The sequence below is a fragment of the Lepidochelys kempii genome, chromosome 2 (genome assembly GCF_965140265.1).
Source record: "Lepidochelys kempii isolate rLepKem1 chromosome 2, rLepKem1.hap2, whole genome shotgun sequence".
Lineage (NCBI taxonomy): Eukaryota > Metazoa > Chordata > Testudines > Cheloniidae > Lepidochelys > Lepidochelys kempii.
This window is the reverse complement of record NC_133257.1, coordinates 264,032,378-264,261,979: the sequence shown is the minus strand read 5'-3', so window position 1 is coordinate 264,261,979 and position 229,602 is coordinate 264,032,378. Positions and strand designations below refer to the sequence as shown.

The 229,602-nt window shown below is 46.4% G+C and overlaps 3 protein-coding genes across 12 annotated transcripts; 2 read left to right on the top strand and 1 right to left on the bottom strand.

Moving 5' to 3' along the window:
- The first annotated feature begins 5,673 nt into the window (after positions 1-5,673).
- ALS2CL (ALS2 C-terminal like) lies at positions 5,674-68,951 on the top strand. Of its 5 annotated transcripts, none has more exons than XM_073334845.1 (26): positions 5,674-5,753; positions 30,562-30,670; positions 31,888-32,080; positions 33,720-33,785; positions 36,254-36,419; positions 37,328-37,456; positions 38,776-38,895; positions 40,132-40,208; positions 41,978-42,047; positions 43,433-43,629; positions 46,421-46,486; positions 47,173-47,271; positions 49,490-49,648; positions 51,608-51,719; positions 53,167-53,244; positions 54,709-54,836; positions 56,426-56,599; positions 57,224-57,317; positions 58,613-58,770; positions 60,773-60,841; positions 61,443-61,616; positions 62,281-62,323; positions 63,395-63,456; positions 63,871-64,020; positions 66,760-66,856; positions 67,459-68,951. In XM_073334845.1, exons 2-26 carry the CDS (start codon positions 30,565-30,567, stop codon positions 67,531-67,533), a joined length of 2,862 nt encoding a protein of 953 aa, XP_073190946.1. In that variant the 5' UTR covers positions 5,674-5,753; positions 30,562-30,564; the 3' UTR covers positions 67,534-68,951. The 5 variants fall into 5 exon arrangements, with proteins under 5 accessions (XP_073190946.1, XP_073190944.1, XP_073190943.1 ...); XM_073334843.1 differs by lacking the exon at positions 5,674-5,753 and adding an exon at positions 17,747-17,850 and having other exon boundaries at positions 41,981-42,047; XM_073334842.1 differs by lacking the exon at positions 5,674-5,753 and adding an exon at positions 17,751-17,850.
- Positions 68,952-72,416: 3,465 nt separating this feature from the next.
- On the bottom strand, positions 72,417-86,179 carry JMJD4 (jumonji domain containing 4). Of its 4 annotated transcripts, none has more exons than XM_073334841.1 (8): positions 86,123-86,179; positions 84,889-85,186; positions 84,493-84,617; positions 83,222-83,387; positions 80,868-80,993; positions 76,605-76,872; positions 74,612-74,758; positions 72,417-73,922 (listed from the first exon to the last, which is right to left on the bottom strand). In XM_073334841.1, exons 2-8 carry the CDS (start codon positions 84,966-84,968, stop codon positions 73,611-73,613), a joined length of 1,224 nt encoding a protein of 407 aa, XP_073190942.1. In that variant the 5' UTR covers positions 84,969-85,186; positions 86,123-86,179; the 3' UTR covers positions 72,417-73,610. The 4 variants fall into 4 exon arrangements, with proteins under 4 accessions (XP_073190942.1, XP_073190940.1, XP_073190941.1 ...); XM_073334839.1 differs by having other exon boundaries at positions 86,112-86,158; XM_073334840.1 differs by lacking the exon at positions 86,123-86,179 and adding an exon at positions 85,601-86,085.
- An 89-nt stretch (positions 86,180-86,268) lies between these two features.
- SNAP47 (synaptosome associated protein 47) lies at positions 86,269-121,612 on the top strand. 3 transcript variants are annotated; one of them, XM_073334837.1, is made up of 5 exons: positions 86,269-86,429; positions 94,060-94,606; positions 103,683-104,167; positions 109,350-109,474; positions 118,620-121,612. In XM_073334837.1, the coding sequence occupies exons 2-5, from the start codon at positions 94,107-94,109 to the stop codon at positions 118,764-118,766; spliced, it is 1,257 nt and encodes a 418-aa protein (XP_073190938.1). In that variant the 5' UTR covers positions 86,269-86,429; positions 94,060-94,106; the 3' UTR covers positions 118,767-121,612. The 3 variants fall into 3 exon arrangements, with proteins under 3 accessions (XP_073190938.1, XP_073190937.1, XP_073190936.1); XM_073334836.1 differs by having other exon boundaries at positions 94,057-94,606; XM_073334835.1 differs by lacking the exon at positions 86,269-86,429 and adding an exon at positions 86,765-88,622 and having other exon boundaries at positions 94,057-94,606.
- Positions 121,613-229,602: the final 107,990 nt, after the last annotated feature.

Genomic DNA, 229,602 nt, shown 5'->3' with positions numbered 1-229,602 from the left:
ACTGGCAGGGACAATAGCTGCAGAGAGGAGTCTTTAATGTGCTGCATTTATCTAGCATCTTCCATCCCAAAAGACTTTGCAGCCATATGCCATCAGGCCTCATCTGATCTCAAGTCTATGCCGCTCTGAAAGCAGTTTGAACTAAACTGGGAAAAGACACTTTTTCTGGTCTAAGAATATCCCCAGCAGATGTTATATTGGTAAAACTATAGCAGTATAATTCTGCTGGTAAACTTCCTGATGTAGGTGAGCCCTAAGTAGGTTTGATCAAAGAGATGACTGGGGCTGAAGACCTCCCCGGAACTCCTAGATACCGCAAGAAGCTGTGTGGTTGCTGATTTAGTCGGGGAAACTATCTGTTCAGTTGGTACTGAGTCAATGCCCAGGGGGCACTGGATTGTTACCAGCGCCATCATTCAGATGAAACCGACACCAAGGTGTGATAGCAACAAGGTTGTTAAAGTTAGGGCTGGCGGGAAAACAAGAATTCCCTTTCATGACAAATTTGGCTTCGTTCTAACGCAGAACAAATGAGACCTTTCAAAACTTTTAATGGGGGGAGGGGCAGAGTGCACCCTACAATAGCTAATAGCCCAGTGATCAGGGCTTTCTCCTGGGATGTGAGAGCCCCAGGTTCAAGTCCCTTCTCCTCCTGATTCAGAGTGATGGGACGTGAGAAATTCTGCTGTGAGCAGGGACTGACTGGTGTGTGGGGGGCTCTCGCGTTCCAAAAGTGCCCTCGCCACCAGGCTGTTGGCCATTCAGTCTCATTTTTGACCAGCAATTCCATCCTGGACCTGAGACCTTCCCAGTGAAAGTGTTTTCCATCGACACCAATCTGTTCCTGTAACAAGTTTGTTTCAACAAATCAGCATTTTCCAGTTTATTTAAAAACAAACAAACAAAAAACCACGTCCAAGAGAAATTTCCAACCAGCAGTAGTCAAAAGGCTGATGCTCTAGACACGTTCTCGCAGGGGTAATTCAGGGTTGCCAACTCAAGTGATTTTTATCATGCGTCTTGTGATATTTTGTCGTCTTGAAGCCCCAGCTCCTGGAGGCATGTTGTGTAGGGCAATCTAGGCTTTCACCTTAAAATAAGCTTCCAACACATGAGCTGTGAGGAAAAGCTTAAACTGTGTCCCACCTCCAGCTCAAAAACAGTAAATGAAGTCCCCAAACTTGTGGGTTTTTTTAAGTCGCTCAGGATTGTATAGGGCCTATCACCATTTTTTGAATGCTTGTACTAGTAACTACATCCTGCCCTCCTGTAGCTCTTTTTCTCTGAGGGTATCCGGTCACGTCTGGCCAGAAGTCAGGCAAGGGCATATGCTTGTTCTTGGAGCAATGTGGGATCACCTCCGCAACAATAAAGAACAGGGAGGAAGGGGCGGATTCTCAAATCTGCTGTTCTCACCAGGTGTTCTAGCCACTTGTATCGTGGCTTAGTTGCTTTACACAGGTCCCTGATTATGGATCAAGCACAAAAGGAAATATTTCCTTATATATGGTGAGTTAAAAACAATCTAGACAAAGCTGGTCTGACCGTGTCTGTATTAGTGATCAGCCTGTGGTGCTGGGAGCAGTGGAGGAGGGAAATCTGTAAGTATAACGTTAGAGAAAACCACCCATTAAAGCCTAAATGCTGACCCTTCCCATGCTGCCAGCCAATTCAGTGCCCTGGATGTAAGTAGTGATAAACTAAACAGCTAGCAATTTTGCTAGTACCACGCAGGGAACTGTATGCTGGGTAGGGTGATCAGATGTCCCGATTTTATAGGGACAGTCTTGATTTTTGGGCTTCTTTCTTATATAGGTTCCTATTACTCCCCACCCCTGCCCTGTCCCGATTTTTCACACTTGCTGTCTGGTCACCCTAATGCTGGGAGTGTACGAGTGCAAGAATGGGGGTAGGAAATCCTCTGCTGGTATATTTTCCTACCTTACCCAGAGAAGACGTAAGGTGGCAATGGTGAGGCAGGAAATAATACAGAAGCTGTGGCCAAAGGCTCAGTCTCTTCGCTTGGTCCATTTTCCAGATTCCAAATGGTGTTTATGAACCCTTGGGGTAGAAGGAGACTAAACTAGTCTTAATTGTCTCTTTAAAAAAAAAACCTACTCCTCTCAGCTAGACTCCTAATCTGCTAGAATAACAATAAAATGGACCTACTGTATCTTTATCGTAGAATCATAGAATATCAGGGTTGGAAGGGACCTCGGGAGGTCATCTAGTCCAACCCCCTGCTCAAAGCAGGACCCATCCCCAACTAAATCATCCCAGCCAGGGCTTTGTCAAGCCTGACCTTAAAAACTCCTAAGGAAGGAGATTCCACCACCTCCCTAGGTAACGCATTCCAGTGTTTCATCACCCTCGTAGCGAAAAAGTTTTTCCTAATATCCAACCTAAACCTCCCCCACTGCAACTTGAGACCATTACTCCTCGTTCTGTCATCTGCTACCACTAAGAACAGTCTAGATCCATCCATCAAACTGAACATGTTCTACTACACCCAGGTAAGATGCAATAGACACATACTAGTGTCTTGTTTATGGCACGAAGAGCTGCTATTTTCAGCACAGTTCATATTTTTTTCCAGCAATGGGCTCACAAAATAATTAAAAAACCCAAAAACCCAATTTCCAAATTGAACGGAGTGTGGGATTGATTTGCTGGGGTCTCAGGGAGTCATCCCTTCCTTGGGTACTGTTAAATTAGCCCTGCCACCAGAGAACATATCCTCAGGACCCCTAAAAATACTTCTGGAAAAGCAACTTCAAGTGTGCTAGGTGCTGTACAAACTTTGTAAGAGATGGCTTACTCCTGAAAAGTTTGATGAATGGCAGCTATCTTCAAATTTCCTGGGGCGCATACTCCGTAGTTGAGATCTTACCCACCACAACTACAGCTGTGGTGGGTATCAGTACACTGGTATAGTTTTCAGGGCCCAAACTACAGACCTTTGCAGCAAATGCACTTGGACGCTTGTTTACCAAGGGATGCTTTTGGCTGTGGTTATTGAAAAGAGGTATTGCCATTTCCAAGTATTCCAAAATAACAAGCTAGGGCCCCCCAAATGAGAGTTAAAAAAAAAAAGTTTGAGTTCTCTTTTTTGCCTTTTGACTTCCGAGTCTTTAGAGGGTTCATGATTCTCAAGCTTTTCTATACCGCCATGAGGGCTAGAAACTCCTTGCCTCACTGAGAGCTGATTCTCATGGCATCCCCTGACTCCAGGAGCTGAGGCTTTGGGGAATATTGCAGGACTTGTGAGTTCATAGGTGCTGGAACTAGGGGTGCTGGAGGTGCTGCAGCACCTCCTGGCTTTAAGTGGTTTCCATTATATACAGGGTTTAGTTTCGTTAAGTGGCCCTCAGCACCCCCACTATACAAATTGTTCCAGCACCCCTGTGTGAGTTTGGAGAAAGTGACTTTATGTAAATAAGGCAAACAAAGGTATAGATCTCCCACTCATTCAGCCCTCTTTGACTGGGATTTATCACAGGCCAATGGGAACTCTTCTGGGAGCCCTCATTAAGATGGGCAGCATGTTGTTTTTGTGAAACCACAGGGGCTACTCCACTTGCTCTTGTATCTTGAATTTTTGGGAACCCCTTGAAAAAATAAAGAACATGTCCTTCATCTTGCCAAACAAATATATTGCCTGGGCACTGTGCAGAGAAAGGGGATGATCAGAATCTTCTGTGAGAGAGATTTCCAAAGTTGGGTTGGGGGAGGGATAGCTCAGTGGTTTGAGCATTGGCCTGCTAAACCCAGGGTTGTGAGTTCAATCCTTGGGGGGGGCCATTTAGGGATCTGGAGCAAAAATTGGGGATTGATCCTGGTTTGAGCAGGGGGTTGGACTTGGTGACCTCCTGAGGTCCCTTCCAATTCTATGAATGTGGTTCTGAATAAAACCCAGATCTTGAAATTTGCCATGAAAGGGACTGGAGCCTCAGCTCTGGGGTAGTTCACCTGGTGGGCTCCCACAGAGCTGTGGATGCTGGGAATCAGGGCTGCCATGGGGTCTGAGCACCCAGGCTCCAGCCTGCTGATCTGATGGGGACGAGGAGGGGCTCTGGGGGGGTGAAAGCTTGGCAGTGCACAGGCGAGTAGAGGAGGAGCCTGGGAGGAGAACCCAGAAGTCCTGTCAGCCTCCCAAGTGGACTGCTGAGGAGCTGGGCATGTGAGCTAGCCAAGTTGGCAGACTGTGTGTGATGTTTTGTTTTCTGACACTTTTATTCTCTGATGGAAAAAATGTTTGTTTCTTTGGCGATCTTCCAACCAGCTCTACCTGAAAAAATATATCCACTGAAGAGGATAGAAATGTAATGATCAGCAAAGTAAGAAAAATGCTGCGGGGGACTTATTAGTTTGATGTAAGAATATTTACTTGGTATATTTTGACATGCGATGACGACATTGTGTTGTAACGGCTAGAAAGCTTTAACTTTGAATGTCAGCATCTACTGTCATGAGTTATTGTCTGACCCCCTCGTAATTAGGGGTCTATTTAAATCTCCGCGAAATCACACATTTTTCGCGGGTTGGTCAGGGCATCGATAGCAGATTTCGCGGCCGTGTCCGTACGGTTGTATATTCCAGGCCTCCCTCACTTCTGCGCTGCTGCTGGCAGCAACGCTGCCTTCAGAGCTCGGCACCCGGCCAGTGGCCACCGCTCTCTTGCAACCCGGCGCGGAAGGCAGCGCGGAAGTAAGGTTGGCAATACCACGATGCCTCCCTCACAATAGGCTTGCAACCCCCTTTTGGGTCAAGACTCCCAGTTTGAAAAACGCTGTGTATTTTTACCCTATTGTATAGGGTAAAAGTACACAAAAGACCAGCTGTCGTGGTCCATTACTTGTGTTTCACAGCTGCAAATGTGGTAAACCCCCTACTCATCATATCTTGCAACTGTGAAATTTTAAATTGATAGATTATTTTAAGCATTTTCTTCAAACATTGATATTTAATTGAAATAATAAACACGTTTTGCCAAGCCTAGCTAAATGTGCGACCTAGGGCAAGTCACTTAGCCTGTTTGTGCCTCAGTTTCCCATCTGAGTAGTGGGGATAATAGCATTGCTTTGTCTCACGGGTGCCGTGAGAATAAAGGCAGAGGAGCTCAGGTACTGGGGTGGCGGCAGAAAAGTATGCTATCTAGACCGACAGAAATAAATGGCAATTACAACATTTAAAATGCATCAGGAAGAGTAGTGGCAAATGAAGGCAGGATGTGCCTGAGTGATGGATTCAACCTGAAATGTGCCTGCTGGAGGAGCACTATAGCAATTGTACATAGCATTGCTAGTCTTCCTTAGGCAAATTATGAGCCTGCTAAGCTCTATATACTTTACCACAGCGACCATTTCCTTCTCTGACTATCCACAGAAGTATGATAACATCTGTGTCAGTACAGAATCACTTCCCTGTCTATTTATACAGCAATCCCAAATACTCTGTGTCCCATAAATACACTTTCCTTTTAAATTCCCTAAAAGCAACTCGAGTGTCAAATTACTTGTTTAAACATTAATGTGGAGTCCTGCCAAGCTCAGGCTGCCTGCCAGCGGTTTCCATGTTGACAAAGAATGTTTTGCAGTGCACCTTGGGATAAGACCGTTATTACGTGGTTATTTTTTTTTTTTAAAAAAAGCTAGTAAATCAAGTAGCTGAAAAGTCAAAGCAGGCCGCTCCTGTCAATAGCTTCTCTCTCCGCGCCATGGAGCTGCGTGGTCAGGTTGATAACACGCACCCTGGTAAGGAATGCGTCTCGCTCCATTTCGGCTAGCCTGGCTCTTATTTAGGACAAAATCTAGCTAGCCGGCTAGTCAAGTGATATTTTGGGAAACTGAGTGGATTGTCCCAGGAGGGAGCTACGTTTTTCGAAAGGGTTGGGTCGCTCCTGTGGCCAAATCTCTCCTTACAGCTGTGTGGGAGAGGGGTGCTGAAAGGTATTCTAAGTTCAGCGCTCTGTCTTGCAAGGCAGGTGAAGGAGGGATCCTGCATAAGGCACAAGACAAGGAGTCAGGGATAGAACCTGCTCTGTCAGCCAGGCTGCGGCCTTGAGGAAACTCTCATCTCTCTACCTTTATTTGCCAAATGTAAAATGAGTGCCCTGCTAATTTCATGGGGGTGTGGAGGTGAAATCCACTCATGTTCCAAAAGCCTTCAGAATCCTAGGAGGGCAATAACATAATTTATAATAATCTTGTCAAATAACACAATTTTTCTCTTGCATTGCCTCTCTGTGTACTTGTAAAAATTCAGCACCTCCCAGTCACTAATGCCTTCTATCCTCACAGTTCCCTGGGAGATAGGGGAGTGCTATGCCCATTTTACAGATGGTGGGTGTGTGTGTAAGGGGAAACTGAGTCACAGTGACCCAGTTCACCCAGGAAGACCGTGGCCAAGCCAGGAACAGACCACACCTCTCCTAAGCCCCAGTCTAGTCTTTTATCCACTAGTCCATCCAGCCCATCCTCCCAATAAATACCAGTAACTAACCCTCTCCTTCTGCACAAGTCGGTGACCTATTGATTTCTGCCTGACGAAAGGTATAGGAACCAGCAGTAGGAGAGAAGCAGGGAGATGCATGTAACATTGACTTGTGCCAGGGGGAGATGTGGACCAGGCTTTGTGCCTTCTGCGAGTCCTGACCCACCTCCCTTCTGCCTCTGCGGCCCACCAGTTACCTAGTCCCTCATATTCCATGCTTTCTCCCATGCTGCCAGTATGTGTGTGTACGTGAACTCCTTAAATGGACCCCTCTAATCTCTCAAGACTCTCACCTCTGCTGAGATGCCTGCAAACCTGGCTAACTACCCAGGTGAGATTCCTGCTTACTGTCCAAAGCTTGTGTGTATCACTGATCTCATACCTCTCCCGTTTGCCTCAGACATCTAGATTGTAATGTCTATGGGGCAGAGACCGTCTTGGTCCTGCATGTGTGTGCAATGCGGCCCTGGGCTCCCATGGGAGCCACTAGGCAGAAAACGGTGAACGGCATTCCGTGGCCCGAAGGTTCTGTCCTCCCTGCCACAGCACCCCCTAGTGGCAGCAACAGACTCCTGGCAGTATACCCAAGGACCTTGTTGATTTTTTTTCAAAGGATTAATGTTAATTCAGTTTAGAAAACCCTTTCCTCATAGGTCAGGTTAAAGGGGGGGGGGGGACCTGGGCATGTCTTCTTTTTTCAAGACTAAAAGGTGGGGTGACCTGATACATTTTTCAAATATGTTAAGCGCTTGTATAAAGAGGACGGGGATCAATTGTTCTCCGTGTCCACTGAAGGGTAGGACAAGAAGTAATTAATGTTAGTTAGAATATTTCCTAATATCTATAAGGGCAGGTAAGCTCTGGAACAGGCTTCCAAGGGAGATTGTGGAATCCCCATCATTAGGGGGTTCTAAGAACAGGTTGTACAAACACCTGTCAGGGATGGTCTAGGTTTACTTGGTCCTGCCTCGGTGTCGGTGTGTGGGGTGGGGGTGGACTTGACGACGTCTCAAGGTCCCTTCCAGCCAGACACTTCTAGGATTCTATGATAATTCCCTTAGATCGAGGGGATAAACAGTCTTTATCCAAAAGCCAGAATTTGCAGCTGCCAGGAGAAAACACGGGATATTTCTGGATTCCTTGCTCTGTCTGTATCTATTACAACCACAACAAACACTAGCAAAGTGCTGTGCATCCCTCACACCTTTAGTGGCTGGTCCACTAGAGGATAAATACTTACTACTGCTGTTGACTAAAGAAGCTGCTCCTTTTAACTTCACTAGTATCGTCCTGGCCAGAAGATCTAATAATCTAGTGCAGTAGCACCTAGAGGTCATGATGATTCTGAGAGTCTAGGCTTTGAATGGTGTAGACTATTTATGCAAGAGGTCATTGTTGCTTGATAGTTTGACATACTTGATCTCTGGAGCTGGCTGGGAAACTGTTTCCCTGTCCCATTAAGAATTTTTACAGTCTCTTCTCTTCTTCCCCCCACCCCCCCCACAAAAGAACCACCCTGTCCCAAACTGGGATGGAAAGTCAAAATCTCAAACTTTTCATTAACTGAAAAAACACTTGTCTCAGGACAACTGAAACCTCTTGTTGAGATTTTAACTTTTTTGTTACTATAAACTACCTTAAATATCCAAGTAGAAGTTGATTTTACACAGAAAATGGAACTGCTAGTTTTGAAACCGTCAATGGGAAGTTTTGACGACTTGTCAGAACCAGCCCTTTCTGCGAACAGTTTTGGCTTTGACAAATTGGCATCTCTGGCATGGAAAATGTCTTGTCCAAAAAATCCAAACCAAACCTCTTGATGAGCTCCCTGGATCTCTACCCCTATCAGTCAGTCTGGCCAGATACCCTAGGGAAAGTTTCTTGACAGCATTATAGGGATCATCATATGGGGCTGATCTACAGAGGGCTTCAAGTGACTGCCCAGAGCTAGGAAAATCACTGCTTTGTACGCATTGTTCTTTTGTACTCCCCTACCCCCTCTTCTAACTGGTCTTGCATCATACGCCAATTGGATCTTTCAGAGAGAGAGCCTCTATTATACTTGTAAGAGGGTTGGGAAGGGCTGGATTGCGAAGTAGGCCTAAACGTTGCTTTTGTCTATGCTAGTGGGGTAACCACTATTTATAGAATTATACCTAGCTCCCTGTCTCGTGCACAACTGTCTGACTTGCTCACACAAATACTGAGTTCCTGGACTCAACAGGTGCATGGGCAAAACATGTCCAACTCTGACTTGGGCCCCTCAGGGCAGCTGAATGGGTGAGAACAGTCCAGCTTGCTGCCCCATCTTGGTGGCACACTAGCGCCAGATCCTCAGCTGGTGTGAACAAGCATCGCTCCGTTGAGGTCAACGCAGCTGAGGCTCACACCCGCTGAGATCTGTCCCTCTGTACCAAGGAGACTTCTCAGGAAGCCCTGGAGCACCAATTGAGTTGCTGGCCATGCTGTGTCCATCATGCTGACTACCTATAAAGTGGCAGATTGGCTCGATGCGTGGAATACCCTTAAGGGTTGGCCCTGGTGATGTTTCAAGCTGTGTAGTGACTGGTGTTGGTCCCCTAACTACCTGCTGTGTAAGGTTTCCACCATCGCATCTGAAGTCCCCATACAATTACACTGCCACAGCAGCAGGCTGAAGAGTGTTGAAGTCATGTCCCCTGAGCGCAATCTCATTCTGTTCCCATTTGATTTCTGAAAGCTGCTTTCAAGGTTTCAAGGATCAGAAAACCTGCCTTCTTATGCTTATGCTTTTTATGCTTAAGCTTATGCTCAAATAAATTTTAGTCTCTAAGGTGCCACAAGTACTCCTTTTCTTTTTGAGCTCCTTGAGTCCATCACTAGAAGGCAATCTACTCAGTTTAACAAAGAGGAGGTTAAGGGGTGACTTGATTAGTCTATAAGTATCTACATGGCGAACAACTATTTAATAATGGGCTCTTCAGTCTAGCAGAGAAAGGTTTAACGTGATCCAGTGGCTGGAAATTGAAGCTAGACAAATTCAGACTAGATATAAGGTGTAGTTTTTAACAGTGAGCGTAATTAACCATTGGAACAATTTACCAAAGGTTGTCGAAGTAGATTCCCCATCACTGACCATTTTTAAATCAAGACTGGATGTTTTTCTAAATGATGGGCTCTAGGAACTGTTTGGGGGAAGTTCTCTGTCCAGCATTATACAGGGGGTCAGACTAGATGATCACAATGGTCCTTCTGGTCTTGGGATCTATAGATCTGTTGTTGATTTAATTTACCTATGCTTTAGATTATATTTCACCAGGCTAGCAATTCCAGCCCTGCAAAACTCTGCTGTTTCAGTTCACTGGAGTCCGTCCTACCTTCTCACCCCAAATCTCATGAAAGCTGCATTTGAATGAATTGAAAATAATCCTCTAAACCTAATGAAAACTACCAAATTTTGCTGCCTCATTAGGACCAAACTCATCAAATTCTGTCAAGATCCTAGAATGTGACTTGACTTGTGCAAATGCAACCCCCAGTTGACTGACGTTTTGATGAGCTTTTCAGCATTCTTGGCTCATGACCAGTTCCACACTTAAGCTTTGCTTGGCTTCAGGTTGTGTTAGGAAGTTTCACAGCACATCCCTTTATAGAATCATAGAACTAGAAGGGATCTCGAGAGGTTATCTAGTCCAGTCCCCTGCACTCAAGGAAGTATTATCTAGATTATCCCTGACAGGTGTTTGTCCAACCTGCTCTTAAAAATCCCCAAAGATGGAGATTCTACAACCTCCCTAGGCAATTTATTCCAGTGCTTAACCACTCTGACAGTTAGGAAGTTTTTCCTAATGTCCAACCTAAGCCGCCCTTGCTGCAATTTAAGCCCATAACCTTGAAGCATAGGACAAGAAGTAAAGAAGAGCAATTTTTCTCCCTCTTCCTTGTAACAACCTTTTATGTCCTTGAAAACTGTTATCATGTCCCCCCTCAGTCTTCTCTTCTCCAGACTAGACAAAACCAATGTTTTTCAATGTTCCCTCATAGGTCATGTTTTCTAGACCTTTAATCATTTTGTTGCTCTTCTCTGGGCTTTCTCCAATTTGTCCACATCTTTCCTGAAATGTGGTGCCCAGAACTGGACACTATATGCCTGTTGAGGCCTAATCAGCGTGGAGTAGAGCGGAAGAATTACTTCTTTGTCAAGGGCTGGACAGAGAGGTTTGCATAAAACAGGAATCAAGTAAAGAACTTTGGGGCTTTGATAATTCCCCTTTCCTTTGCATACATTTCTGAGATCTCATTCTATTTGTGAAGGAGGAGGTCTGGCTTGGGATCTCAAGTCCCGTGAGAACTGGTGTCTTCAAAGCCACATCATTCTGGGGCTGCTTTGAATGAGATATGAACCAGAATGCATTGGCTGATAAAAACCAAAGGGAAGCACTGGGACTTAGCCTAACCCCCTGAGATACATTTCAGCAATTTTAGGAGGTAGCTCATTTGGAAAAAAGATTTGGACCAAGATGTGGGTTAGTTTTCCTTGAATGAGATCACCCTTGTCGTCTTAGGTAGAGCATTTTTGAAATGTGGTGTACACTAGGGCTCTGCTAATGTAACAATGCACCTGCCAGGTCCTCTCTGGGAACTGAATGTGGGACACCTGGATCTAAAAGCAAGCTCCATTCGCTTGGAAGCAGTAGCATAAGAATAACCAGATTGGATCAGACCAATGGTCCATCTAGCCCAGTATCCTGTCTTCAACAGTAGCCGGTGCCAGGTGCTTCAGAGGGAATGAACAGAACATGGCAATTATCGAGTGATCTGTCCCCTGTCATCCAGTCCCAGCATCTGGCAGTCAGAGGCTTAGGGACACCCAGGGTATGGGGTTGCATCTCTGACCATCTCGGCTAACAGCTATTCATAGATCTATCCTTCATGAACTTACCTAGGTTTTTTGAACCCACTATACGTTTGGCCTTCACAACATTCCCTGGCAAGGAGTTGCACAGGTTGACTGTGCAGTGTGTAAACTAGTACTGCCTTTTGTTTGTTTTAAACCTGCTGCCTATTCATTTAATTGGGTGACCCCTGGTCCTTGTATTTTGAGAAGGGTAAATAACACTTTTTCCACACCAGTCATGATTTTATGAGATGGGGACTGCATGCAATATTCGAAGTGTGGGCATACCATGGATTTATACAGTGGCGATATGATATTTACTGTCTTTATCTGTCCCTTTCCTAATGGTTCCTAACATTGTTTGTTTGCTTTTTTTTGACTGCTGCTGCACATTGAGCCGATATTTTCAGAGAAACTATCCACACTGACTCCAAGATCTTTCTTGAGTGGTAACAGCTCATTTAGACCCCATCATTCTGTATGTATAGTTGGGACTGTTTTTTCCAATGTGCATTACTTTGCACAAGCCTCTGATCTAGCTGTTGCAGGGGACAAAAAGAGCCCCACACACTCTTGGCGTGGGTTATAACACTAACCGTGCAGCGCTCATAATCTGACATGGGAATGACATCTCTCTTCTCTTCCCCACCCCTACCCCCGCATTCTTCAGAAGCCTTCTGGCAGGAAGGGTGGACGATGCAATGCTACTTATAGTGAGATGAGGCAAGGCTTCTCAATTTTGTGTCCTGAGCAGGGCTGAGGCTTTGTGACTGCGCTGAATTAATTCCAAGTGTGAGCTGCTGGGGATGGTTCTGTCCAGCTCCAGGCTTCAGTGGTGCCTTCAGCTGAAGCAGTGATTCATTGTCTCAAGGTAAAGTTATTCCTGGAAGCCTATAAATCACCCTGAACTAAAACTTAAATAACCAATAGTTCCTGTAAGCTGAGCTGGTACTGTCCCTGGATTGTCTGCAAACCACGCCCTCCGGTGCTTACTCAGCACAGCATCACCAGCCATCCTGACACCTCTTTTCCCCCCTCCCCCTGCCTCCGGGGCAGGGAAGAATGTGTTTCTACACTCAAACAGAAGAGAGGAACTTGAGCTATAAACCAACTTCCTTAAAGCCCCAACTGGGGGTGTGTGTGGGGGGGAAATCTCCGTTCTTACCGAAAACCCTCTTCGGGGACGTAGGGCCACATCCTGAGCTGATGCAAATCGTGAACGTGTGGCAGTAGGATGAGATTTTTCCATTACCTGCTGTCAGCACTCAGACCATCCCATGCTTCTAGACCTGTAAATGCTTTTGTGACTCAGGGACCTCCTTGATGCCAGCTGGCGGGGGGCATATGGGTTACAGGGATCCAAAGGGGGCAGGGGGTTGTTTTAGCTCACCAAAGAGTGTCACATAGGTTTTTAGCACACCGGTCAGCATAAACTTTGCAAAATGTATGTATGGAGAATGCCAAAGATGTGGGTGGGAAATGTATATGCTGAAGGCCTTGTAGTTAAAGATACCATGACTTGAGACCGACTTCTCCAGACCGGAGGTGGGAGACCCCCATCTCCCTGGCGGAATGTTGTGTATTGTGTGTCCTACAATAGAAGTCTCTTCGCATAGGAAGTCAAATGCTAATTTACAGCTTGTGGGGATTTCAGAAGGAAAACTAAGGTAAACAGCTGGAGGGCCAAAGGGAGGAGAGCAAAGCTCTCCGCTGATACCTCTGAGGGTGCAGAAAGATACCTGGGCAATGGGCCTCTGTCAGGAAGAAGCAAGCTGCCGGTGGGCTTGGCCTCAGGAAAGCAGGGTCTTAGCCATCCTGGGTGAAAGACGCTGTGAAGAAGGACTTCGGGGTAAGCAGTGCCTTATTAGACAGCCGTGCGTCTTGTTAGCGGAGTTTGGGCTCTAGCCCGTGTTGTGATTAGGTTCTTACAAACCCGTCCTTTGTTCTGAGTATTTGTTTGCGATCATATGAATCTGTTCTTTGTTGAATAAGCAAGAGGAAGTTTTCTCTATAAACAGCTCGAAGCGCTATGCGCGGAGCTGTGTGCTCAGGGGTGGGCAAACTTTTTGGCCTGAGGGCTGCATTGGGTTTCCGAAATTGCATGAAGGGCCAGTTAGGGGAGGCTGTGCCTCCTGAGACAGCCAGTCGCCTGGCCCCTGCCCCCATCCGACCCCCCACCTTCTCCCCGCTTCTCACCCCCTGACTGCCCCTAGACCCCCCAACCCTGACTGCCCACCCCTGCGGCCCCATCCAATGCCTCCTCTCATTCCTGACTGCCCCCCCCGGACCCTTGCTCCATCCAACTACCCCTTCTCCCTGAACGCCCTGGGAACCCCCACCCCTCACTGCCCCCATTCAATCCCCCTGTCCCCCTGCCCTCTACCCAACCCCCCCGCATGCTGCCTGGAGCACTGGTGGCTGGCGACGCTACAGCCGTACTGCCCAGAGCACCAGCAGAGGCGGCCACGCCACCGTGCAGCACAGAGCACCGGATCGGAGCACAGAGCGCCAGATCGGGCCGGACTCTGCAGCTGCACTGCCTGGCAAGACCTCCCCGCCCTGCCGCCCAGAGCCTTGCACCCACGGCGCAGTGAGCGCGGGAGGGGGAACAGCAGGGGAGGGGCCAGGGGCGAGCCTCCTGGGCCAGGAGCTCAGGGGCCGGGCAGGAGGGTCCCGCGGGCTGGATGTGGTCTGCGGGCCGTAGTTTGCCCACCTCTGGTGGAGGCTGTGGTGCCCTGTTCCTTGAGGAACCGCAAGCCTGATAATTCTGTGCCCAGTGGCTAAGGGGCTGGACGCTGCAGGGGGATGCTTGGAGGATGCTGGCACGCTCCAACTCCTGTCTGTGGCCTTCCTGGGGGACAGCGGAGTCTGCTAGACTGAGTGAGGGGGTGCTCGTGCCTCAGGAGGCTGAGAGAACCAGGGAGCTGAGCCCTGGCAGGTACGGGCAACCCTTCCCTGTGCTAAAGGCAGGTGCAAGCCAGGTGCCTTAAAGGCTGGGTACCCCAGGGTGCCCTTTGATAGACCGGGGATGCTCCATGCAAATGTGCTTCTCCAAAGAGCTTGATAGAAAAGGATTCGGAACTAGGCAGCTTTTCAATACGGATGTCGGATCTCCCTGTTCTCCTGCACTCCCATCCGGCTGGGCGAGGCGAGGAGGTTGGTAGTTACTTGTATTACCACTTGAGACTGCAGGGCTCCTTTGTGCTCGGAAATGAATGTACGTAGAGCAGGAGACACTGAAGAGAATCTAGCTAGAAAAGATGGGAGGGGAAACCGAGGCAGAGAGATTAAGGGACTTTGTCAAGGTGACACAGCAGGCTAGTGGCAGAACGAGAGTAGGCCACAGGCCAGGGCCTTATCCACTTATGTACAGGCTCGGAGTGTGTACATAATTAAATCCATCATCCCGGAATCTTTAAATCCAAGAATGGCTGAAGACCTTGGAGGATGGGTGGGTGCAATGGTTGTGTAATCCTGGCATGGTGTTAGGTGGGGAGTGAGTGGTAGAGGAGTGAAGCCAGGCCTGAGGAAGAAGGAGGTGGACAGTGGGAGTAAAGGAACCACTGAGAACTAGTGGGAGGGTACTAGGAATTAGTGTTGTGTCGTGGTGGTGACTGTCTGCCACGGCCAGTCATACAAGGTGGATGGTCGGTCTCATGGCTGAAGGACAGGACAAGGTCAAATCAGAAGGCCTGGGGTCTATTTTTGGCTGTGCCATCAACTTCCTGCATGAGCTGGTCAGGAATGATGAACATCTGTATGTTGCTGAACATGTGTTTTCTTGTCTTCCATTTGGAACATCAAAATGAAGCATTCATTTTGGATGCAGTGTTGTAGCCGTGCTGGTCCCGGATCAAGAGTGGCAGAGCCTTTCCAAAAGTGTGTGTGGGGGGGGCAAGGGCCCCCTCCTCATCCCTCGGAGGCCCCCATCCCCTGCCCTAGGTGGGAGGGGTGTGTGTGCATGCGTGCAAGAGCAGCCCCCATCTGTGTCTCTGCCCCCCCCCCAGGCCCACTGACCAAGGCAGGTGGAGGGACCCAGGCTCCTCACAGCTGCCCACATGGCTCTTACCCCGACCCAGCTCCGGCCAGAGGGTGGTGCCTCAGAGCTGTAGCCTGGCCACAGTAAGAGCCAAGCGGGCAGCTATGGAGAGCGACGACGCAGACCCTCCATGCGCCCTGGGTGGCGGGGCCACGGGCCGGGAGCTGCTCTCAGGCCCCCCACGCTATGGGCAGGTGGAGGGTCCGCATGGCTCCCATAACTGCCCGGGCTCCCTGGCCCGGCTCCACCAGCTGCTGGCCTGGCTGGGGAGGGGGTGGGGGGAAGAAGAGGGGAAGGGAGCGGGGTCCACCATGGTGAAAAATAGATGGGCCTTTCAAAAAGGGGGAGGGCCATGGCTCCCTGACCCTCCCGTTCCGGCACCACTGTCCCAGATGTTAGAGACCAGCTGGGTGAGGGAATATCTTTTATTGGACCAACTTCTGTTGCTGTGAGAGATGCTCACACAGGTCTTCTTCAGGCCTGAGAAAATGTACTCTGCAGAGTAGACATACCCTCGACTAGTCACCCATGGGTGGCCTGTGCCAGCTGGCTTGGGATAGGGGGCTGTTTAATTGTGGTGTTGACGTTCAGGCTCGGGCAGGAGTTTGGGCTCTAGTATCCTGCGAGGTGAGAGAGTCACAGAGCTCAGGCTACTACCCCAGCCCAAATGTCTTTGTCTACACTGCAATTAAACCGCCCCTTAGCCTGAGTCAGCTGGCACTGGGGTGACCAGATAGCAAGTGTGAAAAATCGGGACAGAGTGGGGGTGGGTGAGTAATAGGCACCTATATTAGAAAAAGCCCTGAATATCGGGACTGTCCCTATAAAACCAGGACATCTGGTCACCCTAGCTGGCTCCAGCCAGCGGCAGGTGCCTAATTGCAGTGTAGACCTACTCAGAGCATCACAGCTCAATACAAGGTGGAACAGATTCTTTAGCATAAGTAGTTAACCCATTTCAAGGGGAAGTGGCCCGTTAATACCCTTTCCAGTGATAAGGGTAGGAGGGGAAGGCAGCTTGGTGGGGAGGGGCTGTTAGTGGGTTTTAGATTGTTTGTAATAAGCCATAAATCAGTAACTCTATTCAGTCCATGATTTTTAGTGTCTAGCAGAGTTATGAATTTAAGCTCCAAGGCTCTTCTTTTGAAGGTGTTGTGCAGGTTCCCTTTGAAAATGAGAACTGGTTGTTTTTGGAAGTGTGCACCAGACAAGTGCATAGTGATTGTCTGGTTGCGCCCATGTGTTTACTGAGGCACTTAGTGCACTGGATGATTCCTACACTCCAAACCCCTCGACCCCAGCCCAGAGCCCACACTCCCTCCTGCCCCTCAACCCCCTGCCCCAGCCCAGTGAAAATGAGTGAGGGTGGAGGAGAGTGAGTGAAGGGGTCTGGAGTGAGAAGAGGCGGGGCCTCAGAAGGGGCGGGGCCTTGGGGAAGGGAGCTGGGCAAGGGTGTTCGGGTTTGTGCCATTAGACATTAGTGGTGGGGCTTTGAGATTCTCTGATTAAAAGTACCAGCTGGCTCTGCTATTAGAAGTTCAGATTGGTTTCTGTTGGGTTCAGATCCCCGCCCAGCCCTGCCTGAGAGAAATGTGTTCATACATGGAGCCTGGAACGCAACAGCCCTGTAAATAAAGCAACCCCTTGCGCTGTGCTCCAGAAAGATGACTTCTGCTTGGAGGTGTACCACCAGGGAAAGTGACGTCTCTTCAAGCCGCGGACCAAGCATGTCAACTGGATCTTTCAAAAGCAGCTCCTAAGAGTTAGTCCAAGGCAAATATAGCTCCCTACACTCCACCCTTGGACTTCCTAAGAGGGCAAAAAGAGGAAGCAAGTTTTCCTTTAAGAAGGGCCATGCTGCTTGTGATACCCTGCCGTCTCATTGCACCGCAGAGCAAAATCTCTTCACACACCTTTTAGTTAGGAGTATTCTCTCCATTTTACAGAGGGGGAAAACTGAGGCACAGATGTAAGCTTGGTCAAGTCACTTAACAGGAAACATATGGCAGAGCCAAGCATAAGACCTAGATTTCTTGGTTTGGAGCCCTGCATTTAACCACAAACCCCTTCATCTTGCCATAAGTTTTTATGGATCGAATCTGAGTCTGACATTAAGGACCTAACAGGCTGGAAAAGAAGAGGGACCGATCTTGCGGTATAGGATTGTTCCCTGCTGTGTGTATATACCTGCATGCCTTATATGGACTGGCTTGCTGCACAGCTGAGCTGGGCAAGTCACCCTTGCTGAAGTGGACAGTGAATTATGGTGCATGTCCCATGCTGAAAAGGGCCGTGGAGTTCCGGGGGAGCAGGGAGGAAGTCCACCGTGATAAAACAATCACTCTCAACAAAGGCTCACCCAGCCTGGACACCTCTCCACTCTCCTTTGTGCAGTGGGCATCCTCTGAGTGATGGACTGATGAGCCCCAGACTGTCTGTGTTAGTAAGTTCCTGCGGCGTGTAAAGCTCCTTGAAATCATCCAGCTGGGGAGGAAAGCCAGTAAATTGTAGCGTCAGAGCATCTGGGGAATCGGAGAATGGGGCTTTGTTCCTGCTCTCCAGCGTTCCCTGAAGCAGGCTGGGACAGTGCGGGGCTTTGTTTAGCGGCTCTCATGTGGTATGCTTGCTGCCTGGTGAAGGATTGCAGGGATTTGTCAATTATGGCTGGATTAGAAAAGCTGAAGGGCTTTTGGGCAGAGGGCTCTGGTAGGTTGAAGGGCAACTGGAGGTGGGTGGGGAGGGGTAAGGAGGTGTGGTTAAAAAAGATCTTCCCTTGCTGGTGACAGTATGAAGGTGTAGTGGTTTGTGTGCTGCCGTGGGGAATGCACGGTGCACACGTCTCATGCAGTCTGTTGCAGACTAAACCTGCTACGTGCCCAGTGCACTTTGAATAGTGATGGCTCTCCTTTTCCCCAGTGCTTTGATCGGACTCTCATGCTGTTCTTAACAGCAGAAGCCAAGCAAGGGTGAAAATTGCCGAGCAAGGTAAATGATGCAAGGAACCCAGCTGGGGAAGGCTCATGGAACCCACCGAAATACAGAAAAGGAGGGGGCAATACATTGCCTGGGGCTGGGGAGATATTGGGCGTGGTGATCCAGGGGATGTAACCTAGTGGAGAGGAATTCATTCCATGACTTTCCCTTTAAATCATACGTCTATTTTACATGCCTCTAACATACATATAACAGTAATTGACACATCGGATTGAAGCGACAGGGGTTTTTGTTTCTAAGCAACTGGAGAACAAAGGTAACGAGCAGCCAATGCCTAGTTTCCCTTTACCAGGGTTCGGTAATTCTATCTCAGGGCCCTGTGTGTGTCTCTCGCCCAGTACACAGGCCTGGATCTGTGTTTCAGCAAAGTAGGCAACTTGCTGTGGGAGGGAGGAAGGGAGCTGTGGGTGTGGTGATCGGAGACTCTGGTAGTTCAGCGCTCAGAAGCCCAGAGGAACTGAAGCTGCAGGGGCCCAAGGAAAACATGATTGTTCGTCTTATGTAAAGTAAGTTATTTTAGCCACCAGGGTGCACGTTAAAGCTGGCTTCGCTTGATCTTAAATGGCCAAATTGCATGAGGGAGCGTTTAAGGTTACTCTCCCCAGATTAAATAGACAAGGTAAAATGCAGTTGAAATCTTTTTGAACACGGAGAGCCCTTTAATTGGGCCAGTGGTGGTAGAATTCAGTGCATTCCCTGGGAGTGTCTGCCACAGGCAGGGTCTATTGGCATTCTGCTTTCTTACCAAGGGCAGGGAGGGTTCAAGGTGCCTTAATTGTGTGTGGGGGGGAATGGGGTGGATATTGGTGTTACTGGTGAATGTAAGATACAGAAGCACTGGGAGAGAATTGAGTCCTTAGCAGTGTCACCAGGTTAAAATAGGAGTCTTGAGATCTTTTACGAGAAACGCAAGATGACCCTGGCAAAAGGAGGGGGGAGAATCTAGTTGGAGCCACCTTTCCTAAGCAGACCGATTGGAGCCTGTTTGTGTGGGAAATTGTTCCTGTATCGGATGAGACAGACCTGGACGAGGCAGAAAGCACCAATTTTACCTGGGATCAGTAGCTTGGTGAAGCCAGATTCAGAACCCTGTGTTCAGCTCAGGATTGGAGCCTCCCTGGCTGAGCAAAAACAAATACCAAGCTTATTAGTCACGGTGGAAGAGCGTGCCCGGGTGCTCTGCAAATGGCACAATTGCTGTCATTCTCCCAACAAGTTTACTGCAAAGTTTTAGACTAGCCTGGTGTGATTTTTCGGAATGCAGGTGAACTTTGGTATCTTAAAAGCCTCTCCAAACACTGACTGCAGGTAAACGCTGGTATGTCCTGCCAGGTTGCATTGACTTTATTTGTAGTCTAGTAGCTCCGAGGTCTCCTCAAAACCCCAAAGTGGCTTGTTGCTGTAGGTGCTGTACAGACACCCGGTGAGCTCTCGTTCCAAATGGAGGGTCGTCTAATCCTTCTCTGGACAAGAAAGGGATCAGTGTTAATAGTCCTGCACTACGTGGCCCATTTCTGGGCTGATGAGTTTAGAGATCTGACACGTTGCAGAAAGTGGATGGTCCAGTGGTTGAGACACTAGCCTAGGACTTGGATTCAGGTTCATGCCACAGGCTTCCTCCAGGACCTTGGGCAGACTGCTTATTCTTGGGGCCCGTCTGTAAAATGGGCACTGCCCTGTCTTAAAGGGGCGTTGTGAGGATAAATACGTGAACGGTAAGAAGCACCTGGATGCAATGGTGATGGGTGCCATATAAGTGTCTTAGGTAGCACAGTTCTGTTTCATGGACTCTTTCGTGCCAGCTCCCACGATGCTCTGGGCGTATAGCATAGTGATGGCCAAACGTACTGACCCACCGAGACACACATGACAATCTTCAGAAGTTCGAGAGAGCCAGGGTGCACCTGCCGGGGCTTGGGGCTTCAGCCCCACTCCTGCTGAAGCCCCAGGCCCTGGAACGTGTGCCCCGCTGGGCAGAAGCCCCTACCCCACCACCCCACTGCAAGGCAGAGGTCCTGAGCTACCCCCCCCGCCCCACATTTTGGTAGGCGGAGAATAGGGGAGTGTGTGTGGCGGGGAGTGGCACTTACTGTAAAAGAGCCACATGTGGAACTAACAGCTGAGAGATGAGATTGAGCTGCAGGAAGAAGGCAGTTTGGGGTAGGGGAGTTTGAGGGTGGATTAGCAGCCCCCCCAGTGGGTTGCTGGTGGGGTTTAATGGGCATCAGAGAGCACTGCCTCACAGATTGCTGGCACCTGACTGCCACTTGCTGCTGCTAAGGTTGGCGCTCATATTACCTGCCTTCCTTTTAAGGACAGGAGGGAACTCAAGGTGCAGCGTGAGGAGCAGGAGAGAAGTGGCCCTGTTGTAATAATGCCTAACTGCTCTGAATTGTTTTCCCTGACACTGAGGGGAAGTTCTCGCCCATCTGCAATTCACAGGCTTCATTCTTTGGAGAGAAGTCACTTAGGGCCTGATCCAAAGCACGTTGTTTATGGAAAGACTTTCACCCACTTCCGCGGGCTCTGGCTCTGGCCCGGACGCTCTGCCTTTCTCCAGTCTTTGAGAACAGATGTGGCTTTCAAAGGCTACGCCGAGATCCTAGCGCTCTCAGCAAGAGCCGCGCAGGCAAACTTCGTGTGGGGAGCGGGCCTGGCTCGAGGGGGGTTGGAATCCTCTCCTTCCACTGTCCAGCACAAAGTCTGGATCCTGGTATTCGGGTAGGTGGGCTGCAGGCTATAGGGTTGTCAACAGTCCTGTATTACCAGCGATGTTGCTTATTTAAATGGAAAATTGCCTGTCCTGTACTAAATCCTTACCGGACGCCTTTTATCCTGTATTTCAACATATTAAAACTATTCTCCTGACGTAAGGTCAGTTTCATTATGACATTAGCTTCCAAGGATATAAAGTTTGTACAATTAGACAGTGTAGTAATGCAGAATCGGTCCCATGAACCAATGTACCTATAGGACAGAGGTTCCCAAACTATGGGGCACCCCCCCCCCCGGGGGGGTCGTGTAGTAAGGTTATTGCGGGGGGCATGAAGGGCCATGATGGGCCATGCTGAAAGGTTGGAGTCAGGAGCGGGCTCTGTCCGGCAGGGGAAATGGACAGGGCTCTGTGCTGGTGGTCTCGGCTGTCAGGACTAGGCTCCCTGCCCTGCCCACCATGTTCCCTGACTGCTACAGCAGCTACCAGCCAGCAGTTATGCTCCTCTACTGGGGATGTTGGTGGGCACTCTGCCAGTGGGGAACAGAAGGCAACACCCCAGGAGTATTGACCTCTTCCCCCACCCATGCCAGACAGCCCCTTCCTGAGCCTGGCCCTTCAGCGCAGCTCCAGGGCACAAAGCCCCATCCACTGACTCGCCAGACAGAGCTGGTGCAGGGAAAGCAGAACGGGCCATGCTCAAGGGCTATAGTCAGGAGGGGGCCCTGTCCAGCAGGGGGTCAGTACTCACGGGTGCATCTTTCCACTCCCCTCCCGACCCTGGGCCCTGTTCACCTCCCCTGCACAGGTGGGGAGCCAGATGGGCAGGGAGGTGGGTCCCGGCAGCCAAGACTGCCTGACTGCTGCGGGGAGTGGCAGGTTTCCTCAATTTCCATATGGCTAGTACGCCCCACGCCCTGTGGTACTGGGCACTCCACCCCAGCACTATTAGGTAGGTACAGGGTACTCCTCTCCCATAAGGGTGCTAAGAAAAAAGACCTGTATTTTTGAAATAAAATGTTGACAACCCCAGCTGTAGTCAATTAGCAATTATGGCAGTTGCTATGATCCCCTCCTGCTCCTCTGACCTGCCCACAACTTCCCGGCTCCTGGGGAGTGTCAGAGTTTTGTGGTCCATGCAGTGAACCCGTAGGAGTTGTGTACTGGGGTTCAGTGCAGCCTGGGAAGATTTCACCCAATAACGCCATAATTAGAAACTTCAGGCTTCCGTTGTCACCTTGCGTCGCTTAGCACTGTGCAAAGCGAGAGAGGCTGCCAACTCGGACTGGTTGTACTTCCCCCACACACTCTGTATGTGTCAATGACACATGTGCAGGGCACTGGGGGGTTTAAACCTCTGACTAAGCACCATATAGTCCTGCTGACTTACCGCTCTTGACCCTCTTCCTCCTGCCCCCAGGATCTATAACTTCCTCATTAGACTCCTAGGGCCCAGGATTCTGCCCTTTTAAGACCATAGGAGTTTTGTCAGTGGGCCCAGGATTCCTTTCCTATATTAAAGGGGACAGAAGTAGTTCAGTCATCATAATGTTGCCCCCCCAAGGTTATTTTTGAAGGAAGCCCGTGCAAATAGTACAAATGCTCCCGCAGAAAACATTTGGGTTTTTCAAAACTTTTTTTTTTTTGTCAGATCAAAATAAACACATGGTCTTTGTGGCTTCCCTCTTTCTCCCCCGCTTCTGGTGGCGTTGGGGAGGACAAATCTGAAAATGGAACATCTCTCCGGGATTTGATGCATCGCACTTAAAAAAAAAAAGTGCTTTTGACACTGCAGAAAATACTGCCTGCTCTTGGGACCAGCTCTAGGCAATGCTAACATCTCTCTAGATCCTAGATTTACCAAACTTGATAGGTCAATAGGGTGACCAGATGGCAAGTGTGAAAAATCAGGACGGGAGTGGGGGGTAATAGGCACCTATTTAAGACAAAGCCCCGAATATCAGGACTGTCCCTATAAAATTGGAACATCTGGTCACCCTATAGGTCAAGATCATGAAAACTGTTGGCAACCTGACCTTTAATTCTCCTTAATTAATGCTAGGTCCATAGTAGTACTTACTTGATCCTCCTGAGTTCATATTACTTCAGCACTTTTATCTTCTCACTTTTAGATTAACCTAAAGCCCTAGCAGCCTTAGTCACAGAGCAGGACCCCACTGTGCTAGGCACTGTGAAAACATAGATCAAAAAGACAGTCCCTGCCCCAAAGAGTTTATAATCTAAAATGAGACAACACACAGATACGGACAAATGGGGGAGCACAAGGAAACAGTGGGACAATGTGGGTCAGCAGAACTGTTGTCATGCTTTTTGTAGGCCTTTCTTTCCCTACGACCTCCCCCTCTATTAGAACAAACTCCAAGAGCAGACCTTCAACTGGCTTTCAGTCTCCTATTGGAGTCTCCTTTTATAATACAATAAAAACCGATTCAGATAGATGACAGAGCAAAATCTTTTGCAAGTTCCCTTCTTGTAGATCAAGATTGGCTTGGGTTTTCTTTCATTTTCTCTTTCCTCTCTTTATTTTCAATGTTCACCTTTACGGTGTTCCCATCTGCTTCTCTGGCATTAAATCCGTTGTACACGAACACACTATGCTGTGTGAAAGTCTGGTGTGAAGAGCTTGCTTCAGAGTGTCTATTGGCCAAAATATGGCTTGGACCTATTTTTTTTCCTCATGAAATGAAAGATCTCTGTTGTGACACTGATCTGAATGTAGAAACCGCAGCATAATACAGCGGTGGAATGTGGCTTATCAAAGTTGCATGGACTAGAAACTTGGCTTAATGTTTAAGGAAGAAAGAACAATGGGCTGGTTTAGATCAAATCAGAGCCTTTCCCCGGACTCCTAGAATTGGCTCTCTGGACCTGTCTTAAATACATCTGTGGAAGAACTCAGAAGATGCGGTGACTAGAAGAGACCATCTCAGAACTCATTATTGGAAAGTTCTATTATGGTGCAGATGTGGTCGCCCCATCTCAAAAAAGATACATTGGTATTAGAAAAGGTTCAGAAAAGGGCAACAAAAATTATTAGGAGTAAGAAACAGCTTCCATATGAGGAGAGATGAATAAGACGGGGATTTTTCAGCTTGGAAAAGAGACAACTAAGGGGGGGGGGTATAATAGAGGTCGATAAAATGATGACTGGTGTGGAGAAAATAAATAAAGAAGTGTTGTTTACTCCTTCTCATAACACAAGAACTAGGGGTCACCAAATGAAATTAATAGGCAGCAGATTTAAAACAAAAAAAGGAAGTGTTTTTTCACACAATGCGCAGTCAGTTTGTGGAACTCTTTGCCAGAGGATGTTGTGAAGGCCAAGGCTATAACAGAGTTCAAAAAAGAACTAGATATGTTCATGGAGGTTAGGTCCATCAATGGCTATTAGCCAGGATGGGTAGGAATGGCGTCCCTAGTCTGTTTGCTAGAAGCTGGGAATGAGTGACAGGGGATGGATCGCTTGATGATGACCTGTTCTGTTCATTCCCTCTGGGGCACTTGGCATTGGCCACTGTTGGAAGACAGGATACTGGGCTAGATGGACCTTTGGTCTGACCCAGTCTGGCTCTTCTTATGGTTCAAACTTGTATCCATCCAATCACCAGTGGTACTTGTAGGGCTGCTTTAAGTCGCTTAATAACCAGACTTTTCTGAAATGCTGATCTTGAGATTTTTATGCCACTCATCGCTGTGTTACCCAAGATACTGCATCGTGGCATTCAGCTTGCTAGAAATGCTGTACTAGCCAGAGCAGCCTGAAGATTGCCCTTGAAATGCCTTGATTCCACAGCACCACAAGTGCAAAAGCAACTTGCTTTTCCAAAGTGCACCACTGTGTTTGAGAACGTTTTATAGGGTTGCCAACATTATATTTAAAAAAATAAGGGACTGTTTTCTTAGAGTCCCTGCACCTCCCCTTCTCCCAATAGTATTATGAATAATAAAAAGCGGGACTCACCTACGTTCACCAGGGGTATTTCTTGCTGCTTTTTGCAGCACTCAGCAACTCCCGATTGTGTTGTACAGAGATGCGGGGCCGGGGAAAGGGATGTCACTGTTAATAAGAGACTGTTGGCAACCCTATGTGATACTAAACTGAGCTCCTGTCTCTCCTGCCTGGATGCTAAAGACTTCATGGACCTGAAAATTAAGGTCAGTCCCAATGCTCTTGTCAAAACTCTTCTGTCTCCCTTGACTTTTGATGGCATATTTGCAGCTGCCTCTGGAGAGGAGCGTGCTAGAGATGAAATGATGGAGCCCCATGATAAATCATTGGGATGAAAGGCACCAAAAGTATTTGGAAGAGGAATCGGTCTGCAGCCCAACCCTTAGCTCTATGAGGCAACTTGTTTGTACAACTTTACATATAGACACACAGTTGCCCAACTGGGAAGAACTAAGGCATGAACAAAACCATGTCAAGTATGTTGTGACCCTGTTTGGGGTAGGGAGCATCTTCTTTGTGTCTGCAAAGTGTCTAGCTCAATGGGAAACTGATCGTTGAGTGAGGCTCCCCTAAGAAAAAGAACCTCTTGGTTTGGTTGCAGTAGTGCCTGACGTGCTGTAGGTACATCCCAAACACAGAAGGGCTCCGTTCCTGCCCTGGAAAGTGCAGAATCTAAAAAGGCAAAGGCAGCGTGGGGGGAAGGCATTCCTAAGTTCAGAAATTTTAGGCATGTGCTTACCAATATCCTTATTAGGGGTGTCTTCACTGCAAAGTTAGCTTGGGTTAGACTAGCCTGGGTCTGAGTAGCCCCACTGGAAAGCCCTCCCTGAACTATCATTTCCTCACTGATGCTGTGCTCCCTTGTGTGTTGCTAGGACTTCTGGGGGCACCTCTTTTGTCCAGCAGTAAGCTGAATGGCTCTCGTATTCTTTCTTTCCCAGTGAATTCTGGGAGAACTTGTTGGTCCTTCTAGGCCCACAGGGGAATTGTGGGAAGGCACTGGGGGACTGTCAGCACTTGAGTGACTTAGCCTGCATCCTCACTGCAGAGTGGGTGGGTTACTAAGCTGAGTGAAAGAAAAAACTAGGCTCTAAGCCAGCATCTCCTGCTGGGAATTAATAGTCATGTTAAAGGTTCCATTACCTTCTCATTTGCAATGGATTTCGAAAACTGTCCATGATCTAACCCACTCTTCTGTAGGAAGTGGTGAGTCATGCCTAATCTCTAAGGACCTCTTCCATCAATGGTCATTCTGATGAAATAAAAGTGAGTGTAAGGTATAAGACTGCAAGTTCAAATTGGGTTTTGCTCCCACTTGGGTTGGACATTTGACCAGTCCAAAAATAAGTGGACAAATTATTTTAAAGCACTAACTTACAAGAAGAGTAACCAAAAATGAATAAGACTGTATGGCCTCCAAAAGGCTTAGCCTTAGATACTTATGTGCAACTACAAAATAAAAACCCCAAGTTCCTTAACTGAGTGAACGGAGGAAAAATATGAAACAGTGACCTTCTAGAAAATGAAAGAATGGCACCATGAGGTCATCAGAAAGATAGGCTTCCACCTATTTCAGACCATTCTTGCTTAAATATTAGACCGTATTTGATTGTGGGCACACTGAATTTTATTTGACCAGACAATTGGCTGGCTTGCCAAGCTGAATTCCCAGCTCTGCCACTGGACAGGTCAACTAACCCGTGTGTGTGTGTGTGTTCCTATCCCCCAATGGGTATAATGCTTTCTCATTTCTTAAAGACGTGCCTAGGGCCATGCATTTTGTGGAGTGCTTATTTGGCAGCTCTATTATGCCTTGGAAAGCTTATGCTCAAATAAATTGGTTAGTCTCTAAGATGCCACAAGTACTCCTTTTCTTTTTGCGAATACAGTCTAACACGGCTGTTACTCTGAAACCTGGATAGGCCTTGTTACCACAGATAACCCATCCACTCAGCTGGGATTAAAGATGGCTCTCATCTAATGGATGTTTGGCTCTTGTGAGATGAGTTCGGAGCGAGGAGATCTTGGATCTGGCTTCCACATTTCACTTATCACCAGGCTTTGGGCTGCTTGGTGGAGGGTCGGATCTTGGTGGGGCCCCGGAGACAATTACTCCGTTACCCTAAAGCAGTGTTTCTCAATCTTTTTGATACCAGGGACTGGCTTGCCACTTTCCTGAACTGTCTCAGGGAGATCTTGGGGACTGCCCAAGAGGACATTCCACTACCTCTGAAACTGGATGTGAAGCATGCTGGAAGGGCAGCATGTGGGAAGCTTGTCCTATTGCTGTCCTCTAGATCAGCAGAGCACTTCATTCCCCAAGGCAGCCTGTTTGACTCCTCTCGCACCCGGTGCTAAATCCACACAGCTTTTAAAGCCAGAGCTTATGGTTACATGCAAATTAACAAGTTAACTTGTACATAATGTCAGATCTCCACAGAACTTGGCAGCTCTGATTTTTAAAGTGTCTTGATCCAGGGGTGCCAAAGATCAGTGTGTGCATAGGGTCAGTATTAAGAGTGGGAGCAGACTTCTCCAGAGTGGGTAGATCGTACCTGTGTTGTTTTTATGGATCCTACAAACTTACATGGAAAAAACAACGAAGTCTTGTGAAACGGCTGTCTGGGGGGCCATGTGACTACTGGTAAAGTTCAGTCCACCCACACTACTGCTGTACTGCAGTTTTCATTCAGTTCCTCACATGAGCGTGCCCAGTGACCTGTGCTTGCCCTTGCCTGTTGGTTATTTAAAGTCTGCAGCCCTGAATCAGCATCAACCTTGTTCAATAGGCGATGGATTTTACCTCTCCTTAGCGCCAACAGACTCTGGGCGTATATATACACACGCTATTCAAATAACTGTCTGGGTAAAGGGCTTGAGTCCAAAGAGCAGGGAAAATTGAGTTGGAAATTCTGCCTTTGCCCCATTATGCCTCCTTAGAGCATGTGCTTTAGCAAACTCATATGTCATGGATGTTGTATCAAATGCTATTTTAAAAGTGTGAGTGCGTGATTACTTAATAAGTGACATCAACCCATGGCTGCAATTTTGAGAACTAGAGCTAGTAGGCAGCCTTCCAGTGAAAGCAAAGACAGACTGCAAAAGCTTTTAGCAATGTGGTGTTTCTTTGGATCTCCTTTCTCAATGCAGTGTGCGGTGTAGGGGTTGAGAGAGAGTGAACTGGATTAGAGAAGTCCTTCATCCTGTCTCTAGTGGCCTATTCGTGATGGTTCAGAAGAAGGCATTCCTAATGCAAACTGCATGGATCAGAAGTGAGTAGGTGATTAGGAATGCGGGAAGGAGCCCGGGGTGGGAATCCGTGAAGAGCAAAGAGTAGTAAAACTGGCTGAAAGCGTGACATTTCAGCAAACTCCCCCCGCCCCCAAAATGAAAATTTCCATCAATTTCAAAATGTCAGATTTCAGCCTGATCTAACTCTGTGTTCTCTGTGGATCTAGTAGGTCTGACTGCTTTCTTCAGCCATACCAAATTACAAGGCAAAGCTAGCTGTCATGCTCCAGCTAGCTTTCACACTAACCCTGATGAAGCAAAACACTTCTTCCTAAAGCTAGGGAACATGCTTATGTGCTAATGATTCAGTGATTAGGTTGCAAGGTTGGGATTTTGGAGCTCTCGGGTTCAATTCCATGCTCTGCCAAAGACTTCTTGTGACCTTGGCCAAGTCCGTTTAGATCATAGAATCATAGAATATCAGGGTTGGAAGGGACCCCAGAAGGTCATCTAGTCCAACCCCCTGCTCAAAGCAGGACCAATTCCCAGTTAAATAATCCCAGCCAGGGCTTTGTCAAGCCTGACCTTAAAAACCTCTAAGGAAGGAGATTCTACCACCTCCCTAGGTAACGCATTCCAGTGTTTCACCACCCTCTTAGTGAAAAAGTTTTTCCTAATATCCAATCTAAACCTCCCCCACTGCAACTTGATGCCTAATACCTTTGAAAATCTAGTCTTAAGATAATGGTGGATGCCTACTGGGGTTTTTCAGTTGCACTTAGCTGGGAATTAAACTCATTTAGGTGCTTTTGAAAATGTCCCTAGGTGCCTATAGCATCGTTAGGTTCCTAATACCTTTGGATCTATGGCTCTCAGTTTCTCTGTGCCTCATTTGCCAATCTGTAAGATAGGGATGATATTTCCATAGTTCATGGAGGTGTTGTATTTATCCTCGCATTAAATTGTAAGGTGTTCATATCCCAGTATTAGGGGCCATGTCAGAGCGTAAGAGATCTATGTGAGGAGAAATTTCATCTTCATGTCTACAGGCAGTAGAAAAAATGCACCTAAAACCAAAACTGTTTAGATGACTACTGTCTTTTTGACTCTTTTTTCACTTCTGCTTTCTGGTTCATTAGTCCCCCGCACTCGTGCAGTCTGGAACTCGGAAGGTGAGTGAGGTTAAGACGCCTGTCTTGTCTCGATTTTATTATCATGTACAGGCATTTTCTGTCCCAGTCGAACCACCAGTGTTCTTGTAAAAACCAGCTTTTTAAGTCCTGTGCACTGTTCCAACGATACGGAATTTCATAACCCTGTAATTTGGGGAAGTTAAGTGCCCAGGGCTATCTCAGAGAGCCTCAAAAAAAAAAAAAGTCTTGTTTTGTAATCTTAGTTACAGTGGCACGTTTTCTATTAGCGGTATCTCCAAACCGCATTCATCCTGCCCTTGATTTTCTTCACTGGTTGGGTTCTTTCCATTGTGGCTCTCCATGACGTTTGCTAGCACCACTTGGGTTAGTATTTTTCTCTTTTTAAAGAGGAAGCAATAGGAATTTGTTGGTTGGCCCATGGACACAAACAGTGTTACTCAAGCACTTCCGTTGTATACAGCAGTGAGGACAGATGTAACTGGACAGCCAGGGCACTCAGACTTTCTGCTCCCTTGGGGTGGATGTGGTCAGAGCAGCTGTTGTGGTGGATAGCTTGGTGGCAGCATACAACACATTTTGCTGCCAATGGAGGTGAGTTGAGGCTCAGTGGCACACAGCTAATGACGGGGGAAGTTTGAACTAACCCTGTCCTTGCCGTACGTGCTTTGGGCATAAACGGGTTTCCCTCAGGAGAGCAAGTCCAGCTCTTGGGGGATTAATTCCGTGGTAGAAAAGCTCAAGGCCTTCTTTTGAAAGCTCTGATGCTTGTTGAAGTCTTGCAAGGAGGCAGCTTGGCCCATTGACAAGGGCAGTGGTCTGAGAATTTGTGTTTGGGGGAGGGAAACTGGGCTTTGTTCCCAGCTCTGCCACTGACCTTGCTGTGTGACCTTGGGCAAGTCACTTCACCTCTCTGTGCCTCTAGTTGCCCTCCCAACTTTCTCTCTTTAGATTGCTCTTTTGGGCTGGGAGCGTCTCTCTCTGTGTGTGCAGTGCCAAGCACCAGGAGGGCCCAATTTGGGGGCCCGGAGCCCTGCTGTGAGACGAGTTGTAGGGTTCTTTATAGTGAACGGCTTTAACTCTGTTTGCAACTAGAACATGTGCACCACTGAAGCGGCGGAGACGCTCCTACGAACAGAAGAAACCTTCTCTGCATGTCTAGCGCGTATCAACACCATCGTTCTCAAGCCCTTGCTCCAGGCAGGTAAGCCCACAGAGGAGAATGTAGCCATCTGCTCATGAAGCTCTGCTTCCCGGCATCTGATCGATGCAGTCCTTAGGCTTCAGTGGTAACCGGTGTCATCTGGCACAGAGCTGACTGAGGCAGGTGTATTGGAAGGTGTTCTAACCTGGGGAAATGGAATCTAAACCCAATTCAGCTTAATCAGAGCTCTAAGGCTACGTCTACACTACACAGTACCAGAAGTGGTGTGTAGCGATGTGTAGCCACGCGCTGCAGTGAAAAACAAGCTGCGTCCACACTGTGATATGTAGATACATGTGTCAGTGAAAAGCTCCGGTGAGGGAGGCAGCAGGGAAAGGCACCTTTCCTCGCAGAGGGGGAAGGGCACCAGCAGCTGGGAGATGGCAGAACACTACATGGCAAAAATAGCAATGTAAACGGGGAAGGCAAGGCTTGGGTGAGTAGGGAGTCGTGTAGGGTCTGTATTCAGGGGCATAACCACACCCTTCAGGTGTGTCTATGCTTTACTTGCCTAAGCTATGCCTTGTGGTCTACACTGCTACTTAAACCCATGCAAAGGGTGCTGCCCTAGTACATACTCCACAAGGTTGCATGTGACCTCTGGTCCAAGACACAGGCTTGGATCGTTGAGGGCTGTTTCCTTGCTCTTACTGGAGTAAATCCAGATTCCCACTCGTGTGAGAATAGAGTCACACCCATAGTAGATCTAAACTGGTGATACTTTCCATTCAGGTCCTTGGTGTTGAAAACCACACCCCCAATCTTGCATCCACTTGCAAGTTTGTTTCAGCACAGAGGAGTGAAGTTCTAACTGTTCTCACTTCCTTGCTTAGTCCCCTAAACCGCTGTGCCCCTTCTGCCTTATCATCTTGATAGGGATGACCACCTAGCTCTGCGCAAATAGTACGTATACAGCCAGATCCTCAGCTGGGGTATATTAGTGTCACTTCAAACACCAGTACACGCAAGCTGAGGATGTGATCCACACAACTTCTTAAGGTAGAGGGTGCCGACACATGCTAGCCATCAGCTCTTCTCTCTGGAGAATCTCAGCTGCCCTGTTCGTGTGTCTCCCAGGAGATGACTTGGGCCTCATCACCAAGTCCTGCCTTGAGTGCAGGAGACTGGACTAGAAGACCTCTCAAGGTCCCTGCCGGTCCAATGCGTCTATCGTTCTATGACTTCGTAGTATCCTCTCTTCTTGGTCTCTTTCAAAGAGCCTTCTGAGCAAAAAGGAAAGGATAATTTGAAATTATTGCTGCTTTTGAACGACCGCTTCCACGCTCTCTGGGACCTGACAGAGGAAAACCACCGGACGCTGAAACAGAAGTTCAGCATCTCCGAGTCGCTCTGCCTCCAAGACCTCTACATCCTGTGGAAGGGAGACCTGTTTCTCAGTATCTACATCCAGTAAGTACAAAGACACTATTATGTCAATTACTGAAGCAAACCTATAGACTAGAGGATCAGGATGAAATCTTTGTCTATCTCAGCAGTTCTCAAGCTGTGGGTCGGGACCCCCAAGTGGGTCATGAGCCCATTTGAATGAGGTCGCCAGGGCTGACTTAGACTTGCTCGGGCTTGGGGCTGAAGCCAAAGCCCGAGGGCTTCAGCCCTGGGTAGTGGAGCTCAGGTTACAGGCCCCCTGCCTGGGGCTGAAGCTCTTAGGCTTCAGTTTTGGCCCCCTCGCCTGGAGCATTGGGGCTTGGGCTTTGGCCTCTCCACCTGGGACAGTGGGGCTCGGGTAGGCTCAAGCTTCAGTCCCCCCTTCTGGGGGCATATAGTAATTTGTGTTGTCAAAGGGGGGTCATGGTGCAATGAAGTTTGAGAACCCCTGGTATTTAGTTGGTATCCTTTCTCTAGCTGTGGCTGTGATTTTCCTCTAAAGAGGTTTAAGATGAACACTTGCCTTCTGGTGCACACTGATATTTAGAAGCTTTAAAAGGGTGGAGGGTGGGGATATATGACATGACTGAGTTATATGCAAACAGAGTTCGTGTTGTGATCAGGATGAGAGGACTTGTGTCTAGATCGGGGTGGGGTGCAGGGCTGCAAGCAGACCTCACTGGGACACGGAGTGGAAAAAGTAACATGTCACAGTCATTAGAATCTATTAAAGCCCAACCGCCGAGGAGACTGCTCCTATTCATAAGTGTTTTCAGGATTGGGCTCTGGTGTGCTATAAATGCCATTAAAATCTGGGTTGACCGGCAGATTATCATTGCACCGCCGTTCGTTAGAAACGCAATCATCCCAAACTCAGGATTCTGGATATCATGCCATGCTCCCTGTATAGGCTGGGCTCCGCGTGGGTGTCGGGGGCCCGTGCTAGCAGATCGGATTGCTTATGCATCCTGCTTATGCATCCAATCCTGCAATGTCCCATGCTTAGCATGCAGGGTGATCTGATTCTGCGGGCACACGCTGGTGCGTTAATGGTGGGAGAGAGCTTCGGTAAGAATGTATCTGTCTCCCTCTCATGCTTCTGGGGAGCAGCACCGTGTGGGTGGTGAGGCAGGGGGATAGATTTTACAGATGCTAGAACAGCCCGCCTGCAGCAGAACACCTGGTGGTTTTAAGTAATTAGACAAAATGGAGCTGAACACATGCTGACAGTGTGGCTGTCTGCTTCTAGTGGCGAGACCATGTATACTGGGTTTAGTCTAGCAGACCTGGTTCTGTGCCTCAATAGAAGCCCATAGGTTTCGATCACAGGCCTTGGATTCAGTCCCTGCAGACTAACTCTCCAGGGTGGTTGTTGCCTGAGTAAAGTCGATCTTAAGGTACTTTCCTGGTAATCAGTCTAGTGGAGAATGTTCCCCATTAATAATCCCCCAAGGGAAGTTTATACAGGGCATTGGAGAGCATACTGTAGGGGACATATATGGAGGGAATAGTCTGTGGGCTTAGTCTCCATCTCTGACGCCCTGGGCAAAAAGGCAACAGACACGATGGGCTTCCAAACGAGCCACAAGATTCTCCCAGTGCCTCTTCAACCTGGTAGCTACTACTTGACCCAAGCTCGGCCTCTCTTTCTCTTTCCCTACAGGTACTTTGTCACCTTTGCAAACTGTGTTGTAGTCCAGGGCTTTGACCAGGCGGCAAAGAATAAAAGGTTAGTGGCTTCAGACCCTCCAGCCTCCTGTTCAGCCTGAGGGAATAATCCTGCCTGCATGAGGGAAAGCTAAAAGAGTGAGACTTCAAGCAGGTCCTAGAGTCCCCTGGCTTATGGGCGCTGGCCCTGCTACAATGATATACTGGCTAGAAAATGGCTCATTGCTACAGTAATCCAGCCAGTGTGTTAATGGGACGACACTGAGTAATCTCTTCTTCATGGCTGTGGCCTCCACCTACAATGCAGACTGCTCCCAGCTTCAGTGGAGGCCACGATGCCAGGTTGCACCCTAACCACTAGGCTAAACGTTATATGGGGAGGTACCACCACCACCTTCACTGACGTTGAATTTGGCCCTTTAAAAAGGCCAGGAAACACCTGCGTTGGGTCAAACCACTTGGTCAAACCACTTTTTAAATAAGTGGTTTGACGCAAAGCATGTGTTTCCTGGCCTTTTTAAAGGGCCAGATTCAAACGCTTTGGGTCAAACCACTTATTTAAATCAAGCATGTGTGTTGGGTGGAACTGCTGCTGAAATGTCTCAACTTTTGAATTTGAACCGAAAAATCCGTGATTTGCTCAGCCCTGTTAGCGACAGAACGGAGTGTTTAGATCCTCAGCAGGAAGGAGAGCAAAAAGCCTGCGCTGCTTAATGGGTCACAGCATGTAAACCGAAGAGGGCAGCTGCTTTTTAAGGTAGGTCCACACTGAAGTCAGGAGGGGTGATGGCAGCATGTGTAAACCTAGCTGACCTAGCTCGAGTCCTAATGGCCATGAAGCTGCAGTTGTATGCACTGTGTGTGGGCTGTACAAGTCTTCCTGGAACCTTGGAACTGCCCCCAGGGCTAAGCTGTGGCAGTACACTTCAGCACAGCTTCGCTGCTCCAGTACCCAAGCTATCTGAGCTGCAATTGCACACTGACTTCGGGCTAGGTAGTCTCCTAGAGCCAGAGCTGCTGCTCCTCTCTTTCACTGTCTTGATGGATTCTGAGATGGTCCTTAGCTCAAAATCAGGAGGGATCCCCTGTGATTTGCTCTCCCAGCTCCTTCCAGCAGATCTTGCTGGGAAACAATGAGGGGAGAGAGCCTCTGAGGTAAAGAGAGGCAAGCAATGAAAAGGTCAAAGACCTCGGTATCCAGCAGAAGCTCCATTTCGGGTCCACTGAATCACATCTTGTGCAATTTTTCAGGTGCGTCGTGGACACCGACCATGCAAACTGCCATTTGAATAAAAAATTCAAAAGCCTGCTCATAATTAGGCACGAGTAACTGCGGCAGAATTGCAAAATCGCTCAGGTAGAGAGCAGATAAAATCAGAACTGCTGGAGGATTTGTCCTGTTAGAAGTGTTCAGAGACTTATTTAACTTCCAGTCAGAACTGGGAGGCCTGGAAATTTGCACATACTATAAACAATGTTTTCTCTGCTATTTGAAAGATTTTTGTAGACTTGCCAAGGACAATAGCAGAGCTGCTGGCTGTGCTGTCAACTTGCTCCTTCCAGATCAGTGGCTTTCAACCTGTGGTCTGCGGACCCTGGGGGTCTGCAGACTGCCTAAGATTTCCAAAGGGATCCACACCTCCATTTAAAATTTTTAGGGGTTCTCAAATGAAAAGGGTTGAAAACCACTGGCCTAGATGCTGCAAAAGTAACTTCCCCCTTCCCTTAATTCCTGATCAGTTTCACTCGGTGAGTTATGACGTGTAACAGATCTATAGTCAAATGACTGCATTTCAACGCTGTACGGTTTTGGTTGGCAGCCAGCATATAATGGTGCTAATCAAAAATATAAAGATAGAGTTGGGGGTGAGGGCTGTGTGCATTAGCGGTAGGGGAACCTTACATGGTTAAGGTAAATATTCAAACTTTGCGGTTTTCATTCAAATTTTGGGTCTGTTAAACTGAGCCAGGAACTTCATTACAGTAGCTTTTCTTGCACTATGTTTATTGCCGGTCCGTACCGTAATGAGTCCTGTGGAAAAGGATATTGAACAGACAAGCGAGCTGCACTTCAGTAGTTTGGGGCTTTTATCTGAATCAGTCCACTAGTGTATTTGTGCCTAGTGTGGAGCACCGTCAGCGTGACTATAACTCCATACTCCTTGTATGTACTTTACAAAAAGAGTAAGTGATTTTTGCCCAAGGTCACATAGCAGGCCAGCGGCAGGTGTGGAATAGAGCTCTGGCATACAGTCTCCCAGTCCAGTGACTGCCATACTAGGCTACACTTCTGCATGCTTGCTGTGTGCGCTACATTGGCCATAGTTACCGACATCCCTGCTTGGGAGTCACCTGTGCCCTGTCAGCAGAGTTGCTGGGTAGCATGGGTGTGACTGAATGTTTGTTTGGCTGAGCAGGTGGGTGGTAGTGAAAGGCTGCCTCATTAAGAGAAGCAGGTTAGACACGACTAAGTGTGGGGGACGCATGCCTGGTAATGAACTGGTGTCTTGTTGACTGGAAACTTTGCAGTGAATTCTGGAAGACGCACAAGACAGCGCTGAAGCAATTCCTTGCAGACTTCACCTCTGAGACATCCATACCAGTGGCCCTGCATACAGTACTCCATAAACCTCTCCGGGATCATGTGCAGCAATATGCCCTCATCCTTACCAGGCTCAGCGAGGCCATTGGCAAGGTAAGCGACTATCCATACTGGTATTCGACAACCAGTCTCAGTATTTCATACACAGAGCTCTGGAGTATTGGGATACTGTAACCACCATATGCTGTAAGGAAAATGTATTTAACAGGATGGTAGGGAGCTGTGTTGGTGAAGATTCCTTCATCTAAGGTCCTAAAACACTTTACTGTACAATCATTAGGCATTGCCTAAACTTTCTCCCAGCTCTAGTTACAAATAGTTTGCAAAAAAAGTGCTTTTGGTCTACCTGAAAGTGTTGAGTTTGCCAAATAGTTTAAACTGAACGAAAAAAATTAAAACGTTTTGGAAATGTCCAAATGAAATACTTGTTTTGACCTGACTCGAAGTTATTTTGACTTTCCGATGCACCAAAAATCTCAATTTGATTTTTGGTTTGACCTGACGTGAAACTTATGTTTTTTGTTTTGTGTTGGTTTTTTTTGGAATTGCCAATGTATAGAAAAATCCACTATTTGCCCAACTTAAATAGCAACATAACGCAGGCCACTCATAATACAGCCAGGCATACAGAAGTAACTGGCCCAAGTTCACCCAGTAAGCAGAGGTGGCAGAACTGGGAATAGATCCCAGAGGCTTGATGCTGTAATTTGCTTTAACCAGTAGACAATACTGCCTGCCAATAGAATGACCGATTCGAAGGTCAAAAGGGATGGTAGTGATCACCTAGTCTGACCTCTTGTATAACACAGGCCAGAGAACTCCCCCAAAATAATTTCTAGAGTAGAGCTTTTAATAATCAGCAGTTCACAAGCTAGTAATAAGGGTCAGCTCAATGAATTCAGAGGTGCCAAGGCTGTCCTACAGCGGTAATGTAGTAAGAGATGGAGATCTAGTACAGTTCTAGCTGAAACGTTCCTAACGGCACATTCTCTTGTTGACAGAGCCGTGACAGAGAACTCGTCACCAGTGCGGCCAAGCAATATGCCAAGCTGCAGTCTTTCATCAGCCAGGTCCTGGATGAAGCCTGCCTGACCAAAGCCCTGTGGAAGTCCTTGGGGCACAAACTCACAGTGAGTCAGAAACAGCATCTCGGTGGCCCTCCAGTCTGTGGTCCTTCATGGTCATGCTGATGGTTCGGGACAAGAGATTCCAGAGCATGCATTGAACTGGGAACTAGACAGGCCCTCATGAAGGGAGTCCTTTATTGCACCCGCTTTACCAAAGGGGTGGCCATTCTAATACCTTCCCCGTGGTTCTGGAGAGCCATACGGTAGGCCCTAGGTCTTGTATTCTCAGGTTAGGTTCCATAATGGGTTCATTCACGGAGGCTGTTCAACATCCCCTTCACCAAAGAAGGGTGACCCCCAAAATATTCAGCTGTCAGTTTGGCTTAATTGACTAGCAAAATCTCCAAACCCGCCTCAAATGGTACAAAACCCCCATTCCTGCCTCAGACCTCCACACAACTGCCCCGATCAGATCCCCAAATGCTCCCTTTTCAGTCTGTACAAATCCCCACCGCCCTTCCGTCCCAGGAGGCCTGTGTTCTGCCTATCTGGGGGTGGCACTCCAACCTCTGAGCAGGAGCCCTGCTGTCTGCTATTCCTTCAGCATCCTTTCTCCTTAAAAGGTGCAAGTAATAGCGGCCAAGCTCCAGCTGGTGTCTTGAAGCCTACAAAATATACATGGCCTCCCTAATCCTCTACTTGGGGGTGACCAACTGTCCTGCTCCCCTACCCTGGGACTTGCAGGGGTCTGTCTCATGTTCCTTTACCTGGGAGCAGCAGCAGGCTCTGGCTGTAACTCCTCTTCCATGGCACTTCCAGCAAGTGCTTGTCCCCACCAGAAGTGAGAGAACGTTTATCCAAAGACCTCAACTGCAGTGTCTTCAGTTTTTTGTTCCAAAACTAGGCAAGAGTTCAGGAGGCTTCCTATGTTATCTGCTTCCTTCCACCCCTCTCTTCCTGGGGAGGCAAAGTTAGTATTGCTTCCACGTTTTAGTCTTCTCTAGGGCTGTGTGACTGGTTCAGACGTGACTATAAGCTTGCTTGAACCAGGCCCCGTTCAAGCGTATGGAACCCAAATGTTCTTGGGGACAAAGACTGATGTAGACTCAATGAAGACTTATCTAGGTCTCCTGCTTCCAGGGTGCACCCTTGGAGGTTTCCAAGGGTTCTCCATCACTGGAAACCTTGCATGGTTGAAGCTCTAGTTTGAGGAAACTCTTCTGTTTGGCTGTTTCTGCCCCCATAGCTCTCTAACATTGGCAGTCAGCAAGTCTCTCTGAGGTGATCAGAGTGAGATGCCCTGTACCTAGTCCTATAGATGCTTCTCTTTGCGAGTCCATGAGCTCTTTCTCCGTCACATACTTTCTTGGTTCCCTTGGCAGGACTTGCTCTGTGTTCCTGAGCGCAGGCTGCTGGAAGACAGCAAAAACCTTCCTGTCTTTGCCAGCGTGGGCCGAACCGACCGGGTTCTGCTCTTTGATGACATCCTAGTGCTGATTCAGGTGAGTCGGCCCTGGGAGAAGGATAAAGAGCTACCATAGTCATCGTGAAAGGCTCAATGCTGCTAAAAGTGACACCACTTCAGTTCAGATACCATAGCGGAGTCTGGCTGTAGTTTGAAATGCTCCAGCTCAGATCCATGTATGTTTTGATTCTCAATGGAGATCAAGAAAGCTGGGTGGGGTGGGAGAAGAACACCACTAGCATAATTTTCTTGTGCCATCATAACAAACTCATGCTACTTAATGTCCATGGTTGGAAGTGTACTTGGCTCTTTTTTTCCATGAGAAAGACTTGAACTGAAGAGATTAGTCTATAAAGCCTCAATCTGCCAATACTTACGCACGTTGTTACATGCTTGCAGGGCTGAATAGACTCGGGATGGGAAGAAGGGGTTCAAAATAAAAGCAAAGTCTTTAGAAAATTTTAAGTAATAAAGCATGGAACAACTTTTGAGCCAGAATTATTGCACCTTTCAAACGTGTTTCATTTCTCTGCTTCCCCTGCTGCTACCCTCTACCCCACATCAGTGCAGGGAGCTTGGAATCGTATTGGGATGGGCCGCATGCACTGCTGACAGATGCTACTAGAGTTGTGTGAATACCTGTGTTTGTGGATTTCAGAGTAACAGCCGTGTTAGTCTGTATTCGCAAAAAGAAAAGGAGTACTTGTGGCACCTTAGAGACTAACCAATTTATTAGAGCATAAGCTGTAGCTCACGAAAGCTTATGCTCTAATAAATTGGTTAGTCTCTAAGGTGCCACAAGTACTCCTTTTCTTTTTGTGTTTGTGGAGTTGCTGGCAATTCTGGGGTGGGGAAAATATTGGGCTGAGTGAAACATTTTGTTTGACTTTTGAGCAATTTAAGGGATTTTGAATTTTTAAAATTGGAAGGAAACGTTAAAACGGTCCATTTAAAACTGGAAAATCAAAACGCTTGGTTTAGAAAGTGCCAAACCCCCCCCCCCATTTTTAGACCTCTTTTTTAAATCTTTTGTTATGACACAAATAACTTGGTGACACTGACGCACGTTCTCAAAGTTATGGCATTACCGAATCTGCCTTGCTTTCTTCTCTCTTCTCTCCCTCTCCCCGCACCCCACCCCCAAATTCAGCCAAAATATTCATCCGGCTCTACACACGAAAGTCTGTCCCCTGGATCACCAGACCAGTGCTAATATCTGGGTATGCAGTATCCGCTCTTTTCAAATGGCTCATCTTTCTCTCTGCTTCTTTAGGGGAACAACTGCCAGAGTTTTGATCTGAAGCTGGTGTGGGTCGATGGATCCGGCAGTGAAAAGCCAGGCTCAGAGAAGTAAGTGAAATACTTTTGCTTTGAAAACTGGTTCAACGCCACGTATTTCAAACCATTCGCTTTGGGACCAGTCTCCTTCCCCATGCTGGTGGCTGCATGAGCAGGAATTGGCTATGGGCTATGCATGGTCCTATCTTAGACCCTCTCTCAGGAAGTTTAAATGTGCACTGCTGATTTTACTGATAGTTTGAGAATCATCAATAATAAAATGTCTTCATGACAGATTTAAGGAGTTCAATCTCATTAGCTTCTCAAAAGCCAAAACTCAGATATAGGGTGTAAATACCATCCTGGGGAGAAAATACCAGACATTAAAGGGCTCTCCAGTGTAATGGAGAGAGGTATAGTAGGAACTTATGGATGGAAACTGAAGCCAGACAAATTCACATTTAAAAACAAGGAACAGACTTCTAATGTGAGGGTGATTTAACCACTGGAACACGCTACCCAGAGAAGTGATGGATTCTCCATCTCTTGATGTCCTTGGACCAAGACTGGTGGCTTTTTTTGGAAAAGATGTTTGAGCCAAATCCAGTGGTGAGATGGAGCCAGTTCGCACCGGTTCGCATGAACTGGTTGTTAAATTTTGAAGTCGGTTTAGAACCAGTTGTTAAAGGGGTGGGGAAGCTCAGGCGGGACGGGCAGGATGTGGCCCACGGAACCGTCCTGTCCGTCATGCCTGAGCTCTCGGCTGGGGAGGTTCCCATGTGAATTTTTACTGACCTGGTGGCATTCCAAGCCTTCGGTGGCACTTCGGCAGTGGGTCCTTCACTCGCTCCGGGTCTTCGGCGGCATTTCAGCGGCGAGTCCTTCAGTGCCGCCGAAGACCCAGAGGGACTGAAGGACATGCCGCCGAAGTGCTGCCGAAGACCCGGAGTGAGAGAAGGAACCGGTTCTTGAGCTTCTGGCAGCTCATCACTGGCCAAATCTAAGTTATTGGGTTCAATCCAGGGGTAAGTGGCTGGAGTTCTCTGGCCTATGTTGTTCAGGAGGTCAGGCTAGATGGTCATAACGGTCCCTTCTGGTCTTAAAAATCTTTGAATCCAAGTGGCAATTACTTGGCTGCTGGGTCAGTCTCTGGAATATGTTCATAGAGTTGAAGGCCAGAAGGGCCTATCAGATCTTCATCTGACCTCCTGTCTGTCACAGACCACCACACCAATGCCTTCCAGCATCCCCACACCAAACCCAACAACCCAAGTATTGTAGGCTACGGGAGACTGGACATGTACCACCAGCAGAGAATAGGAAGGACTGAGGTGCACCAGTGCCCGACGCCCAGATAATCCTGGCAAGTGACTTGCACCCCCACGCTCCGAGAGAGGCAACACTCCCCCCCTCCCCCACCAAGGTCACTGCCAATCTGACCTGGGGGACCATTCATTCATTCCCACCCCACGTATGGTGTTCAGTTACTCCCTGAGGATGTGAGCAAGAACCAACCAGCCAAGCACCAGAGAAAGAACGCTCCGAGAACGCCAGAGCCCTGGCCCACCTGCCCAGTGTCCCATCTCCAATTGTGGCTACCCTGATCCTTCTGGGCGGTTTTATCTCCTTCCTCTGAATATATCGAGGGGAGGAAGAGAGGGAAATCCCTTTCTGACCCTTGCAGGTGGTTAGCAGATGCCCTAAAGTATGAGGTTTTTAGGCACATAAACCAGAAGTTGAGTACAAAGTAGTCAGAAAAGGGCAGTAAAGTCTTGCTGTGGACTGCCTGTAGAGAGAGCTCTTGCCTTTCCCCACCTCCCTAATATTGCCTTTCTGCTTAGCAGGCATACGGTTCATATTGTCACACCAGAAGAAGGGTTCTTCCTCTCTACCAAAGAGCCACGGATAAAGGTGAGTTGAAGGGACAGAAGTGTGCTGTAGATTCACTGTGTGCAATACCAGGGCCGTCCTGGCTGTTTGAATAAGGAGAAGACATCAAAGCTTGAAATGCTTACCATGGGTATAAGTTTCAGAGTAGCAGCCGTGTTAGTCTGTATTCGCAAAAAGAAAAGGAGTACTTGTGGCACCTTAGAGACTAACCAATTTATTTGAGCATGAGCTTTCGTGAGCTACAGCTCACTTCATCGGATGCATTCAGTGGAAAATACAATGGGAGATTTATATACACAGAGAACATGAAACAATGGGTGTTACCATACACACTGTAAGGAGAGTGATCACTTATTATGAGCTATTACCAGAAGGAGAGCGGGGGGGTGGGGGTGGGGGTGGGGGTGGGGGAGGTATTCAACAGAACAGTATACACGCCTTCTCCAACTTGGCTGTTTTCCCCAAACAATATATGTTGTCAGAAGTTGCAGCAGCTGCCTGTTCTCTTGAACAACATCCAATTGATCTGAATCTTTAGGCGGTGACGTGGTCATCCTGGTTAACCAGGCCTGTAGGCGTACAGGCTCAACACAGGCCAACTGGGCCAAGAAATCACATAGTTGCAACAGACTGGGGTTAAGGCTCTTCTCAGTCAACTGGAAGAGTTTGGTGAAGAATTTCAGAACACTGTTACAGAATTTAGCGGAGAGATTTTCATTGGCTGTTGCCATTGTGATCGAGACCAGTTCTCCACTCTCTGAGAAGAATTCCTCCATGGCTTTCTGGGCCTGGCTGCTCTCCAGCTCCTTCTCCAGATCCTGCAAACACTCCTCCAAAATAGACTCATCTAGGCCACTATCAGGGTCTGAGTGATTAGCAAGTATGTTATAACATCCTTTGATTAACTTCTCATAAACATCAGCCAGGAATTCATCAGACTCCGCAGGGCCCAGGATCCTTTCTAGGGAGTTGCTGCTGATCTCTGCCACACTCTCCATACTGGTCTCCAACAGAAGGGGCAACAGGGTACGAATAAGTGCAGTTTTTAGCTTTTGTTCGTAGGCTGATTCTTGGGATGTCCAGTCCTTGCTCATGTCCTGATTAGAAGTATAAGGTGGCCGCGTATCTGCCTAAATCCAGAGTGGGATGCTCCAGTGTGGTTATTGGATGTTCTGTCTTCAACTTGAAAACTGAGCTCCCAGATGAGTAACTGGCAGGAATTTCCTAGTGTGGGAGCAGTGATCCAACATGATTACGTGGCGGTGGGTAGATAAATGAGTAATATTGGACCTGGCTGGGGGCCGCGTGCCTGGTTCCCTGGAATGTAGCTTGTCAGGAGCCATTTGTTCTTTAATTCTCCCATTCCCACCTCCAACCTGAATCCTCTGGTCTCTTTGTTCCCCCAGGCAGTCTGGCAGTGGAAGCTGAATCAAGCCGTGCGCCAGGCGCTGAATGGGAAGAGGGATTTCCCCTTGTGGGGCGAGGCCGGGGAGGGAAATGAGCCTCCCGTCCATCGCTTCTTCACGTACGCGTTCCGAGCAGAGGGCAGATTCAAGAACGCCGTGTATGAAGGTGAATGGTCCTGGGGCAAACCACATGGCAAGTAAGGACCTCCGCTTGTGTTTCCAATTCTGTATGTAAACTTTGAGGCCACCTATCGCTCTCATGGAGTGAGACTGGCTGGGACCAGGCCGGCAATATGTCTGCTTCCCTCCATCTGGCTTTGCCAGTCTGTCCTGCCGTGTGACCCTTCCTTGGCCTCTTCACTAGGTACTACTTAGTAGTACTGGCTTGTGCTGTAAACTGCCGGGTACTGAGCTAGGGACGTGGCTCAGGGCTGTTGAAAGCGTCATATGGAGTCGCACTTAAACGTGGTCATGGTTCTAAAGACACATGTCTGACCGAGCCTTGAGAGCTCACCAGACCCGAACTCTACCAGCAAATAAGTCATCTGGGTAACAAGAAAATATTCTACATGCTGGCCAGACCTGACCCACCCTGGCCAAGTGGGTGAGTAGAATCGCCCACGGCTAGTAATGTCCTCTCCACTTTCAGGCCCTTTTTGTTACAAGCCCCAACCACTGCCACGGTTTTGTGTCTACACATAGGAGGGACATAGGCGCCGACTCCATGGGTGCTCCGGGACTGGAGCACCCATGGGGAAAAATTGGTGGGTGCTCTGCACCCACCGGCAGCTTCCCCGCCCCAGCTCGCCTCTGCTCCGCCTCTTTCCCTGAGCACGCCGCTGGGTCCTGCTTCTTCCCCCCCCCTCCCTCCCAGGCTTGCAGCATAAAACAGGTGTTTCGCGCGGCAAGCCTGGGAGGGAAGGGGGAGGAGTGGGAAAGCAGCGAGATTGGGGGAGGAGGCGGGGCTGGGGCGGGGATTTGGGGAGGGATCCAATGGGGCAGGGAGGGGCGGAATTGGGGCAGGGGGTCGCGAGCACCCACCGGCGCTGACAAAAGTTGGCACCTGGGAGGAGGGATGACCCTTCTAGCAATTCATAGAGTCCCAGGCTAGAAGGGACTGCATGATGACACAAGCCGTGAAACTTGCACTGGAAAACGGGGACTGTACTGCCAATGATCATAGAATGGGGTGGACTAAGTGAGGTGCTGGGAGATTCTTTGTTAAAACGGCCACCTGGATATTACTGAATCATCCCTGCTGGAGAACTTATCCCTGGGTCCGTGAGTCACCTTTGGAAGAGCAAATGGTTTTCTCTTGGATTGCACCAAATGGGAGATTTGTGTTAGTTGCACCCTCTGCTCCTAAATGAGATCAGACCCCAGTGTACTACTTACACATGGTAAAACTCTGGTCCCTTTCTCCCACCCTATGTCTCATCTGGCTAGATGGAAAGCCCTGTGGGGAAGGAAGTATTATCCTGGTGTTACCCAGGAGTCACTTTGGCATGGACGCTGAGGGTGAGTTTACATTGCAATTTGAAAGCCCATGCCAGCTGACTGGGGCAAAGGGGCTATTTAATTGCAGTGTAGGCGTCTGGGCTTGGGATGGAGTCCGGGCTCTAGGACCCTCCCACCTAGCAAGGGGCTGGAGCCCAGAATCCCTGTCTCCATCTGTTATCACTTGTCTTTATACTTGGATTGCCAGCTTTTTGGGACAGGGGCTGTCTTTGTTCTGTGTTTGTACGGCACCCAACGCACTGGGGTCCTGGTTCATGACTGGGACCCTAAGAGCTGTACAGCCTCAAAGCACTTTACAAAGGAGGTCAGTACCATTACCCCCATTTTACAGATGGGGAAACTGAGGCACGTGGCAGTGAAGTGACTTGCCCAAGGTCAATCTACAGACCAGTAGCAGAGCCAGGAATAGAACCCAGCTCTCCTGAGTACTATTGAGCCCAGGACTGGGAATCTACTGTGGGCAGTTAATTTATAGGGAAGAAAAATCTTAAAGGGCTTTGGGTATGCTTTGTGAGTCTGTTATGTGTCTGGCCAGCATACCCAACCCCAAGTCTTGTGAACCACTTGTAAGGGGAATGTGCCCTCCTGGGAGTCATGGAGTGAATCTGGTTTCATGGCCAGTACTTGGAGCTGGTTGAAACACTTGTCCAAATTTTGATGCAAAAGATTTTGCAAAATAACTTTTTTTTTCAATATTTTGCAATGTTGGGTGGTTTTTTCATCAAATTCGAGTGGACAAGTTTTTCTGAAAAAAAATCTATCTTTATAAATACGTGGCCAAAACCATTCTTTTCTACCCAATGCTAGTTATACCTTGGGAACAAAAAGTTGAAATAACAGAATACCTGCTTTGTCATAACTGCCTCATTCTGAGGGTCAGATTTGCACCAGTCAGAAGACACAATTGCTTAATTTTATTTGACCATCTCCATGATCTGTGTGTCTCTGCTTGGAATAGAACTATAAGAATTGCCAAAGGAGAATGAACCAATGCCTCAATTCATGTAAATCCCTCGTTAATTCCCTAACTCTGCTCCAGAGTGCACAAACTTGGCGTATGTATTCACGGCGCAAAAAAAGCATGGTCTTAACTTGTGTTAAAATAGTGAAGACACGGCAACTCTGCTTTTAACTTGGGTTAGCAGCTCAAGTTAGTCTATAGGGCAGCCAGGGTTGACCTCCACTGCTAACCAGAGCTAAAAACACGCTTTTGTGTGTGTGTGTGCACTGAAGACATACCTGGTATTGTTATCCAAGCTCATGAGCACAATCACTCACCTCTGGGGTCTAGGACAATCCCTCCATACAATTATACTATGGAGCAGGAGTGAGGGACTTCCTGACCTTAGTTGAGGAGTGGACTTTGCCTAGAAGCATGGGTATTAAAAGGTCTTAATGCTCTAGCATACTTAAAGAAACTGCAACTGTTCTTGATCCGCTTCTTATAATGATACTTGCTTTGAATTGCAGGGGGACGCTGAAGTGGCCTGATGGCCGGAACCATGTTGGGGATTTCAAAGAGGGCCTGGAACATGGGTAAGCCTTTATAAATCTGGCTTCCCTTGCTTATAAACACAAGTATGGGTGGGGGACTGGCTGTTAAAGGATAGTGGAACCCTAAAGCATGAGTTTTCTTGCCCAGTCTCTAGAGCAACATGGAGTTAGGACCACAGTCCACAGGGCAAAGTGGAACAATTTTCATGCCTTGAATCCAAATCTCTGTGCAGCTGTTTTACTCCCTAGTCCCAGAAGTGGCCAGCATGTCTGGCAGTGTCTCCTGGGGGTGGGGTGGGGTGGGGTGGGGCAGGTTGCTCCGCTGTGCACTGCCCTCACCTGCGGGTACCACCCCCGAAGCTCCTCTTGGCCGTGGTTTCCCATTCCAGGCCAATGGGAGCTGTAGGGGGCAGTGCCTGCAGGTGAGGGCAGAACATGGAGCCCTCTGTCCCCCTCCCCCTCCCCCAGGGGCCGTGGGGATGTGGTGCCGGCCGCTTCTAGGAGCGCCGTAGGGCCAGGGCAGGCAGGGAGCCTGCCTTAGCCCTGCTGCGCCACGGGGCTGGCAGTCCCGTGAGCTGGATATATAGCGGATCCAGCCCATGGGCTGCAGTTTGCCCTCCCCTGGTGTAGATGGTTTCGGAGTGACACCTCTTTAAAACTCTTCTGCTGTATCTGCTCTGCCCCCTCTCGCCCTACCCTTATGCTGAAGTCTCCTATCTGCGCTCTAGGTTTGGAATCTGCCTTATCCCGCTCGTCTCCGAAGACCGGTACAACTGCTACAAATGCCACTGGTGTGAAGGCAAAATGCGAGGCTATGGAATCTGTGAGTAAGTAACGCTCCGAGCACGGCCTCTGGGGAGCACAAATTCCTAGCCGCTTGGCGGGTGGCTGCTCACCTCTTGGGCACAGAAGAGCGAACCAGAGGGCAGGGCAGGCCACAGAAGAAATCTACTGTTCCTGCTGCCCCAAAGCCTGGCTCCATGCTGCCTTGTTTTGCAGCGGCATGGGGCTGGAGGGGCAGGCTGGAGGGGCTGATTGATTCCCGGGCCTAAAATCTCCTGGGTCTAAGAGTGTCGCAGGGCCCTGGTCTGGTTTCCTGGCCTGTGGGCCTTAATATAGGTAGCAGCAGCCACGGGATACTGCAGCCTCTCTGCACCATGGTAGGACTAGCATTTTGGGGTCTGTCAGATACTTTCTAGAACAATCTTGGTGTCTTGTCCTCTGTTTAGCCTGCGCCATGCTGCCTAACCTAGGCTGTGTGTGCATCACTGAGATCTTAATGATGCAAACAGTTTTCTCCTGTCTTTTTTTTGTCTGGTGTGCTGTGTGGGCTAAATATGCACCTGCACCTTCAGAGGGCAGGGCTGTAATTGTTCTCCTAGACCATGAAAGCAAACAGGGCGGTTGGCACAGCAGCGTGCTCTTGGATCTGGTTTCTGGGAGGACTCCTGGACCTGGAGTCAGGTCACGTTAAACACTGGAATAGAGGGTAACATAAGTTCTGACTGGGTTTCTAATAACTATTTCCCACTGAGAGGCATTAGGTTCATGCCGCCCTTTTCCTGTTCCACTACGTGGTTTGCTGTCCCTAAATTATTGGGGAGCTGGGTGAAACCCAGACCGAAAAGAGCAATGTAAGGGAAACACCCATATTCTGCATCGTAATGCCCAGTCATCCTTGTTCAGCAAACACAGGACTCCAAAACAGAGGCCTTCTCAGAGGATTATGTACAAACACAGCCAGTTCACTTCCAGCCCCGGTTGACTGAAGGGGATGGGGGCCTTCCTCTCTTGTTTGTACAGCACCTCACACAGTGGAACCCTGATCCTTGCTGTGGACCTGTTGGTGCTTCTGTAATTCCAGTCCTGATATAGTGAACTTTATAAATACCCACCAATGGCTCTGCCTTCTCAGTTCTAGCCAACCTTGCTCTGACCCTCTCAAATTGGTGGCAGTCAAGAATACAACTTAGGTCTCTGGAGTGGGAGTCAGACCTATCGTGTGACTCTGCTGTGTTTCCTGTGATGACTTCTAGTTACGCAGGCTGAATTGGGCTATCAAATCTTGCTTTAGAATGCAAGATGTTTCCAGGAGTCAGCAAGGAGCTTCTCCATGTGGAACGCTGCTCAGCTGGCCAAATGCATTCTGGGTTTGCCAGCATCTAAAGCAGCACGTACTTGCCCCTTCTGGGGAAAGGGTAGTTGATGGAGTGAGTGAATGTGGCCAATACTAAGGTAGGATCTTTTAATGCTGGCTTGTAATGTTTAGGTTCATAATATTCTGCAGAATATACCTGCATTATGGACTGGACTGAGGCAAATAGCAATAGTTCTCTAGCTACGTTCAAAGGTTAATAGTTTTAGATTACAAATAGTTCCATATAAGGGGAACTCAGCTATACCACTTGCGTCGTGTGTCTCATGTTCAGAGCATAACATCATCTAACCTTCACAATAGCCCTGTAACTCTCCGCATTGCTTCCTTTCTAGAGGCAGAGGGAGATGCATTGGTATGTATAAGAATTAGGACTGGGGGCTGGCTTATTCCCAGGCCTATGCTCCCTGAAGCCTGGGTGGCTAGTGGGTTTAGAAATGAAACTTAAGAGGCTCTATACTAGTTCCAATCCAGCTGTGGACAGGAGTGACCCAGTTGTTACTATCTGCCTAGTTGGCTGAGAGCTTGAGTGAAACAAGGTGGGTTTCAATCCCAGTTCCTAGCGAACAGGTGTTGGTATTACACACTCTCTGGTACTTTTGTTGGCAGCCTCCATTGAGAGGTTAAGGACTGAACTACCCCCGTGCTTAGAGGAGCAGCCAAGTTCAGTGCTTAGATTTGGAGTTCCTGTTCTCTAGGCTCACCTACTCTTGTCCCTGTAAGTGGTGTCTCGTAGGGCAGGCTTGACGCATGCTGTTAGGGAAGCTTGCGCCATGGTTACTCTGCTGCCAGGAAACTGAAGTCCTCTAGCACTAAGCAAGGGCAACAGCAAGAGAAATAGGTAGTGTCTGCTGTCCTTAAAGATGTTGCTGTCCATTCTCTCTCTCCAGGTATGGAAATGAGATGGTTTACAAAGGATACTTTAATGATAATCTGCGTCAAGGATTTGGCATCCTGGAAAACCCTTCAGCAGAGCAGCCGTTTAAGTACACAGGGCAGTGGGATAATGACAAGAAGAATGGATATGGAGTCTTGGATGACAAGGACAGGTAATGCTGTGGAAGGGAGCTCAGCAAATGTTCACAACACCAGTTTTCAGCATTCCTTGGTCTGAAGCATATTCGACTTGAACTTGAGACGGGAAAAGTTTGAGCTGTACTGAGGGTTGGAAATTTTGTTTCACAGAGGATTTTAAAATTGGGTTCCATTCCAATTGGGAACAAACCCCCAACACTCTGAATTTCTCCATGCAAGAAACATTTTAGAAAACCCTAATTTTGGATCGATTGAGACACTTCATTTTGATTTCAACCTTATTTCTGTTTTGAAAACTAAAGTTTTCCAAACCAATTTTTTTTAAAGCAAAAAATTGAAACCCTTCATTTGAAAATCCTGAAGCAGGATATGGAGATGGTTGGAACTCTTTCTAGTTGTGTCAATTTTCATTTTGGAGAACAAGTTTGCAAGGTGACCAGATTTTGATGGAACTGCACTTCCAACAGATAAAGGGTTCCATCAAAGTTCAGCCTCTAGCGGGAACACCTGAGATGACCTGATATTGATGTGGGTATGCTGACCTATATGATTGCCTTGGAACAATGTAATGATGCCAGAATATCAAGTTTAGAACCATGAGTGCCCCTTGCAGCAAAATCTCTGTTGCAGTGCATTGCAATAGCAGTGTCTGAGTTGCAATGACTTCAGGACCAGCTAATGTTCTGCAAGTTGTGTGCAGGATGGCTGTAGAAAGAGTGGGATGAGCGGGGGCCCCTTGCGTGCATCACTCTTCCGGCAAATGGAAATGTATATCTGCGTTTGTGGCTGGGTGGCTGTTAAGTACGTTACTGATATAGGGTCAAAGAACACTGAAAAGCAACATAGTTAAATCAACAGTATGTGGACTGAATTTCAAACTTTGATCAACAAAATATCTCCCTGGCTTTCCAAAGGCTTCTTGCACAATCAACTGACCTGCTCACAAGGGTTTGTGTAGGAAATCTTTAGCATGTCGCCAAGATGGGAGGACTTGCGATGTGTGTGTACAGCTCTAGCTTGCTGGACTATGTCCTGTCCCTCAGTCAACCATGGGCTTGTAAGCAGGTGTCCCCTGGTTCCAGTTGCAAAGGAGACACTCAGATCTAGTCTCTGGGGGAGGTGTTCAGAGGGGTTTGACTATGCTACGATCATGGTCCAATCAACACTTCCTCCAGGTTAAGGTTGGTCCCTGCTGCCTTCCTACCAACGCATAAGACTTAGAGCTGCCTCATTCAGAGCAGATCATCCTCTCTGGGTACCAGAGCTCTCTGGAGGATTCTACCTTGTCTCTGGGCTGGGTGCAGTTAACCGGGAGGAGATCTCAAAATAATCACCAATGCCTTTGATCCATAGATAACCCTTCCTTTTGCCAAAGTCTGCACTGAACCATGTGACAGCTAGGGAGAAGCCTGGAAGACAAACAACTACATTGGCTGCATCGCAGGAAATGTATACCCTAGTGGATGCTCAGGCCTTATCTATGCTAGAATTTTAGCCTTGCTTTTCTGCTGTCAAGTAAAGGCTTGAAACGGGGGAAAGCACTAGCAGAGTAAATAATGGCTTCCATTGTATATACTGTAGGGAGGAGGCTTTCACCCATGCAGCTACACTGATGGGTGACATCTGGGCTAACATCAAAAGGGGGTGGGGGGAGTCTGACATCCATGGCTATATGAGATGCAGAGACCTGACTGGTGGCACCACTCCAGATAGCAGAACCACCCAGCCTGCCTTTCTCAACTTACTAATTCTGTCTCTAATTCACATACTTAAAGACCTGCCCAAAGTGGATGTTCAAACAATCCCTGATGTCTTTCAGAAGCTGTCCACAGTATAAGGATCAAACTCACACCAGGTGTAAGCAAGCATCTTCTTTCACCTGGTGTGAAGCTGGCTCATTGTCTTAGTTCTCAGTGGTCTTGTGTAAAGCTCTCCAATGGTGGTGTATGAAGGCCTCCTATCTTGTGTTCCAGAGGGGAGAGGTACATTGGGATATGGCAAGATGACCACAGGCATGGACACGGCATTGTGGTGACCCAGTCAGGCCTGTGCTACCAAAGAACATTTCATGCGGATAAAATGGTGGTGAGTAAATAACTTTCCTCTGGGTACTTTAGTCAATAGACCATGGAATCCCTTATCTAGGGGAGGAGAAAAAGATGAGAACACTCTCCTTATTAAAGTAAGAATCTTTCAGGTGTGTAGGAGGCAGTATGACTTAAGCACTGGTTTCTTACCACAAGATCATCCCTTAACTTGAGGGGAAGCCGAGAACATTTTATGTGATGGGACTACCCCATAACTACCAGCAGCCCCAGGCTCTGCGTTTTTCACCACCTCCCTAAGGTGCACCCACATCTGAACTGGTACATATGGGGTGTCACTAGAACCAGAGGACACTACGTGAAATTGAAAGGAAACAAACATACTGTATTAGGGCAGTCCCTAGGAGACCCAACTATGAAAGGGGCCCCGTTATTCTAAGTGCCATACAGGCTTGTAACATCTAACCTGTGAACTCTTCAGGGTGCAGGCAAAGTAACAATTAACACGTGGAAGTTGTTGCCACAAAGTTGTCCATGGGGACCAAGCATTTAGTAATATTAATAAAAGGATTATCCACTTGTATGGATAATGAGAACCCAATTTCACCAGCAAATGACTAGAGATGGACAGAAAACGGAAATCTCTTAACACATAGCAATTTAATCCTGAATCAGGACAAAGTCAAAAACACGACCCTTTTTCCTGAGAACTGAAAGGGAATCTGTTCCTGGCTGCTGACCTGGAAGACGCTAGAAAGTGAAATTGACAAGAGTCTATTAGGTGGGCAGCCAGGGAGCTGTCACCTCACTTTTCCCTCAGAAATATTTAATTTTGCAAACGGAGCATTTTCCATGGGAAAATCATTCTGCTGGCAGGTTCCCAACCAGCTCTAAAAATGACATGTTGTGTGCACGTCCGTCCGTCCGTCCTTTCGGTTTTAGGGCCTAAACAAACAGTGACCGAAGTCCTGAAGCAACTTCCCCATGGGCACAGTATTCTATGTTTGGCCACTGCAGAGTTTCTTGTTGTTTCCTCTGGAGCATGCACTGCTGTAACCTTTGGATTTCGTAGATGCTGACACCAGTCGTTACTGGGATATGTAGTGGAGTCATACTTATTACTTTACTGGCCACAGTCAGAGAAGGGATACTGAACTAGGACCGACCACTGGCTTGATCTGTGTGGTAATTCCTTGGTTCTTATTGTACCACTGGCCACTTAAGTCAGGAAATCCATCTCTAACCAATATGCCTGTATGAAACACTCTTATTACACCCCTTCCTACAAGAAAACTCCTTTCCCACCTAGTACCTGATAGCTTAGAGTAATACACCATCTCCCTCCCCACTATAACTTGCCATACACACTGCACCCCACAAATGGCATGTGTCAGTGTGCCCATGTTTGTTGGACAAAATGCAATGACTTAATAGAAACCAACGTGTCTCATTCACCACTCTGCACTCAATGGCTGTTTTATCACTAGGGTTCTGGGATTCTCCTCTTAGAAGATGACTCCGTTTATGAAGGCAACTTCACAAGAGATCTGACATTTGTTGGAAAGGTGAGCTGCTTGCCTATGCTCAACCCTGCTGTGTTACTGCTAACTTTCAAGAAAGCTGGCAATCCTGTCCCTCAATGTTCATACTGTTTTTTTCCTATTAGTTACAGCTCCTTTTATCACACTAGAAATTTTACATCAAAGGGTTAGCATGGCCCCATGTCTTCTGTGATTCTACAGCTGCAGAATCCGATGCAACCTTTGTTTTTTGAGTTTCTAGCCCTCATGGTGGCTTACAGAACCCCACAAATTGGAACAGTGCAAACACAATGCTTTGGTACCAGAGTCTGAACTAGCCTGAAACAATAGCTCAGAGGTGTGAGCAGCCCCATTTGTTCCAGTGGCTTCACTTTGAAACGTGAAGATGACAATTTAAATCAACACGTTAAAGCGTTTCACGGTTGATCGTGAACAAATATACAGCTAACGCGCTTCGCTTGCAAAACCTCCAGCTTGTTACAAAAGTCCACGCCAGGTCAAACAAGGAACGTGAGGGTAGTATCACAATGATTTTAATATAGTGACTTACAATTCATACAGTGGTGCTCAATAACACATGCTAAGCATGGATCTTTGTCTCCTTCTAGTGGCTAGTCCACAAGAGGTTGATGGGTCTGCCACATCTTACAGCTAGGGTACTAGGGGTGAGTTTTCCTAAGTCCAACTAAAGCACTTAGACACAACTACCACTGAAATCAATGTTGGGTTTGAAAAGGTCTGTATTTGGGATCAAGCCTTGATCCCTGGTTCACATCCTAAGAAGGGCTGGCTCTGCTGAATTACTTCATTTCTGAGCTCATTAAACCTTCTAGCCTGAATCAAGCTACCACAGAACTTCCCATCTGCCACCCAGAGTGCTGCAAAATCCAGAGACCTTGTCTCACAGAATAGGGCTTGCCTTGGTAGTAAAAGGCACTCAAAAGGGATCCATTCTTGCAAGCTTTCCAGGTGCACATGTAGTATGCATTTCCCTCTGCTCATCTCACTGCCAATGATGCCAAACCCGCTGGTGCCTTAAGGAACAGGGGAGAAACTAAACAAGAATTAGACTTCCAGATTGTACATTCACTGTAGCTTGGAGGTTTATCCATCTCTCTAGATTTAGGCCAGGAACTTCAGAGCATAGAAGCAATGATTAACACCTAGTCCTACTTGCCACATTGGACCCTTGCTTTGCATTTCTAGCTGGATTTCCACATCCGGAGTCCTATCAGTATGAGCAATCTCATTCGACTCAAATAGACTTCTGTCTCTTGGCTCCTGGGATCTCCTGTCTTTGTGTCCTGTCTATTCTCTGGCATTGGGAGTGCTTTCAATGTATAGCCCTTCTAGTGGAAATAACCTTCTTAGGCTTCCTTTTAGGGATCGTTCCTGCTTGTGGGCTTCACAAGAGGGGGATTGGAACCTTATCCAACCTCCTGCCAAGTGAGAGCTCGATAGAATAACCCCTTTATTTTTTTGTTTCAGGGAAAGCTGACCTTTTCCAATAGCTTCATGCTGGAGGGCACCTTTAGTAACAAATCAGGCCAAGGGCTTCAGACGCAAGGAATCCTGAACACTTCCAGAGACCAGCAAGCTGCCTCAATAACCAAAGTGTGAGTGGCCGTAAATAACTCCGCGGGCCGTGATTTGTATTCCATTCGCACCAACTGAGTCACCACTGCGCAAGACGCTGTACATCTAAGTCAGACAGCTCCTACCCTAGAGAGCAGAGTCTAAATAAGCAAGGATGGCCAAAGGAGAGAAAGAACCCTCCCGCACTTTACAGATGAGGTTCTGATGTGCAGATGAATTGACTTTCCCAAAGCCACCTACAGAACCTGAGGAAAAGCCAGGATTTGAGTCCAATCCAGTGCCTTAAGCACAAGAGCATCCTTCTCTCAAAGTCTTGAGGGTTTTTTGGAGGCGCAGTTTCTAGCCAGAAATCCCATTCGGAAAAGCTTGCTACCTAGAAGGGTTGTTAAGCACTGGAGCAGGTTGCCTAGGGAGACTGGAATCTCTGTCACTGAATGTTTTTAAGAACATGTTAAACACCTGACAGAGATGGCCTACGTATACTTGGTCTTGGAGTAGATGAGGTCTTGAGGGTCCCTTCCCCCCTCCCCCTACATTTCTATGATTCACAAGAAAGGGGGAGGGGGTCCAGTATTTGATCCACTCCCTGCCCCCTTCTTGATGCTCATGCTTGCAGTGTACTGACCGATGTGGTAGGGAGTTAGAAGTGACAGTGATCCAAGGACATGTGAATTGTTTAGCAGAGCATGGCTAGCTCGAATTAGGAAGCACAGTGGGTAAGTTGAAATATCTTTCTGGGTGGTCAGAGCTCTAGTTTCTTATGCAGCAGTCACTCCCTGACAGGTGACAACATGAAAGCAGGCGACAGTAATTCTGACTTGACCCCAATGGCCAGATTCCTACAGCACAGAACCTGTTGCAAGGCCCCCAGCAGCAGAGTCCTCTGGAGTGAGGTGTAAGATGCCCACAACCTCCCTCTCCACTGGGGAGACCCATATTTAGCCATTGCAACCCAACTGGGAGTGGCCGAGGCAGCCGGGTGATGCACATTGCAGCAGGGAAGTTCTGGATCAGTCTCCACCACACGGTTCCCAAGTTGACCTCTCTTGATACAACTCATGAATTAAGACAGCAATTGGGATGCCACCAGCCTTCCCCTGGGATGAATTCCTGGACATGCACCCCAGCTACATCATTTCCTTCTCCCCAGGATGCTTCCTCTCTGCTGGTGGCTGGTGCCTCTACTCTGCGAGAGCCAGTCCTGTTTCCTCTGCTTGTGTAGCAGCAGCTACCAGCAGAGGTAGCTGGCCTGGCTCTGTTACCAGCTGCTTCCTGAGGCTCTTAAGCGAAGAGCCTCTATAGCTGCAGAAGCAGGTGTAAGCAGGGAGAGCAGCACATAACACATATCTAGTCTACCTTAGGCCACCAATAGTCCATGTGCCATGCTTTGGGGCCCCCTGGCCAAATGCATCTCATTGGCAGCAGAATAAATCTAAGCTGACCTCTGCTGAACTTTGCTCCTTATTATATCCTCTAGGATGCTCCTAAATCTCTCTGCCGCAGTGGTGGTTGGGGCGAAAATGCGTTCATGAGATGATTAGAAGGGGTGGTCAGTGGCAATGTAGGAGTGGGGATGGAAGCAAGGCGTAACTTCATCTTTGTTGTGCAGTCAGCTGGGTCTTGATGAGTTCCCGGTGGAGAAGAGATGGCAGGGAATCTACGACCAGTTTCTGAAATTCCTCCACTCTGGCTGCAAAGAAGAAATGGAGGAGTCCTTCACGGGGTTCCATATACAGACAAGCAAGGAGCTGCGCAAGTCTCAGGAGTACCTCTTCTGCCAAAGGTGACAACTGGCTTGTGCAGAGGGGCGCAGCGGTGCATTGGGCTAGTGCGTTCAATTTTGGGGTTCAAGTCTTGACCTCAGGCTCGCAGGAGTGATTGGACAACCCCTGGGTGGCATGGCCTCGCTGGGGCAGGTGTGTTCCAGGAGGCTAGAACCAGACACTTCCTCATGATTACTGTGCAGCTAATACTGTTCGATGCCGGTGTTCACCAAACACAACGGTGCTTCTGGGGGGAGAGAATTAGGGAGATTCAGCTGCTCAAGCTTGACTTATACCCTGCTTGATATGCAATTGGGAGGGATCCCGGTGCCTCATTGGCTGGTTTAAGCCCCCTAAGAATGGCTTAGCCATTAAACTATGCTTCAGAGGGAGTGGGAAAGGTGGAAAAATAACTCCATATAAATGAAGTAACCTGGGGAGAGAGTCATTGAGATAGACCATGAACATAAGGGGTGGGGAGCTGACTCTCCTCTGCCTTGCGAATCTGTTCATACTGTGCCAAGGGCTACCGACTCAGAAGGGTAACACATGATTACACAGAATGCAAGGTAGGCAGCAGTTTAGGCCCAAGGGGTGAACCACAACTCCTCCATCACCGTTATACTCGTTTTCCTCCCTCGCAGGGGGCCCGAGGATGTCTCTGGGAAGATAGAAGATGTCCTTGAAGAACTAGTGCAGCATCAAGAGCTGGAGTCGCTCCAGTGTTACTTACAAAAGGTACCACTCAAAATGCACTGTGTGCCGAGGCTCTGGAGCACCCAGAAATGTGAGGAGCCCGCCACAAAAAAGGAACGCGGTCCCTGTCCTGTAGAACACCTGAATTAGGGCTCCAGTCCTGCAAACTGTCCGTGCAGGCAGAGCACCGCTGGATCGGCACTGAGCTGGGCCTGACCTAGCGTAACGTAAGCGAGGGCCCTCAGCAGGAAAAGTGGGGTGGGGATGGGACATGAAGGACGAGGGGAAAATTCCATCCTGTGGCTGCTCTGTCAGGTACAGACACGTTCCAGAGGCTTATGGTCACTTGGTTGCTTTTCCTCCCCTTCAAGTGAAATTCAGCTTGCTGGCTGCCGAGTCCCTGCAATGTGAGAGCAGAGTGTGAGGACATAAACACAGCCATGCCTTACATAGTAACTAGAGACCCCCTGACCGGGAAGTCCCCATCTTATGTAGCCCCCCCTGAAACAACCACTCTTTTTTTCCGGTGACTCTAGTTTCTCCAGGAACTCTAACCAATCCGCAGCCAGTAACACCCGGAGTTTTCTCTTCTGAGCGCTATGCGAGCTTTAGTGCTGGTGAAGAAAAGGGTTAGCTGGACTGCCTTGGAGAAGAAAGCTTCATGTCTAGTCTCTCAGCACAGGTTCTGGCAGTACAAGTCTACTGTTGTGTTGGAAGGACCAGCCCCAATGGGCAGTTCAGTCTCCGCCATCCCTTGACCTCTGCTGAGAGAGCCTGACCTTGCTTCCCACGGAAGGTCAATGGCAAAATGCTATTTGTAGCGCCATGGTGCCTAGAGGCACCCATTGCTGTCCTTCAGTGCAAGCAGGATTGGGTCAAGAGAATAGCAGCGTTTTCCAATAGGATATGGACCTAAACAGTATCCTGCCAGGCAATGTTCCCTCTAATTTTTGACAGGCCGTGTGTGCAAACAATTTCTTCTGTGCAAATCTTTGTGCTTCTGTGCAAATTTTTGTGCGTGCGGTGTTTCGCTGTGTGCACGAGGTTTAGGATCTGTGTGCACGCACACAGCTTAGAGGGAACAGTGCTGCCAGGTCACCTTAAGGCCCTAGCTAGAGATTGAGCTGGGTGGCTCTCCATCCTTAAGGAGGCTACATCCCTTTGGGATTTGCCCGGATATGGACCAAGGCCATCAGCTCATCTTCCCTAGACTGAACTGTCTCACTGGCTAATCAACGCCTTGGTTTTGATGGCCCTCTCCTGCCAGTCTGAAGGGAGGACTCACCCTTGCAATCCATCCCTTAACAAATGCAGAACTTTCCTCCACTGTCTTGCAGGCTTTTAAGTCTTCCCTGCACCCACTAGGAAAACTGCTGAAGGCCCTGACGTTCGCTTTTCAGGCTACATACTCTGGGATCGGGGCAAACAAGCACCTACTGAACATGGCCCAAGAGGAGGTCAAGTACTATGCCAAGAAAATATGGGAGTTTTACCGGTAAGTCCAGTGTGTAATTGGCTTCCATGCAATCGTATGCTAGTGAGGAACACTTGTTAGGTAGGCAATCTAATTCATTCCTTGGGGGGGCTAGGCCCTGGATTAGTGCATCTAGTACTTCTGTGCAATCTGGTTGCTTACACATCTGAAGGAAGTTTTCTGATGGAATCTCTTTAGGTGTTCATGCATATGACCCTCATCACTGTAGTACCTAGGTAAACTTACTCCCTTTTACTCCATATACAGTCTTAGCAACATAGGACTTGCCAGCCTGGATCAGATGCATGGTCCTTCAAGATAATTTCTTATCTCTGGCAGTGACCAGCAACAGATACTTCAGAGGAAGGGGTGAGAAATGCCATAATGGGCAGATGTGAGGTAATCTGCCCCCACGAAGTCTCATGAACTATACTTGAAGGAAGTACTATTGTGAAAAATGGCTATGGGGAAAAAATAGCTCTGTCTTAATCAACTGATCTGTTTTGTGTATTCAAGGGTGTATCTTTTCACCCTAATGCCTTCAGAAAAGCAGTTTTGTCTTTTACTCCTCTGCAATTGGCAGAGCCAACCCAACTTGCAGAATGGGTTGGATTCTGTTCCTCCTTGGGCATCAGCAGGCTGGCTTACTAACAGCCAGTCTGTTAGGGCTGTGTGGACCCACTGAACAGAAAATGGCTGCATGGCCTAACTTCATCTTCAGAACCTTTCTTACTGGTGATACGTGAGGAGGAAGAACCCAGCTTGGCTGGCTGTGTCCAGGGCTGGCCACTCAAAAACCCTCCAATTGTAAATGGAACAGATTTGGCTTAGAAATTATTGACAGGAGTCCCATGATGCCATTTTTAGTTGCCTTTCAGAGTAGAGCTGCACTTTAAATCTGTCTATTTTGCAGTTGACCCATTAGGCTCACAGGTGAACTGAGGAATTGTCCAGAACAAGAAGCTTTTGGGCATTTTATTCCTTGAGCCCATATGCTGTCTAGGGACAGCATTAAAGTGCCTTGGAAAAACGTTAAAGTGGAATTGGAAAAGGTATGGGGAAGGGCAACTAACATGGTTAGGGGGTATGGAACAGCTTCCATACGAGGAGAGATTAATAAGACTGGGACTTTTGAGCTCGGAAATGGGCTACTAAGGGGATTATGACAGAGGTCTATAAAATCTTGATGGGTGTGGAGAAAGTGAATAAGGGAAATGTTGTTTACTCCTTCTCCTAACAAGAGGTAGAGGTCACCCAATGAAATTAATAGGCAGCAGGCTGAAAACAAATGTAAGGCACTACTTCACACAAGGCACAGTCAACTTGTGCAACTTTTTGCCAGGGGACAATGTGAAGGCCAAAAGTATTGTGGGCTCAAAAAACTAGGTAAGTTCAGGGAGGATAGGTCAATCACTGGCTATTAGTCAAGATGGGCAGGGATACACCATGCTCTGAGTGTCCTAGCTTCTGTTTGCCAGAAGCTGGGAGTGAACGACAGGGGATGGATCACTCAATGGTTGCTCTGTTCTGTCTGTTCCCTCGGAAGCACCTGGCACTGGCCGCCGTCAGAGGACAGGATACTGGGCTAGATGGACCTTTGGTCTGACCCAGTATGGCTGTTCTTACATTTTGTTGTCTCTTCTAGAGATTTAATCCTTTCCCAGCTGGATTCCTTATGGATGCTGGTGATATGCAAACTCATTCTAGCAATGTATTACATTCATCTGTTAGCTGACACTTAAGCCTACAGAGTATCTTCAAATATTAAACCCCTTCCCAGCAGGGGAAGTATGGCTGCCCCCAGTCCAGAGAGCTAAAATAATTCTGCAGAACAAGTCATTCCATCTTCAACAAAGTATCCACTCCTTTTGAATGCACTAAGTAAGCTGTTTGCCTCCCCTGTACCATTACTGTTACAGCTGCCAAATTTGTGGGGGCAGGGGAGAGGATCTGACTATGCTAATTAGTAAATGACTGAGTTGCCCTTGAAACGGAGACACTAAATCATCTTCTTGCCTTTCAGGGGTTTACTGCATCTGGCACTGGAGCAGAAAGGCCAAGCGCTCGCAGAGACGGAAGACAGAGGGAAAAGGTGGCTGGGGTTAAGGGTCACTTGGTTTTAAATCCATGTCCGTTCTACCTCGTCCAAAGAAACATCGGGCACGGAGGCCATCCTATTTCCCAGCCTTTGGTTGTGGGAATAATTCCAAATAGCTGGGGCAACCACACTTCGGTGGGAAACTGTTCTAACAAATTTTCACTCGTTCCCACCTTAGGGACTGGACACCATGTTGGTTCTGATGTTGGATGTGAGCTCAGAAACCACTGAAAGAGAGGCCTCTCTGAAATGTCAGAGGAAATAAAACCTCAACTAAATGAGTCACCTGGTTGAGCACTGCTTTATGTGGGGCAAAAGGGATGAACGATTCCTTCCTGACCTCTGTAGACAGTGTCCTGCAGTCTGAGATCTGATTACTCTGATCTTAACGACTACAAATGTTCTAACCTATGTTGGTCACAAAATTCTCCAGTCACAGCACTGGACTCTAGGAAGATGGGAGTGGGGAGAAAGATGGACACATCTTTAAGGTGTTATATATTGAGCCTTAACTTGTGCCTTGTGTGGATGCAACCTTTAACAGACTGATACCAACAATCAGTCGGGCTCATCTTTGGTTTCCTCTCTAACTCAGTGACCTGAATGCATACAGAGTGATTCTGCCTCTGATCCTGCCCTGTTTCTATCCGGAGCTCTTCATGCTGTACATGCTCTATCATGAGAAGGAAGATGACCTCTACTGCCAAGGGATTGTGGACCTGAGTTTATTTCCTGACATTAAGCTGCTAGAGTTCCTGGACGTACAGAAGTGAGTAACACCGCACTGAACGAATCTCCCAAACAGCTGGGAGAACAGTCTCTGCAGGGAAGAGTTCTGATGGGGATGGGAAGCAAGAACTCGCCAATGGACCCTACGGTTCCAGGTCCCATTATTAGTCCTAGTGCTTAAACTCTTCCTGAGCAGCAATGTCAGTTCCTTGATGGGGTTCCTGTAACATACAGTGCTTTCCTACAGGTCAGCGGTACTCTTAACTGGCCAGGGCTTTAATTTCCCATGCTCATCTTGTTCCCTTCCTTTCTGGATGTCTCTTTTGAGCAAGTGTCTTTCCAGTTGCTTTACCACGTGAATGGTTTACTTCAAGTCAGAAGGGTCCCACAGCATTATGGAGAATGGCAATTCAGAATTGAAAGGAGCAAGATGCTGTGGCATAAGCCTGATTCTCCACTCTGTTACGACTGGTTCTTAAAGTGGGGTCATTCCTTTCGGTTCAGTTAATCTAACTGTTACTGGTTCCAGGCCAGTGCTAGAGTGGAGAATCAGAACGCATATGTCTCTGTCCACAGTGGTGATTCCACAAACCCTTGCTCTTGGTCAGGGCGAATGGGTGAGTGAGAATTTAGACTCTAACATGGGGATGGGGTAGAGAATAGATTTGCACGTCATAACTGCCCTGTCTCCCATCTCATTTCAGACACCTGTGGCCCCTCAAAGATCTCACCCTAACAACCAATCAGGTAAGTAGCAGTGCTGGGATAGATCCTCAGAGTAAACTGGGGTAGCTCCAGCAACTACGGTGAAAGTGGTTAAACTAATGGGGCCGTGCCGAATTATACCAGGTGAGGACCTGGGCCTTTGTATTTAGATATGCTTCAAATAACACATCAGTAGCAGATCATGGACACCAGAGCATTGGACACAATAGATGCAGGATACAGAAAAGATATGGACAATAGACTTCCAGTATTATCAATAAAACGTCTATCTTATAAGTAGAGGGCATTTCCACACTTGCAGGAGTTTATCTGTATTATGACAGTTCATAGAGACCCCAGTGCTAAGTACTAATTTCCTTCCTGTCCTAAATGGTTGCACAGGGTTGCTGCAAGATGCTAAATATCTGCATTCCACTCTAAAGGTTTGCTCGGTCCAAATTTTAAAATCCAGCCTGGCTCCAAACCTGAGCCAAGCACAGCTGACCTGAGAGTTGTCTTCAGAAGCAATGTGACCTAAACCTGTTAGTGCCACCGCTTCATCCTTGGGGCTTCGCTTGGTGGGGGCTCCCTGTGCCCACAGTCATTCTCCTGCTGCCTTCTACCCGTGGGGTCAGGCTGGTGGCCCTAACCCTAACCCACTCCTGCCATTCGTTGCCATCTGGTCCTGTGCGCATGCTGACAAGTCACTGTGCCTCTCACCCCGCAGCACCCTGGTCAGCGCACACAGGGTCAGGTCCTGCTAGGTTCAGGTCATGTTGCAATGTCTGCTCCATGGGTGGCTGCATTTCATTAGTGAATAGATTGCAGTCCTCTGGGAGGAAAGGCATCAGCAGCAATCTATAGAAATTATTCTGTAATATGTGCTTTACTGAATCATGGGATTTCAAAGACCTCCTAAGCTTCCCAAATGACTGTACCAGCACAGACAAAACGCACAGACAGCTCTCTGTGGCTCGAAAGCTTGTCTCTCTCACCAACAGACGCTGATCCAACAAAAAATATTACCTCCCTCCACCTTGTGTTGCTAGTATCCTGGGACCGACATGGCTACAACTACGTGTGTACTAATGCAAACCCTTCTCTACCTTTCAGAGACGTTCTCTTGTCAAAGACAAGTGCTTCCTTTCTGCTACGGAATGTCTGCAAAAGTTGATGTAAGTGGCCTTCTGTGATTTCTTACTCATGACTAAGCAGGGTTGGATGACATGGTGGTTAAGATACCTGAGTTCTCAGTCTATGCTAGCCCTAGGGGAGAGCCTGCCTGAAAAATATTAGCATAGACTCGGGGCGAGTGACTAATGCTGAGAGCTTGAAAAGACATAAGCTCTATTCGTGTAACGCCACAGTGGGGAGATACCTTCCTGACTTCATCCTGGTGATCCCTTTATATCATGAAGCTTGAGGATTGACAGCCCTTGTAAGGCATGTCTTAGTTAAGGCAACTGGCCTTATCCATTCAGAAGACTCAGATGCTCTTATGCTGCTCTGAGGTGTCTCAATAATGCCACTTCTCGCCTCTTAGCTGGGTAGCACTGGGCTTCTTTCTCAGTGTTTTTTTTTTTTGGCAGCACTACTGTGGACCCCCGGGAAAAGCTGGAGATCCTTCAGAAGACCTATGAGGAGATAGAGAGCACTGTGTCACGAGTAGTGGAGAGGGATTATAAACTCCCAATGGATGACCTCTTGCCTCTGTTGATGTATGTTGTATCACGGGCCAGGTAAGAGAGAGAGCTTCATGTTTATCACTGCTAATATAAAGCAGAGTATCTCTTGCCAATGTGTAACCCACACACCTTCTGGGTGTGGTGTTCTGTCCCATGTAGCAGCACCGAGACCACTTAAAGAGAGAGATAAAATGAGTCTGTTCTACAGCCTTAGCTAACAGCCAGTTGGCTTTTAGCTCAGGCCGTAGAGGCTCATGCACTAAGCTACAGAAGTCACGGTTTGATCTCGCCTGCTGATGACCAGGGTCTGTCGGCGTGACATATGCTCCATGAGGACTAGGGCTGGCTGAAACTGTTTTAATGGGAAATTTGGGGGTTTGATTAAATGGAGTATTTTGTGAAGTCTGTTTTTACACTGGGAAAAAAAACCCCAAATTTTCCCATGGAAAATGAAGTATTTTGGCCAAAACCTTGAAACTTAGATTTGGAGATTCAGTGCCTCATGGGAGTTGTAGTTCAGTTACCTCATGTCCCTCCTAAGCTTCCCAAATGACTGTACCAGCACAGACAAAACGCACAGACAGCTCTATGTGGCTCGAAAGCTTGTCTCTCTCCCCAACAGACGCTGATCCTACAAAAAATATTACCAGGGCTGGGCTTCCTGGCTGGACTGCATTTTGCATGATGGACAACCTGCCTCTTCAAGAGGGAACACCATGGTGCATCATGGCAGATGTAGTCTGATCAAGGAGCCCGACCTATAGAGGAGAATGGGAGCATGAAACATGTGAACTACAACTCCCATGAGGCACTGGCAGTATTTCCAAACAGAAAAATTCAATTGTGGGTGGAAAACTTTGACAAATGAAAGACTTTGACCAACTGTAATTATGAAGTGTCTCTGTATGCTGTTAGGATATAGATATTCAGGCCTGTCTGTAAAGGCCTATACTCTAAGAATTTAGGTGTATTCTTATCACTTAGCTAGTTCTAGAGGTATAAAAGAATCAAAATCACTGTCTGCTGGTGTAAGGGCCTTTTCTCACTGTGACAGTCTGAGGCCCTGTGCTTAGGCTAAGGCCTTTGGCTAAGCAGCAGAGGCAGCCATAAGCTGGGAAGCGAACGGTCACCTCCTCACATTCCAAACTAGTCGCATTGAAATCAGGTGCTATTGGGCTGTTTGGCATTATCAGGACAGGATTGTATTCCTATCACCTCCAGAGAAAGGGAAGTGCCTAGAAAATGTAAAAGGAAACTTAGTTGGATAGCATCCTATCTGGCAAGAACTCACTTATCCATAGCTGGGATGTGAAATCCTCATTTCTGTGTTGTTCTATCCTTGTAGTCCCCATTTCCCTATTGTTTGTCTGTATAATCTCTGTCTGGTTCTGGGATTGATTCTGTCTGCTGTATAATTAATTTTGCTGGGTGTAAACTAATTAAGGTGATGGGATATAATTGGTTACATAATCATGTTACAATATGTTAGGATTGGTTAGTTAAATTTCAGTAAAATGATTGGTTATGGTAAGCAGAACTCAAGTTTTACTATACAGTCTGCAGTCAATCAGGAAGTGGGGGGGGGATGGGAACAGGGAATGGGGGTGGGGAATTGGAATCATGTTTTGCTAAGGGGGGGAATGGGAACAGGGACACGGGTAAGGCTCTGTGGTGTCAGAGCTGGGAAGGGGGATACATTAAGGAAGGAAACTGGAATCATGCTTGCTGGAAGTTCACCCCAGTAAACATCGAATTGTTTGCACCTTTGGACTTTGGGTATTGTTGCTCTTTCTTCATGCGAGAAGGACCAGGGAAGTAAGCAGGTGAAGGAATAAGCCCCCTAACATATGCCACTGAAAACCTGTACTGCACCAGAGATGGAAACAGAAGCCTCTGCTCACCCACACAGCCTATGCCTTCAGTAGCCGCAGTCACTGATACGAAAGAGCCCAAAGAAGACTGCTGTAGTTAACGGCACCAGACTAGGGATGAGGAGAACTGAGTTGAGTTCCTGTGCGACTTCGGGCAGTCCAACTCTTTGTGGGACTCCGTTCCAATCTGTAAAATGGATCTACTTCCCACTTTACTAGGGTATTGTGGTCTAATTCATGGCTGTGAGGGATTCTGAGTCTCTGGAAGGTGTCACTGAAATGCCTAGAAATTAAGCTTTACCGGTATAGAAATAGGTCTTAAATTACTAGTCTTCTGTAAAGAGACACTTATTGCCTACATTGTCTTCATTCGCGCTGAATGAACCAGTTCCAATTCAGTAAGAATGGAGCTTCACTTTTCTGTGAGGTTTGCAAGTGAACTCTCTCTCCACTCCTTGCACACCTCTGTGCTTCCTGGTTACACTCCAGGTCCCTATTTTGCTGTGTATCACACAAGCAAAAGCAAGAAGCTTTGGGAATCTCAGATTCTGGTCCTGAGACCTAGAGATGGAAAAAACAGGATCATACATTTTATAAGGCTGCCCCCACCTGAAATGGATACGATGAGCATTGTCCCCCAAGTGCAGCTGGGGAAACTTAGGCACAGAAGTTAAGGGCTTTAATTTTCCTAGGTTCTGAACATCCAAAAGATCAGGTGCTTTGCGCCTCAAAAAATCAGACTCCACTAGCTCCAGGTCAGAGGAAATTGGTTCTGTGAATTAGAACTGGGTTCTTATCCCAGTTCTCGCACCAGATCCTGATTATTGGATCATCACCGCCCTGCAGGGAAGGTGCATGCTAAATCCCAGGTATTCATGTCTGAGGATCCATTTGAAGTATGGCCACTATTTTTGTTCTCTAGAATACAGCATCTAGGAGCTGAGATACATCTGATCAGAGATTTGATGGACCCTACCAATGAAGGAGGGATGTATGACTTTCTGTTAACAGCACTGGAGGTAAGGAAGAGGTTTGTAACAATGAAGTTAGATTGCAGCAGGCAAGGTTTGCTTAAATAGTAAGAAACTATTAAGTAATGGCCCTGTCAACCAAAGTTGTGGGAGTAGTTTTATTGTGGATAGCGGACTGGCAGCTGTCTTATCAGATTAAGGTGGTTCCTGCCCACATGCCTGGGGCTTAATTGGGTCCCCATCCCCCCTCAAAACTGGAGTCTGAAAGAACTTCCTCATGCACTGGCAGGAATCCTGTGGGGGAGGTCTGCTCCTGGAGCATTGACAGATCAGCCTTCAGGGTTCGTTGGATAGATCATAGGAGTAGTTGGCTATTATTGCAGCAGGAGGAGCGTTGGTGGACCATCATCTGTATGTTAATTTGGTATGTAGATGTTGGTAGTTAAACAGTTTTCCCTCTTTGCTCTGTTGACCAGCTCCAGAGTGAACATGTTTAATGGGCTTCTTTGTAGCTTCCAGTTCTAGTCTCTTTGCTTTACAGAGATGTTCTGGCCTCAATGTACACTCATAAGACCATAATTTTGTCCAAAAGATCTCTATCAAATGAACACACACACTTCCCCTTACTGATTCTGCTCTTTCTTCTCCAGTCGTGTTATGAGCACATTCAAAAGGGTATGAGGCTGCATCAAAGGGAGAACTGGCATGTGTCTCGTGATCCTTGACCTTCACAATCCAGAGGACATCTTGTTCATGCACTCGGATGACCGCACACTATTAGGAGGTGAAAAGGGAATTGAGTCACTGCTGTTCTAGTTCACTTTCCAGTGGGACGAACGTTTGTTCTAGACCCAGGCTCTTTTCAAGTACAAACCTGCTAGTGTCTAGACTTGCGGTGATGCTTGCAATCTACAAGGAGCAAGATCCTTCAACCTCTAACATCTTTTGCCCTTGATGAAACTTGGCCCTGCACTGCTCTGCCTGATGTGAATAACACAAAATCTAGTTTATATTATACCATCCATAAAATTACAGTCCAACTATAATCCACACCATTGGATATTGACCTTAAATCTTCAGTTTCAGCTAGTGTTCTGTGCAAACCCCTGGCCTTCCATTTTTCAGAAGAAACCATTTTGTGGCCTTTGCCAAAAACTTCTCACCCTACAGATTAATCCTGTTTTTCTGCATTTTACACGTCTGCCTCTGCTCCATGACCTCATTTTACTTCCTCCTGTTTTGTGGTTTGCATTTGTTTTGCCAGGCCAAAATATCCAGGGTTATTAAAAAAAACAAAAACAAAAAAAACCCTTAAAACCAAAATGTAACTGATCTGCTTTGCCTGTGTGGTCCTGTCTGATAGAATCAGCTGCACAGAGATAGGCAATCCTTTTCTCTTCCCCCCCAGTATCCTCTTCCCAGAGAAGTGAAGATACGTGTTGTATAGTGGAGTGAAGGATCTTGCCCCATTGTCCTTGCTAGACAAGCCAAATCCCCTCTGCGCCATCACTGTCGCATTTTAAAGCTGCTATTGTCTAACTTGATTTTTATAGTCCAACTGTAAATGATCAATATTTTTATACCCTGCTGAGTCCTTTAATCTCAGGGACGTTACTCTGTAAGCTTCCATACCTTGTTGCAGATAGGGGCCACTCAGTTCACCTGGCGTACGTGGCATAAGGGGAACTAGAACTGCCCTGCAGTGAAAGACCTCCGAAATGCTGCAAGGCAATTTAAAAAACAAGTGTGGTCCTGCAGAAAAGCCGTGATCTACTTAAAATGATGTCTTTGGGTGCTGAGATGTTACCCTACTGACTCAATGGGGTGTAAATAGGACAGAATCTGATCCCATTATTTCAGTGGTGATTTTTTTTTTATTAAAAAGGCAAACTGAATCTAAATGTTGCACTCAAATTGAAATACACTAAATATGAATTTAGGATGCATAGGAGAACAAAAGCTATATATTTTAGAATAATTAAACGGTGGGTTTTAACTTGATTTTTTTTTTTTAAGATGTGGGATGGTCTGATATTGTAACTACATAAAACTATAGACTGCACCTAATTATCACAAGTATGTTTTAAAGAGTACACTGGATATAATTGTTAATATATTGATTTGGGGCTGTGTTTTTTACAGTAACTTTGTATTTAAATAAACCTGTTACCTTTTTGAAAGGAAAGCCTCCCAAAATTATTTAAAGGATTTCTCGGCCCTTCTGTGTTCTGTTTCAATACGGCTGCTGGTTTTTTTTTGTTTTTTTTTTCTGATCAGAATCAAATTTCTATTTTGGAAAACCAATCAATCCTCTGCCTTCATTCTCATGTTGGAGCAAAAGTATGGAGGGACTCTGCAGATTAAAGGTTTCTAGAGGGCAGCTTTAAAAGAGTCTTCCTTGCAGCCATCATCACCACCTCTCCATAATTAATAGATAAGGAGAAAATTGATCCAACTCAGTACCAGTGTAATCAATATAAGGCAGTAGAAAGGCTAATTTGATCCCCCCCAAGATGTCAATACTTTATGCAACATGGTAAGTATTAGCCACATGTTTAAAGCTGGAGAAACATGGGTACAAAAGAGATTGTCACCGGTCACAGTGAGCCAGTGACAATTGGAGCCAGTTCCCCTGGGTCCTGTGCTCTAACCACCAGACTGCCTTGCCTTTATTTTCCTCTATATCCATCCAGGAAGATACAAATAGAGGTGAATTCGAGTGGTCGCCGTTTAGCTCACACTAGAGAAATGGGGCATATTCGTAAGAAAAATCCCCCTACTCATTATATTGCGTGGGCACCACATTCACAACAAATGGGGACAGAGTTTCCCTGTCATCTAATAATAGACCCTGAGCGCCGCTGGCTATGTCAGTCTGCTGTGAACAGGACTAGCGTGGGTTGGAAACCACAACTTCCAACCTGCAGGAAATTCTGACATTTAAAATCTTCACACTGAATTGGAACAAGGTCAGGTTCCAGCAGAAGAAAAATGCTGAAAATATTTAGATAGGGGACCATTAAATCATTGACAATGCTGAAATATCACTTATTGGCTGTCAAAACATTCTGACCTTACCGAAATGATTCACTTTGATTCTTTCACGTCAAATTTTGTTGAAAGTGACAAGTTCCAGTAGCCATTTGAATGAAATTGGATTTTCTGATTAAGGGTTCAGTTGAGATTTTCAGCCCTCTCTAACTGACCATTTGAAGTACTGGGTTCTCCTTTTACATGCTAGAAGGAGTGCACAAGTTTGCAGGGAGTGTGAACAGCAACACTGTGCATCTCAACCCTAAAGATAAGGTACCATTGACAACATGGGAGGAAACAGTGTAGTATTTAATAACTCTAATAAATAACATAAGTACACTTCAGATTGACTTTGTAAATATTGTAGAGGAGGTATTTACACTCCGCATCAAGAGTATCAGGCGCAACATAGGTCAGCGCCAATGGAAGGAAGCTTCTTGAGGTATATGTACGTTGGCCATTGTGTGCACAGAATATTCTCACAAAAGATGAGCTTGCATCTTAAGTGCTCCAGCATGCATCAACTTAAAAACCTGGTGGTTGGTGTGTAACTGACACTGTCAAGCTAAAGTTATCAACCTGTAGCTACTGGCTTAACAAATCTTACTCCTGCAAAGCTACCGTGACTTCAGACATGGAGTTGCTTCAGCTGTGTTTCACCCATCGTGCTGTCAATTGCAGAATCTCTCTGTTGGATGGGAGACTGTGATCCTAAGAACACCTCAATACCACCAGGTTCGCTATGCTGTAATAGCAACTCCCTAACAGGCCTGACAAACTCACCACACCTAGACACTGCTTTCATGGTAGTTAGCCATAAAGAATGTCATGAGAAGTTTCCAATAAAAGCCAGCACTACACTTGTCATTAATGTGATTGTGAAATATATGTACAAATACCATGCATGAGATACTGCACCTATGTTCCTAAAAGTTTGAAGCAGGGCAAAATTGACAGGTTTCTGGCAGCAAAGGACATAATTGCCATGTGAACTGTGGCAAACAGGTGAACTAAGCATTGTGAGCCCAAACAATAGAAGCCTTGTTTGCATATAAAAGTCAACAGGAAGCGGTGAAGTCAGCACATCAGGAAATAAACCATAGGGTGCCATCTTGACTATGGGAACAAACTGGCATTGGGGAACATAAGGGGAAAGACACAAACACCTCTTTATCCTGCACATCAGAAAGTGCAATTATATTTCTGGGTTAAAGACATTGCAAGAAGCAACTGCGTTTCAGCAGATGGTTAGTGTGTTTAGTCTCTAGAAAGCATGTGTTGATTTAGTTTAGTAACCTTTCTGTTTCCATTATCCTTACCGTCAACTCAGCACCTTTGATAAATGTGTTTGCACTGTAAACAGCTCAGTACTGGTGTGTTTATACAGCTGATCCTCAGTTCAATCAAACAAGTTAGCGTACAGGCTGGCTCCTTGGGTGCAGCAAATCTGGTATTTCTGTGAGCAGCTGGTGACAGGGCATGCTTCAGGGGGACTGGGCTGAACCTATTAAGCTGCAAAGCAAACTGAGGGCTGGCATAAGCCTTGGCATTGTTTGCATGCCTCACAAACTGGTGGTGTCACACCACTAACACCCAATAAAGCACCAACAGAGCTTCCTTTGAGGCTAACAAGATGACTCACCAGCCTGGCCATGCTGAGAAAACATCACAGTAGCCAAGCAGAAATCTCAGTGAATTTGTGGTTTTGGTGGTTAGAACAACCCTGTGTGCTTAGCTGACAAGTCCTATTGTGAACAGTCTTCCCTGGAATGCTTAATCCCCACAAGCATGGTAAAGAAACTCCACATTGTAAACACACACCTAAGCCATAGCAAATGAATCTAGCTAGGTTTCGTCATGTTGCTTATTGCATACTACTGTGAGTGTGGTATAAGAACTTCTACAGAACAGAACAACGTAGCCAAAGGTAAAGACGGTAGGAGCGAGGATCAGTACTCATGATGAAGCATTACTTTCCAAGGTACTTGGCAACTATATGCCTTGGAGCATGGAGGTAGTGGATGCTCAGCTCCCACTGCACTCACTGGGAGCTGGAAATGCTGGGTAGCTATGGTAGTAATTGGTATGTTGCAGGATTGAGTGCCTACTGGACCAAAATTGGCTCTCAGGCTAGTGTAAATCAGGCATGACTTCTCTGAAGCCAAGGGAATTCCACCACTGTAATGGAGATCCCATTCAGGCCCACTGAACCCTCAGCCCACAGAAGGAGGGATGGAAGGCAGAAACAGTTGCCCTTGGCTGTCTGACAAAGGAAACCTTGTTCAGTGCCAGCCGTGAATTGTTCTAGTTTCACAGTTGCTCAAAAGTGGCAATTTTCCAGTCCAAAGAGAGGCTCCCAGAGCCCCTTCTTGAGCCTGTGCAATTTCCAGTCATCGTTCATAGCCAAGAAAGAAAAGTCAGATCCTTCCCCAGGTTTCAGAGCTCTGCATGGAAGATAGTATAGTTTCCCAGTGCCAGTCCAGAACATCTATTACTAAATAGCACAGGCAAGACATGTTTAACATACTAATTCAGAAGAGTAGTAGTTTAACCTTTGAAAGAATGAGATCTGCCCTGACATTTTTAAATATTTTAATGTGCAATATTAAAAACAGCAACTTTAAGTAGTCACCTGTACTGGTCACCTCATAGGTCAACAACTGATTAAGTTTCAGCTCCGTGCTTGAAAACCTTCAACTAGAATCTTAATGGAAGCACTATTGGCTAGAATTAAACTTTTCACACCCCTGTTGAGAATGAGACTTACTGCAACCCCCTAACAGCAATGGGAGTGTTTTTTACAGTTTAACTAAAAATGCTTGTGAGGCCACTTCCCTTACAATCATTTTCAATGTGTATTAATTACCCTTAAGTTCATAGGTTGTGCTATGTAACCACACAGCACTGCTCTTAGCCCTGGTCTACAGTGAGGGGGGTGGGGGGGGGGGGGTTCAACCTAAGATATGCAACTTCAGCTACGCGAATAGCGTACCTGAAGTTGGAGTATCTTAGGTCGACTTACCTGGCCGTGAGGATGGCGGCGAGTCGACCGCTGCCGCTCCCCCGTCAACTCTGCTTCCGCCTCTCGCAAGCTGGAGTTCCGGAGTCGAGGGGGAGTGCATTCGGGGAATCGATTTATCGTGTCTAGATGAGACGTGATAAATTGACCCCCGATAGATCGATCGCTACCCGCTGATCCGGCGAGTAGTGAAGACCTGCCCTTAGAGTGTTAATACACTTCCTTTCATTAACACATAGTCTAAGGCTACATATGGACTTCCATGTTTTTGCCTTTCTAAAACTCTTCTTGTTCAGTCTCTAGGTGATCTCAGTACAGAGAGGTGAACTTGTTGAAATATAGATGCTTTGGTGTGCAGAATTGAGAGGATACATCTCAAAAGTTCATCCTTTTGGTTTTAGACAACTCCAATGGCTGAATTTCCTACATGGCTGATTCTCAGGACCATAACTTCTTCCTGCTATGGTCAGTTTAGCTGCTTGCATTCTACTACATGGCATGAATCTAATCTCTGACTCTGCTGGAGACTTCCTCCCTTTTTACGGTGGTTTCAATATAAATGGGAAATTTAATGTCGTGTAGTCAGTTTCCTAACATGCTTTTTCTCTTGATTCTGTATCCACGTCCTCCCTATCCACATTAAGGCTCATTGTGCTTAAACTCTAACGGGGGGAAAAGATGAAGACTTCTCATAAGTTGTCTACATGCAGCTAGGTTGCAAGAGGTGCAAATACTTGAATAAATATAGAACTATAACAGTGCTGTGTCTATTGCTGCTTTCAAGTGGTGCAGGAATGCCTCTGGAGGTGGGGTCAGTGATTTAGGGTTCAGTTTCTTGAAATCCTCATTAGCATTTAAGGATGTTAACACTTGCACAGTCCTTTTTAAATCAAACACCGCATGGAGCATGCCCAGAGCAGAGGTGGCAGCTCTGTGAGGGTTCTTTGCTGAAGCTTCTTCATCTAGAACATGGTTTAAGACAGAAATCCTGTTCTCTGCAATTACCTTAAGGAAGTTGTAGAACTCCTTATAGTTTATGCCTGTGCAAGATTTCATGATTACCTAAGGGAGAAAAAAAAACACATTAAACCTTGACTCCATATTAACTGCACTAGTAAGATAGCTAAAGGCAGCTGCCTTATCAAGACACTAAGTAGTTAAACTCTTTTCAGTGTGTGACTCCTGTTTGTGATTTTCTGATGCCTAATTACAGTAAAATACATTAATTGACAGGAAATCTCACTGGTCCCAACAAAACACTTCCCAGTATCCCCAGAGTTTCCAGTAAACTTTTATCTGACCAGTTCTACTGGCTGGAGTTTCCCCAGCTCGATAAGACAGGAGTTTACTATTTCCGCTAGAGAGAGATCTCATGCAGGGAAATACTATACGCAGCATCTCCTATGAAACAAAGCAAACCTAGCAGTAATTGAAAGGTGTAAAAATTGAATTAATGAGTGCAGATTAACAAACCAAACTTTCTTCAGTCACATTCTACACCTGCCTGAAGCAGCAAATAAGTACAAGCAGTAGCATATACACTGAGTGTTGCATCAATGAGATAGTGAGAGACTTAAGGGATAATCTATCATCTAACAAACTGGACAGTTTGTTTCCCAGCTTGGAACAAAGCATGACCTCTCAATACAGATCAGTTTGGTGTCCAGTATCATTGAAATGCACTATGTATAGGGGCTACAATAGTCTAAGAAAAGTAGGGCTCACATCACTGAACTGACTGGGTGTCATACCTGGCATTGTAGGTGCCAGTCCTCCATAGTGTCTCTCCATTCGCTGATTTCCTGTTGTACGGCTGCTAATTCATCCTGCAGGAAGCTCCACATGATAGCCACGTTGCAGCCATTCACCCAGTTGTGGTTGATGGAAATGGTATCCTCCTGGAAGAAACCACAGAGTCTAATTGGTTATTAATGTGAGGGCCTGTGGGGTGAGGTCTCTGACCTCATTACTGATTTCCACAAAGTTGGTGCCAACAAGAGTTAATCTCTCATCCTCAATGAATGGAAAGGCCTCTCTGGGCCTCAACTATCTTCAATGTCTACCTCTTTTTAACTCCCTTGCTAATCAAACCCTGCTTCCTAAGCTTCCCCCATCCTCAGTCCTTCTCACTGCCATTTGGCAATTGTGCCCACATCTACAACCAGTACTGTGCCGTACTGTGACCCACACTTTTAATGTAGAGGCTTTAATTAGCTGAAGTGTTGATACTGAAGGACACACTGTATGTGACAGTGTGAGTCGGATGTCTGAGATCCCCCATGTCATCCACTCCTTTCCCAGCCAATGCAGGATATAGACGAGAATTATCTATTTTGCTTAGTGTTCTAAATGATCAAGTGGTAAGAAGCATCTTTTGCTATGTATAAGAATGGGACAGGGTTACTCCCTGCTGTTACTTCAATATAGTTACCGCAGAGACTGATCATTTGGGACATTTTATGGTTGCACTGAGCAAGATAAAACAAACAAACAGTGCCTATAGCACAGAGGTGATTGAACTAACTCTAACCCCAAAGGCATCTGCCTATAGATTTTGATGTGCACCCAAGCCTCCAGCTATGAAATGTATTTAAAACCAAACATCGCACAGATACACTGTTACTTTCCCCCACTATAAAAAAAAAAAATCCCAAACCCCTCCCAATTTATGTCAGGATCCCATTCAAAACTGTCCTCCAGGGCCTCTCTCCTGCAAGTGGATCCTCAAGGGCACAAGGGATCTGAGTGAATGATTGGGGTCTTGGTTTCTTAAAGCCCTATCTAAGCTTGTTCTTATGAACTTTGATCCCGATCCTCAAAGATATTTAAGCTCCTAACTTCCATTGAAATCAATACCTGTGAAGATCCAGGCCTTTGTCTCTCTCTGCTGCCACCAAACATTTAGCCTGGCTTTCCCTCATCACGCCTTATATTTTGCAGGTTTTGCCTCAGCAAAAGCTATAATTTCTAAAGATGGGCCAAAACCAGAATTACATTTTCAGGAGAACTGCTGAAGTTTTAGTGATGTGGATTAAACACAAGAGGGATCTAAAATACCCCATATGCCTTGATTTTGCAAAATCCAAAGGCTGAGATTTTGCAAAACCCAAACTAGGCCTCCTGGGTCCAACTTCGGAGTTTCTTCCCAGCAGCAACCAGGCTGAGAAATCCAACCCGTGACAGGACAGTATGGGAACTCAGTGATAAAGCGTAAACTGGTTTCTTTCTTCCTTTAGAATTAGCTAAAGACTCAGAAGAATTTTACTGCTTACTCAAAACCTTTTGATTTGCTAATGAATCACAGAAATGTGTTAGTCATCTGACCACTGCTAATTCTTTTGGTGAAAACTGAAACAAAAATGGCATTTAAACACTTTGGCCATTGCTGCATTTTCTGTGGTCTTTCCCTCCTCATTCAGTAATGGGCCCACCCCGTCCTTGGTCTTCCTCTTGCTTCTAGTGTGCAAGTATATTGATGATCTTGTGGCTACATCTAGAAATTGGTCTGTTTAAGTTAGAATCCCTTGCTGTTAGTGTTACACAAGTCACTTTTCCGCAGACTGGCTGTTTTGGGTATAAGGCTAACCCTGTAACTCTTGGGGTCATACACTGCTGTTCTGAGCGTGTATTTCCCGTGGAATGCAATTGTCACTTCCAAAGAGGTAGCTTTGGCTAGTTAGGGCAACTCTTCAGATGGTTTTCAGGAAGTTAATGGATATAAACCTAAGTTGTCAATTGTCTTACCAGGTTGTACACCTGATGGTACCAGCCACTAGGGATGAAGACTACCTCCCCTGCTTCCTGGATGATTTCAACAGGGGGGCAGCTTTGGGCATAGCGTGGGTAAATGCTGCTGTCCTGAAGACCAGGCGCGGTGACATCGAAGGGCAAGTTACCATGGCGATCTCTAAGGTACTCCTCCTGCCTGGGGGGATAGAGCAGCCATTTCTTTTTCCCGCAGATATTGGCAGACCAGCTGTAGGAGCGGAAGACGTCGGCGTGAAAAGGAGTCCTGTGGGTCAAGTCAAAGGTTTAAGCACGTGTGATGCAAAAGGCAAATACAATGCAAACAAAGCACAAATCAAGTAAAGTTAAGACTATGGGCATATTCTGGCTTTGGATATTTCCACACAAATCAATCTGAGCTGTGCAGGCATAGCTGAAGCGAGAATGTGGCCCTGTCAGACTATTTTCAATTGTCATGTGTTAAGGAGCAAGAAGGCACCCTATTAATAAACTGGGGGCAGGGGGGTCAGCAACACCCCCTCGCCCCACTTTTTGGTGTTGAAATATTAGGTTTCAATTTGAACCTCACACTTCAAAGGCAGCAGATTCTGCAGTTTGGGCTGAAGCTAAGACTGAAAGGGCTGGTTTATCGCCAACGAATGGCAACACTTTAGACTCAAGCCCAGACCCACAAAGGTATTTAGACTTTCACTGATTTCAATGGAAGTTAGGAGCCTAAAAAACTTTGTGGCTCTGGGTCATAGTGATTTCCAGCTGAGAAGTGCTCACTTAACTAGTCAGCACCCTCGTGAGGCTGCAGCTGGCACTGCAGGTTTGAAGAATTCCTTCAGTTAACCTATCCAACTATACTCTTAGCCCAGCAGAAGCAGCTGTCCTATCTCGGGGTCTCTCCTTCTGCCCCTCCACCCCCACGAACATGATACAGTTCTGTGATGACCTAGAATCTTATTTTCGACGTCTCCGACTAAAGGAATATTTCCAACACACCTCTGAACAACATACTAATCCACAGAGACCTCCCTACCAACACTACAAAAAGAAGGATTCTAGGTGGACTCCTCCTGAAGGTTGAGACAGCAGACTGGACTTCTACATAAAGTGCTTCCGCCGACGTGCACGGGCTGAAATTGTGGAAAAGCAGCATCACTTGCCCCACAACCTCAGCTGTGCAGAACACAATACCATCCACAGCCTCAGAAACAACTCTGACATCATAATCAAAAAGGCTGACACAGGAGGTGCGGTCGTCATCATGAATAGGTCGGAATATGAACAAGAGGCTGCTCGGCAGCTCTCCAACACCACTTTCTACAAGCCATTACCCTCTGATCCCACTGAGAGTTACCAAAAGAAACTACAGCATTTGCTCAAGAAACTCCCTGAAAAAGCACAAGATCAAATCCGCACAGACACATCCCTAGAACCTCGACCTGGGATATTCTATCTACCACCCAAGATCCATAAACCTGGAAATCCTGGGAGCCCCATCATCTCAGGCATTGGCACCCTGACAGCAGGATTGTCTGGCTATGTAGACTCCCTCTTCAGGCCCTACGTTACCAGCACTCCCAGCTACCTTCGAGACACCACTGACTTCCTGAGGAAACTACAATCCATCGGTGATCTTCCTGATAACACCATCCTGGCCACTATGGATGTAGAAGCCCTCGACACCAACATTCCACACAAAGATGGACTACAAGCCATCAAGAACATTATCCCCGATAATGTCACGGCTAACCTGGTGGCTGAACTTTGTGACTTTGTCCTTACCCATAACTATTTCACATTTGGGGACAATGTATACCTTCAGATCAGCGGCACTGCTATGGGTACCCGCATGGCCCCACAGTATGCCAACATTTTTACGACTGACTTAGAACAACGCTTCCTCAGCTCTCGTCCCCTAATGCCCCTACTCTACTAGCGCTACATTGATGACATCTTCATCATCTGGACCCATGGAAAAGAAGCCCTTGAGGAATTCCACCATGATTTCAACAATTTCCATCCCACCATCAACCTCAGCCTGGTCCAGTCCACACAAGAGATCCACTTCCTGGACACTACAGTGCTAATAAACGATGGTCACATAAACATCACCCTATACCAGAAACCTACTGACTGCTATTCCTACCTACATGCCTCCAGCTTTCACCCTGACCACACCACACGATCCATTGTCTACAGCCAAGCTCTGCAATACAACCGCATTTGCTCCAACCCCTCAGACAGAGACAAACACCTACAAGATCTCTATCAAGCATTCTTACAACTACAAATCCCACCTGCAGAAGTGAAGAAACAGACTGATAGAGCCAGAAGAGTTCCCAGAAGTCACCTACTACAGGACAGGCCTAACAAAGAAAATAACAGAACGCCACTAGCTGTCACCTTCAGCCCCCAACTAAAACCCCTCCAACACATTATTAAGGATCTACAACCTATCCTGAAGGATGACCCAACACACTCACAAATCTTGGGAGACAGGCCAGTCCTTGCCTACAGACAGCCCCCCAACCTGAAGCAAATACTCACCAGCAACCACACACCACACAACAGAACCACTAACCCAGGAACCTATCCTTGCAACAAAGCCCGTTGCCAACTGTGCCCACATATCTATTCAGCAGACATCACCACAGGGCCTTATAACATCAGCCACACTATCAGAGGCTCGTTCACCTGCACATCCACCAATGTGATATGTGCCAGCAATGCCCCTCTGCCATGTACATTGGTCAAACTGGACAGTCTCTACGTAAAAGAATAAATGGACACAAATCAGATGTCAAGAATTACAACATTCATAAACCAGTTGGAGAACACTTCAATCTCTCTGATCACACGATTACAGACATGAAAGTTGTGATATTACAACAGAAAAACTTCAAAAGCAGACTCCAGCGAGAAACTGTTGAATTGGAATTCATTTGCAAATTGGATACAATTAACTTAGGCTTGAATAGAGACTGGGAGTGGCTAAGTCATTATGGAAGGTAACCTATTTCCCCTTGTTTTTTCCTACTACCCCCCCCCGCCCTCCCCCCCCAGACGTTCTTGTTAAACCCTGGATTTGTGCTGGAAATGGTCCACCTTGATTATCATACACATTGTAAGGAGAGTGATCACTTTAGATAAGCTATTACCAACAGGAGAGTGGGGTGGGGGGAGAGAAAACCTTTTGTAGTGGTAAACACCCATTTTTTTCATGGTTTGTGTGTATAAAAAGATCTTCTGTACTTTCCACAGTACGCATCCGATGAAGTGAGCTGTAGCTCACGAAAGCTTATGCTCAAATAAATTGGTTAGTCTCTAAGGTGCCACAAGTCCTCCTTTTCCTTCAGTACCGTACTCTAAATCGGGGGTTCTCAAACTGTCAGCCTCCACCCCAAACCCCACTTCACCTCCAGCATTTATAATAGTGTTAAATATGAAAAAATGTGTTTTTAATTTATAAGGGCAGGGTCACGCTCAGAGACTTGCTACGCGAAAGGGGTCACTAATACAAAAGTTTGAGAACCACTGCTCTAAATAAAGGAGCTCCAGGGATGCTTATACACTATGCTGTCATTGAACAACTGAGTTCAATGATTATTAATTATTTGTATTACTGTAGTGCCTAGAACCCCCAGTCATGGAACAGCACCCCCTTGTGCTAGGTGCTATACAAAGAGTTAGAATCTAAGTGATACCCCCAAGTTCTCTCTCCTGTTTTCATCTCCCTGGATACACTGAGCCAGAGAACCTAATGCGAGTGACTAGTTCTAACCTCCGTGTATCCCTTACTAGCCTTGGTTGCAACCTTTAGGTCAGATTCTGCAGCCCACACGCAGGCAAATCTCCCCAGATTCTTCCTATTAAGGATGCAGGATGGGGACCTGTATTGGACAGGCTGCTCCCCTTTCCCAGCTCACTCCGTGGGTTTTATGGCTAGAGTCATTGCAAGAGATGTTGGGCAGAACAGTGCCATCAAGCAATGTTATCTCACCACATTTACTGTACACTTAGCCAATACATGCAGCCTTAGTGTTCCTTCTCTCTCTCACAAACCCTGTTGTGATCTATACCTGTCGGTCACATGTTGTCCCTATTTAGACTGCATGTTCCTTGGGGGAAAAGAGCTGCCTTATGTTACACTTGTGTGGCACCCGGCACAATAGGGACCTGGTCCTGATTGACAGCTCGGAGTACTACTGCAATGCTAATAATTGTTTAAAACGGTGCATCGACATTTAAAAAAAATCAAAGTTACTTTACCATGAACCCTTAGGTCCCATGTAGACAAATCGATAATCATCCAGGCCTATGGCATCCCAGTATTCATTCAGCCAGTCAGAAGTGAAATAGATGGGGGTTGTATAAACATCTTGCTCTGGGAAAGCCCTTAAAAAGACAAAAGTATTGCAAAAAAAGGTTTCAGGGAAAAGAAATATTCATTCATCATCTCAGTTTCCCAAAGCTCAGAAGCAGATACTGGTCAGGTGACGAGCAGTGTCTCATTGAGGCCATTACTGCCTTGCTATGTCATCTGCTACAAGCAACATAACCCTCCTAGAGCTAGATTCACAAGGCTTTGCAACACACCTGACTTTTAGGCAGCCTGCTGCCAGGTGGAATTCACAACCCTGCATCAGGTTCCCAGGAGCCCTATACAATGCCTGGGAAGAGTCAGGCATCCAAACAAGGGGATTCTCAAAGTCAGCATGCTGAGCAGGGAGCCACATTAGCTAGTCTGTCAAGGTTCCTTCCCCACTCTGAACTCTAGGGTATAGATGTGGGGACCTGCATGAAAACCCCCTAAGCTTATTTTTACCAGCTTAGGTTAAAACTTCCCCAAGGTACAAACTATTTTTCCTTTTGACCCCGGACTTTATTGCTGCCGCCACCAAGCGTCTAACAAATATATAACAGGGAGAGAGCCCACTTGGAAAAGTCTTTCCCCCCAAAATCCCCCCAAGCCCTACACCCCCTTTCCTGGGGAAGGCTTGATAAAAATCCTCACCAATTTGTACAGGTGAACACAGACCCAAACCCTTGGATCTTAAGAACAATGAAAAAGCAATCAGGTTCTTAAAAGAAGAATTTTAATAGAAGTAAAAGGATCACCTCTGTAAAATCAGGATGGTAAATACCTGACAGGGTAATCCGATTCAAAACATAGAGAATCCCTCTCGGCAAAACCTTAAGTTACAAAAAGACAAAGAAAACCAGGAATATACATTCCATTCAGCACAGGTTATTTTATCAGCCATTTAAACAAAAGAGAATCTAACGCATATCTAACTAGATTGCTTATTGACCCTTTACAGGAGTTCTGACCTGCATTCCTGCTCTGGTCCCGGCAAAAGCAACACACGGAGAGAGAGAACCCTTTGTCGTCCCCCCCAGAGCTTTGAAAGTATCTTGTCTCCTCATTGGTCATTGTGGTCAGGTGCCAGCGAGGTTATCTTTAGCTTCTTAACCCTTTACAAGCGAAAGGGTTTTTCCTCTGGCCAGGAGGGATTTAAAGGTGGTTACCCTTCCCTTTATATTTATGACATAGCCAGTAGGAAATGCTGAGTAGGGTGGGACCTCAGGAACCCTAGGTGCCTATGGATTACAGGGTTAGGTGACAGCTCAGCAGTGATTTTGTGAATGCCAACTGCATCTACATTTTGGACATAGGAATCTATATGGGCAGTTATGCTTAATTCCCCTTGTGAAACTAGCCCTGGGCGCTGCAAATGGGCGCAACTGTGTTTTCCTACCTCACAGGAGAGTTGTGAGAGTTAATTAAATTCCTCTTAGTAAACACGTCTGTTCCAGTAAGACATCTGCACGACTAGTCAGTCGTCCCACTTGGTTAACAGATTCAAAAAAGCCAAAGCTGGATCGTAGGCTTTCAATGGTGTTTGGCAGTGGTTCTCCCAGTGTGGTCTGTGGCCGATGTTATGATGCCGCCTCATTTCCAGCTGCTTCTACAGGCATCCAGGCGCTCCATTGCAAAGTAATATCCAGATGTCTGTATAAACAGACATATGCAAAGACGGCCCTGCCTAGATGCCTCTGTGAAGTCACAGCCACGCAAATGGAGAATCAGAACTCACTCGTAGCAAACTCAAATCAGCAGCAGAGCTGCCAGCCACGAGCAGCAGCCATTCAAGGAAGACAGGACACAAGAGCAGAGGGAGAGGAGTACTAGACGGCTAGGCAGGACAAGAAGGGGAGGATGCATCCAGGCAGCATGAACAGGGACAGAGAAGGAGCAGGGAAACTTGTGCATGGGGAGACAGGAACAGAGCAGATGGGAGGGGAAGATTAAATGAAGAGCAAAAAGTCCTCATGATTCACTTTGATTTAAAAAAGGAAAGAGTGCTTATTGCATTAAACACAATTAAAAATGATAAGGTTTTTACCTTACTAGCCAAAGGCCAAAGCAAGAGCCAACACTATGCAAATGTTTAAGAACTCTTTGGTGTGTGGCATGTTTAGATCAGTACAGTGTAAGAAAAGTATTTCAGTGGATAGCTGCCTTCAGTCAAACCATCAGCTAACAAAAGATCAGTGTCACGGTTTAGCAGCAGTTCACCGCTGTATCACGGCATGCTGAGGATTCCAAAGTGCTCTCTTACCTGTACAAGTGCCAGTCTTTGAGGTAGAGGCACCCCCGGGGTGAATGGTAGTTTTTTTTAATGTACTCTTTCCAATAACTTATGTACTCCTTGAGAGGGATCTGTTCCTTTGGATTAGAATTGTATTCCTTGACATCGCAGTTGGCAACAGGTACTACAGCCTTCCCTGAAATATAAACGTTTTGAGCCAGTTGGGGAGCAGAATAACTGGCGCCAAAACTGTAATCCTTCCATATTTATATTACGTTAGCATCTAGTATCTGGGCCCCAGTGTGCTAGGTGCTGTACAAACATTTATGAAGACATGGTCTTCTCACTTTCCGGATACCTCCACGAAACCTTAGATCAGCGTTATTCATAGCATGATTTATGGACGTGTCAACGGAATGAGGCATGCAGCAATGGTACCACTGCAAACGGAATCACAGCAAAGTGCGTTGGGAACGGGACACGGGCTGCAGCCAAAACTCCGAATCTCTCACAGCATAAAGAGAGACTTAGATTTCCAGAATAGCCAAAGCCTGTTCCTCCCCCATCCACCCAATATAGATCCTACAAACACTTGAGCATGCGCCTGGGATTATTCACATGTATGAAGTTAAGGAGCGTAAATTTGCATGATAAGGCCCTAAATGAGTTCAAATTTATTTTTAGACTAAATTAAAGCTTGGAGTAGGGCAAAGGGGAAAAAATACAAACGAGGGTAGAAAATTGTGAATAAGGAAGTGTTATTTACGCCTTCACATGACACAAGAACCAGGGGTCATCCAATGAAATTAATAGGCAGCAAGTTTAAAACAAACATAAGGGAGTACTTCTTTACATAACACAGCCAACCTGTGGAACTCATTCCCAGGTGATGCTGTGAAAGCCAACAGTATAACTGGACTCAAAAAGGAATTAGATAAATTCATGGAGTATAGGTCCATCACTGGCTGTTAGCCAAGATAGTCAGTGATGCAGCCCCATACTCTGGATGTCCCTAAACCTCTGACTTCCAGAAGCAAGGACTGGATGACAGGGGATGGACCACTCGATAACGGTCTTGTTCTGTTCATTCCCTCTGAAGCATCTGGCACTGGCCACTCTCAGAAAATGGGATACTGGGCTAAATGGACCATTTTTATATATTCTTATAAATTAATATATTAACTGAGAGACTGATCCTTTTAGGCTCAGAGGATATTTGTCATTGGCCAGAGGCCGTTATTAAAAACTCTTTGACTTTTATCATTCATATTAAATTACATATTAAAAGCTTAATCACTTACCAAAATGCTGCAGTAGATAATCAAAGTTAGGCTTCCCATCCCGAGTCACCCAATTCCTCCTGCTGCCCCAGCCCTCAGTGAATTTAGCTGAGAAAACACATGGGTGGTTGGGAATCAGATAGTCCCTGAAAAAATCGGAGTAACTGAACGATTCTACTTTTTCAATATAGTCAACATGTCCCTGGGGCAGGCAGACTGCACCATGAGATGCGCTGCTGTAATCATGAAAGAACACAGTGGAACAGGCAAACGCTGCTCTGTCCATTCAGACTATATAACTTTCCTGGTACTTAGTTGAGAAGGTGCTGATCAGAAAATATTTAGTTAGGCTAAAATAAACAGCTGCACAGTACATTAATCTGAGTGGATCTTTCAAATCTATGAAAATTAACTCACAAGTAAAAAAATGTCCAGTTCCAAAATATAGATAAAATCTTGCAGGAAAAGCCTTGTTCTTCCCATTTGTGTTTCACCATACAGGGCTAGAAATATCCTTCAATGCTCTTCAATGTTTATGGCCACCTTGATCGAATGGCTACATTACAAACAAACCACAGTAACCAAAGCCTATATTCCCTGTAGATCTTTCATGTCAATGGTAGATAGTCTAGTTACACGTTCATATTAAATTATTCCCATGCTTTTGCTTGGCATTCTCAATGGGTCGCAGAAGAGAACGGCCACTTGCCCGTTTCTAGAAATAAACAGCAGACATGTTCATTTCAGTGGGGTTCTCGCCCCAAATCTGTGAATACAAAGAGAAGCTTCTTGTGCAAGCAAAAAAATAAAATGCGTCCAATTCTAAGATTATCAGACTGTAAAGAAGACACTACGCAGAGCAGTTTTATAAGGTTAGATAGACCCTGCAGGAATCAAGCTGGGCTCCTGCATTTATTCCATACTCCCTGCACCGTTCTGCCTGCTGCGGACACACAGATAGCTCCCAATCATTAAAAAATAATGAGGGAGTTGAGAGATAACAGGGCACGATAGCAGCGATGCCTGGGGGAAATGAGGCAGATGATGGGGCAGAGAAGGGACCTCCCCATATCCCTAAACTCCCCTTAATCCCAGCATCTAAAGGGAAACCCAAGAGCCTGAAACTCACCCCTAGAGAGAGACCCCAGCAGACAGGAAGTGAGGGTCCCCAGGAGAGAATCGGGGTCCAGGCCTCTGCTATCAGGGGCAAGGAGTGAGGGGCCTCTGGAGAGGAGAGGTCGCACTTTTGGGAGAGTTGGAGGGGCTCCGGTTCCCCACTATGGAGTATGAGGGGCCCCCGGGGGGGGGTGCGGCATCCCAGCTATGTCGGGGGGTGAGAGGCCTGGGATGGGGGAGGGTTGAGGTTCCCCGCTATGGGGTATGAGGGGCCCGGGGGGGGGTCCGGGTTCCCAGCTATGTAGGGGGGTGAGAGGCCCAGGATGGGGGGGGTCCAGGTTCCCCGTTATGGGGGATGAGGGGCCCCGGGAGGGGGGGCGGGTTTCCAGCTATGTGGTGGGGTGAGAGACCTGGGATGAGGGAGGGTCCGGATTCCCCACTCTGGGGGATGAGGGGCGCTGGGGGGAGGGGTCCGGGTTCCCTGCTATGGGGGGGGTGGGTAAGGGGACCGACCCGACACGCACCCTGGGCTCACCGCTACCCGGACGCATTATGGCGACGCACGCACCCCGTGACCCGGCTCGCTAGGTGCGGACGCGCTGAAGGCGAGGGGGAGGGGGGAGGAAGGAAGGCTCGGGCGGGGGGGCCGGGCTGCGCCTGCGCCTGGCGAGCGGGCCTCGGGAAGGCCGGAACCTGGAGCGCGGGGCCGCACGTTCGCAGAGGGAGAGAAGTCGGAGAGGACCGGGGCGGAGGCGGCTCGGCCAATGGAAGTTCGCGGCGGGCGCAGGCGCGGAGGGCAGAAGCGGCGGTAGCTAACGGCTGAGCGGCTCCTTTGGGGGGCGGTGAGTCGGTCCTGCCCGGAGTGGAGTGGGGGGAAGGGGCCCGTGCCCGGCTCCCCACGGCCGCTTCGTCAGAGGGGGAGGGGGAAGCGCACAGATCCCTGCTGGGGCCACTGGTGGTGGGGGGGACCCTCGTGAGGGGGGGCAGTGGGGTGTGTGTGGGGCCCCCGAGGGGTGGGGGTCGCTGCGGGGGGGGGGCAGTGGAGAGTGGAGGGCCCCCTGGGGTGGGGGCAGTAGGGGGTGGGGCCCCCTAAGGGTGGGGGGTCGCTGCGGGTGGGGGCAGTGGGGTGGGGGGTCCCCTAAGAGTGGGGGGCGGGGGCGCTGCTGCACGTGGGGGGTGACGGTGTAAAGCGTTTCACAAAAGCCCGTCCATAATATTAACCTGGGCAGAAGCTTCAAACATCAGTGAAGTGAGAAGCACAATAGCGTTAGGAAGAGAGGTCTGAAATATGAGCCGGCAACTGCAGATTAGTCATCTTGGAAAATGCAGCTAATTCTTTGTGGAGGGAAAACTCCTGAGAAAGACATTCAGTGGGAGAAGGAAGTGTGGGATGCTCTAATGCTGGGGATGGTGGGGGAAGGCACGTTGAAAGTGGATGCTAAACTGTGCAGGAATTAATAGTGTGATGTAACAGCATATGTAGAAGCATGATGTCACAGACTGGAAAAAACTAGTAATACTTGTCACTTACATAATGCTTTTCAGGTGGTGATCTCATTGCATTTTACAAAAGAGGGAGAATCACCTCATTCTCATCATCTCAACAGAAACTGAGTCAGAGAGTGGTTAAGGGACCTGCCTAAGGCTACACAGTAATATTGGTGGCAGAGCCAGAAATAGAATCCAGGTCTCTTGGCTCCCAGTCCGGTATCCTACCCCCTGGATATCACACAGGTCTTGTGCAACTGCATCTGGAATATCGCATTCAGTTCTGGGTGCTACAATACTAGAACAATATTGACACATTGGTAGGAGTTCAGAGAAGAACAACAAAACTAATTGCGGGGTCAGGAAAGATTGAAAAGGTGAAAGATGTGACTTGGTTAAGTGGTGATTAAAGGATTGGGGAGAGACATGATGATATACAGATATTTAAAGGGTTGAAACATGAGGGTGGAGTCAAATTTCACACGATACCAGGGATATAACTAGGGGTAATGAAATTAAAAGAGGCGGGGGGAAGAGGGGAACATATTTTGAATCCAAGCACAGGTTCCTAACAGTGGGATGTGTCAGGCCGTGGCTGGGCTCCATTTTCCTCAGTCTCTATTTTGGGTGCTTCTGGTCCTATCAGGTGGAGTATCTGGCTGGCTCTTAGCAGTTCAGGAGAAGTAATCGCAGCTCACCACTGGCATAGCCACTGTAAACAGTTTATGGCTGGAACAGTATGTTTAAATATATTTAATTCCTTCCCCTCCAGCTTTCCATCCCCTGCTCTCTTTTTTGGAGGGATAGGGGGGCAGGGTTGGGAGGGGACGCAGGTCTGTCCCCCTTTGCTAATCAGGCTTCTTGAAGTCTTGGCTTCAACTGTTATATAATATTGTGTGCTATTAAACAGTTGCCACATTCTGTGTGGTTGGTGGCTTCATTGTTGAATGAAATGATTCCTGACTGATTAGTTTATATACCATTTAAATTTCTAAAGCACATTGGGATCCTCTGAGACAAAAAAGCCTGCCATATAACTAAGATGATTATTAAGCATATCATGGGGAAAATGCATATGCAATAGCTATGGAAAATAACAGTTTCCGACGTCACAATTAGTAATAGATCCTTGCCTGTGCATTCTGTCCTCAGACACAGAGAGAAACTGACTAGCAAGATAAAGAATGTATAGCCCTCAGTGAGTCAAAAGTCATGTGACCCAAGAGTACATAGCATATGTAAATCCCCAGCAGCTGATTGTTTTCTTCTACTGGAGAGAGAGGAGTTTCATCAGGTATCTGCCTTATGTCAAGAGTTAAAGAGTACAGATACTAGTAAAAATTTATCATTAGACTTTTTTTCTTTTTGGTATCAGGTGTACTAGGATTTTGCCCTTTCCACAGTTCGTTTGTTTTTTGCTTGGGCTTTAAGAAATAGAAAGAGCAAACAAACAAACAAAAACTAACCTACTGTCTTGAATACAAAGGACAAACTTACAAAGATGGCAACCCCGAGGCTGCCTGAGAATCCTGAATCTGCAGACAGAGGTAAATAATTTGATATATAATATTTATTATTCCAGTTATGGTGGCACAGTTGAAAGACCATAGTTAAGCTTGCATCAGAGATTTTAGTTTAATTATGTATTGGATCTGGGAGAAAATGTTTGAATGGGAAGCTATTTGATCTTTAAAGAGACAGGAAGGATGGTCTTATGGACTTCTTCCCAACCCCTACAAGTGGTTCATATCCAATCTGAGATCTGGCAAAAGTTTAGAGTCAGTTGTTTTATTCAAAACTGTCCTTATGTTCCTATAGTCAAAATGCGAAGAATGGCCATACTAAACAGTAGGAGAATGCATTATTACCAACCGGGCCCGACAACTAAGAAACAGCTTGTTCCAGTGGGTAGGGCACAGGGCTGGGAGTTGGAAAACCTTGGTTATTTTTCAGGCTCTGCCACGAACTTCCTATGTGATCTTGGGCAAGTCTCTTAATGGCTCTGTGCCTCAGTTTCCTCATCTGTAAAATGGGACTGATATCCCCTTACTTAACGGAGGAGTTGTGAGAAGTGTATTAATATTTGTGGTAGACGAGGTGGCTGAGGTGGTAATATATTTTATTAATATTGTTATATCTTCAAGACTTTGGTCCACTAAAAGGTATTACTTCACTTGCCTTGTGTCTCTGATATGATCGTTAATATTTCTTGAGGCAGAAGCTAAGTAATGTGTAACTATTTTCTTTGTTTTAATTTTTTAAAATAAGTACTTACAGGTGAATACCAGAATGGTAAATAGTCTGTCATTTAAATAAATAGTAACAGAGAGGGTGAAAACACTTATTGGTCTCTAAATTGTTGTTCAAACTGTAATTAAGGGTATACAGTCAATTTGAATCTAGTCAATTTCAAAAAGTTAGGCCTGGTTTACACTTAAACCTTATACCAGTCAGTTAGGGGTGGGTTATTGTTTTTGTTTTTGTTTAACTAACTTAAGGGAACCAACATAGGTCATACTGGTATAAGCCCTAGTGTGGACATAATTACAATGTTATAACTGTGCTTATACTAGCATACCTTATGTCTGTTCCCCAAACCAATTTAATCTATATCAGTATAAATACTTCTATACTGGTATAACTGCTTCCACGTTAGGAGGGTTTTGCTGGTTTAACTGTACTGGCAAAAACCCTTAGCTGCACCTGCTCTGGAGTATCCCTGCTAATTTTTGTGGTTTTACAGTCACACTTCACTGTTCTTTAAAAATATTTTTCTCATCCATCTTTCTGTGTGAAAGACTCACACAAACAAAAGAAAATGACTGCCTATATGTAGGAAACAATAAAATTGACTAAGCACAAAGTGTTGTCATGCGCAGAGTAAACAAACTAGAAAAACAGATAAATATATTGGTGTTTTTTTCTCTTCAAACCTTTCAGGTATAAATCTAATGTATTAGATATAACAATAGTAAGTAAAATATTTCTTGAGATAATTCTTTCTAAGCCTCACAGAACTCTTGTGAAGTAGAGAAATATCACCAATTTATAGGTGGAGAAACGGAGGCTAAATGTTTTAGCAACTTGTTCAAGTCACACAGCAAATCGATGGCATAGAACTCATTGCTCTTAGTTCTCAGCCGTGTGATTGGTCTGTTGGCTAACACTGCCTATATTTACTGGATTTCCTTGTTTATTTTGTCCTCAGCCCCAAAAGTAGGTGACTTGAAGTTGTTGTAAAGGAGATACTATGATGTGTGTGTCAGATTATAATCCTGCTAGGACAAACAGTTACAATTCCAAACATACATCTTGCAAACATCTGCTATGGGCTGGATTCTGGTGCCCTTACTCACATTGTTTTCAGTGCGGCTACCTGTGGAGTAAGGTACTAAACTTGAGTGTGTCAGAATCTGGCCCCGTGTGAGTAGTCCTTATGCAAATAGGCCCGTTGATATAAATGTGGTTAATAGTGTGAGTAACCAAGGTTAGATCGACAGGTAGGAATGTCCGTGCCAGGGGGTGTGTATGAATGTATGTGCTTAGATATACAAGATCTGGCGACTAGTTGTATCATGCGGGCCATAAGAGAATCAGACTGATGACATTCAAAGCAAGAAGATTGTTAACTTTTTGTCTTGTATTAGAATTCCTGAAAATTCTCACAAGGGGAAGCAGATCACAGTTGAAATCAAACTAGTCTTTAGTGTCACAGCATAAATTGCTGTCTAGATTAATCTGATTTTGGAGGCTATACAGTGTAAATAATCTAACTTTTCATTGCTTACAGGAAATAAAGTACCATAGTACCTTATGCCTGTGTTTCAACACTGAGGATCTGTAATTTTTGTTATAGTACATCAAAACTTCAATAAGATAATTAATACATGAGCATTTAAATCACTGGTTTCAGAGTAACAGCCGTGTTAGTCTGTATTCGCAAAAAGAAAAGGAGTACTTGTGGCACCTTAGAGACTCTAATAAATTGGTTAGTCTCTAAGGTGCCACAAGTACTCCTTTTCTATTTAAATCACTATTATTCAGTGTCTGCTCACAAGATGTAATATAAGTAAGGAACACAATGTGGCTGTTATATAACTTGTGGAATGTACTAATTTTTACAATTTGAGTATTAAAATTCTGGGGGAATGAAAGAAATTTAAAGAGGAACAAGGTGGGTCACAGGACAAAAGAAAGAAGCAGAGGACTACCAGAGTGGGAGATGGTCCAAATGTATTTTTGGAAGCTGTGTGCTTGTCTCCCTCTCTCCTTTTGCACCAAAGTCATGTGCACTAAAGTTATGATTCCATCTTTGAGTTTTTGACATGAACAAACCATTCTTCAGGGATACAATTTATTCAGAGTCCCTTGCTGGACTTACAGATAGCTCCATAAAATTGTTGATTATTCTTGCTATCGTGACATCATAAGTTGCCAGTGAAGTTTGGGTAGGCACTGGACCCATAGGTCAAGTGATATTACCGTAACCCAAAATTCAGCAGTTAAAACATTCTGTGCTACTCCTCACATATTGGAACATTGTTGGGTCTCCCAGTGTCTCCTCCTCCTCCTCCCAGTGTCTCCCTCACCTCTGCCCTTTAGCGTTGCCTGCCTTTAGTCAGATGTGTGTTCAGAAGGCAAAGCTGCTACAGCAACTACGTTCTGTCACAATTTGTTTGACAGCTTTGCCCATCGGTCCTGAGCTCTTTGAGGACCAGAGTGGCATCCTTTCAACTCTGTTGTGTGCTTGGCTGTTGTATTCCAGCAGGATAAATTTAAGCGTGGAGGATGATGATGATGATGATTGCATAGAATAAATTGTAGGCATCATAATGATGGTTGTATTCATCTCTTGGTCATCTCTGGTTTCATGGAAAACATAAAAGCGCTGAAAAAAATCACTTTCTGCCAGTTATTTACCGACCAGATTCAGAGAAAGGCCTGACAGGTGTAGATGTGATCAAGGACAAGTAATTCCTTTTATGCCCATGACAAGCATGCGTGTTGTGTAGTGGGTGTCAGGTTCTAGAACCTTGCGCAAAGATGTGGAGCTATTTAGATGACTCATCCTGGCAGTCAGACCAGGTGGATCCTGTTCACTCTAACTCAATTTATAAAAGGTTTAGGTTAAATATCCCTCTGAGGCTAAGGCGGGGTGGGCAAACTTTTTGGCGCGAGGGCCACATCTGGGTATGGAAATTGTATGGCGGGCCATGAATGCTCATGAAATTGGGGTTGGAGTGCAGGAGGGGGTGAGGGCTCTGGACCAGTAATGACGAGTTCAGGGTGTGGGAGGGGGTTGAGGTGTGTGAGGGGGTGTGAGGGCTCCAGCTGGAGGTGCAGGATCTGGGTTGGGGCTGGGGATAAGGGATTTGGGGTGTAAGAGGGTGCTCCAGGCTAGGACCGAGGGGATCAGGGCTGGAGCAGGGGGTTGAGGATGGGTGGGTGAGGGCTCTGGGGTGGTGCCAGAAATGAGGAGCTCAGGGTGCGGGAGAGGGCTGCAGGCTGGGGCAGGGGGTTGGGGTGTTGGGGGAGGTGAGAGCTCAGTCTGAGGGTGCAGGCTCTGGGGTGGGGCTGGGGATGAGGGGTTTGGGGTGCAGGAGGGTGCTCTGGGCTGGGATCCAGGGTTTTGGAGGGTGGGAGGAGAATCAGCCATCTCTGGGGCAGGGAGTTGGGGCACTGGAGAGGTTCAGGGGTGCAGGCTCTGGGCGCCGCTTACATCAAGCAGCCCCCAGAAGCAGCGGTTTCCAGCCAATGGTAGCTGCGGGGGTGGCACGCGGAGCTCCCTGGCTGCCCCTAAACGTAGGAGGCAGGGGTAGGGGAGGGGGTCATGCCGCTGCTGCTTCCGGGAGCTGTGCGGAGCTGCGGCACGTGTGCGCGGAGCAGCCCCGAACCCGCTTCCAAGTGGGAGCTCAAAGGCCAGATTAAATTAGCTGGCGGGCCGGATGTGACCCACTAGCCATAGTTTGCTCACTCCTGGGCTAAGGGAACTAGGGACATAGGGGTCGCCATAGGAACAGTTGAGCTTGGGATGTTTAAGTCAACAATAAAGGAAACTCCAGGGCTGGCATGAGTTTGGATCCTATGCAGCACATGTGTATTGTGGTAGGAGCAGGCTGTTAGGGCCACTTGCTTATGTTTGCCCGAAGAAGTTTTTTAAAGAGCTATACAATGTTTATGCTAAACAGTGAAGAATTCTACAATGCTTATGGGACTGCACTGGTATCTTTTGGTAAATCAAACGAGTTGTCTTTTGTGCTTAGAATAATAGGAATCGTTTCTGCTTCTCTTAACCTTTGAATGCTCTGGGCAGCACTTTGAGACATGGCGAATAGGCAGCTAATGCCTTATGTGTTGTTTACAATAATATATTCATTGATGTGTATGAAAAGGGACATACAAATGAAAGCCTGGGCCATTTTTACAAAGATGGAGTTTTTCACTAACTATACTTTATTTTGGTGTATTTTTTTAAAAAAATATGCTGAATAAAGCATGCATATAAAAGTATCTTATTTATAAAGCACCACCCCAGCCATGGCACCCACAGCACTACAGATTATTAAAATACAACCATATACTAATGATTCAAATATCATAAATACACAATATAAAAGTATTTCAGTGATACCTGATCATTTGGGAATGGGGAGGAGAGGTTGGGGAAGGCTGGAGTTGCTTTCAGAGGAAACAGTAGTAAAATACCTTTTTTTGAAAAGAGGAGTCTTTTCAAGGTGAAATTGGAGATGGATCAGAAGAGGTGGCAAATTCCACCCCCTAAAGCTCACAGCAGCCAAACCTTGGTTACCTGCATACCTCAGATGACCTAGTGGCAACATTGAAAGATGGCTTGCGCCTGGGGTCGGTTACCCACCAGTATGGTGCCTATGGGGTCATCCTTGATCTGTGTACCCTAACTTACAAGAATCACCTCAGGTGTATTTTTCTGCCTTGTTTACGTGTTTTCTTCTTTCCACTTAGAAGGTGACAGCTCTGTCGTCACTGTAGAAGAGGATCCTAACAGCGAGCTAATGAATGCGGACATATGTATCCATGCGTGGCCCTGTTCCTATTATGTAGACACTGAGAAACGATGGGTCTCTGGCAGACTCTCACTGACTCCTGTTGTGGTCAGATTTACAGCTGACAAGACCAGAGAGCTTCTGGTCAGCTTCCATCTTTCCAGCATCAGTGAGATCAAGAAGGAGTCCTCCAGTTTAATATTCAGCTCCCTCACAATTCTGGAGAAGGAGAACACCAAGCACTGGTTCAGTTCCCTCCAGCCCAATAGAAATGTGGTCTTCAACATCCTTGAGCACTTCTGGAGGGAGCAGCTGCTGTTATGTCCAGGGGCTGGAGCTCAGGCAGATTCTCTGCAGATGACGAAAGGGAAAGAACTGACTGGTTTACTGTCTGCATCCCAGAAACGTATGGAGGATACAACAAAGGTGCTCCACTATCAGGGTGAACAGTTTGATAACATCATGAAAGGACTGAACAAGATTGACTCTGAAATGGATGTAGCAGACAGGTACAGTAGCATAACTGGAGCTGAACAGTAATTGATAGTTTATATTGAATTTGTCTGAAACCTTATTGTAAGATTTTCACATTCAGTACTCACGTGACTCCCTTCCATGCACCTTTTTTCAAGTTGCAATGCTTTATTCTTCCAGTTTTGTGTTAATTAGGGAGTGCTGAGTATGTCAGATGGCCTGGTGATTTTGTGATGTCAATAATCCTCTCCTAGGGCTAGGATGAGAACACACCAAACTAATTTTCACATGGGGTAAATTTTACCTCCTCCTCCGTGCATGTGAAGAGCCCCTGCTATGATTTTACTCTGTAAGGGAGGGGTCTGTTCAGCAGCTGCGTAACCACGGCACTGAGCTCAGCTCTCCTCTTTGTGCTTTAGTGTGTACGATAGGGGTGGGCAAACTTTTTGGCCCGAGGGCCACATCGGGGTTGAGAAACTGTATGGAGGGCCTGGTAGGGAAGGCTGTGCCTCCCCAAACAGCCTGGTCCCTGTCCCCTATCTGCCCCCTCCCACTTCCCGCCCCCCCTCAGAACCCCTGACCCATCCAACCCTCCCCCCGCCCTCCTTGTCCCCTGACCGCCCCGATCCATACCCCTGCCCTGACAGGCCCCCTGGCACTCTCACGCCTATCCAACCATCCCTGTTCCCCAGAACCTCTGCCCCATCCAGCTCCCCCGTCCCCTGACTGCCCCCCGGGACCTTCTGCCCCTTACCATGCAGCTCAGAGCAACAGGAGCTCGCAGCCCCGCCGCCTGGCCGGAGCCAGCCACACCACCACGATTCTGCAGGAGCGGCGGGCCAGAGCGCTGGCAGCAGGGCAAGCTGAGGCTGTGGGGGAGAGAGGGGGGCAGCAGGGGAGGAGCTGGGAGCTAGCCTCCCTAGCCAGGAGCTCAGGGGCCAGGCAGGACGGGTCTCGCGCGGGCCATAGTTTGCCCGCCTCTGGTATATGGGGCAGAGCTGGAAAATCCACTGCTAGATGGATCTTTTCACTGCAGAGGGGACATGTGAGAGCTCTGCATGTCTTTCCCCCTCCATGTACACGTATTGAGCACGCAGCCTTCAATTTTGGATGGGGGAATTTTGGCCTTAGTGCAGCTGTAGTTGGGAAAATGACTGTAGAAATGGCACCTCCGTGTTCTACATGTGTTTTCAAATTGTGCAACCACTTGCTTTTCACTACATATGCTCACTACTGTTAGATGCCAGAAGAATCAATACAGCTGTGGAAGAAGGAGCTGCTGGGTTCTGTTTTGTCTTGCGCCACGTTGATCAAAATGTCAGCTAAATTGTATCTGCAGAAAGTACTTTTCTTATAAGGAACAGAAAACCTATGTTGGTTCTTTTTTCTTTTGTTTTCAGATCCCAAACTGCATGTGCTTCCTCTTAGAACATTTAAGACAAACCTTTCATATGAGTTACACACTTAAAGCCATATTTAGGACCCTAAAATAAGTGGCCTGTTTTTCAGAGATGCTGAATTTCCACATCTCACATTGAAGTCAGTGAGAGTAGCGGTTGCTCAGCACCTAAATTTGAACATTTTGTCTTTTATAAGGCTTTTAACAATTACTGAGATGGAAGGCAAATGTAATCTGTTTGTAAGAGGTTGGATGCTGCAAGTAGAATCCAGCAGTGGCATGAAGTAGACTTGTAGAGCTAAGTATATTGTAATGTGTTAAAGATCTGCAGCTGAAAGCTGCAGGGTCACCTTTCCTTCTGGAATCTGGGACAGTTGCATAAAGACACAGATATAATGAAGTTCAGACTAATTTCTTTTGGAAGAAGTTTCTATTTTCCAGTGGGTATAACATCTATGAGCAAGTGTTTGTTGATTTCACAATGATTCTGATTATATTTTCTACATCCTTTAATGAAAAGCCAAGGAAATTGAAAACTTCAGTAGCAGCTTTTAAAGTTCTCTGTCAATAAACAATGATTCAGAAAGTCAATATTCATTGTTTTTTAGGAAGAGACATTTGTTTTAGATTAAGATACATGGGAACATATTGTTTGTCTTCATGAAACTGAAGAAAGTTAGATGCTTTGATTTACAGATGCGTAGAATAAAGGAAGACATTGAACAAATGCTAATTGAGTTTCTATTTATCTACTGCATCTAGGGGTTAGCTGACATGCAAACAGCCTAAAACTGTACCTAGAAATCATTAGCTTTCTGAGGTGTTTTGACTTTGCACTTTTCTTGTTTGGGTTTTTAATTTATTTTTCAAACAGCTGATGGTGACAGCTTTCTCCTCTTAAGCTGAAGTCACATATGTTGTACAGGGGGGAAAAAAACCAAATTCATAGCACTTGAACACCGATCAATTTACTTTATTGTAACTATTGTGCCAAAGTCGTACGTTAATTAGCATAGATCAGGGAAATAGTCACATTAAACTCTTCACCCAGTGTCGTCTTTTGCAACTTTCTATAGTGTGTGTGTGTAAAAAGTATCTATGTCTGTAATCTTCTTTCCCATGATATTTTTCAGTGTTGTGCAGGAGTCCTTAATGTGTGGTTTTCATTAACCCCTTAATTATTTTTTAGCCAACTTGATTAATAGGCTGCATGAGCAGCATCAGCTTTGTGGTGGTGCCCTTGTGCAAGAGCAGTAATTGATGTCTAATGCCATAATTAATGTCCAACACAGACCACTTTGGAGACTGGTCAACATGGCAAGTGGCTCACCTGAGTTTCCTACAGGTGGAGTTGACCACCTGCACCAGTGTCTCCTTCTGGGAAGAAGAGCCAGCCAATAGCTCAACTTCTCATGCACTGAAATTATTATGTGCATAGGGTGAAATTCACCTCTGTGCAGAGGGCCAGCACACAAGTCCTTTGCACTACTAATATCCTACATGAGCCTTTAAGTTAGTTCCCAATTTTGTGGGACTTAAGTGGTACCTAGATCTTGTGCTGGCCTCCTATGCAGAGGGCAGAATTTAATCCTAGTGACTTCATTGCATTAAAAAAAGGAAAGAAAGACAGCAAATGATGCTCCATTAAATACCACAATAATAGATGCCTTATTAAAACCTGAAATCAATAGAATGGCAATAGAATAAATTACCCCTGAATAGAAAATAATTCCTTTTAACTGCGCATGAAGCATTTGGCTTCCAGCAGTATAATACAGTCTTGGGTCTATTTTTATACTTGAGTTATTTTACATTTCTAGCTGGTTGATATTTGTGTAGTATGATTTCTTTTCAATAAAGGCTTGGGAAGCATGGCTTTATAGAACCTTGTTAATTACCTGCCAAATGCTATTTTGTATATTTTTGTCATGATCTTACAATTAGATATCCCAGAGGACCACAAAGTATTATACCAGCATTTACTCACTGCACTAGTTTGCAGTACCAAATGTTTTATAGTTAAGGCTGAGGCAAAATTTCTCTTCTAAGCCTGGGTAGAATTCCCAAATTAACATTCTGAAGTTTGGCAGAGTTTTGCTGCTGAATCAGACGCAGAATTATTAGAATAATTAGAATGAGAACCTCGGTGTGCACAGGAGAGACACTCTCACACTTAGGAAAGGCCCCTTAACCTTGTAATGTTTTTATTAGCACAATTAGCAAAATCACAGATTCTCCAACCTAGCAAAGTAGGTAGAGGTAATACAGGACAGTCAAGATATCCAGTATCTAAGTAGCCGTATACTCTCACCATCCATTGTGGAGACCTAGAACAGGTGAGACAGGTGATCCATGAGTGGTCCTATATCTGGCTTGCCAAGAAGATTGCGATGGCGTAGGCCATGTGGTTAGCCCTGTTATAGGGTTTTATGGCCTCCATGAATATTCATAAGGATGTCCAGCCTTCTCTGTCCAAAACCTAACTTCCTCGTGCTAATAGTGTTGGGGTGCTTTCTTCCCATGGGTTATTATTTCATTTACCTCAAGCTTATTACAATCTGTGCCAGTTGGTTATCATGCCATTCTTGCAGTGGAACATCTGCTGACGCTCTCATCCTAAAATATCCAAAGCTAGCAATAACAGGCAACAACAGAATACCAATCAGCAATTTCACCATACTTGTCTGTTACAGCTTTCTGTCTTGTGATACCTTGTGATCTAAAGTTACTTGCAGGGATGGTCGTAACCAGTTCCTGTAGCACCGGGGCTCAAGGCTGCATAGAGCCAGCTCCTGTCCTGTGATCATCTCCCTTGGGGAGGGGGATGTTCCACCTTGTAACAGGAAGGCCTTCCCAGCTGCTGACTGCCAGAAAGTTGCAGGTCAGCAGGGGACAGGTCCTGCCCTAGGGTGCACGGAGACCTGTATCTCAGAGATGGAAGTTGGGGTCCTGACGACCGCTGTGGTGGTAGCTGGAAACAAGCCCAACCTGAGTGAAGCGGGGGAATTGATTTTGCTGGCCAGTGAAGGGTCTGTTATAGTTGGTAGTTGTGAACCCACAACTGGATCAGGGTCACCTTTCCTTTTGCGGGACACAGGAGAGTGTCTGCCCCAGAGAGGAGCCCAGAGAAGGAAGGCCAGACGGAAGGTGAGGGGGAACAGGAGGGTTTGCCCACCTTTTTAGGGAGGCTTTTCCGCCGGAGGAGGGTGAAGGATCTGCATCTGAAATGCAAGACCCCTCACCTGTGGATCAGATTTTAAGGGAAAACTGGGGGACAGATCTCCTGGAGGGGAGAGTCCTCCCAGCTGATCTTTTGGGAACAGAAAGTGGGTTGTCCGAGGGGATTTTACCAATTCAAAGCACTCCATTGAAAGATGTTGTTCCTGCTATGCTTGTAAAAGATAAAATTCTCTCTTCCAGGCAGGAGAAAGAAAAACTTTGCATTTGGGAAGCTTCACAAGTGGGTGGGGCCCAACACAAAGAAATCCCAGAGGGAGGGGCCGAGGGCAGGCATGGTTACAGTGCACCCTTGCCTTGCCAAAACCTCAAACACTTGCCTAAATTGAGAGCCTTCTCCCGAGAGGCAGGAGAATCTGTGTCTGAGCCCCTACTATGGTACACAAAGAGATTGGAAAATACAATGGAGACTGGGCAAGCCAGGCTGTGTGAACGGAGTCTGTCCGTCATAAATTGGCTGTTAATCTTGTGTCTTGCTACTTCATCTATGGGTCAAGACAAAGGAGTTGAGACTAATAACAAACCCTTTAAAGGTGTGTAACATACCTGATTTGCGGAAAAAAACTTTTGTACATGCTAGGGATGGTAGAAGTACACTGTGAAATCAGTCAAGAGATCAGTGTGTTAATCTATTTTCCCTTTTTTTTAGGAAACAAATGTAAATATTACATACAAAAAGTGTAACCTTTATATTACGCTAACAACTTTAAATGCTCAAAACTCAGCATAACCTTATTTTGTGGAGTGCTTTGGATTATTACCATATATACTCAATCATAAGCTGGTTTGTTTATAAGCTGACCCCCACCCCCAAGATGGATAAGTAAAAATGGAAAATTTTTATGACCCATTCATAAGCCAACCCGGTAATTCAGGGGTCAGCAAACTTTGGCTCTCGGGCCATCAGGATAAGCCGCTGGCGGGCCGAGATGGTTTGTTTACCTCGAGCGTGTGCAGGCACGGAGGTAAACAAAGTGTCCCGGCGCGCCAGCTGCTTACCCTGACAGGCCGGAGCAGCAACTGGTGGGGAAATTTTTTGCGGGGGAGAAGCTGGGGGTCAGGAGAGTAACCCCTGTGACCACCCCCCACATGACCCCACCCCTAGCCCGGGACCCTCACACTCCCCCCATCCCATCCCTTCCCACCTTATCTGGGGAGGGCCAGGGGAGGATGTCTCTGGCCTGGCTGGAGCTGCTTTGGCAGGCTGGGCAGCGTGGCCACAGCCTGCTCCGGCGGGCCACGCCAGGCTGCACGGCCGCAGCATGTTCCAGCGGGCCGGGCGGCGCTGCCATAGCCTGCTCTGGGGGGGCGGGGCCGAATGGCGCAGCTGCAGCCTGCCAGCCCCGGAGCTGCAGCCCTCAATATGTGCCAATTGGTTATCATGCCAGCCCCGGAGCTGCAGGGAGAGCAGCATGGCCAGAAGCAGAGAGACTCTGGCCCCGCCTCTTCCCTTCTGGCTCTGCTGGCTGTGCTGACTCTCCTTGCCCCCACTGTTGGGGGAGGGAAGGGGGGGCTGTGTCTCACCTCTCCCCCTCTCTATACCCGTTCATAAGCCTACCCCCTTCTCTGGTGCTTCCCTTTTTTACTAAAAAAAATTTGGCTTATGAACGAGTATATACGGTATGTTAAATGTACTGTGTATTTTAATATACAAAAAGAAAAGGAATACTTGTGGCACCTTAGACTAACACGGCTGTTACTCTGCAACCTTTTAATATACAGTGTGCCAAATCCTACCCGCATGTGCACCTCCAGTTGCCTTCAACTGGAATTGCATGGATATGTCAATGAGCAAAATTGAGTCTGGTGTGACTGAATCTTCAAAGACAAAAACAGACTTATCCAGTTTTATAAATCTGTTGATATAATGTCATTGGTGTGCAAGACGCTTTAGAGACACATGACACAAGTTCCCTGCCCTTGGGGGTTTACAACCAAAGACCCTGAACGTGCAATTTGATGTACATCCTGTGAGCTCCATGGAAGTCAAGGACAGTTGGCAAGATCATTCAGAGGGTCTGTGCAATTGCAAAATCTTGTCATCAATCAGACTGATAACACAACCAAAATATCACGGTCTCATGGTGGGTAAGGAAGTGGAGAGAAGGATAAACCTCAGTTAAAAACAAAATGGAGAATACTATCATAGTGTGTTTCGTATAGAAACCGGACCCTGTGGCTTCGGAGCCACATGGGGCTCTTCAGAAGTTCATATGCGGCACCGACTCTGGGGCTGGAGCTACAGGTGTCAACTTGCCAGTGTGCCGGGGAGTGCTCACTGCTCAACCCATGGCTCTGCCACAGGCCCTGCCCCCACTGCACCCCTTCCCGCCCCATCCCCCTGAGCCTGCCATGCCCTCGCTCCTCCCCCTCCCCCCCAGAGCGTGCTGCATGCCAGCGAACAGCTGATCAAGAGGAGCGGGGAGGGCTGATCGGGTGAGTGGGAGGTGCTGGGGGCAGGGGAGCTGATGGGGGGGCTGCTGACGTGTTACTGTGGCTCTTTGGCAATGTACGTTGGTAAATTCTGGCTCCTTCTCAGGCTCAGGTTGGCCACTCCTGCTTTTAATGCTTTAAAAGATTGTTTTAAACTGACTCCAGGGCCGTGGTTCTCAACCTATTTACTATTGTGGACCGCATACAATACAACCTCTATGGCCCTGAAGATGTCACGTGGGCCGCAGCTTTGTGCTGACTGGGCCGCACGTTGAGAGCCACTGCTTCAGGGTGTTGATGCCCTATGGTGCTGCTTTGGCCTGGGAAGATGGTGCACGCTTCCAGGGTGTGGTTTTCAGAGTTTCTCTGTGCATGAAACTGCAGTTGAACTTCATGGCTACAGAATGGGACCCTAAAGCAGCACTAGTGTGACCCTTTAGAATTCTGCTTTAAAAGTTTCCGCTCCATCACTCTCAACCTCTCGCTTTTCGGAGTAATACAGGATCTCCGTAGTCTGCTCCAGAGTCATTACTCCTCTTGCCTGCTGTTGACATAAATATTTTATATTCATATTGTAGTTGGGAGTAGGCTCTTGAAGCAGTTTATTCGGCTTTCCTCTTTTATTATAAATGCACTGGCTTGTTCCCAGTTTGATTTCTTTTTGGCCTGTCTTAATTTTATTTTTCAAAGCAGATGGATTTCTTTTAGCAGGCCTGTTTGAACCTTGTACAGAACTTTGATGGCTTGTGAACAAAGTGTATTTGGTTATAGCTTCCTTTTGAGATTAAATTCTGTGTTTGCAGCCAAACTAAACAGGATCTTGACGTCTCAAAATCTCATGTAGAACAGCTTTAATATTCATATAATTACTTATTTGCAAGATAGTGCCAACATGATGCATCATTGCATTGGATAGTACCTTTCTAGGACATGGAAAATACAAACATGATTAAGCCAAACACACTTCCAACAAATGCCAATAAACCAGCAAAACTCGTATTAGGGGCCTTATTGTGCCAAGATGTCTCAATGAGCTTTTACAGAAGTAAAATCCTGGCATTTATTGTGTGAGGCTGTTTGTTTTAAGTTGTCTTATCTTTATCTTCTAAAGCCATTTCTAAGGAAGCTAGAAAGTGAAAATCGCATTACTAACTAAGCGTCTACTACTAGGTAACAGCCAAAGTAAAACAGTTCTAATGTAAAGATGCCCATTCTGCTTTTGGTTGACCTGCAGACTTTTCAGTTTGGTCTGGGGGGTGGGGGCGGGGAGATGGATGCACCGGGCCCCTCATTAGAGAGGGCGCCAGACCAAGTGGCATCACAGTCTGGTTCACAGGGTCGCAGCACCACTCAGATTTGACCTGGCGACCCTGAGTCATGCTGTGACCCCATGAACCAGATTGCAACACCCAGAGCAGGAAGCTGGGCTAGCCCCAGCAGAGTGAATGCGGGATCAGCTTGCTCTCCAACCTTCCCCCACCCACTTTGGGCCTCCCCTTAGTGGTCATTTTTTGGGAAGGGTGTGGGGGGGCCTCAGTTCATATTTTGCTCCTAGCCCCCCAAATCCTCTGTGTCGCATTGCTTCTAACACTGACAGAAAACACCCAAGGGACATCAGCCCTCATATTCCCTCCACCAGTAAGTCCCAGATTTGTGCACACAGCACAGTGTGTCCTCAGTGCCTAGGTAACAAATAATTAACTTGAACATCTGGCACATATTCATGGTGAAAATAGGGGACTTGATTCCCAGTTTTGGTTCCCAGCTCTGACCTAGACTTGTTTGAATGAGCCACTTATTTCCCTTGTTTTAACAGTGGTGTGCTGTGGTTTCTCCCTCCTATTTCTAAAGTGCTTTGAGATCTCTGGATGCAATATGCTTTAGAAATGCAAAGTGGGGTTTTTTTTAAATGATTATAGGAATGAAGAGTTCATTTTCAAGTGTTTGTTCTTATTCAAGAAAGATAATTTGTTCAGAGGTAGGAGGATGGTGGGGATTTCCTGCTGGATTTCACTCTTTTTATATCCTCTCTTCCCCATTAGGTTGTTGACAGAACTTGAATCACCTTCTTGGTGGCCATTCCGTGGCAAACTCTGGAAGGGGCCATTGGAAGCAAAGCCAAAGGAAGAAGCCACGATTTCAGGGTCGAAGAACCAGGAAGGAGTCATAATCAGAATTCCAGTTATCATCACCAACAGAACAAATTCTAATGTCATGCCAGGAAAATTCACAATTCTGGTTTCTGGCCTGGAAATCAGTGACTCCAATTCTCAGGTCATTCACCGGTTTGAATTGAAAGATGTAGATGATGTCAAAGTTCATACACCATATGAGATCAGCATCCGTCAGAGGTTTATTGGGAAGCCAGACACCTCTTATCGGCTGTTATCAGCAAAGATGCCAGAAGTAATCCCAGTCTTGGAGATGCAGTTTAGCAAGAAAATACAGTTTTTGGAAGATGCATTGGGATTTGTCGGTGCAAGGAAATCTCCTCAGGCAGATCTGGGCAATTCCATTTGGCAAGCAGGTAAATGACAGAAATGAAGCGATCAGTCACGAAGCTGGTTCATTAGTAGCAACTGTTCTTCAACAGTTCACAAAATTTGGAAGAAAACTGCAGATTTTACAGTGCAAATCCTCTTCCTTGCCTTAATAATCTAATGGTGATGAGACCACGCAAATGATTAAAGGAAACCTTTGACAGTAAGAGAGCAATATTAGCTATCATCACTAGTGACAGGTACCTATATATGAGAGCCAGGGTGGGGATGGAGAGATGGGATGAGCATTTACCTACCAGCTTGAATATAATTTTGCCAGGGTTTGGCTGTACATCACAAGGCCTACTTTTTCAAGAGCAATCAGTAACTATGGGTACTTTGATTCTCTCCCTCTTCCCCCTCCCACAAGAGCCCAACTTGAGACATCTTAAAGGGGCCTGATTTTCAGATAGTGCTGAGCACTCTTTCAAGTTGGGCACTCAGAAGCTGAGTTACCCAAACATACTAATTGCTTTTTAAAACAATTAGTTTAGATTTGAGTTTCCTTCGGATTCCTGTCTCCATTTTAAATACCTTTTTGCTCTCTTGCCCCCTGTTGGATTTTTGTGCCTGTCTTTTGACAGGTTTCAGAGTAGCAGCCGTGTTAGTCTGTATTCACAAAAATAAAAGGAGGACTTGTGGCACCTTAGAGACTAACCAATGTATTTGAGCATAAGCTTTCGTGAGCTATAGCTCACTTCATCGGATGCACTTCATCTGATGAAGTGAGCTGTAGCTCACGAAAGCTTATGCTCAAATAAATTGGTTAGTCTCTAAGGTGCCACAAGTCCTCCTTTTATTTTTGTCTTTTGACAGTGGTCTTTTGAGATCCACACCCTTTCTCTCCCCATCCCCCCACAGGCTTGAGTCCTGTGTCACAGCTCTTTTCCTTTTGGCTGATGACAGCTGGAGGTAGCTCTGCACTGAACCTGGCATTGGGTTAATCACAGCCTGTTCAAAACTGCTAAACTTTCATCCCAGCATGATTTAAAATGACCAAGCTGTTAAACACCAACTTCAGTAGATATGCTATGAATAATAATTAAAATTATAGCAGACCAAAAAGCAGCAGAGACCTATTACTCCTAGCTCCCATACAGGTAATTTTGTTTTTAAAACCATATTATTTGTGCACAAGAACCCACTTGTTCTAGAGGAGAGTAGATGAATCCATAGTATGGCCATTTTAAGGATAAACTGCAAGATTAAAAACCTTTCCATCACAACCAGAATGAAATTCACTATCACTGTTCTCCTCCCCTCACCCCCTCTGAACAGAAGTATTCTGCAAGCGCCATTTTCTATGACCCCTAATGCAGTGGGGGCCAACCTGGGGCTCCGGAGCCACACACGGCTCTTCAGACGTTAATATGCGGCTCCTTGTCTAGGCACCGACTCCGGGGCTGGAGCTACAGGCGCCAACTTTCCCATGTGCCGGGGGGCGCTCACTGCTCAACCCCTTGCTCTTTCACAGGCCCTGCCCCCACTGCACCCCTTCCCGCCCCCTCCCCTGAGCCTGCCTTGTTTCTCACCCCAGAGCCTCCTGCACACCACAAAACAGCTGATTAGAAGGTGCAGGGAGAAAGGGGGAGGTGCTGATCAGTTGGGCTGCCAGTGGGTGGGAAGCACTGGGAGTGGGGAGCTGATGTGGGGGCTGCTGATGTATTACTGTGGCTCTTTGGCAATGTACATTGATAAATTCTGGCTCCTTCTCAGAGTCAGGTTGGCCACCCCTGCCCTAACGGGAGAAGAGCTAGTGTTTCCTTGAAGTAAGGGCATGTTTACCCTTATCTCTGGAGCCATCGATCCAGCTGGGGTCGATTTATCGCATCTAGTGAAGACACGATAAATCAACCGCCAAGCGCTCTCCTGTCGACTCCAGTACTCCACCGGAGTGAGAAGCATACGCGGAGTCGATGGGGGAGCATCAGCAGTTAACCTACCGCAGTGAAGACACAGTGGTAAGTAGCTCTAAGTACATCAACTTCAGCTATGCTATTTTCGTAGCTGAAGTTCCGTAACTTAGACCGGCTTAGCTCATGCCCCCTCCCCACCCAGTGTACACCAGGCCTAGGGATTTCACTACTTTTCCATTCTAACCTTGAAGGCACTCAGATATCATGGCGAGAGGTGGCCGGACAACGCTGGTACTGAGATATGGATGGATTTGGGGAGGGGGGGTGGGCAGTTGACAGAGGAGCAAACCCGTTAAAAAGATACATTCCCAGTGCATTTAAAAATTTGAATAGCAATAGAAAGATGACATGGCAAAAGAATAGGTGAAACCAACATACTTTCTATGCACTGAACTAAAATTGGATTTCAGAAGGGACAAAATGTTCTCTTGTTGACCAGTCTTCAAGGACTGGGGCTTGGAAAAGCTTGTTAATTTTTAAGGAAATAACTCTTAGGCACTTGGCACTAAAATGTAAGCACAACAACACAGAGGAAAAACAACCTGCTGATTTCCAAGCACTGAGTTATCCAGGCAAATTGGTGTTCAGTTCCTGATAGACTTAATGCTTGTTACATAAAATAATTGGTTATAAAGCCTTATTTTGCTTCATTTCTCACTACTCTTCTCTGTTTGCATCTGAGTCAGTGAGTCGAGGATGTTGCTATCCTATCCCCACCTGCATTTTTACTGTTTAAGTTGGAAACACAAGTAGAAGAAACTGGAGGTTGTGGAAATCATGACGTCTGTGACTCCACCAAAACTTCTTTCCCTTGTTTGTTCCGTCTGTGGATCCAGTATCCGTGACATATTGTTGCCACAAGATGGCAGTCGCTGACTGCATTTTAACCTGTGGGTTTTTTCCATAACCTCTGGTGGAAACATGGGATTTTTCTAAAGGAAAAAAATAATTTTTTTCAGATGCTGAATTTTGATTCATGAACTAAAAGACACAGATAATCTTTTGTACAGTTGTCTTCACAATTGAGACTTTCTGTAACAGCAAATGCTAACCCAATGCATTCCCATGATTTTGACAGAACACTGCCATTTTAATATATCACCTGAATATAATTCCCTAATGAAAGAGTCATAAACTATGCATGCTTCACATTCATTCATACATATTTATGTATATTTTCATCATTGTTTTGACTTGGGTTCAAGTAAAATCCTCATTGAAGCATTCTGTTTCTTCTAGTTTGCTTGAAACCAGTTTTCTGATTGCCTTGGATTTGCTTACTAGCTTTAGCCTACTGGACAAGCCCATCCAGGGTGTCCAACAACCTACAATTATCTAGTTCTTGTGCCTTAGTGTAGGATAGGTTTTGCCAGACTGGATCAGAGCCATAGACCACCTGGCCAGTAATAGCTACTTCAGAGAAATGTACAAAAAAATCCAACAGTGCACAGTTATGGGGTAGCCTGCCCCCAAGGAAACTGTCCTCCTGACCCCCAATAGTTAGAGGTTGGCTTATGTCCTGCAGCATGAGAGTTTTACATCCCTTCCAAAACTCCTGAATTTTTAATCCTTACTATTATAACTAGGGTTTCTTGTTATCCATATAAACGTCCAGCACTTTTTTGAGGCAGCTAAGCTCTTGACCTCAATGATACCTAGTGGCAATGAGTTCCCTGGGCCAATTGTGGTTTGGGTGAAGAGAACATATTTCCATTTATCACCTTTAAACGTTTCTGCCTTTCAGTTTAATTTAATCTCCCTTTTATTACGTAAATAAAATATACCCAGTCTCCTCCTGTATGCCATTCATTATTTCCTGTACCTTTTATCATGTCCTTTCCTATGTCTCTTTTCATCAAGATAAACAGGGCAGAGTATATTTCCCAGTGAATTAACTAGTGAAGGAAGACTGAATATGAATATTCTAATGAATTAACTAGTTTTAAATGGCACTCAATTGGTAAGAGAGACAAAGAATCTTGTCTAACCATAGGCGAAGTTTTTTCCATGTTCCTTTAAACAAGATTGCAGTAGTTGTTTACTACAAACAGTATTTTTAAAAAAAGCAGTGTTTGATACTTAGTGGCTCAGAGGATACAAGAGGAAGTTGGACATAGTTGTATTAGCACAGTGAATTACTTGCTTGTTTTAAAGCTTTACTGTCTGAGTTCAATAACGGGCAGACTGATAACCAAATAATTCCAGGGGATTATGAGTTTGCAGTAATGACATGTGAGGGATTTAGGTTTTTGTATTTGCAGTTTAGCTTTTGTCTCCTTTTTCATTAAGAAGTAACGCTATCCAAAGTAGTGGCGTATGTGCTGTCAGGCGCCCAGCCAGCTTGGCACCAGTTCTTTGGATCCAGAGCGAACTCCAGCTTCCGACTTATTTACTTTCTGTCCTGATGTCTCCAGCAGCTGTTGTCGCTGTGCCGTGTTAAGTCAGGCTGTGCGATAGCAGGCAGTGGCAGCTTCCTTCCACGTTCAGTGCCCCTTTAAGTGGGTCCACTTCTGGGATGGTTGGAGTGTCTTGACACGTAAATATGGTTGGTGCTAAACACCCGAGACAATCTGCATTACAAATAATGGCCTTTAATCGTAGCACTTCTCTGGGACAAGAGGTATCAGATATTGCAATAGGAGCCGATGCTTTAAATAAAGGACAGGTGGCACGCTGCTTCAGAAGTCAAATCCGTGCTGCTGCACTGATTAGCTCTGTGTGCTAAGTTATCGTCAGTATTGCCCTTTTGTTCCGAGGCTAGCTGACATGATTCACAGGTGTTCTCCAGGGCAAGCTGTGATTTGAAAATTGAATTGACTAACGTGTGAAGGGGAAGCAGAAAGAGCCTAGGTTTTTCCTGTAGGGAACAAACATCTTGCCTCCAAAGTGTCATCTGCTTCAAACGTCTGCTTGAAGTCCAAAATTAACCTTTTAGCAATTGGCCCCCTGGTACTAAGTAGCTTGTCTGGGGCACGGCAGACCTTCCAGTTGCTACATTCTGCAGACTAGCCTGAGAAGTTGTTTGTGTAGTTACGACTAACTCATGATCTCTGATGTGTTACGTAGATAATGGATTTTATTTCGCAGGAAGAGTGTATCATTAAATGTGATGATTCTCATTTGAGTTCCTGTTGCACCCCAACAGAAGCCTCCACCGTGCAAAGCATAAAGCACTTAAGTTGATCTTACCTCCTGCATTCCCCACCTGTTCCAGCAGATGTCACTGAATGACTGTCTGAATTTCTCTTTACAGCCACCGGACACATAGTAAGCGTGGCGCAACCTGGATCCTCATCAGGAGGAGGCGGAGGCGGACAGGCTCAGCTGCAAAAGCAAAAACAAATCGTGTCTGAGTCAGAAACTCAAGAACTTAAACAGGTACTATCAAGATGAGCCCAGGTTAAAGCAGCATATACCAAAGCCCTTTCGTTGTGCCCTCCCCCAAAACATAAACACTGTGAAGAGGAGCAGGGTCTTATACACAGAACTCTTCATTTACTATAGCCAAGGTTGTCTTATCTCCCCTTTCTCTGGAACACTGGATGGACATAAAAAATAATCCAACCAATGAGAACCCCTCAGTGTGCTTATCCACCCACCTTTTGTTGGTTTTGGGGGGTGTTTTTGCCTTGTTTTATTTTGCTGAGAAATCGGGGATTTGTCATCACGGTGAAAATAACTCTGGGATTTTGATACATTGAAAAGTTGCACACTCGTGCCACCTCCATTCTACACAGAAAATTAAATGTTTCAATACTGATTTTCCAGGTCACATTATGCCCATTTGTACTTTCTCGTTCCCTGATTTAGAGCTCTTTAAATAGACACCATCAACTTGAATTTTTTTGAACGATCATTTATTTGTATTGCAGTAACATCTGGGGGAGCCATTGTGCTGTGTGTGGTAAAGACATATAGTAGAAAGAGTCCCTACCCCCAAGAGCTTGCAGTCTAGTTTAGATACAAGATCCAACAGGTGGATTGGACAGATGAATGTGTGGGCAGGGACAAGGTTGCAGTAAAAAGGCTAACTTATAAAAAATTCTGGTCATCTACAGCTTCCTTAAAATATTAGGTCCTGAATTTCTTTTAAATTCCTTAAAAAACAAACAAACATAAAACATTTTTCTCCTGTCATGATTGTTGAAGCCTTTTCAGCAGCAGAGACTGAGCATACACAGAGTGCTGTCAAGTACGCAAAGTAAACAAGCTGGAAAAGCAAAGGAACATATTTTCACTAACTTAAGTGTTACTTGTTTCTGTAATGAACACAACATTTTTAGACAGGTGTGACTTTCAAACCGATTGTGCCCCTTCAAAGTATTTCTTAAAGAATATCTTGGGGGTGTTCCTGGCATTGTCCTTTTCCTGTCTCTCACTTGAATGATGCTTTTGTGGTTTCTTGATCACATTGTGTAAAATAGCCACTTATTCTGCTTCAGCCTGTCGTTTGTTCTCCCTCTCTCACGTAATTCCAGACACAACCCCCCTTTTTAATTAAATTGGATCTGAGTTTGCAAGTACACAGCAGTAATTTTAAGGATGACTAAAAATGAAAACCTTGCAAAAAAACATTATAGTTAACAAAAATCACTACTAGAAACCCACGGATGTCAGAAGTAAGGTTAGACTTAACAGAAACCCAGACATTTGAAAGGTGGTCTTTGCAGGGAAACAGACTAGAGATTTTAAATAAAACAAAACAAAAACCTAAGGAAGTCCCACTAATCATTTCAAAGTTCACCAGAGCCCCTTTGGCCCCAAGGGGCCATTCTGATATTCCTAATACACCCAGCCAAGATTTTCCAAAGTGTCTGATTTTGGAGACCTCATTTTCAAGTACCCAAATTGAGAGACCTGGAAGTGGCCTGATTTTTCAGAAAATACTGAGCACCTACTTTCCGAAAATCTGGTCCCTGTAAGTTGCCTCAGGTTGTGCCCCCAATAATTGAGGTACCCAGAATAACACTTGAAAAATCATTGCACCCCACTTCCTTCCCTCACCCAAGGATAAATTCCATAATATGCCTCTTTGGACAAAAAATGGGTCTTGTAAACTAGATTTCACAACGACCTTGTGCGTTAAACTCAATTGAAGTTTCTAGGATGGTCTGCTTTTGAGAGAAGGTGAGGGAAAAGGGGGAAATGTAAATTATGACCATGCAGTATTGTCCCCCTGGGATAGGGCGTGCTATACTAGCCCAGCAAGAGCTGGATTGGGCCAGGTGGGCCCAATCAGCTAATTAGGCTGCAAGCAGGGGAGCTTTAGGCTGGAGGCAACTAATTAGAAACAGGCTCACCTGTGCTGGAATAGGCAGGCCTTGTATAAAGCCAGGTAGCTGGCTGCAGTCTGGGGCTGGTTCTGCTGGGAAAGGCTGCAGTCACTCCTTGAGTGGAGGGAGTTGGAGTCTGGCAAACCCAGAGAAGAGGAAAGCCAGATATGTAGGAAGAAGCCCAGGAAAACAGTAGCAAGAGGTAGGACTGTAAGGGACTGTGGCTGCTTGTTATAGGGTTTCTGGGCTGGAACCCAGTGTACAGGGTGGGCCTGGGTTCCCCTACTAGCCCCTGAGGAGTGGCCAGGGCGTTGGAGGCACTAGCCAGACAGCAGGTCTTGAAAAACTATGAATTCCCCAGCAGGGGAGGATTTCAGTGACTTGGCCAGAGGGATAAGCCACAGCAAGGAAGCTGCAGAGCCAAGTCAGCGAGGCAGTAGAATGAGACCAGATGGGAGAAGACAACACTGGAGGGAGAGCACAAGCTGGCCTTGCTAATCTCCAGGACGGATAGCAAGAGGCACCGTTCACAATGAGTGGATGCCGTGACACCCCCCAAAATCAGTATGCAAATCATTTAACTTTCTGACAAAACGTGCAGTAACTGAAGTGGAGTTGACCTTTTTTGAGGACTTTAAGGGCTTACGAAAAGCAAAGTCTGAAATTTATAAGTGCAGCTATTGCCTCTCTACAATTCAACCTAGCATGCAGTTGTGCAACTCTTATGCATTCAGCTGGGTTCCTTGTTTATCTCTTAACCTGTCAGCGATACAACTTCCGAACTAGACTTTGCAGTTGTAACCGAAAGAGCATAAAAGCCAAAATGTTAAAGGAAGGGCTGTTGACCATGAGCTGTGAGGGCTGTTGAAGATGCCTACATATTTTGCAGTACCTCTTAGAAGGGGCTGTTGAGGAATTCCTTATTCCAGGGCCAGTTCATGACAAATACACAGCCTACTTCAGTGCCTGGAAACTATTATGGCACTCTGCAGTTATGAGTGGTGAGTTTAGGCTGTTCCTTACTAAGTCGTGATCCTGACTGCTCCTGCCCCCAGCAGCTCATGCTGAAGAGGAGCCACATGCATTTGTCTTGTCTGCATTGAGGACCTCACCTTCAGTGCTGCTGCTCCCAGAAGTTCTCCATGCACCATATCTGCTGTCTACTCCAGAGCTTTGGAACAGAGTCTGACAGCTTGACTGAGAATCTATGCAAACCTCATCCTTCTTCCCTGTTGAGAAGGAACGTGGTGGGATAGATTAGAAGGGAAGGAGGCTTGAGGATGTGGAAAAAGAGAACCTTGGAGTACTTGAAGGGGCAGACGCCTACTACTAAAGGCAGGTATACAAGGTATATCTATTTCTGTGAGGTGAACTTTATACTAGGGTCCAAGAGCAGCACCTTCATGGAGATCCAATACAAACCCTTCCAACTATTGTTGAGAGTGGTTGGTGTTTCAGAGTGCTGCTCCTGGACCTTGCAGTCATGGAGCAGGCAATCAGAGCATCGTATATCTGCTTCTGGCATGTAGGTATCTGGCAAACTTCTCAATGCCCTGAATATTTCCATTAGATTTGCCCTATACTCCAGTTTATTATTGGGAGACAGCAATGACTAGTCAATAGGATGTAGGACTGGGAGTCGGGAGACTTTGAGCAAGTGACTTCACTCATTGTGGCTCTGCTTCCCCCTCTGTAAAATGAGAAGAATGACAGTTGATCCTTTGTCAAGCATGTCGAGAATTAAGGGTGAAACAAGCACGACGTGCAAAACGTTACTGTGTATAGGGTAGTATTGTAACTGTGGTGGCCACCATTTTGAAAATTACTTTATGGTATTCTGACCCTCGTGTGCTGAGTAACCATATTTTCTGAACAGTTTCCCTCTTGAAAATTGATTATGCTCATTATTTTTGGAATATCCTTAGTTCTGGACTGGAACTGGTAGGGACTGTGGAGGGCTTTGTAGAGCTCTTTGTGGAATGGGTAAGACCAACAGACCATCTTAGGGTCGGAGAGATGTGAGGGGAATAGATAATTAACAGACAGGGAAATATCTGAGCTAAAGGGTAGGCCTGGGGAGAAACATTCGTAGCTGAAGTTCTTTCACAAAGCTACTCGCATTTGTAGCAGCAGCTCAACAAACTGAATATTAAGTACCTTTCATTAGAGCCGGAAGCCCTCAATAGTCTGGAATTGTGATTGGGTACTTGCGTGAAAGAACTTGCCAGGACTTCACCATTGAGGTGTTTGTGTTTAAAACACAGCATTTTGTGGTTGTGTGGGCAGCGTTCCATTAGCTGGGCTATAGATTTGCAGAAAGAAGTCTACTGAGTTCCTGTGGTCTGTGGCTGAGTCGCTGTCTACCGGCTGACCATGGCTGACATCATGTCATTGGGTGTGGGAAGGGATATGATAACATTAACTTAAGGGTTGTGGTTGAGGAGGGGGAGTAGGATTTTGTTCACTAGATTTGGCTTGGCAAAATAAATTCAGTGCTTTCTAATTTCCGCTCTGTTAAACCTTTCCTGCCAACGAGCTATTACCCTTATGTTTACTACATCTGCAGTTTGCATATCCGATATAGCAGATGATACTATCTGAAGAAATTAATTTCCATAGCAATTGTGAAAAATCCATGGATTTCATTGTGTATCTTTCCAGTGGCTTCTCAGTGCCTCTTTGGTCATATGATTGTTCTAGTTTAGTTTAGTCATTTCACTCTGATACTTTTCTCTGCATTTATTTACCTTTGTCTTGCATTCACACTTCATCTTGGGAAAACCTAACAGTTATGAGGTCAAAGAAGTAGTGCTTAGTTGTGGGACCATTCATCAACAGCATCAGAGTGCTGGAATAGCTCTATTTGTAACTTATCCATGCCTTAAAGCTTGATGAAACAATTAACCAGTACAGCGAATCCTGTAAAACTGATCTCTTGATTGCTGTCACAGTTCCAGACAGAATGCACCTGCTGTGCTATCGAATATACCTGTTCTAGCAATCATTTGTTTAATTTCTGTCCTGTGCTCAGAAGTTTTGTGCCATAGGATGCACCCCACTGACACCCTGGAGGCCGCAGAAGAGGATTTGTGAGGTCTGAACCACTGGCTGTATGTGTACACTGCTTGAGTGCACGTGTGACTTGTGCCCGATGATGTACGTACTGTGTGCAGCTACACGCACGTGTCAGGGGCCCCATTCCACTTCTGCCCCAAATGGGTGCACATGATCCCCATAACAGCAGCCTTATGAACCTCTGTATTATGGCAAGCCACATACTATAGCCTTTCTCTTCCCAGAGATGTAGTTTAGACATGCCAGGATTCAGATTTATCTGAGCAGGAACTGAATGTAGGGGCCATTGCTGGATCAGGGGCACATGCATTTACACAAAACAGATCCTTCCCTTGATGTCAGGCCTCACCCCTCTTTGGCACAGAGCCTGTGGAGTGGACTCCTTGAGGAATTCAGGGAAGCCAAAATCAGAGCAGCCAGCTTTTGTCTTACACACTTGCCGCTTTCTGCGTTTTGCTCATTTTTACTGGTGGATACCTGTATGCAGTGTTTGACCAAATTTGTCTCATGCCTTTCTTCACATCAGGTTACCAAAACTGTGGTGATGATATTTGAATTACAAATACAGGGCCTGAACCAAGATCAGGGTCCTGTTGTAAGCAATTTGGGACAGGAACACTCTTTATGTTTGTATAGTGCCTGCCACAATAGGGCTCGGGCTGCATGTGCTGCCATAATACAAATGAATAATATAGTTATGCTAGGTGCTATACAGAGCCACAGAATGGGACAGTTCTGTCATGAAAACTTTACAGTATAAATAAATAAAAGTTGGGGAAAGTGAAGTCCTTATTATCCTCACTTTACAATTGGGGAACTAAGGTGCAGATAGATTAAGTGACTTTCCCAAAGTCCCCAACAGGAAATCTGTAACTGGGTTGGGAGTTGAACCAGTTTTTCTGAGTTGTAGCCATTGGCTTCCTCTTACTGCTGGAGCTGGAAAGGCAGGAGACTGCTTGTGAGGCCACTGATCTTATTGATCAGTTCTGAATGCAAGTGGCCAGGAAAGACGTCTTATAACTTCAGTCCTTAGTATTGCCTCTGATGTGTAGTGGCATGTTGTAAATAGAAAGGAGGGATTTCATCTCTTGATTCACTGCCCAAATTAGGGTTTGGCACAGAAGGCATCAGATCTTTTCGTGGTTGGCAGAATTTGTGCATTGATGACTAGACATCTTGTCATTGTTTTGCTCTACAAAAATAGCAACCATTTTTAAGGTTTGGCCAGACTACTGACTCTAGTAATCTTTCCAACCGTCTTTATGTGGGCAGTATTAGCTACAGCATTTTAACTATGTCCGACCACCTTTCGAAGAAAACGACACCCACACACAACTTGAATGTGCAGTGCGGCTACCAGGCAAAGGGTTAAGCAAATTGTTACCAGACTCGCAGTACGCCGACAAAGAAAATTAGTGGATGAAAATGAGCCACTTGCAAGTTTTTTTGTTTGTTTGTTTGTTTGTTTGTACCAGGAACCACATCAGCACCTTATCTTCAAATCAGACCCTGATGGGCAAGTAAAATGAACAGAGTACTGTAGCTGTCTGAATGTCCATTTTAGTTGCATTCATATTTTAAAAGCCTTCTGTTTGAAACTATTATTCTTTCTTGGGTATTTTAAATTTTAAGCACATTTGAATTAATCTAGAGCACATCAAAATTAATCGGGTTCAAAACTAATAATAGGTCAGATGTTATAATAGACCTGTTTGCTTTTGCACAATTCTATTTTGTAAATTTTACTGGTGTCTCTGTTTGGGGAGTGGAAAGTGCCTCTTTCCTTTCTGGCGTCTCTTGTGCCACCTCCTGTTAATCTGTAAATGTGTTTGAGCCTCTACTTGGCATACCGGCAGCCCTATTGCCTTTAGCTTGTGAAATCCATTGAGATCACAGCACAACTGGGTCAGGCCAGGCCAATACTTGAGCTCACTGATGCGTAGCAAATTAATAAGAATCTTTGTTTGAATGCCTGGTTGCTGCAGAAAGTGGTGGTGAGTCAATAGAGGAATTCCCCCACCTGATTTTGCAGTAAACCAGTGCCCCAACATGGAGTTGGGAGGCACTGTGCTGCTGGAGAGGCCATCTTTCCAATCAGATATAAAACTAAGTTTCTGCCTACTTGTGATTTACGAAGAGTGATCTATAAAACCCCAGTGCCCTAGCTGATCTCCAATTTGAGTCATTAAATTATGTCTATAAATTTCTTCTCCAGTTCCAACTGGATATGGTAATCCTCATTTCCTGTTCCAAACTGATGTGTAGTGTAGCTGCACACTGCTAGACAGCTGCTGCATTTGATCCAAGATGTGGGTGAAGTGACCTCCATGTCCTTTACCTACAATATCTCCCTGAAGATGTTGAGAGGGTTAAATGAATTAATATTTGTAAAGAGCTATGAGATCCCTAGATAAAAGTGATGCAAGGTATTAGAAGAGAAAATAGAACAACTGTCATCCTCTTCACTATTCTTGTTCCTACAGAACCACGTGGGCATGTTTTATCCTTTAGTAATTAACACTGTGTCAAACAAGGATCAACAGCAGAATCATAAACAGGAATGTCTTGTCTAGGTGCTCACCATGTCATGGCGATAAGCAGAGTAAAAGGACCTAAATAGAAGAGAATGGTCTTTCCACAGATTCCGTTATGATGGAGTGAATAAACCACCTGTTATAGCCAAGGAGGGTAGTGATGTTCTGTTGTTACACACAGTATCAGGATGTGTATGGCCATCATGGCAGCAGAAGGAACCACTGTCTAGTAGAGGGGAACTGAGAAGCGCAGTTCTCCATCCCCGTGATATGAAGCAGGTTTTCCAAATCCCGCCCTTTATACATCTGTTAGGAAAGGTAGCTGAGTCTTGTCAGAAAATCAGCCGGGCTGGACAGGTGGCTTTGGTTCATACTAATGAGTTGATGAAGGAGGCTTGTAAAGGGAGCATCCAGGGGAGTGAACAAGAGGCACAGATTTAATTCTCATCTGAGCATACTGCAACAGAAGATCCAGGATAGTACACCAAGGGATTGCAAGGAAGTTTAGTTTTCTTTTTCACCATTTGGATTTCAGCCATACGTGATCACAGAAATTAGAGCTGGTAAAGGCCTACTGGGTCATTGTAGATGATCTTAATGGACCTTCCTGGCCTTAAATTTGTGTTGATTTGTTTTTTTCACACTCACCTCAGTGGCTTTTCCAAACACTACATAGAACAGGATCACTGGGAGTTACCTTGCAGTCTCTCTGGGTGTTTGCTTATGGTTACATGTGGGAGTGGTAATTTGCTAAGTTTAGTGTTAACTTAACTGGTTTATTTGTAATATAACGCTTGTGTGGGCCTCTTGCTTGTAGTCTGAAATAGTGTAGCAGTCAGTGTATCTGTTGTTTCCCATCTTGATGACCCCAAAGTAGTCTCTTTTACATCCCTGACACCCCCATTCTTCCCTTCCCATCTGTCTAATATGATCCTGCTCCACTGCTTCTGACCATGTTACCCTCCTTCCCCTTCAGATCCCTGCATGTCCCCCTTCTTCACCACATCATGCATAAATAACTGGTCCCTTTACCTTCTAAGACCTATTCAACTCTACTCTTGCCCAAGTATTCAATGCAGTCTTTCATTGTGTGATCCCTCTCTCACTCCTCTGACTATTCCCATTTCAGTGCCCTCTTTGTCCGCTTCTCATGCAGCCGCCTTAGGACCTTCTGCACAAGTGGAATGTCTTCTCACTGCTGATCTGTCAAGCCACTACCAATCTTCATTCAAATTGTTCCTGCAGACTCTCTACTTTCGTAGTGCTCACAAGTAGTGAGTCAGTTATAACTGAGGCAGCAAGAAGCACAAATTCCTAAACTGAGAAACCGGGTAACCTTATTGCTCTAACCCTCACTCTTACTCGCTCCGTCCTTTCTTTTGTTCTAGCCACACTTGCATCATGTCTAAAATTAGATTATCAGGACCGATTATCTCTGCTTGCCCCATAAGTCACTTAGCCTGCTTTGGGGCACTGTAATATTAAATGATGGAAATCTTAGCCCTATCATTTTGCTGGACATATGGAGGTAGGACCTGATTATTTAAAACTGACATATTACAATTGCTCTTCACATCTGAAGATAACTGAAAAGTCTGTCCAGATCATTCACCAAAAGTTCTTGATCTCTTCTTCTGACAGATACTGAAGAAGCTTAAGAGCCTCGCCTTAGAAACAGACGCAGAACTGGAGAGACAGGACGAAGTTCTTGACGTCATCACCACCTCTGTAGACCGGACGACTTTGAATATTGACAAGCAGAACCGCAGAATGAAGAAGCTAACGTAGCACCCATATGAGCCAGCGAGGATGGTAACGGGAGAGATTGTGCAATTGTTTCTTTAACAGACTATTTATAGACTTTCTGATTGTACAGGAGCCATCTCTAATATTGTCTTGAATGTCGCTGTGGAACTTTGGCAGGGAGTAGGAGAGAAGGAATGTGAAAACATTTTCAGACTGGGATAACTTTTAAAGGCATTTTAAATGCCTAAACTGTTAATTGTAGAGAAACAATGACTGTGAAATCCCTGCTACAGAAGATCCTTAAACATAAAATACTGTGACTTCATCTGAGTTGATGTCCATGCCACATGCTAAGTTACTGCTTTTGAAAAGTAACGTTTTTGTAATAAATAAGTGAAGATGAGGGGGCAGTGAATTATGTGTCTTTATACCGATAATTACACTCCAAAGTTCTTGCAAGTTCTTTCCAAAAATAGAGATAGAGTAGAAGTTGACCAATTCACACTAAGCACCAGGCTGAATTTTACGAATTAGTGATTGAGTGAACAAACCTAATTGTCAACAATAGAAGAACTTTGTTCACTTTATTGTACAAATGTAGTTTTAAGATTCCTAGCACAGTGTACTAGTAAAGGTTTTATGTAATGAAGGCTTAGTAATACAAGAGCTTGCCACAGCTTTTAGTTATGAAATCTTTGGCAAGCAAGTGGAGACAGAGGACGTGTCTGTGAATTAGTGATTTGCACTTGGTGAGGAGTGCAGTTGAGTGTTGCCACAGGCTGTCTCCTGCTACTTAAGTAGCTTACTGAAAATAAGTGTCGAAGCAAAGCGGAGACTTTCATTTTCCAAAAGGGAATTCTTGGTCCTTTGATGTTCAATTGCAGCTGCTTTGTCTTTTATACGGAATGACCAGTGGTAGAAATAAAAGTACAGACTTAATTGATTGATTGTTCACTATACTATCAATGAGATGATTTGGTAGGATTGCCTGAAGCACACAAGTCTGTTCTGAAAGCACATGGAGTACCTTGTGTACATAAAGACCCTCGCTTATGTATAAAGGCATTTTTGGAATAAGATGCTTTCTGGTTGGCTGAAGTCCTTATAAGGTTTTAGCTCTTCAGAAATCTGATGATGGCTTGGCACAGATTCTCCATGGTATGACAGATATCATTTCTATAACCCTTCTTGGATGCTGGGAGGCTCAGGTCCATAAATTGCTTAGCATTTCTTCATTTTCCAAGGAATACACTTGTGATTGGTGTTCCCTTCGCACTGATCAGATACGGACTTCATCAGAGCTGCATGGGGACCACATAAAGCCTGGTAGCTCTTCTGCAGACCTATGGATCGAATGTCTCCTGATCAGTGCTTTAAATATTTTGTGTGCCTCTTGGTATGAATGGAAACTAACATGGTGGACAGCCTTCCCCCTTTCATGATTTTTCTTTTAAATAACTGGGATGTGTGCGGACAAGACTTCTTGTCAAAGCCAGTGTTACATGGATACTTCATTGTCTTTCAAAAATAAAAAGGGAGTGGCTGTAAAAAATGTATCTAAACTATATTATTATTGTTTTGTTATCATTGATTTTAGGCATAGTTCACAATCTAGATGTAATTTATCTCAGTTAAACATGATTTAGTGTATACTTTTCTCTCCTACCATAAAGGTCATTGCCTAGAATAGGTTCCAGATAGCCTGTATGTAGCTGTAGCAGAGAACTTGAAGGAGATTCATTTCTGCTTACCACTATCCTTTTCATTTTCTCCACTACAGCCCTCTAGTTAGTTTGCTTTAAGGAAAACTGTTGTAACCTTGTCATTTCAAAGTGTTTTATAATAAGCTGATAGTGAATTGTCAGCATGTAACTTTACAGATAAAATCTTTTTCAGTGCTGAAGTTTTGAACCGGGGACCGCACTGATAATTGCCGTGGGATTGTCCCATTTCAGAGTAATACGGCCTACAATTGAAGGAGTATATGGGAAATGACCTAGAGATAATAGTCTTGAAAACAATATAGTGCACATCTCTCCAATGTAATAGCTGGTTAATTTTTGAGTGACTTGTATTTTTGCACGGCAAGTCCCTTATTCACTATCTGAGTTGTTACTGGCATGCATTGGTGTCTTGTTCAGTGTTTTTGAATGTAGTAATGTTTAGGCTGTAAGAAATATATACATAAAGTATGTACCTCACTGTAAATAAGCACATCCGATTTAGTTTTAAATATTCCAAGTAACAGTTGTCTTAATGTGATGAGAAAACATGTTTACAAGATGATTTATTTTATGAAACTTGTTTAGAAATACACTTTGCACAAAATGCACATTTTGGCGTGATGAAATTTGGACCTGGTCCTGATTTAGAATTGATTCCTAATGTTAATTAATCAAACTACGATTGCCAAAAACAAATAACATTTGCACTTAACTGGATTGAGTTTACCATTCTTTTTATCATAACTTATTGCTATGCTTTAGCTTTAGCTATGGCATTTAATTCACTACTGTTTTTGTATGCGTTGGTTTACCTTGGTCTAACATGTTAATGCCTAAAAAAACCCTGGTATTATAAGAGTAAAAAGTTTGAGATCTGTACGTTTTCTGTCTAGCTGAATTCCATCTGCCCGGAACTCACTTTGATTCTGTAACTTGTTCTTTACTTTTATTAAAATAATATCTTGAAATAGTGATTTTTTTCTTCTGTTGGTACCAGGATTTCTTGAGTGCTTTTTGGTCGTGCAGGCCACTATTTAAGTGTGTGTCTCAAGGAGGCCTGCCCACCCAGTTTATAATCCGTAACATCTCTGTGGCAACTACAGTGATTGCTTACATAGGAAAGTAACTGAGGTACATTTAGGTCTCGTTAGTGCAATAAACATGTCTCATTTGGAAAAAAAGTCAGTCACACTCTTCTCATGTTCTACATTTCAATTCCATCCTTCCATCTGTGCTGTATCTCTCTGCTGACCACCTGCAAGTGCTCTGTGTATCACAGCTATCTTTAGACCACAGTTTGGAAATCTCTAGTTCCTACCTTTTTTTAATAATGCCTAAAGCAACACTCCAGCTTGTTCAGATGCCCTCAGGATTTTACTTTACTGCAGGTCTCTTCCTTCCTACCCAAAGAACAGCAAAAATACCTGAGAATGAACCACAATCCATACAGAGTTCAGCCGTCACTTTCTGACCATTCAAAGGATTTGTGAGGGGAAATCTGCACTATATATATTCTAACAAATATTCTGTACCAGAAGCAGGCTCTGCCAGGATGTAATGCCCAGAACCTTCTTGAATTCTTAGACAATGGGCTAGAGAACTGCCTTGGTACTCAAATTTTCAATTATTTAAACAGTTACTTGACATGTTTTCGGGGTTTTTTTTAATTGATCAGTTTCTGGTACCGTAACAACAAAAAAGCCACTTGAGCTTCTATCATTGCCAGCACTGAGAGAGGTCTTTTATGTTGGACATAAATACTGTTTTTTTCAAAAATTAGTGTAAATCGAGAAGAATAAAGTCACAGAAGATACAGTGGCCAGTGCATATAAGAAATGTATTTTTTTTTATTCTTCAGTGAAATTTCCTTTGTACGTAGTCTAAAATGTTATTTCTAAAAAGTTGTGCCTTATATGTATAAATTGTAAGCTATTTGGGCCAGACACTCTTTTTTTTTTTTTTTTATTAAGTGTACAATGCCAAACACGATGGGGCCGAAATCCCTAATCTAAATAGAGAACAACAATCTAGCAATAAGGGTTCTAGTCTAAAAAAGAGTCTATTATTTCGGCCGGGTTTTTAAACCACTCATTGAACACTACACCCTTGCATGGTGCATAAATAGTCAGCTTTCAAGTTCCTGGGCATACTGAGTGATTTCTGGATATAGCCACAGCCTGTGGCTTTCATGTAGAAACTAATTTTACTTCTGTGGAATCAATGAAATGTTACAGTAATAAGCACAGCACTTTACACTTATAATCTGAGGATCACAAGGAGTTAATTAAAGCTTCACAACAGCTCACTGTGTCTCCAAGGCTACACGCTCTGAGAACACCAAGTTGTTCTCTGTAGAAGGAAATGGAGTAAGTCTGCCCACAGCTGTTAAGGCTGCATCTGGTAACGTTGGCTATGAGATACGCTGGCTGAAATCACTGTCCTGATTCATTTTTAATATAGAAAAACATGGCAGCAGCATCACTTGCTTTCCACTGTGTGGGGATTATGTCAAACCTCGGCCTGGTGGAGAAAAATAATTTTGTAATTTGGCCTAATCAGAAGTTCAACCACTCGTGTTTGTAAAGTACAAGCGCTTGGCTAGCCCAGCTCGCAAGGCCTGCAGAGTAGTGGGTCTGGACCTGGTGCATGGTTTCTCTGCTCTAGCAAGGTTGTTTCAGTGTTCCCTTAACAATGTGGACAGAAGCTGTCAATTCCACACAGATGATCTGCTGGGTTTCATCCATCAGACTGCTCTCTTGACCGCAGTAACGTTGCTCACAAGCCCAGCACAAACAAGGCTGGTAGGTGCTTTCTCAAAGCCCAGTTTGCCTTGTCAAGGTAACAGGAGTGTGAGAGCAACTGTGAGAGGTCAGGGTGCCGGAGACGGAAGGAGCGCCTGGGTTCAAACTGCAGCTAACTTGCCTCCTGTTTTAAGTGGAGCAGCGTTTGCTTAATGGTGTAACAGTCCAACCTGGTTTCTGTTGGGTGGCTTAATCTGAAGCCAGCTGCTTAGCCTCTACGCGGGCTGGTTTCCAAATGGCTGTGACACCTAAATACTAGACATGTATCCTCTCCTGATGGGGTGACTGCTCCATGTTGTGGTATCTGAGCGCCTACAAGAGGACATAGCTCTGCTGCTGGAACTGTCTCTTCCCCCTCCCCCCTGCAACCTTTCAGGTAACCGCTTATCTGCTGGCCACTGAACCACCAAGATGTTACCTTGGAGGTTTGAGTAATGAATGGAAAGGATGTAGGGGTATCCCCTGCGATGAGGGAGCATTTTCCATAGTGGGGAAGCAGGAGCTCAAGGAGGGAGTTGAGGCAGAAAGCAGTCTTGAGACATTGAGGGAAGGGGAGGAAGCACTGGAGTCTGATGGGAAAGTGGGGAAGGGCTTGGATTGCTTCAGAGAAGGTCAGCAGCTAGGAGTGGGGTGGAGTGAGGAAGCTTGACCTTGTGGTTAAGGTATTGGACTGGGGTCATGGGTGATCTGGATTTAATTCCTGAGTGAGTCACCTACTGCACGTGTGATCTTGGGTGAGTTGCTTATGACCAGTCACCGGTGCAGAAAATGGCCCTGTCTGCCCCCCCGCTCTCTCTCTCTCTCTCTCTCTCTCTCTTCTGTGCCTCAGCTGCCCATCTGCAAAATGGAGTAATACTTTCTTTGTGTGTCTCATCTGTTCAGGCAGTCTCTGCTCAGAAGAACTCATGATCTCTTACTTTAGGACTGTGGAGTGCCCAGTACAATGGAGCCTCCAAAAAACTTGACAATGGTTGGGTTGGTGGTGTGCAGAGAACGCTGCTTATCATGCTGTTCAATATTGTCTCATTGTTTCCTTATTCTGCCCTGTCTGTCTATATCCATCTTTTGTCCCTTGTCTTATCCTTAGTCTGTAAGCTCCTTGGGGCTTTTTATTCTGTGTGTGTACAGCTCCTAGCACAATGGTCTTTGACCAAGGGTTCCTAGGAGCAGTGGTAATACAAATTAATAATCTCATTTGAGTAAATGCTACCATAACACAATTAAGGCAGGACCTTTCTTTGTACTTACATGAGCATTGTATCTGTGGGCCTTGAAACCATGAATGGGTATAATCCTCACCAACCACTCCGTGTGAGATAGGGAGCCAGTATCTCCACTTTACAGAAAGTCAAAGTGCGGCACGTAATAGTTCAAGTGACTTGGCAAAGATCAGGCTCAGTGAGGAATTGAACAGCAGCCCTTTGCAGCCTACTCTAATGCCCTGCCCACTAGACCATCTTTTCTACCTTTAATGCTGAAGTGTTAGAGAATATCCTTCAGTTCCTCAGTTGAGCATTCTGTCCTAAGCATGTCCAAAGGCGGCACCGGGGGTGGGGGGTGTTAGAAAATGAATGTTTATTGGAGAGGGACTGATCTAGAGCAGCGAAGAGTCTATCAGCTTCGTGTGTGAGCGTCTGTGAAGAATTAATTCTTTAGTCCTGTTGACTTACGGTTTTGAGGGGAGCAGGGGGGGAAGCCTACTCGGAAATGTTCTGATTTGTTCCATGTTGCATGTGTTTTTAATTTAATGCTTTATATGGTGGTGAACGTTGTTTACGGCCATGAAGTCACAGATAGAGACAGGGAAGGTAATTGCGGGTAGGTAGCGATGCCAAGGTCTCCCTTCCATTACGGCACCTCCGTTCAGCGCTTACAGCCTTGCCAACTCCCCATGTGCCAGAGGCAGAAAAAGGAACAGTGTTAAATAAAATAACTTTCAGGCCCTAATATTCCTTATGAAATGAATCCATTAGGCTGCTTTAGGAATGACCATCCCCTTCCCTGTAAGGTCTAGTTAAAAACCAAACCAAACCACAAACTTGTAATTTTTTTTTAATGTACAAATATACATTGTATTTCGTGTGTGTATGGTGCATAGCATAATGGGGCCCTGCTCCTTGACTGAGGCTTGTAGGTGCACTGCCATATGAATAATAGTTAATATAGCAACTTTCAGCTGCACATCTCAAAGCCCTTTTCAAAGGCGTGGTCTCCTTTCTACAGATGGTGTAACCCAGGCACAGAGAGATTGAGGGGAGTTAGGGTCTGTGGGAGGCCGGATGGAGGTGCTTTGTCTAGCCTGGTGGTCAGCATGGTGTTCAGGACCCAGAGGCCAATGGGCAGGTCAGGAGCCAGGGCGAGCAGGAAACGAGCTGAAGTCGAAGGTCAGTGCTGAGTCGGATGCCAAAGATCTGTAGGCTAGGGTTGGGGCAGTCAGAAACCAGGGTGGCCGGGTTGAGGGACTGGAGCTGGGCAGGGCTGAAGTCAATGACCAGGGATGAGACTGGGGATCAGATAACAGATGCCAGGGTCTGTAGCAGCAGTAAGGCAGTATCCACCTTGCTGCACAGACAACTTCCTGTGTCTCCTGGCTTAAATTACATACCCGGCCCAGTCAGAGACCCTGGAACTCCTCCAGTTAGGTCCCTTGGGGGTGGGGAGAGTAAGGCCTTAGGGCTCCCAACTCTCTGGTCACTAGTAGAGCCATTGGGTGGTGTTGGGGACGCAGCAGTGGCCCGCGGGCCCAGGTTCAAGTCCTGTGGATCCTCACAGGCAGTGCCTAAAGCTAGGGATCTAAATTCATAGTCAGGTGTCTGAATAAATGTTCTGGTTTGTCACAGACTCGTCAGTTTTAAGGTTAGAAGGGACCACTGTGATCCTCAAGCCTGACTTCCAGTATAACTCAGAATTTCCCAAGTAATTCTTGGAAGTAGCACATAACTTTTTGTTGAGCTAGAGTCTCTCTCAGACAGACATCTAGAATCAGAATCAAGAGGTACGGCTGAAAGACTCGAAGTGACACAGAATCGACCATCTGTTCCAACAGATAATGTTTTCAGAGGACCTGCAGCTCTGAAAATCAGCCCCCTTGGATGGGTCTCTAAATGTGTACACCCAAGTTTGAAAATGTCGATCTGCACAATTTGCCCCTCATCCAAAAGTGTGTCTGTGCGCCCCAGGCTTAGAATCTAGGTCTCCAGACTGGAGAGGACCACAACTAACTCAGCAGACCTCGGCGCCAGCCAGTTTTGATCTTCTTCTTGGGTTATTCCTGACTGACTTCAAAAGCTGAAGTTTGACAGATTCAGACTAAAAATAAGGTGTAAAATTTTAACAGGTGGGGGGTAATTAACCATTGGAACAACTTACCAAGGACGGCAGCACATTCTCCATCACTGGCAATTTTAAAACCAAGATTGGGTGTTTTTTCCTAAAAGATCTGCTCCAGCTCAACCGGAATTAATTCAGGGAAGTCCTCTGGCCTGTGTTATACCCAAGGTTATTATACCCGAGGTCAGACTAGATGATCACGGTGGTCCCTAAGAATCTATGTTTTAATTCGTTCATTTCTTGGTAATCAGCACATTGTCTGACTTGACACCTTCCAGACGCTCTCCCGCCAGCGTAAGTTCTGCCTCTTGTGGAGGTGGAGTCATTATGCCGATGGGAGAGTGCGTGCCGATCAGCACAGAGGATCTTCACCAGATGCGCTACAGCAGCATCTATGCAGCGGTGCCAGTGTAGTGCTTCTAGGGTAGATCTGCCCTGAAATATGTTCAGTTGTTTGTGTATCATGGGATTAACAGTTCATGGCAAATGGTGTTAGTGTGAATGAGAATCAGACCCTGGGTGTTGTCCTTTTGTCCATCATTCCGTCCTCCCTGTCCTGTAATGAAGAACTACATCTCTCAGGCTGTACTGTGGCTCTGTGACAGGAAACAAGGAACTCTCTGAGTCACAGAAGATCTAAGAACTGTCTCTTACCCTTAGCCTTCATAGGCTCCTCTTGGAAGTATGGAGTCCAATCCCATGGCCTTGGCACATCAGGTATCTCATGTGTTAGATGCCACTTCTCATCTGGTTTCTCCTTCCCCAGACACAAAGACTAAATGAAAGGAAGAAGAACAGAGAGGAGGAAAGAAAATAAATTATTGGGATGCCTGGGAGTCCCCTAGCTCTGTATCCTCACCACTTGCTAGAGGATGTTCATTGGTGGTAAGTTCTGCCATAGCCATGTGCTACCCAGGGCATCAACTCAATTCTCCATTTTCCTGCATAGATAGATAGAATCATAGAATCATAGAATATCAGGGTTGGAAGGGACCCCAGAAGGTCATCTAGTCCAACCCCCTGCTCAAAGCAGGACCAATTCCCAGTTAAATCATCCCAGCCAGGGCTTTGTCAAGCCTGACCTTAAAAACCTCTAAGGAAGGAGATTCTACCACCTCCCTAGGTAACGCATTCCAGTGTTTCACCACCCTCTTAGTGAAAAAGTTTTTCCTAATATCCAATCTAAACCTCCCCCACTGCAACTTGAGACCATTACTCCTCGTTCTGTCATCTGCTACCATTGAGAACAGTCTAGAGCCATCCTCTTTGGAACCCCCTTTCAGGTAGTTGAAAGCAGCTATCAAATCCCCCCTCATTCTTCTCTTCTGCAGGCTAAACAATCCCAGCTCCCTCAGCCTCTCCTCATAACTCATGTGTTCCAGTCCCCTAATCATTTTTGTTGCCCTTCGCTGGACTCTCTCCAATTTATCCACATCCTTCTTGAAGTGTGGGGCCCAAAACTGGACACAGTACTCCAGATGAGGCCTCACCAATGTCGAATAGAGGGGAACGATCACGTCCCTCGATCTGCTCGCTATGCCCCTACTTATACATCCCAAAATGCCATTGGCCTTCTTGGCAACAAGGGCACACTGCTGACTCATATCCAGCTTCTCGTCCACTGTCACCCCTAGGTCCTTTTCTGCAGAACTGCTGCCTAGCCATTCGGTCCCTAGTCTGTAGCTGTGCATTGGGTTCTTCCGTCCTAAGTGCAGGACCCTGCACTTATCCTTATTGAACCTCATCAGATTCCTTTTGGCCCAATCTTCCAATTGGTCTAGGTCCTTCTGTATCCTATCCCTCCCCTCCAGCGTATCTACCACTCCTCCCAGTTTAGTATCATCCGCAAATTTGCTGAGAGTGCAATCCACACCATCCTCCAGATCATTTATGAAGATATTGAATAAAATAGATATAAAATAGATAGATATAGCAATAACCAGCACCTGAAATCTGGTGGTGTTTGTGCCACAAGCGATTGATCATGTGAAGTCGTCACCTGGTACCATTTTAAATTCCTGTGTTCACTAGGTTTGGGGGGATTTTTTTGTACATTTTTTTTGTTTGTTTTAAAACTTCAAAAACTATTTCCCCAAGTTGGAACTTGTGTTGTTAGCCAGCTAGTTTTTGTTGAAGACTAATTAGCGTGTACTGCCTACTCTGACGGTTTGGTATGGATATTGCAACTCATACAATGAACAGAAAGATAGCTTAAAATCCTAAACAATTTAGTCATCTGTTTCTTATTGCTTATAATTTCAGGATCTGACTTTACTATCCTTGGCATTTATATAATACCTCCCACCCAATGATCTCACTGTATCAACTCGAAGCTTCACAAACACCCCAATGAGGTAGGAAAGTATTAGCTTCTGGGAGAAGAAGGATGGGCTTATACTTAAAGTAACTATGGCTCTAGAGATCTGATTTCAATTCCTAGCTTTGCCACAAACGCCTTGTGTGATCTTCCACAAGAACTTTCTGTGTCCCAGTTCTCCATCAGTAAAGTGGGGGTAATAGTACATCCCTTGTCTATTTAGATTCTATATGGGACAGAAATTCTCTTACTATGTGTTTGTACAGCGCCTAGCATAATGGAGCTTCGATATCAGTTGAGGCCTCTAGGTGCTAGCACAATATAAACAATAATAATCTCTATTTTACAGATGATGAGCTGAGAGACAAAGTTGAATTGACTTGTCCAAACTCTCTCAACAAGCTAATGCCAGAGCTAGGAACTGAACCCAGATTTCCTGACTCCCAAGTTAATGCCTTAACCGCAGGGTCATCCTTCCATGTAATAACCATTCTTCTGAGTTTATTTTTCTTTCCTCAAACTTCATGCAACTTTTTGGCACCTGTCTACGTAAGGCGGAGAAATCAAAATATATGGCCCCTGAAAGACATTCCAGTCACTTTGCAAAGACTCCTGTATTCCTGGTATTTTAACGAGATTTGCACTGAGTCGAAAAAGACATGAGAAACTAGTTCCCAGGAGAAGGGTTTGTGTTGAAAGGCGGCCGTATTAACACAGTGTTACTTCGCAAAAATATTAGGAGTTGTTCATTGGCTCACCTGATTTATTTAAAATAAATGGAAGAAATTTGAAAGGGTGGAGAGCTGTGATAGAATTTCTTTGTGTTGTGGCAGGTGTCAGTGGGTGGCGCTGTTACACAATCTTCCACTTTCTTTTTCGTAGTGTGGAAAGGAGTATTGACTCTTGCGAGTCCATGAGGTGGAGGTGTTGGATTTTGGGTTACACATAGATTTGCCTAGACTTGGCAGCTTTGGGAGAGGTGGAGTGGTATAAGCAGTGGGAAACTTTGTTCTCTGCCTTGGGCCCTGATCTGAATATTTCTTGAGGCAGAGTTGCTCACTGGACATTGATGTTGGACTGAGATTCCTAGCAGGGGTTGCCCTGTGTGCTGTTTCACCGTCTTATTTCAGAACTGGTGTGGGTGTGTGTAAAGCAAGTTACACTTAGAATATACCCCACCCTCTATGTCACTGATTTCTCCTCCACTGGGAAGCCAAATTGGAAAGCCCCAGCATTCTGCTATCGCTCAGCTCGATTGGGTTAAGTGTGCAGGTGCTAGGTGGTGGTTGTGGCCTGTGAGGTACAGGAGGTCAGACTAGATGATGGAAATGGTCCCTTCTGACCTCACACTCTATGACACTGGCATCAGAATGGAATGCTGGGAATTCCTACGTGTCACTTCCCACCTCGCTTCCTTTAAACCCTGGTGTGAAAAATACAGCAATGTCCTTGAAAAATATTATTGCCTTTATTAAATTAAGTATCTTCAGTGTCCATTGTATTAATAAAAAAGTGTATGTATTATTGTGGGATTGTGTGGAACTTGGTCTATAAAATCTTGACTGGTGCAGAGAAAACTAATAAGGAAGTGTTATTTACTCCTTTACATAACACACGAACCAGGGGTCACCCAATGAAATTAATAGGTAGCAGGTTAAAAACAAACAGGAAGTATTTCTTCATGTAACACACAGTCAACCTGTGGAACTCTTTGCCAGGGGATAATATGAAGGTCAAAACTATAACAGGGTTCAAAAAAGAACTAGGTAAGTTCATGGAGGATAAGTCTTTCAATAGCTATTAGCCAGGATGGGCAGGGATGGTGTCCCTACCTTCTGTTTGCCAGAAGCTGGGAGTGGACAACAGGGGATGGATCACTTGATGGTTACCCATTCTGTTCATTCCCTCTGGGGCACCTGGCATTGGCCACTGTTGGAAGACAGGATACTGGGCTAGATGGACCTTTGGTCTGACTCAGTACGGCCGCTCTATGTTCTTAACTTTTCTGGGGGGAAGACATAACCAAAGTAAGCCTTGGGAAGTGTTATGAGCATCAAAGGACTAATTTAAACAATGAGCCTCCCAAAGTTATGTGGGGATCCTAGCAAATACCTGAGGAGAGGGGAATGCAAATGACCACCTCTGGTTGTGCAAAGACCCAACCTTTTGAAGCTTCGCCCTGAGGTAAGGACCCTTTTCTGGCATTGTCTTTTGCAGATCAAAGACCCAAAGTGGATAAAGGAATGACTCTCAGCTTCATGGGGTTCTTGTTCTGAGCAAAAGCTGTTATGAACTTGTAACCATAGAAAAACTCCTGTGTGAGGTTTGAAGTACGGACTCCTACTAGAGCTCTTTCTGGAGTTTGAGTGATCTCTGATTAGCTTATCAGCATGTGTGTAGGTTCTGTTATTGTTTTAATATGTTTTCTCTGTAATGCTTTTACCTTAAGAATCAATGTGCTTTCTTAGAAGGAGTTGTGTGGTATCACGTACCTCTGGGCAATTACCCTGTTTGTAGCTTCTGAGGAGAAAGCAAAGCAGGCCTGCTTTTGCAGTCTGACTTGCTGTTGAATTCATGGAGTAGGCAGGGAACTGTGCAGCCTGGAGAAACGCTGCTGTTATGGATGAGGACGTAGATGGTCAGGCCTAGAGCAGGAGTCAGGTCTAGTGGGCAGAGCAGGTATCCAGGTTGGTGAACAAAGCCAAGCATCAGCACTAGTTCAACTGCCAATTACCAGAGCCAGGGGTCGAGCCAGAGTGAGAACCAGGAATCGAAGCTGAAGGTCAGAGCTGAGGTCACATTCAAAATGCCAGAGCCAAGCCTAAAGCCAGAGTCAAGGTCAGAATTGGAGACCGGGGTTGGAGCCCAGGACTGGTGATGAGGTGTAAGGGCAGGAACTGGAAGAGAGGCGAGGATCAAGCACAATGGATACAGAAGCGAAGGCAGGGGTGAGGCAGGACTCGGGAGCGGAGCAGGAATCAGGAACAGGGTTGAGTACAGGAGTAGGGCACAAGCAGGGTCCAATGCAGCCACAGTGAGAAATCACCTTGTTGCTAGGACAAATTTTCCTGTGCCGCCTTCTGGCTTAAATAGCATGGTTCGACCCAATCAGTGGAGCTGGGCAATGCTCCAATCAGGGCTCCCATGGGTGGTGTCTTGGCTGAGGTATAGTTGTACTAGCTCCTTGGCCTACTAGCTTTCAGAAGACCTTGGGTGGAGGCCAGGATGCAGCTGCTGTCTGGGGACTCCCACACATGGGACATCACATCTGGTCTGGAGGGAGAGAGATGCAGGTTTCCACCCTAGAGAGGTGAGAGCTGAGAAACTGGGTGCCTAGAGTAGGTGCCCTTGCTGTACTACAGAGGGGGAGTATAGGTGCAGTTACCCTGAACTGTGACCCTGGTACAGCTGATTTCTCATACAGCATCTTTCAAAGAGACTTCTGTAGGAACATGATGGCTGGAACTTGGCTTTGGTAAGTTATTGCCAGGTTACAAAACAATTTCATAAACCTTCCCCACCCATCAAGAAGGAACACCGAATACCTGGAGTAGTCTGGATACCTGTCAATACTGACGCTTAAAATCTGGCAAATAGAGCTGGATTCAATAAAGGTGGGACTGAGTCCATGGTGCACAAATCAATATATTTTCCATATGAAAAAATGATATTTAAAACATTAAGATTGCATTCAAAAGGCAAAGACATGGCAAATATTAAAGGTCACTTGTGCATATAATTTATGATAGTCTTTATATACAGGATGCAGATGATGCTTAGAAAATAAGGCAGGTATTCAATATTTGTCTATCCTCATTGTTTAGTTATGCATCATAGAATATCAGGGTTGGAAGGGACCTCAGGAGGTCGTCTAGTCCAACCCCCTGCTCAAAGCAGGACCAGTCCCCAATGTTTGCCCCCGCTCCCTAAATGGCCCCCTCAAGGATTGAACTCACAACCCTTGGTTTAGGAGGCCAATGCTCAAACCACTGAGCTATCCCTCCCCCCATCCTTTTCTGCATACGGAACTGTTTCCTTTCTGAGCAGCCTTTTCTATGGCATCCCTCACTAGATAACCTCACAAACTGGGATAACTTATTGGACCAGCCCGCAGGAGTGGGAACCACTGTTCTCCCCATTTTGCAGACAGGGCGGGGAGGCACAGAGACATAAAGTGACTTGCCCTAGGGCACATGGGAAAGATGTGACAGAGGTGGGAATCAAACCCAAAGTAGGAAGTGTCCCATACAAACAGCAATAGAACCAATTTCTCCTTCTTCCCAATTTATTACCCTAACCATATGACCATTCTTCCTCTTGCAGCAAACCCACCCCTTGCTTCAAGGACTAGAGACCACGCAGTAACTGCAGGGAACGAGGCCCAGACCAATTGACTACACAATCACCTTTGATGGACAATGAACATGGGGGGCCCTTTTCCAGATTTGAACCTCCCTTCAGCCTGCATGATCACACACAGATTTCCTAGTCTATGGCATAGTTCTTTCCAGTGAATGTCTTGTGGGCATTATAATGATAACTGAGTTTGAACTCCATAATGGCAGGTGGTAAATTCCCCATGGGTCACTGGAGGCTTCCCAAGGCCTTCTTACATCCGCACATGTCTGAGCCAATCCAGTGCATCTCCAGTTTTGCTCGCCTTTGGTTTTTGCAAGACTGAATGTGCAATTTTGACCGCAGTGTCTAGTTCATCATCCAGAGCCACCGCCTAGGAAGGAAAGGCGGGGGGGAGGGAAACAAATTGATACTTGCAAAAAAACCAGGAATGACCTTCACAGCCACAAGTCAGGTGGAAAACCACAAATAAGAGAGGAGAAATAATTGGCCCGTTCTTCTGCTGGTCACATTCTATAGAAAACCTTGCTGATGGATGTGAAAGGTTTTCCTATCAAGGATGGAATCATTTCCCACCACATGCTGCTGGCTGTTAGTTTCCGAAGGCGCGGGACAGTACAATGGCCAGTGTATGTGTCTGGGACAGTTGAGGCCCCCAGAGCAGCAGATGTTTCTGATTCCCAGATAATCAGGTCCATCTCTTTTCTCAGGGCCAGATTCTGATCCCTTTACTCATGTTGAGTAGCATCTAAGGCCCAGAATCTCCCAGCCACACTTAGGCACCCAACTCCTTTGACATGGCCTAAACACATTTGAGGATCTGGCCCTAACTCTGTGAGTCACCTCATTGAGTTTAATGAGAGTATTCATGTAGCAAGGTGTTATTCACGTGTGCCTGGGAATCAGAATCTGGCTCTGCTGCACTGGGATAAGTTTGATGGGGAGGATATGTAGGGCAGGGTATTCAGAAGTGCTCGGGGAGCTATTGACTTCAAATGGGAACAGTTAAGTCAGTTCTGAGAACCTTTGAACACCTGCCCATAGCATGTGAGTTGTTTTGATGCTGAAGAGAGAGATTCTGCTGAGGCCTCCTCCCTTTGTTTTTCAAGAGCTTGCTGTGGAAAATGTGGGGAAAATAATTTCGGTGGGTGTTTTGGCAAAGTCAGAAGCATGGTCTATCCTGCTGTGTTTTGTTATCACCTGTTTTCCTACAGAACTCTACAGAAACAGAACGTTTCTCTTTTGCAATCTCAATCATTTGAAAACATAATGTTCCAAGTTAGGAAAAAAACCCCAAAACAACCCACCACGTAAGCAATCAAAAGTTACCCAGTGGCAATATGAAAAATAGTGTGGTGCTATCTGTCAGTCTGCTTGTCTGTCACAAAACAGATAGACTCAAGCCTCAATTTTCCATTGGATTTTTTTTGAAGAACAAAAAATTAAAACAAACAAAAGCAAAAAAAAAGTTTTGCAAAACAAAACAAAAAAATCCATTATTTGACAAAGGCCAAATTTCAGTGCAAACCATTTTTGTTTTGAACAGTTCTGACCAGCTCTAGCCTGTTTTGTTGGAAAGACAATATTGCTAGCACGCTGAATACATTTCAGTTTACCAGAAGGTCTCTGGTGTGGGAACAGCTGATGGTTTTTAATGACTTGGGGCTCAATCCTGCAAATAGATTTGCACAGGCAGATCTTTAGAGTCCTGTTGAAAGCCATGGGGCTTTGCACAGATGTAAAGGTCCTGCCACCCACCACATCTTGCAGGTTCATAGAAATGTCAGGCTAGAAGGGACCTCAAGCGGTCATCTGGTCCAGCCCCCTGTGCACACATAGGACCAAAGAAACCTAGACCATCCCTGACAGGTGTTTGTCCAGCTTGTTCTTAAAACCTTCAATTATGGGGATTTCACAACCTCCCTTGGAAGCCTGTTCCAGATCTTACCTATCCTTACAGTTTAAAAGTTTTCCTGATATTTAACCTCAAGCTCCCTTGCTGCAGATTAAGCCCATCACTTCTTGTCCTGTCTCCAGTGGACTTGGAGAACAATTGACACAGTTTTCTTTTTCATATGGCCTTTGACACATATGAAGCCTGTTAGTAGGTCCCCTTTCAGCCTTCTTTTCTCAAAACTTAACAGGCCAAGTTTTTTTAACCTTTCCTCAAAAGTCAGGTTTTCTAAATCTTTGATTATTTTTGTTACTCTCCTCTGGACTCCGTTCAATTTGTCCACATCTTCCTTCAAGTGTGCGTCCCAAAACTGGACATAGTACTCCAGCTGAGGCCTCACCAGTGCGGAGTATTACTGACAATTACCTCCCGTGTCTTACATTCAACAGTCTTGTTAACACACCCCACAATATTAGCCTTTTCAGCAGCTGCATCCCGTGGTTGATTCGTATTCCATTAGAGATCCACTATCACCCCCAGATCCTTATCCGCAATACTACCCTGTAGCCAGTTATTCCCCGTTTTGTTCTTGTGCCTCTGATTTTTCCTTTCTGAGTGAAATATTTTGCACTTGCCTTTATTGAATTTCATCTTGTTGATTGTTCATCCTGTTGATAATTTTCCAATTTGTCAAGGTTGGTCTGAATTCTAGTCCCACCATCAAAAGTGCTTGCAACCCCTCCCAGCATGGAGTCATCCGTACATTTTATAAGCTTACTTTTTACTGTGTTATCCAAGTCATTAATGAAAATGTTGAAAACCTCACAAGGTGCCTATGTACATCTTTAAATCATGTAAATACCTTTACAAATCTGACCTCTATAGTATCTCTATGCCTTAGTCCCCATCTATACAATGGGGGTAATAGCACTGCCCTACCTTACAAGGGTGTTGTGAGGCCCTCAGATACCACAGTAGTGGGGGTCAGATAAGTACCTTAGGTAGTCCAGAACTGGTCAAATAATTGATTTTTCAGTTTGGTGGTAGTTTTGGGGGGAAAAAATGGTTCAAACCAAATCAGAATTTTTTAGGAATTTTTGGTGAATTGGAAAAAGTCCATTTCAGGCCTTTTCCAGAGTGGGGATTCAAACCTGGGTCTCCCACATCCTGGGTCAATGCACTAACCACAAAAGCTTAGGAGAGGGGACAGCAGCCCCACTTCCTTCTTCTCTGCTTTGTGAATGGCCAAAACTATTCACATCAAATTTGTGAATCGTTTTGGGTCGACCAAAGCTGCATTTTAGATTGAATGAACTACTAGTCCAGAACATTTTGCCCAGCTCTATAGATAGCTAGATAAATAGACATCATCCTCTTTTCCCACCCCCTAAAAAACTCACTTTTGTGCTTGAATAAAAGCACAACAAATGTATCTCAAATATAGATATAAATATAGGTTTTTTTCTATAGTTACAAGCAGGAAAGGGACAGTTATTAAAACACATTTACAGACTTTACTAACTACTGTGTTGCCAACTTCCAATTTCATCACAGATCTCATGGTATATTGAATTTTCCTTAAGGTTCCCACTCCTGGAGTCATGGGATGGTGTGAGAATCTCAGCTGCCATTTCAAACAATTAAGTCCATATTTAATCCTCTCCGTTGCAGAGAAAAGCTTGAAAGCTAGAGGTTGGAAGACTAGAAGGCAAATAAAAAAACCTCCACAAACTAATGATTTTTTTAAAAAATCCCCTGATACATTTAAATCCCATCACAATTTTTGGGGACCTGACTATGGTTTTTTGAATGCTTGGGATTAGCAATGCTGTAACTACCAAACAAACACTAGACTATAGATCCTGGAACAGAAATTCACTGCCTTCTGTACCCTTTGATTACGAATTTCAGGGGGAGTTAAAGTTTGCAGGGCTTTTTTGCCTAGAGTTTTATTGAGCTGCTGTCAATGCTTTGTTATTTCATCCCCTTGTCTTAGAGCAGGGAGGGTTCATGGTGTTCTGCAGGGCTCCAAAGGAGAAGAGAGTTCAGGCCCTTTTTCTAGGACTCAAGCACTGCTGGGAACCCCCTCCAGCAAACACAGAATAGTGCTTTTCTTTATATTACCGTAGAACCTAAAAGCCCCAACTGAGATCGAGGCCCCATTGTGCTAGGTGCTGTACAAACACATAGGGAGCGACAGGCCCTGCACTGAGAAGTAAATAGACAAGGTGGGGGGAGAAACAGGCACAGAGACTCACTCAGCAGGTTAGTGGCAGAACGCTGCTCCTGAGTCCCAGTCCAGTGCTCTGTCCATTGGACCACACTGCCTCTTAATGAATACATTTGTCAAACCTCTAGTTCTCTGTCTCTGACCAAAGGCCATTTTTGCTGGTAAGGTGGTTTATTTCTGCTCCTTTGCTTCTAGCTTTTCTCTCCATATACCTGCTGCATTTGCTCTGATAAGTGATCTTCTCTGCTTCAATACGTATTTTTGCTCAGGAAATTAGACCATTCGACAGCTCTGTCTCGCTTGCTGGAGTGTGCAACCTGATCAGTTGAGCCATCATCTCCAGTTGCCTTTCTAGCACTAGCGTACGGGATATTTTGAAATATCATCTATACAGGCCACGATGGAAAGTCACTTAATGTAATTTACAATGTCCTCTACATGTACAGCTTCTTGAGAGCTATACAGAAGATGAAGGGTTTTTGACTCTCTGCCCATGACAGGTGGAAAGAATTTGCACTCAGATGTTAATAACAGATGCTCTTCTCCCATATGATTTTCCTTGCATGCCTAAGAAGGTGTTTTCTGCTAATGTTTGGTATGTGGTTCCCCCAGGATTATAGTTGATAATATGATTTTAATTTTAGCTTTTAAGGTGAAGTGATGTTAGTATCCAGATACACTAGAAAATACTTTCAGTACTAATTCTGTTCCAACGCTTCATATCCACACGCTGCAGTGAAGGGGGGAAATTGATAAAAAAGAAACATTAAAGCGCAAGAGAGGAAAGAGAGCAAAAAGTGAAATTCATGGATGATGTAGCTTCAATTCAGATGCTAAGGGTCTGATCCCTTGAGAGGCTAATTGTTATTCTTAGTAAATATAGATTTATATTATAGTAGCACAGAAAGGCCTCCTGAGGGAGTGGGTCCCCCTGGCGCTCGGTGCTGTAAAAATTGGACTGATTCTTACCACCCTGCATCTGTTAACACAGGGCTAGGGCTAGAGCTAGACCATACAGGTACAAGGACTGCCATATCAGGTCCTTTAATAGCATCTGAAGGTGCTCAGATCTGCCATTAAAATGACTGGTCCTCCAAGCTTCATTCATATGAGTAAGGCCTAATGAAAGCTCAGGCACTCAGCACCACAGAGGATCAACTCCAAAGTGTGTTGTAGGGGGCTAAGAATTTTGAAAATTAATATTTCAGGCTCACATAATATATCCTGATTAATTCCAAAGTCTATTACAAGCACAATATACATTTATGTTTACTTTTTAAATTCTCCCTCTTATTAAAAAAAAAATCCATGGGTTTCCTGAGATATTAAAACCTCGTCAAATGATTAGAAGTGCTCTGTTACAGTTGTTAACACTGGCCATCAAAACGCGGCTGATGGCTTGGATGAATCTAGCAAGATCGCAAAGGACCGTATAGTTCAATCTGATCATAGGAAATCTTACAACGGAGCAAATCTCAGCAAAGTAACAGACAAATCATTTCATTTTGGAAGGAAACAGGGGAAAAAAACAGGGAAACCAGGAAAAAAAAACATCACCACATAGATTTATACATGTTATCAAAAGTGTGATGCATTTCTTATTGCACATTGTAAAGTATTTTCATTTATTTTTTATAAAGGAATTTTTTTGAATTTTCTGTGAAAATTCTAAAATTGAAATGTTTCAACTTGAAAACCAAAAAAATGTTGATTCAGAAAATCTGTTGCAGTGCTTGAAGGGAACTGTAGATGAGTTAGCTTGTGTTCCCATTCCCCTAGACAGGCTGCGCTCTCTGTTCAGACTACATCTCCCATGAGGCACCACACTCTTCCTTGGTGGCGATGGGAGGTGGGATAGCCTGGGAGTCCACGGCCATGGTGCATCATGGGAGATGTAGCCTGGCCAGGGAGCCCAGCCCACCCAGGAGAATGAGGTTAGGAGACACCACAGCAGCATTTCCAAATCAACATTTGTCCATTTTTGGCCAAAATATTTTGGCCATTTGATTATTTGATGAAAAATCAATGTTTTGTTTGTGGAAAGCAGACACTTAAAACGTTTGTTTAGTTGAAAAACTAATTTTCCATCAAAAATGTCCTGATGCACTGGAGTGAGATGCAATGGGTTTAAGCCACACAACCTCAACACTGCCCCCAGTGGGATGGCAATAAGAACTGGGAATGTAGCAATATCTTCCCTCTCCCTACCCGCACCTGCCATTCACTCTGTGCCCAGTGCAACTCCCAATTGGCACTCCCACTCATAGGCTCCCATGGTGTTCCTGTACTCTGTGCAGCAAGGATCACTTGCATGATCCTCATGCGGTAAGGATCACTTGCAGTTAATTGGCAGAAGATGAGGGAAGCTTCGGGTGCTGTGATCTCCAGGAGGGATTCCTTAGGTCAGGGATCCAAAGGGGCAGAGTTAAGTTGGCACGGCTGTGTTGCGAGCTAGGCATTAAACTCTCATGTTCGGTGGAGCCCAGGCACTTCTGCATGCAACCTTAAGTCCGCATTGTTTGTGAACTTGTGGGTGCAGTAGACAGCTGTTCCGAGTAATAGATGCCTTCTGTTTTAAAAGGACGGTGATTCCATATATCATGACCCACTGCACATGAGTGCACCCCTGACTCTCAGCAAGGGCTTTTTCCCTGCAAGGTGCTAAGTGCTCCCAGCTGCTGTGAGCATAGCAGGAGGGGTCAGCACCGGGTAAGAGCAGGCATTATGTGTGCCTGTGATACAGGAACACAGTGCAGCCACAGAAGCCCCTCTTTCCAAAGGAGCATCCTCTTCTGGGACCCCCTTGTCCCAGTGCAGGAGTGGCGTCTTGCAGGAACTGGTTTTTTCCCCCCAGCATGCCCTTTAAATCTGTCAGAGTCAAGCAGCTACAGCTCTCAAATGGTCATTTTTCTGGCCTCTTCTTGTTGCAGTTCCCTCTCTTCCAAATGTCGTGTTTTCCTATTCTTAAAACCAGCTCCATTACCTTGCAAGCAGTAGCAGGTTAATACTCCAGACACCAGAGGCAGACAAAGTCACACTTGGTCAGTATGTTACACTAATTCTGGACCGGTTGTTGCTCTATGGTAGGTTGCTGATTTCCCTTCCTGGTTTCCTTTATGTGTGCAAAGCAGGAGAGAATACAATCTACCCCTTGTGGCATACTATGAAAGTCCCTCTCATTAGCTAAATGTAAGTCAACCGTGTAACACTGTGGCAAAAAAAAGAGAACATCATTCTGGAATGTATTAGCAGGAGTGTTGTAAGCAAGACATGAGAAGTAATTCTTCCACTCTGCTCTGAGCTGATTAGGCCTCAGCTGGAGGATTGTGTCCAGTTCCGGGCGCCACATTTCTGGAAAGATGTGGACAAATTGGAGAGAGTCCAGAGAAGAGCAACAAAAATGATTAAAGGTTAGAAAACATGACCTATGAGGGAAGATTGAAAAAAATGGGTTTGCTTAGTCTGGAGAAGAGAAGACTGAGAGGGGACATGGTAACAGTTTTCAAGGACATAAAAGGTTGTTACAAGGAGGAGGGAGAAAAATTGTTCTCCTGAACCTCTGGGGATAGGACAAGAAGCAATGGGCTTAAATTGCAGCAAGGGCGGTTTAGGTTGGACATTGGGAAAATCTTCCTAACTGTCAGGGTGGTTAAGCCGTGGAATAAATTGCCTAGGGAGGTTGTGGAATTTCCATAATTGGAGAGCAGGTTAGACGAACACCTGTCAGGGATGGTCTAGATAATACTTAGTCCTGCCATGAGTGCCGGGGACCGGACTAGATGACCTCTCAAGGTCCCTTCCAGTCCTACGATTCTATGATTAGCAATAGATCCCCATGACTCTAGTTTTGGCCTTGCTGTATTCATTATGCATCCCGTGAACTTTGATATATTCAAAGTAACTTGGCTTGATATGAACTGGAAGATAGAGCTGAACCAGAAAGTTGCAATTATCCTTGTGGTTTCAAACTGGTTGTTTTAATGTTGTAACTGAAGGCACAACATGGAATCCATTGAAAAGCCTATAATAATGTTGGCGCTAACCTGATGAGAATGTCATTTATTTTTAGGAATTAAAAACCAGGTTTAAATATCAGGGACCCAGTTCTGCATGGAGTAAGCAAAGGCCAGCCTCCTGGATGGCACTGGTCCAAAGTCTGCAGTGCTGTAAATTATACCTTGGGTGTAAGTGTGGCCAATGGCCAAGTAGTGTGTAACGCTCTGATTTGGCATTTTGTGGGTATGCAAAACTAGTGTGACTTACACATAAAGGGGTGTGGCAGGGGGGCTGGACAAAGAAAAGCAACAATCACAGAGGTGTAAAATGAATCAGGTAACCCCTTTACTTTAAGTTACACACATGTCATGCCTCATGTCCCCAGGAGTCCCCTGCAGCTCAGCCCTCACAGCAGTTGTGGCTCCCAGGGACTACATGCTGCAGGAAGTGATGCTGAAGATTCAATAGGGGGTTCTGATGTCTCCCTGATGGGTTGGTACTTTGTATTCTCCCAGGAGGTCCCTTATACATGGGAGGAGTGTCCTGTAAAAATCCACAAGGTCTCTGTTATCTTCCATCAAATCTCTCCTTGATCTTCCATCAAATCTCTCTCACCCCTTCCATGATGCCTACAAAATACCTAACATGATGCCTACAAAATACCTAACAATTTTTAAGCACTGTTGCATTGCATTCCCCTAATCTGCCTGTATCTCTGTTGTCTTTCATCTTATACTTAGATCATAAGCTCCTTGGGGCGGGGACTGCCTTTTTGTTATGTGTGTGTACAGCACCTAGCGTAACAGAGCCCTGAGCGGGGCCTACAAGTGTTACCATGATGAGACATTGGCTCCACATTCAATGTGTAGGACCCATTGCTAGTAAGCAGCGGGCTCTGAATGCTGGAAGGATGACTGTGGTTTTGCAGCCTGCTCTGAAGTGGTTACCTATCTAGTGTTAGGGCTCACCGTGGCAATGTCTTAATCCTACCTCTGCGTGGGGACGATGGATTAGATACCATCTTGAGATCTCTTCCAGTCATACAATTCTATACTAATTAACAACCTAATTGCTCTTCTCCATCTCATCCTTCTAATGATGAACAGTCGAACCCATTCGGGGATATCCCTAAAGAATTCAGCTGGAAGTTTCTATAAGCCAAACCTACAGACAAAGACCACTTGGAACCTCCCCATAGCTTCAGCAAGACTGGATTTTGCCTGTTAAACTGATTTGCTGCAATGTAACAGAACGCACAATGTGACAGGGAGATTTGCACACTAGCTCCGATGCATGTTTAGAGCTAACCAAGTAGCTGGCTTTACTTCCCGAAGTACCCTCAGAATGACTATCTTAGAGCTGTGTAGGGAAGAGGATGCAGCAAGGGTGGAAGGATAGGTTGCCACAACAAGAAGGAGCGACGTGAGAAACAGGGGAGTAAATAGTGAACAGTGAATTGACATCAAGCCTGTTGGCTAGTTGGTCAGGTCAGCGATGGCCAGAAGCCATCCCCATCCAACAGCTGATCAGCGACCAATAGAAAAGGCCATTCTTTTGGTGGTCTTGATTCAATTCAGTTCCTGATCCACTGTCATGCCCCTTGGTATTTCGAGACCATGGGTTTAACTTCAGGGCAGACAGTTCAATAATGGTGAAGTTAACCCAGTGCCAGCTGTGGATCTAACTCCTTAGACACACCAGCTAACTGCTCTGCTTATTAACTCCCTAAGCTTTAGCCAGCCTCAATGTAGACTTTAAACAGACCCCTTCAAAAAGCCCGGCCCTCTTGACACCATGTAAGTGGACCCCTGGGAGGTTAGGCCCTTTTACCAGCGGGCCAATTTTGGTGATGAATCCTTATGTGCCACCTGGGGCACATTGTGCATACGCTAAGAAGACCATAATGTCACAGAAAATCCAACTTTCTCTGTTCCAAAAAGACCAAGCACACACCACAAGTCGGTCCTCCTTAGATCTCTCTTTTCCCAATAAGGCAATGCTCAGTCCGATCCTGTATTAAATGTACGTAAGCTTTATTAATTAAATGAAAATGAAACAAGAGATATTTGCACAATGCTAAGAATACTAAAGACACAGACAAAGACATAATTGTAGGTTATTATCTTATACAACTTTTGTTCAACACAGTCTTACAGGTTCAGCTTCTGAGGCTTATCCCAGCTGTGGCAGCTAAGGGGTCCTTTACTAGGTAGACAAAATCCTTGCCCCAGGTGTGAGTCTGTTAAAAAGAACCCTGTTTCCTTCCACCGTACAACTTTTATCTGAAAACGCTGCCATGTAACTGTTCTGACACCAAGGCTCACAGATGCAAAAGGGGGTGTAATCCATGAGGTAATTCTTCGGTGAAGTCATCATGTGTGACCCATCCCTGGTTGGGAGTTTCCTTTTCCCCATTGTCCAACAAACTGGTTTTTTTTCTGCTGTATTGAGAAGTTTCCTCTGGACATGTGCTTTTTAATGGGCATTATCTGACCATTCTTTCCACTGAGGTGTGTAGCCCTTTTTATGATTAATTAATCATGGTGGATAGGTTCATCAGTGGCTATTAACCAAGATGATCAGGGATGCAATCCCGTGCTCTGGGTGTCCCTAAAACTCTAACTGCCAGAAGCTGGGAGTGGGATCACTTAATAATTGCCCTATTCTGTTCATTCCCTCTGAAGCATCTGGCATTGGCTACTGTCAGCTGACAGCATACTGCACTAGATGGACCATTGGTTTGGCCCAGTATCTCCATGCTTTTGTGTCTTATCATGGGATCGGAGCCAGGCAAGTGAGAGTTATGTAATACAAATGTAAGATATTACTTTTAACAGGAGAAATGCAGAGATCAGCACATGAGCATTACAGGCATCCATTTACCAACATTTAGGAAAGTCCAAACACTACATATTTTAATTTTATTACTTATGTAATATTAATTTTAATAGAATATTAATAACTTTCTACCGGCATGAAGCCTGCCAGACTCTTCTTTGATATGTAGATCTAGAATTTACCTAAGTCCCCAGCACCACATCCACATCATAGGTACAATCACTGTGACTAATGTATCTATTTTACAGATGTGACCCCCCTAACACTGTTACAAACGTTAGTATTGTAGGACTAGAAGGGACCTCCATAAGTCATCTAGTCCAGTCTCCTGCATTCATGGCAGTAACTAAGTATTATCTAGATCAGGGGTGGACAAACTACGGCTCCGTGTCCAGGTCATCAGACCTTTTAATCTGACCCTCGAGCTCCAGCGGGGGAGCAGGGATGGGGCTTTCCATGCTCCATGCATGCCGTAGCTCTGCGCTACTCCTGGAAGCAGCAGCATGTCCCCCCTCCAGCTCCTACGCATAGGGGCAGCCATGGGGCTCTGCACCCTGCCCCCATCCCAAGCGCCGGCTCTGCAGCTCCCATTGGCCAAAAACAGTGTCCAATGGGAGCTGCAGGGGCGGCACCTGCAGATGGGGCAGCACGCAGAGTCGCCTGACCACGCCTCTGCATAGAAGCTGGAGGGGGGGGAACATTCCACTACTTCCGGGAGCTGCTTGAGGTAAGCGCCACAAGGAGTCTGTACCCCTGACCTCCACCCATGCCCCAACCTCCCCAGCCTTGATCCCCCTTCCAACCTCTGAATCGCTTAGTCCCAGCCTGGACTTAAGTCCCAGTCTCCTGTACCCCAAACCCCTCATCCCCAGCCCCACCCCAGAGCCTGCACCCCCAGCCAGAGCCCTCACCCCCCCACACACACTGCAATCTCCAATTTTGTGAGCATTCATGGCCTGCCATACAATTTCCATACCCAGATGTGGCGCTCATGCCAAAAAAGTTTGCCCACCCCTGATCTAGATCATCCCTGACAAGTGGTTGTCTAATCGGTTCTTAAAAGTCTCCAGCAACAGATTCCACAACCAGGGTAATTTGTTCCAGTGCTTAACTACTCATATAGTTAGGAAGTTTTTCCTAATGTCTAACCTAAATCTCCCTTGCTGCAATTTAAACCCATTGCTTCTTGTCCTATCCTCAGTGGGTAAGGAGAACTATTTATCACCCTGCTGTTTATAACAAATTCTTACATACTTGAAGACTTATGTCAGTCTGTCCCCCTCTGTCTTCTCTTCAGACTAAACAAACCAATTTTTTCAATATTTCCTCATAGCTTATGTTTTTCATACCTTTAATCATTTTTGTTGCTCTTCTCTGGACTTTCTCCTATTTGTCCACTCTTTTCCCAAGTGTGGTGCCCAGAACTGGACACAATACCCAATCAAGCCCTTATTAGGGCTGAGTACAGTAGAAGAATTACTTCTGGTGTCTTGCTCACAACACTCCTGCTAATACATCCCATAAGTATAGATGGGCACTACATTTGCCTTTTTCCAGTCCTCTGGGATCTCTCCTGTCTTCCTCGAGTTCTCAAATAGCATCGCTAATGGCTGAGAGATCTCTTCAGCCAGTTCCTTAAATATTCTAGGATGTATTTTGACCGGCCCTGTCAACTTGAAGACATCTAAGTTGTCCAAGTCTTAATTTGTTATTTACCTATTTTAGCCTCAGCTTCTACCCCTTTTAAACTGATGTTCTATATGTTAGTCATCTGATCACTGATAACCTTTTTGATGAAAGCAAACAAAAAAGGCATTTAACATTTCAGCCATTGCTGCATTTTCTGTTATTGGCTTTCCCTCCTCAGAGAGCAGTGGCCTTCCTCTTGCTTCTAATGCATTTGTAAAATGTTGTCTCATTACCCTTTATGTTCCTAGCTAGCTTAATCTTGTTTTTTGCCTTGACCCTTCTAATTTTGCTCCTACATTCTTGGCTTTATCCTCACAGATCTCCTGTGGAGCAGGGAAGCATTGTGCAGATGAAGCACAAAAGGACTTGGCCAACGTTCTCTAGTAAATCTGGACACAGAACCTAGATCTCCAGAGTTCCAGTTGTATGCCTTAAGTACAAGATCACCCTTTCCCCACTGTTAGCAGAGTCAGAGTCACTCCCCCCAGCCCTCTCCCCGCTGGCAGAACACTCACCTCGCACCACTGTCTCTGCACGTGCTCCTAGGGCCCCTCTCAGGTCCAGGAAGCCCCCTCGCCTCCCCTGGTGGGTGCCAGGGAGGGGGCCGCCATCACATGTGCACCTCCTCCCCTGCTGCTGCTCCTCATTGTAGCCTCACTGGGGGCGGGGCTGCCCCTTGCCCAGCATGGGGGCAGGAGCGGTGACTGTAGGCAGGGGGGCCCCCCCTGTGCTGGTGGAAGGTCCCGCCAGAAGAGGGAAGGGGCCAAGGCAGAAGGGCAGATTCGGGGCAGCCTGCCCTGGCACTAGTGGCGTGGGGGGCACTAAGGCCCTGGGGGGCACTAAGGCCCTGGGGCAGCAGTTGATGCCAGGAGCCAGTAGAGCAGAGGAGCAAGTGGGGGCCAGGAGACACTTGGGGGAGGTGCATGGGGGCTACAGGCAGGGCCAGGGGAGAGACCCGGCCCCAAACATTGGCAGAGCCGGGCCCCCAGGCCGTGAATATTGCTGGAGCCCGGGCACTACGGGCCCATACATCTCGCCGCCCAGCTCAGCAAGGCGGTATGGCCGAGCAGCAAGAGTCAGTAGGGCTGCCCTCGTGGCCCGAGTCAGTGTAACTGCCCCTTCCATAGGGCTGAGTGGCCTGCCAGGAGAGTGGGCGGCCGCCCCAGAGTGGATGCTGGCCAGTTAGGGGCACCTGGACCCTCCCTGCTCCACTGGGTCCCAGCTCAGGGGCCTGTCAGCAGCCAGTATGCCCACCACTGGGGCAGCAGGGAACCTGTCCAAAGTACGCTAACCCCACTCGGCACAATAACTAATTCACCTGAGCTACTTCTACCCTGTTCCTGGTGCAGCGGGTCCCAGCATCTCTGGGCTCCTCAGTCTGTGCAGCTCCCAGCAACTCCGTCACTCCTTGGGCATCCCCTGGAGTCTCAGCCTCTTTGGCTTCCGCCATCCAGGGCGCCCGCGGTTCCTGGGCTGGAGCTCACAGCAAGCATCCCGCCTCTTCAGCAGTCAGCCCTAAATGAGCCAAGCTGCTCCCTTTTATACCTACTCTCTAGTCTGAGCATGCCCAGCAGGGCTGAGGGGGCGTGGCCCGGAGTGGAAGAAGTGGCGGCGGGTCTTCGGCGGCGGGTCCTTCACTCCGGGTGTGTTTGGCGGCACTGAAGGACCCGCCGCCGAAGTGCCGCGGAAAATTCTCCTGGGGACCCCTGAAAACTCTCGTGGGGGCCCCTGCGGGGACCGGGGCCAATTGCCCCACTTGCCCCGCCGCCTCTGGGAGGCCCTGGTAGCTAGGTCGACGGAAGAATTCTTCCATCAACGTGGCTGTATCTACACCAAGGGTGAGGTCGACCTAAATACGGCTCTCGGGGCACAAGATTTTTCACAGCCCTGAGCGCCATTGCTAGTTCATGCTAATTTTTAAGTGTAGATCAGGTCTGAGTAGTGCTTGCTCTACCATGGATGTCAGGAGGCTGGTCTTGTAGCTAACACATTGGACTGAGGCTGGTCTACACCTAAAACGTATGTCAACCTAGCTACATCGCTCAGGACTGTGAAAAATTTTGCACCGTGAGCACTGTAGTTAGGCCGGCCACGCTGTAGACACAGCTGACCAACGGAAGGGTTCTTTTGTTGACCTAGCTACGGCCCCTTGGAGAGGCGGATTACCTACATTGACAGGAAAACCGCTTCCAGCGACGTAGGGAGCGTCTGCGTTACAGCCCCGCAGCTGTGCCACTGTAACAGAGCTACACCCTGAGACTCACAAGGTCTAGCTTCAGCTGCTGCGTGACCTGTGTCCCTTCAGCCCACGTGGAAGTGCAGCAGTTAAATACCTTGGAGAATCAGGGCCTTCATCGCTCTGTGCCTCTGTTCCCCATGTGTAAAATGATGATAATGCTCCCTTTGCCTGTCTTATCTATTTAGATTATAACTGTTCACAACGTGGTCTGCTAGTTACCACGGGTCTGTACAGCGCCGAGCACAATGGAGCCCTGATTTCAGTCTGGGCCACTAAGCTCTACTGTAATACAAATAATGATTCCAGTTGACAGCTGCTCATCAGCCGATGCAAAATGAACCTGGTTTCCTTCATCTAGTTTCTTTCCATCTCACACAGTGCCCCCAGTGATACCTGGGCAAAGACAATTCAGACTCAGCAGGTTACACGGGACAGCCGCAGGTAGAATTGGAAGACACTTGAGGTTGCATAGGGAAGCTGGGGGGCTATATCAGAATGCAGAACCTCTGCTACTGGTGATGACGTACCAAATGGAAAGAGAGCAGCTGGCTTGTCAGAGCCCGGGGCTGATTTGTGAGGCTGGCAGTTAGGAAATAACTTCCTTTTGCTTGCTACCTGAGCACATACCAGATGCAAACCAATCAGACACAGTCATGGCGCCATTTCTGCAGAGTGAGGGTTGACTCCAGTGGGGACCAGATTTCACTCTCAGTGTCCCAAGCTGAGCCACACTTTAATGAGCACCTTGGTACTGTGCAGCAGTGACATATTTGTAGCGGTGGGTATAGGGGAGCTGGTAAAAATAAAGCTATCGGCCTATTTATTTCCCTCTAGAATATCTACTCCCTGGTCCTAAGCATTCAATAATTTCCCAGCAAAGGGATGGATTTGCCAGAAGCTGGGACTGGATGACAGGGGATGGATCACTCAACAATTACCCTGTTCTGTTCATTCCCTCTGAAGCATCGGGTATTGACCCCTGTCAGAAGACCGGACAATGGGCTAGATCAACCATTGGTCTGAACCAGTGTGGCCATTTTAATGATCATTGCTGTTATATGTTACAATAGTGCTTAGAGGCCCCGACTGACATCAGAATCCCATTATTATTCTTTATTTGTCTTACCATATCACCTTGGAACCCTAGTCCCAGACCAGGACCCCATTGCGCTAGGTGCTGTACAAACACTAGGTGGAAGGCAAGTGCCCAGGGAGAAAGTCTCTGCCTCAAAGAGCATATCAGCACTCGCAGCGGAAGCACAGAGGGGAAACAGACACGGAGAGATTCAACGAGACACAAGAAAAGCCTGTGGTAAACGCAGGAGTTGAAGTCTCCTGGGGGTAAGTCTTGACTGCAGCATTAGCCCAGGGTTTTACCCCAACCCTCCTCCTGTCCACACACGCAAGCCACTCAGCTGCATGCGGTGGTGTTTTTAACCCGGGCTAGCTGGCACATGGGTTACAGCCCAGGCTAGCACTCCCGCTTTGGCAGTGAGGACACAGGCTAAATCATTCAAGTGCTGATAAGTCTTCCAAAGCCTTCCCACTGATATGCCCTGAAAGATGGACGAGTTCTCCCGCAGCTCAGTAGGAAAGACTCACAGAGCAGCGCAACACAAAGAACCATGGGATGTGCCCCCAACGGTCCTAGTGACACACACAGGGGAGCGCAGCAGCAGTGAGAACACGGGAACTTGGATCGGCCTATCCAGCTGGGCTAACGTGTGTTTAATTGCCTGAGCTGACTCTTCAGGGAAAGCGTACCCCGATGCGATAGTAAGCCAGTGCTCCACTCCCACACCCATCGGTTTCCACTTGTGCTATGCTATCTTTTCTGGGCTCTGCGTTAGCACCTGCTAAATATAGTCCAATGTGCAATTTACCTCAGTATGCAGCTCAGCGACCCTTGGGTCCCTTGCACGGGTGCTGGGAGCGCTGCCACACCCCCTGGCTTGAAGTGGTTTCCGTCATACGCAGGGTTTACAGTTTGGTTTCGGAGTAGCAGCCGTGTTAGTCTGTATCTGCAAAAAGAAAAGGTGGACTTGTGGCACCTTAGAGACTAACCAATTTATTTGAGCATAAGCTTTCGTGAGCTACAGCGTCCGATGAAGTGAGCTGTAGCTCACGAAAGCTTATGCTCAGATACATTTGTTAGTCTCTAAGGTGCCACAAGTCCTCCTTTTCAGTTTGGTTCAATGGCTCTCAGCCCCCCCCCCCCCCACTACACAAATTGCTCCAGGACCCTTGGTCCCTTGCTGTCCTCACTCCAGGAATTTCACAGCTGGGTATGGGTGATTTAGTGACTCCTGTGAAGCTCAGGATTCACTGGGCCTACGCCAGTACTTTCACTGTGGGAACTGCAGGTACTCCACACCTCTTAGGGTTTAGCTCTGTCTCTAAGGGTGAGTGCAGCTCGAAGAATTCAGATCAGTACAGTCAGGGCTCTGACAAGGCGAACACTGTCATACTTAGTGTGAACCGCTAATACTTAGCAGACTCCTGCTTGCCTCTTTCACACCCTAGTTGTGGAACATTGCAACTGCCTGGCTTGCTGGTTCTTTAGTTTAAGCAACTACAATCCTGCACGGGCTCTGGCAGGCCATCCACTCACGGATGCAGGCATGATTTAGGAGGTGGCAGCCCCCCAAAAATCAGGCCAAGTGCTCTTTTTATGATGTGATAATCGGGCGAGCCGCTCTGCGGTGTAGTTGGACCAGGAGCAGCATGGTGTGCGCCCAGGGTAACGACTTCCCGGCAGCCCCACATTAAAGTGTGAAATGAGGAGGGCGATTACCTTGGTTTAGTGTTTATGGACTGCGAGTCTCGATTGCGCCGGTGTATATTGGGAATAATCCGGCTGATGTCAATGGAGGAGCACTGGGTAGAGCAGATAGTGGAAGGTCAGGCATTGCAATCAAGGGGTGACTCAGGCCAGGTCCACACTACAGACCTGCGTCAGTACAAAGATGTCGCTCAGGGGTGTGAAAAAGCCACACTCCTAAGGGACGTAGTTCTACTGACCTTAACTCCCCCGTGTAGACAGCACTATCGATAGGAGAGCTTCTCCTGTGAACACAGCTACCTCCTCTCAGGGAGGTGGATTAACTACGCCGACGAGGGAGGTCTCTCCCATTGGCATAGGAGCATCTTCACTTAAGCGCTGTAGTGGCTTATTTCAAGTGTAGACCTGCCCTGCAGCATTTGTAGACATACCCAAGCTGGCTTTGGTATAGCTAGCTCGTATAACAATAGCAGTGAAACCACAAGACAGGCCTGCGCAGAACTCTGGGTATGGACTCAAGAGTATGTCTACACTGCAGTTAAAACCCTATAGCTGGTGTGGGCCAGCTGACTTGGGCTGCAGGGCTGTTTAATTGCAGTGTAGACGTTTGGGGTTGGGCTGGTGCCCGGGTTCTACAACCCCGCAAGGTGGGAGGGTCCCAGAGCTCACGCTGCAGCCTGAGCCCAAACGTCTACATCACAATTAAACATTCACACCACAATCAGATTGGATGGGAAGGTGTCACCAAAGCGTGCATGCTGGCATGTGATTATAATGAGCCTCTTGTCTGAAGAGAATGAGTAGGGCTGGTCAAAAAAATTTCTCATCAGAAAGTTTCCCTTTGGAAAATGTGGTTTCATCAAAATTGAAAATTTCCTTTGGAAATGGTCAGTTTTTACAAGAGTTTTTGATTTTCTGTTGGGAAAATTGAAAGGAAAGTCTTGGCTTAAAGTGGCATGGTAATCTTTGAAGTTTAAATCTTGATTTGAAGTGAAATTTTTCATTCTGAATTGACATTTTCAAACAACAAACTTTGTTTTGATGTGTTGAAGGGTTTCGTCTTAACTGAAAATGTTGACACTTTTAATGTAAGAGAGACAAGCTGGGTGAGGTAATATCTTTTATTGGGCCCACTTCTGGGTGTGAGACGTAGAAGGTTTCTTAAGGACTCCGTGTAAGCTCAAAAGCATGTGTGTCTCTCACCAACAGAGGTAAGTCCAGTAAAAGATATTACCTCCCACACCTTGTCTCTCTATTTTTCATTTTGACATTTCTAAATTGAATTTTTCATTCTGTGAACACTTTTAATATTTTAATTTTTTCTTCTGATTCTGTATGAAAACAAATGTTAAAATGTTGCAATTTCCAGGTAGTTGGAAATTCCATTTTCTGAAGAGCTCTAGTAGTCAGTATACAAAAGGATTCATACCTTCTCCTGTAACCAAACATTAATTGATATTTGATCAACAAGAATTCTCAATCCACATGGATATCTGTGTGCCTTTGGAAAGAGCTACTCCATTCTCTTCCAGTTTAAACAAAACCCCAAGGAACTTCTATCCTTGAAATAACATAAGTAAAAAGCGGACTTGCTCCAAAGCCCATTGAAGTCAATTGAAAGATTCCCATTGACTTCAGTTGACTTTGGATCAAGACCTATATCCTTTGTGCTAAGGTCTAGATCAGAGGTTCTCAAACTGGGGATCTGGACCCCTCAGGGGGTTATGAGGTTATTATGCAGTGGGTCACAAGCAGTCAGCCTCCACCCCAAACCCCACTTTGCATTCAGAATTTATAATGGGGTTAAATATATTTAAAAAGTGTTTTTTATTTATAAGGGGGTTCTCACTCAGAGGCTTGCTATGTGAAATTGGTCACCAGTACCAAAGTTTGAGAACCACTGGTCTAGAGTGTCAAAAAAGAAATAAATGAGAGTTAGATGCCTAAATACTTCTAAGGATCTGGGACTAACCCTCTTTTGCCTGATAAAAGATTGCCTTTAAAAAGGTAATAGGAGCAAATTTGGAGTCCATTCTTGTTCCCATTGAAGTCAATAGGACTTTTGCTCTTGGGTTTACTGGCAGCAAAATTTGGGTCCTCCTCCTCCCCCCCAGCCCCCATCACATCACTGAGCACACCACCTGGTCTGTTTCCAGACAGCAAAAAAAGCCAATCCAACATACAGGATCCATTTCAGAAAAATCCCTAGACCAAAACCATCCTAGGCATATAACTCCATTAATCTCAAACTCCATGTTCCATATATTGGCTTAATAAAGAATGACACACAGTTTGGAGGAACAACTTGGGAGGGCCCATTTTAGGGCCCATTTGATTATACCTATCAATAAACACCTATTAATATTTTTACTCATTTTTCTTCTATTGATATTTCTTCTTTGGGTTTTCTTCTCCTGTGACCCCCAATGTGTGACAGGAAAAGTAATAGATTGTGGAGCATAAATGCAGAAGTTGTGAAGAGTTCCATGCACATGACAGCAGAGAGGAAGCTATTTGTGGTGTACAATAAGTTTTATTGATCCTACGCCTCTGCTCCATCTTCTTAAGCAGTATCTACTGACATCTTATCTATTAGCTAACTGTTTCCATAAATATAGACATCACATTGTGACAGAAGCCAGCCAGAAGAAAGAGGGCCTGATGCAAAACCCAGTGAAAAGAATTCCATTGGCTTCTCTGAGCTTTGGGTCAAGAGCATAGTGGGTCTGAAATGTGCTTTGGGCTGTAACAATTTTGAGTGTTAATCTGCCCTACATGGTCAGGTAAGGATCCTTCCTGTGTGTGTTGCCTTTGGCACTAGGCTCTTGGCTGTCTTTACTGCCGATTCTGCCTTCCCATTGCTTTGTGAGTATGCCAGAGAAGACATCTTGTGCTCATATTCCCATTAGGTACTGAATCATTTGAATTCTACTGCAGTGTGCTATGGTCCCTTGTCTGAGCATAGACCATCAGGTATGCCAGATTTTGGAAAATGTGCCTTCCGTCCCCTGATCACAGTTCTCGCCTGAGTCCTCCTGATAGTCCACCACCTCATCTACTGTGACCATGTAGTTCCTGTCATCAGAAGTGAACAGATCTGTTCTGACCTTTTCCCAGGATAGGGCAGGGATTTCATGAGGTTGTGGAGTCTCCTGATCACTATGGTCTTTGCACACCTTGCACTGTTTCCTGTATTCTCTCAATTGGACATTCATTCCTGGCCAGTAGGTATACATCCTGGCTCATCTCAGCCTTACCTCTATCCCCAGGTTTCAGGCACGTGTCCGCCTTATTATGTCATCTCTTAAATCTGCTGAGATTACTGTTCCATCTCCTTTAAACACAGTCCCGTCTGGTGCACACAACTCATCCTCCCCTGGTGGTAAGGGGGTCCTCCTACAGCATAATTTTCTTGCACTTTGACCAATCCTGGAGTAGGAATCTTTATTTCCCACAGCACCCTCTCCTGTTTGATGCAGAAGCAAAGATACTGTAGCATGTCCAACAGGGCCAGCTGTGTCGTACTCCAGAAGATGCGACCTGCTCAGTATATCTGCCACTGGTAGTGACTATCCTGGACAGTACCTCATCCTCATCTGCTAGCACTGGAATCTCAGTAACATGCATTGTAGTCACTTGGGTACATTCAGCAGTGGCTTCATGAGGCTTTCTAATGGCTTGTGATCAGACTGCATGGCCATGATATGCCCAAGGAGAACGATGGAATTGTTCCATTCCGAAGAGCACATCCCTTTTCTGTGTCTGTCAGGGCTCTGTCAGTCAATGCTGTGAGTGACTGGCTTTGCATCACAGCTGGTCGTCTTCCTCACATCTTCGCTCTAGGTGTTCTGCAGGGCTGTCGTGCTTTAGGACTGATGCCTCATTTTCTTCCCTCTTTCAAATGCCTGTCATTGGGTCTCTGACCATTCTCCTGCTGCATCATGGTGTCTTAACTCTCTCAAGGGGTCACGGGCTTCTGATAGGTGTACTTGGAATCTGGGAAGATATTTGGCCATCCTATAAAACCACTGGAATCCCTACACATCTTGGGTATTTTGGGTATATTGGGTTTGGGTATTTCCTTAATGGCTCTCAGTTTCTCAGATCTGGCTGGAGTCCTTCAGAAGTCAACAGATATCGAGTGTAGGGGACCTCAATTCTCCTCAACTTCAGCTTGTCTGCACTGAGCTTAATATGCTGCTCCCGGCACCTGTTTAGTAGTAGTCACAACTTGGTATCATAGTCCTGGATTGCCTCTTCCTTATCTCCTTCTCCTCCAACAAGAATGTCATAAGCGACAGTCTTGATGCCTGGCAGTCCATCTAGTGCCTGCTTTACGTGGGAACACCTCTGGAGCTGGGTGGACGCACATAGGTATTGGCTGGACGGCTCATCTAGCTCAATATGCCAGAACCCATAATTCTTCTCATTGCAAACTGTGAACACGTTTGCCCTAGATAAATCGGGTAGCGCATCCTCAGTCCTCGGTAATGGGTAATGGCTTCTTTTCAATGCTCTGGTCCATGGTTTTGGATCAGTGCAGATCTTCAGTTCACCCAAAGCCTTTCTCACTACTACTAGGCTACTGATGCACTCTGTGCTAGTTTCAACAGGTGTAATGATGTCTCTCCTCTGAAGGCTTGTTAGTTCCTTCTTTGGTAGCGGCACGACTCCCGGGCTAATGGAACTCTGTGTTTTGGTATCTTGTGGGCTGCACGTGGTCGGGGGGGGGGTCTGATTTTAACTTGCCCTCTAGGTGTCCATCTCCTTGAAATAGGTCCTTATATTCTGTTAGAATGCTGGACAGCTGTTCCCGTGACTGTTCTCCCTCCCCTCTCATGCTGAGAATATTGTGGAGTTTCACGGCGATCAGACCCATGGCTTGCACAGCCCTGCTGTCCAGCAGTGGCCGATACGTCTGTGTCAATTACTGTCAACTCCAGGCCATAACGTCTCTTGTTCCGTGAGTTTTTTATCAACAGCCTGCAAGTGACCACTGGCATCAGAAAGGTTGTAGTGTATACCGCCATCTCTTGATCACATTTACTTAGCCTAATATTACTGCTTCTCCGTGTTGCTGGGGCTACATTGCATCTTACACCACAGTCCAGCTGGAATCAAATTGGTCATTGATAGAACAGCATGAGTGCAAATCCGGCAGCTGAATGGCTGGCAACCAGTTTCCGCATTGAGTGGACATTGAGAGTCTTTCGATCAGCTCAAGTCACACTCCAGATATTTCCCTCTTCACTGGAAGCTCTATGTCTCAACCACTGCATGTCCGGATGCTTTTTCCTCCTTCGGGGGAACTGCAGCATTGGAACGTAAAACAGTTCTGTTTTCCAGCCTTGCCTAGAGGCCGAGCATTTTCCTTCGTGGCTTTTGTGTTGCTTTCCCATCATACGTACATTGGACCATGGTGCCTCTCTTCTCAATCGGCCTGTTTCTGTCTTGTTCCTGGGTTCCTTTAGCCTGAGCTGGTGCACTTGTTCTGCTCTGCTGATTGCCATTGTTTTGATTTTTTCCCTGGGCAGTTCAGCTGCCCTTGCTATTTGGAGGTGTCTCTCTGGGGCTAGCTCTGTTTCTCTCAATAATCCTCTCCCGTAAGATGCAATCATGTGTCCCACACACAATCCTGTCTCTAATTAGAAAATCTTTGATGTTTCTGAAATTACATGAGGGTGCCAGAGTTCTCAACTCTGTCAGATATCCATTTCCTCTGCTGTTTTTCAGTTTTGGGTAAAAAGCAGTCTCTCTCTACAATCTCATTTTGTCTGGGGTCAGATTACTCAAACACTTTTATCAGCACTTCCAGTGTTTTGGGCATTATTCCTGGAAACAGTGTTTCACTCACTGCTCATCCTTCTTACCCTAATGAGAATCATAGAATATCAGGGTTGGAAGGGACCTCAGGAAGTCATCTAGTCCAACCCCCTGCTCAAAGCAGGACCAATCCCCAACTAAATCATCCCAGCCAGGGCTTTGTCAAGCCTGACCTTAAAAACCTCTAAGGAAGGAGATTCCACCACCTCCCTAGGTAACCCATTCCAGTGCTTCACCACCCTCCTGGTGAAAAAGTTTTTCCTAATATCCAACCTAAACTTCCCCCACTGCAACTTGAGACCATTACTCCTCGTTCTGTCATCTACGACCACTGAGAACAGTCTAGATCCATCCTCTTTGGAACCCCCTTTCAGGTAGTTGAAAGCCGCTCTCAAATCCCCCCTCATTCTTCTCTTCTGCAGACTAAATAATCCCACTTTACTCAATAAAGACAGTAAAGAAAAGCTTTACCTTCATATTCTCATCTTTATCTCCACAGTCAGCCCTATATACAGACTCAGTTCTTGCTTCCACTGCTTCCACGCTTGTGCAAGGTTTTTTTTAACCGGAAATCCAGGTTTCCCAAGAGCCTGAGTCCCCCCCATGCTACCTGTTTGCTCTGTTTCTAGCTGCTGCTTTGTATTTCTGTTAATCACAGTCTTTTCTTTGCTGTGGGACTCACCGGGCTGACCCCTGCTACCTTGTTTCCATGTACAGCATGCTGGGTAATAACATGAGGGAACTCCATGTTTCCAGCATGTCTCCTTAGTAAGAGGACTTTGTACAGAGATGCTGCAAATACCTTGAGTATTCATGTGCCCACAGCCTGACTTCCGATGTCTCCTCCAAACTTTTCCCTCCTGCAACCTGTGCTCCTGTCTCCAGGTTCCATGCAGGTGGCTACAGTAGCTACCATTCCCCCCCGCCTCCCCCCAGTGGAGTTGCTCTCTGTATACCGTGTCTTTCTACAAAATTTCCCACCCTGCCGCTGTAAGTAACTCACCCTCGCCTTTATAGCTATGCATCCAGTCCACTTTCGAACAACCACACTATTCTGCCTCCCTTGCTGTTCTGCCGTGAGCTGCAGAAAAAGAGGAGCAGGGTGCTGCTGAGTATCAGGGTCTGTAAATGCTTTCAGAGTAGGTTAAATCCAGTGGCTGCTGTAAGGGAAGCCCTGAAATTTGTGCAAGGCCAATGGTGGACCATCCTGCATTAATATCCTGTTGGCAGAGTGAAGCAAACCCTTCAGATCACCATCACTTTGCCGGTAAGAAAGGCCATTAAATCCCACGGCAGGTGCTCCAGGTGCTACTGCACCCTTCATGCTGCCGCAGCAGCTGAAGACCAGTTCCCCTGCCCTGTAGCAGCATGGGAGGGCTCTGCCCCACACCTCTCATGGGGATTCTCAATGCACAGCCTGGTTACTTTCTAAATTGTTTTGTTGTTTACATAATGTGTGTTTAACCTGTGGAAATCACTGCCACAAGGTATTGCCAAGACTAAGAGTGTAGTTGAACTTTTTAAAGGATTAACTACTTATGTGGATGATAGGAGCATCTAAAATGTGTAAGAGATAGACACCGTCGTGCTTCAGAGTGCAAACCAACTACTAACTGACTGGGGTTTTGAAGAAACTCTCTCTATGGACATTTTACTGTATAATTAATCTCCCAGGCACTTTCTTGCACTTTTTTCTAAAGAATCTGATACTGGCAGCTCGAGGAGACAGAATACTGGACCAGATGGACCTTTGTTCTGATCTAGCATGCCTGTTCCTATGTCTCTGTCTTACTTGCGCTGTGCCCTGGAGCTAGACTTTGGTTCTTAAGCCTGAGCTGGATCCAAATCCAGTGCACCAAACTGCTGCTTGGAGCCAACAGGTTTTTTTGACCCAGGTCCATGTTTCTTACTGTTACTAGAGCAAAGGTGAACACGTTTCCTTGCGGCACCCCCATACCATTGACAGTAGAGATGGTTGTGCACAACGTAAGGACTTTCCCCAGGTCATAGTGATCTCCGGTGGATCCCACTGCTCTATTCCCCGTAGCCCCACTTTTTGAATCATTTTATGTTTCTTGACCCTTAGCTGTCATTCCACTTAACTGCAAGCAGGAAAGGATAAAGAGGGTCACCCTGGGATTTTGGCAGAGCTCAGGGAAAAACAAAAAACCCTCACAGTTTTAAGAGTCCTCTGCATGAGTCAGAATTTCAGCTTAAAGAACATAATTGCTTCATTGCTCAATTGTGGCTTGGGGTCCCATTTGCAGGGGGAAAATGTGCTTTTTCCCTAGTCAGCTTTCTTCTGGCCTGTGGCAGCCGTGCCAGCTTCACAGGGATCGATCTGCAAAGCAGAACATTCATTCCGCGGTGCCTGTTTGCTATTAACACCCTGCTCTGATTATATTTGACGGTGGACGCAGTAAAGTGGCGCTTGTTTTCCTTTTGGCGGCGGGAAAGCAGAGTGAAAGACGGGTTTGCAAAAAACCACGAGAGAGAAAGAGAGAGCAAGTGATCAGACCTCTTCGCCAACAAAGACGTTTTCTCAGCAGCTCTTCTGATACCAGAAGGAGCCACTCTTACCAACACATGGCATGCTGTCTCATTGTGCTAGGCACTGCCACGTGCCCATACAGACAAACCCTGCCCCAAAGAATTTACAATCTAAACAGACACTGCGGAATTATGAACTCCGTTTTACAGATGGGGAACCGAAGACTAAGCTCTTTTTGTTCTGCGTTTGTACAGTGCCTGGCACAATGGGATCCTGGTCCGTGGCTAGGGCACCTAGGCGCGAAGGTAACACAAACAAATGAAATTACTTGCCCAGCATTACACAAGAAAGCTGGGGCAGAGCCAACAGCTGAACACAGCTCTCCTAAGTCCCAGTTTTGTGCCTTACCCACAAGACCATTCGTCCTCTTCCAGCGGATGTTGTGAAGGCCAAGACTATAACAGGGTTTAAAAAAAGAATTAGATAAGTTCATGGAGGATAGGTCCATCAATGGCTATTAGCCAGGATGGGCAGGAACGGTATCCCTAGCCTCTGTTTGCCAGAAGCTGGGAATGGGCGACAGGGGATGGATCACTTGAAGATGACCTGTTCTGTTCATTCCCTCTGGGGCACCTGGCACTGGCCACTGTCGGAAGACAGGATACTGGGCTAGATGGACCTTTGGTCTGACCCAGTATGGCTGTTCTTATGTTCTCGTCCAACTAATTATGACAATATGCTTAACTCCAGAGTTGCATGACTGTGTATTTAGAAATCTCAGCCCGTCACATATTTATATGAGTGAAAAAGCTTTCTAGTAATTCCTGTGACTCAAGGCTGCATTCTAGGGATGAATATTTTGTCCTGCAATGAAAGAGTTAACATGGCTTTACTTATTCTGCCTCTCTTAATAGGGGCCTTATTATTCTGCAACATACTATATTAATTAGAGTGATCAATTTAAGGAAGAATAGATGGCAGCCCTCCCCCTCTATATAAACAGCTCCATTTCCAGACGGGGCGGGATGCCGAGTTCACTCTGCTAAATGGCAGGACTTGCCAAATTTGCTGTCACTGAGTTTTCTAGCTCCGAAGGTCCTGATTTTCAAATAGGGATGGGACACACTGATCTGGATGAGGGAGGAGACCCCACAGGCTGTCACGTCCAGCTTGGCCCCAGCACAAACAGAGTGTTTCCTGAGGTGTAAAAGTGGCTGGGTAACTTTCCCACCAATTTGTTCTCATCTCTAGGAGCTCCTGACTCCAGCCTACACTAACAGGGGTGTCACCCCTATGCAGAAGGGTCAAGTCCTCCCAGTATATATATTTTCAAAGCATAGTGATAATTACCAACGGCCTGGGTCTTTTCAAGCTACTAAGCACCAGTAGCTTCCACTGAATTCAGGGGGAACAGGAGGAGCACACAGGATCAGGATCCACATTTATATGAACCCAACCTGAAGTCCTTACTTGCGGACAGATTCTGTCCCCCATACTCATGCTGAGTAGCATTTACTCCCTTACTTTTTGACCTCTTTTCAGTGGGACTACTCGCAGAGTAAGGTACTACTCAGCGTGAATAAGGGTGGTAGAACGTAGCCCTCAGTTTTCGCTCAGTCCTAACTCATAGAAACTCCTCCAGACTTCCATTGAGCAGGGACTGGTTGTTAAAGAGCGGGCCGTGGGTGGCCTTGCCTAGTGGTCAGGGCAGGAAGCTGGCCTCGTGGTTGGAACTGGAGTGACCAGGTCTAGTGGTCAGAACCCAAATCAGGAGCCGAGTTACCAAGTCCAGGGAGTGAGCTGAGGTCAAGAGCCAGGAAGAAGGAGCCTAGGATCAGGTTCAGGGTCAGAAACCAAATACCAAGTCCAGGCAGCGAGATGGAGCCGAGAGGCTGGAGCCAGGAATCAGATCTGGGGTATCAGCCAAAGCAGGGGCAGGAGCCAGGAGCAGGGACCAAGAACTGGGAGCAAGGAGTAGGAGACCAGGAGCGGGAACCAGGAACAAGGGCAAGAGGCAGGAGGGAGCTGACAGCAGAAGCAGAAAACAAGAAGCGAGACCAGAAATGCAGCTGCAGTGTGCCCTGGGGAGTGGGGACATGGGCTGCTCTTGGGCAGCCCGGCCCCCGCCCAGGAGGGCGGATGGAAGGTCCAGGGTTCCCCACAGCAGCCCGAGCTTCCTGGGCAGCTCTTACCATGGCGTGGCACCAGCTTCTGACCTGGCCAAGTGGGAAGAGGAGGAACAGGGGTGGAGCCTTGGGGGAAGAGGAGGAGCAGGAGGCAGGTCCACAGAGGGGCTGGGGCTCCTGCATGTGTCCTGCTTTTGCCTTTTGAAAAGGGGGGTCACCCTACCAAGGACCCAGGCCTGCTGCCGGGTTTAACACTGTGCCTGGTGGAGTCTTCAGCTGCACGGGAAGCCAGGTTCCCTGGCTGAATCAGCGAGGGGCAATGAGCTGGCTGCAGGTGTGGGTCACTGACACTGGCTTTTGCTGCATGCTTGCACAGCATTTAGCATCATGGGGCTATCTGGGGTCCTGACTTCAGAACTTCAGCTCCCAGTGTCTTTTTTCCACCCGAAGAATTCTTAAAACCTTCACAGAGGCATCCCTTCCTCCTTCCCCCCCACCCCCAGCCCCGCGAAATGCTGTCACCTCTGGGGTGCTGCTGTACCCTATTGTACTCAGGAGGGTCAATGAAGTAGGTTGAAATTTTTAGTAGGGAAAGTTATCGGGGTGGTGTGAACAACTCAGCGTGGGCCAGTCGCAGGGTTTGAACCCAGCACCCGACCTATAAACCCCCACCATGTGCGTGACAATAGAAACTATGGGTAATTCTACACTGCCATAAAAGACACACAGTGCTGAGACTCAGAGCCCAGGTCAAGGGGGCTAAAATAGCAGTGTAGACATCCTGGCTCGGGCTGGAGCCTGGACTCTGAAACCCGGCAAAGAGGGGAAGACCTGAGAGCCCAGGCCCCAGCCAACGCGAGAATGTCTACACTGCTATTCTTAGCCCCACAGCCCGAGCCTCACGAACCTGTCAGCTTACCTGAGCTCTGAGACTCGGTGCTGTGGGTTTTTCTGTGCAGTGTACACATACCCTGGCGTAGCAAGGAGTTGTAAACTCCTACCCTCTTCTGTGGACTCTCCAGCCATTAGCGAGTGTGAAAAGGCACATTGTGTTAGCGTGGATAACAGAGGTGCGCCCAGAAACCATAAGCTACCACCTTACACTTGAACCAAAGCTCACATTGTAGCATGTTGTGGAGTTCTGCGCTCCTTGTGACATGTGGGGGTGGGTGTTTGACTCCTTTCCTTATCTCTCTGGCCTCACACTTTCCTTTATCGCTCGCACCTATTTGTTTTTCCTAGGTGTGCTCAGCTAGCTCCCAGGGCCCCCGGCTTGTCATTGTTCCCACTTGACTGGACAGGCATGGATGGAAAGTACAAGCACTTTGCTGAATTCAGAGGCAAAGAGGAAGCAGTGGAGGGAGCTTATCTAGATTTTGCAAATGCTTTTCGACTCTGCTCATCATACATAGGTGACCTGATAGAGCCCCCGTCCTGCTCTTGTGGGCGATTTCCCATGCAGTTCCATGGAGACAGGTTCAGACCCGACCCCCAGGATCAAACACTGCACTGACAAAACAGAACCTAGCATGGGTTTAAACATTTTGCTCAAGACCAAAATGCAGGAGAGGTGACAAGTCAGGGTGGTCGGTGGAAGCAGCTGGGACAGCATCAGGATCAGGGTTATTCAAAGGGCAGGTCTGCACTGGAAAAGTTGCACTGATTTAAAAATCAATGTAGTTAACCCTTCTGTACACCCCTGCTGTAGACACACTTACGTTGGATTAAATGACTTTTGCTTATTTACAGATGTAAGCTAAACCAATTTAAGAAGGGCTGAACCAGGTAAGATGTATTTGCTTTAGAGGTTCACTTCAGTGTGACTAGATTGTTTTGAAATTGATTGAGTTAAATCAGCACAACTTTTCTAATGTAGACAAAACCTCCACTGAGATGGTGATGTGTCTTGAACCCAAGCGACTCAAAAGAGGACAGAACATCTGAAGAAGCCACAGGGAGCTCATGAGAATGTTTTTCTTTTTCCTTTTTTGCATCTTCCTCTCGCAGATAGCTGGAAATAAGGTTTGAGAATCTCGACTGCAGTGACTTTCAAATGGTTAGACTGCAAAAGGCAGGGGGTCAGATTGGATGAGCCAAGTGTTCTGTGTTTGGCTTGAATCTTACACAGTGAGGCCAAAAAGAATACTAGCAATCAGGTCTGCCATCCCTACATGGAATACATATGTCAACATACAGATGGCAGTCCTCATTTTTGAGAGTACAAGTCAGGGTAGAGTACAGAAAAACAAATCCAGGCTATTGGAAGTGCATACAAAAAGTGAACACTACTAGAAGGGAATGATCATCTGGTTTTTAAGGGTCATATGATAAGGTGACAAGTTATCCTGTTTCCTGAGAGCTGCGCTCTGATTACCTCTCCTCCGTACAATTCAAAGGTACTTCCACTTGACTGCATCTCATGTGGGGCTTTCGTGACTGATGATGACAAAAACAAGAGTATCTATGTGCCGGCGTTAACTTCCTTTCACACATACTGGCTGGGGTTAAGTGCAGAGTCCTGGGTCTGCAATTATTTGTTCTGCTCTCTTTCATGGATTAACCTTTCCACTCGACGTGCGAGTGCTTCCTCCTTGATCTCAAATAGCCTTCCGTCTTCATATCGCTGGCTGTCAGAAAGCCAACCCTATGCGCACTGGGTGCTGGACCAGATGGCGCTGCAGCCAGCATGTGCTTAAGTAAACAGAGCTTTCCATCAGGTGTTCTTCAGGGGAACTAACGGAAGTGGCGCCTAAGAAAGAGACTTGCTTGGAAATGAATGCTGACTTGCTTGTGCAAATTTCTTCAAGCATCTGGGGGACATGCTCATCTATCTTCAATCGTTATGTGCTTTTAATTATGTAGCAAATCCTGAGATCTGGATTGAGGCAAATTCCCGTTGACTCCAACTGGAAGTTTGCCTGAGTGAGGCAGAACTTCAGCATTGAGCCCGATAATAATTCTTAACCCCCTACAACCACTCAGATGCCTCGGTTACTGGTATGCTACAAGAACCAGAACAGCTCTAGATCCAGGCCCAGATTTCTGTCATCCTTAGCCTACTGGGGGCAGCTGGGGAGAGTGCAAAGTAGCTAGCTGTTGCCATTTTGGTCCTAGGATCAGTTTTCCCATCAACCTGGTCCCCAGCATAGTTCAGAGCAGCCTCAAGGCTGCTCTAAACTATGACAGCCGACTATGGGGCATGGCTGATGCACAGGCTCTCCCTTTAGCCTCCCTCTGCCTCACTCTGCTCTCTGTCAGGACAGTTCTCTCTCCTGTAACCTGCCATACCACTCTCAGGGGAAGATTCTCCATTGTTCCACATCTTGTGGCATCACATGCAGCGTGGGTACAATATGCTGCCAGCTCAGCAAGGTAAGGATTTGCACTCACTGCACTGGTGCAAATGGCTGCACAAGACAGGACAAGGAGAATCAGACCCTTGCCTCCCACCCTTCTGCTCCCAGTACAGGATCCATCTCCTTCCAGACTCCGTCTAGTGACTCACTAGTTAACTCTGATATACACACACTTGCCAAGGAACACTTTGTTGATCTCAGAGATCAAGACCAGCTGGGACCATCCGATCACCTAGTCTGTATATCACAGGCCATGTAATGTCCAGTTAGCCCTATATTGAGCCCAAATACTTTAGTTAAAATAATGTATATGAGTCCCCAGGAGACTAAACTGTTGTTCTATAGGCAAAGAACAGAAGAGACTGAGGTGCACCAATGTCCGAGACCTCTGCAATTGCAGGGAAGTGATTAGGTGATCTACACTCCAGGCTGTAGAAGAATGCCAAATACCCCAAGGTCCCAGCTCTACTGACCTGGGGAAAAATTCCTTTCTGACCCCAAATCTGTCAGTCAGTTTGACCCTGAGCATGGGAGCAAGACACACCAGCCAGGCACTTGGAAAGAGGGTTCTCTGAACCACCTCACAGCACTGGGTCCATCCCATCCAGTGTCCTACTTCCAGCTGTGGCCAATCTTGGATGCTTCCGAGGAAGATGAAAAAACACTCCCTCCCTCCCCGCATACATCTGGCCAATTGTGCATCAGGGAACCCAATTCTTTCCTGACCCCTGACATTGGAATATAGTCCTTACATTATTATCGTGTCTTATGCCGTATTATACTGCAAGACCGTTTGTCTGTCGGCAAGCAGGCCGCTTTACAGCTGAGTGGCAGAAGAGAGGGAGAAATTGTGTTATGCAGTGGGGTGAGTGACAGGGATTGGGGCAACATGATGCTTGCAGATGAAGTCCAGTGAGTGGATGATGCAAGCAATAGAGAGTACCATAACCAGGGGGGATGGCAAGAGGCAACAGTGAGGAATGCAGGGGGATGCGTGTTACAGAGAGGCTAAAGATGGGGTTGGTAGGAGGCAGTAAAGGGGGTGGGAAAGGAGGCTGTGTTGGGCAAAGGACGGCGTGATACCCAGAGGAAGGTAGATGATTAGCAGCTAGGGGAGGGAGAAGTGAGGGAGGAGGGGGGTTGCAGTGAGGAGCTGTGGTGGGCTGGGGGTTATTTCCAGGCTCCAACCAAGATATTTCTTCCCCTAATTATCACCATCAATAGCTAGGCTTGAAACGCACCAGAAGCAGATACCCAGACCCTCTCTCCACCCACCGGGATGAGCTCTCATCCGGATTTAGCGGCACTCGAATAAAGCTCAGGACTCTGACATCCTGCCACCTACGTACGGTGGTCACTTATGAGCGGTATGTTCCCTAGAGAAGCCAACTGAGCAGTCACACAGGGGTTTAATGCTGTTTAATGAATCCACTTCAAATTCAAACCTTTCGTTAATTCAGATTAATTTTCCTGGCTGTCCCTCTGCAGACAAGATAAAAGGAATTTAGGATCTTCATTTGGCAGATGAGGAACTGAGGCACAAAAAGATCACGGGATTTTCCCACACTTGCACAGGGAATCTGTAACAGAGCCAGGACCTGACCCCAGCTCTTCTGAGTGCTAGGCCATGCTTTACCAGTTACCACCATCTCCACATGTTCAGCAATCATGCCCTCAAAATAATGCCAAAATAATCCTCAAAATAAGCCAAGCCACAAGTCTGGGGTTCTTCGAGTTGCCTCCTTGTGTCTGAGCCACTCTGGGTCACACTGTGGCATTTTTCTCCACAGCCCTGAGCTAGAAATGCCCTTTTTCCCCACATCATCACCTGATGCTGGGTTTTAAGAAAAACACTCGACTTGTCATGAAATCACATGGGTTGCCAACACTGCAACCACAAGCCCAGCCAGTGAAGTAAGCCACATTCCAGAGAGAACAGGTGTAAGGGACCAGAGCATAGGCAGTCTGCCCTAGTAGTCACAGCAAGGCTGATGTCCACAAGTCAAAGACAGTCACAGGGCAGTAGCCATCAAGCAGCCATCGGAGTAATTGCTGCAGCTGGGATCAGCAGGCACGAGTCAGGGTCAGAGACTGGAGATCGGAAAGAGTTACCTGGTTGGGGTAAGCAAGGTGAGGGCTGGAGTCACAACGAGCCAGGAGTTTGCACCATTGCCTAGACAAGTTCCTAGTCTGCCATCATGGGTAAAACAGTGAGTATGGGCCAATCAGAAGGCCACAGGGTGCTGTTGCATTGTTCCCTTGGGGTGGTATGTCTCATGGTGCCTGATCTTCACAGTGCTCCTTGGAGGGGGCCTGGCAGGGTCTCCTGGTGGTGATGTGGGAATTTCAGGTGTCCCATGGTCCCCCAATCTGCATCCTAGCCCCCGGCTCCCTTATGACAGTGGTGTCCCAAGGCAATGCTTACGAAGGCCCTACATTCTCTTAGAGGCAATTTTACTGACACAACTTCAACCAACCAACCAAACCCCCCAGTTCACCCTGGGCTCCAATCCCAAGGGGATTTTTCATCTTTACCTCTCCAGCTCCCCTCCCAAGAGACTCTGGCAGCCCTGCTTCCTGCAGCTTCCCAGCTCTGACTCACCGGCCATCTCTCTTCACCAGGTCCAGGTGCCCTCTTTTAAAGACTAATCTGGGTCAGATGATGTGGACTGACCCTGCTCCATCTTCACAGGGCCAGTGTCCCCCTGTGACAGCAGGGGGACGATGGAGGACTTCTTCTAACATCTGACCTGTTCTGCGTTGTCACAAGCATGAGCTGAGCTCTAACCCTCTGCGAAACCCACGCTCATGCTGGCGTGGATTCAAATAAAGAGCAGGAGGAGAAATGAGCCAGTTTCCAGCTTCTCCGGTGCCAGGCGTATCTGGCACTAAACAGCTTCTTTCCGAGCGGTGCCTGGCAGCATCAGGCCTTATTTTCAACAAGCCCCATTAAAGGATTATAAAAGCCTAGTTAAAATAAAGCCCTTCAAGCTGTGACTGAAAGGAAAACAAGAGTAAACAAAAAGGGTTCTATCATCCACATTGTTATTACCTGCAGTTCCTTGAAACCAAAAATCACTGAACTGGCAAATATAAGAGAAATATATAAACACCCATACCCACATATGGCTATAAATATAAAGTGCATTTTTGTTTAATTTGTGGTTTAGGGAACAACAAAAAAAAAGCCTTCCCATTTTGACCAATTACTCCTGATACTTTGCCATGGCATTTAAACTCTAAGAAATAATAAATTTTCTACAAAAAAAAATCTCAAAGGGAGTAGCTATACCTACGTTTTGAATAGAAACCTGTTTATTAAACCTGCATTGTAAAGTCAGGGAATTTCACAGGAGCCGGAGTCTAAACAAAATAAATAAATAAACTGTAAATATTGTTTGCCAGGAGCCGTCACGATTTCCAAATAAAATGGCTTTGTGACTGGATGGCTCAGTGGAGAGGTAATGGGGCAGAAAACCTTTCCCCTCTGCCCTGCCAAGATGAACACAACCCAGGTTGGCACAACAGTGAACACAGAAGGGTCCCAGTGATGGAGTTTAGATCTGTTCATCCAGAGATCTCAAAGCGCTTTACGAAGGAAGAGAAGTATTGTTAGCCCCATTTTACAGATGGGGAAACTGAGGCAGAAGACACAGCTCACCAGAGAGCGCACGTCAGGAGCAGAACACAGCTCTCCTTAACTCCACGTTCAGTGCCCTGGACTATGGTTGTGCCCATCAAAACTTCTGCCTTGGCCCATTGCTGAAATATACCTAAGTCCCCAAATTCAGACCTGCATTCAAAGTTCTGGTGGGTTTTCCACTCCGGTGCCCTGCTTTCGAATCAGCTCTTGCAGTGAATGGACATTTTGTGCCATCCCCAAATCAGTCAGTGGCCTACGGGAAAAGAGCTGCATGCTGAGCCCAGGCCCCAGTGCCAACGCATCTGCATCACCCACAACTGGCGTTTGTTAGCACCCTTGTCAGCAGGCCAAGGATGAAATGGAGAGGCACAGACTCTCGACCACTGGGGCATGTCCGAGGATGTTAAATAACAGGAAAGCAGATTGTCTTGCAGAAATTTCCCCCTTCTGATGCCTTTCAGAGGCTGAAAGCCCCTTGAGTCGGCGGTTTTGCCACACAGATCCCAGTGAGCCAGGCCCAGCAGAGCGTCCGTCCTGTTGCCTGACGGAGAAGGCATTGAATTTTAAGGGATCCCCTTCCCTCTTCTGAGCTGATCCGATCTCTCCCCAGCATCCAGCTCTCCATATGCCAGCCTGTGTAAACTACTGCTGCCCATCTCATATGTAGCACAGAACTGGGGGGCCAAGGCAGAATGGGACCCAAATTACAGACACCCTTAGAACTCCCTAAATTCCATAGCAAAGCTCACTTCTTCGGTCACTGTGAAACACGCTTCATTCCCTTCCCCCATCCCTACACAAACACACACTGCTTTGGCTCTTCAGTTGGAAACCCTCACTGATGAGGGGGTTTTGATGAGGGGTTTTGATGTTCTCCGAGCGACGCAGCTCCACAGACCTTAGAAGCCAGCTCAGCACCTCCTTCCCTGCCACGCCTGGGAATGCGGTAGCTTGTAGCTGGCATCAGTGGCTCATCTCCCCAGCACCCCTCCACTTCTGGCTTCCTCCCTGCCCGGCTGGAAGCTGAATTCCAGCTCTGGTACCCTAGCACCCAGATGCCCAGCTTCCTGGAACAGTGTAGGTAACATGCACTGTAATGAAGTTACAGTTTCCCTTGTGGGGAAAGCTGCAAAGTAAGAGGCAGCCACAGGCTGGTCCTGGCAGGGCAGGGAGACAGAAGACAAAATGCTGGGGGCCCGTCAACAGCAAAATGATGAATTCTGTGGCATCTCGGGAAAAGGCCACATTCGGCAACCACAGCGTCCATGGAGACCTTAACTGAGATGCATGGGGTAGTTTGCACCTCTCTGAGCTATTTTTTCAAGTTGTCTGCAGACTCAGACAAATGCCACTGCACTGGTTTACCCTCGGTTCGTGTTTTCAAGGTTTCCTGTAGAACCACAAGGACCACAAATATCTTTTGTTTGAAAGGAAAGCAGAAATTCTGCAGCAAAATGTGAACTGTGGAATACATAGGGCCAGGCATCTAACCCCTTCCTCTCATCTTCTGGACAACTCCAGTGGCTTCATCCTCATTTCAGGATCAGGTTGGAAATGGCCCTATTGGTTCTTCAAGCCTTCAGCTTGCTTCAGCCAAACTGACAGAGCTTAGCTGTAGCTCTGGCCATTACTCTCTAGGCATTTCTAAGGCCCCCATAACAATACCAAATTAGTAGATCTCAAAATGCTTTACAAAGCAGGGCAGCATCAGTATCCCCATTTTACAGAGGGGGAAACTGAGGCAGAGAGAGGGGAAGTGACTTGCTTAAGCTCAGCCAGCAGGTCAAGGGCAGCAGAACTGGGAACAGAACCCAGCTCCCCCGAGTCTCAACCTAGTACTCTAGCCATTAGTCTTACCCATCATCAGCAACTTCCCTTGCTCCTGCAGTTTTCTCCTATCGCCTCTGCTCTGTCCCATCCCACCATCATGGTGCGAGAGCCTTCTCCTCTGTATTTCCTTACACCCCCAAAATCCTTCCTGGTTCTCTCTGCCTCACCCACTGTTTCCAGATCTCAGCTGGGCTTTTGTCCCTTGCCTTAACTTCTTTTAAAACTCACACGCCCTCTGCTACCTTTTCCTTTTAAATTCCAATATTGTAACTGTTACTTAGCCGGTGCGGAAGAGGCTGGAACTAGGGCCTAATCCTGACTGACTTCAGCAGCAGATGGAGTGGTGCTCAGCAACGCCCAGGACTGAACCTCATTCATGCTATACCTGAACTAGCAGGTGACCTCCTTGCCTGCGATACGCTCCATTTAAAGGAACAATGACCCAGTTTAATTCAGAACGCCATGAGCCCTGCAGTCTACTACTACTCACATTGCTGAGCTTTAAGAGCGAGTCGAAAAATAGAAACCATTTTCTCCTGGTTTCTCACCACATCTGCCAGCAGCTGGGAACAGACACTGAGGGCAGCACATGTGTTAAAAGTCCTACAGAATTTTACAGAAAATGATAACCCTTTTCGTTGGTTTGTTGAGCCACCCTATATAATTAAATAGGGAATTATAGCCTTGCAATAGAATTCCATAGGTAGTTTGAAAATAACCTAGAGAGAGAATTCCAGTCTCTCTCGAATGTGATGGGCCCAATTCTTGGGTTTTTCTCTGCTCCACTTGCCCTGCTCCTCCAGCTCGAAGGGAGAGGAAAGCCACCCTCTGTATCTCCCTAGGTGGGGACTCCACCAGCCTGGGGACTGCAATGTATGTAAAGTTGGCATGGCCAGCTCCCCATGCCGCCCGTGGAACACAGGGCTTTCTACTTATCCCCTGCTGGTGTACAATCCATAGGGCACTGGAGCCAGCTGGGTTGACTGTGGGTTGTTTGTTAAATGTGTAGCATTGCACTGGAACAAGTCCATCAGAAACTTTGGGATCTCACTTTCACCCCTTTCTCCCTTATAGTTTTCTTCTATACCAGCATTTCCTAGATCCACAGGTTCACATTTTGCTGCTGGGTTTCTTTGTTTAATATTTGCCATTTGTCAGAAACATTCAGCAAACAAACAGGAATCCGTTTCTGCTTCAGAGCAGCAAGACCTTCAACAGCTGAGATTCCCCTGGGTGGGTCGCAAAGCAGATTTCAAACAACCACTCCTCATCTTTCCTTTTCTGGAAAGCTGCCACAGCATGTCACTCCTAATATGATTTCTGCCCCTGCAGGTAGGACATGCTCACTGCAAAGCAATTGCCTACAAACCATTTGCTTCAACTGGGCCACACCTTTGAAGGGATTTACACAGATTATATTTGTAGGACACCCTTTCTTGCATTAATTACACAGTTATTAGCCATAATGAAATCCAAGCCAATTACTAGCTCATCCACCATTTCAACACCCAGACAACTTGCTCCAATTCCAGATGTCCAATTTTCAAACTCAATTTTTGGATAGTGGCATGTTCCCCAGTCACTGTCTCCATTTGAGACCAATCAGATAGTTCAGTTTTAGATCCTCTATGCCCAGTTTTGGGACCAGGATTCCCCCCCTTGATGTCATGGAGGGATTAAAGCCCAGCACCTGTCTGCACATTTACAGCCCTCAAAACATACCAGAGGAGTTAGAAGCCATGCACCTCATCAGGCCTCATTCCTGTTTGATGGCTCCCAGCTCTCCCACCCACCAACCCCGGTAATGATCCCATCTCAACATCCCTGGTATGATTCCAATCTCCTCGACTTAGTGTTGTCTCCTGGTGAGTCACTCTGTGTGTCTGTAACGTGGTATGTGGAAAAATGCTTCTCTGGCATCTGGTTCTAATAACTATTCTGTTTCCCAGGGGTTTAATATCAAAAACACTGGCCTGGATAGAGTCGCTGGGCATGGGTTGTGCTCTCCTGATGGACACCTACATGCCCATTTCACATCAGCTCCTCACAGTCCCTCTGTTCCCACACCCCCTGTCTTACCTTCGCCAGCTGCTACTGTTGCCCATTGGTCTCTTTGAAGAGCTGGGTTAATGGCGCACTGGGCTGGCCAGGCTCAGTCTCTCTCTCTTTGCTCAGGATCAAATTCTGGAATCCTCTCTCTGGGCTCTGGCTTCACTGGGCTTTGGATCAGTCTGTACTGAGGCAACTGTCCATTGAAGTTGATGGAATTTCCATTGAGGTCAAGAGAACAAGGGGTTATCCAATGAAGTTTGTAAGCTCTTTGGGGCAGGGATTGTCTTTTTGGACCAGATCCTCATGGTACCTAAATACACTTGAGGACCTGGGCCTTTATTCTTTGACTGTACAGCCCCTCGCACAATGGGGTCTTGATCCATGACATAAATTAAAAGGTGGAAAATTAAAAACCAATAAAAGGAAATCCTTTTTTTCACACAATGCGTAATTAGCCTGTGGAATTCATTGCCACATGAATTTGTTGAGGCCAAGAAGTTAGCAACATTCAAATAGGGATTGGACATTTATATGGATAGTGCAATGGGGTATACTGGCCCTTTAAGAGGAGGCCAGATGACCCCATTACAGGGAGTTGGAATGAACAAAGACCTAGGAAATCCCAGGATCAGGAGCCCTGTAGTGTAAGGCAGGGCAGGGGTCCTCTCTCTTCCAGCCAATCAGGAGGAGCTCTCTGGAGTAGGGCAGTATATAGAGCGCATTCTCCCTCAAAACAGGGGAGACACTGGCAAGAAAAGGAAGCCAGAGCCAGCAGTGCTATTGTGGGGGAAAAGCTCCGTGTGGATTTCAGAAAGGTCAGAGGTAAGTAGAAGCGTTTGGATTGCAGTGATGGACTGTATGGGTACAACTGTTTGCCGTCTTTAAAGCAGCCCCAAGCAAAGGGCAGTTGGATGCATCAGAAGGGCTGTGGTGGGTGTGTAAAGGGGTCCTGAAGACAGAGAACAGAGGACGTCTGCTGCAAAGGGAACTGCACATGGTTACCACTAGCAAGAATATCCAGAGCTTTCCTAATAAATGCTAACAGTGAATTCTGGAGGGGTGATTAAATGCCCTGCTTCATGGCTCAGGCCAAGCTCTAACTCTGAGAGACCAGGATGAGACTTGATTATTCCACATCTGCTACTGCAAAGTTCTTACACCTTCATCTGGTGCCGGCCACTGTAGGGAGACAGAACACTAGAATATACGGACCTCAAGTCTGATCCAGTCTGGAAATCCCTATGGTCCTATGTAAGTAAAGGCAGAGTAAAAATGAGTAAGGATGTCAGGGTCTGGCTCCTAAACTGGAGACATCCAATTAATACAGCTGAGGATTTGTATAGCACTCTGCCATATACAGAATCATTATTTATTAATATTATTTGAATCCCAATGTACAAAAATAAGATATTCGCAAAAGAATTGTGACCGGCCTTCATGAACGTGAATGGGGCTGTTGACTTTGAAGACTAATTAGAGCTCTTTAAATATCAACACAAACTATTTCATTCACTCATTATTATTTCTGACTATTTGTATAACCGTAGTGCCTAGAGGCTGCAATCCAGATCGGGGTTTCATTGTGCTAGACACATAGGAGGACACTGTACCTCCACCAAAGTGTTTGCGATGCAATGAGATCTTCACTTCATTGGATGACCCCTTGTTCTCTTGACCTCACTGGAAATTCCATCCACTTCAAAGGACATTTGCTTCAGTAGGAACTGACCCAGAGCCCATTGAACTCAAATCCCTAAGAGAGGATTTCAGGTTGGAGAAGAGGTGCAATGAGTGAGTGTGATAAACAATAGGAGGGACGGGGAGGAGAGAGGTGACAAGTGGAACAGAAACAAGTGAGCTTGCTCTGTGTGTCACTATACAACTTAGCACATTGTCTTGTCTACATGGGGATGTTAAATTGCACTAACTCCAGTTTGCTCACCTTAAAGCACCTTGCGTCCACACACAACCTTTTTGTAAAGTGAATTAGTTGATGTCTTAGGGCCAACTAACTTGGGCTTGCAGGGCTCATACTACAGAGCTAAAAATAGCAGTGTAGACGTTACCGCTTGGACTGGAGCTTGGGCTCTGACGCCCCTCTTGTTGGGTTTCAGAGCTTGGGCTCCAGTCTGAAGGGGGAACATCTACACTGCTAATGTTAGCACCATAGTGCAAGTCTCAGGAGCCTGAGTCTGTAGACCTGGGCTCTGAGAGTCGCTGCTGCGGGTTGTGTTTTTGCAGTGTAGACATACCCTTAGGTCACAGTCATAAATCCTCCTTAGAACAAGAGTAACTCCATTTTACAGTGAGTTTGTTCATTTTAAAGTTTGAGTAGACACATTCCTACTCCTCTTTTGGCAGTTTCTGACACTACTATCCCACACTGCATCGTTTCCCTCCTGGACAGGCCTCTCTGGGTGCCCTCCACTGCTCCAGTCCCAGCAGGAGAAGAGTCACTGAAGTGCAGACACCTACAAGACACTATCAGAGCAAACAAAGAATAGGGGGAACTCCCAGAACTGGTCCTGGTACCGAAGCAAAGCAAAGCAGTGCCAGAAGTACCTGAAGACAAGGGACCAGACCAGGAACTTTAGCAATGCTCCCCCTACTTGTCCAGGCCCTGAGGAGCTGGAGCACATATTTACAAGGGATGCCACCACTGCACCTAAGAATGATGCTATGTTGCCATGTCCTGCAAACCACAGAGACCTGACCATACTGATACTAGCCTTTCAATCAACCCAGTTACAGGCCCTTTGCACAATAGTCAACTCATCAGGAGATGGAGAGGAAGAATGCTTTCAAGCATATCATTTACGGGACTTTGCAATCACTCCTTAGTCTGGCCAGGCCTCAGTTCCATGAGCCTTAAGTTTCCACCACGTTCTGGGCTCATTGTTTTATTCAAGAAATATGATGTTAAGTAGGTTATATGGAAGAGATAAGGTGAGTGAGGTAAAATCTTTTATTGGATCAACTTCTGTTGGTGGAAGAGACAAGATTTCGAGCTACACAGAGCTCTTCGTAAGGTCTGGAAAAGGTTCCATAAAAGATTATCTCACCCATCTTGTCTCCTTCGTATCCTGGGACTGACACATTCACAACTTCACCACAAACAACTAGGTTCTGCGTGAACTTAGTACATTTATTTTGGCTGAAAAATTTCACTGAGGCACAGCTCAGCTCACAAATGGCCTAATATTTCCCCAAGCCCCCCTAGTATCAATGCCTAATCAAATCAATACACAAATGCGTTTCCTTGGTTACAGGATGCATGCTTGGTTACAGGATGCACGTTTCCTTGGTTACAGGATGCATTATCCATGACTGCCCCAGGCCTCAAAGTAGAAGCACAATACACCCCTTATCCTGTCACCTTGGCCACTTGGGGGCATTTTGCAGTGGTATCCTGTCTGGCTGTCCATACTGTTCAGAAAGTCTCTCCACCTCCCACCCGTCATCCAAGTTCTGTCTCTTGCTCTCACCGGTACTTACCCCATGAGACACGTGAGGACGAAAATCATCCAGTGTTGTCACGAGGTACCGCCACATTCCCTTCTGTCTGCCAAATGCACACGCCACCCACACTAAGCAGATTCCTCCTCTTGTCCAAGTGCCCAGTGAAAGGCTTCATAAGCCAGGAAAACAGAGGGGTAAGCTGGGTTTCCCAGCATGAGAGGAGAAATCATAACTCTATTAAAGTCAAGTGTGGTCTGGAGAGCAAACATTCCCTCACACATCCCGGCAAACAAGACTGAGCTTCTGAAAATCCGGGCAATATGGACCTTTCCCTCCCAGCCCTCCATATTGTTGGTGACCAGCTAGGCCTTGTGGCATCATGGAGAAATATTCTTTCCTGTTGGTAAAGTCTTTGGCCTGGTGTGCGTGACAAAGAACAGGCACTTGTGTCCCATCGCTGGCACCTGAACAGTTCAGGAACCCCATCCATGCAAAGCCATCATTAAACCCTGGTGCATTGCCAAGCTTTATGACCTGGGCCAGCAGCCCCCTCTTAATAACTTTGCACACCTCCATGACAACAGCCCTGAGAGTGGAGCTACCTACCGGTGAGTTACCGTCTGGTTGCAATGGCGGGTGGCGAGCTTCCAGATGGGGATGACTACACACGTCTCCACGTTGAGGGGAACGCTCATGCTGGTGTTCTGTCACTGCAGTTCTGGGGTGAGCAACGCACACATCTCCCAGAAAGTGGCCTTTGTCATCTGAAGTTTTGCCCCCACTGCTGATCGCCCCAATTCTGCCTCACTATGCTGTCCTACCAGTCACAGCTAGTTGGCCAAGCCCAGAGCCAGCCAGATAAATGCCTTGCAGAAATAAATCCTTCATTTCATCCCCCTGATCTTCTTCTGTGCGTAGCCATATCACCATGTCCAAAGGCCTGAGCACTACAGGGGCAAATCCATCCACCTGACTGCCTGTCAGTGCATATGCATCATCCTGTTCGTATTAATGACGGCCATGACCACGGTGCTCAGCAGCCATGACCACTGGTTCTCCATGTCCCCTGGAACCCATTCAGAAATGGCATTGGCAAAGTGAATGGATGCCAGGAGAGGAATCAGGGGAGTTGCTGGTTTGACCTCCAACTCCAGAATTCCTGTACGTTCTGGTCAGCATCCCACAATGCACTGTGAGAAAAATAGGGTTGCCACCTGGCCGGTGTTTGACCAGCCTGGATGTTTTTTTATGGATTTGCCCATTGCCAGAAAAATAATCCCCTGGGTTTTTTTTTTAAACGTGGGTGTAAAGATTTGCATTATTATCACAATACACTGGGAGACCTAATGTTAAAAGTTTCTGTGCCCAACTAAAGAAGCTGCAGCATTCCCGCTTCTGCAGTTTAAGTGATCACTGATCACAACTGTTGAAAACACAGCAGCTGTCCGCCCACCAACACACAAGTGCACCACAAGAGAGAGGGTTTGAGTCACGCAACAGTGAGGAGATGTGAGATTTTACCAATCTCATCTACAGGTGTTTTCTCTCTAGATTGGGGGCTTGCAGCATTGCCTTGTGGTTGGGATTGCAGCAGGCTTGCCTGGAGTGTGTGGGGTGGGGTGGGGTGCGGTGTCAGGTTTTTTGCATTTCAAAGGTAGTAACCCTAGAGAAAAATCTCAGAGCACAGAGCGGAGTGGTGGAACATTGCATCATGGGATATCTGCCCCAAATGCTGAGGGGTTAATTTAAACAAGCACAGAGCCTTGTGAATGCTACGATTAATGAGGTAAGCACCCTGTGTTGGCATAATAAAGTGATGGATTCAGTACCATTAATTTGCTCTATTTAGAGCGAACACACAAATCCAATGTGTAAGCGAGGGAATAGTCCCGCTATTGTGGGGAACTTTCCTGGCTTCTGCACTACCCTGGTGAAGTGGGCTAGCAAAAGGATCTGAGTCCTCGCTCCCACTTCCTTTACCCAGTGGCCTCCCTGCCCTTGAGGACTCCCCTTCCACTCTCCTGTCTGGCAGAGTCCTCGTAACCCCAACAAGGCTGGGCCCAGGATTCCTGGGGGGCTTGACCCCCAACCCTGCCGTGGTCACCTAGGACAGGGGCTAGGGTGTCCCCGCTCCGGGGTACTCTCTCTGCACTGGGCACTTCTCTGACCCACTGACCATTACATACAAGTTAAAGCAAATGCAAGTTATTTAATCAACAATTAATTTTAAAAAGAATAAGGAATAATGAGAGAGGTTAAAGGAAACCCATCACGCCGCCCTGTGGCAGGGAACATCACAAACAGGGTCTCTGGAACGTCAGGGGAGTTCAGTCTGTTCCTTGTAAGTCCCAGGCCTCCTTCCCCTGCCCTGGCTGTGCTGCAGGGATGCAGTGGGCTGGACATTTGCTCTGGTGGTGGCCACATGCTCTCAGGCTCTAAGTGGTAGGACCCTTCTTCCCAGTGTCGCCCCCGCCCTGTCGGGGTTACGATCCAAGCCTGGCCTGCAGAGCCTCTTGGCTGAGGCATCTCCCTGTGCTGGGCCCGCTGCCCAGGGTCCCCCTCGCTCTCCCCAGCTGCTCACCGCACCCAGCTCTGGACTGCTCCAGCCCCAGCTGCACCACTCTTGTCTCTGCACGGCTGCTGCTCTGCCTCCAGCTCCCTGGGCTGCTTCTCTGGCCCCTCTGCCTCTGGTTGCCGCAGCTCTGCTCCCAGGACAGGTCTGCTCTGCAGGCTGCTTCTGTGACTCTGCTCCCAGCACTGACCTGCTTCCTGGGCTGCTTTTCTGGCCCCTCTGGCTCTGGTTGCTGCAGCTCGGCTCCCAGGGCAAGTCTGCTCTCCCAGGGCTTGCCTCTGGCTTTGGGGCTGCAGCTCTGCTCCCACGACAGGGTCTGCTCTCTCTGGGCTGCTTTTCTGGTCCCTCTGGATCTGGCACAGCTCTGCTCCCCAGCTCAGCTTGGGTCCCTGCTTTCTCCTTAGCTCGGCCCCACTCTGTCTGACCCAGGCAAATCCAGCTCACACGGAGGACGAGACCTCCCTGGCCTCCTGACTCCCTGATTAGCCTGCCGTCCCTGCCATTCAGGCTGGCCTGGAGCACTGGCCTCTCCCCATTGTTCCTGGGGACTATCCGTCTCAGGGTCCTGGTTTCCCATAGACCCTTCCCCTTTTAGTACTGGGAGTTAGCCAACTAAAACACCCCCACTGAATGTTAGTAAGGGGGCAGCAGTCCCCTTACAAATGTAACATCCCCACGTAGACAAGGCCTTCAACAGATGCATCCGATCTTTTGGGATTGTGGGTAGAATTTAGGATGGCGGGTGAAGCCTGAGTAGTATGCGCATGGGTGGAAGAAAGACAGATGCAGGTTCAGGAAAGAGATGCCTGAGGAGGGTGAGCAGAAAAGGTGAGGTAGAGCACGCAGAAAAGACCAGAAGATAGATCTGAGTCGAGGGACCTAAAATTTGCCAGCATATGCACTTCACCCGCTGGGGGCTAGGCCCTAGCATCTCCCAAGCCCTTAGTACTTTTGGGAAAGTGTCCCTAAAAAATTATTTTCAGTGCTTGGCAGCCGAACCAAGAACCTGTTACCCAACGGCCTGGAAGGGAAATTCTACTCGACAATGGCTGGTGTCACGTTTTTTGTTGTGCGCTGGTGTTGCAAGAGTGAGGGTGTCCAGCAGAGGTCACTGTTTCCTAATGGTCTGTTGGCTCCCAAGCTCGTGGTAGGGAAATGGACAGCGTGTCACGTTATGTGTAACAAGAGAGAGCAGAGTGGGAATGGCAGGATCTTTGTTACAGTTATTACCCTGCGTTCCCTGGGGAGACGTTAAGGCCAGCCAGGCTCAGCGTGTGTGCTTATAACACGAGAGGGGCTTACATTCGTGCACGGCATGCAGGCGTGAACATACTCACTGCTAGGCAGCCATTCCCCTGACTGCCATTAGAAATGAGTGACCCAATTTTTGGGAGGGGAGCTGGGAACTAGAACATGATTGGAAAGTGCATGTGTGTGGGGGGGGGGGCGGGGAGGGGAAGGGGACAGGACTATCTGAAACAATGTCCCCCCCTCATTTTTCATTAACATTTTGTTTGAATGGCATCTTCCAACCAGTTCTACTGAAAAGCAGCAGGTTAAAATAGGACCGGGGTTAATTAACTGAACATATTATGGGGCACATGGGCCCTTTAATGAGCTGGACTTGCTAGCACAGATCTGGGGAAGTGTTAGAGTAAGAGCAGAGACACATCTTAACCCAGCCATGTTCTCTAGGCAACAGTTACAATTACTGTATAAATTGCATCCAGATTCTGGGATAACTGGGTCTAGAACCCTAGTCTTTGGGTTCTTCTATTTGCACTAAGGGATAACTCATTTGGCTATCACTATTAGTGTGTCCTTTAGCTTTCTTTGCGGGTCCAGCCATTAGATTGGGGTGTCAAACGTGTGGCCTGCAGGATATATGTAGTCTATATGATATATTCAGATTCTCTACAATCTAAGCTTTCTTTCTTCCTTTTTTATTTTATTTTATTTTATTTTGAAGTAAATTTCTAGCCCTCGTGGCTGCAGGGAGAACCTTCCAAATACGCAATGGTGTCCGCCTGAATTTGCAGACAGCCTGAACCAATGGCTTAATCCATAGCAAGGGAGATTTTAGTTAGATATTAGGAAAAGCTTTCGAACACAAAGGTAGTTAAGCTCTGGAATTGGCTTCCAAGGGAGGTTGTCGCATCCCCGTCATTGGAGGTTTTTAAGAACAGGTTGGAGAAACACCTGGTAGGGATGGTCTAGGTTTACTTGGTCCTTCCTCAGCACAAGGGGCCTGGATTTGATGACCTCTCAAGGTCCCTTCCAGCCCTACATTTCTATGATTCTATGACTCAAAGGCCTGAACTGTCCTGTTCACTCTTCAACTGATTGGTGTATCAGTTGGAAAGCCCAGTGATGCCACTTTAGTGTCAACATTAACTATTTAATCACTGGTCATTCTGGTGGATGGAATGGGGATAGGGGTAGGAGAGAAGCCCATGGGGTGGGCACTGGGAATTGCTACAGGGAAGAAAATGCAGGGGGAAGGGCAGAGAGGAGACACACAGATTCATAGATTCATAGATATTTAGGTCAGAAGGGACCATTATGATCATCTAGTCTGACCTCCTGCACAATGCAGGCCACAGAATTTCACCCACCACTCCTGCAAAAAAACCTCACACCTATATCTGTGCTATTGAAGTCCTCAAATCGTAGTTTAAAGACTTCAAGGAGCAGAGAATCCTCCAGTAAGTGACCCGTGCCCCATGCTACAGAGGAAGGCGAAAAACCTCCAGGGCCTCTTCCAATCTGCCCTGGAGGAAAATTCCTTCCCGACCCCAAATATGGAGGTCAGCTAAACCTTGAGCATATGGGCAAGATTCATTAGCCAGATACTACAGAAAATTCTTTCCTGGGTAACTCGGATCCCACCCATCACAGGCCATTGGGCCTATTTATCATGAATATTTAATTACCAAAACCATGTTATCCCATCATACCATCTCCTCCAAGATGAGGATGAAGGAGAGAAAAGAGGATGAGGAAGGAAGAGAAACAACAAAGCAGATACCATGGAGTGCTAAAGGGGAACAGATTTTTCTCACTGAGTGGTGAATGCAGCAATAAAGCTCTGAACAATTAATAACTGTGTGCTTAATTACTACATAAAGGCTAATATGGGCCTTTTGATCTCTGTCCAGATTTGCCCCTGAGGTCAGCGGAGCTTCGGCAGTGAACTGGGGGGAGTATACAATTCTCACTTTATACCCCAGCCCATGGAAACAGAATCTGGCCCAGTCCTTTGAAGGAGTTTGACACCCTTGCATTACGGGGTACCATCAGACTCACTCACTCATGTGCCCAAAGCTTGTAGGTTACAACAAGAGCTGGTTGGAATCTTCTGAATTTTGATTTTTCAAGGGAAAATCACACTGAAATTTTGAATTTTGGTGAAAAACAAACAAACCAAAATATTTTGGCTCCATTTCAATGCCATGTTTTCCATTGTCAACATTCTGACAAAAAAGGAAACATTTTTTATTACGTTAGCTCTGTTTTCTCCTGATTTTTGGCCATCTCTAAGCACAGACAGGCAGGGAAAAGATTGCTTTTTAAACTCTTTGGACAATTGCAGGCTCCCGGAGTTGCACACACAGTTATTACAATTGCACATGCAAATGTGGTCTCTGTGCTATGGATGTCTCTTACCCAATCATGCATCTCATTGACTATTTCTCTGTGTATACTGCATACAATATAGTTGTTAAATGCACAATTACAAGCATGGAAGAATTTGTGGATCAGGCCTCAAATATCTATCAAACTTGGACCGTGACCATGAAGCCAATGGCTAGTGGTTGGCTTGCTTTGGACAGAGTCAGCTGGCTGACTCAAATGAGACCCTATCGTGTAAACCATTGCATGAGAATACAAATAGTTTTGTAGTTAAGACACTGGACTGAGACAAAAGAAACGTAGGGTCTAGAAGTGGCTCAAATTTTCCAAATTCACATTTTGACAAAAAACAATTAATTCTTTTCATACATTTTTTTAAAAAAAATTATCCTATTTTCTGACCAGCTGATTTAAAATTTAATGAAATTCAAAATTTTGACCAAAAATTATTGAATTTTTGAATTTCATCAGAAAATAAATTTGGGATGAAAATATTTGTGAATTTTTTGTGACTGTCTTTATTAGGTTCAAGTCCTGGATCTGCCACACACTTTGGGTGTGATCTGGGGCATGTCACTCTTTCTCTGCCTCAGTTTCCCACCTGCAAAAAGGGAGTCATATGCCTTCTTTTGTTTGTCTTCTCTATTTAACTGTTAGCTCTTTGGGGTGAGGAGTACTTCTTATTATATGTATGTACAGCACCAAACACAACAGGGCCCTGACCTTAATTGGTGCTACTGTAATACACATAATCAATGGAAAGTTGTAGATCTTTGATTGCGAGGAGGAGATGGCTAGTTTTGGTAGAAGCAGGTGGAAGATGAAATGTTTGTTTGTTGATCAGGGACAGAGTGGAGGAGGGGAGAAATTTAGGAAAAACTCTCCTCTAAAGCTTTATCAGCCAAAAATAAAAAAAATTAAAAAAAGGAAGTTTGAGTGTGAAGCTGAAGCTGGGAGGTTGAGTGGGATTCCTGAAGAAAGGGGCTGCTGACATGTCAGGGGATTTCACTGGACAGAGGATAGCATTAGGGAATATTCCCCAGTCAAATAAGAGGTGGTTGAGACTGCTTTTAATTAAACTGAGCAAGGCTAGTTAACGGGGAAGTTACATTCCTGCACAGAAATCTGGTCATGAGATTAGCCCTGTGTTACAGATCCGGCAAAAGGAGAGGGAAAACAATCCTTTCTCTTTCCCACGGAGCTGTCTTGTGTCCAAAGTCATCATTTCAAAGCACAAGGATTCTGTTAAAGAAGCTAGGGGGTTATGGATAAGGACGGCGTTGTGTATGTAAGCAAGCTGGGGACAACTGAAATCAATTTAGTTGGCAACAGTGTTGCCAACTTTTATGAGCTAATTGTGTTTCATGATAGTTTGTGTTTCAATTGAACAGCTCCAGCTTCCGGAGTCATGGGATTCTGAGGAACCTCAGCTTTCATTTTAAAAGCAAGTATGTTTCTAGCCCGCATGGTTGCAGAGAAATGGAGTGTGACTTCCTTTGCACTCAGGAAATGACTTCCTTTGCACCCAAGTGTGACTTCCTTTGCACCTTGAAAGTGCAACCCGAATGTAATTTAAAGGCATAGACACACAAAGAAGGAGACCACTTATTATTTTTAAAAAACCTCAGAATTTTCTAGCTGACTTCAGGATCTTTGGAGCCTGACTCGTGATTTTGGAACGTTTGGGTTTGGCCTGACTGCCAATCTCAAATTGGCTGGCAATTGGCTTCTCACAGTCTAGCTTATCAAATTAAGCTAAACGTCTCATCTCATCATGTGTGTGCCACCAGCTCTTCTGGCCATGACAGGCTCTTCATTTGGCACAGCTCACTGACTCCTGGAAGGGCAGCCCGTGACCAAGCCATCCCACGATAAAGGCATTCAAACCAGTTAGGATGGTCATCACTGGATCAGAACTGATGTCCACCCAGTCTAACTGGGGTCAACACCCAATCCTTCAGATCAGGGATCAGCAACCTTTGGCAAGCAGCCCAACAGGGAAATCCACTGGCGGGCCAGGACGGTTTGTTTACCTGCAGGTTTGGCTGATCACAGCTCCCGCTGGCCACGGTTCACCATTCCAGGCCAATGGGGGCTGCGGGAAGCAGCACGGGCTGAGGGATGTGCTGGCCACCGCTTCCCGCAGGTGTCCAGGAAGGCGCGTGGTGGTGGGCGGCAGTTTGCATTAGGTGTATTGAGATCTAGTGGGCGACATCTACAACATAATGAAGTATGGACTTCAAACAATTTGCAAATTCAGTTTGCATAAGCCAGTGGATACCAAAGTGTGGTTGCTTCTCTGAAGCTTGTTAGGTTGAGTTCAAGTGTGGATGCCATTAAAAATCTTGACACCTGCTGCCCTGCCTCGGCCATGGGGCTTGTGCCATTTCCCGTCCTTAGTGCTTTCCAGGGTTTCCTGTCTCTTTGACCCCTGTGCAGTGCAGTATGTGTCAGAAGAGTTGTGTGAAGCCTGATGGGTTCAGTTCGGCAGAACCCATGTGAGCCTCACTCAGGCACGTTCACCCATCTCCTCCCCATTTTCAAACAGATCCCAAATATCAAAGCAAAACTCAGTTTCAACCACTGCATGTGGGATCAGAACCAGGGACGTGCACAGGAATTTAAACTTAACTGCTTTTGGAGGGGCATGTTAGAGCAGAGGCTGGAGGCTAGGTTAGTGGCTGGGACCTGGGTCCGAGGCCGGGAGCTGGAGCAACAATCAGGGCTGGGTCAGTAGCCAGGGCTGGAGCAGTGGCCAGGGCTGAGGCAGTGAACTGCGGTCAGCCACCAAGGCTGGAGCAGCGCCAGGACTGGGTCCAGGGCTGGGGTAGGAATACATATTTTTTCAGATGAATACTGGGGGGCTCGTGCCTCTACTTGCTCCCCCTTGTGCACGCCCCTGATCAGAACCATTGACCAACATGGGCTTGCTCCAAAACAGGGATCTTGGACCCTCCGGGAACTTGGAGGTCTGGGCCTGCTCTGGACCCAGGTCTCTACACCCACTTGGAAATTGGTGCTCTGGGCCTGCTTGGAGACTGAAACTCCGAGCTTGCTGTGGAATCAGGGCTCTGGATCTGTTCTGGAACCAGGCCTCCAGAGCCACTTGGAAATTAGTGCTTTGAGTCTGCTAGGAAACTGGGCCTCCTTTGGAACTGGGATCGAGGCCTGCCCTGAAAAGAAGGCAACAGATTTTCACTGCAAATGTAGCCAGGCTATCTAAGGTCTACAAGCCTTTCACCTGTCTGAAAGGCTTGTAGACCTTAGATAGCCTGGCTTGAGGGTTAAATGCCAGCTTATACCAGTTCTAAGTGAGTTCTGAATCTGGGCCTGGGAGTTTCACCTGGCTCTAGCTGACAGGCCAGATGCCACTATCTTGTGACTTCCTGCTGCCGGGCAGGGGGTGAAGAGAGACAGCTACTCTGTGCAAGTTCTCTTTGCGGTGCAGTGAAACTGCAATGACATGTACTTCAGTGAGGGCTGGATGAGCTCTCCTGGAAGCCTGGGTGAAGTGTGAGCTGCTGTGGCTTCTTTGCTCAGACGGTTGCCAATTTTGGTTGGACATATTCCTGGAGGTTTCATCACATGGCATACTCTTTAAGTAAAGATTAATCTTTAATTCCTGGAGACTCCCGGACAATCCTGGAGGGTTGGCAACCCTACTGCTCCAGGACCTGAGCTAGCTAGATTAAAGCTAGCTGATGAGTGTCTAACTGAGCTGCAGTCATACCCTGTGACTGCAGTGTAGACATACCCTCAGAGTTCAGTGGCCCTAACCACTGTATAACACACCCTCCCCAGAAAGGCTGCTTTTGCAGTGGCTGGTGCATTGTGGGACGGCTCTTGGAGGACTAATTGTCTCATTTGTTTGTATCTGACACTGGCCTCTGGCCATACGGGTGGTAAAACGCATGGAGCTGATTCACTGGGGAGCGGGGAGGGGGGCATGAGAAGTCTAGGTCAACAAACAGCTCCCAGGCGATGGTTGAGGTTATGTCTATACTGCATAAAAGACCCGTGGCAGTGAGTCTCAGAGCTCAGGTCAGCTGACTCAGGCTCATGCTACAGGGTTAAAATAGCAGTGTAGACATTCCTGTGCAGGCTCTAATGCCCAGCAAGGAGTGGGGGAAGGCCTCCAAGTTGGGGTTCTAGCTCAAATCCAAACATTAGGGTTGCCAACCCTCCAGGATAGGCCAGGAGTCTCCAGGAATTAAAGATGAATCTTTAATGAAAGATTATGTCACGTGATGAAATCTCCAGAATATGTCCAACCAAAACTGGCAACCCTACCAAATGTCTATACTGCAATTTCTAGCCCTATAGGGCAAACCCTGCAAGCCCAAGTCATAGAATCATAGACTTTAAGGTCAGAAGGGACCATGATGATCATCTAGTCTGACCTCCTGCACAACGCAGGCCACAGAATCTCACCCACCCACTCCTGTAACAAACCCCTAACTTATGTCTGAGCTATTGAAGTCCTCAAATCGTGGTTTAAAGACTTCAGTTGACCTGGCTTCTGAGACTTGCTGCCGTGGGTCTTTTTCTGCAGCGTGGCTGCACCCTGAGAAGCTTTTGGGGTTAGCCACCGGGTGTGCTCCAATGGATGTTAAATGTAACGTAATTCTCTGCTGAAAACAAGGCCCGACCGGCTTCCTTTCCCTCTGACCAAGCTCTCCTGGCTGGCGGAATGGGTTGCAGTACCTAGGTATCACCAAATGGGGGCAGAGCTCTCTGGAGGGGCTTTGAACCAACCTTTGCGGCGTGTTGTTTTCCCTCCCCAGCTACCGGCTCCACCACGTGCCGCTCCCAGTCACACACAGTAGCAGCGCTGCCCTCTATGTCAATGCTGGAGGCGTCTTGTCTGCTGAAGCACTTACTTGTATTGACAGCGCTCCCGGGCCCCAGCTCGCCCTTCCCGCTGTCTGGTTTTGCCTTTCCGACGTTGGCTCGGCTGCAAACCTCTCGCCCCCTCTTCCCCAGCCCCGATGAGATCGTCTCCCTGGCAGCGGGGACAAGCTCCTCTCTTTCTCCCTCCTGAGGAAGTGAGTTCATCAGAAATTAAAATATGGTGGGCCACTCCCCTTTGGGCCCCACGCCCCTCCCGCCAGGACCACTGAGTATAAATCATGTTCTGTGGTCGGCAGCTCAGCTGGAAAAACTAACAAAACGGGTCTATAATGTCACCAGCATCTAATTTGGTGGATTTATGGCACTGGCTTTAAGCACTTGCTGCTTTACAGCGTGTGAGTTCACTCCCTCCCTCCAGCGTCCAATTTTGATCCCTGGGACGAGGCTGTCCACAGACTCCCGGGGGCAGATCTTACCCCCCCTCAGAAATTGGGAGCTCTTCCTTCTGCAGTGTCCTGCTGTCTTCTCCTCGCTTTGCCCTTCTGGCCAGCGAAGACACTGTTGCAGCCATTAAGGAATTAACCCCTGAGAGGCAGGCAAGTATGGTAACAAGTCAGTGGCTTCTTAGAACTTGAGGCTATTACTGTGACACACACCACTGCAGTTTGAAACTTTGCAACAACAGCAGGGTCTTCCTGCTCCAAAAGCATAAGCCTCTCTCACTTTAGCTGAAGGAGGATCTCTGTTAGCAGTACAGGGCCTATGACACATAGTTGAGTAGCTCTGATTCTGTCCAGAACAATGGCACATACACTAGTATACACACTAGCCACTGAGTTATCAGATTGTTAGTCACAGTTTACAGGTGGGAAACCGAGGCACAGAGAGAAATCATAAGTGATTTGTTCAACAGCACACAGTGGGACAAGAACCCAAGTGGTCCTGACAGCTACAGCCCTGCTCTAATCACTCAACTACCTGCTAGTCTAGGAGAAGAGTAAGTAGAGATATTGTGGGTGACATAGAAGGAGACCACAGCACCTCTGAACAGGGCGAAGGAAGGAATAACCCACCAAGCCCAGAGACAGCCTTGCCTTTGTCTCTCTGGGCCATTACCTCCTGGAACCAACTGGGGTCTGGTGGTCTAAAACACAGGACTTGACATCAGGAGAAGAAGATCAGGTTTCTGGTTGTAACCTGGGGAAAATCATGTAGTATCTCTGTGCCTCAGTTCTCCAGCTGTAAAATGGAAATATTAACAGTTCTCACAGGGGAGAGCTTCAGAGACATTCCAGTTCTGTTCCATTTAGCACCTGAAGTCCAGCTAATTGCACCCTTGGGACTGCAAAACTTTTGAAATAGCCTCTTTTGGGACATTGGCATGGCTGGCTGTTGCTCTGGGAGGAACCTTGATGCGCAAGGTGAGTGTGAATTAATGCAGTCATTCCTGGCCAGGATATACAGTAACACATCTCTAGTTTCAGGGTCCCGGTCAATACCTATCAAATACAGTGGTTTAGGGCGTGAGGCTGTGTCTCCCTCAAGTGGCTGGCCCCACCAATGATAACTGCCTGGTCTTCACATCTAAAGGAGATATAGTGCTTTTCAGTGCTGTTAGTCCCAGGAGAGGCACCTCACTGAGCCGCATGGAGTTCATGGGCTGATCCTGCACTCATTTCCCCGAGGCTAGGATTTACACTGCTGCTGCTGAAAGCAGAATCAGGCCCTGTATCTCTGCAGCTGTGGATCATTAGTGCTCCCTAGCCAGTGCTTTGGGGGTCTGTAAACCTGGAGAGTGGCTATTCACTCTGATCAGATTTCAATGGATGTAGCAAAGGCTTGATTTCAGTTAGCGCCAAGGCCCCCAGCTTTCCTGAGCTCCTCAACCCTGCTGCCTTCATGCACGTGACCTGACACGGGCGTTTGTTGACTGCACATGAAGTCAAGCAATGAAAGCACTGGTTTTCCAAGTTGATCATAGAATCATAGAAGATCAGGGTTGGAAGGGACCTCAGGAGGTCATCTAGTCCAATCCCCTGCTCAAAGCAGGACCCATCCCCAACTAAATCATCCCAGCCAGGGCTTTGTCAAGCTTGACCTTAAAAACCTCTAAGGAAGGAGCTTCCACCACCTCCCTAGGTAACCCATTCCAGTGTTTCACCACCCTCCTAGTGAAAAAGTTTTTCCTAATATCCAACTAAACCTCCCCCACTGCAACTTGAGACCATTACTCCTCGTTCTGTTGAGGAGAAACTGCTGGCACGCCCAAGCAGTCTGGGTACTCCCATGAAAGGTTACTGGCCACTGAAACCTGCCGTCCTTCCTCAAGCAAAACTCCCACTGACCTTGGTATTTGGCCCCACCTGAAAGTCAGCATATGCATGTATGTATACGCTCTTGGCTGAGTAGGGTTCTGTGGTCTCAAATGAAGGCAGATTGGCTCCCTGTCCAATCCTTCCCCTTATAGATTTGCATTCTAGACATACATATATGTTTTCCAAGATAAACATACTGTATGAGAGAATTATGGGGCCACCTTGCAAGTCAGGAAAGAAACGGCAGCTCTGGTTTACGTGGCTTTCCCCTTGTCATAGAAATTTAAGCCGGTTGCTTCTCCCGCAGATGCCCAGCTTGTGGCATCTGCCGACGTTTCATGGAAAACTGGGGAGAACGTTCTCTTTTGGGACAAATCGGTTTGTGCCAAACTAGACCCGGCGTGTCTCTGCTCCTTTCTTATTCTAAAGACCCGGCTATAGAGCTGCAGGGATGGGGCCCTGAGCTCAGACTGTGGGTTCAATTCACAGCTGTGACACAGACCGCTCGTGTGACCTTGGGCAAGTCACTTGGGGTATGTCTACACAGTCCGCAGCAGCGAGTCTCAAAAGATGGGGGCCCAGGCTACCGCACTAAAAAATAGCTGTGTAGACCATGTGGCTCGGGCTGGACCTCAGGCTCTGAAGCCCCCTCCCTAGGCTTCAGAGCCCGAGCAGCAAGGTCTGCACAAGTGTTTTTAGTGCAGTAGCCTGAGCCTCGCTAGCCTGACCCAGCCTGGGGCACGGGATTGGGGCACGGGTTTGCCTTGGGTGGCTCCTGGTTAGTGGCACAGCCGGGGTGCTAAGGCAGGTTTTCTGCATGTCCTGGCACCATGGGCTGTGCTGAGCCCTGGAAGCAGCCAGCAGCAAGTCCAGCTCCTAGGCGGCAGCGTGCAGGGGGTTCCGCGCAGGCACCGCCCCCTTCCTCCCCCAGCTCCCATTGGCCAGTTCCTGGCCAATGGGAGTGTGGAGCCGGTGCTCGGGGCAGGGACAGCACGCAGAGCCCCGTGGCCCCTCTGCCTAGGAGCTAGACCTGCTGCTGGCCACTTCCAGGGCACAGCGCATTGTCAGAACAGGTAGGGACTAGCCTGCCTTAGTTGGGCAGCACCATCAACAGGACTTTTAATGGCCCAGTTGGCAGTGCGACCAGAGCTGCCGCAACTCAGTGCCATACATTCCGCGACCCACTTCTGGGTCGCGACCCATGGTTTGAAAACCACTGGACTAGATGACCCGTGTGGTCCCGTCTAACCCTACGGTTCTATGATAATAACAACAACAATCTGGATGCTCCAGAACCTTATTTTGGCGTATTTGTCTCTGTGAAATGGACTCTGCATTTCTGTTCAGTTTTTGGATTCTGGGGGACAGGCATCACCAGTCCAAACAGATATTTGTTTAAACTTTTAAACCATTTCCAAGCAAAGCCCAAATCTGAAGCCTAATTAAACAGCAGTAAATTACCGATTGAAAACTTCTGCACAGGAAAAACAGAGCAATTTCCCCTTTCCCGCCCCTGGAACAAACCTTCTGAACTGTATCTAACAAGCGACCGAAGAATTATTGAGGATGCTAAACAGAGGAACTCTTGTTCTGAAACAATCGAGAGTGGGAATTGAGGAGTGTAAATCGGAATGAGTGAATAATGAACGGCCTGACTTTTGCCTACAGCTCTTTTCTGAATACCGAAAGCGGCTTTGGCTTTACATCAGCCGTGTATTATGCCATTTCAGGTGACCTCGAATCCATGGTGAGTGGCAGCTTGATGGGCAGACATTAAAGAAAAACATGATAACATGAAAGGAAAGCAATTAATTAAGCAGTAGCGAGCTGTGCTATGTGGAGGATAAATTCTTAATCATTCCTAATGATGGACGGATTCTCAAAAGCAACTGACTAAAGTTACTGTTCCTAACTCCATACTTACGCAGCTAAATAAATGGCCTGATTTTCACAAGTGCTGAGCACTCAGCAACTCCCAGGAGTTGGCTGGCTCGGTATGACTTGTAGCACCAAATACTGGTGTCAGGAGATAGCCCAGCTAATCGGGCTGTGTGCTGATGAGTGCTGAAGAAGCTCTCTGTAACTGTGGGCCCCCTCCACATGGCAGGGATGAGCAGGCGTGAAAGTAGCTTAAAAGTCTTATCGGTATGGGGGCCGACTCTAGGCCCCCAGAAGGGGCGGGGCCTCAGGCAGAAGGAGCGGGGCTAGTGTCAGCCTCCCCCAGCCAGCCCTTCAGCGCTGCCCAGCCCGAGCCGTCCCGGGCTCCGGTGGCAATTTAAAAGGGCCTGTGGCTCTGGCCGCTGCGGTAGCGGTGGTGGCAGCCGGGAGCCCCGCACCCTTTTAAATCGCTGGGCTCCGGGGAAGCTGCCCCTTTTGCCCCCCCCAGCCCCTCAGTGGCTCGGAGGTGGGGCGGCAAAAGGGGCAGCGATGTTAAAAGGTGGCAGCACTTTAACATCCGTTGTGTACGGGCCGGTACCAGCAGCCACTTCTTACCAGTACGCTGTACTGGCCTGTACCGGCCCACTGTCACCTTTGGGGATGAGCATGGATTTGTGGGGTGTCTGTGGAGTAGCAGGATATACATAATCAAATGCTGGAGGCTACTGAGTGCCATCATCCATCTTTCTTGTTCTTTCCTGGGTTTTTCCAGGCTTCAGTTCTGGATGCCCTTTCCGCTGATCTGCTTGGATGACCAATGGAACAGGGCAAGGGAAGAAAGGAGAATGGGGCCTCTGAGTTGGAGGGAAGAGTAAAGATCAGATGATCAGTCACTACCAATCACAGAAGGCTGGCAGCCTCCTGTCTCCAAACATGGTTTTCCTTCCTTTACCAGTCCCTTATCTCAACCTTTCACTTCAATCTCAGCCACTATCCCTGCTCATTATCTTACCCCGAACCAGGCTTAAAACTCAGAAAGTGAATTCCTGCTACTCAAAGGGACAAGAGACCCAAGCACAGCCGCAGCTGGGCAAGGAAACATTTTGCAGGAATTCTTTCATGTCCATGCATCAAGCAGAACCTTCTCGTCTCCAGTCTATTCTATCTTCTCTACTCCAGCATACTCCAATCATCTCCTAGGGCAAAACTCCCATTGACTTCCCTGACCTTCACTCGTCCAATAGACCCTGTTCTATCAGCTGTATTGTGATTCCATTGTCTCTCTGCTGCACCTATCATCCAACCATCTGTCTTTAACATACGCATCATTGTGGTACCAGGGCGCATAGACATTTAAATTAGGACTGGTTGACATGTTCTCACCAGAAGTATTTTATAGAAAAAATGAGGTTTATTTGAAAATTATTTTTTTCATTAAAAAGAACCCACCTGAAACGATTTAAACAGGAAAATGGGATCAGAATTCACTCTTTGAAATTCCCATTTTGAAGTAGTTGGAAAACTCCCATTTTCTCTATATTTTACTTTCCTATTTCTTTTAAACCCTGGCAAAAAAAGTTAAAAAGTCAGAGAAAATGAAGGGAACCCCCCCACACACACTTCTCCTGACCTTTTTACTCCCCCCCCCTTTATTTCCCCCACCATGAGAAAGATGTGCATTTTTTTGTGTCAGCAAGCTTAAAAAAAACCTTTACATTGTTTGTAAAGAAATTAAAATTTTAACTTTGCTTTTTGAAAAATGTTGCTTTAAATTTTTCAGTCAAGAAAGTGAACAGTTTTGAACAAAACAAGAAATGGTTGGTGCTTTGTCTTTCCACAATTTGAAGGAAAAAAAAACCCACAACATTTTGACCAACTCTAATTCAAGTAAAGCAAGCATGCAGCCCATGAGACATAGCCTCCTGGGTTGTTTACCCATAGTGATTGGAGGCCGGGTGTTGGTCTGGGCCTATCTCTAAACCAAACAATGTTTGACCTACTCTAACCTATCTCCCTAATGAATTTCACTGTGGTTCCTACATGCTGGAGACCCATTGTAGGTGGAGCCTTTCAGAACAATGGGCTGTCCTCTGCAGAACAATGGAAAATTCTTCCAAAAAACCCAAGTTAAAAAAAGGGGTTGGATTTCCCAAAGTATCTAAGGTAGTTAGGCTCCTGGCTCCCACTGACTTTCAATGGCAGTTAGTCAACAAACTCCTGTAGGTGCTTTGAGAATCCCACTCTAGCACTACAAGAACCCAAAACAATTCCCTCAAAATGCTCCTTGACTTTTGCAAAAAGAGGCAGCTTGATTTTGTGAATGGGGCACTGGATAGGACCCAAGAACCATGGGATCTGTTCCTGATTCTAATGGTGATGTGCTGTGTGCCTTGGGATAATCGCTTTACCTCCCTTTTGCCGGTTTCCCCTCTCGTCCTTGGTCTGTTTTGTCTACTTGGATTGAGAGCACTTTGTGGGCATGGATTGTCTCTTACCATCAGAGCAGGTTGGAAAAGCTGTTTGTTTTTCCCATCGAAAGTTTTGACTTTTCGGCAAAAAATCAAAACCCGAAATATTTCAGCTGAAAATTAAAATAGTTCAATTTGGAAATGCCACAGTAGTGCCTCATGGGATATGTAGTTTGGGTGCCTCATTCTCCCTTTCCCCTCTACAGATCATGCTCCCTGATTGGACTACATCTCCCATGGTGGGCCACAGTCTCCCTTCTTGATGAGAGGTGCCGCTGCCCCTTCCATTATGCATCATGGAAGTTGGGAGATATAATCCAGCTGGAGAGCCTGGCCCACAGGGGAAACTAGAGACATGAAGGCATTCAAACTACAGGACATACAGGCATTGTGTCCGCATACCTGAATCAAAATAGTTTGGTTTTGGGGCTTTTGACTTTTGGACAAAAAATAAATAAATCACAGTTTTCTGCAGAAAGCAGACACTCTTTTTTGGTGGGGGTAGGGAGAATTAGATCCAAACCCCGATGTTTTGTCAAACAGTTTTAATGGAAACTTTTTGACCCACATTACTTAGTACATGTTTGTACAGAGCCTAGCACAATGTTGTTGTGCTCTGGGTTGGAGCCTCTAGGTGCTACTGTTACACAACTAATGAACAACAGCAGGAAAAAGAATGAAAGAATAAAAGAGTCTGAGAAATAGAGAGAGGCAGAAAGAGAAAGCACATCGGAGGTACTTTGAAACCCATCCTTGAAGAGCACAAAAGCCTGGTTGTCTAGTGTTTGCCTTCTGGCCAGGCACAGTACTATTGTTCAACTAAGCCAAAAATTGTATCCTCTTCCCCCCCCCGAACAATACAACTTATCCTGTGAGGGGATCTCTCTGCGACTCCTTTTATGTAGTTGTGAAAGACAGGCCAACCCTCCGTGGCTGTGGTTTGATGCCTCGGTGAGCGGAGATAACGTTTTGCTGCTGAAAGGCAAGAGGGAGACGAATGGGGATAATGACGGTAAATACTCCATTAGGAATGCCGGGGTTTGGTACATTAATGATATCTTCAAAGGCGCTATTGTAGCCTGTACTGAGCAGTCAGCAGTTTGTCCCTGTGAAGTGTACAGCTATCAATCGTTTGCCAGCTCTCAGGAGAACCATCCCACCGGGTTCACTGACGAGAGATAAAACCAGCTGCTGTGACTCATTCAGCAAGCTGGCGGGTCATCAGAAGATGTCCTGTGTTAACAGCACAATGGAGGTTCCCTACATCAGTTCAGAGGAGTCTAGATGGCTACTGCTTCCACGCAGAAGCTTTCTGGGACGTGATTTTACAGCTGGGCAGAGGCTCCAAGGTTCAACTTGCAACCCTTAAGCCATGTCGTCAACCACGTTAGAAGTTCACCTGAGAATTTCCAAATAACTGTACAGCCTTCCTCAGATGTTATTGTAAGTGGGGGAACCTCGGGTCCAATTCACCAGTGTGTTCCTCCCTGTTTACACTGGCGTCAGTCCGCTGGCTTCAGTGGAGTTACAGCAGCAGACAATTAGAGTAACACCATGGTAAATGAGGCTCCTTCGTTTTAAATTGGCTAAGTTTCTATACATGGGAATCAGAGACCTTGCCTGCACTAGAAATATTAACCAGGCTAGCCACCTTGTGATTCCCCCAGGACGCCTGTAAGACCCCTCACACCCACATGCTACAGTGCTCCCCGTGATGTACGTGTGTGTAAACACCATATGGATTAGACTTTTCATCAAGTCTAAACACCACATCAGTCGATACCAAGCTAGTGTGGATAGAGATCGAGGGTGTGATCAATGCATGCGACCTCAGTCTCTGCCCATAGTAGAATTTATAAACTAAGCAGAATCTGACTTGGTTGGTTCTTGGAGGGGAGACCCTTTCAGAACACCCATGGTGTTACAGAAAGTATTAACCATGTAGTAGGTGGAATTCTTTCTGGTGAGCTGGTACTAGCCTTCACGTGGGACCAGACACCCAGCTGGTGTAAATCAGCATAGCTCCACTGAAGTCAGTGAAGCTATGCAGATTTACACCAGCTCCAGTTCTGCCCCATAGCATTTTGCTAAAGATGCTGGGTGAAATTCTGGCCTCCTGGTAATGCATGGGAAATTTACCAAAGATTTGCATGGGGCCAGGATTTCACCTGCCGTCTTTTCACGTGGGCAACCAAGGTTAACAAATAAAAGGCCTGCTACAATCAGGGGACGTGGGTTTCAAACCTGAGAAGACTGAGTCAAATGTCTGTCCTTTCAACAGGCCTGGTCTCAGAAATTCAAGGAGAACGTGGGGTTTTTTAGGTTGATTGTTGCTCTGTTCTCATCAGGATAGTCAGTCTTGCTGATTTACCAAAGAAGAATGAAATCCCCAATCTGAAACATAGACCTCAAACTGTGACACCCAGTTCGAGGGGGATAAAGGCTGCTTGGATACTATACAAACTTCCTCGATGCTGGTTTTCTGGTGTGTGTAAATTTATGACAGATGATTCAGAATCCGAGCTGGTGTTTGTTTTACTTTTCCTACGCTACTCCATGCGGCCTCTGGTCCAGGAAACATGACATAGCTGTTATTGCTAGAAACGAGTTTGCTGCCAGTGGTTTGCATTCACAACTGAATTCTGAAGGAATTCCTGGCACGCCTCCTTTATGGAGATATTGCTTTCTCTCTTGCAATATTCCTTGGCCTGTGTGGTCTGACCCTGAACATTGCATAAAAAGCCAATGGGAGGACAGTTAAGAATGGCTGATCATGACTGGGCATTGGATGACCGTATGCTTTATCTCAGTGGTTCCCAGACGATGGGATGTGATCCCAAATGGGGTCATGCCATCGCGGCGATCCCTAGTGTGCAGAGGATACCATTTTCCACCATGCAGTGTGACCTCACTTGTACGGTGTGTGTGAGGTGATGATGCCTGGACGAGAGCCCTTCGCGCTACAGAATGGCATGCTCTGCCCAGCGTGACTCCTATGCACCGTAAGTATGAGGTCGTGCTGTGTGGAGGACGCCATTTTGTAGAGCAAAATGGCGTCCTCCATGCGGTCTGTGGTCCCAGCAGGAAATAATTAAATAAAATGGGGTCGTGCCAGCAAAAAGTTTGGGAACCCCTGTTTTTTTCTCCCCTCTCCACTCTGATGATCCCCCCAACACTCCATCCTGCCAGAGAACAATATTCTGTAAGCTTCAGAAGCATTTATAATCGTGAGCCAGGTTCCTCACCAGTGTAAATTGGCATAACTCCATTGAAGTCCATGAAACCTCATTCCCGTTGGTATAAATCAGTGCAGCTCTATGGAAGTCAATGGGGTCTGATCCTCAGCTGGCGTAAGCTGGTTTAGCTCCACTGAAGTCAATGAGGCCGGGCCCTAGTTGGGGTAAAGTCTACTGAAGTCAACGCTAGGGCTTCAGCTGCTGTAAATCAGCTTCTGACGTTTGCAGAATATTGGGATTTTAAATTAATGTAACTTGCATTTTTAATGTTAAAAAATTGGAAATTTCATCCAAAACATTATCAAAAGATCAAAATGGTTAAGGACTTTTAAAAGTTAAGACTGGTTTTGAGAAAACAAAACATCTTGTTAGCTATTTGTCAGCTTTCCAGCTGGGTATGTGGCCAGTGGAATAAGAAGAGAAATAGTGATATGGAAAAAACGAGGCTGGTGTGAGGAAAAGTGGAACAAAAGTGTTCCCCAGGTAAAGCAAAGCAATGAGGACTGAACTGTTTCCTCTCCTGTGCTGAGGTAGAGCAGCTGTTTAAAAGCAGACTGCAGCATACGAGTTAGGCTAATAAGGGAAGACGACTTTACTCCGTCAAAAATGAATAGGGGCAGTTGGCGGTAGGTACGGAAAACAACCCAGGTTGAAATTTGACCTAGACACAGTAGAGAGGCTAACACTCCTGTTGTGGAATGAGCATGAGATCTTTAAAGGCAACATTTATTTATTTATTTAAATGTCAATGGTATAAAAATTCGGGCTGTCAAACGATTAAAAAAATCAATTGCGGTTAATTGCAGTTTTACTCACACTGTTAAGAATAGAATACCAACTTACATTTATCATAAATATTTGTGGATGTTTTTCTACATTTTCAAATATACTGATTTCAGTTACGACGCAGAATACAAAGTGCACAGCGCTCACTTTATATTATTATTTTTGATTACAAATATTTGCACTGTGAAGTAAAAGATAAACAAAAGTGCAATCTACAAGTCGAAGCATGAAGGAGCATATGAATGTTTGGCATATCTGGCACGTAAATGTCGTGCAATGCCAGCGACAACAGTGCCATGTGGACAGCTGTTCTCACTTTCAGGTGACATTGTAAATAAGAAGCGGGCAGCATTATCTCCCGTCAATGTAAACAAACTTGTTTGCCTTAGCGATTGGCTGAATCAGAAGTAGGACTGAGTGGACTTGGAGGCTCTAAAGTTTTACAGCTTTGTTTTTGAGTGCCATTAGGTTAAAAAAATAATTTTACATTTGTAAGTTGCATGTTCACAATAAAGAGATTGCACTACAGTACTTGTCTGAGGTGAATTGAAAAATACTGTTTCTTTTGTTGATCTTTTTACAGTGCAAATACTTGTAATAAAAATAATAATATGAAGTGACCACTGTACACTTTGTATTCTGCATTGTAAATGAAATCAATATATTTGAAAATGTAGAAAAACGTCCAACATATGTATAATTAATCTAAATTGGTATTCTATTACTGTTTAACAGTGTGATAAAAACTGCAATTAAATGCCATTCATTTTTTTAATCAAGTTAATTTGTTGTGAGTTAATTGCTTGAGTTAACTGTGATTAATTGACAGCCTTAATACACATAAAATGCCCATATAAGGCTCTAGGAGATTGTAATACAGCATGGCCAGAGGGCAGCAGCAGGAGAGTGTTAGAAGGGAGCCTTCTTCCCTGTAGCGGGAAGAAAGTTTGCTATAAATTAATTAAAGCACCTGAAGCCAGTCACATGATAAAAAACCCCTGCTTCAATCAGACAAGAGGAGGAGTTGAAGCAGGGTGGATTGGCGTTGGAGCAGAGAGCCGTTTGGAGGGGAGCAGAGGAGAGTTTGGAGAAGTGCTGCGGTGGGCTAAGAAGACCGACACCCTAGGTAAAGGGACACCTGGTTTGTGCAGAGGGAGGGCAGGAAGCCCCACAAGCTGAAGGGCAGGAGAGGGAAGTAGCCCGGGGGAAGGAACCGCTAGTTCTAGTGGTTTACCGCTATCCCTAGGGCCCCTGGGCTGGGACCCGGAGTAGAGGGAGGGCCCGGGTCCCTCCCTCTCCACTCCCCTCCTCTAGGACACTAGTGGTCAGTTAATACCCCAGTTTAGGGGCAAGGAACGGTGCCCTGACCCCACCCCCCCAAGAAGAGAAATCGTGAGACCCATCATAGTAGTGCCGGCAATTTGCCACAGAGCTGTAATTCAACTTAGCAACATAACCCCAGCATCATTAAACAACCAGTCGGACTGGAACATGGCCAGCCAACCACCCACCCCCATTAATAGCATTCTTCCAGCACCTCCTTGTTCCAGGAGTGCATCCCTCAACCCTCTCCAAAACTTCGATCAAATGGATGTCTTCAACCAGATGGATGGGCTACTGAGGTTGTGATACTTGGTTTGAGTTCACAATCCATTTACCTGTCTTCCCTGTCTGTACCGGGGGGATAACAGCACTTCCCTACCTCACGGGGTGTTGTGAAGAAAAAACCCATTTCAGATTGCAAAGTGCTCATATTGGGGGGCCATATAAGTGCCTAGGAAAGACAGGATTGGGGCATATCATCTCAGAGAATCAGGGAACCATAAATGACTCATGGATTGGCCTGCAATGCTGGAGTAGCACAGGGGAGCAATTTGTCCCACTGTCATTAGTCAGGGCAAGGCAATGATGGAAAACAAACAATAATGTTTTGCTCTCCAGGGCAAATCTCTGCCCCCCACCCCTGCCCTCCGTGACTTCACCCCTGCAGGACTGGCTATTCCCAAACTCCACTGCATGGGTTGTGGAGGGCAGGATTTGTGTCGCTCATGCAGAGGGTCTCTGTGGAGCGTGACTCCATCAGGAGTTCATTCACACTGTTATTGGGGGCAGAGGAAGAGGCCCATTGTACTTCATCTTACACCATCTTATTAGCTGATTTTCCTGAATCAGCCTCATCCTTCGTCTGGCCTCTCCGGATTTAAATTGTGCCACCCAACTTCTGTTACCGACATATGCCAGCTACCACCATGGATGTCAGCTCTGACATTTTCCCATTCAGTTTTTGCACAAGTGCCTTGACATTAGAATAATCAGGTGCATTTTCTAAGTCCTCTCAATGAAAACTAATCACTTGTGGCCTCTCTTGTATTCCTCACCCAGGCAAAGCTCCCCCTGGCATCAAAAGAAATGTGGCTTGCGTAAAGGGACTGCAAGGTCAAGCTCTACATTTATAATGCACCTCCACCATTTTGCAAACAGGTAAACTGAGTCACAGGTATGAAGGCCCATACTGTAAATAGTCAGGGAGAGATCCTCAGCTAGGGTAAACCATCACACCTCTGTTGACTTAAACTGAGCTACAACACCAGCTGAGGATCTGACCCTGAATGTGTAAAAGTGAGTGTGCCTTTTCACATGCACCCAGATTACATAGGCAAATTGGGATTTTCATGAAAATTCCCAGCCCCAGGTTGCATGTGTTTGTTGGGTGTTTTGGCATGTGACATTTTAAAACTGTGGGCACAGGTGACTTGCTCAAAGTTGCCAGAGTGTCTGTTGCTTAGGAACAAACAGGCACACAGAGAGTTATTTCCTTCTGGCTATGAAGAGGCTTGCTGGGAACAAAAGTTCCTTGGTTCCTTCTGTAGGTAAAAGAGGAAAACTGAGGGTGCATCCTACCTGCTGCTAGCTGTAATTTGCATATAAGCACTCTGGCTCCTGCACTAGGTAGAAATGGAAAATGAGGGCATGTCCTATCTGCTGTCAGGTTTAATTTGCATATAGCTCAATGCCGTCTCATAAAGAGCGTAAAGCTGGTTTATTTTGAATGTCTTTATTATCTAATCTTTGGAGCTATGTTTAAATGTGTTGTGTAATTGTCTTCATGGGGAAGGGTAGACGAGTGTATGAATTTATGAAGGTTATCAATGGGAAAAGCAGGTCACCCTGACGTGATAGTCAGTGGGATTACATTGACTAGTGGAGACCAAGGTGGACAGAAAAATTTTTGTGGAGGGTCTAACACTATCCTGGCCACTATGGATGTAGAAGCCCTCTACACCATCATTCCACACAAAGATGGACTACAAACCATCAGGAACAGTATCCCCAGTAATGTCACGGTGGCTGACCTTTGTAACTTTGTCCTCACCCACAACTATTTCACATTTGGGGACAATATATACCTTCAAGTCAGCGGCACTGCTATGGGTACCCACGTGGCCCCACAGTATGCCAACATTTTTATGGCTGACTTAGAACAACGCTTCCTTAGCTCTCGTCCCCTAATGCCCCTACTCTACTTGAGCTACACTGATGACATCTTCATTGTCTGGACCCATGGAAAAGAAGCCCTTGAGGAATTCCACCATGATTTCAACAACAATTTCCATCCCACCATCAACCTCAGCCTAGACCAATCCACACAAGCAGTCCATTTCCTGGACACTACGGTGCTAATAAGCAATGGTCACATAAACACCACCCTATACCAGAAACCTACTGACCGCTATACTTACCTACTTGCCTCCAACTTCCATTCAGGACACACCACACAATCCATTGTCTACAACCAAGCTCTAAGATACAACCGCATTTGCTCCAATCCCTCAGACAGAGACAAACACCTACAAGATCTCTATCAAGCATTCTTACAACTACAATACCCACCTGCTGAAGTGAAAAAACAGATTGACAGAGCCAGAAGAGTACCCAGAAGTCACCTACTACAGGACAGGCCCAACAAAGAAAATAACAGAACGCCACTAGCTGTCATCTTCAGCCCCCAACTAAAACTTCTCCAATGTATCATCAAAGATCTACAACCTGTCCTGAAAAATGATCCCTCACTCTCAGAGAGCTTTGTAGACAGCCCCCCAACCTGAAGCAAATACTCTCCAGCAACCACACACCACACAACAAAAACACTAACCCAGGAACCTATCCTTGCAACAAAGCCCGATGCCAACTCTGTCCACATATTTATTCAAGTGACACCATCATAGGACCTAATCACATTAGCCAAGCAATCAGGGGCTCATTCACCTGCATATCTACCAATGTGATATATGCCATCATGTGCCAGCAATGCCCCTCTGCCATGTACATTGGCCAAACCAGACAGTCTCTACGCAAAAGAATAAATGGACACAAATCTGACATCAGGAATCATAATATTCAAAAACCGGTAGGAGAACACTTCAACCCCTCTGGACACTCAGTAACAGATTTAAGGGTGGCAATTTTGCAACAGAAAAGCTTCAAAAACAGATTCCAATGAGAAACTGCTGTGCTTGAATTAATATGCAAACTAGATACCATTAACTTGGGTTTGAATAGAGACTGGGAGTGGCTGGGTCATTACACATATTGAATCTATTTCCCCATGTTCAGTATCCTCACACCTTCCTGTCAACTGTCTAAATGGGTCATCTTGATCATCACTACAAAAGTTTTTTTTTCCTCCTGCTGATAATAGCTCATCTTAATTAATTAGCCTCTTACTCCACCTTTTCATGTTCCCTGTATGTGTGTGTGTGTGTCTATATATATATATATATATATATATTTTTTTTTCCTACTATATGTTCCATTCTATGCAACCGATGAAGTGGGTTTTAGCCCACGAAAGCTTATGCTCAAATAAATTTGTTAGTCTCTAAGGTGCCACAAGTCCTCCTGTTCTTTTTGCAGATACGGGCTAACACGGCTGCTACTCTGAAACCTGTCTTATGTTTAGACTGTATGCTCATTGAGGTAGGGACTGTCTTTTTGTTTTGTGTTTGTACAGTACCTAGCACAGTGAGTCCATGATATGTGGTTGGGGCCCCTAGGTGCTATGGTAATGCTAATAATAATAAACAAAGCAATATTATCTGTGTCTGAATATTCTGTAATCAAACAGCAAATAAGGAGTAAAGTTGGTGATAGTAGCCAGGAATCCTGAATTTTGTTCGCTTATTCTGCTCACTAGATCACACTCTGTTCACTGCAGAGATTCTGATATGCTCTCTATACAGTAACACATCATTACAATTTTCTTTTAATGACGGTCTGTATTTATTTCAGATTGACAGTAGTTAATAATAAAAACATTTCATTTCTCTACACCACGATCATGTGTCTGAAGGAAAATTGGACTCCTGCTCACATTTAATGAATACAATTGATCAAATACAACCAACGGAATTGCATAGGCCCATCTGCCTTTCAAGTGATGAGGATAAATACACACATCTGACAGCATGCTGGGGAGAAATATTTGAAACACAAATAGACACAGTAGAATGCTTTTAATTACTGTTTTAAAAAATTATGTCAGCGACGAATTAGAGGGAAAAGAAAAAGAGGGGTTTGAATGCAACGTGACCAAAATCATTCTACGGCAATCATGACTCCATATGCAAGTTGAAATTAGACACCTTAGAAGCGACATGACAGAATTATTTTAAAGATGAATTATATATAATCAGTTACTCAATTCTAAAACCTAGATTAGTAGATTTTAGGGTCAGAAGGGACCATTAGATAATCTAGTCTGACCTCCAGAATAACCCAGCCCAGAGAATTTCACTCAGTAGCCCTTGCAGTGAGCTTTATATCTTGTGTGTGACTGAACCATATTGTCTAGACAAGCAGCCAGTCTTGTTCTGAAGCCATCAAGGGATAGCGAATCCACCATTTCCCCTTGGTAGTTTCTTCTGGTGTTTAAACACCATCACTGTTAAAAATGTGTGTGCTTTATTTCTAATTTATATTTATCTGGCTTTAACTTCTAGCCATTGTCTTTCTCCACTAAATTGAAAAGCCTTTTGGTACCCAGTGTTTTCTCCACGTGAAGGTACTTACACACCATAGTCAAGTCACCTCTCAGTCTTCTTATTGAGAAGCTAAGCTGATTGAGCTTGTTAAGTCTCTCACTGTAAGGTATTTTCTCCAGCCCTCAATTTTTGTGTGTGGCTTTTTGCTGCACCCTCTCCAATTTTATAACATCTTTCTAAAACGTGGACAGTAGAACTGGATGCAACAGTCTAATGTCAGTCTGACCAGTGCCTTACACAGAGGTAAAATCATCTCCCTCCCTGTCCTCCTTACGCCCCTGTTTATACATTCAAGGATCACACCAGTCCTTTTTGCCACACCACTGCACTGGGAGTTCATGTTGAGTTCCACCATGTCCCCTAAATCTCTTTCAGAATTGTTGCTTCCCAGGATACCCTCCCCCATTCTGTACGGGTGGCCTGCTTTCTTTGTACCGAGATGTATGACCTTGCATTTGGCCGCATTAAAATGTGTTTTGTTTGACTGGGCCCAGAGCAACAAGCAATCCAGATTGCTCTGTATGACTGCCCATCTTCATCATTATTTAGCATCATTATTCTTCCACCAATCTTTGTGTCATCTGGAAAATTTTCCTTTGCAGTGATTTTATATTTACTTCCAGCTCACTGATAAAAATATTGAATAGCTTAGTATTGATCCCTGCGAGACCCCACTAGAAACACCCATTGCATGCTGATTCCCCATTGATTACTTTCTGAGATCTGTCAGCTAGAAAGTTTAACATTTAACATGTGTTCTATTGATACTGTATACCGCTAATTTATCAATCAGAACATTATTGGTACTAAATCAACCACTTTACACAAGTCAACAAAACTTATAATTTCATCAAAGAATGAAATCGGTTTTGTATGACAAGACTTATTTTCCCTAAAACCATGATGACTAGCACCAATTATATTCCCATTCTGCAATTCTTTATAGATTGAATTCCATCTCATCTTTTCCATTATTTTGCTTGGGATTGCTGTGAGGTGAACAGGTCTATAATTTCATGGATCACCCCACTTGCCCTTTTTGAAAATTGACACAACAGTAGCGCACTTTCAATCTTCAGGAATTTTCCCAATGTTCCTTGCTTTATTAAAAATTAGCATCAGCGGGCCAGAGATCTCCTCAGCCAGCTCTTTTAGGACCCATTGGTGCAAATTTTATGAGCTTGGTGATCTAAAAATATTTATCCTTAGTGACTTTTCATTTGGAAATTGTCAAGGTTCCTCCCCCACTCTGAACGCTAGGGTACAGATGTGGGGACCTGCATGAAAACCTCCTAAGCTTATCTTTACCAGCTTAGGTCAAAACTTCCCCAAGGTACAAAATATTCCACCCTTTGTCCTTGGATTGGCCGCTACCACCATCAAACAAATACTGGTTACTGGGGAAGAGCTGTTTGGAAATGTCTTTCCCCCCAAATACTTCCCAAAACCTTGCGCCCCACTTCCTGGACAAGGTTTGGTAAAAAGTCTCACCAATTTGCCTAGGTGACTACAGGCCCAGACCCTTGGATCTTAAGAACAATGAACAATCCTCCCAACACTTGCACCCCCCCTTTCCTGGGAAATGTTGGATTAAAAACCTCACCAATTTGCATAGGTGAACACAGACCCAAACCCTTGGATCTGAGAACAATGAAAAAGCATTCAGTTTTCTTACAAGAAGACTTTTAATAGAAATAGGAGTAAATAGAAGTAAAGAAATCCCCTCTGTAAAATCAGGATGGTAGATACCTTACAGGGTAATTAGATTCAAAACATAGAGAATCCCTCTAGGCAAAACCTTAAGTTACAAAAAAGATACACAGACAGAAATAGTTATTCTATTCAGCACAATTCTTTTCTCAGCCATTTAAAGAAATCATAATCTAACACATACCTAGCTAGATTACTTACTAAAAGTTCTAAGACTCCATTCCTGGTCTATCCCCGACAAAAGCAGCATATAGACAGACACACAGACCCTTTGTTTCTCTCCCTCCTCCCAGCTTTTGAAAGTATCTTGTCTCCTCATTGGTCATTTTGGTCAGGTGCCAGCGAGGTTACCTTTAGCTTCTTAACCCTTTACAGGTGAGAGGAGTTTTCCTCTGGCCAGGAGGGATTTTAAAGGGGTTTACCCTTCCCTTTATTTTTATGACAGAAATACAGAAGCACAGTTCATTTAGGACTAATTTTGAGCTCTCTGCTGAATAGCAGATCGCGATTTCCATAAGCCTCACGCTGCCCATTGGCTGCACGAGCTAAGACCAAATGAATCACTGCCAAAGGTGCAGAGCAGGCTGATGCGTGACGGGCGTGAATTGCCCCCAGTGTTGTTTTCCTTCAAACAGCCGAGGGCTAGGAAGACCCAGAAGTGAGACGGCAGTGATACCCAACACAACATCGAGGCTGGATGCAACTGTAGGACCATTTCCCAAGGCCCAAGACTGGGAATCAGGAGACCAGGCTGCTGTTCCTGATGCTGACCTTCCATGCAACACTGAGCAAGGCACTTCACTTCAGACACACGTGAGTCTATTGGGCTGCACTGAATCCAGTGGGCTAAGTTCCTTATTGCTGCTACAGAAGAGATCGTCGTCATAGGTCATCAAGGGCCCCTAGAATGTGTGCATATCAGTGGGAATCTACTGTTTACTCTTGTTCTATCAGGTGACATGACTGGGGAAATTCATGAGTATTATCAGCATGGGGAGGACACGGGTGACCCTGAGAGTAGTGTCTTACCCTGTTATGTTTTATTTCAGAAGGTGGAAAAAGCAACTAGGGCAGAGGTTGTTCTAGATTTGGTTTTGACAAATAAGGAAGAACTGGTTGAGAATTTGAAAGTGGAAGACAGCTTGGGTGAAAGTGATCATGAAATGGTAGAGTTCATGATTCCAGGGAATGGTAGGAGGGAAAACAGCAAAATAAAGACAATGGATTTCAAGAAGGTAGACTTTAGCAAACTTAGGGAGTTGGTAGTAAGATCCGATGGGAAGCAAGTCTAAGGGGAAAAATGGTTCAAGCAAGTTGGCAGTATTTGAAAGAGACATTATGAAGGGCACAAGAGCAAACTATCCCACTGCATAGGAAAGATCGGAAGCCTGGCTATAGACCACCCTGGCTTAACCAGGAAATCTTCAATGATCTAAAACTCAAAAAAGAGTCCCACAAAAAGTGGAAACAAGGTCAAATTACAAAGGATGAATATAAAGAAATAACACAAGTATGTAGGGACAAAATTAGAAAGGCCAAGGCATGAAATGAGATCAAACTAACTGGAGACATAAAGGGTAACAAGAAAACATTCTACAAATGCATTAGAAGCAAGAGGAAGACCAAGGACAGGGTAGGCCCGTTACTCATTGAAGGGGGAAAATAATAACAGAAAATGTGGAAATGGCAGAGTTGCTTAATGACTTCTTTGTTTCGGTTTTCACCAAGAAGGTTGGTGGTGATTGGACATCTAACATAGTGAATGCCAGTGAAAATGAGGTAGGATCAGAGGCTAAAATAGGAATAGAACAAGTTAAAAATTACTTAGACAAATTAGATGTCTTCAAGTCACCAGGGCCTGATGAAATGTTTCCTAGAATACTCAAGGAGCTGACTGAGCCATCCGTGTTTACCTTGAAAAGTCATGGAAGATGGGAGAGATTCCAGAAGACTTGAAAAGGGCAAATATTGTGCCCATCTATAAACAGGGAAATAAGGACAACCAGGGAATTACAGACCAGTCAGCTTAACTTCTGTACCCGGAAAGATAATAGAGCAAATAATTAAGCAAACAATTTGCAAACATCTAGAAGATAATAAGGTGATAAGTAACAGTCAGCATGGATTTGCCAAGAAGAAATTATGTCAAACAAACCTGATAGCTTTCTTTGACAAGGTAACAAGCCTTGTGGATAGGGGGGAAGTGGTAGACGTGATATATCTTGACTTTAGTAAATCTTTTGATACTGTTTTGCATGACCTTCTCATAAACAAACTAGGGAAATACAACCTAGATGGAGCTACTATAAGATGGGTGCAAAACTGGTTGGAAAACCATTCCCAGAGAGTAGTTATCAGTAGTTCACAGTCATGATGGAAGGACATAATGAGTGGGGTTCCGCAGGGATCAGTTCTGGGTCCAATTCCGTTCAATATCTTCTTCAGTGATTTAGATAATGGCATAGAGAGTACACTTATAAAGTTTGTGATGATACCAAGCTGGGAGGGGTTGCAAGTGCTTTGGAGGATAGGATTAAAATTTGAAATGATCTGGACAAACTGGCGAAATGGTCTGAAGTAAATAGGATGAAATTCAACAAGGACAAAAGCAAAGTACTCCATTTAGGAAGGAACAATCAGTTGCACACATACAAAATGGGAAATGACTGCCTAGGAAGGAGTACTGCAGAAAGTGAACTGGGGGTCAAAGTGGACCTCAAGCTAAATATGAGTCAACAGTATAACACTGTTGCAAAAAAGAGAACATCATTCTGGGATGTATAAGCAGGAGTGTTGTAAGCAAGACACAAGAAGTAATTCTTCTGCTTTACTCTGCGCTGATTAGGCCTCAACTGGAGTATTGTGTCCAGTTCTGGGTGCCACATTTCAAGAAAGATGTGGACAAATTGGAGAAAGTCCAGAGAAGAGCAACCAAAATGATTAAAGGTCTAGAAAACATGACCTATGAGGGATTGGATTTGTTTAGTCTGGAGAAGAGAAGACCGAGAGGGGACATGATAACAGTTTTCAAGTCCATAAAAGGTTGTTACAAAGAGGAGGGAGAAGAATTGTTCTTCTTAACCTCTGAGGATAGGACAAGAAGCAATGGGCTTAAATTGCAGCAAGGGAGGTTTAGGTTGGATATTAGGAAAAGCTTCCTAACTGCCAGGGTGGTTAAGCACTGGAATAAATTGCCTGGGGAGGTTGTGGAATCTCCATCCTTGGAGATTTTTGAGAGCAGGTTAGAAAAACACCTGTCAAGGATGGTCTAAATGATACTTAATCCTGCCATGAGTGCAGAGGACTGGACTAGATGACCTCTCAAGGTCCCTTCCAGTTCTATGATTCTGTAATTCTATGATATACTTCCTGTTTAATACTATTATTCTCTTGAACATATTGCACGTGTTATTCCTTGGGAGTCTCCAACTTTCTGGCAAGTAAGTGGGGGTTAGTCTGTGCTTAGAATTTTCATTCCATGCTGCCCTGGTGACCCTGCCAGGAGGAAGTGATGGTGATGGCGGCATCACCAAGTCAATCCACAGGGGAGGAGAATAAAGAAGTTATACTCTACTGAGCTGGAGCTGGCATCCGGATGAACCCAGGCCTGTCCAGCAGAACCCTTAAGGAGACTGGCTTTAAAGGAGGTAGCCACGTGGATATGGGTGCTGCAGAAAGATGAAGAGTTGCTATATGGTGAAATCAAGAGCTTTGTTAGTTGTACTTTAATAGTCTCTAATTATGGACGTGGAATGAGTTTGGAGGAGGTATCCTACTGTGCCAAGGCCTTAGCCTTGCCTGGCATAGGTGGTCTTTTGCCCGTTTCCTTTTATATAGTCTTGCTTAAGTAATGCTACTGCGGACAGGACAAAGGTGATGTGCCATGTTGGAAGATTTTAGTTAAAAGGAAAAGGTAATTAGTATAATAAATACACAGCTGTAATGCTAGAAATCCTTTTTACGGGGAAAACCCAGGAGCAGGGTGACATGAAACAGAAAGTGAAAATTGTATAAACAGCAAAATTTGCTAGAATTGAAGTGTGAGCATGTATACTGTACTGGTTATGCAAAATACAATGCTTGAGGCTGACTGGAGGAAAGCTAACAAATATGTAATGTGGACATGTATAAGAATCCAAGTGAAGGAGGGGCCCAAGTGGTAGAAATACCAGACTAAAAATGGAAGGAGCAAGACTGAAGGACCAAACCAGGGATCAGAGGCTGAGCTGACCATCATGAAGTACAGAAGAGCTTCCTGGTACCCTGGAACTGGGTAACTTGGGCCGCTACCTGTTCCATTTTACCTGTTTATTGTCTAGCATAAATATATGGCCAGGCATTATAAATGACAATAATTTTGTCTGCAAATTTATAAATAAAGGTGAAAAACGATTAAGCCTAAATTGGGTGAATTTGTGATTTAGTTTCCCAACTTACATTCCCAACATGAGCATATCTGGCTAAAAGTCAAACCTGAAGGAGTCTATTATGCTTGTTGCAGTTTTGGCTGTCTTCGTCATAAGGCGCTTAAGGAATTTTTGGACTGACATTATTGGAAACACAGCCTCATTTTGGGAGGCAGCACGGTCTAATGGTTAGTGCAGCAGAGTCACAAGACCAGGGTTCCATTCCTCACTCTACCCTTACTTGTTGTGACACCTGGGAACATCCCCTCTTTGGGCCTCAGTTTCCTCATCCATTAATCGAGGCTTTCAAAGCTCTCTACAGAGTTGAATTTACATGACACCAAAGAAACAGTCGACAAAGAAAGACAGGATGCAGCTATGCAGGGTGCGTGGAATTGTTAGGAGTTAGATAAAAAAGCCTGCCTTAGGGCTCTATATTTCTGCCCATCATCATAGTATCTGAGCGGTCCCTCCCAGGAAGGAGTCCTGGATGGGGCTACACCTAGCCATAAGCACTGGTGCTTGAAAATCCTGACTGGAGCACAGCCCAGTATCCTAAACCCTTTCAACCTGCAACTTCAAGAGCCCACTTCCGGTCAAGTCCCAAACCTGCGAGTGCAATCAGTGACCCGAGACCGTGATGTTTTACGCCTCAGCAGAAGAAACTTGCAGGTGCTCCTTAACAGAGCCCCCCCAGTGTGGAGCCTGTGGGGGCAGGGGGCTAAAGGGTGGTCACCCTCCATCTAAAGGCCACGTGTGGTGCCTTTTCAAATCAATAGGTATAACTGAAGGTGGGGCCACCAATAACCCATCGCCCCACCTGGCTCCGCCTTTTCTTAAAACCTGGCCCAGCTACTCCCTCCCCTGGAATCAGGAGGAGAAGACAGCAAGGACTGTCCTAAACGGAGGAACCGGAAACCTCACTGAACAGGTTCAATATATGCACTGACAGCAAGCCAGAGATGACCTGGGAGAGGAAACTGAGGCATCCAGGAGAAATAAGAATAAAAAAACACTGAAGGCAAGGGAAAAGAAACCGCTCAGCCATGACAATCCAGCTAATGGCCCATAACCAGTGATGGCTAGATCTGAATATGGCTGGCGAAAGGAAGAATGGGATGGAAACTAAGGCACTACATGATGGGCTTGGTAGACCTGGGTGCAGTTCCTGACTCGGCCAGCAACTTCTGTTTTTGGCCTGGGGCTGTTTCACCACTGAGCAAAATTAGGCCACAAGTCAGCACTTCTGGAAAACCCATCGTTAATTTCTCTGCGCCTTAGTTGCCCATCTGTAAAATGGAGTTACTAAACCTTCCTTCATCTTGTCTATTTAGACTGTGAGCTGTCTGGGGCAGAGACTGATTCTTTTGTACTAATATATATGTTCAGCACCTCGCACATGGGGCTCTCTGGTCTTGGCTGGATTCTAGGGGTGACCTTGATACAAATAATAACAATCATCAGCTTTGGTTCAGGTGCTTTTTGAACTGCAAACCGAGAGATTTCAAATTCCACCTGGCTCCCAGGCAGGGAGCCTCTATTTCACAAGAATTCAGTGTGTTAATAGCCATCCTTAAATGTAACGTGTAGGGCCAGGTTGTGGCTCTCCCCTCCACCCCCTGCTACTGACATAAAGGGGCCAGGGGTGGGACATGGCCCAAGCATCAGCAGCTGGATGCGTTCTGCTGGTGGAGACTGGAGAAAGGCAGGCAGGATGCCCTTGAGGATACACGTCATGACAGCAAGTCCTACACCCTTTCACAGGCTGCTACATGAGCTCCCTCAGCAACCAGCCCAAGCCCCAGCTGCCAGCCAGTGCAAAAGATGGTAGGGCTGCAGGTGCACCCCTTCCTGCCCCTTCCGGTGTGTCTACCATCACCATGACTGGGACTTGTCTTCATGAGAGTTAACTTGACTTTTGCCCCACTTCGGGGTCCTATCCACACAACAAACCCCGTGACTTGAGGGCGATGGTGTGTCTAATTCAAGCTGGCCTGAGAGAGGGTCTAGGCCATCGCTGGAGTGAACACAGCTCCTCAGCTGCTATCATGACCTCTCTGCAGCATGGCTGCAGGCTAGCATCACCCGAGCGCCTTTCCACAAGTCCCCCTGAGTGCCCAGGAAGGACAGACAACTTTCCCTACATTTCACTGAGAAAGAATTCATAGAGCGGCTCATTTTCTGCAGGGTTTAAGAACCAGGGGATGGTCCTCCCCGCAGAGAAGTCTGCCTGACAGACACAGGACAGTGTTGTAAAGGTGTAGGCTAAAGGATTGTGCCCTGGCCTGGTACTCAGGAAACCCCAGTTCTTTTCCCAACTTGGCCACTGACCAGTTAGGTGACCTTGGGCAAATCACTTCACCCATCCGTGCCTCAGTTTCCCCATCTGTAAAATGGGGATAGTGCTATTGCTCTCCTTTGTAAAGCACGTTCAGACCTAATGATGAAAGATACTATATAAGAGCCCTTTTATTATTTTTTAATAGTTGGATTATTATTTTGCTACTATTATTACAGTGCCAGTGTAGATGCAGCATCTTGAGTGTTATTTCCCAGTGTGGCCACTCTCATTTGGGCTGGGGTATAGCGAGAGGAATAACTTTTGTTACCCCGGCAGTTAAGACTTGCTATGAAGAACAAGCACCAGAATTCTGGGTGGGCATGGGTGGGGGCTGCTATGGACTCACACGGTGATGATACATTTGCACAAGGGCAATCCCATATGCTGTGAAGATTATGTTTCCACATAGGCGTTAAGAATAGGACCCTAGCCATTACTGGACAGGCCAGCCTCTGGGGAGCGGTGATCTGTGATCAGAGAGGATGCAATGGAGAGGGGCGTACATCGGGAAACATAACCTCAAAGACATCCATGTTCAAGTGCAAGACCCCACTAAAATCAGATCCAAAAATCCTCCTAGCTTTTCATGGTCCAGAGAGCGTAGTATTCACTCCATGATCCTCAGAGAAGGTTAGCTGTGGGGGGTTGAGGGCTGTATTCCAAAGCAGCAATTTAAGGCGTCTGGATTTTTGTCAGCGTGACAGAGCAGAACAAATCAGTATGCACTCAGGAATGTGGTTTCTCATCTGAAGAGCAGATGCAGAGTAAGACATGCTGGGAGAATGAGAAGTATGAACTCCATTAAATGCCAACTCATGGGTCTGGCACATCAGCCGATCTCACAATTTTTAATCGCACCCTTCGAACAATATTATTTCTGCTGACAGCCCGATGGCTCCAGGCCAGCCCCCCAGCTCACGTATCCCGGAGGACTTGATTTGCCACATGGATACCATGTTCGTCTTTGGTATTTTACAGGCACAGCATGATGTCATAATCATAGTGCAGAAAAGTCAGATGACGGGGTAATGGTCAACTTGGAGATGTGTGAATGTGCATGGGGCAATTGAATTCCTTGGGCACTTTATTCCCAATACGGGAAAGCTAAACTGAGAAGGATTGGGGCTGTCAAGGAGGTTTATAGGTCACCTTGGGCCAGATCCTAAGATGGTGTAACTCAGCAGAGCTCCATCGAAATCAACGATTTACACCAGTTTATAATCTGTCCCCTTGTACGTCTGAGCAGGAGAGAGTTCCTAGAGAAAGTCAATTTGCAGTTGAAATTATGCCTTGGTTTTGAGATTATAGATCTTATCACTGACTTTTTGCTCGTAACATTGGGAGTGCAGGAAAAGAAGTTTTATTGACAGATAGTATCAGTTTATTATGGTAGGATCATTTTAATATAAATGTAACATGCTGGCTGTGTATGTTGTGGTCCCATGTAGCAGCCAGCCTGATCCCCCGTAGATCTCTCCTTTAGCTCACATAGTAAAAGTTTATATTCTTGCTTCTCAAAATCCCAGGTTTAATCCAAAATGATAACCCGTAGTTGGGATTATTACTTAAAATCAATTTTAGCTGAGACATGAGGTTGTTAGGAAAGTTTCAGGTTCCAATGAACCCCAGATTGTAAAGCAAAACTCAGCCAACCCCACCCCAGACTTTTTCATGGATTTAATTTGCAACCATAAAGCAATCTAAACCTCCTCCAAAGTGGGCCTCTGGTGACTAAAGGAGGTTGCAAAGATCGCATACCTGGCACTTTCACTGCATTTAACAATTTAAAGTAGCAGAAGGACATCATGGAATTAATCTAGCTCATTTCTAATTTGCAGGAGATTCTGAGAGAGGCATTAGCACTTTCTCCCAAAAATGCTCTATGTCATGAAGTTTATGTAGATTTAGTTTAGGCGATGTTATAACGAAACGCTGTAAGGGGAACAAGCTGATAAAACAGCATTATTTGCATACCACATGTTAGTGAAATCACAGGGGCTTTTCAATCAATAGCGAGTTTGTGTTCATAATTGCCACAGATGAATTGTCAAGGACAAAGCAGTTGCAAAATGCGGCTGTGATTAAACCCGGGGGGATGCTGCAACAAACCTCAGAAATGCTTGAGATATTGAGGTTTAAATCTTGTGCCGTGGATGTGTTCTGGATAAGCCAAGTGGAAAAGGCCTTGGAAGAAATTCCAACAGTAGAATCACGTGAAAATAATAATAAAGAAAAAGAAAGTTGGTCATTTATATAGTCTTTTATTCCAAAGGCTCCTGGGATGTTTTACAAGCTTAAATTGCTCTACTAACTACAAACAGGTTTCACTTATCCATTGCTGAAATTCAGCCACCTTGGAGTGAAACATGGTAGCTGTTTAACATATTATCTGCACCAGGACTCCATTGTGTTAGGGGCTGTACAAACACAGAACAAAAGAATGTCCCCTGCCTTAAGGAGCTTGCAATCTAGAATCATCGTTTTCAGATACCACAGTGATGGGGTATGACGGAGAGCAAGGCAAACAGCAGCACTATGCAGTCAATCAGAGAAGGAAGCGAAGACTACTCTAGCCAATTGAAAGTGCAGAAAGGATTTATGGAGGAAGAATGTAAATGCTCACGTTGGAATTTGTCCGGGTTAACTGGTTCACGTCCTTCACGCTTACAGAAAGTGCAGTGGGATCTTTAATGAACACAAGCAATCGAGAGCGCAGTTTTGCTTTTCATGAAAATACTCCCATGAACACAGCGCCCCCTAACAGCTGACTTCTGGGGCATTAGCTGCCTGTTGGCTCAGAACAAAGACTGCTGTCTACTGAGCTACTGATGCCACTTCTCCCCTACAGGAATGACTTTTATCAAAGCAAATCAGTTACCTCGGGCCATCTGGTTCAGTCTGTGCGATCTAGTCGGTGAATGAAACATACATTAAAAAAAATTACATTTGGCTTGGGGCTTGCATGACAGTTTGGGTCACTTCTTCTTTTCTGCAAACAGATTGGAGAGAGGCTGACAAACTTCCAAAATGCTAATACTGTACCTGCTTGTGCATTCCTGAGTGCTGGCTGGTCCCGGAGGCAGAAAGGTTGAAATACTGCAGACGTGGAATTGGCAGTTGATTTCACACGCTTCCATGACCCAAACTGTCAAAGCTTTCACGGGATGCCCGTCACCCCGGAAAAATCTAGCTAACTGGAGAAAGCCAGGGGGGGCCAGTAGGGCAGGCGCTGGATAAGAATTAGGAGCTTTTGGGTCTCTTCCTAAGTTCTATTACTCATTGCCTCAATAACCTTAGGAAAACCATGTGTTTCTCTTTCCCTTCTGTCTCCTTAGAGCAGTGGGTTTCAACCTGTGGTCCATGGACCCCTCAGGGTCGGCAGACAATGTCTAAGATGTTAGGGGTCCACAAATGGGAAAAAAAAAGGTTGAAAACCCCTGCTTTCGAGTGCATGCCCTTTGAGAGAGGGACTGGTTTTCGCTACAATTATGGGCAGTAGACCTGGGCGAATAACCGATTGTTTGGTCCAATGGTGGTTTCAAAAAACACTTTTAAAAAACGGGAGCCTGAGGGTCAAACCAAATCTGGCCTTTCGGTGAATCAAGAGAGTCCATTTTGGGGCTGTTGCGGAGCAGGGATTTGAACCTGGCTTTCCTGTCTGAATGCCCTGACTACAGAGCTGAAAGTTACAAGGGACTGCTAGAGCAGAAACATCTTTAGCCAGGGTGCAAACGGCTGAAATTATGCATGTCAAATCCCCCAGTTCTGCATTTTTTTGGTGAATAAGCTACTCGTCCAAAAACGACTGCCCACCTCTGAAATAAGTGCTTAGAACAAAGACAGGTTTCAGAGTAACAGCCGTGTTAGTCTGTATTCGCAAAAAGAAAAGGAGTACTTGTGGCACCTTAGAGACTAACCAATTTATTTGAGCATAAGCTTTCATGAGCTGCAGCTCACTTCATCGGATGCATACTGTGGAAACTGCAGAAGATTTATATACACCGAGACCATGAGTGGGGTGGGAGGAGGTATTGTTTCATGGTCTCTGTGTATATAATGTCTTCTGCAGTTTCCACAGTATGCATCCGATGAAGTGAGCTGTAGCTCACGAAAGCTCATGCTCAAATAAATTGGTTAGTCTCTAAGGTGCCACAAATACTCCTTTTCTTTTAGCTTAGAACAAAGGGGCTCTGAGCTTAGCTGGGGGCTCTTGTGGCTACTGGAACATACAGATAATAATCAGTAGCTTATTGATGCTAAAGGAAGTAATTTCTCCTCCTCCCAGGCCAGAGGATCCTCCATCCTCGAAGGATAAAGAAAAAGAATGAAGGTTTCAAATCCACTCTCCTATTAAAAACACATTAAAGTGCTGCAGAAGCAACATATGACTTCCAGCTGTGTAAAGCCACAAACACTCTAGTCTATTTTACCAGCCTTTGCCTAAGAAAAATAAGCAGGCCACATCATTCTAGATTAGCTCCCATATTAAAACTAACAACGTCTTAAAAGGAAGCTTTCCAAGACAGAATACGGGCAGAGCACACACATTTGGAGCCAGCTCATAGATTCCTTCTTTTTACCCTAGCCAAAGCTGCAGTAGATAAGAAACCAACCATCTGAGAGGGTATCAGGCTGGGTATCATGCAGCCAGACCAATGAAGTGCTGGCATCTGGGGCCCGCACTGGGTACCGGACTGATTGCATTCACAACCACTCTTCCAGCACTTAGCACAGAGATCCCCAAACTGTGGGGCACGGAGGAACGTTGGTGGGGGAGGGGGCAGGGCCTCCGCTTCCAGTTCTGCTCTGGCCCCACTCCCAGCCATGGCCCCGGTTCCTGGCCCCAAGCACGGCCCTGTTTCCAGCCTCGGCCCCTAACCATGGCCTGACCATGGCTCTGCACCCAGTGGTCCCACTCCTGGCCCCACTCCTGGCCCTAGACCCACCCCCAGCTGTGGCCCCACCCTCAGCCCCCTTACCCCTGTCTGCGTCCCCCTGCCAGGAACCGTGTCCCCACTCCCAGCCCCAGCTCCAGGGGGAGAGGTAAGGGGCGGGGGTACGACCCTGAAGTGTTTGGGAATCACTGCCTTCGCAGTGACTTTGGGAGCCCAGAAGTGTCAAAATGGCCAGCTGTGTCCTTAAAGGGACGCTGCTGTGAAAATCATAAAGCCAAATTCTGCATCCTTTACTCAGGCAAAATCTCCACTGACTTTAGGGTTTGGGACCAGATCCTCAGCTGGTGTAAATCAACATAGCTTAGGGTGACCAGAGAAGAAATATGAAAAATCAGGACTGGGGTGAGGGGTAATAGGCGTCTATAAAAGACCAAGCCTCGGATATTAGGACTGCCCCTATAAAATCGGGACATCTGGTCATCCTAGCATAACTCCACTGAAGTGAATGGGGCCAGATCTTCACTGGTGTAAATCAGTGAAACTGAGGATCAATGGGATGATGCCAAGGACACCAGCTGAAGATCTGGTGGATAGTATTTAGGACGGAAGGATTTGGCTGAGATTTGGGGGATAAAAATCACATTTTTGCCCAAGTTTTGCCTAAGAATAACACCTTATTTGTCTTTTCTTTTTTTGTGCATTTCCCACGGTTTGGACAGTAAAGTGAGACTGGCCACTTTCACTGTACATTTAGATTTAGCTTCAGTTTCTGGGTCTCACAAGGAATGCTGGTATGTTTGGGTTCACAATACTGCAGAGGAAATGTGTCAGTAACAACAATGACAAAGCTCCTGTTTTACTTAAAATAATAGTCACAACACAAATCAGAGAAACATTTCTATTCAAAGGTAAGTTTTATAAAACTCTACCTAACATAAGTCCACCTGTAATAATAGTAAAACCTAGTTCTTATCGTGAGCTTTTCATCATTAGATCTCAAAGCACTTTGCAATATGGGCCTGTCCAATATGATTGTGCCCCTTTAACCATTGTGCTGACAGAGCTCAGTTGGACCCCGAAATATTAATGTTATTCATATACCAGTAGCACAGAACTCTCAACCAAGTTTGTTGCAAAGGCTGACAAAGGAAGTGTTGTAATCCCCATTCTGCAGATATGGAACTGAGGTTCAGAGAGATCAAATGGCTTGCTCAGGATCACACAGGAAGTCACTAATGGTAGTGTGAGGAAGGGTGGTCTTGTGTCCCAGTACCGGAGTGGGACACAGGAGATCTTATGTCTGTTTTTTAGCTCTGCCACAGAATTTCTGTGTGACCTTAGTCAAGTCACTTAATCTCTTTGGTAGCTCATAGAATTGAAGGCTGGAAAGAAAGTCATTTAATCTGTCTCTGTCTCAGCTCTCCATCTGTGCAATGGCTAGAGTAAGATCTCGTTTCTCCCACCCTTTATCTGTCCTGTCTATTTAGATTGCAAACCCTTTGGGATTATCTCTTAGGTGTTTGTACAGTGCCTAGCAAAATGGTGCCCTGATTTCAGTTGGAGCCAACAGACACTACAGTAATGCAAATAATAAATCTCAGGCAGACTCAGGAGTTGAGTCCCGGTCCCTTGTGAGCACCTTAGCCAGGGGACAATTCATCCTCAGCTGAACAAGCTTTATGAAGTTGGTTTTAGCTGGAAATATTAGTCACTGTACAAGTCAGGGTGCACCAAGAATCCATAGCCAATTTGTATTGTCCTTCTGGTATCGAATTACTGTCCAGGACACTGTACTGTATATACACATCCGCAGCTGTAAAACAAACAGTAGCAGCATTAAACTGTGACTGTAACGTACATTATTCAATCCAAGTGCCAAACCGGATGAAAATGACAGTTAACGGGAAAAAGGAAATAAGGGATTGATGTATTTCCATTTGCTTTCTGCAGCAAAGTTAAAAGGTCTGCAAAACAGCTATTATATTAATGAAAGTTCAATGTGTGACTTGCCTAGCCCTTACCAGCAGGAACTATCAGCTGACAATGATAAAATGAGTGTTAAATGCATTAATTTACATTCACCATGTATAGCCAATGGCTATTGCAGGGGCCTGCATCCCGGGAAACAAAGAAAACAGCTATCCATTCAAACAGGAGGGGCCAAATTCACCAGCCCCAATGTGTTTAACAGGTAACAGCAAAAATGCGGGACAGCAGTGGCTGTGTGGTTAGGGCACAGGATGGGGAGTTAGAAGACTGATTTCTGACTCTGCTGCTGTTGTCTTGTGTGACCTTGGGCAATTCCTTAACTTCCCTGTGCCTTAGTGTCCCTAAAGGGTGCTTACTCTGGATGCAAGGCTTGACTGAGGTTTGCCAAGTCCCCGGAGCTGCCAAGGAGGGCTGTGCTCCGGGGCTACTCACAATGGCCAGCACTATGCCAGGAAGGAAAAGTTAACGGGATCTGGCTCTCAAAATTCACACTCATATCCGTAGTGGGGTCCATGGACATTTAAAAGGCCCCAGAGTTTCCCTTACAAGTTCTTTTTTTCCCTTCTTATTTCAGGTTCCTTCCACGGTAACCTGCTTCTTAGGGCTTGTCTGAATTGCAGGTTTGCCGTGCTCATGGCTATTGGTGGCCTGGCTGGTTAGGTAGATGCGAAATATTGGGGTAAGTGATACCCCTGGGCCGTCCCTCTGTTTGAAAGATTAAGCGTGAGCAGTGCAAGTAGCATCATTCCCTGCCTACCCACGAGAATTGCACTGGGGCAGTTACACAGATGGCTGTAATTGGGGCAAATCCCCAGCGTACCTAAGGCCATAATGCATTTCCTTTTTTCTCTCCAGCTCCTGCTGGGAGATGGCCCAGCCTCTTGCACTTCTTAAAATTGTGATACGTCCGGGAGCAAACCCAGTGGCCTTGCAAATCATTGCAACCAGTTCTGGGGGAGGTTTCTTTCACCACTGCTCTCGTTATAGTTGCTTTGTTTGTAACTATCCAACAAGACGAACCAGTCATCGGAGTGGGTGCAGGTCTGAAAAAACTCAGAAAAAAAAAAAAAGTTGTTTTGAGTCAATGAAAATGTTTCAAAAGCTTTGGTGAATCGGAACGTCAAAAAAAGTTTCGTTTGGGGCGATGAAAAAATGGCGGTCGACCTGCAACGGAACGCTCTGTTTGGATTTTGAGGTTTTTTAAAATACGTTTAAATGTTTCTGAAAACTAAAATTAAGGGACATTCCAAAACAAAACCTCGTTTCGGAATGAAAAGTCGAACGGTTTTGTTTAGGAAATACCAAAACCAACCATTCTGACATTTCAGATTCCTCTCCCCTCCCGCCACCTACCAAAAATGACCTGAATTTGTAAATCATTCTGGTTGAGCTGACTCTGCGTTTTTCAGCAAAGAAAGGTTTTGTCCCAAAAGCTTCCCATAGCTCTGACTGTGACATTGGGTCAAAGCAATGTGACATCATTTCACCATTTTTATCACGCCGTGGGGTTTCATGTCCAAATGCCACAGTGGTGCTTCAGGATGTCATTACAACATGCCGCTGACCCGTGCCGATGGATTGGGGTCCTGGAAGTATTCTGGGGACCTGGGAATATCCCTACATGCAGCCTTCGAAGGATTCATAGATTCATAGATACTAAGGTCAGAAGGGACCGTTATGATCATCTAGTCCGACCTCCTGCACAACGCAGGCCACAGAATCTCACCCACCCACTCCTGCGAAAAACCTCTCACTTATGTCTGAGCTACTGAAGTCCTCAAATTGTGGTTTAAAGACTTCAAGGAGCAGAGAATCCTCCAGCAAGTGACCCGTGCCCTATGCTACAGAGGAAGGCGAAAAACCTCCAGGGCCTCTTCCAATTTGCCCTGGAGGAAAATTCCTTCCTGACCCCAAATATGGCAATCAGCTAAACCCTGAGCATGTGGGCAAGATTCACCAGCCAGATACTACAGAAAATTCTTTCCTGGGTAACTCAGGTCATCCCTTTTAAATCAGGTCAATTCTCTCCCTAGGCGCTGACTTTTGTTTTTCCCGATGGCTGCTCCACCCTGGCTCCGCCCCCAAAGCCCCACCCCCAACCCACCCCCTGCCCCGAGGCCCCCCTGCCCACCCTTCGCTCGCTCCTCTCAGGCCCCTTCCCCAAAACCCCCTTGCCCGCCCACCCACCACTGGCTCCTCTCCACCCTCCCCCAAGTGCTTCCCACCAGCTGCCAAACAGCTGATCAGTGGCCAGCCCAGGGCCTGCCGAACAGATGATCAATAGCTGATTGGCGGCCAGCCGTGGGCCCTGCCCAACAGCTGTGGCTGGTTGGCGCTGAGCAGTTTGTATTTTTTTCCCGTGGATGCCTGAACTCAGAGCTATCATTTACCCATGCAAAGTGTGCAGCAGTTGCAACATGCTATCAGATCAGAATGGTGACGTCCTATTTTGCACAGAAGTTATTCATTATTTGTATTACGGCAGTGCTTAAAGGCCGAGAGCAAGATCAGGGGCCGATTATTCTCTGTGCAAACACCTGGTAAGAGAGTCTTTGCCCTGCCAGAGCTTACAAGCTAAACAGACAAAGGAGAAGGGGGGTGGAGAGGCATAAATGACTGTACACGGTAGTGAAGAATCCGGTGCTGAGGATTTCTATCCCTTTCAAGAACTCTTTGCCTCTGTTTCAGACACAGCCATTCCTTTGCCTTCTGTTTTTACCCATCTCATTGAGATCAGGATGACATTTACCTGTCATGCTGCTTCAGTGAGAAATGAAAGACAGAGAAATTAGAAAAAGAACCGAAAAACCGAAGCGGGGTGAGCACTGGCGAGAGGCCAGGGAATGTGGGGAGGATCGGACTGCAGGGCTTCCTATCTCTTTTCCCAAACATTCCCTTCGCAGCAGACCAAATATTTTCACACGCTGCCACTGGAACACCCAGGTTCATGGCCACGGAAAAGTCGCAAGGTAAGGGCCCCATTGACACGCTTGTAACGCTGGCCTTCATTAGACGTTGGCCTCACGCCAGCTGCCTACCACCCGGTGTCACGTTGCGGTTTCCTTCCCTTCATCTGACATCAGATGTTTCTCCCATTTTCATCTTTCCCCCCTGCTTTCACAGTTTATTTTCTCTGCGGCATCAGTTCACTTCCCCGCATTGTCTTAGACGTACAGTTCTTTCCATTTTCTCCAGTAGGGGCCTGGGAGACATAGGGAGACGGTGGCTTTGTTTCCCGCTTCTGCTATTTCTCATGTGTCTGTAGGAAAATCACTGAACTCTCCCATGCCTCACTTTCCTTATTTGTACAGTGGAGATGCCCATAATTACTAGAACTACTGGTCTAGAAGTTAAGTCATTGGATGTGGACCAGCGACATCAGGTTCAATTCCCAGCTCAGCCATAGGCTTCTCGTGTGACGTTGGGCCCAGATCCTCACATGTATTTAGGCTCCTAAATTCCATTGCCCTTATCAAAAGCCTAAATACTTTTGAGGATCTGGGCCTTAGTCTCTCTTTGCCTCAGTTTTCCCCATCTGTGCAATGGGGATAATAGCAGTGCTCTACCTCACAGGGTATTGGATAACATTATTTATGTCTGTGAGGCTCTTGGATATTATATTCTAGGGACAATACAAGCAGATTGGTAAATACCTTATGACAGAAGACAGCATGGTGTTTTGGGTAGGGCACTGGCCTGGTGACGGGGGCAGCTGTCTCTGCCTCTCACCTTCAGGAGGACACTTCACTTTGTGTCTGTCTCATCTCCCATCCCACCTGGTGTCTGTCTTGTTTAATTAGATCAGAAGCTCTTTGTGGCAGGAAATCTCTCACTGTGTGTATGTACAGTGCCTAGCACAATGGGATCTAGATATCAGCTGAGGCCCCCAGGTGTTACTGTTACAATAACAACAACAACGTTGAGAGCTGCTGCTGAAAGACGTTATGGAAGGGCTTGATCCAAATCCTTTTTTAAGTCAGTGGGAGATTCACTCACTTCTTTGGAGCAGGCCATTAATGCAGATTATTACAATGGGTTTCATAGCATCTAAGGCCAGACCGTTCCATTGTGATCATCTAACCTGGCCTCTTGCACAACGCAGATCAGAGAAATCCACCAAGTAATTCCTGCAGTGGAGGGAATTACCTTCCCTACCCCATATGTGCACACTATGGAGGCCAATATCTTGTGCTTGAACCAGACCGCGGCATCTCCGTTAGAGAGTCACCCAAGAACAATGTAAAGCCATCAAGGGATAATGAATTTACCATTGTTATTCCTTTAATGGCATTATTAGCCTCTAAGGATTAGTGACCGATGAACCTACTCGGATGAAATAGGAACTGAACCTTTGCTGACAACGGAAATTAACCCTCGAGATTTTCCACTGTGGTACAGAGAAAGTTTGATTCGTTGTTTTTTTTCTGTCTCAGGCATAAGGAGATAGACCAGGGCTGAAAGCAGAATTGCAGATTCTCTAGCATAGGGGGTCTCAATCTTTTTCTTTCTGAGGCCCCCTGTAGTGAGGTCAAAGACTCACCAGTGTGGTGCCTCCTGCTGGTGGTCTGGGAATTAGCTCTTTTCCAGAATACGGAGCACCCTCTGCAGGCCAGTGTCTCGCCTGCCGTTGGCCCCCTGTCCCTCTCAGGGTAACCCACAGTCTGGGTCTCTCCTCCCAGGGGAACCCCCAACCCTCTAAACCCACCTTGCCTCAGTGGCTACTGCCCGTCATCATGTAGCCCCCGCTCACCGGGGCAGACTGCAGTCTACAATGGCTACTCATCATCAGCAAGGGGTTAGGACCTGCTGCCTCTGCCTATTCCCAGGCTACACCTCTGTGACCCCAGTATCTTTTCTGGCCTTTAGCAAGGCCTGCAGCCTGGGGGTTTATCAGGCTGGAGCTCCCCAGCTCCCTTTGCCCTTCCCCAACACTGCTCCACTTCAGGTACCTTGCTCCCAGGCAGCCAGCCCTTCCCACTCCAGGGCTAGAGTGAGACTCTTCTAGCTTCTAGCCCACAGCCCTCTTATCAGGGCCAGCTGGGCCCTAACTGAGCTGGCCACAGCTATGGCTGCTTCCCCAATCAGCCTAGTTTTTCCCAGCCACAGTCCTCTCCAGGGCTGCTGTTAACCCCTGTTTACTGGAGTGGGGCATTCGCCCCACCACACCCCCCCAACATGCTATAAAAACTCCACGGCCCACCCGTGCCGCAATAACTGGTTTTAAGCCAGGGCCAGTGTTAGGGAGTAGCAGGCAGGGCAATTGCTTGGGGCCCCATGCCACAGAGGCCCCCACAAAGTTACATTGCTCATGCTTCAGCTTCAGCCCCAACTGGCGGGGCTCAGGGATCTGGACTTAAGATCTACGCAGTGGGGCTTCGGCTTTCTGCCCTGGCCCCAGCTGGCCCTGCTTGGAGGCTGTGCTGAAACCTGCTTGAGGCCTCCTAGGGGGCCCCGGACCCTTGGTTGAGGACTACTGCTCTACCATAGAAGTTTTTCTTGCAGGATTCCTGGTAGCCAAAACGCAGGACTATGTCAGTGAAGATTGCCCCTGTGAGACTGATTAGCAGATCAAAAAAGCTTGGTGACATCTGGATAAGTATCCACAACTGGGGAGCTAATAAGAATTTTAGGCGGAGACCTTAAAAGCCACCTAAAGGATTTGGATGGCCAATTCCCATTAGTTACCCATAGAAAATGGGTGTTCAGTTCCCTTATCAGCTAGTCGACCTCGGTTCTTACCTTGCTGTCATCGCTGTAGTATCTGAGCACCCTCCAGTAGAGCAGTAAGTGACAGGACTAAGGGCCTGGCTACACTTGGAGATGGAGAGCGCTGTGAGTTAAACCTGCCTTCGGAGAGTGCCGTAGGGAAAGAGCTGCAGTCTGTCCACACTGACAGCTGCAAGCACACTGGCGTGGCCACATTTGTGGCACTCGCAGCGGCATTGGGAGCAATGCATGATGGGCAGCTGTCCCACAGAGCACCTCTTCCCATTCTGGCACTGTGGCTTGTGGGAAAGGGGGTGGGGAATTCAGGGCATTCTGGGTCCTGTCCCAACACCCCGTGATGCATCGGTTCGCATCCCAGTAATCCCTTTGCTTCCGTCCACATTTGGCGCCATCTTTCAACGTTTTTTCTACTGCACGCTCTGTCTTCCCTTTCGGTCTGCGGGAATGGAGCCCGAACTGCTGAGGAGTATGCTGACGAGTCTCGCCAGTACGTCACGTTTGGCAGTCAAGTTATCCTTATGGTCCAGTGTGACAGCGAGAGCTCCGATGTTGATATCGACTCGAGTAATGCATATGACATGAGACTGCCTGTGGCATTCACGGACATGCTCACCACAGTGGAACACGGCTTTCGGGCTCGGGAAACAAGCATTTAGTGGTGGGATCACAAATTTCGGATGAGAAAAGCCACTTTCATGGGACTGTGTGAGGAGTTTGCCCCCACCCTGCGGTGCAAGGACACGAGATTGAGAGCTGCCCTGACGGTGGAGAAGCAGGTGGCAATTGCAATCTGGAAGTTGGCAACTCCAGACAGCTACCGATTGGTCACCAACCAAACTGGGAAAGTCAACCATTGGAATTGTGTTGATGCAAGTTTGCAGGGCCATTAATCGCATCCTGCTCAGAAGAACTGTGACTCTAAGTAATGTGCATGACATTGTGGCTGGCTTTGCACAAATGGGTTTCCCTAACTGCGGAGGGGTGATAGATGGCACGCATATTCCAATTCTGGCACCAGCCCACCTCACCTCTGAGTACGTTAATCGGAAGGGGTATTTCTCGTTGGTTCTCCAGGTGCTTGTGGATCACCGTGGGCATTTCATTGACATTAATGCAGGCTGGCCTGGAAAGGTGCATGACGCACACATCTTTCGGAACGCTGTCCTGTTCAGGAAGCTGCAAGCCGGGACTTTTTTCCCAGACCAGAAGATCACCACAGGGGAAGTCGAAATGCCCATTGTGATCCTTGGAGACCCGGCTTACCCTTTAATGCCGTGGCTCATGAAACCCTGCACAGGGAGTCTTGACAGCAGCAAGGAGCGGTTCAACAACAGCCTGAGCCAGTGCAGAATGACTGTGGAGTGTGCTTTTAGCTGTTTAAAGGGCCGCTGGCACTCTCTGTATGGGAAGCTGGACCTGCCCGATGACAGCATCCCCGCTGTTATATCCGTGTGCTGTACCCTCCCTAACATTTGTGAAGGGAAGGCTGAAAGATTCACTCAGGCATGGACCTCGGAGTTCAACACCTGGAGGCTGAATTTGAACAGCCAGAGAGCAGGGCTATTAGAGGGGCCCAGCACGGGGCTGCAAGGATTAGGAATGTTTTGAGGGAGCAATTTGAGGCTGAAAGCCACCAGTAATGTCTGGTGCCCTTCACGGGAGTGAAGTGCAGTGGTTCCAATGTTCGTAGGAATCTGTGTTTGCTACATTGACTTGCAGTGCCTGTTTCCTATCTGGGCTAAGGTATCTTTTACTTTATGCAATAATAAAGAATGTTTTCAAAGCTAAAAAATCCATTTATTGAAAAGAAAAATCATTTATTGAAAAGAAACACACCTGCTTGGGAAACAGAAAGGGCAAGGGGGTGGGGAACGGTACAATCACAGATTTGCGTATGTCCTGTTATCATACTCAGCCTTCCTGTTTGGAGTGCTGTGCATGAGTGCTGCACTTCAGGATGGCTACACTGCATGGTGATGGGGGTCGGGTGCAGTGGGTCAGGGTCGTAGTTTTCAGGGCTGGGTGGTGAAGCTACAGGTGTTGGAGGAAGCTGGTGGCGGTAAGAACCCGGATGTTGGGGAAAGTGGGTTGGAGGTGACATGGGGGCACAAGGGAAAGAGTTTTGGGACAAGGGCTGCGGGCGGGGGTGAGGGGGTGGGGCAGGGACAGTAGTGCTCTGCCTGCATGGCTATGTGCCCCTGTATCGAGTCCGCTTGGTGCTCCGTTGATGCTTAGCAGCCGCTCCATGCTTTGGTGCCGGCGGTCCACATTCTGCTGGTGGGTCCTCCTTTCACTCTCCCGCCACTCCTGCACTTTTTGATTTTCATTACTTGAATGCTGCATAACTTCATGCAACGTGTCTTCCTTGCTTCTACGTGGCTTCTTTCTGATTCTTTGGAGTCTTTTGGCCGGTGATAACACGGACGGCTGAGATCTCAGGGTTGCATCTGTAAAGGCAAAATGCAACACTTAACAGAGGCAGCATTGTTCACACCAGACAGAGCAATGATTCCCCCATACTTAAGAGCAAGCACAGTCTACAAATAGCATAATTTGCCCGTCCCAAAGCGAGCGCACATAACTCACGGGAGCCCCAAAATGGTGAGTAAGCACAGGGTCAAGCGTGACTGATTGTTTCACAGCTGTACTGTCCTCTGGGTTTCTGTGCCTTGGGGAGAGCCAACAGCGGCAGGGGGCCCCTATACTGAACACTGTCCCCACATTTTCCACAGGAGTTCGTCCTGGAAGATATCTCGCTGCTGAGGGTGACCTGGGAAGCAAGGGAGGGTCTTCTACTGCAATGTGGCTTCCGCCCTGGCCCATATGCAGCTTGCCTGTGGGCAGCAATGGTCCCCCCACTCCTCACGGCACAGTGGCAAGGACAAGTTAGCCTGACTGGGACAAGGACCACAGTGGCTCTCCCGAGAAACCTGTGCAAGTGCATTGCCTAAGTTCTGGATGAGATCTTTGAAGAGATCACTGAGGCCGATTACCGCGATGCGAGAGAGCACATCAACACCCTATTCCGCATCTAGGCATGCATGCAGCCCTAACCCTCCTCGCCCCAAGAGCCCACACCGAATAACTTTCTTCCCAAAATAAAATCCGCATACCGGGAACCTCTTCTGGTGTTTGTCCTTCCCCAAGCACTGGCTACCTTCCTCCTGGCTTGAGAACAGCTCCTGGCTACATGCATCCAGGGATGCTGGGGCATCTTCCTCCACCTCAGCACCCTCACTCCTGCTTTGCTCCTCCTCCCCCTCCTGCCTTGTTGAAGTGGGCTCTGAAGTGTCCATGGTGGTCCCCGGAGTGGAGGTGGGGTCGCCCCCAAATATCGTGTCTATCTCTTTGTAGAAATGGCAGGTCACAGGGGCAGCGCCGGAGCGGCAGTTTGCCTCGCAGGCTTTGTGGTACACGTTCCACAGCACCTTCACTTTAACCCTGCACTGCAGTGCATCTCGCTCATGACCCCTTTCCATCATGTCCCTTGATATCTGCCAGAAGGTATTGTAATTCCTACGGCTGGAGCGCAGCTGGGACTGGACAGCTTCCTCCCCCCAAACACTGATGCGGTCCAGCACCTCGCCATTGCTCCATACTGGGGATTGCCTAGTGCGTGGAGGCATGGTCACCTGGAAAGTTTCGCTTAGAGCACTCCACCCCTGGCTGCACAAACAGGAAGGGAAGGAGTACTTGTGGCACCTTAGAGACTAACCAATTTATTTGATCATAAGCTTTCGTGAGCTAGAGCTCACTTCATCGGATGCATACTATGGAAAGTGTAGAAGATCTTTTTATATACACACAAGGAGGTATTTTTTCATGCTTTGTGTGTATATAAAAAGATCTTCTACACTTTCCACAGTATGCATCCGATGAAGTGAGCTGTAGCTCACGAAAGCTCATGCTCAAATAAATTGGTTAGTCTCTAAGGTGCCACAAGTCCTCCTTTTCTTTTTGCGAATACAGACTAACACGGCTGTTACTCTGAAACAGGAAGGGGATTTTCAAAATTCCCAGAGAATTTAAACGGTGGGTCTGACGGTTGGTCACCTGAGGGCAAGGCAGTAGATTTCAAAGTGATGACCAGAGTGGCTAGAGCAGGCATTGTGGGACACTTCTGGAGGCCGATCAGAGCGCACTATAGGACCAGGGCATCCACACTGGTGCCGCGGTACTCCAGCGGGGGCCCAGCAAACGTTATTCCACTCTCTGAGGTGGAGGACCAGCAGCACTGTAGCCGTGGAGTCAGAGTGCTTTACTTTCTTTGCCAGTGTGGACGGGGAGTGAGCTAGTACGCCCGGGGCTCTTTTATTGCGCTGTAACTCGCAAGTGTAGCCAAGGGCTAACATCTGTCACCTGTGGTTAGTGCTCTCTCTCATCCTCTGCCCCGGGGGAGAATTATGTTTTGTTCTGGTAGAGGGTGTGTGTGAGCACTGCTCTGTGTTTGTACTGGAAAAAATTGTTCTTCTTAGCCTCTGAGGATAGGACAAGAAGCAATGGGCTTAAATTGCAGCAAGGGAGGTTTAGGGTGGACATTAGGAAAAATTTCCTGTCTGGGTGGTTAAGCACCGGAATAAATTGCCTAGGGAGATTGTGAAGTCTCCATCATTGGAGGTTTTTAAGAGCAGGTTAGACAAACACCTGTCAGGGGTGGTCTAGATAATCCTGAGTCCTGCCATGAGTGCAAAGGACAGGACTAGATGACCTCTCGAGGGTCCTTCCAATCCTATGATTCTAAGTCAGAGCTCAGAAGTGCACCTTGCACTTGGACTGGAGGTGATGAGGTTTGTGTGATGATTGAAAGTTTCTTGTGGGAGGCCATTCCACAGACTCACACCGGCCCCTGCGAGAGCTCCGGCTCCCACTCTGCGAATCTCAGCCTGAAATTGCTGGTGTCTAGGAACTTCTGGGGTCTTTTGGCAAGAGATAAATTTATACGTGACACAAGAAACTCATTTACACTGTAAAATGGGCTTCCAGCAGGAATAGATAAACCCGTTCAGATAAACCCACAGAGAATCTGTAGGGCCTGATCCAAAACTCATGTTATA

What these genes read in the sequence shown, in the direction of transcription:
- JMJD4 (XM_073334838.1), bottom strand. Translation starts at nt 84,757, where the DNA reads ATGGACAGAGCAGCGTTTGCCTGTTCCACTGTGTTCTTTCATGATTAC. An exon ending in TTATCTACTGCAGCATTTTG is followed by an intron (nt 83,388 to 84,492) that starts GTAAGTGATTAA and finishes TTTATATTTCAG; the next exon opens with GGAAGGCTGTAGTACCTGTT. An exon ending in AAAGACTGGCACTTGTACAG is followed by an intron (nt 80,994 to 83,221) that starts GTAAGAGAGCAC and finishes TGTCTTTTTAAG; the next exon opens with GGCTTTCCCAGAGCAAGATG.
- SNAP47 (XM_073334835.1), top strand. Translation starts at nt 88,577, where the DNA reads ATGGCAACCCCGAGGCTGCCTGAGAATCCTGAATCTGCAGACAGAG. An exon ending in TCCTGAATCTGCAGACAGAG is followed by an intron (nt 88,623 to 94,056) that starts GTAAATAATTTG and finishes CTTTCCACTTAG; the next exon opens with AAGGTGACAGCTCTGTCGTC. An exon ending in CAATTCCATTTGGCAAGCAG is followed by an intron (nt 104,168 to 109,349) that starts GTAAATGACAGA and finishes TTCTCTTTACAG; the next exon opens with CCACCGGACACATAGTAAGC.
- ALS2CL (XM_073334842.1), top strand. Translation starts at nt 17,827, where the DNA reads ATGAGCCCCAGACTGTCTGTGTTA. An exon ending in TTTCTCAGTATCTACATCCA is followed by an intron (nt 32,081 to 33,719) that starts GTAAGTACAAAG and finishes CTTTCCCTACAG; the next exon opens with GTACTTTGTCACCTTTGCAA. An exon ending in GAATGTCTGCAAAAGTTGAT is followed by an intron (nt 63,457 to 63,870) that starts GTAAGTGGCCTT and finishes TTTTTTTGGCAG; the next exon opens with CACTACTGTGGACCCCCGGG.